The 249,091-nt window shown below is 38.8% G+C and overlaps 2 protein-coding genes across 2 annotated transcripts; one reads left to right on the top strand and one right to left on the bottom strand.

The window, feature by feature from the left end:
- The first annotated feature begins 62,060 nt into the window (after positions 1 to 62,060).
- LOC150085154 (T-box transcription factor TBX10-like) lies at positions 62,061 to 201,580 on the top strand. Its single transcript, XM_090373054.1, has 8 exons — positions 62,061 to 62,272; positions 78,322 to 78,622; positions 133,980 to 134,096; positions 138,368 to 138,524; positions 149,491 to 149,643; positions 165,209 to 165,276; positions 178,225 to 178,355; positions 201,087 to 201,580. Exons 1-8 carry the CDS (start codon positions 62,083 to 62,085, stop codon positions 201,401 to 201,403), a joined length of 1,434 nt encoding a protein of 477 aa, XP_090229180.1. The 5' UTR covers positions 62,061 to 62,082; the 3' UTR covers positions 201,404 to 201,580.
- A 10,537-nt stretch (positions 201,581 to 212,117) lies between these two features.
- Positions 212,118 to 246,713, bottom strand: LOC150085153 (macrophage migration inhibitory factor-like). Its single transcript, XM_090373053.1, has 3 exons — positions 246,491 to 246,713; positions 234,653 to 234,825; positions 212,118 to 212,252 (listed from the first exon to the last, which is right to left on the bottom strand). The coding sequence occupies exons 1-3, from the start codon at positions 246,596 to 246,598 to the stop codon at positions 212,177 to 212,179; spliced, it is 357 nt and encodes a 118-aa protein (XP_090229179.1). The 5' UTR covers positions 246,599 to 246,713; the 3' UTR covers positions 212,118 to 212,176.
- Between the last annotated feature and the right edge of the window lie 2,378 nt (positions 246,714 to 249,091).

Here is a 249,091-nt window from a genome sequence, read left to right as displayed (position 1 = left end):
CGACCAAACGGTCAGAGGAGTTCACAAATAGACAGAATACAAGAAACAGCACCGTATTCAGTAGTCACGGGCTTGAACCCCGGTCACTCAAGGCACGTGTACTTATGCACCCGCGCGCCTGACCACTAGGCTACGTCGGCCTCTATACATGTGCTATGTGTGTTAAGGTGACTAAAAGTAAGAACATGTGCACGTATACTTGCATGTACACTAATAGTAGGAAGAAAAATAGAATTTTAATTAATGATTAACTCATCGAATGCAGACATTGCAGGTACAGCCAAGATGTGCTGTCACTCGTACTTGAGCAATGGTGAAATGGAATATAGGGAGAACAATATATTGAGGAAGGATAGGTAGGACAGGACGGGTTATGCTCTTAGTTAAGAAAATAATGTAGTTGCTGGTAAAAGAAGTAATGCAGGATCATGTAGGCAAGAGTGCAAATATACCAGACATAGCATGAGTTTGTTAAGGGGAAATCTTGTTTGACTAATTTAATTGGATACTACGATAAGGACATAAAGGAACGGGATGGAAAAATAGTTTTTATATCATTTACTTGAATTTCAGGAAAGATTTTTATACTGTTGCACATAAAAGACTGGTGTCTTTTGGAGCAGTGTCGCATTAAGGGCAAATTGCTACTATAGATAAAAGGATAATTGAGTGCAAAAAGACAGAGAACGGTGATCAATAGACATTGCGTTTCATGGACCTGTGTTATCAGTGCAGTCCCTCAGAGTTCGGTGTTCGGCCCATTGTTATTTTGTATATTTATGAATGACATTGATGAAGGTATAACAGGCTTAATGTCCAAGTTTGCAGATGATACAAAGGTTGACAAGGTGGTTAGTGGCAGTATACTACTGCAAAAAGATATATAAAATTTAGACACATGGGCTGAAAAATAGCAATTGAAGTTTAACATTAATAATTGCAAAGTACTGCATGTGGGTAGCAGTAACCTCAGAGTAACATATCAACTGTGTGGTACTAAACGTGGGGTTGTGGAAAATGAAAAAGACCTGGGGTAATTGTGCAGTTCGATATGAAGTTCTCTGAGAATGCAGACATTCTGCCAGAACAGCTCATGGCGTTTTGTCAATGATATATAGGAATTTTTCTATTAGGGATAAGGAGATGATTATCCCATTGTATAAGGCAATGGTCAGGTCACATCTTCAGTGCTGCATACAGGTCTGAAGGCCTCATTTTAGGAAGGATGTGGAGCTGCTGGAAGGAGTAGAGCGAAGGGCAATGAGATTGGTGACGGGAACAAAGAGGTGCAATCACCAACAAAGGTTTCAGTTCTGCAACTTGATGCGTCAGGAGACGAGGGATAAGCGAGGTGAACTGATTGAGGTGTTTAAGGTTTTGAAAGGATTGAGCAGCTCAGTGCTGATGGCATTCATCCTCTTGCTCAAACCACATACACACGAGGAGGCACAAATTTAAACTGAGGAACAATGATTGAAGAATAAATGTTTGGAAGTTGGCCTTTAGCCAACGTGTGGTTCCTTGTTGGAACAAACGTCCACCTGTTGTCGTGGAAGTTGATAGTTTAATAAATTCAAGGAAGAACTAGAGAAACTATTGGAGGGAATGAATAGATGAAATGGGAATACTGTTTTCTTTTCTTTTTTTTTGCTGATACTGTATAATCTTGCTTTCTTGCATAATTTGCCACTGCTAATGCTAATGCTAAGAAGTATCTTAAACGTAAGGCTGTGCACCGAGTTGACTTGGGTGAATAGTACAATGTTGAGCCAGTCAGGTGTGATATAAGCACAGGGAAAACAAAATTGAGAGTAGAAGTGTGTTAACAGAATGTCTTATAAGGGGAATTTTAACTTTTCAGACGTTGACTAGAATTTGTGGTTGGTCACTCACACACTAGCAAGACTCTTGTAGATTTCTTGGATGACTGTCCTCTAAAGCAGCACGTAAGAGAGAAAAAGGGGAAGCAAAATTCTTGATCTCGTTAGCTGCAGTAATTCTTTATGTAATAAGAATTTGAGGGTAAAAGACCCATTGGATGGCACCAGTCACAGTGTATTAATGCGGAATTTAATTAAAGACATACCTATTGTCAAAAGTAAATGGGAAGGCTTTTTCTTTTGCAAGGATGACTACTGTGGTCTCTGAAAATTTTTAAATTCTATGCAGTGGGACCAACTGATGATATAACCAACAGCAAATTCTAAATGGGAAGCATTCAGGGAAGTAATCATAGAGGCTACTAGGCGCTTCATACTAACAAAGAAATACTGTTTCAAGGCTTAAACCTAAATGGATGTCAGGTGAATTATTGAGACACGTGGCAGAGAAGAAAATTGAATGGGATGCATATAAATTAACCCGTGATAATGGTACTGTATGATTGCTTTCTGCGAAACCGCTCACTGGTTAATTAATAATCTGCATCCAGCGGCCACTCAAGTTACATGTGGAGACTTCGACTTTCCGCCGCTTGTCCAACACCTCAAAAGTCGACTCAGGAAATTTTTCCAATCACTACAAATCTTCCAAATTAACCATCGGCCAACGAGGGACCAAAACCTGCTATCATTGTCGTTGCTTTGGCGACATGCCATCTCGAAGAAACCACAGGCGAAAAGTTTCAATCGGACCACCTGCCAATCATATTTACCGTTCTCTTACCCATAAACAATTTCTACCGCTCAGACCTACCTCGGTCTGCGCGGGTAGCACAATGGCATTGTCACCGTCCTCTCACACCGGGTGGAAAATACCCAGGCTCGAATCCCGTCGATAACGTGAGGAACTTTGATTGGCTTTTTTTCACTCTGTCGCGGAATTAGTCGGTCTCAGACGTAGAAAGCAAGGTTTTTTCGTCCATCAAAACAGGCAAATCGACCAGAGAACACAAGCAATTTACAGACATAATATATACACCGGTATATATAAGAAATTACGGGTAGCCCTACTTTAATAATTTTAAATTTTGAACTTCAATATTCCCGAAACTGCTCCGCAATTTCTTGATCCAGTGTGCTGCATCTTCTGTCCCATGGAACATCTTGGAAACATGCGAACTGAGCCTCCCAACTGACGTAGTAACCAAATGGTTCAATAGTATTGCCCTTCTCACAGCTACACTCATCCTCATTCCATGCCCCAGAGTGTGGTAGACTCCTCAACACAACCAAAGTTTCCACTACAGACAATCACTGCACGCTAAATGGAAAGCTTCTGGCTACTTCCGAGATCGCATTGCATTCTCCAAGGTCTAGGGCTGAATTCGACATAAATAAATCAGCAGCAACTAAGGCGCACTTTCGAAGAACCCCAAAAAAGAGAAAGCCATTCTACAGTACAAAACAAAGGCTAGTTCTTCCCGGAACGTAGAACCAGATGAGTGGTTCGATTACAGTGCCAGTTTTTCTAAGCAGCTTCCAGCTATAACTTGTCAACTTTTACCCGCACTCATCCTACTGATGCTGTTGCTACAACGGAAATTCTGCCTGTTTTTTCTGGACGAGAAGACCCAGTTTCTAGGGGAAAAAAATTTGGCTATCTATTATTATTATTATTATTATTATTATTATTATTAGACATATGGTGCAAGGAAGCCTGAGGCTTATGTTGCACCAGCCAAAAAAAAATCTGAGTTACCCTGAAAGAGAGAGTGAAGTAGAAGGTAATCACCAAGAAAGAGAAGAATAATGATATCCAGCTTAGGACCAAAGCCCATACTCACCAGATATGATCCCCTGGGGTTATCTACACCTGAGACCAACTAACTCAGCCACGGAGTGAAAAAAGCCCATTAAAGTTCTTGGCGTCGTCGATGGGATTCGAACCCGGGCCTTTTCCACCCGGTGTGGGGAGGACGGTGACAATACCACTGTGCTACAAAAAACCAAATTGTGATATTAGGGTCCTCTGAATGATTACATCTACCCATATATTTATTTTGTCTGTAAATTGCGTATGTTCTCTGGTCGATTTGCCTGTTTGCTGTACGAAAAAATCCCAGTTTCTGGGGAAAAATCCTTGTTATCGACGGCTAAGACCGACTAACTTAGTCAAAGAGTGAAAAAAGCCCACTGAAGTATCTTCACCGTCCTTTCCACCGGTGTGGAGAGGACGGTGAAGATACTACTATGCTATAAACTCAGGAGCTGTGAGTCATATATCTTGACATTCACTCTCCATGTTATGCCATCTATATAAATTTTCTGTTTATACTCCAGGACAACCTTGTGAACTCCGGTCAGAGGAGTTTACAAAGTAGAGAGAGAGAATACAAGAAACAGCACCGTATTCAGCAGTCATGAGCTTGAACCCGGGTCACTCAAGGCACGTGTACTTATGCACCCGCGCTCTGACCACTTGGCTACGACCTTCAATTCCCACGGTGATGTTCACTGGTTCCTAAAATATTTGCTATACCAGAGGACTCTCTTCCTAAAGGTCGAAATAATTATCATTTCGCGTGATATAACTGTCAGTGAGCCTCAAGGCAGGGGCCCTATCCAGATTTCTCTTCACAACAGTCATATTGCCGTTTGTGGCTAACAAATGCATTTGGATCATAATATGCTGATGATGTCGATCTCCTTACTAAGATATTGCCATCCGACTTTCCAGCTGAAGCCACTCGACAAACTAATAGGGAAGTACAGGACTTAGCCGACTACCTCAATGCCTTCAAACTCCAAATCAATCCTCTGAAATGCACAAATCATCTCACTAAAGGGCAGCACAACTATGTTGGATCCTGCGCTCAATGGCACCTCAGTTGCATGTGTTCAAACGTTAGCATTAGCATTATTTGAGGCATATGGTGCAAGAAAGCAAGCTTATATCAGCCAAAAAAAAAAGAAAAAAAAAATTCTTCCAATTTAACCCATCCTGTTACTCCAAATGTGTCTAGTTCAGCTTTAAATTTATTTAAGCTATCATATCAACTTCCACAACAACAGATGGATGTCTGTTCCAGCAATAAACTAAATAAAATAAATTGCAGCCATTATCAACCCACTGCAAGATGGAAGCCTCCTCAACAATTCACGTTGAGGGAAATGGACCACAATCTGCCACGCTGGTCCAGTGCGAGTTAGCAGATCAACCGTATTCAGCAGTCAGGGATTTGAACCCCGATCCACTCAAAGAAAATGTGCTACTGCACTCCCACTCGTGACCACTTGGCTACAGAGGCCAGTATAGACAAACTTCCGCACAGTTATTTTACAACTGTCTTTCCTCAATTTGAATCTACGCCCCCTCAGGGGACGAAAAAAAAAATTATTATTTTAGGGTTGCCCGTAACTAAATACATTAACCCGTATTTGTGTCTGTAAATTGCGTATGTTCTATGGTTGATTTGCCTGTTTTTTACTGGACGAAAAAAACCCCAGTTACTGGGGAGAAAAACCTTGCTATCTACGCTTGAGACCAACTAACTCAGCCACGGAGTGAAAAATGCCCATTAAAGTTCCTCGCGTCATCGATGGGATTCGAACCCAGGCCTTTTCACCCGATGTGGGGAGGACGGTGACGATACCACTGTGCTACCCGCGCAGACTCCCCTCAGGGGACAAAGATGTGTGAGTATTCAACTCCAAGCTATTAACCGAAGCACATCAACCTCACAATTTTGAGGCTGACTTCTCCACGCTGTGTCTCCAAGCAACAGATGCTCTGCACCAATGATCCACACCTGCTAAAAAGATATAGTGTATCCTTTCTATACCCGATCGCCCTATACGCCTCAGAGATATGAGTCTCAGCTGCCGAATACAACTTTAAAAGATCATTTGCCGTGGAATTCTGGCGGTAAAAATGGTCCGCCACTATGTGCAACCTTCCCTCAGTTCTTCGAGCAACTCGGCTAGCAAATGCCCTTCAACTGCGCAGGTTGTGGTCTTACATCGGAGAAAGAAGGCTGTTATTCACAATCAAGATGGACACGGTTGAAAAGATATAGTGCATTAAGATCAATGCTCTTGAAAAATTCCTTTCCCTAATATCCGATCTTCAGCACATCTGTTAGCAACCCATAACCGGCTAGCCCATACCGATAGAATCCTGCCTAAGCAAACGCTGCCTCTCTTCAAGTGATCAATTGTTACCTCCAAGAAGTGATAAACAACAAGAAATACAGAGAGGAAATCCGCACTACTCTAAAAATTTAGAAATGTCCCAGCCAATTAATATAATTGAAAAACTATATAAATTGATCTTTGTATGATGCTTGAAGTTATGGGGCTGTTGCATTAGTTGTAAGCATATTTTTCCTTCTGGCAAAGACAGCAGCCGCAAAAAAAAGTTCTGATCCTACTTCACCTGTGCAAACAGGTGAAGTGGGATTAGAACAAGTTGGTCAACTTTATTTACACTGAAAGATGAGATTTCATATCGCAGCTCATTCCTAAGGTCTTCATAGCAAGCACATTCGTGGAGAAGATGTTGCCAATTTTCTTTGGTTCCACAGAAACAGAGGTCAGTATTTAACAGGCCTAGCTAGTGAAGTTTTTCGTTAAGGGACCCATGCCGAGTAATAAGATATGATGTTTCCAGACTAATCGTAAACCAAGAGCTAACCTTCTTTGACATCACAAAGGAGACATCCGGTACCAAATTTCTAGTTACAGTGTCAACAGTTGAATTGTCCCACCTTGTTCGCCAGACATTTATCAGCTCGTCGAAGCATCGAGCTTTTTCCCTTTAATTGTCAGCATTCAGCGATAGGTCTATATCCATGATGGAAGTAGGTTTTCCTTTTTTAAGCCTGAAGCATAATCCGCTAAATATTACACGAAGGTCTAACGGGAGAGTTCCTGCAATAACCTGAATTGCCGCAGTGGAGATTATTTCGGCAGATGCGATGTATTGCTAGTAGAATTTACCTGTGGATCGAGTTAAGTTTTTCCTTCATTTTTATGTTTACTACACTGCGGAACCAAGTTCCCGCCGCGAATGAGACTATGGGAAGGAATACCTCTTTATAGTAGAGGGGCAAAGTCCGTCTGGACAGGCCCCACTCATTTCTTAAAATTCTAATGATGGAGGCTTTAAACTTCCTGGTTTCTTCACGAAGGTGTTGCAGGTTCTTGGATCCGATCCCACAGGGATCGGATCCAAGAACCGATCCTTGTGGACACCCCCTGGTAAATAGGTCTGTGGAGCTGGATACCTTAATTTTGACCTGGTGGGGGGGGGCTTTCTTACACCAAGTTTAGTTTTAAAAATCATCATCTTTGTTTCGGTGGGATTAATCTGAAGTTTGCAGGTTGCCACCCAAGAGGTGAGGCTATCAAGGACTTTCTGCACTCAAGTTCAAGGACAGATCTTGAATGGCCTGAGATGATGACAGTCAAATCATCAGCAAATGCAATGTATGTTCAAAAATTTTAGTATGTTCAAATGATTTGTGTAGACAGTTTTGAAGTACCACATTCCAGACCATTTTATTTGTTTATTATTATTATAGGGTTACCCGTAATTGACTACATAAACCCATATTTGTGTCTGTAAATTGCGTGGTTCTCTGGTCGATTTACCTGTTTTGCTGGACGAACAACCCCAGTTTCTGGGGGGAAACCTTGCTATCTACGCCTGAGACCTAACCCATAGTGGAAAAAAAGCCCATTAAAGTTCCTCGCGTCATCGACGGGATTCGAACCCGCGCATTTTCCACCCGGTGTGGGGAGGACAGTGACGATATATTCCAGACCAGGGATCCAAGAACCGATCCCTGTGGCCACCCCTGGTAAATAGGTCTGTGGATCTGTTGGTATTTAGATTTTACGATGATCGATCGCTCTAAAAAGAAGTTTCGGATTAACCAATAGCGGTTGTGAGGGCATTCTGCCGATCTGAGGCGTTCCAGGATATCCTACAGGTCGTCGAAGACCCCCCCCTCAAATTCAATGAACAGGGCCATTTCATACTTGTAATTGGACAACTCCAGATGCAGGACCAGGTCCGAGAGGGCCTCCTCACAAGACCTACCTGGGGTAAATCCATATTGTGCAGGCCAGATCAGATGCCGAGAAAGAAACAGATTTGTAATGCATAGGACTATTAACCATTCTAGGATTTTTTCCAAGTTTGCCAGAAGCGCGATGGGTCTGAAGGATCTCGGCTCTGTAATTGGTTTATTGGGCTTAGCAATGAGATGGAGTAGCGCAATCTTCCAGATTTGTGGGAAGCAAAAGTGAGAGAGACACTTGTTGTATAACAGTAGGAGCTCAGGTTTAATTTCATGTAACGCAATGATGATAGCATATTCCACTATATCTAGTCCTCGGCATTTTTTTATGTTAATCTTCTTAAGAACTAGTTCCAGTTCTTGTTTTGTGAATGGGTCAGTTTGCACCGACGTTGGGTATTTTGCATTGTCTCTTCTGATTATACTGTGTTCTGGAAGGTCTTCCAGGGGGTTATCGTTAGGAAAGACTTTGTTGAGAATGGCGTTGATTGAGTCAGTCCAGTTAGAGGTTTCCTGCTGACCAGATTTAATGGTTCTAAGGATTCCTGAGTGTAACACTACACAGCTGGTACATTTCACTGAGGTTACTGATACCCATAGCAGTACTTTGCATTTGTCAATCTAAACTTCAGTTGCTACTTCTCAGCCCATCTGCCCAACTTTTCTAGATCCTGTTGTAGTAGCACAGTGTCATTAGCAACCTTGAGAACTTTGTATCATCTGCAAACTTCGACATTAAGCCTGATATACCTTCATCAATATCATTGATAAATATACAAAACAACATAGGCACAACACCGAACGCGTTGAGGCTCCAGTAATAGCATTAGTCCACGAAGAACAATGTCCACTGATTAGCACTCTTTGTTTTCTCCAACTCAACCATCCTTTTATCCATTGTAGCAACTTGCTCTTAATGCCATACCGCTCCAATTTGTACCGTAGTCTTTTATGCGCAACATTATCAAAAGCTTTCCTGAAATCCAAGTATATGATATCAAAATTATTTTTTGCATCCAGTTCCTTTGTGACCACACGTAGTAATCAATCAAACTGGTCAGACAAGACTTCCCCTTAACAAACCCATGCTGTATTCGAACTATAACTGAAGTCTTATCTAGATCAGTGGTCTCCAAACTTTTTTGGTCGCGCACCCTATTTTACTTAAAAATTTGATATATAAGTTTAATATTTTTTATTTATAAATCATTTACATGGAAGGCATCATCATCATCATCATCATCATCAGCCATTTTCAATCCACTGCAGGATGAAGGCCTCTCCAACAACTTTCCAGTTCTTTCTATTTTGAGCACTGGCCATCCATTTACTACTCAAAAACTCACGAATTTCATCTATCCATCTCCGCCTTTGTCTTCCAGGTTTTCTTCTAGCTCCTCTTGGGTACCATTCTGTTATTTTCTTAGTCCATCTGTCATCATGTCTTCGAGCTATGTGTCCTGCCCAAGACCATTTTAGTTCTTTAGTTTTGATAAGAATGTCCTTTACTTGAGTTTGCTGCCTAATCCACGTGTTTCTCTTCTTATCTAACAGTCTGATTCCCAATATAATTCGTTCCATTCTTCGCTGTGTAGTTCTTAGCTTCTCTTCCATTCTTTTGGTGAGTGCCCAAGTTTCACTTCCATAAGTCATGGTGGGGAGTATACATTGATTCATTATTTTACGTTTCAGACAAACTGGGATATTGCTCTTCAGTATGTGACTATATTTCCTGAATGCTATCCATCCAAAATTTATTCTTCTCTTGACTTCCAGCCATTTATCATTATTACAGCTAATAAATTGTCCCAGATAAGTATATGACTCCACCTTTTCAATTACTGCTCCTTCAATCATTATTTCCCTTTCCGTGGCATACTTGTTCATCATTACTTTTGTTTTAGCCATATTCATCTTTAGTCCAAAATCCTTACTAACTGTGCATAACTGGTTAAGATTTTCCTCTAATTCTTTGGGATCGTGGCTTATGACCACAATGTCATCTGCAAATCGTAAATGGTTTAGGTACTCTCCGTTCACATTGACTCCTTTCTGCGACCAGTCTAATCTTCTGAAAGCTTCCTCAAGGGCAGCAGTAAACAGCTTCGGAGATATTGTGTCTCCTTGTCGAACTCCTTTCTCGATTTTAAATTTGCTACTGTCTTTGTCTAGTCTAATAAAGGATGTAGCACTCTCATATATTTTCTTCAAAATCATAATATATGGAGTATCTATGCCTTGTCTTTCCAGTGCCCGAAACATTACCTCATGCTGTATGGAGTCAAATGCCTTTTCATAATCCACAAATGCCAGGCATAATGGTGTTTTATATTCATTTGCTTTCTCCATTAGCTGTGATATTACGTGAAGGTGATCCATAGTTGAGAATCCTGTCCTAAAGCCAGCTTGCTCTTTCGGTTGATTCTCATCAAGTATTCTTTCTAATCTGTTAGTAATGACCCTTGTGAACAACTTGTAGATATGCGATAAAAAGCTAATTGGTCTATAATTTCCAATTTCTGATTTATCTCCTTTCTTATGCAGCAAAACTATGATTGCATTATTCCACTGCATAGGCATCACACCTTTTCTAATGCACTTTGTGAAGAGCCTTGCCAGGTTTTGTGTTATGTCTCTTCCTCCCAATTTTAACAACTCTACAGTAACTTCATCTTCCGCCGGGGCTTTCCGATTCTTCATTTTCTTCAATGCATGTTCTACCTCATCAGGAAGAATATCGGGTATGTCGTATGTGTTGCTACTTTGCAATCCAGCTTCCCCACTGCTGGTATCATTCCCTCGCTCCTTGTATAATTCTCTATAGTAGTCTTCTGCTATTTGAATTATGCCTTCTCTGCTGTTTATAAGTACACCATCACTATTCTTCAGTTTCAGTATCATTTGTCTTTCTGTATTACTGCTCATGGCTGCTGATTTAAATCCTTTGTTTTCCCTTAATGCTTGTTCTACTTTTCTTGTGTTAAATCTTCTTATGTCCTCTCTGAGTCTCTTTCTAATAGCTTTGCATAACTCAGTATACTCAATTTTCTCCCTGTCAGTGTTTTTCTTGCTCTTCATTTGTCGTCTTTGGTTCATCATGACAAGTGTTTCTTGACTAATTTTTTCTTCTTTGGATTTCTGTTTCCCTATAGGTTTCTTGGGCTTTATCACTTTCAGAAAGTTGTAATATTCCTCGTCGATATCTTGGTTCTGAACAGTCTGCAGAAGCTCAAACGTGTTCTTAAGTTCCAGTACATACTGCTTTTTCTCCTCCTCTGTTATTTCAAAGACCTTTGTATTATTTACTCGAGTCAGTTTTTTCCTTTCCTTTCCTACATCTATATCAATTGTACATCTTACCATTCTGTGATCACTTCCAACATTTACCTTATTCAGGACGGTAACATCATTCACAATATATCTTCTGTTAGTGAGGATGAAGTCGATTTCTTTAGTTGTTAATCCATTTGGACTCTTTCATGTCCACTTTCTGTTCACCCTTTTCTTGAAAAAAGTGTTCATTACTGACATTCCTTGAGATTCTGCAAATTCCACAAGTCTTTCACCTCTTTTATTTCTTTCACCAATTCCAAAATTTCCTATAGTTCCTCTTTCTGCGCTGTTTTGCCTTTTTCCAACCTTAGCATTGAAGTCCCCCATAATAATAGTGTAGTGGGTTTTCTGCTCATCTAGAAGACTCTCAATTTCAGTGTACATTTCTTCAACCTCTTCATCATCATGGCTCGATGTTGGTGCATAAATCATTATAATCTTTAGCTTGTACCTCTTAGAAATCTTGAGTATTAGTCTTGACACCCTTGGTGATGTACTTTTGAATTCCAAAATGTTGTTTTTAAAATCTTTATGGACCAGAAACCCAATTCCACCTTCACTCCTTTCACTGTTTCCATTAGTGTACAGCAGATTTCCACTTGATAAACTTATACATCTAAAATCACATTTATACATTAAAATCACATATAATTTTAAAAGATCACAAATAAAAAAAATACAAAACAAAATTAAATTGACGTTCAAGTACAAAATGCATGTATGGTACTTGAACGTGGACCATCGATAGCATGATCAAATAACGCCGCGCGATCAAACAAAGCTGCATATTGAAGTATTAAAAAAACATTTATTTATAATTTTAATTTCAATTACGTTTCGAAAAACTAAAGTTTTCATAATTAATAAATACTGATTAAAGAGGAAATAATCCGCAAAAAATCAGTATTTACTCTTTAATCAGTATTAATAAATACTGATTTATTGCGGATTATTTCGCGCACACCATGGATCATCTCGTGCACCCAACTTTGGAGACCACTGAACTAGATGATCCTGCAGTGCTTCTTTAACCAATGACTCCATTATTTTCCCTGGAACAGAAGTTAAACTAACAGGTCTGTAATTACTCGTGTCACCCTTTTGTCCCGCCTTGTGAATTGGAGATATATTTGCACGTCTCCAGTCAATGGGGACTTACCCTGAGTCCAACGATGCTCTCATAATTCTTATGAGAGCATCGTTGGCTAAGGGTTTGCTTACTTTCTTTGCCGTCTCCTTTAATATAACTGAATAGATTCCATCCACCCCAGGTGCCTTTCTTATGTTTAACTACAACAATTTCTCCTTCACTTTGCTCTTAATTATTATAAAATCATTTCGCTCCCTGTTAGAGTTTAATAAGCGTCTATTCTCCACTTCCCTATAGAATTCCTCATGAGTGAATGTAGATGCAAAATACTCATTCAGTTTGGCAGCTATCTGAACAGGATCATCTACAGTCAAACCATCGATATCAAGCGGACCAATCTGATTCATCCCCTTCCTTTTAGAGTTTATATATGTAAAGAAGTCTTTGTTGTTTTTCTTTGTATCCTTTGTCAAGAATTTCTCATAATCTGCCTTTGCTTGCCTAATCTCCTTTGTGACTTGGTTACAGACCAGCTTATATCTATCATAGGATTTTTTGTCGCCTGATAATTTCTATGCATCCAATGCATTTTTCTTCTCTGCCATATGTCTCATTAGTTCATCTGACATCCATTTAGGCTTAAACCTTGAACAATATTTCTTAGTTAGTATGAAAAGCCTAGTAGCTTCCAAAATTAATTCTTTGAATGCTTCCCATTTAGAATTTTCTGTTGACAAAATCATCCGTTGGTCCCACTGTATAGAATTTAAAAACTGTCTCAGACCACTGTAATGACCTTTACGAAAGCAAAAACCCTTCCCTTTACCCTTGATGGTAGTTACATCTTTAAGTAAATCCCACATCAGTAGACTGTGATCACTACCATCTGGTGGTTCCTTTATCTTTAAATCCTTAATGCATGAATAATCACTGCTAATAATCATATCAAAAGCATTAGTCCCTCTGGTTGACTCTTGAACATGCTTCTGTAGAATACAGGCGTCCAAAAAATCTACTAAACTCTTGCTAGTCTGAGTGACCATCCCACAAGTTCCAGTCAATATCTCGGAAGTTAAAATCCTCCATTATAAGACATTCTGATTTACTGGCCCATTTTATTTCTCTGTATAGTTGTTCAGTGTTCTCATCAGAAACATAACAAACACCTTCTCTCATTTTTGCTTTCCCAGTGTTTATGTCACTCCAAACTGACTCAGCATTGCACTGTCCATCTATGTCAACTGAATGCACTTGCTTGGATTTTATGTTTCTTAACTAACAGCTTAATCCCTCCTCCCTTCCTATTCTGTTTATCCTTTCTGTACACATTGTACTTCCCAAATTCCAATTCTGCATTCTTTATATCTGTGTGACACCATGTCTCTGATATCCCATGCACTGGGTTATCCCTAGGACTCCAAGAGGAAGAGACTGGAAAATGAACACTGAAAATTATTCATAGTGTGAAGGAGAGGATGGCATTTTGTTATTTGCAGGCCGCCGCCTTGCCTAATGGTCAAACGCTGTGGTAGAGCAATTTACGCGTTCTAGCCTACGTGACTGCTAATATCAGTGATGTTATTTCAATCTCTCTATCTTGTAAACTCATCTGACCCTGTTGGCTGTCATATAAAATAAACTGAAAATGTATTTATTATTTTTTTATTCATGTGCTTCGAAGTCTGGGCATGGTCCTGCATATAATAAGTGCAAGTCTTTTTTTTTTTTTTTTTTTTTTTTTTTAATGGCGTCTCATGGCTGTTTTTTCCGTGGTGCAAACCTAAACAATTCAATCCAAATTCACTTCATTTTAAAATTTTTGTATTTCTTACTTTTCTTTATTAAATGTGATATTCTTGCCTTCGTGAAGCAAACGGAAAATAAATCTCGAAAAATTCAACCAAGATAGTATATCACTAAAGTTGACTTAAAAGTTTAACAGTTATACTAAATTTTAAAGAAAAAAATAAAAATAAAGTCTGCCCATATATGAAGTAGAGTAAAAAACAATTTAGAGAAGAAATAAAATGGTCAATTAAGGAAATGAAAATGGAGGTTGTGCGTCGAATATGAAGTAAAAATGTAAAATGCCTGGGATGATAAAGAAAGTGAAATTCGGCAGCTGATATTCCATCTCTTTAGGGAAAAGCTACAAGACAGTCCAGCGGGCGAAGGAAGAACTTAATGTTTCCATAACCCCCTTTTGCCTAATGCTAAAAAGCGCCACAATACCAGATTTCGGCGTCAGGGAGTACAATGTACCTGCTGACCCTACCCTGGCTACGCCATTGCACTCAACCCAGTAATGTCTTATGAACTAAAAACGCATGCACACAAAAATAAATACCCACACGAAGCGCCTCTAGTGAGGATAGAGCAACCAAATTATTTTTATTTGAAACTGCAGATAATAAAGCTGCCTCGTGACCAAATGATATTTGAAACTTTAAAATAACCAAAAGATGCGAATTTTTTTAAAATTCACATCTCTTGGTTCTTTCAAAAGGAGAATATCGGTACTGTAACATATTTTGATCAAGCTGACTTTGTGGACATTCAGGTACATAATGATTTAGTAATCCTCTATTCGAATAAGCCCTCCTCTTCCTCCTCCTCCTTCTTCCCAGGAACAGTAGCGTGGTTTATCTCACTTCGCTCTGTTTATATTACTTTGATTGCTGCTAGTCATGGGCCGTGTGCGATGAACATGCTTTCATCTAGCAGCAATAGATTTACCTTAGCAGGACCACTTAAAATTGCTTTCAGGGAGGCTGTGCCCAGTCCTAGAGTGACTTTCCCTTTCCCCATAACATCGGACTCTAAGCGTGTGTTCCGGTTAAGGCAACACACGCTAAACTTATTAGTGGGCGACCTCCGGTAATCTGAGATCAATTCAGACCATGCATGTAGGATATGCAGGCGTTGCAAGGAGGACAAATTGTTTTTTTTTTTTTTTTTTTTGGTTTTTTTTTTTTTCTGGATTTTTTCACATTTTACGCAAGTAGACCATTTTATTTTATTTATTTCATTTTGTATTTTTATGCAAGACACTTGAACTTGTATACATTTATTATGCAATTTGAATGATGTTATTTAAAAAGAGAATAAACTTATGCATTAACAAAACATCATACGTGGTACTGTACTAAAGTTCTCGAACTGTAAAATAAAAAGAACACAAAGTGAAAGCGCCTAAGAATGGTTTTATTTTTATTCAAAGTAATCACCACCTGATTGAATGCTTTTTAAAATCAAAATCCTGAAATATCTTTCCTTTGGGGCAATTTTCTCCCTGGGAAAGAGGAAGAAGTCCTCTAGATCGGGAGAGTAGGGTGTATAGTTGATCTGTACAATGCCATGTTTCATAAGAAATGTCTTCACAATAAATGCAAAATGGATGAGAACATTGTTGTGTAACAAGAACCAGCCGCTTTTCTCCGGAAATTGTGGCTTTATCCGGAACTAAGACGTCTTCAAACATCTGATTCCTTGTTAGAGACTTAGTAATTTGAGATTTCCTCTTTTTGATCTTCTCTGGTTTAAAATCTTTCTCTCTCTCTCTCTCTCTCTCTCTCTCTCTCTCTCTCTCTCTCTCTCTCTCTCCCTCTAGCACATTCTGTCAAATTCATCTGTTGCCTGTATCGTTCTCCCAACTCTAGAAATCACTTGGAACTCTTTGAAACTTGACTTTCACCAGTCCAACTTTCCAAACAGTGAGGTAATTTTCCTTGGTGATCATAATGTCCACAACTACGGCTGGCTTTCGTTTTATAGTTGGTCCAGCTGGTCAAGATACTGAGACTTTTGCAATTACTAATGACCTCGCACAGATTGTTCATTTATCTGCCAGAAATATCAGACAATCCTAACCACAGAGATTTTTTTCCCATAAACAACCCTTCTAAGTACACGATTGAGGTGAGTGGTCCTCTAGGAACCTAAAATGATAGTCTTGTGATAGCTTGGTGATAGTCTCTTCTCGAATGGAGCTTTTCTCTCGTGGTCATTCGCAACCACGTATTGTTTGATATGACAAGAATGCAAATAGGGATGATCTGCGAGATTTATTTTCTTCTTCGCCGTGGTCGCATTATTTCAAATCTTCTGATGTCAACGTTTGCTCAGATCGTGTCAGCGAAATTATTTTTGTAGGGATGAAATCCTTTATTTCACGATCCACCTTAAAATATCGTCCTTTATCTAAACCTTGGTTTTCCAATAAATGTGCTAAGGTTATTCAAAATATTAATCTAGCATACAGCAATTGGCTTGTATCCAAATCTCTAAGTTCATTTTCTGCCTACACCAAAGCTGATAACAAATGTAAAGCAGAAATTAATCAGTCCAAACAAGATTTCAAAGAGGCTAAGAGTAGAAAACTCGCTTCTTGCCAAATGGTAATCGAGCATTCTAGTCTCTTGTGAAAGCTATTGACCGCAACTTTTGCCCATCCCTGTTCCCGCCTCTGACAAAACCAGATGGTTCTATTGCTACTTCAGCCAAAGATAAAGCTGACCTGTTTGCATCCTACTTTTCTTCCAACTCGTGTATTGATGATCTTGGTAAACTACCTCCTGCTATCCCCAGTACATTCCATTCAATGTCTCCTGTGGTCTTCCATCAAAAGAAGGTCAGAAGTATTTTTCTCATATCAGCCAGTTCCTTAAAAGGGTGACAAATCCTTCCCGTTCAATTATCGTCCCATTGCACTTACTTCTACTCTTTCTAAATTAATGGAGATATCAATTAACTGCCAACTCTTAAACTACCTAGAAACCTTCTATCTGATCAATGATATATATTGTGGCTTATGTTACTCATCTGTGAACAAATTCAATGGAACAGATTGGTGAAACTTGAGCTGTTGCTCTTGACGTTTCAAAGGCCTTTCCTTTCTTTCTCCCACTCTTTTCCTCTTGTATATTAATGACCTTCTTCCATTGACTAGAAATCCTGTCCATGGTTTTGCTGATGATGGCACATTGCGTTCCATCTTCCAGTTTGAGAAACCTTGCCCTGCACACACACAGCTTGAACTTCTCGAATGTCCACTACCAATTCCATAAATGCTGATCTCCAGGTTATTTTTCAGCGGGTTAAAGATAACTTAGTTGATGTCAATCCTTTAAAACTCAGTCCTGTCTCATATCCCGCAAAAAAGGATTCTTCTGCTCCTATGCTTATTTTCGATGATACTCTGATTTCTAGGAAAGATCATATTATCTCTATGGGAATTGCTCTTGCATAAGTACATTATAAATATTGCTTCCTCTGCATCTAAAAATCTGTGTTTTCACTTTCGCTCCTGGCGTTATTTTTCTTCCAAACAGCTGTTCATTCTGTATAAATTGCAAATTCGCCATACCATGGAACATTGTTCCCACATTTGGGGCGGTGCCCCTAAAACCTCTCTCCATCTCTCTCTCAGGCGTCTAGATTCAATTCAAAAGGCAGTAGTTAGGCTAATTAATCGCAGGGTCTGTCCACTGTCTCTCTCTCTTTCTCTCATAGACGTTCTGTTTCTGCTGCATACCTTTTCTATAGATACTTCCAAGGGCACTGTTCTTCTGAATTGGACTCTATAATTCCCGCTGTCTTCCTCTCTCTCTCTTCCAGAGCAGTCCGAACACGTGCCGCAACCAGTCAACTCACTTTTACTGTCCGACTTCAAACTCACAGGACCAACTTTCCTCCTTCCTTATTTATTCATTCAACTTCCGTTTTCTGTAACATCCTTCATACGTATTTCCTGAAAATTACAGTCTACAGAAATTTAAGTCTAATATCAACAAGTATCTTCTTTTATCTTCTCAACCTTCAACCCTCGCACGATACTAAGTATTACTGGTTCTAATACCTCTCATATTTTGGGTTTTCATTAAAAAAAATATGCGAAAAAAAAAGTTCTCTTGCAAATGTTTGAGAGTTACGTTTCTTCAAAGTAATCTCCGATCTCCTTCTGAACTCCATCCTAAATATGGAAAGGTTTAACGCGATAAGCAGCTGATTTTGATGATGACCCATTCTGTTGATTGCACAATGACTCACTTTGGACGAAAGCTTGACCTCTGAGTGGCTCCTTCATACTTTTTTTTTTTTGGAAATGCCTCGTGCACAGTATTCTGTGCTATTGCAATGGCTGTGTTCACAATTAACACCACGTAATGTTGCTGATGCGTTGACTGATAACAGTGTCACGTTTATTACTAAAATTATCAGAAACTGGCAGTCTAAGCAGAAAGAAGTGGACGTTTACGAATATCTTTCGCAGAGGAAGACAGATTTCTGGTCCATCTGTGTCCGAAACAGAATCAACAGATCTGAAAATGGCATGAAGGGAGGATACAAGAGTAAAGGCAAGTACTGTTGCATTACGTAGACGGCTTTTCTCATTGGGATTAGTAGCACGTGGCAAGAAAAGCCACTTTGGCGCAAGAAATGAAAGCGTTTAAAGTGGGCAAAACAGCATGCTAATTGGTCTGAGGTTCAGTGGAAATGTGTTATTTTCTCTGATGAATCAACATTCAACTTGCGCGGTTCGGACAGCTCGCAGACCGTTAGACAAAGAAGAGAGAAGAATTTCATCCCGACTGTATCCTTTCCACAGTGAAACATTCTGCATATCTAATGATATGAGGCTGTATTTCACATAGAGGAGTTGGTCGTCTGGAATATGTGAAAGGTATACAGTACAGTGAGAGGTATAAGGACCTTCTTGAGACAAAATTATTTCCCACAATCAGAGATCACTATGAGGATGTTGCCAATTGCATTTTTCAGGACGATTCTGCTTCACATCATAGAGCCAAAATCGTAAGTACTTCTTCATAAAATTAGAAAAGGATTTAAATTTATGAAACTTCGGACTCTTGCTTAAATAAATGTAATTTATTTCGCTGTCTTTATTGTTCACAAGTGGTTGAAGAATAAATCAATTCGCACAATAATATGGCCTGGGAACGGTCTAGAACTAAATTCAATTGAAAATCGTTGGAATAAAATGGCTGTTTCAGCAATGCAAAAGGAGGGCTCAGCACTGCAGGAGACATTAATTGTTTGGTACCATGAGATTTCCCAGGAACACATTCGGAACCTTATCCAATCAATGCCACGACAATGTGCAGTAGTCATTAAGGCAGAGGGTGGGCCAACGAAATATTAGCGTGGATTTTGTTATTTATTTATTTATTTGGTTATATATGTATAGCTGCCTGTCATCTTAGCATGAGCAAAGTAACGAAAATAATCACTGCTTTTATAGAATTTTTGGTTTTATATGAACATAAGTAATATGCTGTTATTTTGGAGAAAATTAGCACTTATTTCATTGTATATTTACCCATAATGCATAAAACAAATTTTTCTGCAGTTAACCATTTCATGTGTGCATTGCTGTCACTTATTCTTTCAGCTATTTCTAAAAGATTAGCTACCAGGATAGTGACAAACAACCTAAAAAAACGAGGTGATGCAACAATTTTTTTCAGCACCACTGTAGATCCACTACTTCCTTCCTTAACCAAAAATTTGTCCAGCAAGAGTTCAAAGGCCGATTTAGGGTATTCTTTATTAATTAACTCACCAATTCTGGTACAAAGATTGACTAAGATGTCAACCCTCTTTAAACATTATAGGATGCAATGGGAGTGTTAACATGGAATGATTTGTCATAAACCATAGACTTAACAGGACTCCAGCGACCTCCCATCTTATCAGACTCAAGCGGATCAAGCACGAAAACAATCAAAGACCGTTGAGAGAAGAAACAGCCAGCTACTCCACCAACACTGACATTTACTGCAGCGAGATAGTGATGCTGACTTCATCATTACTTTGCCTCTCGTACATCTCAACGTGGTGGCCTACGGTGAGTAACGGGGCGGTCCCACAACCCTGACCTCCGCCCTCCTATCGCTTGATGGATGGCAGGATTAATTAAATTAAGGTAAACAGTGGGTAATGGTGGGAAACGGCGTAGCTCTTCCACGTGTGCTGGCAATAGCGATCCCGGAAAGTATACATTGCAGTGTGGCTTACCTCCAACAAATAAATATCGTGTCACAGCGGGGATGAGTAATAGTGGTGGGCGTAAAAATAAAAACGGAGGGAGCGAGCGAACAGTAACGCAACGAAGTCTGCAAGTTGATCCGGGGGTTGGGGGTGTTGTTAGTGGAGCAACGCTCTCCCTGTCTCCCCTGCGCGAGTCTCTCTTACTCATCCTGGAGCCAGCATGCGAACACATACTTGTGTCTTCTTCCTATCTTCGCTCCGCTAGATTTGTGACATCACAGGTTCGTAGTGCAAAGGTCAGGTCAGTGGACCCCGCCCTTCGGTTAACCTTGTTCATGTGTCTGAGGAACAGCCACCGAAGAAAAACGAGGAATGAAGAAGGGAAGGTGGGAGTGGCCTTGAGCATCATTAGTCTGTCGTCAGAGTAGCGGAGGCCAGTTGAATAATGACAGCAGCGTTGTCCACCCGTGTCGGATGTTGTCACCTTGTCCTCGACTATACACGCACCATCTGTCCTGCCGGACACTGGGTCTGTCACAATGAATAATTTTATTTACACAACACTCGTCTGCTGCATTTAGAATGTATGGCATACTTGTATACCAGCCGTTGTATGGTATAGTGCTGTCTTTTCCTGTAAACTTACTTCCACAATCCCATTTCCCAGTGAGAGTAAGAAAAAAAACAAAACAAAAGGGCTGTGGGAGAATAGTATTTAAAGGCAAATGCTTCTTTAAACCAATAATTTTAAACTCTTCAAACTACTGTTTTTGTTGTAATTTTTCAAATTACAAGAACCAGTAATCTGAAGAAATTTAAAGGAGCACAAAATATTTAGAAATTCTACAATGTGTTGCGCTCTTTATATTCTACACGGGTTAATTAAACGTAATAAACTATCGGTTTATATATACGAATAAATTCTTAAAACGCCTCTCTGCCCAACAGATTTTACGGTTGGATGCCCTCGCTGTCAACAACAAGTAGCTGCACTGGCTAGCACATGGCCCAGAAGCAGCTCTGTTAGACTGGGAAGCGAATCTGAAGATCCCTCGTGATCTTCAGATTCGCACGCTTCAGAAAAAATTACTTGATTGTCAGTAAATGGCTGGGATATTTGAGACATCGACACGTTGTGAAAATAAGCCCATAAAAATTCACCGCGTTATTAACAGGATGTCAACTTGGGATTTTTCCACACGGCGTGGGACGGACAGTGATTATATCTACCGTGTTAACTCGGGAGGCCGTGGACTTCTGGAGTAGCACATGGACTATATTCTCGTCCTTCCTCAGCATAGTAACAGGGATAAGTCAAATCTGGCAATTCTCCAATCCTCCATTGTGACATTTTTACCTTCTTGTATCTTTTGCAGACAGGATTGAAATCCGGTTCGGTCGTCGACTGAGATACCACATCCTTGACAAGATACAAAGAGTTGTCTTTTCTGAAATTCCTCTTTGGTTACCACTGTTGCACGGGGTTGCCATTTGACTGACTGTAGAGTTTCTATTACCCTGAACAAGTCATGTCAGCTTTTGTTGGCTTCTTGCATCAATGAACTTTTTCCAACCACAAGATACCGTTGGCTGAATGTTAGACTAATCTTGACACTTCTGAGACAGAGTTGTATGTGAAAACCCCAGCAGAGTTGTAATTTTTCGAGATACTCATACAGGTGATGAATATCTCGGAAACTGCATGTGGAGCCAATTACCATGTTGATTACCATGCCACTTAAACTGTTTTATCTTTTAAATAGATAAATGTCCGTTTATATTTTGGACGGCCAACGCCAGAAGAGTTTACAACTTCATTGTAATTGTTTTTTATTGCAATCAACATAACAGCACAGCAGCTGGCTATGCACTTTTTGTGGCAACGTACGGGCTCGATCTCGCAATGTGCGAATTTGCGTCCGCACACACGCTTCAGCTCCTTACAGCCAGCTCCTGTCGTCTTGGCAATTCTCGAAAGATAAGACTGTAAGATACCTGCTTATCTGCCTTTCTTCTTTATGTGCTGTTTGCAATGGATTCCAACGCTAAATCTAATTTGTCTTTTAGTAATTCTGTGGATATTAGGGGTCGTTTGATGGAAGAACTTATACTAACTCATAATTTGAATGTATTAAATTTACCGGGTAAACCACACACTTTTGACAATGTTCATGGACGCTCTAATGTAGATATTACCTTAGCTACTTATCAGTTAAGTACACAACTCCAGGTACTGTAACCGGTACACGCTACTGTACTGACGTAATCCTTCCCATATGCGCGTCTGTTCCGAGGTGCCATTGGCCCCGAGTTCGTGTTTATGGATGATAACGCCACACCCCATCGCACTGCAGCTGTTGATATGCTTTTGGAAAGTGAGGACATTGTTCGTATGGATTGGCTTGCCCGCTCCATCGATCTAAATCCCATCGAACACACATGGGACGCTCTGGGGAGACGCCTAGCCGCATGTCCACACCCATCAGAAAATGTTCATTAGCTGAAGATGGCGCTCACAGGGGAATGGACGATGTTACCGCAAGAACTTATCAACAAAATTGTTCTAAGTATGGACAGGCAGTGCAAAGCTTGCATCAACATTAGGGGTGGCCATACTCCTACTGAGGAACACCTGTTCCATTTGTTCCATCTTTGGCAGTGATGCATCTGTACCGTTTTGTTTCCGTTGTTGTGTCGGTGTTGTTTCGTTCGTCATTTCTATACCTCACGAGGTTCCTTTGGTATGCTTTTCCCATATCCAGGCCACTCCTATGAGCAGCTACAGGTGAAAACCTGACTGGTCCTTAAATTTTGCACACCAGTGCTCGGTGCTGCGCCTAGTATTCTGGAACTTGGTACTAAATTTGTGGTTAGCTAATGATACGTCTGATTGTCATAAGATAGCTTACGAGGATTTGGTGTTGATGGTGCTGGGTAAATCTAGGCAGGAAATTGAGGATAAAATAGGTATATTTGTTGATAATCCTATTCAGTGGGCTTTGGACAATAAACTGAAGATTTCTACTAATAAAACTGTTATGATGCTTACTAAAGGTAGGCTCGACTACTATAGACCTCCTAAAGTAGTTATTGATAATAAGCAGATACCTCTTGTTCTTCGGTTTAAATACCTTGGAGTTGTATTAGATGACAGTTTTACTTTTACTGCCCAGATAGAATATTTGGCAAATAAGGTTAGAAATTTTACAGCCTCCATTGTTAGAATTACAAGGAAAGACTGTGGGTTGAATAAGAAGGTTCTTTGGCTGTATTATAAATTCATATTTTTGCGTATGTCTTACGCTTCATCTGTTTGGTTTAGGCGGGTTAAAACTGTTGATTTAAGAAATAAAATAAATTCTTTGCAGAGAACCATGTTATTAACTATATTGAGAGCATGTAAAACAGTTTCCACCAATGTCCTGCAGGTTATTGCAGGGGCTCTTCCTTTAGATCTTTATAGGGAATTTAGATATTTTACTAGGAAGGGTAGACAAGTAACTTTTTTGAACATTACTAATGATATTATGAGGGATCGGAAGATATCTGATAAGAATACAATGCTTAAATTAATTAGTATATGGCAAGATAGGTGGAATATTAGTAAGACAGGAGTTGTGACTAGGATGTTGTCGTTTGGTTTTTAGGAGCATTAGCAACTAAGGCCATATTGCTCCGGGGATATACGGTGGTCATTCCCTGACCTTTCCGCATCTTCCGTATTTGGTGGTCACGGGCTGGAACCCCGGTTTAATCAAGAAGTGTGTGTGTGCTACGCACTAATGCTCCTGCCAACCTAGCTGCGGAGGCACCACCAGGATGCTCATCCCTAATGTGACCTTTAATGTTGATCATAAGAAAAATAAGTGGCTTAACATGAATATGGAAACTTTCTATTTAACAACTGGTCGTGGGTCTTTGAGAAGTAAATTATGATAGTTAGGATTAGCGACTGATCCACATTGTGTTTGTCAAGCGTTAGAGTCTTGGGATCATGTGCTGTTTGATTATCCAATTTATGAGCAGTTAAGAAAAACTCTCATGTACCTGATCTATGTATAGGGAATGGACAGGTTTAACCTGCCCCCCACAGAGCAGGTTAAAACCTGTCCATTTTTTTTTTTTTTTTATTTTATTTCCTAGCATCAGAGAGTTTATGTCTAGGGTTTAGGTTTTTTTGTGGATGTTCCCACACCCCTCACTTTTGAGTTTTTTTTTTTTTTTTTTTTTTCTGGCAGAGAGTTGGCTGATGTGGGATTAGTCGAGGATTTGCGAGGAATGCGGAAATTTTTTTATTTATTATTTCTATTTATTTATATATGACTATTTTCTTTCCTTTTTATTTTTATTAATTTTTTATTAATTAATTAATTTATTTTATTTTTCATTAGTTTATTATTATTTTTGATTTTATTAATTTTTATTGATTAATTAATTTATTTTATTTTTTATTCATTAATTTATTTATTTTATTTTTTATTAATTAATTATTTTATTTTTATCAATTAATTTATAATTATTTTATTTTTTATTAATTAATTTATAATTATTTTTATTAATTAATTTATTTTCTAATTTAATTATTTTTTTAAAATTTAATTATTTTTTATTTTATTTTATTTTTTATTAATTTATTTATTATTATTTTTTATTAATTAATTGATTATTTATTATTATTTTTTTTTACTGGTGTGGGCAGCCAGGGGGTGGTGATGGCTCCCAATGGTATTACACTCCATCCACTGGGAGTGTAGTTGGTGCTTGATGCACAGTTAGTAAAGTAGTAATGTTTTCCGCCTGGTTCCCCGTCCCTGGGCTCTAATGAGCCTAGGAACGGGGAACTAGGTGACATACATCTCCTGTTGGTGTTTTTCTCCCCCTGGTGAGGATGGCCTGTTTTTTTTTTTCACATTACTTAATAGACACGCAGACACATACATTGCATTACAGGCCCGTTTTGTAGATTCCATTTAATACAGAATATATTGTGACGATGGACACTTGTCTAGGTGCCACCGTAGGCAATTATGTACAATGACAATGTATTCAATGTCTTCTTTATATCAGTATAAACATGTGATGCTGTTTCTGAAGGTGTTTGGGCTGGTGTGTGTGTGTGCATTAAGTACTAATATATGTTTGAAATTGGGTATATTCTTTGGTCAGTTAGTTGCACTGCGGGTGACCAGAATATAAGCAAGTCCATGACTCTTGGGAGTAGCAGAGTGGTCATAATCACTGTCGCACATTGGGTGGAAAAGGCCCGATTTAGAATCCCATCAATGACACGAGGATTTTTTATGGGCTTTTTTTTTTTTTTTTTTTTTTTTCACAACGTGACCACATCTCAAATAACCCTGGTCGTTTTCTGACAATCGATTCTCTGTCTGAAGTGTGCATAGTATCGTACACTTTAGGAGCATCAGCGACTAAGGCCATAGAGAAAGCAATTTACTGTCTGTATTGCTTTCTCTCTCTCTCTTTTTGTGGACAGGTCCCACCATCACCTAAGGCGCACCTGGTTGGAATCGTTAAATATAAAATGCTCGGATACCTCGTTGAACAGGAACAGTGGTTGTCAACTTAACCCCATCACAGAAGCAGTAATTCTGTCCATAGACAAACGCTGGCCACGTCACCACCATACGTCACAGTCACAAACATCAACAAACAATTAACCACGTGTCTCACGCACCATCCTGGCAGTGCATCTCTATTCTAACTGCCATTCAAAGTATTTTAATCTGATGAAGGCTGCCACCCAGCCGAAAGCTAATTTATTTATCGTAGTTTTAATGCTCTGTGTAACAAAATAAAAATAAATTTTCGCATTTTTGTTTTGAAGTTTTTGTTTTGTTTTGTGTGTTTTGAGGTCGATTTTATGTTTGCTGGAAGAAAAACCCGAGTTTCCGGGAGGAAAAATCATGCTACCCTCACCTGAGACAAAAACCAAACTATTATTTTTAGGCCACCGGAATAATTAAATTCATCTATCGTGCTGTGTGTCTTATGAATGTAAATTGTGTGTGTTCTATGGTGGATTTGTCTGTTTTTCCTGGACGAAAAATCCCAGTTTCCGGGGGAAAGACCTTGCTATCTACGCCTGAGACTGACTGACTCAGCCACGGAGTGGGAAAAAAAAGGCCCATAAAAATTCCTCAAGTTACGGACAGAACTCGATCTTTTCCAGCCGGTGTGGGGAGCACAGCGATTCTACCTGCTTTGCTTTGAACACCAACGCCTTCAAGACACAATCTTCATGCAATGTGTGGACATGTGGACCTTTTTTTTTGTAAGGGGTGGCTCCTAGAGGGTCGGTTCAACTCCACCTCGTATCTCTGTGAAGAACATTACCACTGTAAGGGGGCCAAAAATGTGCATACTGTAGGTTTATGCGTATTATGTGTGTGTTCTGTTGTTATGTTCTGGCCGCTTGGCTACCCAGAAGGATCAGTCACCCGAAGCATGATTCTGGGTACTCGTCCACACTACGGTAAGGTGGGCCAATCCTAGTAAAACTCGTACCGTCTCATTTCGAAACTCTGACTCACCTGATGCTACAAAAGGTGGGCCAGATTCCCTGGGGGCCTATTTCAGAGGGGAAAGAAGAGAAAACAGAGAGAGAGAGAGAGAGAGAGAGAGAGAGAGAGAGAGAGAGAGAGAGAGAGAGAGAGAATAAAAAAAATCCTGTGGTATAATAAAAAAAAAAAAAAGAGAGAAGCTACACTAGTGCAGAGGGGGAAGAAAAAAAAGAAGGCTAGTGCAGAGCACGAAAAGAAAATGAGAAAAAAAGAAAAATAAGTAAATAAATTTAAAAAAAATTTAATTAAGAAAATTAAATTTTAAGCTGCTGTCTGGGGATCCCTATTCATAGTCTGTGTTACCCTGTAGGTATGAGGTTTTCCTGCGCGTGAATACTTGCGTCGAGAAGTTCTGGAAGGCAGCCAGGTTCTCTAGTGTCTGTAGCAGAATGTCCAGTTGGTTTTCAATGACAAGGATGGTATTAGCTAGGTCTTGCCTCAGATCCTCGTAGAGAGCGCACTCGAAGGGAAGGTGGAACCAGAAAGTGGAAGGCGTCACAGTAGCGCAGCAGTCTATGGGTATTAGGCCGAGTTGTAAGAGCTTCTCGTTTAATGAGCCATGCCCAGTGACTAGGAATGATGTTTGAAGAGTTAATCTGCGCGTGTAGCACAGTGGTATCGTCACAGTCCTCACCACACCGGGTGAAGAAGGCCCGAGTTCGAATCCCGTCCATGACGCAAGATACTTTAATGGGCTTTTTTTCACTCCGTGGCTGAGTTAGTTGGTCTCAGGCGTAGATAGCAAGGTTTTCCTCCAGAAACTGGGGCTTTTCGTCGCGCGAAACAGACAATCGACATAGAACACACGCAATTTACAGACATAAGACACACAGCACGGAAGATGAATTTAATTATTCGGATGGCCTAAAAATAATGGGTTTCAAGAGTTAAAGGGAGCCATTTCTGCGCTGATTTAGAGGAAGGTAAAGTCACATCCGGAAGGAATCTCCTTGTAACTGCTCCCTTGGTCGAAGTGTCTCATCTTGTCTGCCAGATGTTTATCATCTCATTATAACAGCGCGCTCTCTCTCTCTGCCTTAGGGTTAGTGTCCAGGTTTAGCCAATGTCCAAGATCTTGGTCAGAATTTTCTTCCTGGTTCTAAAGGTCAGTGGAAAGGTCCCAGCTAAGATCTGGAAGGCAGCAGTGGATACTGTCCTGCATAATCTATGGATAGCCAGGAGGATTGTCCGTTGTATATAGCCTAATTTGCCTATCATGTTTACCAATCTAGCTCGGTGGAAACAAGCACCTAAAGCAGACGACACGATCGGAAGGAAGACGGCTTTATAGTTTGGCTGGAGCGACTGCTCCAAGGTGAAAATTTTTTCACAGTGGTCTGTGTGACAATGGGGAGTTGTACCACGGAGACTTTAACTTGCGGAGTCCGCCTGAAGTCCACCTTATTTTTAAAGAGCATCATCTTGGTCTTGCTTGGATTTTTCCGTAGTTTATTTAGTGCGACCCAGGAAGAGAGGTCGTCAAGGAGCCGATTAGCGTTGTCTTCTATGACTTTCGAGAGCGGCCGGACACCACGATCGTGAGGCCGTCCGCAAAAAGTCACAATCTTGGTATTGGCAAAGGAGAGAGAAAGCCAGTCTTGTGGGATCATATTCCACACGAGAGGTCCCAGGACTGAGTCCTGAGGGCACTCCCGGGGTGATTAGCCTGGAGACATGATGTAGCTTTGTAAAAGTTTGTAGAGGTGGCTGGAACAGGAGACTGTCCAGAGGCGCACCAGAGCACTGCCCCACCAGACGGTGTCAAAGGCGTCCTCGACGAAGATGGCAAGCTCAAATTTTGCTTCGAAGTTTTCTCTGTGCATGACTAGATCGAAGAGAGCCTCCTGACTCTTCATGCAATGAAAAGTTGTCTCATATCGCCGACCAGAGTCTATATAATACGTTGACCTGATGAGCACTCGTGGGTAGCACAATCGGTTGAATCGCCGTCCTCCCTACAACGGGTGGAAAAAGGCTCGGGGTCGAATCCTGTCAATGACCCGAAGAACTTTTATGGACTTTTTTTTAACTTCATCACTGAGTCATTCAGTCTCAGGCGTGGACAGCAAGGTTCTTCCCTTCCGGAAACTCTAGTTTTTTTGTTTGGCAAAACAGGCAAATCGACCAGAGAACACACAAAACTTATGGGCATATTACACATGGCCAGATGAGTTTGTTCTCGGTTGACCCTAATTTGGCAGTTTTTATTTATTGAATAGTGCGCAAATATCGCTGGATGACACCGAGAATCCTTACTAACATGTACACATCATCGGTATAATTCAGGGTTGGAACGTTTTTCTATGTTAAAAAATTAATTAATAAGGAGATATATATACACTGTGCTACCACTTTATTAGGTATACCCGTACTGTGCACACAAACGGTTTGTCCCACAACGTTGCAAGTCACATGACCACAGTTGTGGATATAAATGCAGCAGAACAACCTTTCTAGTATCAGTTAAGCGTACAAACCGTAGCAAGAATGTGGAAAAGGAGTGATCTAACGAACTTCGAACGTGGTATGGTAGTAGGTGCAAGATGTGCTGGACAAAGCATCTCGGATACGGCAGTTTTTGTAGTTTCTCCTGAACTTTTCACGCACCACAGTTTCAAGGGTGTATCGAGAATGGTGCAACGAACAGAAAACATCCTCTCAACGGCACTCCTGTGGAAGAAAATCGCTTCTTGATGAGAGAGGTCAGTGGAGGATGGCTAGAATTGTGCAAGCAAACAGACCGGCCATAATGTCGCACATTACCTCAGGATACAACCTTGGTGAGCAGAACAAAATATCGCAACGGACCACTAGTCGCACTTTGTCGCGAATGGGCTACAACAGCCGACGGCCACATCGCGTACCTTTGTTATCGATGAAGAACAAGAGAGCACGCCTCTTGTGGGCACAGCAACACCAGCACTGGACTATCGAGGATTGGAAAACAATTGCTTGGTCTAACGAGTCGAAGTTCCTGGTGCATCATGTTGATGAAAGACTCAGAATTTGGCGAAAACATGTCACACGTTCGGTCCATTGATACCCATAGATTCACGTCTGAATGCCACATCGTACCTAAACATCGTTACTGATCAAGTGCATTCGTTCGTGTTGACAGTTTATCCTCAGTCAGACTTCCAGCAGGATAATGGACTATTTGTGACTAGCCTATTCCAACAGTCTATTAAAGGCTCAAAGTCTGGAACGGCTGATTGTTGTTCGTACATGTGGCGATTAGTTTTTGATGTTCTGCGAGGAAGGATGGGTCGGCGTCGAGATCTTTCCGACTTCGATTGTGAAATCAACGGCTAGATGGGAACACTTACCTTTCTATCGTCGTCGACTAAGTACATCCCTTATTGATGACTGTATCCAGACAATTCCAGCGTCTATCAAGAAGACAACATGCCATGCCCCAAGGCTCGGCTAACTGATATCAGGACCATGTCAATGAACTTTTCGTCTACCTATGGCGCCCAACTCACCTAATCTCAACCTAATTGAACATGTTTGGGTCCTACAGGAAAAGGACATTAGATGCTACGACCATCCACCTGAAAATGTGCGAGCATTACTGGACACATTGTGCAATGCATGGATAGCACTACCATAGGAAGCATTGCAATACCTTGTGGAGTACCATTTAACACTATGCCAATACCATGCCAAGATGTGTACAGGCTGTATTATGAGCAAGGCAGATGTTGCTAACCCAAAACCAACTCAATGTATAAACAAACTGCTCAGGTTGGGTTTCCTAGTTAATTATAAAAAAAAATCTTTAAGTTTGGCGAAATTCTTTAATCAATTTATCAAACTGAGTAAAGGATTTGCACATTTTACGTCTCTTAGTTGAAATGATTATAACTATTTCAACTAATTTAGTTGATTGCAAGTTGCAGTCACTCCTTGTACGGAGTGCAAGCCAGAGGGTATTACTTTATCCAATAAGGAAAGAAATGCCTAGTAGACTTCAATATTAAACAAATACATTTAGCACATGTCTCCAGAATTATGCTGATTTCCTGAAGATTTATGCTGATGGCTCAAAATATGACATTACCATATAAAGCTGTCCTCCAATTGAATGCAATAACTTTACCGCTGAATTAAATGCCCTTTTATAGACTTTTGTCTGCAAGAGACGTATGTGGTATTATCAAAGGTTTTGGCCTGTCACTCGTCCAGCACGATATGCCATATTACTGATCCGAGAACTGATCTGGGGAACTGGGGAACACCTTGTTGGCATCGTGCATTTTTGATGTGTAAACATCTTTGGCGACACCTACTAAATCGGACGGTAGCAAAATCAATTAGTCACGATTTTGCGACACGGAAATGACGTCATAATAACAAAGAAAAATGGTGTTTGTAGTGGAGAACGCGCAAGGGATCATGGGAGGTGACCTTGGATGTGCTCAGAGCTGGTACAAACCAGCTGAAAAACGTTTATGATTCGGGACATACCACTTAGGTGGCTTTGATCTACCCATTGTCACCCGTGGCAGAAACCTTTTGGTAACCAGAGAAATTGATATCTTGAGGGCAGTGAACTTGGATGGGCTAAGAGCTGGTTTATGCCAGCTCTGAGCGCATCCAAGATCATTACATTGCACGCGCTTCAGTCTTTCCAGTTGGTCTTGAGCCGGTCAAGAATAATTGAATCAGTTCACGATTGGGAGATAACAGACTCCAAATTACATGTATGAGTAGAATGTTTTGCTTGTCATTGGCAATTCTCATTAAGTTGTAGACGTCCTCGTTGGTTATCAAGTTTTCGCGTTTCTTTGCAATTGCGCTGAGTGGGTTGAGCGTGGCGAGCTTTAGATCCTCATTGATCTCGCTGTTGGGATTATTGTAAAAGTTTCAAAAGGGGTCTTCTCGCAGTCGCGTTACAAGGCTATGCAGGTCATTACCGCATGCTTCGTCAGGGTCACCGTTTCGTTGTCTTGACACATCGTCTTACATATTTCAATCGTTTTGCGAATGTCCAAGTCCGATTCATGCGATCTAGTATGAGCTCTTCATTGTCGTCGTAGATCTTGACATATTTCATCTCTGACATTATCTCAGTTTCCTCATTGCGAAATGGAATGTGCAGCTTGTACTCGTTGAGATCCTGAGCCAAATCATAGTTTCGATAGCGTATTCTGCGTGGATAATGTCGTTTCTCGTAGATTTCGTCAGCGCTGCATGTGTAATTTGCAACAAAGCATGACAGAGTAACATGATCCAACATGATAGTATGATTGTAATAATACAAATACTTGCATTGTTGCAATCATACTAATCAACAAATGGCTAGAATCAAATGGGTAATTAGGCTATTGTCCTAATCTCTTCCAAACGTTGGTTCAGTAGAGTAAGCAGCGGGCGTGTGTATCCTATTTATCACTATGGTTGATTGGTTAGAGTAAGTAGCGGGCGTGAGCATAAATTACATCGTTCATGATTTCGGTTCTAGCTGTTCGAATTTAGTATGTGTCGTCAAGGGTGTTTACACATAAAACATCTTTCGTGCGTACAGGGTAAACACGCGATTTTTTTTTTTTCTTAAATTTAAACTTCAACAATACATAATAAATCCAAATTGAGGAAGATGAAATACATCTAAGAATACCAAAATAAAGTTAAACAAATAATCCAAGGATATAATATTAAAAACAAAGCATAAATAAAATAAACATTTAAAACTTTTAGTATAGATTTATTAAAATTATTTAAAAGTTGTAAAATAAATCCAATTTTAATGCCCTCGTGGGTAGCACAGTTGGTAGAATCGTCGTAATCCCCACACCAGATGAAAAAGACCTCAGTTCGAATTCCGTCGATGACGTGAGGAATTTTTATGGACTTTTTTCACAACATAGTTGAGTCAGTCGATCTCAGGTGAGGGCACCATCGCTTTTTCTCCCAGAAACTCGTCCAGAAAACAGAAAATCGACCACAGAACACAAGCAATTTACAGACAGCCTACACAGAGCAATATGGTTGCATAATTGATTTAATCGATTGCATAATATCATAATCTGATAAACTCATAATATAAGTAGTGATATTTAGCACATTAGTTTTACACTGAGTGAACAGAAATAAGGGGATACCTACCTAGTAACAGATAGGTCCACCTTACGCCAGGATAAGGGCAGCCACATGGCAAGGCATTGAGTCCACTAGTTTACGAAAACGTTCCACAGGTATTTTCATCCACGCTTGCTGCATCGCTGTCCATAATTTCGTCGCATTCGTGGGTGGAGGATCCAAAGCTCGAACGAACCTTCTACAGTATCCCAAAGATGATCCATAAGGTTCATGTCCGGTGAACGGGGAGGCCATTCCATGGTGGTAAAATCTGCGAAATGCTCTTCGAACCATGTTCTAGTCACCACCAGTCTGTGGAGATGTGCGTTGTCCTGTTGGAAAAGTTCATTGTCCTGTGGGATCACGATGACCATGAAGAGATGCAGATCGTCCGCAAGGATGGAGACGTAACCCGGACCGTTCCGAAATACGTCTAGACGTACCAGAGGTCCCAACGTGTGCCAGTTGAACACGCCTCAGACCATTACCGATTGTCCACATGTCTAAACAGTTCCTTGTTGACATGACGGGAGCACAGCTTCGTGCGGTTTCCGCCAGATACACACCCTCCAGTCCATTCGAAATAATTGGAAACGGGACTAGTCGGACCAGGAAACTCGTCTGCAATCATCCAAGGTCCAGTGCCTATGTTTTTTCGCCCAGCTGGGGCGTACAGTCCTGTGTCGCGTTGTTAGCAATGGAACTCTGGTGGGTCGGCGGCTCCCATATTGTGGCTAATGATCACCTGATGGTCTTGGTGGAGACGTTTCTGTCACCTCCCTCGTTGAAGTGGGCGGTGATTTGTGCCACTATAGTGATTACAGAGCCATTGTGTTCCACATCTCTGTCGATGCGCCTAACAGCCGCAAATCACCCAGAACACCAGACTTCGTCCGATTGTGCACAAAAAATGTTGACTGGGACTCTTTTGTTGCCTCCATCACTAATGACTTTCCATCAAACCCTCCAGACAGCTTCAGCTTAACTTCTGCAGAAAATCTAGCCGAACTTATCCAACAATCTCTTATAAAAGCCCTCTATAAATCAGCAAAGAAAAAGACCATCCGCTCTAAAGTCCGCTCCTGGTGGTCCCAGGACCTTACTACTCTTCGCAAATCAGTTCGTTTGTTTGTTTGTTTGTTATTTGGTTTTTAGGAGCATTAGCAACTAAGGCCATATTGCTCCGGGATATGCGGTGGTCATTCCCTGAGCTTTCCGCATCCTCCGTATTTGGTGGTCACGGGCTCGAACCCCGGTCTAATCAAGAAGCGCACTGCTGCTCCTGCCCACCTGGCTACGGAGGCGCCCGCAAATCAGTTCACCGAGCTCGACGGTTATATCAGCGACACCGCAACTGGCCTGCTGACGACGTTATGCTATTATATAATGACTACATTGCAAAAAAAATGCCTTCTGTAAAGCAATTGCAACGAGAAAAAGAGAAACCTGGACCATCTTTGTAAAAGAATCCAACAGCAAAAACCCGTGGGGCCTCATGTACAAGATAGCTCGGGAGAGAACATTTACCTCTGATGTCCTTGGTACTGTTACCATTGAGACTCATGAAACCTCTGGCTGTACAGACTCTATCAACCAAATTCTTGATAACTTATTCCCTATGGATAATCCTTCTGAAGATTCTCCAGGGCATATGGCAATTCGGGAGGCAAATAACAAATACACCATTGAGGAACGTACCGAGCCATTTACTTTAGAGGAACTTACCTCGGTGGTCAAGACGATCAATGTGAAAAAGTGTCCGGGAATGGATATGATTGAATATGTGTTCATTCTCCGGCTGTTAAAATTAAGACCTCTCTACTTGCTCTTGCTCTTCAATAAATGCCTCATGGAAGGCATCTTTCCCTCTGTTTGGAAGGTTTCTTTGCTCCGTCTTATCAAAAAACCAGATAAGCCTGCCTCAAATCCACGTGCCTACAGACCAATTGCGCTGCTTGCTAATCTAGGGAAGATCTTGGAGCGGCTTATGGCTCTTCGACTAACAGCTCTATTTCAACAACAAAATCTCTTTTCTCCCTGTCAATATGGCTTCACCCCAGGTCATTCTTGCGAGGAGGCCTTGTCTGACTTTGTCTGGCACATTATAAATTCTAAATACAAGTTTGAACTAGCTATTATGGTCGACTTCGAGGGCGCCTTTGACACTCTCTGGTGGGACAGCGCCCTTGAACGTCTCCGGTCTGCCAGATGCTCCTTTCATATGTACAAATTATTTCAAAACTATTTCTCTGACCACTCAATAATTGTCAAGTCCAAATTTCTCCAAGTCTCTAGGAAGGTTTTTCGAGGGTGCCCCCAAGGTTCAGTCCTGGGGCTCCTTATCTGGAACATTGTGCTTCAAGACTGGCTGGGCCACTCTCTCTCCAGAATTGCAAAATTTTTGCTTTCGCCGATGACCTGACAATTGTGGTCTCAGGCAGTTCTCGTGCAGTGTTGGAGGTGAATGTAAACCGGATTTTAACTGACCTTTCCTCCTGGTCATTGGATAACAAACTTAAAATTAATCCAGCGAAAACAAAAATGATGCTTTTTAAATCCAAATTAGATCTCAGGCGGCCTCCCCAAGTCAAAATGTTTGGCAAGCGGCTTCCTATAGTCACTGAGGCAAAACTCCTTGGGATCATTATTGACCATAAGCTTTCCTTCTATCCTCATCTGATTCACATAAGTACCAAAATCAAAAAGTTCACAGGGTCAATTATTCGAATTTCTAGAGGGGAGTGGAGTCTCTCTAGGAAGTCACTCTTTCTTTACTATAATGCTGTATTTCTGCCCATAGTCACCTATGGCCACATTGTAGGCCACATGCCTATAATGGATGTAATGCCAATCCAACTAATGTCTGGACACTCAAGGGTAGATTTCAAAAAATTTTCATCTCTCTAAATCTGAATCAGATCTGTGAATTTCGAACTAGAAATGAAAACTACTTGGATTTAGTCTTCACCAACTTTCCTTTGGTGGTCTTTAAGCCAACTAATCTTTTCAAATCAGATCACATTCCCGTAGCCTTTACCATCAAGAAAAGATCAGTTAAAGATACGGATTTAGAACAAAAACAGAAGCCAAATTTCAATAAAGTGAAATGGCCTGATATGAATTATGCATTTAAAACTGTAATTGGGAATTACTATTAAAAATCAATGATCCGCAAGAAGCACTGGACTGCTTTTACCAAATCATTAATGAAGTAACTAACAATCTTGTTCCATGCTATAGTGTTCCTGATACAAATTACCCACACTGGTTCTCTAAGGAACTAAAATCCCTACTGGCAAAAAAACGAAAAATGCATAGTATGCTTAAGACAAATAAAGAAATATGCCTTTACAATAAATATTCCTCCTTAAGAAGGCAGGTTAAAACGAAATTAAAACAGGACTACAACAAATACCTGTACTTTGTCGAAAGAAAAGTCTTCGAGGCAAAAGATATGAAGTCAATATTCAGCTATTTCAAAGCAAAAAATCAAAATGCGGCTGTAAACACGCTAGATATTCCCAGTGAATTGTCATCTTTGTCTGAGGCAGACTACCTTGCTAGCAGCTCTGAAGAAATTTACAAAACAGATACAGCAGATGACGGGATGGAAGGTAACGAAAATTTTCCTCTCAACTACATTGATACCCTAACAGTATTTGAAATAAACCAAGCAGAATTATTGAGCACAATCCATAGTATGAAAAAGGACCTCACACGAGGCCCGGACGGTATCCCTACTGTCTTATGGAAAAAATGTGGAACTACACTTATAAAGCCATTACTTCACTTAATAAAATTGGTATTTGAGAGTGGAATCTATCCAGCTCAACTGAAAAAGGCGTTTGTTACCACTCTTTACAAAAAAGGAGACCCATCCTCACCCAACAATTACAGACCAGTTTGTCAATTGAATACACTCTCAAAGATAATTGAATCCATTGTAATGAAGCAGCTATTTAACTTTATGAAACTTAATTTGTCAGATTACTCTCACGGATTTATCAAGGGTCGTTCCACCTGCACAGATATGATCTCGTTTGTTTCGAACATATCCCAGGCGCTTGACGAAGGAAAACAAGTCGACTCCATCTTCCTTGATTTAAGCAAAGCCTTCGACGAGGTAGTCCATCAGAGACTAATCAACAAACTGCATCACTATGGTCTCAGAGGACAAGCACTAAACTGGATTGAAAACTACTTGGAAGGTAGAGAAATGTCCGTGACATTTAAAGGTAAAACCTCATATCCTTTCAATCCTGAAATTAGTGTCCCACAGGGTTCATCCTTAGGCCCGCTATTATTTCTTATCTACATCAATGACCTGCCAAGCACCCTTGGCGACTACCAAATCAAAATCAACGTATTTGCAGACGACATAAAAATCTATAAAGCAATTGGCAGTACCAATGACTGCATCATCCTAAACGAAGCTCTTCAACGAGTTATTCAGTGGCTGAAGGAGAACAAAATGGCAGTCAATGAAAACAAGTGTGAGCCGATGAGCTTTGCTAATGCACACAAGAAAAACAAACTTAATTTTTCTTATTGTATTAACAACAAGGCAATCAAAAAAGTTAGTACAGCCAAAAATTTAGGTATCTTTATTAAAGAATCATTTTCCTTTGATGCCCATGTCTCTAACATTGTGAAGGCAGCTAGCAAAAAACTAGGTTTCCTGAAAAGAATTAACCGAGACTTCAATCAGTTGGCACTTTTCATCTTTCTTTACAAAATCTACGTTAGGCCAGCCCTAGAATTTGCCTCACAGGTCTGGTCCCCACATGTTGCTTACCAAAAATTAGAAATTGAAAATATTCAAAAAAGAGCAATCCAATACGTTTGCTTTAAAAGTGGCCTTGAATACAATGAGAAATCCTACCAAGAGTGGTGTGTATTCTTTGGACTGGAAACGCTGGAAAAAAGAAGAGATAAAGCCGACTTACTCCTTCTTAGCCAGCTATTAAATGGTACCCTGAATTGCCCTCATCTCGTCTCACAAATAAATTTCAACGCTCCGACAAGAGCGTTAAGAAACCATCCACTGCTGAAACCATCCTATGCGAGAACAAATTATGGATACTACAACTTCTACAACAGGACTGCAAGATCAATGAACAAAACAAATATTGAGATATTTGACACCCCCGGACAGTTCAAGAGGCAACTGAAATTGCTAACCTCATCCGGTACCTGACTTAAAATGGACTCTTCTTGCAAGTTCAAAGATTCTGATTGTGTAATGTGTGTGAAGAAATAGCAGTGCTCTGCCTTACTCCTACCTGTTCACTTAAATAGGACGGATCAGTCCTACTTTTATTTATTTAGTTTTATTTTATCTGTACATTTACTTTTTTCTTTACTTTGGAAATGTATACTCCAAGCTTCTGCTTTGAAGCTGTGCAATAATGTTTTGTAGCTGCACCCTCAGGCACGTTTGTTTGCTGTTTTGTAGCTGTTAACAATAATAATAATAATAATAATAATAATTTGCAGCAGGAGCTTGGTTTCATCGTGCGCTAATTCCAAAATGAGGTTAAAACTGAATTCCATCCAGCGGAGCATGCTCCTCTCTATTCTCAGAGTCTGTAGAACAGTTTCCACCGCTGCAGTGCAAGTTATTGCGGGTCCCTCCCATTGGATCTATTTGTCATCTATCGTGGCATCTGCTTTCGACACAAAAAACAAATACCTTCAGAATTACTTGGTATCCAGCTAAATTTAAATGAAGATCCTAAAAAAGAGAAATTCAGATGGTTTAACGAGCTAATTAGCATCTGGCAGACCAGATGGGACACTACCGCACTTGGAGCGACGACAAGAAAATTCCTGCCTGATGTGACCTTCTTACTCTCTAAATCGGTTAAAACCTGGTGCTCTTTAACTATGCAAACTTCCTTTCTGATAACAGGACATGGCTCTCTCAATCAAAAACTCTTTCAGTTTCGCTTGCATCACACCGATCTCTGCAGCTGCGGGTATACAGAAGATTGGCGTCACGTGCTCTTTAACTGCGCAATCTACGACGATCTTAGGGTGAAGCTGCGAACTGACGTTCCAGATCTCTCTCCGGGGAAAGAGGAAATGCTTCTGCATAATAAGAATCATCTCTCAGCTCTTCAGAACTTTGCCTCCGAGGTGTTTGCTCGCAGAAGAAGAATCAATGTCAGATTAGCGCACCAGAACAATCCACCAAATCCAACTGTGTAAGCGGGACAATAATTTGCTTCTCTGATTTATTTACTTCTATGGTCCATGTTTGTATAAATTGTCATTGTACTGATCCTAAAGGTCATCAGCTCCACATCTGAATTATTCTGGATACAAGAGTATAGAGTATTTATTGAAGACTACCGTTTTTTTTTTCTTTCTTTTACTATTAGTTTATTATTATTTTATTTTATTCTTTTATTTATTTAGTTTTTTTTTTTTATCGCAACGTGTCTTTTGTTTTTTTTCCTGGGTAATGTTTTTTTTTTTACCAGCACCACGGGTTGTGTTTACTTTATTATTATCATTATTATTATTTTCTTTTTTTTATTACTATTATTATTATTTTTTTTATTATTTTATTTATTTATTATTATTATTTTTTTCTTTTCTCTCCTTCCTTTTTCCTCTGGAATGGGCCCCCGCAGGAATCTGGCCCACCTTTTGGCAACATCAGGTGGGTCAGAGTCTCTTTTGAGGCGTTACGTGCTCTACTGGAACTGGCCCACCTTCCCGTGGTGTGGACGAGTACCCAGAATCATCTGTCCAGGTGACTGATGCTTCTGGGTAGCCAAGTGGCCAGAACAGAACAACAGAACTCACACACACACACACAATACACACAAACCTACGTCACACACATATCTGGCCAATTTGTAGTGATACTGTTCTTCACAGAGACACGAGGCGGAGGAGTTGAACAGACGTTCTAGGTGCCGCCCATTACATATACACATGTCCACATGTGCCACTATCGCTCTCCAGTTGGCTGAAACAATATGAGACAGATGTCGACGGCCACGTTCATCCAATACCTTTCTCCGCCCACAGAGGGTACCCACTATCATTCCTCTTTTAAAGTCGGTTAACTCACGACGTTTATCCATACTGACATTGAATCACCGGCTACGTGAATGCAATGTACCTATATACCTGCCAAGCGGTGGGTTCGTCCACTAGCGAGAGGGGTGACAACGTCGCGTTGCCCAGGAACCCGGTATCCCACGAATTCTCTCCTTTGTTACTTTATAACAAAGGTTTCTAATAAAATTTCGCTATATTGAATTTACGCTTTCGTTGAAAGCGCAAATTCAACGTAGAACTCCTTTTGCACTTTTTACTGCAATATATTTAATCAGTACCCACATTGTAATCAAAACAGATTATAAGCCAAGTATGAAATTGATCTCGTTGTTGAAGCAGAGGGCAGCATTTATAGACTAGATGAGTTTGAATTTGTGATCCATCACCAGCACTCCTGTCGCCTCTAGGTGGCTGGGTTTGTGTCAGAGAAACTGGGGGCTCCTGTGCAGGATGGGACCACTACGGTGATAGTTGAATAGCGAAACGTTGCTTCGCTTCTTGAAGGTGTTGATTCGGCTGGGTATCGCCTGAGCTGCCTATTCCTTAGTAGTTGATGAAGTGATGCAACATCTCCATGTTCATTCCATTACTGCAAAGACTTGTATATGAATTGCGTTCCATTTTCTGAGCAGTGATATTCTTGATTACGGCTTCAACATTGCTATGTGATAAGCACATCAGCTGCATATGTAATTGTGGTTACAAAGTTCTTGACTCATTCTGATTGTGATTTTATGTAGTGAACAGCAAAGTCGACTTTCTGTGGTGAAGTGAAACAATTAAATATTTCCTCGCGAGAAACACAACCTAAAAACCATTGCATCTGATGAGTACTGTCTTCTTCGCTGGGTCCTCTTCAAGCATAAACTTCCACTCTTCACACATACTTCAGATATTACCAAACTACTTAATTACAGAAAAGTCTCGGAACGGATCTTCAACCTTCGCTTACTCATCTCAATAAAAATGATAGCGGGCGAAATTAATACGCCAAGTTTCTGGCAGAGTTCAATTGGGGATCCCTCGAAACCCTCAAGAGCCCTCCCCTTTTTGCAGTCGGTGGCGTGGAGGTTCAAGATAGGCGACAGATTGCTGCTTATGGAGACTATCTTTGGGTACTCAGAAATTTTTTATTTTTATTATTTTTTTGGCTGGTGCAGCAAAAGTCTCAGGCTTCCTTGCACCATATGACTAATGATAATAATAATAATCATCAAGCCCAACAGACTCATGATCAGCTTTAACGCGAAATAGCTGTTTCATCGATATACTGTATGAACTCATGAACTGACATATCCTCCAAATTGGGGGATTGCACGTGTATGATGTCATCAGTACGCTGGCAGACGACCGATGCTATATTTGATATCATCTGTACGCTGGCAGACGATCCCTGGCTGCCTCCGTTGCCAGGAATGGTAACCAACTGGTGGTAGTACATGTTAGGTTAGACATTACCTGTAACAATATTGCAATAGGTGGTTAGGTTGCCAGGAGAGTTGGTTGGGACAGTCTTTTTCAATGAATAAAAAAAAAAAAATCTTTGGGAGAATTCGGTGTATGGCAAAGCAAGGTAGAAATGAAAAACTTTCAACATGCCGTGCTGAAAATGGTGATTTTAGTGATCACAATACTGTCCTCGATATTTTGTTTTTGATGGAACGTACTATCTATCTTCGTTTCTTAATGCGCATTCTGCTTTTTTTAAGGAGATCCTATTGAAAAGTGCCATGGCCAGGTTAAAGATTCGGATAAAAGAGAATCTTGTTTGCACTTTACTTTCACTTCTGTAAGCTTTATTTTTGAGGAAATTCACCTGGGGAGAGTTAGCATTAGTATTAGTAGAGGCATATGATGCAAAAAAGCAAGCTTACAGCATCGAAAAAAAAAAAAAAAAAAAAACCCTTCCCATTTCACCCATCCATTCGTTCCAAAAGTTTGTCCACTTCTTCCTTGAATTTATTTAAACTGTCAATGTCCACAACGACAGATGGAAGTCTGTTCCAGCAATCAACTACCCGCTGGCTAAAGGTAAACTTCCGTACATCTATTCGACAACGGTCTTTCCTCAATTTCAATTTATGCGGAATCTGAGCAAGAGAAAGAATTCCATCAGCATTGAGCCTATTCAATCCATTCAAAGCTTTATACGCCTCAATCAGATCACCTCGCAGGTACCGCTCCAGACGCTGCAATTTGCAGAACTTAAGCCTTTCTTCGTAAGAGCACCTCTTTGTTCTCCTCACCAGCCTTGTTGCCCTTCTCTGTACTACTTCTAGCAACTTTACATCCTTCCTAAAATGAGACTTCTAGACCTATACGCAGTACTCAAGGTGTGGCCTGATCACTGCCGTGTGCATGGGATAATCACCTACTTGTCCCTGCCAGCAAAATTTCTGTACAATAGTGACTTTACTTTCCATGACCTACTCTGGAAGCCTCTCTATACTGCTCAGAAAAATTCATATCAGACTACACAATTACCCCCGGGTCTCTTTTATTCTCTACTACCCTGTTGGCACATTTCTTTGGGGTTGCTGCTACCCATATGCAGTACTTTGCATTTGTCAATGTTAAACTTCAGTTGCCACTTCTCAGCCCATCAACCTAACTTTTCTAAATCCTGTTGCAGTAGCATACTGTCGTTACTGTTATTAACAACCTGCCAACATTTGTATCATCTGCAAACTTCGACATTAAGCTTGATATACCTTCATCAATATCATTGATAAATATACAAAAGAACAATGGGCCCAACACTGAGCCCTGGGGGATACTACTAATAACATTAGTGGACGAAGAGCAGTGTCCACTGATTACCACTCTGTCTTCTTCCACTCAACCATTCTTTTATCCATTGTCACAACTTGCCCGTAATGCCATACTGCTTTAATTTGTACAGTAGTCTTCCATGAGCAACAGTGACAAAAGCTTTCCTGAAATCCAAGTATACGATATCCAAATTATTTTTTGCATCCAGTTCCTTTGTGACCACGTCATAGTATCCAATTCAAATTGGTCAGACAAGACTTCCTCTAAAAAAAAACCATGGTGTGTCTGAATTATTACTGCTGTCTTGTCTAGATGATCCTGCAATGCTTCTTTAACCAGTGACTCCATTATTTTCCCTGGAACACAAGTTAAACTAACAGATCTGTAATTACTCGTGTTATACTTTGACCCCCTCCCCTTGTGAATTGGAGATACATTTGCACATCTCCAGTTTGTGGGGACCTCCTCTAATTCCAACGATGCTCTTATAATTATGGCTAAGGGTTTGCTTACTTCCTTTCTTCCAATATAACTGGATAGATTCCATCCACTCCATGTGCATTCCTTATGTTTAACTTCAACAATTTCTCCTTCACTTTGCTCAGTAATTGCAAAATCAGTTAACTTCCTGTTAGAGTTTGATAAACATCTAGCCTTCACCTACCTGAAAAACTGTGAATGTAGCTGCAAAATACTCCTTTAAATTGTCAGCTATATGAGAATGATCATCTACATTCAAACTGTTGATATCAAGTTGACCAATCTGATTCATTTCCTTCCTTTCAGAGTTTATATAAGTAAAGAAGTCTTTGCTGTTTTTCTTTGCATCCTTTACCAAAGATTTCTCATAATCTGCCTTCGCTTGCCTAACCTCCCTTGTGACTTGATTACAGACTAGTCACAAAGGAGGTTAGGCCCACTCCTAGGTGGAAAAGGTCCGGGTTCTAATCCAATCAATGACGCTAGGAATTTTTGAGAATCTTTTTCGAAACGTGGCTAAGTTAGTCGGTCTCAAGAGAGGGTGCATGTTTTTTCTCCCGGAAACTCGAGTTTTTTTTGTAATTAAGTAATTATAAGATCCCAAATTATTAACTAATTATAAGATCACAAATTCTAGATTTATTATATAATTAAGGTGATTAATGAAATCACATGAGTGTAACAAAACTTCGAATCCTCCTAGCAGTATCGGGGGTGACTACAAACTGATTAAATAAATAAAATCTTCGTTTAATTTCGACACCTCTCATTTTAATGGGCTTCACCTTACTGATTTGCCCAATTGGCCACTGAACTTTTCCTCTTATTCTTCGTTGCTTTGGTTCTAAAATGGGGTGTTTACCAGAAATTCGGATTAACATCCATCAACGCTACCTGATTTTCTACGGCATTTATGTTCTGCGATGAGGGTCGTAGGGTTGTGACTTCCGAAAATAATGAAGTTTACTCAACCTCCCAAAACCCGAAAGACTGTCAGAAAATAATCTCACAAAGTCGCGGTGGAAAAAACATGAAGTGGTCTATTTTTTTTTTTTTTCCTTTCTATTCTACCTTTTTTCAGATAGAAAGTCAAGGCTTCTGCAACTGCCAGTCTTCAGGGACTTGTTGACAGTCGAATTTCGGAATCGTTTCCAAGTTCCCGTCACTCCTAGCATCAATCAACGAGGTCACTTTTTCTTGGTACCTTCGGTAGGTACACCGCGGGGTTTTTGTAGTGTCAAGAGAAACATACTAAGTTAAAGCGAAAATTTATTAACACTACCGTTGCGAGAGTTGCATAGACAGGATCCAAGAGCGATGACCTAAATTGAGGGGAAACTCCGATTATCCGAGCCAATCAAGGAACTAGAAGTCCCTATGATTCACACGTACTGCGCATACATAGTTTGTTGTATACTGGTTAAAATATTTGAACAATAAAGCATCTTTAACTTACAGCTAATAAGAAGGCTGTACTTTCTTAAGTTTTGCAAGATCAAGTAGCAGAACCCAAATGTGAAATATTTTTATATTCTCAAGACAAAGACACAACTGTGTTTTTTTTTTAAAAAAACGTTCAGAGAAAAAACTGTACAGAAGTCGTGTGTGCATTTCTGCTGTTCTATAATTATTTATGTCTTGACAAAGTGATGTTAGGAATTCTATTTTAGTGAACAGATACCAACATACTAGAGAATTTTGTTGTCATGGAGATTTCTGACGCCATTGGAAAAATCCACCATTGAGTCCATCATCCATCATCCACCAATGTCTATGAAACAAAATAAACGCGTAAACCCGTGGAAACCCGTGGTTCTCTTCATAAATGACAAAATATCTCTCATGGAAGAAAGGTTTGGAGATTGAATACAGAACATAACATGAGAGGTAAGTTTGTTTGTTTTTTAATTTTCTTTCCAATAAATCGATTATCCAGACGAATCAATCCTCACTTATTTCGGATAATCGATATCCACTGTACTTAATTCAAATAAAATTTTAACATGAAATATTTTCAATTTTAGAATTCTGGAAAATTCTGAAAAATTAACCAATGGATTAATCAAGTTGATATAGAATAGATAATAAAAAAATGGGCAAGTTAAAATAGATTTACGGTCTTGTCAATAATAATGGCAATTTTTATAGATTGGGTGTTCATGTCCGTGAAATACGATCCAAGCATTGAGCTTTATAATTTGTTTTCTGTCCTTGAGTTGAATTTAGTTCCAAGTGTTAACTGGAGACAGACCTATTTTAGTATATTTTCTGATGAGTCGAAGAGTTTGCATTTCTTTGTAGGTGATATAAGGTACCTGTCCCAAATATGGACATCTTAAACTCTGTCAATTTTTCAACATTTTTTTGTTGAAGTTGTAGTATTGCAAACATGGGAACGTGTTCTGGTAATCATAATCATAATCATGATTACCAGATTATGACTGAAATCACTGCGCGCACAACTCAGTATCTGTTAAATTTTGTCTCTAACGTCTTTATCCCGTTAGAATATGCTGATGAAGGGGCCCATTTAACCCAGAAAGCTTCATGGCATTTGTTATTAAAAGTTTTTCACTTGATTATACGGTATTTATTTCTTCGTGCTCTCATGACTGAAGAACCGGGATGATGGTGAAAGCAAAGAAATAAATGGATGAGAAGTGGCCATATTAGTACCTCTGATATCCCAATATGGCAATCTCGTTATTGAAGAAATCATCATTCTTTAATTCCACAAAAGATAGATATACAAATATAAATACACGAAAGACAAAAAATAGAGTTTAGAGATGTGAAAATTAATATATATATATAATCTTTATTGTGTACAAAAGGATGTATACAATGTACCCTTCACAGCAGGAATTCCAGGGGCTTCACATTAGCTGGTGGACGGGACCCACATCGAAATTCGGGTTCATCCCTCAGGGTCAACAATATAATAAGTTTCAGTTAAATTATTTACAATATATTCATAAAGATATTATACAGTATTTTTGACATTATATACAATATTATACAGACATACTTTTTAAATTCATTATATTGCCCACATTACTGTGCAGTTTACCTGGTTGAGTTAAAGCCATCAAGGATCTGTCTACGGTATTTGCGATCCTTGGCAAATTTGTACAGATCGTCCTCGATTGCTTGGACTGTGATAAGCATCTGCTTGGGGAGAAAACGGTCGCTAAGGGCTAGTCTATTAGGGTTGGCTATAAGTGTGGGAGCTGACCTCAATCCGGGTTGAGGGATTCTCCAGCTAATATCACATTTAGCAAAGTTTTTTATATATAAAAAAATATATATATATATAATATGGGTTTTTTTACTAGTTCCAGTCTCTGCTATATGAGCAGTATGTGTCCCTGTTTTGGGTTCATTAGATTGCATAGGGTTTTGTGGCCTTGGAACCGTGTTGCTCGTTGTATGAATGAATCTGCATTTTCTTAACAATAACATTTGCTACCTTTTCTTTGGTAGTGGTGATTGTTTTGTGGAAAAATATTGTTCTAACTTGCCCTATAGTTGAGTTCTTTTATCCGCTCCGTTTTCTGTTATATTGTTTTTAGTCGTTTTATTATCTTAAGGAGCTCGTCAAAAGATTTAGGGGATACTAATGGACTGCTGTCTGTACCTGAATGGGCCGTTTCATTATCACTGGTGTCATGTAGACTTCATCAATTGTTTCAGAATCTTCATATGATTCTGAAATTTTGCGTTGAACCGTACGAACTCTCTTACGGTTTAAAACAGGGTGAGGATTTAATCTGAATCTAGTTAATAATGAGGAATTAGATTAGGATTAAATATGGCACAGCTGTAATATTTCCAATTGGTGCCTGCGTGGCTTTGACTTGAACGCCTGATCAGACATGCGATGCACTCTATGGACAAAACACTGCAATTGTATTATTTTGACGAGGTAGATTCATTATCTGGACGAGGTGTCCATAGATGGCAGAGGTACCATATGAATATGGTTTACAAAATAACAATTGTTTGAAAAGATAATATTTAAACTGCTTCTTATACAACATGGCTAATCTGATTTATGAGTTTTGAATTATATAAGGGGCTTTTTTAATAAAATTTGTTTGTGGGAGACGAACGATATCTACCTACCTCTACTATAGTTCAATGATCGAAGGGGGTTGAATTGAGAGCTTGATTCAGTCAATAGGTGTAAAGTGTTTGCTCAATTTCCAGACCTGTGTAGGAATGTCACGCAAGTTCGAAAGAAGAGTTGGAGAAAACGAATCTCCTGTTTAAGGAGCAGAATTTACGGTAAGTGCCTTACGGAAGCGTACGGATGTAAAGTAAGTCGCGAGACTTGTAACATGGCATGGCGCTGACAGAAAGGATGATGAGCATCTAGGTCTGGTGACAGGCCACGAAGACATTGCAGTTTGTCTGTGGTTCGGGCAGGCGTCAAGTGCGGGGTTCATTTCCTCAGGCCACACTCCTGTCATCGGCTCGTATGTGCGAGGAGTGGTGTAACAAGCGGTTTACTCCTCCCCGTGGCTCTTTCGTGATCGCGCAGCTGCGCAACCTACGGTCTTGATGGCACAAATATAAGGTGATGACCGATCTGCGAATCATGGCCGAGGGACGTTACGGCATCGCGCTCTACGGAAACGGCGACTTGTCCGCCGTGACAGGCTGGTGCACCTGTTGTCAACGAAGTCGTTTGAAAGGCGTCTGTTGTCGCACGTGTGACAGCATTACGAGTTCTTTGGAGTTTATTATCGCCACAACTCGAATACAGATGACGCCAGAATCGGGCTAAACAAACAGCGCGTTACAACCGACCATCCCCTCTTTATTGCGCCAAAACAATAACTCTCCATTTCGACCTCTTTATTGGCACATTCTTCAAGAGGAACGGGCGTATGCGCGCTCATCTCACTTTTGCTCCGATAGCGGCTTCAGTTTTGTTGCCCGAGCCAGCGGATAATTCACGACACGGGGAAATAACTGCCGCTGTCGGCGTGTGCAGCGAAAATAGTTGAACGGATGTTCTTGGCAGCGGGAAAATGTCCGTAACCGTCACAGGAGGAGGGCGTAATGTTGGGGGAAGTTCATCAGCGAATTCGTTCCGTGACTCTACGGCAGGAATCCCAGTCGGTCGCACAAATCACGGCTGAGTTTGTAACGAATTCTTTAAATGTTCGAGCAGATTGGCGGAAAATGGAACATCCAGTAGTGATAATTCACCCGACCTAATGGTGGAAACAAAGGATAGCAGATACCAGGATTGAGCTAAAGTAAGCCAAAATAACGTATTATTTTTTGCAACTTATGCAATCTAAAGAGCAGATAGACCCTCTGATGGACATATGAAGCGAAATTCCAGATTTTTTAGCATGTATGACATGGATCTGTCAGAGCATGAATCCACAACCAGGATATATTTCCAGTGAGCCGTTCTACCAAAACTTAGTTGAACATGGGACATGGAATCGAATGATGTGAAGATGACTCCTGACGATTTCTTATCTTTTCTTAGAGGGTTTGATGAATTGCAAGGAAAATAATAAAAAATATTTTATTTTGTGGTAGATATCAAGATCACGGTATTGTTTTACTTGTCGTCCAGCTAGATTATTAGAAATCTTCTGTAACAAATGGGAAAGACAGCAAGCGACACTAGTTTTTTTTTAAATTTTATTATAGTTTATCCAAAATCTGAAGTTAGATTTATCAATTATCGTAGTTACAATTACACAATATCCTCCGATGTAACAAATAATAGTTGAATTATCCCATTATGTTACAACAATAAACAGAGAGGAAGACCACATAGCCCAAAGCTTTATGGAATAAAAATGATACAGTTTATATGTTATCTTATAAAGTACGCATTATTATACATAGGTTGTCTTACTGGTTAAATGTAGTAGGGTTTTAGGCGCATCAGCAACTTAGGCCATATTGCAACGTGCATTGCCTTTAAATTGCATCTGTGGTCGATTTTCTGTTCGCTGGACGAAAAATCCGAGTTTCCGGAAGAAAAAAACCATACTACCTCGACCGACTTACTTTTCACAAAAAGGCCCTTAAAAATTCCACGTATCATTCACGGGGTTCGAACTCAGGTTTTTTTAAATCTTTACCACCCGGTATAGAGAGGGCAGCGATTATACCAACTATGCTACCCGTGAGGGCTCGGTTGTCTTACATATATTACTATACATTCATTTTACTTCATAACATTATATTTTAACTGGATATCATGAAGTGTTTGTTCAAAAGGCTCTTAACCTCATTTAGAGACTTTAAGGACTTTATGTGAGGAGGAAAACTGTTTCAAGTTTTCGTCCCTCGAAAACTTGGAACAGTTTTTTTGGAACAAGGCTTTTCTAGCCAACTGATTTTCTATGGAATGGAATCTTTACAATGGAATGGTACAATGGAATTTTCAAGTTGGATTCTTTCCTCAAACTTGTAGGTTAAATTTTCTTCCATGGCGACAAAAAAAATTCCTAAACAGTATTGGGAAATACTGCGAGTTGTAAACGGAAACTCTAAAAGTAAAACTGTTTATTGTTATTATTTTCTCAAGTGGTTGTAAGTTTAAAGCAAAGTGGAAGAAGAATTTTGATGATGAAGCAAAATAGAAAAAATATCGAAAGGCAAATTAAATCCAACGTTACAAAATATCCCACACAGAGAGATATATTTTGAATAAAACTCCTAAAAATATAAACGTTCTACTCTCTAATTATGTGTTTATTTAACCAGTTTTTTGTAGAGAGCCTAGAGATCTAGAGGGAGATCACAATGATTACTGTATCAGCATATTCAAATTATTTTATTTACCTTACAACTGTGTCTCTTTATTTCGCTCTATTCAGTTGGATTAACACGCTCACAATTACATAGTATTATTTATCAACATATCCGTTTACATTTACCTTTTCACAGTGCCTGTCCACTTTGTTTTCCACATGTAGTAACATGAGAACTGTCTCTCTTTGGCCCAACACCGTCTGTACCAGAGTTATTTGGTTTCAACCGCACGGTGCCTACTCTACTATCTGGTCTGCCCTTGCAACTAATATTGCTTGATACAGAAGTTTGAATTCTCTCTTTTACTCCATTATTTTTGCTTATGATTTTTGATTAAAATATTTTTTTACCAAAATGCCATCCAAATATTTTACACCGTTCCTTAAATTAATGTCACAATGTCATCATGAGCATCGATTTCACGATTTAAAAAAATATATAAATTTAGTTTTGTTAATGTTGTTTTACATACAAAATATTAAAACTATTTTGTATGTAAAACTCATTTAAAATGTTTTTAAAAATATTTTATTATCATTTGTGCCTGACTGATAAACAACCAACTTTATCATGTTCCAAGTTGCTGGAGCTTTTCTGTGAATTTGAAACTGTTCACATATTTAACTGGGTTAAGATAGTAAATTGGTCGAGATTGAATCCAGAAATTGATCTATTAAATTGCGTCCATTCTATGATTGCTCGGTCTGTACCTTTGGATGAAAAACCCGAGTTTTCTAGTGTGAAAAAACAAAGCTTATAAAAATTCTTCCGGTCCAGACACTTTCGAAACTAGGTCTTTTTCCAGAAACTTTGCTCTTTATCATGAAGCAGTTATGCATCAGTGCGGAGGTTTCAAAACGAGTTAACCGGAGTCACTAACACGAAATTTGCTATCCATATGATCAAAGACATCTCGTCCATATTATAACGCATGCTTCGATATTTACCTATTGCCCCATCTTCATCGGTTCTTATTTCTAATACTGGATATTATAAAGAGATATAGGCATCTGTTTATAATATCCAAAATTAAAGAGATTACCTCTGTAACATTAACCTTCATATCAAATCGTGGAAACTGCAAATATAATTTTTATTTGTAATACATAAAATTTTGTCTTCCTAACTTTCGAATTCTTCAACTGTGCAAGAACCGCAGTAAAACAGACTAAAAAAATTATATCAACAACAAAGATTTTACTTTCAATGTGCACGTTAAGTTCTCATATAATGATGAGCTTGGACTGAGCTTTTGATCTTCAAAGTTGTAATTTTTGTCATGGAATTTTCTGCTAAAAAATATTCTTCCATATTCTTCTGTTTCCTTCCTAGGTGGTTGCTTGAAATTGAGTTGCGGAGGGTCTTAAAAAAAGGATAAGCCAGAAAAATGCAACATCTGTTGAAACCTTCTTGGCGTTTTCTTAAAAAAACAGCAAATTTTTTTTCCTGAGGTCATCAGGACTTCTGGCAAAGTTTTTGTAGTAGTAGTAGAAGAAGAAGACTTCTTCTAGTAGTAGTAGTAGTAGTGGTGGCATGTGATGCAAGAAAGCAAGTGTATGAGCTTATGCAGCATCAGCCAAAAAAAAAAAATAAAAAAAAAATCACACCATTCCCTCCAAATGTCTGTGGAGTTCCTCCTTAAATTTATTTAACCTATCAACTTCCACAACGACAGATGGAAGTTTGTTCCAGCAATTAACCACCCGCTGGCTAAAGGCAAATTTCCGCACATCTGTTCTACATCTGTCTTTTCTTAATTTGAATTTATGCCCCCTTAGGTTCGTAATCTGAATAAGTGGAAGGATCCCATCAGAATTCAGCGTGCTCAACCCATTCAAGGAAGGCCTTATACACCTCAATCAGATCACAGCGCAAGTGCCTAGTCTCCAGCCACCGCAATTTGCAGAACTTAAGCCTCTCTTGGTAAGAGGATCCCTTCATTCCACTCACCAATCTTGTTGCCCTTATCTGTACACGCTCAAGTAAATCTACATCCTTCCTAAAATGAGGCCTCTAGACCTGTACGCAGTACTCAAGGCGTGGCCAGACCATTGCCTTATACAGAGGGACAATCACCTCCTTTTCCCTGCTAGCAAAATTCCTATATATCATTGACAAAACCCCATGACCTGCCCTGGCAGCCTGTCTGCATTGCTCAGAAAACTTCATATCTGACTGCACAATTACTGCCAGGTCTTTTTCATTTTCTACCACCTTAAGTGTAGTACCACACATTTGGTACGTTTCTCTGGGGTTACTTCTACCCATATACTCTGCATATTCTACCCAGTACTCTGCATTTTTCAAGGTTAAATTTCAGTTGCCACTTCTTAGCCCATCTGCCCAAATTATCTAGATCCTGTTGCAGTAGCACACTGTCATTACTGTCATTAACAACCCTGCCAACCTTTGTATCATCTGCAAACTTCGACACTAAGCCTGATATACATTCATCAATATCATTGACAAATATACAAAACAACAGAGGATCCAACACCGAACCCTGTGGGACTCCACTAATAACATTAGTCCACGAAGAGTAGCACCCATTAATTACCACCCTCTGTCTTCTCCCACTCAACCATCCTTTTATCCATTGTAGCAACTTACCCTTAGTACCATTCTGCTCCAATTTGTACAATAGTCTTCCATGCGCAACAGTGTCAAAAGCTTTCCTGAAATCCAAATATATGATATCAAAATTATTTTTTGCATCCAGTTCCTTTGTAACCACATCATAATATCCTATCAAATTTGTCAGACAAGACTTTCCCTTAACAAACCCATGCTGTGTCTGAATTATTGCTGCAGTCTTGTCTAGATGATCCTGCAATGCATCTTTAACCAGTGACTCTATTATTTTACATGGAACAGAAGTTAAACTAACTGGTCTGTAATTACTCGTGTCATACTTCGATCCTCCTTTGTGATTTGGGGATACATTTGCACATCTCCAGTCCGTGGGGACCTCCCCTGAGTTCAAGGATGCTCTCATAATTATGGCTAAGGGTTTGCTTAGTTGCTTTGCCGCCTCCTTTAATATAACTGGATAGATCCCATCCATCCCATCCACCCCAGATGCCTTTCTTATGTTTAACTTCAACAATTTCTCCTCCACCTTGATCTCAGTTATTACAAAATGATTAAGCACCTTGCTACAATTTGATAACCTTCTGCCATTTTCAAACCTTAATAATTCCTCATGTGTGAATGTGGATGCAAAATACTCATTAAGTTTGTTTGCTATCTGAGCAGGATCATCAACAGTCGAACCATCGATATCAAGTGGACCAATCAGATTCATCCCCTTCCTCTTAGAGTTTATATAAGTAAAGAAATCCTTGCTGTTTTTCTTAGCATGCTTTGCCAAAGATTTCTCGTAATCTGCCTTCGCCTGCCTAACCTCCTTTGTGACCTGATTACAGACTAGTTTATATCTGCCATAGGCTTCTGAGTCGCTGGATAATTTACATGCATCCCATGCATTTTCTTTTCTGCCACAAGCCTCATTAATTCATCCGACATCCATTTAGGCCTGAACCTTGAACGGGAATTCATGACGCCGACCTGGTAAAGAAATATGTTGTCCGATGTGTCTATCCTATACCTCTCTATGCCGCAACCATTTGGTCCTCTGCTCCCACAACACACTTCAACAAGTTCCTCAGCCTGGAATACTGGCTCCTGAAATGGCTCAACTGGCGGACTGGCAACCAATACACCATTTCTAGGGCTCAGTTCTACATAAATCTGGAAGTCACCCCATGGAAACAACAGATTGTGGCAGCAAATCTTCTTACACTTGCCAGACTAATCACAAGACGACTCGACACCCCTGACATCACTGATTTAATAAAAACTCCACGCATTGCCGGAAGGAATCAAATGGACCCAAGGCTCCCACTCACAATCAGCTTGAACAACCTGAAAGGATTGAGACGCATGTTCCCAGGAAACACGGTAGATTTGATGAACAATCTAGCCATCGACCTGGATAGATTCTGCGAACAGCATTCATACAGACGTCAGAAGCTAAAGGACACATATGCAAACATACACTTATGAGACGCCACCAGAAGGAAAATGCCACCACAATGCATCCCGTTAAAGATAGGTGAAGCCATCACTGGTCCTCTCTTAGAATCTACTACTCCAAAGACGCCTGGCTGCACTATTACGTTCAAGATTGAAGAATTGAAGAGATACCACGTGTAACAACCGGTGAAGGACTGCCTCATTTCTTTATATTTTGTATATTTCCCTCATGCTTATGTAATTTATAGCAATTTAGAGAAAATAATATCCTTTAATTCTGTTAATTATGTAAAATAATAAACACTAAGTTCTGTACCTGTCGGGTTAGGCATACATGGGCCCCATGTAACCGCCAGGCACATGTCCCTGTCTTAACCTCTGTGTGTAATATCACCCCCCTAGCTTCTAGCTGTCCAGGGGGTGGCTCTTTGGCAGAGCAATAAACAGATTTAATAAATAAATAAATATTTCCTAGTTGGTATGGAAAGCCTAGTAGCCTCCAAGATTAATTCCTTGAATGCTTCCCACTTAGAATTTACTGTTGATAACATCGTCAGTTGATCCATCCCACTGTACAGAATTTAAAAACTGTCTGAGACCACTGTAGTCACCTTTACGGAAGCAAAAACCCTTCCCTTTACCTCTGATGGTAGTTACCTCTTTAAGTAAATCCCACATCAGTACACTGTGATCGCTGCCACCTAGTGGTTCCTTTATCTGCAAATTCTTAATACACGAATGATCACTGCTGATAACCAGATCAAGAGTATTACCCTCTCTGGTTGTCTCTCGAACATGCTGCTGCGGAAAATAATCATCCAATAAATCCACAAAAGTAAGACTTTTGTGGATTTATTTGATAATGAGCCTTCGTGGGTAGCACAGTTGGCAATAACCATCCTTCCCATACCGGGTGAAAAATGACCTGAGTTCGAATCGCGCCAATGATGCGAGGAATTTTTATGGGTCTTTTTCACAACGTGGCTGAGTTAGTGGTCTCAGGCGAGGAATATATATATTTTTTTCCCCTCACTCGGGTTTTTTTGTCCAGCAAAAAGCAAATCTACCATAGACCGCATGCAATTTACAGACATATATACAGAGCAATATGGCCTAAGTTGCTGATGCGCCTCGATAACCACCATTAAACTTTAAATTCCTAAATCAACGTCACTAATAACTATCAGTGAGAGCAAAGATTCAAAACTGAACCTTGGATCTCACAAGGTTCAGTTTTTTATCGTTTACTGTGACATCGGTCAGCCAAAAAAAATTTATAACCACTCTCCGTCTCATATCACTTAGCCAACCTGCGCGGGTAATAATTATAAGCACCTTCTTTTATGGGCTGTTTTCACTGGCTAAGTTAATCAGTCCCAGGAGTGGATAAAGGTTTCTTCACCCCTCGCAGCGGTTTTTCGTCGGCAGAACAGAAAACTCGACCACAAACACACTCAATTTATGTACATAATTCACATGGTAGATGAGATCATTCTCGAACACTTATAAACGAAATACACAAAACTAACAACAAAGGATATTTCTGAATGATTGGTTCTATTTTATAAATTACAGCTCATCCTAAATTTATATTATTGCAAAACAGTCTAGAATCAACTACAATCTTCTATCACAGGGGTGGCCAACGAGTCGATCGCGGATTTAATTTCGGTCGATCACGATGAATTTTAAATGTACAGTCATCCCTCGATTTGTGCACCTTGTGCAGTGTAATTTTTGAGATGGTAGATCGCGCACATTTTGAAGGAAAAAAGTAGATCGCATCACAAATTAAGTTGGCCACTCATGTTCTATAATATTGAAACAATACTCCCACTTTCTAGAATATTTTAGAATCATTTACAAAGTTCAGGAATCTTCAGTAACATTCTAAATATTCTCTAATATCTATAAATTTCTTAAATATTATGTAAGTTTATTTTATTTTTATACATAACAGAAAATATATTAATAAAAATTGGCAAACAAGTTGACCCTATTTTAATAAAAAGTTTGAAAATTAAGAAAAATGAAATGCGATTACACACTTTTGGCGGAAATGTATATTATGTGCAAAAATTCATAAATTCGTGACTCCTCTGGTAGGTTTGCTTGTTTGGTTGGGCGAAAAACCCGAGTTTCCAGAAGAAAAATTCTTCCCATTCTCTCCTCAGACTGACTAACTCAGTCACGGAATGAAAAAAAAAAAAAAAAAAAAAAAACCCATGATGGGGTGAGTATAACTACTGTGTTACTTTCGAAGACAGTCATGTTGGTCAGATATGATCTCTCCTTAGAAAATAAATGCTTTAATGATTGTCTTATCAGGGGCGTCGAGCGCCAGCATGGTCCCTGAGGCAAACAGCCTCACCAAGTTAGTCCACCATTTTTTATAGAGAGCTCGGACTTCGATTCCAGGCCACTTTGCAAATCAACTGACTGGGTGTCCCTCCAGAAGGAGGGACACCCAGTCAGCGCTTGTGCCTTATCGCCCCATTTCTATCCAGGTGACCTTGTATTGCTTAATCAGGGAGTCCATAATTTGCTCTGCAGTAGAAGACAAAACCGTAGGAGAAATTTGCGCGTCTCCAATCTGTAGAGACCTCCCCTGAATCCAAGGATGCTCTCATTATTAGAGCTAAAGTTTTGATTACCTATTTCGCTGCTACTTTTAATACAATTGGATAGATTCCGTTAGCATCAAGTGCTTTGTTTACCCTTGCCTACAGCAAATGCCTTTCCACCTTCCTTCCAATTATCATAAAATCATTTAATTCCCACTCAATATTAGATAAACTTTTGTATTATTTTGCCCTCTTCCACTAAATTAATCGTTAGACCTGACATCCATTTTGGTCTAAACCTTAAACAACATCTCTTAGTTTGTATAAATACATCTTCACCTCAAAACACGGGCAGGTCTAAAATTTTAAAGGCCAGAATCAGTGCCAGAGTTTCATGAGGATTAAATCCAATCAATCATGAAGAAAACTTGAATGCATTCCCAACCAAATATTATTATTATATGGAAACCAAAATATATTTTTTATACCCTAAAGCTTTTTTTTTGCTTTTTTTTCACTCCGTGGTGAAAAAAAAAACTTATCATGGACTTAGTCGGTCTCAGGCGTAGACAGCAAGGTCTTTTCCCTCCCGGAAACTCGGTTGTTTTTTCGTCCAGCAAAACAGGTAAATCTACAGAGAACACACGCAATTTATGAACAAAACACACATGGGTAACATAAGTAAGTTCTTGGGCAGTTCTAATATGATAGTTATTTATTTATTTATTATTATTTCTGTCTTTGGTTGGACTATTTAGAACATCGCAATCACGTAGCTGGATATTGAGGCTTCCTTTGACGCCGTCAACGTGTGGCGCTCCTCCGCTTATTGCAAGACCACTATCTAATCCAAAGTAATATCCTCAGGTTCATAGCATCACTCTTCTATGATAGGGTACTACAAGTCGATACCTATGGACAATCGCACAAGAGGGCGATCTCTGCTTCCACAAGGAGGAGTCCTATCTGGCTTATTATTTACAGCCATCATTGCGCCTCTTGTCTGTAACAATGAGAAAATCAGCACGTATGCAGATGATATAAAAATTCTAACGCCTATTACTTCCAACAATCACCTTGAAGCCACAGCATGTATCAATAATAATCTCATCACCGTCGCCACTTACCTCAAACAGTATGGACTCTCAATTAACCCACAAAAAACAAAGCTAGTGGTGTTCTCCCAGACTAATCCCTACAATAATAGCCCCAACACTCGATGGAATTGTAATATCTTCCACTCCTACCCATGCGGATTTTTTTTTTTTTTTTTTATGAGAACCCCAAACACGAAAGGTATCAAAACCTATAGTACTTAGTACCATGCATGGGTTGAAGGAGAAGTATGGGGAGAGGGGATGCCGGAAACTTTGCTCTAGAGACTAAACATGGGTTTCACCACTTCAAGCCTCCAATTTGGGAATAGTATTTGATCCAAAACTTCGGTTTCACGCTCATGTAGACAAACTCACGTCCAGAGCAGCCTCTCTCCGATGGGTAGCTAAACAACAACTAATTTATGTTAAGGAGCCTCAGATAATTAAAAAAATCATCAGAACTTATATAATCTATTCTCCACTTCTCTATGCTGCTGAAGTGTGAGCATCAGCAGTTACTACAACGAAGAAACCAATCCTCGCTGCAGAATTCTGGCTCCTTAAATGAGCTAATCGAAAAGCTTGTCTCCCACCACAGGACAGAACTACAGTCTTAGCCACTTCACTGGGGATGCAGCGACTGCCTGCTATCATTGAAATACACCGACTGATAGCTACAGTTAAAATGATCACGGGTCAGATCTCAACACCGTCCATTTGGGATTCGGTTACTGGCAAATACCCAAACCAGAACTTCGGTCAACCCCGATGCTCTGCTCAAAGTATCGGAAGCTTCATATCTCAGACCGCTTCCTTCCAAACCAAATGCTACCGGAAGAACAGCACCCAGCACCTCGACGCTGACCTGCATACGTTTTGCAGCAATAAAACCCACAGGAAAGAAGTGTTAGCAGCTCGCTCCAATCTCAGAATAGAATAAGAACAAGTTCGTGCGCCCTCCACTCAGTAACGGGACAATTGCAACTTCACTTATATCTATGTACATTGTATTGTATTCATTTAGTTGCAATAGACTCTCTCTCTCTCTCTCTCGTGCTCGAAACCGAGTGAAAAAGGAAAGTTATTCTTTTTATGGTAGCTGTTGAAGCCGTACTGTTCTAATAGCAGGGCAGTTTAATGGCTGCGAAACCAAAGGAAACTTGATTCTGTCAGTAGAAGTCAAAAAGTATATGAAGATGAAAAATCCTAATCCTTCTTTTATGGAGGGCTGTTAAATCCTTTACTCTTGTAGTATGGACTGATTGAGGGTTTAGAAATCACAAGGAACTTGTTTGCACGAATACCAGATTACAAAGAAAGAAAATTAAAGAAGAAAGATGTTCAGCTTTCTATCAAAACTGGTAGCGTTTGTTAAAGGCTGGACAGTAAGAAAAATCTTGGTTAACGCAAAACAACGTGTACCACTCTAAGAGCACGAATGATTTGAAAGTTTGGTCAGAACGAGACTTACGTAAAATTATAGTATCCTTCATCATTTACTTTCTTTATTTTCAGTTTTATGGAAACAGCCGTTTTCCTTTCTCAGTCCTCAATCCCTCCATGATACTATGGATGTTTTCCAAGCTGATTACATCCTTCCACTTTAATTTGGGTCTTCTTAGGCTTCTTCTGCCTTTTGGGTTCGGTTCCTCCCTTCCAACTGTTTACGGTTTCAATTTCAGATTCATCTCATTGGAGAACTTCTATCTTTGTCCCTTGATGATTTCTGTGCATTCATTTCTGCAGTTTCGTTTATTTGCTGAGTTTTTTAATACACAGAGCAGTATGGTCTTAGTCGCTGATGCTCCTAAAACCCTACACAACAACAACAACAACAACGTTGAACAGTTCTACTTTGAAGTTTTCAGTAATATGTTCATTTGTGTCTAAAATCTTTAGTGGACTGGTTTAGTGGACTCTTTACCGGGTTTATTTTTGTTTACCCCACTATTTATGATCATGTATTCTCGTGTTTTTGTCACGATTTTTCTTTTTTATTTGTTTCTAAGGCTGCGCAAATCTTTATTTATATATTTTTCAATTCTTCTGAGATGTTTTCTTTGCTGTTAATAGATCTAACGTTCCAGCATCCGACTTTTATTATTCGTTTTTTTCCATTTCCTATCCCTTTTCCGTTTTACAGTCTGTACCAACTTGTCCATCCGACTGTTCTTCTGAATGGATCTCTGAATATCTTAGAAGTGTGTTACTGGCCTTTCTTCTTCGATGAGTACTTCTTTTAGTCTCATCCTTCATTCGGTAAACCTACTCGGCTTGGGTTGCCCTGCTGGTAGCTATGTTATAGCTCTCAGGCCCATTACTATACTCAAGTCCCCACCACCACAACAAGGTAGAGGTACCAGCGGTGGTGGTACAGTTGGTACCTTTACCTTGTCGTGGTGGTGTTTCTGAAAATTACATGTACAAAATTTTAAACCCAGTGTGGACAAATATTTTCTTGTTTCCAAACTTCAAACTTTCCACAGAACTTTTTAAGGAATCACTACAAAAGAAAACAGATTGTGGGTTGTATGAATGGAAATAGTTCTCTCGACAAGATTACCAAGAAGAAGTTTACTAAATTTACTGTTTACAGCATGACTTGGTTTGCATTTTTTGGCTAGCATTCATGGAATTGACATGATTTCTTGAGTGGTTACCTAAAAATTTCAGGGCCAAATTGAGGTCATTTTATACCAAAATTAGTCCTGAAAGGGCCTTTTACATTTTTAAAAGGATCATTTGTTTTCGAAAACATTAAAGTATACATGTATTGAAAGCTTAATATTTGAAAACATTCGCAACACTGAGAATGCAGAATGGATTCACAAAACTTTTATATTCACCTCAGGTGATATTTACAGAAGAAAAAATTGAAAACTTCTCAAAAACAAATAATTTTTTGATAAACATTACCAAAAATGAATTGTTTTCATAATATTTGATATTCTCAAAAATGTAAATTGTTGGCACAACATTATTTAAATAGATACTTTGTAAATTTTATTCTCTTAAATTCTAGAGACAAAGAAGTGCCTTCTTTTATCGAAGTCTCAAAGGCGCCTGTGCAAAAACTGGATCTTTTATTTTGATAAATTCCTGTTGTTTTGGTCAGACTTCGAAATTGCACGCAAGACAAAAAAGTGCATTCATCTTTACGTTAGGTCTGCTATCAAGCATAAACTTTGGAGAATAAAATGAGGAAAATTTCAAGAGCTGCCTCAGTCTATGGCAACAAAAGAAAAGTAAAATGTGAAGAATAATTTAAAATCTATATTAAAAGTTATGCCTTAGGAATGTAATACTGGAGAACACATAAAATAGTTATCTTTTAATATTAATCAAAGGTAAAGTGTATGCAGAAGTAATCCTCAACCTAAACGAATCACAAATGAAAAGAAAACAGAAATTGATATATTTCCAGTGAGATAGATGAACATTTAACCAAAAATGTTATCAATTATGAATAAATAAGTCTGTTTTCCTCTTCATTCTTCCTCATCCATCAGTTTAATTGCGATACATCAACTGAAATCAATGAGAAATATTATGTTTGAAATTTGTTTCTCTTCGAAAGATTGAGGAAGAAGGCGCTAAAGAAGAAACCCGAATAATCCGTCAACGTTTAAATAGCTCTCCGAGGGAACACCCATGATAAGGGAAAAGTTAAGGCGGGAGGGGGGGGGAAGAAGCAGTGACAAGGAATAAGTTAATGGAGTGTGTAATTACCTCACGGAAAACTAAAGCAGTGCGGATGAACTTTTCATAATCCAACATCTGTTTACAACTGGGCATTCTCGTTCGTGAACTTCCTCTATTCAACGCGTGTTATCTCTTCGAGCAATTAGTATCCAACGAAGAGATTCCTAATGTGTCCGGTCGCTGTAACACATCGATTACTTGACTTGAGAGGTCGCGTCGTGAGTCGGCAGAAGCTCCGCCACAATTCTGGACCTGTCAGTCACGAGGCCGTGACCTATCACCACCCAAAGCATCCCCGCGATAGGTTAGGAGCTCTGGAAGGCGGGACCTGACAGGCTTAATGTTCTCATCGTCTTCTCTTCTCTAGCCCGGCCCCGTTGCGCCTGACTCCCACCCCTTTGTGCTAAGCGCGCACCCAGCGGAGGTTATCCGAGCTGGCGACTAGGGAATGGATATCAGTGGCGTTCTTCCCCTGAGGGCTAATCCGTTTAGCATTGCATCTCTAATGTCCGACTCCACGAGTGAGTACCTTCCCCAGCTACAGCCGTTGGCTGCCGCTGGCGGTTCTCACATTGTCAGTATGTCGCGTTCCCTAGGTACGGAGTGTTGCTACGATTGGTCAGGAAATGGCATCCACACAGTGCCCGTAACCGCTTCCGCGTGTTATTCCAGCACCCCAGTGAAGGATATGGAAGGTAGGGTAGTTCATTATCTCTTAATTTGGAAGCGTCATGATTAGTGTCTTACTGAAGCAGAAATGACAGATTTTTTTTTCTTTAAATAGGAGTTTGTTTAAGTGACTTCGGTAATCTTTTAATTATGCTGGCACCAACGTGATAAATCTTCTTGATGGAAGAAATGTGTGCTGTGTTTTAATGACGGTTCAATGTTGTAAATTGGGACAATTAAGTGGATTGCTCGTAAACGAACTGTTGAAGATTCGAATTCCGAGTTTGATTTTTGTCTTTCTACTTTCTCTTTCACAAATGATTTTCCTTTTTTTGAAATCGGTCGCTACGAAACACCTCCCACTGTTTTCAACCGACTATTGCAACCTTTTCATTCAACACTCACTTCCACCCCACCACGTAGTACTTGAAGATTTGTGAAACATTCGAAGCTTCATGTTAGGAAGCGAGTGTTGAATGAATGGGGTTGCAACAGTCCGTTGTAAATGAAAAGTGTTACATGGGCAGCAGTTACTTTCTCTACTGTGAAATGTTCGATCGTCCTTCCAAGAGGTGTCTTCGATTAATTCATTTTTGCTCTTCGAAAGGTGAGATTACGTGTGAATTTTGGTGATTTTTTGTTCGTTTACAAGAACTATATAATAACTAAAGATTTCCTGTTATGATAACCACATCGTGCATTTTCTGACCAAGTTTTATTGTAAGGGATGAAAAACCACTCAACACTCGCTGAAAGTTGGCTAATTTGGCCACGCTGTGAAAAAATATCATGAATTAAAGTTCCCTGATCAGCTAGCCTGTTTCAAAACCAACGATTTAAACGAATTGTAACCGTTTATTAGATTATGATATTGAGAAAACCTGCAATCAGATATAAAATTTTGGTCCCAAATGCGATAAAAATAATTTCTGCACTTTTTTTTTTACGGTGAATCAAATAATCAAGTCAGACAATTAGCAATTGGATCCGTTCAAACTCATTATTGTTTCCGGGTTCTAACCGGTCTTAAGATGCCAGTGGACTGTGGCTTCTGAAATCGAAAAGGCCATCGGAAGATGACCTTAGACCACACGTGCCACGTAAGCCAGAAGAATGGATCCGTGTGCCGAGCAACGAGAATCGCTTATTTTAGTTCTGATATCGCTAAAGTGGTTAGGTGAAAACCCAAGGGATTCTGAGTGGAGAGAAAACTGGTGGCATTAATCTATTATGGAGAATTCAAACTATATTGCTTTTATATGTATAAGTTAGGTGAATCTAGATTATTGGGATCTTGAATTTATGGTGCAACTTACTTAAATTTAACAAGTAGCCTTTCCGATTTGAGTTTTTTTAGAATTACTAGGTAGATGTCAGTACAAAAATTGTCATATTAGGGCCACCCAAGAACTAAGCTATATGTCCATAAATTGCTTGTTCTCTGGTCGAGTTGCCTCTTTTTTTGCTGGATGAAAATATCCTAGTTTCTGAAGGGAGAACTTGCTGTTTATGCCTGAGACCGACTAACTCAGCCACGGAGTAAAATTAGCCCATAAAAGTTCCTCGTGCCATTGATGGGATTCAGACCCTAGCATTTTCACCCGATGCAGGAAGGACAGTGATTATAAGCACTGTGCTACCAGCGCAGATAAGCATGTCCATACAAATTGTAGAAGGTCGCAGACTTTGCCTATAAAAAAGAACAAAATAAGAAAGAAAGAAAAAAAAAAAAGAGATGCCAATGAGTATAAGTTGTAAGGAACACCAGCAGTACGAAGATGCTGCGGCTTAAAACTGCATTTGAGTGACAGCAGCAAACATTAATTCCAGACTTTATGACGGTTCTGTTTGCTTGTTTGTTTGTTTTGTTTAGTTGCATTCCATAATGTTTTCTGTAATGTAATCTGTTTTTCTTTTTGTCAACTACCAAAATGGTTAATCAGACTATTCAGAAAATGAAAAAGATTGCAGAAAACACTTACATCCTTAAACAATCCCACTCAACATAACCCATAACAAGAAAGTCAGGAGCGCCCACAACACCCACTTAGAAATTGCGCGGTCATTAATAATTATTGAGTAAGAACAGATTACAAAATTATAAAATGGTTGTCGCACAAAGTACGATATACGAATGTATATTCTTTTTTCCTTTATCAAAGAAGAAAAAATATCTCTGTATATCTCTTACAATGCTCAAAAAAAAAGAAATACAAAGCTTTATTTATAGTACTACCTCACAAATACTTGTTGGAACAAAAATTATAAATGATAGGTACCTCCAAAAAAAGAAACAAAAAGTGTTTGTTTTTTTGAGAGGAGGAAACACAATGAGGCATGGTATTTTGGTTCGGTAAATCGAGTGTCTTCTATACGTCGATATGCCAAGTTGCTGGATGAAAATTGAAAGTTTCCTGGAAAAATAAACCTGTGTGGTGATTATAAATAAATAACAACACTCGTTTAATTGCCATAGCAATTAAACGAAAGCAATTAAACCGCCTTCAAAGTCTAGGATCATGTCTCGTCTAGACGGGAAGGACCTCCAACAAAACAGGCAAAGCGCATTTGGTCAGAGTAAGGTTATAAAGTTTGGGTAATAATAATCCCACATGAAAGCAGCAAACTTAAATATATAATAAAAAAAGAGAGTGAAGAGTAATTGGGCAATCCAACATTAGGATAAGATTAAAACCGATATTTTGCCAGGATAGAGTTGATGTTTATCTATGATGCAAAGGAATTTTGCTAGAAGGGACAAAGAGGTAATTATTCCATTGCATAAAGCTTAGTTTAGTGGTGTAATAGAGTTTTAGCGTTCAAATTTCAAGAAGAACGTGTACTTTCGATCGAGGTACTATAAGATCGAGGTACTTAAGGCTTTGAGGCCTTTAATGAATTAAATAACGGGGATATCTTTGCACTTTAATAGTAAGGAAGGATACTGATAGATGGAATACAGTATAAGAACATTTCGTTTCAGCCAAAAGGTTATTAACTGGTAATATATAGTAAATTACCACCTGATCTCTTGTAGAATTGGACAGCTTAAGAAAATTTAGGGAAGACTTGCACAAACATCTAGTTGAAAACAGATGTTAAAGCCTGACTATTGGAAAATCCCAAAAGTACTGCCAAAAGTAGCCACCATATGTATGATAATTGTATTGGATGGAGATATTGTAAATGTATATCAAAAGGAAATCATCCAGAACTAAATGCGCTCTGCGGATATTTTGCATCTCAAGAGAGGTAGTTGAAATGGAGGGACTGTCTTCCGTATAAAACAATAATATCTGGTCGCTTTAATATAATAATTTAATAAGCAGGTTTTCCTTTCTGAAAGGTATGCAAATAGGCAGAGGAAATTCTAATGTTTCATTTGAAGTAGTTTTTTTAAATTATAACCTTCTCCCAAATTATGTTGAATTATAGTAGAATCCGGGCTTATTTTCTGTTCATCTCGGCTTGGTCTACAAACGATTGTACTATGCGCAAAAAAAAGAAAGAAAAGAAAATTATTTCGCACCACATGTGTATTTACGTTTTAGCACGTGGACAAACAAGGTTTACACACTAAAAGTAATCAGAGTAATGAGACTACAAGCTAGCTTCAGCACTCTTTTAAAGCACGCGTATTGGACATCGTAGCAACAGCTGCGCTTAGAGATTTTCGAACCTTTCTACCACTTAAAGTTACAACCAGAACGGAGCAGAGACTGGTAATTGGAAACTGGAGATTGCACCAAGATGTGGCACGGCTACCAATCTATTTCATCTTCTTAGCACGATTCCACTAATGAGCGATGACACAAGAAGATGAGAACCGTAGTGGTGTTACTTTTCCCTCGTGTTATTTCCCCCACCTTTTCTCGGTCAGTATTTTCCACCTCAGAAGGGAAATAGGCTCTATATCAAAGAATCACAAGACGGAAATGGATTACTATGTACTTTCGGTTTTATTTTTATATGGGCTTACAAGAATTGCTTCAATCTCTTCTCAAGAAACAGCAAATTGCACTAGAATAGAAAACCAAAACGCCCTTTTTCTGTCCATCCTTTCCATATGTATTACAGGATACATATGGAAAGGATGCAGCATTAGACTATTTTTTAATTCTTATTTGAAATGCGAAAGATTTTTGAAATCTTTAGTATTCTTAAATACTTTTTATAGCACAAGCAAGTTGTTGTTGTTGTAGGATTTTAGGAGCATCAGCGTCTAAGGCCATGTTGCTCCGTGTATACTGTCTGTAAATTACATGTGTTCTATGGTCAATTTTCTGTTTTCTGGATGAAAAACCCGAGTTTCCAGGAGAAAAAACTATGCTGCCATCGACTGAGACCGACTAACTCAGCCACGTTGTGAAAAAGGCTCATAAAAATTCCTCACATCATCGATAGGATTCAAACTCAGGTCTTTTCCACCCGGTGTGGGGTGGACGGCGATTTTAAAACCTGTGCTACGCACTAGGGCGTACACACACACACAAGCATGTACAGTAATACTTATTCATTGTATAGCAAGTAGGCAACTATTGGCAATAGCTCACAATTTAAGAGATCGACAGGCTAAAGACGTTAAATAGTCAGAACTTTGAAAATAAGTACGATATACAGGAAAGAGATATGGGAGGAAAGACATTATATAAATGTGATGTTCATTAACCGCAGTATACCATCAATATATAACAGGGATGCAATATGTACCTACCACGGGTAATTATTGTATTTGTCGTAGATCTTCAGCCTGTAAAGTAATGGCTCCGATGAGCATACCATGAACATATGTCTCAGAAGTCAAGAAAGCTGATTGTGCCATCATTTTAACAGTAGTTGAGGTTCTCCTCGTACAGATGGGAAAAACAATTATTGCACTTGAATGTTTACGCTTAAAGTGACACAGAGTTGATACGATTCAATTGGCAATATTAAGGAAGCAACCAGATAGATTGCCTATTTATTATAATGGGTGCATTTTGGAACAGAAAATACCAAGAGACTGAAGATGTGAAAAGGTATCTCTAGTTTAAATTTATTTAAAATAGAGATACCTTTAACTAGAGATACCTAGAGATACCTACGGCTAAATTTATTTTCTGGGGCAGAAAACATTACGGAATCCATTATCAAAGGTGTATTGCAGAAGTAGCTGGACAAGAATGAAATTATACGAGAAGAACATCGTAGATTTATTAAAGATAAATGTATGGAACCAATGTGATAAGCTGTTATGAGGTCCTCAAAAGAACTGAATGCTGTTATGAGGATGTCAAAAAAACTGGATGAAATTCTTTTGCGTAAATTGGAATAATGGTGTAAAAATACTATGGTGAATTAAAGATTCATCTGACTGGACTCTGGCTTCGAATGGCGTTCCATAGGATAGTTCGTCCCTTATTGGTTCCGATATTAGTTAATGACATCGATAAAGGAATTAAAAGACTCGGCGTAAAAGTTTATGAGGAAATGAAACGTTCAATATTCGAGTAACAGCAAACCAAGAAGAAACAAACTTTGGCAGTCAATAACGAAAAAGAGTAATTGCGCAATCCAACATGTGTAGTTCTCCTAACAGAAACTGGCTGCTAAGATAGCAGAACATGGTGATTTATCTGTGATATATAGAGGAATTTTTCTAACAGCGGCGAAGAGGTAATTTCATTGTATGAAGGCTTGTAATGGCAACATCTTGAATATTGTATATATATTGTATTTCGAACTCTTCCCACATTTCAGGAAGGACTTGGATCTGCTGGAAAGGGTGTAGTGAAGAGCAAAAAGATAGATTATTGGTATAAAAATGTATTTCTATAAGGAGAGAGAGAGAGAGAGAGAGAGAGACTTCAGTTTTGTAGTTGCAAAGTCCCCTAACCTGTCGTCTTTGTAAAACCTCAGTCAAGGTATTTAAGGCTGGAGACATCTTTTTTTTTTTGCTATCGCAGGTGCCTCAAACTGAAGAAGTGCTGAAGAATTAAATTAAACCAGGATAGCAGCAGAGAAAGTCAATGTAAATTAAAAATTAAATGAAAAGATTGTTCTTTTTGCTTTTTTTTAAGGTTGATTCTGCATAAGCTTGGTATCAATTAAACTTCCTAAATATTCCAGATTCTCTGCGATTGATAAACATCGCCAAGGATTTCTCTAGCGGATATTTAAATTTACAAATTATTAAAATTGAAAGTTCTTTTACGTATTGTATATGATGCAAAATACGGAAAACCTTATGATAATGTCAACCGTAGTTTATGGTGTGCGCAAACACAATATGTCACAGTAGGTGTTGAAAATGTCCACCGCAAACATCCACATACGTATTCGCTCGGTGACACATATTGTCAGAAGCACGACAGTGTTACTAGGAATGCTTTCAGTAAGGATGGTAACGTTCGTTTTAAGTCCGTCAAGGAGTACTACTGCCTAAGTTGCTGACGCGCCTAAAAACGACCACCACCAACAACAAAAAGATCGTCAACTGAGTGCAGATCAAAAAGTATACTCCTGCAGATAACTTACAGAAGAAATTTGGCAGCTCATATCAGCCCCTCGTGGTTTGATATGAGTTGCCAAATCACTCGGTTGGTATAATCACCGTCCTCCCTACACCGGGTGGAAAAGACCCGAGTTGGAATCCCATCAATGACACAGAGCTTTTATGGGTCTTTTTCACAACTTGGCTGAGTTGTCGGTCTCAGGCGAGGGTAGCATGGTTTTTTTTTCTCCGGAAACTTGAGTTTTTTGTCCAGCAAATAACAAATCGACCACAGAACACACCCAATTTACAGATATAAACGGCGCAACATGGCCTAAGTTGCTAATGCGCCTAAACCTACAACAACAACAATCAACTAACCAACTCATATCAGGAAATCGTGGAGGCTACAAGTCATTCAAATATTGAGGTAATTTTAGACATTTCCATCTTTTTAGAAGATTAAATAGTGTTAGGAAAGCCTTCCTGATACTAAATTTCATCCACAAATGTAACAAATTGATTTTAACAGACGCAGCATAGAACTCTTAAAATCCTCTGATCTGCAATGATTAAAACCATTTGCAATAAGCATTATCATCATCTGGTTCTTCTAACAAGTGGATAGTATGATGCGGAAGCCGTAAAGTTTTGGTTTACGTATTGTCACAGTGATTTTTTTAGAAATGTAATGTTTGGAGTCAAGAAGCTGGGGTTCCACTTTCAGGTTTATTACTACATTTATTTAAAATTATTTATTTGTTTATTTATTTTTTGGTAGTAGTGATGGTAAGCCTATAGAATTGCATGCATGTAGGATGGTAAACCCAAGACTTTTGACAAAAATGTTATAACGTCCTCCATCCGAGACTTGCATTATAGCCTTATTTGCTAATGCACCAATAAAACCCAAACCGAAACCTGAGACTTGTTGCCTTATTCTTCTGACTGTGTAATAAATGGAAATTGTACTTATTCAATATGGCTATTATGATTGCCACTCATCTCATAATGAAAATTTTCCATCTAAAGTTCAAAGTGCAATTGAGCGAGAAAATATTAATAGTGGTCAGAAGCGAGAGTGCACACGCTCTTTGAGTTAAACAGGGGTTCAAATCCCTCACTACTAATTTCGGTCGATCTACTAACACGCACTGGACCAGCATGACACATTATGGTCCATTTGCCTCAACATAAAAAAAAAAAAAATGTTGAGGAAGCTTCCTGCAGTTGGTATGGTAATGGGTGCAGTTAACCCTCTTAAGATTTGTCTTTAAAAAGCTGAATTGCTTTTTCTCCTCCAAAACGTCTTAAGAGGGGGCTTACTCTATATGTTGCTATATCACCATGTACTAAGTTATCCTGTAGCAAACAACGCTGTGTTTTACAGTTTTTTTTTTTTTTATTGTTAGAGTTAAAAAAAAAAAAAAACTTAAAAAACAAGTATCAAAACGTTCCTTCTCGTTTTTCAATCCTTAACTTATCCTGCCCCCGTGGGTAGCACAGTTGGTAGGATCGTTCTCCTCCCCATTCTGGGTGGAAAAGAGCGGAGTTTGAGTACCGTCGATGATGGGAGGAATTTTTATGGGCCTTTTTCACAACGTGGCTGAGTTAGTCGGTCTCAAGCGTTAGCATGTTTTATCTCTGGGAAACTCGGGGTTTTTCATCCATCAAACAGAATACCTACCTCAGAACACACGCAATTTACAGATAATATACAGAGCAATGTGGCCTTAGTTGCTGATGCTCCTAAAATCCCAACAACTTACTGAAGGTAATTAATAATACTGAAGGTGTAATACCTATAAGATTTAGCAAACTTTAGGTATACAGACAGTACTCACGGAACAATATGGTCTTAGTCGCTGATGCTCCCAAAATCCTATTATAACAAGTATTCAAGCTACTTGTCTGCGATTGACATACAGGCTTTTTTTCGTAATTTTTAAGTATTCAAGCGTACTTGTGAGTAACACAGTTGGTAGAACCATTGTCCCTCCCACACCCGATGGAAAAGACCTGAGTTTGAGTCCCGTCGATGATGGAAGGAATTTTTATGGGCCATTTTCACAACGTGGCTGAGTTAGTTGGTTCAGGAGAGAGTAGCATGGTTTTTTCTCCCGGAAACTTGAGTTTTTCGTCCAGCAAACAGATAATCGACCACAGAACACACGCAACTTACAGACAGTATACACGGAGCAGTATGGCGTTAGTAGTTGACGCGCCCAAAGCCTATTACATCAAGTATTCAAGCTACTTGGAACAGTCACTTTATACTTTTTCTCTTTACAAAAGTAAAGAGAGCTTCGTACATTTTTAAATCTCAAATTTTCTTTCTTTAGTTATATTTCGGAAATTCGAACCCATGGCACACGGCCATGAAAGTCAGTAATCGTATCCACTGTACTACAGCGGTATAGAATGGTTTAGAACAGAATAGCCGTATTACAAGGAAGATGGATTAATAAATTCATTTAGGAAGATTTCAACACTTGTAAGCTATCTTGCGCTACCAATAACTTCATTCTAATGATATACACGGAAAGTATAAAGAAAATATTCCGAAAACTTTGTGATCGTGCTTTAATTTCTCAGATGGCAAAATATGATGGACTTTATCCGTTTTTTGATATAAACCCACTTTAAGAGTAGAGAAAGCCCAACGTCTATCTTCATCATCATCATCATCAGCCATTTTCAATCCACTGAAGAATGAAGGCCTTTCAATGAAGGCCTCTCCAGCAACTTTCCAGTTCCTTCTGTTTTGAGCACTGGCCATCCATTTACTACCCACAAACTCAAGAATTTCATCTATCCATCTCCGCCTTTGTCTTCCAGGTTTTCTTCTAGCTCCTCTATCTTAAACTAGACCAAAAGGACAATAAAACAGGTTATTGGCAAATTTAAAGGCCATTGTGCGAGGACTCTGGGTTATCGGAAGATACTGGTAAAGTGTAGATGCCAATGAAATAGGGTTGCAATTAATTTTCAGTTAATCTACATGCAATTGATTTCCACTCTAAACTTAGGGAGAAATGGACATTTTGTTTTTCTTAATAAATTAATTTTACGTTTGAATGCAATGTTATTATTCTAGTACAAAATGATGATGTCCCTACATGACCCTATTTGGTAGTAGCAAATGAAATGTTTCCTTTTGATAAAACTCTCAAATACATAAATTAATAATTCACAGTTATTTAAAAACATTATTAAGTTTATGTTAAACGTTTTTAATTAAAGTCTTACAGTTTTTTTGTTTGTTTGTTTTTAAATCGCGTCCATTTTGGTTGGAAAGTTAAAGAAACAATTTTGTTAAATTTATTTCTTATTTGTATATTACTGTATTATTATTTTTTCTATTGCCTCTTAGAAGTGATCACTTGCCCTAACGCTGAGGACCTTTACCTATTCGAAGTTTCTATGAACAGAAAATTGTACCTAATTCATAGAAATTCTATGAATTAGGTACAATCTTCTATGATTTTGGTCTGTACAATTTATCATTTGTTACCTTGTTGGGGACAATATTGTGTTGAGTTCGTTGGGAACACACCATTTAGGCAGTGCGTGCGTATATGTGTGTGTGTGTTAAATGCCAAAGCAAGGCTGTGAGGCGATTTGCTGTTTGCTGGACAAAAAATAAGTTTCCGGAAGGAAAAAACATACATATCCTTGCCTGAAATGGGCTAACTCAGCCACGTTTAAAAAAGACCCATAAAAATACAATAACTTGTGTCATTGATAAGATTTAAACTTGATGTGTGCGGGGAGGACCATAATTATACCCACTGAGCCAACAGAGTTTAATGGAATAAACGTTAAATGGTTCCTTGTTACTTGAGGTTTAGAAAGTTAGTTTCTTTTACAGGTGAGTCATGCCTCTAGTTTCGCGTGTTCAAGAAAGGGCCAAGCAGCCCGCTATGAGGTTTGGGGATCTGTTATAAGAGTTCAAAGGTAGTGAACGGCGGAATTCATGCAACATTGGACGCATAAACAAAAATAAAAAAAAACAATTGCCATCAGAAGTTAATGACAACAGGCTATGTCACCATCAGGAAGAGAATGGTAACAAAATTTTGGAATTCCTGAAAGATTTAAACGGGCGAAACTATTCGGCAAGAGAGGAACCAACAAGACCTCCTTTTAGTGAAATACAAATCACCAAAGAGAGCGCAATGAAAGCAATCAACGATCTGCCCAATAAGGCCACTGTTGGACCAGACAAATTTCCAATGTTCATCCTTAAAATAAGTAGCCCATTTATAATAGATCTATTATTGCACATCTATCAGGAAATTATCAAGTCAGGAGCTTTCCCGCAAGCTTGGAAAAATTACATTGTAACCCCAATACCAAAGATTAAACACCCAAAATTGGCTAAGGATAACAGACCAATTTCTGTTAGTTGCACCCTACAGAAGGTATTCGAAAAAGCGCTGCTTCCCACCATCAATCAACACTGCTTCAGCCATAGACCACCACATTTGCACTCAGTTATTTCGGGTAGATCAACAATAACAAACTTACTGGAAACCCTTTTTCGCGTGCAGAAAGCACTAAATGAGAAAAAGCAAATTGATATTATTTTTTTGGATATCTCCGCAGCCTACGACAACGTCCCAATTCCAGCGCTCATTGCGATTTTAAGGAATTATTTTAATGTGAGAGGAAATTTGTTAATTATAATAAGCAGCCTGCTAGAACACAGAAAACTTACTGTTAAGCACCAAAAGCTACAATCTTGCTTTACCATCTCGCAAGGAGTGCCACAAGGGGGAGTTCTTTCGGCTACCCTCTTCGCGGCCGCCCTGGAGCCGTTTCTTGCACGGTACTACAATTTTATAACATATGCTGACGATGTAAAATTCTTCATCACTTCCAAAGATTATGAATCAGCAGAAGGTATTTGCCAGATGGCAAATAGCACAATCCGAGAATTTGAGAGCTACCCGGATTGCATCGGGCTCCGTATTAATGCACAGAAGTCTGCCCAAATGACCATAACTTACAAGCAGAATAAAAATGACATCTCGATCACTGTGAACGGGTCTAGTGTGGAAAAAGTGCACTCTCGCCTGGACCTGGGTCTTAAGTGGGATGACAGACTCACCTTTGCTCAACACTTCGCCCATATGAAGACAAAAATATTCGCCGCTTTATGGGCTACTAGACAGGGACTGGTAGGAATTAGGGATCCTCAGCTAGCGACCAAGTACATTTTAATGTGTGTCCTGCCAATTGCAATGTATGCCTCGCAAATCTGGTCTTCAGCTCCAGATTCACATTGGGATCGAGTACTGGTTCTTGCCATGGCTTAACAGAGTTTCTGGCCACCCTTTTACTATCTCAAGGGCCATTCTCTACTCATCACACCCTGGATGCAGCGGAAAATTAACAGGAACATACACACTCTCGCACAAATGCTCACAGGCAGAGTGGATGCTCCAGTCCTGGATAATATTCTAGTCAAACCGCGTGCCACTGCTAGACGTTGCGGAGAAGTAAATAATCCATTGCATCAGTCCTGAACAATCTTAGTAGCCTGCAAAGATTCTTCCCATCAAATACAGCGAAAATATTTAACTCACTACACATAGATGCCGAAAAACTGTGTGAGGATGCAACGTACCGGAAAGAGATCTTCCAGAATTCGTACAGACTTTCCGAAATATGAATCGGCTGCAAAGTACCAAAGAATTGTGAATAAAAGTGAAACTTTCTGCGTTAAGAACAATAATAATTTGTTGACTGGAAAAATATACCTTCTGTAACAGTTATGTAAATATGTATGTAAATATATGAGTTGTAGAATGATTAAGCTGTACAGAATGATTAATGTGTAAATACTGTATATATATTAAACATAAAATGTGTATATAATATTTCGGGACGAGACTACGTGTTCAGTATATGTAACCCACTGCACGTAGTATCTATCTCGTACCCTGATATGTACTTAGCACCCTCCTGGCACTTTGCCGTCCCGGGGTGGTTTCCTTATGAAAATAAACATATAATGATAATAATAATAAAAGAATAGGAATGCCATCGGCCTCTCGATTGCAGACGACATTGCGACAGTGACTGAAATGTAGAAATCAGAACAGAAGGAGCTCGTAAGAGTGGACTTTCCCTTTATGCAGTTGAGATATCACATCATCCACAGTCGTTGGACCTTTCATTCTACGAGACACAATGAACTCCAACAGATACCTCGAAATGTTTCAGGATTGTGTGTGGCCAGTTATTTCCAGTGGGACAACCATGAAAGTTAATTTTTTGCAGGGTGGAATACCTCTTATTTTTCAAATGTTGTCCGTACATGGCTGCATAATCATTTCCTAGGGCAATGGACTGGCAGGCGTATTGTACATGAATTGCCAATCTGCATTAAACGCCCATAGATTTTTTTTGCATGGGGGGAGGGGCAAGGAAGAGATTTACCGTAAAAAACCAAGTAATTTGGGTAAATTGGAAACAATAGTCAACAACGGAATCACTGTCATTTCAATCAACTTTTTGCAATTTTAAAGATTATTATTTTGATATACTTGACATAAGCCTTATAATTTATGTAAATACTTTCTTAAAAATACACTTAGCTTTTTCTTATTAGACATAACTACAAGAAGTAGTATTTAATAGTATTTCGTAAGTTGCAGCTTTCACTGACCAGCTGCTCCCCAACATCATTAGTCTTATATTTCTTTAATACGATTAAACTTCTCTCTTCTACTAGTAATCTAACAACCATACTGACTACGCAATCACTAATCCTTCCTTTCTATAACAGCATTGAATCAATATTTGTCGATACTCTAAATGCTCTTGTCCTAGAGCTACTTCCATTAAAGCTTACAAGAAATGAATAGATCATCTAATCTTTAACGGCCTCCGTAGCCGAGTGGGCAGGAGCGGGAGTGCAGTAGCACACGCTCTTTGAGTAGACCGGGGTTCAAGCCCCTGACTGCTAAATACGGTCGATCTGCCAACCCGCACTGGACCAGCGTGGCAGATTATGGTCCATTTCCCTCAGCATGAATTGTTGAGGAGGCTTCCACCCTGCAGTGGGTTGATAATGGCTGCACTTTACTTTTTTACCAAAGAATCTACAAACTTTAAATTTGTCTTCGGCTTTCAGTTAAGTTCTGACCGCTAGATACAAAAAAAAAAAAAAAAAGTTTGGCAAAGGGACTCTGACAGCTTACAAAATTTTGTTTTCTAATCCACATAAACGGTTCCTTCGACAGCGTAGGCAACTATATATGATCTTCTACGAGAAAAGACTTCCACTGCAAAGTTCTGAAGTGCTGATAATCTATCCGGAGATTGGAGTACTTGGTCTGAATGATTTTCTGTTATGGGTATGTTGTTCACTAAGTCTTGTCGAGGGTCTTCGTATAAGAGGCAGTCAAAAATCAAGTGCCTCCAATTTTCCATGTCCCAGGAAGCAAATTTCAGGGGTAAGGGAGAGCCAGGACTGCACAAACTTGGAGGATGTAAAGGTAACGTCAGGAAGGAATCTTTTGGTAACGGTCCCGAGCTGAGACATATCCCAGCGGGTCTACCAGATGTTCACCAACTCATTGTAGCATCTTTTTCCTCTGGTTTTGGGTCGGCATCTAGAGAGTAGTTCCTGGTGTGCCTCTGGGGATTTCCCCAACTCCGCGTCAAGCAATGTGATGAATACAAAATTCTGTCAAAGCCTGATTTATGCAGGTTAGTGAGTGTTCGTTAGACCAAAAACGCTGCAACTTCTCTTCTGATGCACGATTTATTTTTACTGTAAATTATTGTCTCATTTGTGAAGTATCGACTCTTTCTGTCGCATTTCTTCCTTTTAGAGCTGTATTCTGTTATCGTTTTTCCATTGTATAGTTTTGAGATGGCTGCGGCTCCTGCTAAACGTTCTCCAACAATAACACCTTTAGGAAAATCGCAAAGATTACCTGTTCCCCCCCCCCCCCATGACTGAATCGACTAAAAAGCCCACAGAAAGGCATAAAGTATTTATCTAATGCCAAAAGGAACTTGTGATCATACCCCGTGGCAACTTATATTTGCATACCGTAATTATACGTTTAAATAACTGTTTACGCCAGTTACACAGCGTTTATACAATAAGTATCCAGATGGTACTCTTATTCAAACTTCTACTTCCTGCATGCCACTAGGATGTCTAGAGTGGATGCGTGATCCTTGGCGTGCAGGCTAATAAACTTATTTTATTATTTCTCTCTCTCTTAATAGCCACCTACTTCTGCCAATCAACCACATGCCCTGATGAACATTTCAGTAAGATAATATCCTCTTGAAGTAGAAGTTGCAAAATACGTTCACCCAACGGCTTTTTCTGATCGATTTTTCAACTTTTTCACTTCTGTTTATTCAAATGTCATTCGTTCAGACTAAACAGGTATATTCTTTACCAGATTGATTACAGTTAAATAGCTCTTATCGAAGTCCTTGAAGTGTTTTAGTATCTCTCTCTCTCTCTCTGCACCAAGTTCAGCAATGGTTTTGACCGCTTTGACAACAAAAAATATCCTGGGCAAGAAAGGCCAGTGCCCCTCAGCCATGTGCTTAGTTTTAAATACACGAAACCTTGTGAAAATGTGGCGAAATAAGTCACGCTGATGTTAATGAACACCAAATTTGAAAGATTTTTGTTTATCTATTCGTTATATTGTTCAATGTCTGAAAGTAATTGTTGTGGAGTTGGTACATAGCAAAATTTATATTCTGTACACTTAGAATTAGGGTATAAAAGATATTATATTTTGATCCGTACACTGAGACCCTCTTTAGCCAACAGGCAGAAAGAGATATATAAGTGGAAAAGGAGAAAAATAATCAAGTCACATTAACCATCACCCGAATTGGGGGTAGGTGGGATCCATAACGGATATTATTTAAGTGACGAAAGGGTTAAGTATCCATTGACGAGATTAAATGAAGCTGGATATAGAATTTTATTTACTAGTGTGCCACTACACCTGGGTTACTCAATGGGTTGGTCTCATCAGCTCATCCATCCATCCCACTTTTGCTACCCAATCCAAAATAAATCTTATACACCCAAGTGTGGACCGTCGACACTTCTTGAATAACACAAGTCCTACAAAAAATAGGAAGTACATTTAATTATCACGTAGATTCCAATCGAACTATATTGATGAAATCGCTTTTTCTACCCCGATTACTTCGTTATCGAACCCAAATTTCTCGAATTGAGCGAGAGTTGATGTGGCAAATATATGCTTTTCAAATTGTGATTAAAAACAAAATTGACTTATTTTGAGGTTAAATTCAACAAAATCGTTTTGGACAATACTTATTATTAAAATATAATCATAATTTCATTTGCCAAACAAATGTTCAACTGCCAAATCTGCTAGAGCGAGTGGCCCAAAAGGATTAGGCCCGTTCTGGCACCGTAACGCTTTGGGCCTCTTCCTCGGTAGTGGATTTGGAAGTATGGTAGTTTCGCTGCTGATTTTTACTAATACTTTTAGGTTTTCGAACATCTTATTTAAATTCTATGCATAAAATGGTGCTTAGGTCACCTACGTGATGTTAATTTGTGATTTTTGTTTCCAGCTTGCCTTCTCACTGCTGGTAAGGAGCGGCCGAGCCTGGCGGATGCCTATCGTAGTACGTACAGCTTACAGGAGTGCAAGGATGACACTGGTTTAAGTCTGGGATCGCTACAAAAATTGCGCGAGACTGCTTTAGAGGAGAACGGGCCGTCGCAAGGAAGTTCGGAAGACAGCGGCGGTACCCCGGAAAAAAAACCGATACATCCGAAATTAGTGAATGTGAACGCAACCTTGGAAATGAAGTCGCTGTGGGACGAATTTAACGAACTGGGCACAGAAATGATAGTCACCAAAGCAGGCAGGTACGTTCACATTTCTATAAAGAAGAATTGCTTTTATATGTTTTTTTTTTTGGAATTTTGTAGACATTAATTAGAATTAGGCGCGCACCAAGTGGTGATGAGAGCAATTAAAAATTGGACTCAAAATGTGTCCTATAATGCACCTTGCAATGCATTAGATTCATCGGCTGTTCTGATTACCGGTCATCAGAGGGCAAACGTTTGGAGAATTTCTGGAACTCAATAAGCCATTTAAAACTAAAACAAATTTATATTAGTTAAATAAAATTAGTTTCATTTAAAATTATGCTATATAAATTATAACGCTTTATTTAAGTAAAATTATTTATCCTCTACGTCAGCATAATTGCAATTTTTAGAGAGATGCTGACCATACGAGTGAAATGCTATGTTATGGATTCCATACTCAACCAGTTCTGACAAACAGAACATTAACTGACAGAACATTAGTACATTAGCTGACAAACAGAAAAAAAAAAGAGCAAAAATACAGCGAGAAGGCCAAGTGGTACCGTTTGGCACTAATCCATGGCAAACCGCCCACATGATGTAAAAGAATTACTGGCCCCCAATCAAGACAATAAATTGCGCGTTTCATTTAAATCCTGTTTGTTGTTAAGAACATTGCGTATATTTTTAAGAAGTTCTTGTATTAATCCTCTTTCCATAAGTCATTTTGTCATCAGCCCATAAATAAAAACAAGATTAATTAGGGTGGTGTCATTTTAGTTGAACAACCACGCTATTTCCCATCTGTTACCAACGGAGAAATAATACTGAAAAGCTGTGCTTTTTAGATCACAAGGAACTCCGGATTGTAAGTGGGTCCAGATTTTGTAACACAAAATTGAGGGAAACAAAATCATTATTGAATCCACTGAATTCTACTTAAAGATGGAAAATTTTAGGTACGCCAGTGATTCCAGTCCGCATCTAAAACAGCCATCTCCAAACGTGTCTCTTTCCGATGTTAGCAGTTTGGAATGTGGTTGCCCCCTGCTCTCCATATGAAAGTGTGATGATAACAGGATTGAAAACTTATGTGTATTCGTCAGTAAAGTGCACCATGGCCTACTGCTCCTCGATCTAGTCGACATGCTGGCTACACATTTAAGCCTGCATGCATAATGGCCCCTCCATGAAGCCTTATATGGAATGTGTCTGTTTGGATCCAGAAAGTTCTTAAGAAAGCTGCTGTACTTTGAATTCTCTATGACACATTTAAGGCTCGGAATGTATTTGGTTACTTGATTTGCATTTCGTAACAGGTTTCTGCGCAACTTTGTTTTATAGGGTCAGATAGAGATTTTTTTTTTTCTTTCATAAAAGATGAATATTTGCTTCTATCTTTATTGGTATTTAAAATTGTATTGGCATTCTTATATTGTCCCTTTGATTTTGAGCACTGGTGTATATGAGCGAATATTCTGTATCTTCAGTTGTGCAGCGTAATATCTAACAAGGAAACAAATCAAATATTAGCTGCCGTTACAAACTGTAAGACACCAAAATAATAAATGCGAGGTGTGGCAATCAAGTTCCTGGACTGGCGCAATAAAAAGAACATAAAGTGAAGGAGCTCAAATGTGGTTTTATTTTTAATTCAAAGTAATCCCAACTGATTGAATGCACTTATTACACCGTTCTAAAAGTGTTTTTTTATGTCCTCAATATCCTGAAATCTCTTTCCTTTGAGGACAATTTTCACCCTGAGAAAAAGGAAAGCGTACGTGGGTGCTAGAACGGGAGAGTGGGGTTGATCTGCACAATGGCTTGTTTCTTAAGAGATGTCTTCACAAGTGCGGGATTGCCTTTCTCTCGAAATTGTGGCCTCATCCGAGAAATGCGCTCCAACAGTGCTGAAGCACCTCTATGTAGAACGCAGCATTGACTCACATGATCAGCATCGCCTTAATCCTGGACTTCTGTAAATGAAACTTTTTTGGGCTATGGTGATAATTTTGAAGTCCACTTCATGCTCTGACGCTTCATCTCTGGGTGGTACTGAAACTCATCTCCAGTGACAATACAGTCAAGGAAATTAGAATTGTTTTGGCCAGTCTGGATGAAGTCTCCACATGATAACATTCTTCATTGCTTCTGCTCATCCGTGAGGCTGTGAGAAACAAATTTTGCACAGACTTTCCTTTTCACTAAATCTTCATACAAAATTTGATGAATCGTTTCCTTATTCATATCCAATTCGTCAGTCATCACTATGAGGATCGAACGACGATCTCTTGCCACAATTTCTCAAACTTTCGCAACTCTATCCTCATTTCGAGAGGTTGACGGACATGCACTTCTAGGGTCATCGCGAACATCCTCAAGTCCGTCTTTGAACCGCTTATACCATTCAAACACACTGGTGCCACTTAACATTTCATCACGACGAACAGTTTTTAACATTTCATACGGTTCTGTTGCAGATTTTTTTCAATTTAAAAGAAAATTTGATAAGCTCTGTATCACCCTCTGTTGGAGGAAGTTTGAACTACGACATGCCACTTCCATTTATTTTCAAACTCATCGAACATGACCACAACAACACCATCCGGAACATTATTGCCACACATCATATACAAATTTTATGTTTAAGTATATTCTCGGACTACATAGAATACGAGAGTATTAAGGTATTTAGCAAACGAGCGGGCTCAACCCTCAGCAAACTGAATCGCGTATTATTATACTGAAGCTTTGACCGCTCTGCTACGTCAGAGATATTTTCAGAAATATCTCTGACTTTTGCCTTCATTCAGTATTATGTAATCCATTATGTAATACTGAATGAAGACAAAAGTATGAAATTTTGTATGTGGGGAGAGGGGAGGATTTCGACGTGATGATACTCAATATTTCTTTGTAAGCACGTCCAGTTTGATTGTAAACATGAAATAATGTACAGCGAAATGATTTCGATCAATGGAAGAGTGTACAGAATCAAAAACAATAAAAAAAAGGGACTCCTTAATACACTGCTCGATAAAATCAAAAGAACATGTAGAAAAGGTGGTGTAACTCGTGCAGCATGCCATGAAGCGCGACAAAATTTGGTATAGTGGTGTACCATAGAATAACGATGAAATGAGGAGCAGCGAGAAACTTCGGATAGGCATAAGGGACATTTATAGGGGTTGTATAAGAATTACCAAAAGGGCATTACAGAAATCGATACAAGATGCTCGAAAATATGGTCACATCACATCAGTACGGCGTAAGATCTCTTCCAAAGGCTAAACAGGCCTGACAGCAGTGAACCATGTTCGATATAAGAGTGTCTGTAAGACTCTGTGGCAACAAATCCCATTCTTCCACTAGCGCAGACCCTAACTCACCAAGTAACCGAAGAGAGTTGGCTGTCGGCAGGCAATGCGACGTCCAAGGGCGTCCCACACATCTTCGATCGTATTTAAGTCTGTGATCGTGCTAGCCACGGCAGTCGTTGGATATCTTCAGTTTCAAGATATTCCTCCACCACTTGAGCTCTTTGTGCAGCGGCGTTGTTGTGCATGAAAAGAAAATCTGGGCCAACAGCAACCCTAAAAAGTTGCATATAGGTTTCGAGGATTAGTTCTCTGGACCTGTGCACAGTTACCGTACCAATATCAAAAATATGGATTGGTGCAGCCATTGATCGTTACCACACGAGAACACCGCCTCCACCGTAAATGTCTCTTTCTCTGATGGAGGGATGTACCGCATTCCTCGTTGTCTCCAGATGAAATAACGTCTAGAATGTGTTTGTAGTCGAAAACGGGACTCATCGAAAAACAGAACTGTACCCCATTTATCCCAAGCTCCAAGTCACATGTTCATGACATTAGTTTTTACGGGCTCTGCGGTAGTTAATGGGGTTAATGGGGTAAAATCAAATTATTTTATTAGAGTCACCCAGAATTGCTTCTATATATCCATATATGTATTGTGTCAGTAAATTACGAGTGTTCTCTGGTCGATTTGCTAGTTTTGCTGGATGAAAAAAACCCCCAGTTTCTAGGGGTAAAACTATCTACGCCTGAGACCGATTAACTCAGCCACGGAGTGAAAAAAGCCAATTAAAGTTCCTCGCGTCATCGATGGGATTCGAACCGGGCCTTTTCCACCCGGTGTGGAGAGGACGGTGCTACAGCGCAGACGGGGTTAATGCGATTCAAGGTATTTGTGTTTGTATGGCGGTACCTTGAATCCCCGTCCTTGCGCAGACTGGGTTAATGGGACACAAACTACTGGTTTCCTTGCGTAGATTCCGCTTCCATTGAGCCTTCTTATCACAGTCCGGATGGAAATGTTTTCACGTGTGGCCGCAGCAACCTCAGAAACAGTTGATGACAGGACATCGTGGAGTTCCGTCTTGCTGTTAGAGCCAGATAGCGTTTGTTCTGCTTGACGTAGCCCTCGGGCGACCTCGACTAGCTCTTCTTGTAATGGTTTCTGTCCCTTGAAACTGCTTCCATTGTGACGAGACGACACTGCGTGACACATTAAGCCAAAGTGCCACCTCCGCCTGACTTCCTGGCTTCAAATCGTCCAACGGCCTGCCATCTTAAAGAATCATCTAAACGACAATGACGCCATCCCGAGTACTGGAGAAGTGGCTGTCCCACTGAGCAAACCAAATACCTGGAATGAAGTGATGTAATCGCAACCCGTGTTTTTATAGTCACGAATAATTTGCATAATGTGCTGCTCTATAAGGTGGTAGATCGATTTCTATTGAATACTCGAAATTTGCATGCCAGGATGCCTATTCTATCAAATATTCGCCTTCGGCGACACTGTTCACAATAAAATATTCATGAAAAACATTTCGTTCTGTTAATTTTGTAGAGTAGTGTATTAAAATACTGATTTAAATGGTGACATTTTACTTTCAGGCAATAAATCCTGTAATTTATGTCACCAAATGCGTAATTTGCAATTAAAGATTAATCTCTTTGAACGTCATTGATATATGTATTTATATAAATTTTTTTTTTATGGTTCGCTATTACTGACAAATAATTATGATATTCATGGAAAATTATAACTTTCATCAAATAAATTGATATTTATTCTACTTATTTAATTTAATGAATTTATTATATACGGTCCCTTTAACGAGGTTTCAAATAGGGCGTGAATCCCATTGATTAGTCGTTTGAATCCCACGTACTGAATTACTCAAAACTTCGTCCACAAGAATTTAGACTATTCAGAAAATATTTGAATTTCATGGTTTAACAGTGTATTTTTAGTACTAAAAAGATTTCAGTATTATTATACTGCAGATACAATTTTGTTTAGTAGTGGAAAATGATGCAAGGAGGCAAGCTTCATAGCATTAACCAAACAAATAAAAAAAAAAAAAAACACTACCCTCATCTGTCCATTTTCCTTTCAATCCCCATACTTCTCATTCTTCTTTCCACTTCCTTTCGCTAAACACCCTGGGGCTCCCAGGCTTGCCCGATAGCCCCAGTAAGAGTCACTGGTAATAAAGTTGTCCCTGGCACGCCTTCTCGAAGCCAAGATTGAGAGTCAGGGGGTAGGAGACCAGGTGTCCCCTGCCCCTGGATGCAAAGTCGCCAGGTGCCAGCACTCAACATAACACCACACTTACTTACACACACTTTCCGGCCTTGGCTTTTTGCCTTTTCAGATGCTACAGCGGTATATAGGAGAAACCCTGGAGACCGCAATTAAAACAAACACACCTTGACCTTGTCCATTTCCCTCTAATTACACTGGTTTGCATTAATTTCCTCCCTGAAATAATTTTGACAGGTTCAAGTAGGAAATACGTTCAGAAACTCAACACCCTCAGTTTTCAAATATGGTTAATGACCAAAAACTAAGACCTGTCGTTAAAGCTTCATTTCCTACATTTCCATTTAGACTTTCTTCCTGAAAACTCTGGAGCGATCTCCGAGGAACACGGTGAAAGGTTTCACCAAGATATTTCTCAAATGGAAAAAAAGGTACCTGGGAAAATGGATGCCAAACTCCATTGGCAGAAGATGGAATCTCGTACGGGAAACACCAATGGACGATTATAAAAGGGAAATATCTTTATTGCAATCAGCGAAAATAACGACAAACACAGAAATATGGTTGTCATATTTGAATTGAGCAACATCAAATCTACAAGAATCAACTTGGATATTAACAGGGAGCGTAATTTTTTTTTATGATTTGTGTAATTCTTCCCTAAATTTATTCAGAACTGTTCAGAACTAAATTTATTCAGATTAAATAAGAACTGTTCACTTCCATAATATCAGCTGAAAGTTTGTTTCATCAGCAAACTTTCAACTGAAGAATATGTCAGCAATCAAACACTCTCTGGCTGAAAGAAAACTTTCACATCTATATCTTACAACCACTTTTGAAATTTAATTTATGTTCCGTTATGCGTATCGTCTGAGCAAGAGTTAGGATGCCATCAACATTTGATTTACTCAATCTATTTAAGACTTTAAACACTTCAATCAGATCCCCTCGCAGGGGCTTAGGTTTCAGCCACTGCAGTTTGCAGAACTGAAGTCTTTCATGGTAGGAATACCTTTTTGTGTCCTTGAGTAATCTTGTTGCTCCTCCCTGCGTTCGCTCCAACAAATTCACATCCTTCCTAAAACGAGGCCTCCGGACCTGTACTCGAGATGGGGCCTGGTCACTGCCCACTGGTCACTCGAGATGGGGCCTGGTCACAAGGGAACAATCACCTCATTGTCCCTGATGGCAAAATTCCTGTGTATTATTGACAAAATCCCATAAGCTGTCATAGCAGCCTGTCTACCCTGTCAGTAAACTTACACGTCTTTACTGTTTTGCAAACAATATGAAAATAAAGTTCTTAAGTTCAATTAACTTAAAATAGATGAACAAAATGATGTTTCACTAATTTGGAATATTGAAAAAAAAAAAAAAAAATCATAAATTTTGAATGTCTATTTGATTTTTTAGCTCTAGCATTATGTCAATATGCAAATCAAGCTAATGTTATGTAGTCTGCTAATATAGTAGACAAAATAACAGTATTCCAACCATCAGAATTCTGAGTAAGTTTGTTCAAGAGTAAATAAGAATTATTTCGCATTCTAAATTAATGAAACAGTAATTTTAATATTCTAAATTTAGGAACATTTTTTTCATTTGTTTTCTTGTAAAATGAATTAAAATTAAAACTTAATTTACATATTGATCGCAAAACTTACACGAAACATATCTGAATAAGATTTAATCAAATCCAGTAAATATACACTTTTAACCGACTACAAACGTTTTCGGGAATATTCTAAATTTCTGAGATGCAATTTTAGTTGGGCCCTGCGAAAGACAAGTTAAGATTCTTTATTTCATAGGTCACTTTCGTCCTAGACCACAAAATCTTGAAGTAAGTGTCGCTTTGAGAGAAGAGAACATATCAAACATTACACCACTGTCAAAAGTGGGGTGGGGCGTGGGAATGTCCCTCTCCTACTACATAAAGTCCCTATCATTAAAGGTAAGAGCATTATATAGTTGTCTGTATATGCTCTTCACTTGTACTACTCTCAAACTTGCCAAACAGACAAACCAACCTTTGAAACTGCACACAGATAAAGATGAAACTAACCGGAAAATGGACGTTATCCTATCATTCTTTCTTATGATTATTTACATCTCAACGCACGACTCCCACTTCCTACGACTTCGTGTGAACCATCGACAAACACCATTCTGTTTTCCGTTCTGCACAGTTTAAGATTGCCCTCTGGATTTTGGTGCAATTTGGAATCTGGATGTTAAGGGAGGGGAGGAGTTTTCTAGCTACCCAAAGCACGTGCTTATTGGCCGCTTGCAACGTTATAGTGAGCTCATATTTTCGACATATTCTTCAATTTTCTTAATTTTTTTTTTTAGAAGATTCGGAATTATACCTATGTTGGGGACGTTGCACACTTTTCACGGAGTTTCCTTGCCTAGTCTAATACTAAATATATTACACGGCAATACATCATATAAATGTCCCTCCTCTACTTTCGTTCTTTCTGTCGTTCTCTCTTCCGTGACAAATAGCTATGATATTTTTAGATATCATAACTGACTCTGCTCAAAGGGTTTATTTATTTATGTAATTTCGATAATATTTTAATCCCCAACTTGGCAGGCAGTAATTACCCCTTTCATCCCGCGGACTCACATAAAGATGGAAGCCGAAAGTTAAAGATTTCCAATTATTTGATGGATGAAATTTACCTTAGAAAACATTGAAAGGATTTCCTTGCAAAAGCGATCTCCATGCTTCGAAGACAGAACAGCAGTTGGATGAGTGACGCCGGAAGGGTCCGAGGAATTCACGTGCGTTATCTTGTGAGTGGAGGCGATACACCGCTGTCACCAGTAACAAAATAAACAGTTCTTAGCTTTAGTCAGTTACAGATCTAATTTTAGCAGTCCGATAAGTCACATCTTCTTGCTTAGCTCTACTGGCTTGTCAAGAACACCAAAGGTAGGACGATTTCTTCTTATATACCGTTGCTGGCAAAAGAGGAAAGAAATGGCATATCAGTCTTAGAAGATGTCTTCGTCATAATGACGTCATAAGTGGAGTAGGGTCTCAGATTTTAATCAAGGATTATAATTAAGCTGAATTTTATATTAAAAATCTTTCCCCTTTAATAATTTTTCTTTCATAGATTATAAATAAACAGCAGCATGCTTCGTTATTTTGGAGCAGTGCTTTTTATTTAAAGTGCGATATTGAAACAACTCGTCACGAAGTTCTTCCACGATATGAGATTGATGCAATTGTAGAGAAACCGTTTTCTCACAACAGTTTTACTACAATTATATCAAAGTTACGTGTAAAACAGGTTATTGCCATAACTTGTACGATAATGTTCAATATCTCTCGCTTCAGGCTTTTTCTCTCAATTTATTTGAGTTTGGGACCCTCGTGGGTAGCACAGTTGGTACAATCGCCGTACTCCCCACACTGGCTGCAACAGACCTGAGTTTGAGCCCCTTCAATGACGTGAGGAATTTTTTAGGCTTTTTTCACGATGTGGCCGAGTTAGTCGGTCTCAGGTGGGAGTAGCATGGTTTTTCTCTAAGAAACTCGTATTTTTCGTCCAGAAAAACAGAAAATCGACCTCAGAACACACGCAATTTACAGATAGTATATGCGGAGTAATATGGTCCTAGTCTTAGCTGTTGTTGTAGTCGCTGATGCTCGAATAACAACAACAATTGATTTATGACGGTCTTATTAATGGCAAAGATTTCTATAGATTTATTACTACAGGGATCCGCACTAGCCTCTTTATTTTACAAATTAGGTTTAAATTATTTGAAACCTTTAATATTACTCAATTTTGTATTCTTTGAAGGCAAACGATATCAAGCTTTATTCAGATACATGAATTATCTTGATGCAGGACTATATATATCTGTAATGCCTAATATAAGAGGCCTGTATTAGGCATTACAGTATAATATATTGTTACAAGCATCAAATTAAAAAACTATTGGTGAGACCGCACGGTACTACTAACAGAATAAAAAAGGTACCGCAGTAAGGCTATGAAGCGTAAGTATGTTGTGTCTGTAAATTGTATTCTGTGGTAGATTTGCTTATTTTCTGTACGAAAACCCCCAGTTTCCAGAAGGAAAAACAATGCAACCCTCGAGAGTGGCTATCTTAGCTACGTTGTGAAAAAGAACAAAAATTCATTGACGGGATTCGAACTCAAGGGCTTTTAACACCCGTTTTGGAAGGATGGTTGTTTATCCATGGACTATCTGCGAGGGCTGCTGGATTGTGAATAAACTTCCTACGACCTAAACGTATTTACATTTAAACAATGATCACAAAACGTAGAATATCGCGGTGATTGTGAAAATATCTCACTGTAACTAGATAACCTTTAGTGAATGCTCGTAGACTGGTAAACAGAAAATCATAACTAATTCTATTAATAACGAATAATTGTAAAATGACAATCAGCAAATATCTGCAAATTATGGAAGAGGACATTGTGGTCGTGGGCGGAATTCTAGTTGCTGGTCAATATGGGTTATGGTCGTTATTGACTGCAACAGAGGACCAGTAAAGATGCTGCATGCCCCTTGAAACTATCAAGAAACAAGGAGTTTATGCAGCTGATCTTGTGGACCAGGGGAAAGTGGTTCAGAATTTCACCCCTGTACAATGTGTGCAATCACTATGTCCCCCGAAAGCATATACCGATCGGTAAGTTACGTCCACCTAGAGGAGAGACGCTGTCCAAACTATAAGTATCACTTTCTATAATGTTATCCTCAAAAAGGCTGTGACCTTAACTCCCTCCACGTGAATTTTCAGCTAGAATCGCCCTGTGGAGCAAATAGGTAGTCATTGCAATACACACACACAGCCATTCGTCTTGTTACTCGACTTGGCATGATGTCTTCATGCCAACAGTTGAAGATATCTTTCTTCAAGGATATTATCCTAGATCTACCTGCAATATCTCATTGCATGCTTATATGTTATAGAAAAATAGAAAATATGTTACATGGTTTGTTGTTAGTTTTGGAAACAGAATATATACGAAGAAATCTTGGGTATTTTAGGGTTTTAGGCGTATCAGCGACTTAAGCCACACTGAGCCGTATATGATACTTGTAAATTGCATGTGTTCTGTGGTCGATGTTTCTTTGCTGGATGGAAAACCCTAGTTTCCGAAAGAAAAAAAAAAACCACTACCTCGCTCGAGACTGTCACGAGATATTGATTTATTAACTTATAGTAACAAACCCCTTTAACAAAACTCCTTATATGTAACAAAACAAAGTCCCGTTAACTTTGGCCAATGAATAAGTGTCAACTTTTAGCCACAGACCCAAAGTAGATATAAATATGCTGTTAACAGCATCACTTGACTGAATGAAGACTCATGTAAATTAAATGATATATCAGTCTCGGAGAAGACTAAGGGGAAAAACAAGTAAGCGAAAATAAGGCTCCAGGAGTAGACAGTTGTTATACTAACAACTTAATAAGATCATTATTAGACTCCGGGATATCCACTTGAACTGAAGGAGAACTAACGTCTCTCCAGTTCACAAAGGAATTGCAAAACATGTGACGGGCAATTACAGACCAGTAAGTTTGACTTCAGTGGTAGGAAAGATCGTGGAGTCTGTGGTTAACGACACAATACAGGACCATCTAGATAGGAATGGTATCCTTAATGGATAACATCGGAGTCTTGCTGATCAATCTAGTTAATTATTATGAAGTTATAAAACAGTTTCAAAAGCAAAACTTTTGATGTGGTTTTAATAATGTCAAAGTCTTAAGAATATCAAGGAAAAAATTTGAACGCGTTTGATACGATTTTCCATTAAAGGCTAAACTGGAGCAAATTGGGATTAATTGGGATTCTTCGTTTGGTTAAAGGCTAGCTAAAAGATGAAAGGCAAAGAATCCTTATAAATCGACATCCCTCGAGGTGAATCAGTGCAGCAAGTGGAGTCCCTCGGGGATCATTATTGGGGTCCCTTCTGTTTCTTCCTTAATGACATTGATCAGTGAGTGCTGGGGATGCTGTAGAAATTTACTGATGAGTGGTTTAACGACAAGAACCTTTTGCTCAAAATAACAGATCGTTTGCACAGCCCGCCTGAAAAATGGCAACTGAAGCTTGATGCTCCTAAATATAAGATTTTGCATTCGGGCTCATATAAATTCAGTTAATTATAAAGTAAGAGGTTGGAGTTAAAAGTGGTTTAACTTTTTGATGAATAGGACCTTGGTATAAGAGAATGGTGAGACTGCATTTAGAATATTGTATTCAGGTCACACTTGAAGATAGACATGGAGAGTCTATAAAGGATTCAAAGAGGAAAACCCAGTTTGGTGAGGAGTGCTATTGGATATCCATATAAAAGAACGGCTTAGAATGTGGATTGTAAAGTTTGGCAACTAGATGTCTTGGGAGGGGGGGGGACCTGATAAAGGTATATAAATTCCTGAAGAAAATCAGTAAAATGAATGAAGGAGACATATTTTCACTCGAAAAGAGAACTAGGATGCACAAATACAAAATTTTGCTAAGGAACAGAAGGCAGGATCTTACGAAGTTTGCTTTTGAGAAGCGTGTTGTAGATAACTGAAATAAATTTCCGGCCACAGTGATCGAGGCGGAGAGTTTGACAAAGTTAAAGCGGAATTTGATAGCCACTTGCGGGAGGCTGAGAACGTATGATAGAGATTCCTCCTCCAAACTTTACAGTTCGGACGACACACTGATAAATAACGCTCTGTGGACGTCTTCCAAACCTAAACAAACATATTGGAAAATCGTGTGCCATTGTCAATCCATAACACAGTTTTTCAACTTTCCAGGGACCAATTATGATGGGTTGTGCACAGTGCAAGTTGATATTATGCACTGAGTGCTGTAATGTTTCTTTTGTGTGTGTTGCAGTCCTCCCATAAAATCTAGTGCCATGCAGCTCCCTACCTATTGTCGTTTTACTAATATCAGTAGCATCCCTGAACTATCGGTTGACGGTGTCTCTGACGAGGACTAATGGATGTAAACATACTTCTCTTCTCTTCTAAGAGCCGTCCAGTTTTGTTTCCCGGGGTGTAATAGCACAATGACGTTTCCATTTGGTGATTATGTCAACCACCGATTATCTAGAGAAAAATTTCTCAAGCTCTGGTCCGCAAACCCCTGGGGGTCCGTAGAGATGCTTCAGGAAGTGAGCGAATAATGTCCGAAATTTCTTATCAATATTTTAAAAACTGAAAAACTTTAGAGCATAGAAATTTTAGTGGTGATCTGTAAAAAGTTCCTTATGCCACTACCGTTTAAGAACCTCTGATCTAGTGTGTGTGTGTGTGTGTGTGTGTGTGTGTGTGTGTGGTATTGCTAGTGGCTCCTAGGCATTTGCCCATTCGCAGTTTTGTAACAGCGTAAACAGATTAATTTTTAATATGGCATCATATGATATCTCTTCGTTGGTAGTCGCCAATTTCAACGCCTCCACTACGTAATGCTTTGATCTGCTTACTTCTAGAGCGAAGGCAATTGCTTTTATACCTGTTCCAAACATGTGGATGGTGGGCATGGTTAATTTGTCCTAAATCCCAGGAGGTGTCTGGGATTTAGTGGTGATCTGATAAAGTTTGATAAAAGATTCAAAATGCATATTTCAGTTACACGCATACACTCAACCACTTCGTTATGCCTACCCTTCATCCCTACCCTTCGCTTTCCATATTCACCATTCCCTATCAGAGTTTTTTCCCCATTCTATCTGTCTATGAACCTTTTCTTCCATTCCTTCTGTCTCTTTCCTCAACTTTTCATCCATTCTTCTGCCTCTTTCCTCAACTTTTTCGTTCATGTCTTTCATTGATCCCTTACCTCGCAACTCATGTCCAATCAAATTTCTGTTACACCTTCTGACTATTTCAGTCAAATGTTTCACCAATTGTACATCGACCAGGTACACAATTACAGACTCATACTTCTCTCTCATGGCGCTAGCTGCAATACTTATTTGAAAATACTCTAATCCTATCTAGAAATGTCTGTCTCCTATTTCATGTTGGATGATAGCAAAAAGTAATTTCGTATTCTATATTACGAAATTTAATGTGCGCTTACGTAGTTTGGTGCGCTACGAAAACGTCAAGACGGAGGGGACCCTTGAGAGAAGGAAGTAGATAGTAAACAGTTTGTTGCTGAGAAGTTTGATTTTAGAGTTATTTTTTCAGTCCTTGAACCCTGGACTGTTGAAGTGTCAAAGTCTTCGATAATTTATATTATTTTGTGTGTATGAGTTCGTAGATGGTTCTCCACGGTACTATTATAAAGATATCCTTGTTCTATTGCTGTGCGCCTGTTTCTCTCCCAGAATATTTGGTTTCCTATGAATTTCAAGAAATGAAATGCATTGACCTCCAATATTTCTGTTCTTTCTTTATCTGATTTTGAGTAATTCAATTAACAAACTCAGATTAACTTTCATTAAACATTTTAATTAAATATATTTTTCACAGATATTTTGCAAATTTATTTGAGGGTGGTTCAAATGTATTCTGGTGGTCATTTTGCTTGTTTTCTGGGTGAAAACCCGAGTTTCCGGGGCAAAACCTATCTGAGATCGATCTAACTTAGCTACAAAGTGAAAAAAAACCCTTATAAGTTCGAGTCACTGACAGACTTTTTCCACCCGGTGTGGGGAGGTCGGTGATCATAATCACCGTACATCGTAGATCGGATGTGTAGTGAGGGTTATCAGCTGGCTCATTGTTACTTATTCTCTGTGGGCACCACCATCATTCAGACGGCCGTTTCAGGATTTCATGACTATTTGGCTTCTCATCGGTTAACAGCTGACAATCCAGTTGCAACTAGGTAAACCATTTACGATTTGCAGATGACATTGTGGTCATAAGCCACAATCCCAAAGAATTATAGGAAAATCTTAATCAGTTATGCAGAGTTAGTAAGGATTTTGGACTAAAGATGAATATGGCTAAAACAAAAGTAATGATGAACAAGTATGCCATAGAAAGGGACATAATGATTGAAGTAGCAGTTATGAAAAGGTGGAGTCATATACTTATCTGGGACAAGTTATTAGCTGTAATAATGATAAATGGCTGGAAGTCAAGAGGAGAATAAATTTTGGATGGACAGCATTCAGGAAATATAGTCACATACTGAAGAGCAATATCCCAGTTTGTCTGAAACGTAAAATAATGAATCAATGTATACTCCCCACCATGACTTATGGAAGTGAAACTTGGGCACTCACCAAAAGAATGGAAGAGAAGCTGAGAACTACACGGCGAAGAATGGAACGAATTATATTGGGAATCAGACTGTTAGATAAGAAGAGAAACACATGGATTAGGCAGCAAACTCAAGTAAAGGACATTCTTATCAAAACTGAAGAACTAAAATGGTATTGGGCAGGACACATAGCTCGAAGAAATGATGACAGATGGACTAAGAAAATAACAAAATGGTACCCAAGAGGGGATAGAAGAAAACCTGGAAGACAAAGGCGGAGATGGATAGATGAAATTCGTGAGTTTGTGGGTAGTAAATGGATGGCCAGTGCTCAAAACAGAAGGAACTGGAAAATTGCTGGAGAGGCCTTCATCATGTAGAATATTAGCACACACAATATAAGAATATTATCATTAATCGTGTTTCGTGGCCATGGGGATTCAAATCACAGTCACCTAAACGCATGCAGTACCATAGTTCCACGTAAATATCTCGACTACGTCGTCAATATATTGATATCAAAATAAAAAAAAATTGTCTTCCCGGTTTGTCTAGTAAATCTGGCGACGCTCTTCCTTCCTTCCTTCCTCATGGCCCAGACTTCTGATTATCATTTATTCGACCAATTGAAATTGTTCTTAGGCAGTTAAATTTTCAAAATAACGAGGAAATTATCTGAAGCAGTGCAATTCTGATTTCGATAACAGTCGCTACTTGATAAAAAACGCTTTCGGAAGTTAACAGAGAGATGGTAAAAATGTTAAGATAAAGGGGGGAACTATTTAATGAAGTACAAGATTCGTAATGTTCCTTGCAATGCTGTCTTTAGGTGGGTCAGAGCTTCAATGTTTCCCCGATGAACTTGGTCCATAAGACAGTTTCGCATCCAGAAGTCACATGAACTGGGGTCAGATGGCTAAGCAATTGAGAAATAACAGGAAATTATGTAGGCATTGGGAAATATTATAAAGCAACATGTCTGCAAGGTAAAATGGGGGTGGCTCCTTATCCTGCATGAAAACAATTGTGACCAAGAGGTTGGGATTACCATAACACATTGAGTCCAAACAAACTTAGCAGCAAAATTGTAAAAGAGGCAGTCCTCGTAACAAAAATTATTGGTGTTCAGTGCCAATTCTAATTACAATCCAACTAACGTGTGTGGGGGGTGCAGCGTACAGGGGATATGGATTAACCTGTTGCCATAATATGGTACAAAGCGTAGTAGAATAATCTGAAATTTTGAAAATGGATGGGGTTGTTGTTCCACATTTATCGGAATGTTTCTTTCTATAGGGGAGGAACTAGGAGGGCTATAGAAACAGAATTTGATCTAAAACCTTCCGAATTTTCTTTCCTGATTTGAGTAATCTCTATCTAAACACTTGAAATTAAAGCACTTCCTCTGCTTTAATTTCATATTTATTACAAACAGAATCTCAAAATCATCTTTCTAAAGATCTAGATACAATATTTCACGAAAACCCATCCATTAGAAGTCTAAGCGTTATGTCGGACAGACGGTAGAGGCAAAAGCATTTTACGCATTTACAAACACGTTGTCAAGGATTTCACAATATGAGATGTTACCATAATGATGCCAAAACTTCGGTTTGTCTAAAAAAAATTAGCAACGTAGTAATAATGCAAATGCTTTAACTAATTAATGTCACAGCTTAAACACTATTTTGCAAATATCGAGAGAATAATCTCAGAAAATACACACTGGAATAAACAGAATCATATGCTCCGTCGATGATCACTGGCGATCCAGCTCAGTCAGTGCATATTTCGAGGCCTTTTTTTTTTTTGGCCATCATCAGTGAGATCGCCATCCTGCGTAATAATTGTCAGGGCCAAGTGGTCTCAGTGTGTTGCCTCTCTAGTGACCCGGGGAGCATCGACGTTGGTGGCGAGTTAAAGTTCAACGCTATCTGCTGGCTGACCCCTGCTCAAGTGGCTGCGTGATAGAGGAGACTCAACAGTAGGACTCATTGGTCGAGCGCGCGGAGCTGTAAACACAAGATCGCAGTCTGGCGCGGACTGAGAACAGCCGAGCTGTAAACTGTATGTTACACCCCATCGGGATGTTGGGGCTCTCCTCGATACAGAGAATTTACGGAGGTCGCAACTTGGGAAACGCTTTGTTTTGATAAGGATAGGCTACTAAGGACTTGCCGGATCACCCAGGGGTTAAGACCGTAGGAGTGGACGAAGAGGTCAGGCAGACGGCCCTGCCGTTCTGTTTCGTTGCTCTGTTCCTCCCGCCACATCTGACAACCATTATTGCAGCGGGACACCTGCTGACACATCCGCCTCGCTGGATGTTACAGCGCAGCAGTTATCAGTGAGAATGTCTATCGTGTAAGCTGATCACTGTCCCTTCTGGGGGAGTCGAACGAGCACGTTCTATAAACTATGTCCCTTTACGGCCACTTACGACACGTTCGTATCGTGGTGCAGAGATGGCAGCCGTTTCGGTATCATCGGCGTTAATAATGCACTCTGAGAGCACGAGCCATTTTCGATTGGGTCGAAGGCTCCCTTTTCTTTCTTTTCTTTTTTTGAATGTAAACGAAAAACAGATTCTTATTGGGATGTTTAGCAACCACGTGAACCCCACTGGAAAACAATACCCGACAGCAATTTCTTTGAAATTATTAATACATAATCATTATTAAATAATAATATTATTTTTATTATTCGGGTAGAAAAGTAGTAAGTTGTAATAATTCGGAATACTGCAGCCAAGCCAGAACAAACCAGGGCGTTGCCCTTCTACTTTTTGCAGACAGCCTAGATGCACTTTTTCTCTCTCTCTTTTTTTTTTTTTTTTTTTAACTTTTTATTTAGGTAATCCGGAGAGAACCAGAATGGAAATACTTTTCAGAATTGGGTGTTTTAGGTGAGTTTGCATGTAAGTGGGAGGAAAGCCTGGGTTAGGAAGAATCCTGCATGTGTAAGACAAACTAATTACGTCCATTTTGAAGCCAGAATCGAATCTCACTAAATTGAATACCTGACTAAGTTGGGTATTCTAGGAAGTTTTCTTTTATCCAGCGAGTTGCTAATTGCTGGAACAGGTTGCCTTCGCAGGTAGTTAAGGCTGACAATCTGAATAAACTCAAAGGTCAACTGGATAGTTACCTATGTGTAGAGGGAAGGAAATAATTTATATTTTCTTATTTACTACAAGAATCATCGGTTTGGTTGTGTTGCCATGGTAATCAGTTTCCAAAATGGAAGTAGAAGATTTGAAGTGTTCCTTACTACATGAGTGTGGGGTACGTTGGATTGAAGATTTTCTGATTTTCAAGGGTTCAAATTGCTTCGTTCAAGCTAGAAGAGAGAAACAGAACAGACTTTCTGTACTGGTGATAATATTCCTAGAATTTTCAGCTTATTTGATTTGTTTAGGCGTTGACGTTTGCAATTCAGAAGTTTTTCCCTTGAATTCATCAATTTGTTTCCTGTCAAAACTTTTGGATCATGAACTGAATTTGAACAAGTCAGTGATCACTTGTACTTTTCAGTTTGGTAACTCTGGGGAAAAAAGTGCTCATTGCTTTTCTCACCGCTTCTAACATCTTTAAATAGACTTGTCAAAGGATGTCACTGTTCTATCAGTCTAGTTACACATTTTTCCACAGATGGCTAACGTGTACACATTGAAAGGTGTGTACACGTTGGCAGGCATCAGTTGAAACCTTTTAAATCTATCTTTCCTTTTTAGGAAAGATAGATTTAAACTTCTTTCTAGATACTAGTAAAATTTCACCAAATATTCACCCACTTTCACAGGAAGGCAGGAAGATCTCTTTCATCACACAAATTAATAGGATGACAAGGACAATTTATTACCATCAAGTTTTTCTACGCCATGAAATGCAACTTGTTGGTGTTGTTGTACAGTTTTAGGAGCATCAGCAACTAAGGCCATATTGCTCCGTGTATACTGTCTGTAAATTGCGTGGTTTCTGTGGTCGAGTTTCTGTTTGGCTGGACAGAGTACAAACACTATATTCTGTGCGGCTAAGTTATTCGGTTTCAGGGGCGAGTTGCATGGTTTTCCTTTTCGGAAACTCGAGTTTCAATTCTGATCAACCTGAAAGCATTTGGGATCCTTTCAAATGAACTGTCTGGTATTTTGTGTCGATAATACGCCTGTTATGATAGGCCTAAAATCTGGAGTAGCAAAATTGAGCACTTGGAGGTAATAAGTTGTCCTTGTCATCCTATTAATTTGCGGGCTGAAAAGGGATCTTCATGCCTTCCTGTGAAAGTGCGTGAATATTTGGTGAAAATTTACTACTATCTAGAAAGAAGTGCTAAAAAGGAAAGATAGATTTAAAAAGTTTCAACTGATGCCTGCCAACGTGTACACACCTTTCAATGTGTACGCTAGCCTTCTGTGCATAAGTGTGTAACTAGACTGATAGAACAGTGACACCCTTTGGCAAGTCTATTTAAACTATTTTTCAATATAGACTTATATTTTCGCCACTACTGTGCAAAGCATTTTGACACTTTTTATCTCTGATTCCATCTAAATAAATAAGAACATCTCCATCTGCTTTACTTCGTTCTAACTTGAAGATCAGTTTCGTTAAAAAAAAAACAGTAAAAAAGCACGTTTACAGCAAGCAGAACTCCATGATCCATAGATTATATGAGGGCTGTGGTACTGGGAGGTAACAAGCATATGATATTTCTATCGTCAATTGATTTATATGGAAATATGAGCAGGTGCATCATCTAATAATTAAAAGATCTTAATTAAACGTATTAAATTATGTTTCATTCGTGTATTATTTTCTAAATTACAAATTCAGCCTTGTAAGTTATTATTTGATGTTTTATTACCATTTGGCAAGTCTATGTTGCACGTCAGAGGGTGCAAAGTCATATTTTACAAGGACGCAATGCCATCGGCTCTGTCTAGGCCTAGTAATTTTTAATTAAACTGTGCAATAACCGAGATTTTAACGAAGAAATCTCCAAAGAAGCATCTCTTTATGTCTTTCTATCTAACGTACAGCGTCTAATACTATGTACAGTTATTATTGCTTAAAGGAATAGGCCATAACGTTTTCAATCCTAATATGTCGTCGTGAACATCGAAATGATTTTTCATTCACCAGGGCCTACTTCACACGCTCAGGTGTCTTCTGACTCTTCAAAGAGTGTGGGGGGGGGAGGACTTCAAAACCTGGTAACTTCCGATGACAGACTTATTACAACTCCAATATCCACTTCGAGCCTCCTATCACCAGGTGATGATTGCTTTGCAACAGGAAATCTTTCACTGTTAGGAATAGATATTACCATTTCAAACAAGCTGCCGCAAAAGCGCTCTTACTGAGAGAATGAGCATGCGCTACTAGAAGTTTTAAGAATGTTTAAAAGTTGAAAAGCTATCGACAGAGCTACCAAAGGCTGACAAGTGATTTTCTACTCAAATAAACAACGGGACAAGGAAAACCAGTTAAAATATCTTTGCGCACTTTAAGAAATGCGGACGGGGAGATTCAGACAACGAATTGGAGGGGGGATGGAAATGCGAGCAATTCTGTTAGCGTCTACCATTTAGTAAATAAGTCTGCACAGACAAGAGAGAAATCTTAGGAATTTCTAAGACTTGTTTGTAAGCAATGAAGAGAAATTGGATCTTTTGTGTAAACCAGTACACTCCAGCGGTTGAAATGGGATGAGCAATGTAAAGTCGGGAACTTGACTTGTGGATGTAACCATCGTTGTATCCCTTTGGTGAGGGGTGGGGGTTGCCATTATTTATGCTGACTGTGTTTACGGATGACTCAGCTGTTTATATGCATTGTATTTAAAATAAAATAAATATACAAATACCTGTTATTTTATTTTAATACTATTTAAAATAAAATTCAGTATTATTTAGTGTTATTTTAGTATTATTTATAGGCCGTGTAACGAACTATGGAAAATGTGCTTAACATGATCAAAGATGGAATCTGTTCCACTATATTGGCAGCTGTTTTAATGCAGCAAACTTCAAGGTCATACACTTGGGATACCCCAAAATAACTTATACACTTGACAGGGTCGAATTAAAAAACAGTAGAGGAAGAAAAGGATCTGGAAGTTGTGATACGGGCAGATATGAAGTTTTCTGAGCAGTGTAAACAGGCGGCAAGGAAAACTCATGGAGTCCTATCCACGATTTATCGAATTATCCCACTGTATATGATAATTGTAAGACCGCATTTGGAATACTGTGTCCAATTATGAGCGGTATATAGGGGGAACCCTGGAGACCGCAATTAAAACAAACACACCTTGACTTTGTATCCAATTATGAAGACCTCATATGAAAAGAGACATTGAGCTTCTTGAAAGAGCCCAAGGCTCTTGTCGCGATAGAGAACAGTCAGTGGGTTTTTGGCTGCTGTAAAGGGATATGTATTTAGATAGTTTTACCGTATTCTTCGTTAATTAGCATACTACATTGTGTTTTACAAAGATATTAAATACGTTTAGAAGCGTTCGTTAGTTTCTTATTTTGAATTTAACTAGTGATTTTTGGAGGTTACGACTCCCGGTGTTGGCGCCAATATTGTTGAATTAGCCGCCATATTGTAATCGATAAGAAATAGTACAACGTATACACACACAGGGTGTCTCAAAAATACACGGCATAACTTCGGGAATGAGTTCCTCATATGTAGACAATAAAAATATTTAATATCAACATAGTTACGGAAATGCTTGGTTTCCGAGTTTTGAAGATCTGTCTATGACACTTAACTGTTCACATCACCTTATAGTAATTGTTCAAAATGTACACCTTCTGCCTGAATACAGGCCTCACTTCAATGTCTCATGGACTCGCGAAGGCGATGCCAAATTCCTGGCATGTTTCGTATTGTCTCACAACCTGCCACAATTCGATTGCGGAGAGTTTCCACATCAGCTACCGGAGTCGAATACACCAATGACTTTAAATGGCCCCACAAGAAGAAATCTAGCGGATTTAAATCAGTGAGGGTGGAGGCCAGGCAGTTGGTCCACCTCTACCTATCCACCGACCAGGAAACCTTCGATTTCAGGTAATTGCGGGCTAGGTGGCTGAAATGTGCGGGAGCGCCATCGTGCACGAAGTGTGCTTGTTGACGAATGATCAATGGCGTGTTGTCCAAGAAATCAGGCATGTTGTTTTCCAGAAAGTTTCTGTACGCCTGCCCTGTGAGTTTATTTGGAAGTAGATGGGGGTCCAAATAACTTATCGCCAAAAACACCCGCCCAGATGTTGAGGATGAACTGCTGTTGGTGATGTGATGGAAGAATTGCATGTGGGTTTTCCTCAGTCCATACATGCTGTTTGTGAAAGTTTTGGATTCCGTCTCGTGTGAACTGTGCTTCATCTGTGAATATCAGTAAGGCAGGAAAGTGAGGAGTTGTACCACACTGCTGCAAGAACCACTGGCAGAACATTACTCGCGCAGGGTAATCTGCTTGTGACAAGGCCTGTACCCGTTGCAGATGGTAAGGATACAGTTGGTGTTCTCGCAACACTCTCCAAATAGTCGAACGTTGAACAGCCAGCTGCATTGCTATTCTGCGTGTGCTGATTCCAGGAGTGGCATGCACAACATCCAAAATCTTCTCCTCTACCAACTCATGACGGGTGTCTATGAGGCGCCGACTCATGACGGGTGTCTATGAGAGCTTGAGGTGCAGGGTAAATGCCTTCGAAGAAATTAATATGAGGGGCCCATCAAGTTCTCAGCTGCCCAGCTCAACGGTAGAGGTGACTCCCGTGCATCAGGCAACACAGAGGCAATCTCCAAGGCAGAATGCTCTGGTCCCAAAGGAACTAGTTATTGTCAGGGAGACGGGAAATATACTATGCAAGTAGGATAGGTGGAACAGGACCAGGGGTATATCTGCCAGGGACAAAAGTTGATGACGTAGAGCAGATATCATCTTTTAAGGGCACAAAAGGTGACATTGTTGTACACGTTGGAACTAATGACATTATGAGTAAGAGATCTGCAGATTTACTCAACAAGTACAGGTCAATGCTGAAAAAGAAGTCGCGAGTTAGGGTTGAATGTGAAAGTGTCTGCAATTCTGCCCAGACAAGTTAGGAGGGAGTATATGATGAGTGCCTTATCGATCAATTCGGCCCTGGAGAGATTGTGCAAGGCTCAAGGGGTAGAATTTTTTCAGCCTGATCTGTGCTTGTTGACAGAAGAGACTGCTTCTACAGGGATTGGGTACACTTAAATAGAAAGGGTGCAAGAATATTTGCGGATGCTATCGAGGAAGCGTTAGATGAGTCGGAAAACTGCTAGATTGGGGAGAATACACAGCCTAAAAGGTTAACAGTGGCCGCGGGCAGAGGCAAAAGTGATTCTTGCACTGCTTCTATTAGAATGAGCAGCAACATGGAAAGCAAGGCAATGGAGATTTCCATGACTGTTGGGAGTCATAGTGGAACAAATAAATATATGGGCTGTGTTAGGGTAAGTAAGTTTAGAAACAGGTGCATTAACTATACTCCCAGCATGTACAACAATGCTAGGAGTATAGTTAATTGATGTTGGTGAACAGTGCAATGTTGAGTCCGTTTGTTGTGACATAAGCACTAGGCAAGGAAAAATGAGAGTAGGTATGTCTTATAGGCCTAATGAATCTGATGAGTATAATGAGAAATTGTGCAGAGAAATACAGTGGGCAGGTAAATCAGAATGTCTTATAATGGGGGATTTTAACTTTTCAGATATTGACTGGACCTTGTGGATTGGTCACTCGCCCAATAGCAAGACTTTTTTGGATTTATTGGATGACTGTTTTCTACAGCAGCATGTTCGAGAGGCAACCAGAAGGAGTAATACTCTTGATCTGATTATCAGCAGTAATTATTCATGCATTAAGAATTTGCAGATAAAGGAACCACTGAGTGACAGTGATCACAATGTACTGATATGGGAATTACTTAAAGATATAACTACCATCAAGGCTAAAGGGAAGTGCTTTTGCTTAAGATGACTACAGGGGTCTCAGACAGTTTTTAAATTCTGTACAGTGGGATCAACTGATGATGTTACCAAAGTTGAATTCTAAATGGGAAGCCTTCAGGGATTTAATCTTGGAGGCTACTGGGCATTTCATTCCAACTAAGAAATACTGTTCAAAATTTAGGCCTAAATGGATGTCAGATGAATTAATGAGGATCGTGGCAGAGAAGAAAAATGTATGGGATGCATATAAGTCATCAGGTGACACAGAAGCCTATGGCAGATATAAGCATGTCTGTAATCAAACATCACATGTAATCACAAAGGGGGTTAGGCTGGCAAAGGCAGATTACGAGAAATCCTTGGCAAAGGATGCAAAGAAAAACAGCAGAGTTCTTTACTTATGTAAACTCTAGAAGGAAAGGGATGAATCAGATTGCACCATTTAACATAAATAGGTTGACTTTTGATGATCATGATCAGGTAGCTGATAAACTCAATGAGTATTTTCCATCTACATTCACACAGGAGGAGTTATTCAATGACGGGAATGCCAGAAGTTGATCAAACTTTAACAGGAAGCCAAGTGATTTTGTAATAACTCAGAGCAAAGTGGAGGAGAAATTGTTGAAGTTAACATAAGGAAGGCACCTGGGATTGACGGAATCTATCCAGTTATATTAAAGGAGGCAGCAAAGGAAGTAAGCAAACCCTTAGCCATAATTATGAGAGCTTGCTTTGACTCAGGGGAGGTCCCCATGGACTGGAGGTGTGCACATGTATCACCAATTCACAAATGGGGGTTCAAAAGGTGACACAAGTAATTATAGACCTGTCAGTTCAACTTTTGATCCGGGGAAAATAATGGAGTCACTGGTTAAAGAAGCATTGCAGGATCATCAAGACAAGATTACAGCAATAATTCAGATACAGCATGGGTTTGTAAAGGAGAAATCTTGTTTCACCAATTTTATTGGATACTACGATGTGATTACAATGGAACTGGATGCAAAAAATAATTTTGATATTATATACTTGGATTTCAGGAAAGCTTTTGATACTGTTGCACATGGAAGACTGCTGCACAAATTGGAGAGGTATGGCATTAAGGATAAGTTGCTAAATGGATAAAGGGATGGTTGAGTGGGAGACGACAGAGAGTGGTAATCAATGGACACTGGTCTTCGTGGACAAATGGTATTAGTTGAGGTCCCCCATGGTTCGGTGTTGGGCCAATTGTTGTTTTGTGTATTCATCAATGATATTGATGAAGGTATATCAGGATTAATGTCCAAGTTTGCAGATGACACAAAGGTTGGCAGAGTTGTTAACGACAGTAAAGACAGTATGCTACTCCAACGGGATCTAGATATGTGGGAAAATGGGCTGAGAAGTGGCAACTGAAGTTTAACATTGACAAATGCACAGTACTGCATATGGGTAGCAATAACCCAAGAGAAACGTAACAACTGTGTGGTATTACATTCAGGGAAGTGGAAAGTGAAAAAGACCTGGGGGGATAATTGTGCAATATGAAGTTTGCTGAGCAGTGCAGACGGGCTGCCAGGGCAGGTCATGGAGTCTTGTCAGTGATATATATGCATTTTGCTAGCAGAGAGAGGGAGGTGATTATCCCGTTATATAAGGCAATGGTCAGGCCACACCTATACTGTGTACAGGTTTGTTGAGTGTCTGGTGTAGAGTTTCTAGAACGAGTACAAAGAAGGACAGCACAGCAAGGTTGGTGAGAGGAACAAAGGGGTGCTCTTACTAAGAAAGGCTTTCTGCAAATTGCAGCGGCTGGAGAGTAGGCACCTGCGAGGTGATCTGATTGAGGTGTATAAGGCCTTGAATGGGTTGAGCAAGCTGAATGCTGATGGGATTCTTCCTCTTGCTCGGATTAAGAACCTGAGGGGGCATAGATTCAAATTGAAGAAAGGCAGTTGTAGGTTGTAGAATAGGTGTGCGGAAGTTTGCCTTTAGCCAGCGGGTGGTTGATTGGTGGAACAGACTTCCACCTTTTGTTGTGGAAGTTGATAGCCTAAATAAATTTGAGGCTGAGCTCGACAGGCATTTAGAACGAATGGAAGGGTGAAATGGGAGGATTTTTTTTTTTTTTTTTTTTTTTGGCTAATAATGCATAAGCTTGCTTTCTTGCATCATATGACTCTACTAATGCTAATGCTAAGACGGCAACTCGCATGGTGAGATCTGCAAAAGGAAGACCATATGAGGAGAGACCGATTATGTGGGCTATAGAGCTTGGAAACCGGACACCTTAGAGAGGACCTGATTGATGTTTATAAGGCTCTAAGAGGGTTTAGTAAAATGAATGAAGTCAGAATTTTCATTGTTATAAAGAATTCCAGAACTAGGGGCCATAAATTAAAACTGCGGGGAAAGAAGTTTAGACTCGATTATAGGAACTTCCTTTTAGCCAGCGAGTTGTTGATTAGTGGATTTATTGCACATATTGCTGTAAAGTTGTTATTAACTTCTTTCTTACACATTGTAAATCGGAAACCTTGGAGCTAATTCTAATAAACAAACTGCTGCATGGTTAAAAGAGAGTAACTTAAGTTTGTGATATCCGCGAAACATCGATTTTCCGAACCATTATTTAAGTCACTGGAAAGTTTATTGGTGTTACAAATTCTATTTGCGTGACACTTCTAAACTCGAAAAATTTTTCTCTCGGGAAACTCGGTTTATGGTAAGAAGTTATCATATTTGCGGAATGAACTAGCCACTTTTACTTTTCATATGTTGCATGTCGACTCCTTCGTCATTTAGTCTAAGATATTTAAGTGGTGAAACTACCACATGCCAGGTCTGTCACTGCAGTGGGAGGGTAAAGGGTTAGGGACCCTAGCGGTTTATACGGATGGGTTGTTAAAGAACACAGGTGCCATATGTGAACCACGTGGGGAGAACAAAATTTGTAGTGATAATACCGTACCAAACCCTCGAATTGTTCTACAAAACTGTCTTCCTGCCTGCCATTACGTATGCTTCCGGCATGTGGTACCGAAAGGCCAACACTGCCGTTAACAGAAGAAAGTGGAAACCACGCAGCGGAACTTTCTACTCACAATCTCAAGAGCTTGCAACACCGTAAGCACACATGCGCTCCAGGCCCTAACAGGGACTCTTCCCCTCCACCTGGAGATTGCCTACCGTGGTCTATTATACCAACTCTCCAAAAGACGAGGAGCTACCCACTTGGGCTTCACTGCGGACCCCATAAACGCCCCCAAATCAGAACGTAAACGCCTCTCTGTATACCTCCAGCAGGTTTGGCAAACCGTTGGCAAGCAAGGGCGAAATTACTAGAAAATTTATACTCAATATACAACTGGTATTCCCAAATTATTCACCTTGGCTCTCTCTCTCCCGGATTCCTTGTCACCAATCTGCTAACTGGACACGACGCTATAAGAGACAAACTCCAGGGATTTGGACTTAGCGACACCTTCTTATGCCATTGTGGTCAACGGGAAACATGGAGATACCTAATGTACAACTGCCAACTGTACGAAGACCTCTGCTGCCAACTCATAACCAACACCTAACTAATATTACAAGCCCAGGAGCACCTCTTACTAATTGAAGAAGACACCTACAATGCTTTCGCCCAGTTCACACAAGACCTCTTCACAAGAAGAAGGACGTTCCCGCACCCACAACCACAACTGCAACCATAAAGAGTCTACCCGGCATGTACTATGGCAAACCCATGACAAACCACGGCATGGACCTGATACCAACATAACCCCGAAGAACGGCATAAACTGCCCGCAAACAGACTACGCCACTGACAGCTATCAACTCTAGTGAGTACAAGAAGCAATAAATGAAGACGATATGGACAGGACTAGTCCCATGAATGACTACTAAATAAATGGGACTTTTGGATACCTTGGTCAAGGTGCCATCCCATGAGTGAACCTCCAGACTGATGACACAGCAGATTTGCAGTTTTTTTTGCACAAGCCATGTTGGCGATCTGAGCCGACACCCTTGTCTGGCCTAGGCCGCCTCCGTAGCCAGGTGGGCAGGAGCAGCAGTGCGTAGCACACGCTTCTTGATTAGACCGGGGTTTGAGCCCGTCACCACCAAATACGGAGGATGCGGAAAGGTCAAGGAATGACCACTGCATATCCCGGAGCAATATGGCCTTAGTTGCTAATGCTCCTAAAAACCAAATAACAATAACAATTATCTGGCCTACCTTTCCTTCCCTTTCCCAGGCGGGGGGGGGGGAGACGGTCCTCCTGTCTCCTCGTCATCTCCACCGAAATCTGGAGTCGTCTTACCTATTGACTCCATACTTCTATCTCCCCCAGCCTTCAGTCTTCCTACCCCCACTCTATCTGTACGCAAGCGAACGCCCCACACTTTCCAAATCTAACTAAATCGTCTAAATTACATTAGCCCACTAATATTCCCAGCCTTTCAAATCCTACCGCAGTTCCCACTACGCGATTACAATTTTTTTTTTTTTAAGGTCCTTGCCACTGAAATCTCAATAAATTAGGTGGCAGGACCTGCCAGAATAAATAACTATAATACTGGTGTACCTGTTCTACCTCCACGGGGCGAAGCGCGGGCAATGTCGGGACTCAGCAGGGGCCCGGCAGCTAAATGGCCAGAAGAACAACAGTACACAACACTACACCTTAATATACTTTTTAATCTCTGGCCTTTACAGCGTTCTGTATCACAAGTCAATGTATACTACGCGGAGAAGTGGGAACCTGGTGCTGTTAGACCCTAAATACACTTTACTAATTGCGAATTAGTTAGACCATAAACACACACCAATTGCGAATGCCTACCAGAGTATATAAAAAATCTGCTGGGTGCCTGACCTGCCTCCTCGTGGCAAAGTGTGGTCAACCGTGGATCCCACTAGGGGTCCAACGGCTAAATTGTCAGAAAAACAACAGAACATAACACTACACGATATTCCACTCCCCACACACTTTTAAATCTCTGGCCTCCACAGAGTATTGTGATACAAAAACAGAGTACACAATGCGGAGATGGGTGGGAAACCCCTGGTGCCGTCAGACAGCTAACACACTTTACACTTTTACCAATTGCGAAACTACAAATTCTTCCCCCCCCCCTTCCTCCTCCTCCAAGGCAGGCGAGTATTATAAAGTTAACACTCTGTCCTATGGCTTTTTATAACGCCTTATCCTGACGTAGCCCAGTGGTCAGGAGCGACAGTGCATAGCACGCGTTCCTTGAGTGGACCGGGGTTCAAGCCCGTGACTACTAAATACGATAAATATTTGTATTGACGATTTATTGTAAACTCTACTGACTTGGTTGTCGTGCAGGAGTATAAACAGAAAATTTATTTATTATATGATGGAACTCACCATTACGAAATATTTGAATAGGCTACTTGTAAATTCTACCTGGATATCAGAAAATTCTTGTATACTAGAGGGTGTCCGAGTACTCTCTAAGGGTAGTATACATGTTAAACAGAACTGCTTATTGCTCATAATTATTCTAACCGATATTGCAGAATACTAGAAACGTTTATCTTATAACAGTTTCCATAGAGCACATTCGTGACTATTACACCAACTAAAAGAGAAGTTTCAATATTAGGGAACTGAATCCTTTGTTTGTGATTAAGTGATAGTAAGGCGCTGGACACGATCCCGAATGAGACATTATTAATAAACTCAAACATTTTAGGGTTTTGTCTGTGAACTAAATAAGGATGATGCCAAATTTTGTTTCATTAATGTTTAATGGAAAACTTTCACATATCATTTAACCTTTTAATGTAATACTTGTAGGATTGAACTGATATTTATGCGGTACAATCCACTACCATTTTTGTAGATCCGCGGTACACTTCAACATTGTGTAAATTCTTTAAAATATATATAATAATTAAAATAAAATAAAATAAAAGCTTGGACCACCTCAGCACTTGTCTGAAAGCGAACGAAGCAGAGACGAATTCAAGTTCGGTGATGAATGTCTACGACCATAAAGAAGTGTGAACTTCGGTCCTTTTTATTTCGTATTTGCCCTTGTTCCGTGAGGAAGCTCTTTCACTTTTGCCTCGCATTCCATCATTTCGCCCTCTGCGTGTACTTCATTACACAGTAAATTTAGTGGACGTAACATTGGACAACCTTCGTATCTGTGTGGATCTTTAAGCGTGTTCTAAGTTGCCATTCTTACTGGAAAGTAGGTGTACATCTTCGTAATTTATGGTGTTCGCTGGCTTAAAGAAACACAGCTACGCTTGTTGGCGTCCAACAGTTGAAATTCCATCCGAGTACGTGCGAGAGTTAGGGTTTAGCACTTCGTCATTGTCACTCTGTGTTCGAGAGCTGACCAGTGCCATGTGTGGTCCTGCCACGCTCGCTCTCGTTAACAGAAGGGAGGAAGATAGGGCCCGTTCCGCGTTGCTTCACCACGGCACTAATAGTTCACGGCTTGCTCTCCAAATCTTGGCACCTCCTTGCGAGACGCCTTTATCAAAGTTCACTGCCAGTTTTCGGAACTATCTGCTCTTTCCCTCGTTCAGCCTCTTCTCTCTCTTCTCCCCTACATACGCCCTTAGCAGACCTTACTAATAAAACGAGAAAAATTCCAGCAGAATGCTTCTTGCAATTCGGAGAAAATATGAATCCGAAATATGATGGTAAATGAAGCAGTGTCGTTCAATCGATAAATTAACGGTAACAATAGAGTTTGACTATCGAATTATTGGAAATTATTTTTTTCCAGATTAGCTGGAAAAAAATAAAGCTAATCTCGTTGTGATTAGCTTTATTGTTTTTAAATCTTACTACTTCAATTACTTACTACTTCAATTTGGCTGTTTAGAATACGCAAGTCTTCATCTCTAGTCTATAAGTTCAGTGTATTCTGTGGTGGTAGGGAAGTGACTTTTTCGAGATGAAAAATCCACGTAATAATCTCTCCTACAAAAGCTCTTCACATTCGACTTCACATTCTATCATCGAAACTGCATAATACAGTTTCGATTATAGAATTTATCCCACGATATTCAACGTTAACCTTTATCTAAAGCTTCAATTCTTTCTCTCCCCTCTTGGTAGAATGTCTTTCTATTACACAGAGTTAAAAACTCCTCCTCGCCTGAATACTTCTGGCCTATTGCTACCTCTTAGATTCTAAAACTGATGCAAAAAGCTCTACCCTGCTTACGCATCAAATTCTCACAAATTCTGTTTTCAATATACTGTATATTATGGAAAGAAGGGCACATATACAGTCAGTAATCTATTATTCACCTCTTTTCTCATAACAAATGCATTTGAACATCTCCACTGACATTCTTCAGGGTAAGACTCTGTCTGCCTACCTTTTTCTTCTCTTATTCCCCACCTGCTCTTCTTAGAATTCCGTTTATCTCCTAAAATTCAAACTTTTTTCAGATAACTTCAAAATATGAATGTTTGAAATCATACACCCATACACTTTATCTAATCACCGAAAAATAATATATTAATCAATAAACTCTTGAAAACTAATGTCTTAAAACTGAATCTCAGAAATCTGAAATTTCCAAATCTCAGATCTATCTTAACCTTGGCTGCAGGAATGTTCAATTAAAATTCATTCTCACTTTTAGCAAATTGTACAATAATATCTAGATTTCACTATCGGTTTGGACACAGGTAGCATGGCATATCTCGACTAGGAATACTTTAATGACACTATCCTTCATTCCTATTAATAATCGTCTCCGAAGAGCACTAACAAGTTCTTCCTTACTTACTCCATTTAATCAAACAGCTAAATATTGATAATTAATCTGATGGCTCTTAAGAGAAAATACGTTGAAGATACTAGCAATCAAATCCTTTAATGGATTAAGAAATGATTCCTGTTTAAAATTTTCCACCTTATATATTACCTTAAAAATAATTCTTAGTCCCTTTTTCAAGTTTATAAGCGTGCGCTGCAGTTATATTCTTTATCAACGTTTTGATAAAGAATCTAGTTTTTTATTTTTTTATTTTCAAGCTTATCCTTATTAAAACTTCTCCATAGTTTCATTAAACTATCTTCACTGAATCATTATGACTTATGCGGCTTGGATTAGCTTTCAATAAGGCTCAAACACCTCTTCCATGGGCGCACAGCCTTAGATGCTGATGCGCCATAAAACTCCTAATAACCAACCAACCTCTTCCATCTCTTGGCTACCTACTGATGACATGTAATAAGAGAACAGCAAAACTGGTCAGATTTTCAGCAACAAACCAGCATTTTCAGATTATTTTTCATTACTACGCACTTGTATGCGCATCCGCGTTAATTGTTCGAAGATTTCTTTCGCAAAAGCAGGATTATTGAGATCAACCCTCCCATTCATCAGATTTGGCTCCGAGCACTTCTTTCTTTTTTCCACAGCTAAAAATGAAGATGAAATCGATTTCATACCATCCAAAAGAAGGTGACTGGCCTCAAGAAGATAACTTTAAGGAATTTCAAGTAGGCATATGTATGTATCATAAGTGCCAAAACAACTAAGACTAGGCGCCTCCGTAGCCAGGTGGGAAGGAGCAGCAATGCGTAGCACACGCTTCTTGATTAGACCGGGGTTCGAGCCCGTCACCACCAAATACGGAGGATGCGGAAAGGTCAGGGAATGACCACCGCATATCCCGGAGCAATATGGCCTTAGTTGCTAATGCTCCTAAAAACCAAACAACAAACAAACAACTAAGACTATGAGGCATCATTATATAATGTGTTTGTAAATTGGGTGTACTCTGGAATCGATTTACCTGTTCATTGGACAAAAAAATCGAGTTTTCGGGATTAAAAGCATGCTGCCCTCACCTGAAACCGACTAATTCAGCCACGTTGTGAACCAAACAAAAAAAAAAAAAAACCATCAAAATTCCTCGCCTTATTTACGGAATTCGAACCCATGTTTTTTCCACCTAGTGATGTATCCCACCTGCAAGGACTTCAAGAATGTTTTACCAATTAAGAAAGAAGTTTAACAAGTGAGTAGAGTCCCATCGGAAATATTTTGAATGATTTTTATCGTTTTTTTTTTTGAACATTTGCGCTTTTTTTTTTTTTTTAGAATTTATGTCTCTACTTTTCAAACGCAATGCATATTTTAAATGCAGGATTGCTTTCTCCTTATCAAAGTTAGCAATTTAATGATCACCAAACAACAGCATTGCAGGACGTAAGTTCTAGTGCTATTTTATGTTCTGTTCAGCTTGTTATAGACAAACAAAGAACTGGTGGACAGACAGAGAAATAGTAACAAGTACTTCACTTACGCGAGACACACCTAAAAAGGGGTGGAAGGGGTCAGACAGAATTCACCGAAACACCCCAACCCAAATGTACTAATTGCACCAACACCATCTGTCGAAAGGTTAACATACACAAAAGGAAGTGATTTATGTGGTTTCTATTTAGAGTGGAGTCTACCTCGACCAGCCCTTGTCCTGTTTTGAAAATTTACTGTCAGCTGCTTACCAAGCATATCTCTCCATTGATTACTCCATCATACCATATAATGTTGTACATTTGTTTAAATGGCTTCCGAGTCCCACCGGTTGCTCTATCTCACCGGTGCGATCGAATTTCGTCCAGACGCCAAGATTTCCTAGAAAGCTACCACCGCACGGTCTCAGGGGTAGGGGGGTGTTATAATTTTATCTTCCGCAAGTTTATAGGTATCTTTCTAAGAATTTTTCTACTTTCTTTTCGACAGTGTTTCTACGTATTCGAAAAGATTTCTAATCATCGATGAAAACAGATGTATAATATTGGAAAGCTTAAAGCAACAAGATTCTGTTTACATGCAGATCTTTTTCCGATTACCATTGTTTTTCGCAGCATCGACATCGTTGGGGCAGGGAAGAGAGAGAGAGAAGAAGCTCAAATGACAGACACCAGAAAGATTTATAGGCTAGAGTGACTTGAAGTTGATGCCTTTATACCCCTTCTCTTTTCCCCCAAGCATTCTCCACTTGACACAGCTCATTCCTTCCGTTCAGAACAGCGAGAACAACAACCCCAATACACAGTATGGAGGAGAGGGTATCGTTGCTCTGGTGTAGCGAACTAAGTGGCCGCTGTAACAATGGCTGCCATCTGGTTTCGATTACTTTCTCGGCACTCATTTGTCAGGTAACCTCACGGACGGCAGACATGCGTGACAACCATCCCCTCCCCACCCCCTTCTGCTGCCCGTATCTGTTGTTGGTCAGTAGAGTCGTATGAGGAATTCAAGAGATTGACTAATAGGAGCTACAAGTCCCGACCAGGTTACAAGACCAGCGAACATTCTCGTCAATTAGATATAACACTATAAAAGATAAACAAGAAACAGAACTAAACTTAGGAAGGGGATTTCGGACTAAGTTTCCTAAGGGTATTTTAAATCTATATGGCACATATCGGAAAATCAAATGTTTGTTCAAATATATTTTGGTCATTTTATAATTGTAAACACGGCGAATCAAAATGCCCAATATTTCAGCAAAAGAACCTTTTTCACCTGTTACCTTCGATAATGTCCCTCTCTGTACAAGATCAGGTTTCTCCACTTGGAATAACTTTAACCTCTAGCCTTTCTTAACATAAACATATAACACTTAAGACGAAATTCAGGACACTATACCCGTGTTGCCTCGGCAGCTGGAATATAACATTAGCGAAGGCAAAAGTCAGGTTTCATCGGAAATATAAAGTATCAGGGACAGCAACTGAAGATGGGAGTTAGGTAAAATCCGAAATAATGAACCAACATTAGGAGTATTTAGGCTTGATGAAAACTAGTATTGTAATAAACAATAATTAAATCCAATCTGGAATGACGTCGAATCAAGTCGTTTGTTCATTAGATTACAAATCTACAGAAACAGGAACAAATCCTAATTAATAGAAGATTGATACCAGTTCATCAGTAAGAGGACAAAATAAAGATTAAGACATACGTATAATAATCATAAAAATCGCTTGCTTTTTAAAACAAGTTGTAGAGGTCGAAATAACTAAATCATGGTTATTCATTAAATCTGGATGTCTCATCCCAGGAGGTTTCATCAAAGTAAGCCGGCTTTCAATTAAGGGATAACAAATGTACAGTGTTAGCATTTATTATGAGAGGAGTTTTAAAATAATGAGCTCAAGGATACAAGTATTTGTCTATAGAAGTGCAGGCAATCTGCATGTTGCGCGGGCTGAGAAACCTGAAATAAGGTTGAACCCTACTCCCTCTTTGAGATTGTCTAAATACAGCCTCGACTGAAGAAGATATTAGAAATTTCTCCCATCATCGACGGAATCGAACCCAGATCGGGAGGAGAAGCTAAATCTTTCTACATAGATCTCCTAAGCTGATATAATAACGAGAGAGGACTACCTATCGGCGGAAAACTCACGAAGTGAACTCTATGCAACCATTAACATCTCACGTCCATCTTTGCCTAACTTCAACGGATGCTTTTCAATCAGAACCGCCGCCGATAACTAGGATATGGTGGGTCAGGACAAATTGCAACTAACGAATATTAACTCCACTAGCATTATGAGTCGGGTTTGCAAATCTACAGTTGTTACTGATAATAGGGTATTCATTCGCGGAACATTATCCATCAAGTTCGTTTCAAGGAGTTGCTAAAATTTTTATAACAAGACTCGATCCATTCACTAGTACGAGAATGGTCCAAGGTACCAAATGTACGGATGATGAACATAAAGTATCACTCATATGCATCTTTTCATATATCTTGCAAAATTCAAGGCCTTCACTTATATACTTCACACAATACTTCACTTATTTCTCATGCTACGAATCTGGCCAAAAAAACTTAAAAGTTAAGAGTTTCATCGTAGGTAAAATCCTTTCGTCCACAGGAACACGACACTCACCTCCTTACCCATTTCAAATTCTACGTTTCACTGACGCAATTGTTTTTTCCAAAAATTAGAAGTATTTCTAAAAAATTCCATGCTCTTCAAGTTCTACTGTTCCAAGAACTTCTCTTAATTTGTTCACTGCAACTTGGTTCGTGCAAGATAGAGAGAGATCGATCTTTTGGCCAATCACGCTAATTGCCATTTCTTGGAAACGGTAGGGAATTGCCTTCATCTAGCAGAATATTTTTCAGCTTAGTAGAATTTTTAAAAGCTCATTGAATAACTTTGAAGTCCTACGTGCCAAACATGAATTTAGAAAGGAACTTATTTAAATGAGTTCAATACTTACGGTAACTCCTAATCATACTCCAGATTCAAGGCTGGAGCTTCATATGTGGAGTGCACATTACCTTTAGCAAGTTATTCCTACTTTTATTCTTGGTGACTTTACTCCATAACACTCCCTAAGTATGCTTCAGCAAAGTACATAAATACACTGCCCTACCATCCCTACCAGAGCACTGACTTCAATCCTATAGACAACCTCTGATGAATTGGATCGTCGGGTGGATATGAGGAGAGACAGCCCAAAAAACAGAGATGAACTGGTCGCTGCTTTGAAGGTCGAATGGCGGAAAATATCGGGAGGGGGGGGGGGGAGAAGACATTTATAAAAAGAACTGGTGAAGAGCGTTCGATGAAGATTAGAGGTCATCATAAAGGCTAAAGGTTTCAGCACACATTATTAGTTTTCCGTAAATAAAGATTATTTGTAGACATACAGGTGCCTGATATAAATGTAGGTAGGGCAGTGTGTACTCAGTTAGTGTAAAGCGACATAAGCACTGGAAAATAGAAACAGACCAGATGGCTGTGGTGGTTACATTGAACATCTGTATACAGAGGGCAGGCCAGCAAAACGGTCTTATTGTCTTATTATTGGGGAATTTAATTTTCCAGAGAGCGACTGGAAGTTGTGGATTGGTCACTTAACTAGTAGCCGAACGTTTCTGAATTTCCTGGATGACTACTTCTATATCAGAAGTAGCGATACCACACGGGAAAAGAAATATTCGCGACTTGACTATCAGTAAAGATTTGGAGATATTGAGAATCAAATAACGGAACCACTGACGGGAAGTGGTTACAGTGAATTGAAGTGGATCTATTAAAATAAATAACTACTTTCAACACTGGAAGGGGAAAGTAGAAAGGTTTTTATTTTCACAAGAGGGGTTACAATGATCTTAAACATCTTTTAAGTGCTTTTTTAATGAGATCAGATGACAATTTAAAAAAAGCTAAATGCGAAATGTTTAAAGAAATTATTCTTCCAGAATAATAATTTAAGAAATAACTGAGAAGGAACCAAAAGCGAAATTATTACAATTAAAAGCACCATGAGGTGCCATGGGTTGATTGAATTTGGCTATGCATCTAGTTTTATTTAAGGAAGCAGCAAAATGAGACACCGTCGGATTCAGCCGAAATCCCTATCAATTGGAGATGTGCAAATGTGTTTCTTCTTCATGGCTCAAACAGTAAAATAAGTTTCTATACCAGTGAATTTGATTTCTGTGCCAGGGAGGATTATAGAATTCATAGTAAGGATATAATACAGGATAATCAGGAAGTACTGTATTAGAGTTATAAGAGAATCACAACATCGCTTAACAAAGATTTTGTTATGGCCCATCGTGAATGACTGTTGTTTAAACTGGAGAAAAATGTGGCATTGGGGTCAAATTACTGCGGTGCAGTTGCATGGTTAAGAAACAAGAAACTGGGAATAGTTATAAATGGCCGCTGCTCTTCATAGGAGTGAGGCCCCACAACGTTCGGTGTTAACCCTTACTATTTTTAATGTTTATTAATGATATTGTTATGGGTATGTCAAAGTTCATATTCAAGTTTGTCAATGACGCAAAGGTGGGCCGAATCGTTAATCGATAGTAATCGGAGTAATGATAGAGTAGCATGCCACTTGAGATAGCACCAAACTGTAACTTTAATTATTTACTTCTAATTTATTAAAATGTGTTATAATAAAACTTGATAGATATTTCCGCTGATATTATGAGCCAGAAACTTTTTTTTTTTTTAACACCAAGTTGCTAATGTTGTTTTGGTTGTGATTGAAGCAAGAATATCCATCGCTTCATGCAAAAGAAATGATATTTCTCGTCCACTTTACAATGTACAAAACGTGAGAGAAAGCATTTGCAACTTACGCCTAAAATCAAAATACCCAGTGTATGCCCCTCCTGTGTATATTACAAGGACGGGGGCATACATTTACGAGGGGACAATTGCACAATAGAATCCGAAAACTTTCATTAAGTCAAAAAAGCGATTGACCCTTGAAAATTCTACCTATTCTTGCAGAGGTTGAACGTTGCTAATTCCAGTAATTACTAATTACTGGAATTAGCAATTAACAACGAACAAAGAATTTCTTACAACCTAATCTAAATTTCTTTCCCTATAATTTCAATTTATCGTTTCTGGTTCTGGAATCAATTATAACAGTAATAATTTCGCCTTAATTCATTTTACTGTTCCCTCTTAGAGTTTTATAGACCTCAATCAGTCCCCGTTTAAGGTACTTGGTTGTCAATCTCTGCAGCCGACATATTCGAAGTCTTTTTTCATAAGGGCACCCTTTTGCAGATCTCAACACGCTGAGTGCATGTTTTTCGACTTTTCCAAGAAGCTCGATGTCACACGGAGTTCCAAGATGCTACAAGACCAGGATCTTACAGTAGAATCACGATCTGCCTATCTCTACAAACAAATTTTCGATAAATAATCGATCGGACCCATAGGCCTTCCTCGCCGCCTATAAATACATTGCTCAGGGAACCTTCATTCTGACGCTGGTGGGACGAGTGGGGCATATGTTGGTGGGATAGGTAAAGTGTAAAGTGTGTTTAGGTTCAAACGGTACCAGGGGTTTCTCCTATCTCCGCGTAGTTTACATTGTCGTGTGATACAGTTCACTGTAAAAGCCAGAGATTTAAAAGTATATGGATCTTGAGGTGTGTGATGTCGTGTGCCGTTGTTCCTCTGGCCATTTAGTCACCAGACCCCTGCTGAGGCCTGACGTTGCCCACACTTCGCCCCGCGGAGGCAGACCAGGTATCCAGTAGTTTTATTTTACTCTGGCAGATCCTGCCACCTAGTTTCCTGAGATTTCAGTAGCTAGGACCTAAAAAATAATAATAATAATGAAAAAATAAAATAAAATAAAAAATAAATAAAAAAAATTTATGTTTGCGTGTGATGAACGCTAGATTGAAAGGCCGAAATGTGGGCGAATTTAATTTGGATGATATTAAATTTTGACCTGTGGGGTATACGCTGGCGTGCAGATAGAGAGGGAGAGGAGACTGAAGACTGGGGAGGGGGAGAAAGACAGAAGAAATGGGGTCAATAGAGGAGATGACCCCATTATAAGTCAGTGGAGCATACTCATGCCTCACCAGGAGGAAATCTGGGTTGGCGAGGAGTGGAAGAGGCAAGAGGGACCGCCTCCTCCCCTGCAGTCGAGGGAGGGGAAAAGAAAGATGCATATGCAGAAAGCTCTGCGGTATCATTCGGCTGGTTGGAAAGTCGTTCTTGGGACTATGACCCGTCCGGGGCTCCATGGATCGGGTGGTCATCCTTTGGAGTAGAAAGTCACTCATGGGACTGCGTCTTTTCCGGGGGGGGGGGTGCATATATCGGGTGTGCATCTTTCGTGGGTCAGGTCCAATTCGTATGATCCTCTTATCATGTTTTTTTTTTTACTCTCTCTGAGGCAGTTAGTTGTTGGTTTGTATTGTTTGCTGTCATTGGCACTTGGTGGCAATGAATTCTCCAGGCTGGTGAGGTTGGGGTTGTGACTTCTAGACGTAATGCAGCCAAAGTTTGTGCCGGTAGGTTATTCATAGTTATCTCTTTCAGTTAGTATCAGATATTCCTGGTCTTGTAGCATTATTCGGGTGGTGGTTATAAATCGGCAGCGGAGATCCTCGTACAGTGGGATAGGTATGTGTCTCACCAACTAAGCGTAAGTGTGCATGTAGGTCGAGAAGACTACCTAATATGAAACAGGTAAGACGATTTATCGACACGCTATGAGTAAAATTCCCGGTTAAATTTGAACTCCCCTCCTCATAAGAATATTTACGAATCACGGAAGTATACAAATCGCACTCTTGTTTCTCTTTTGAAGGGACATGGAAATCTATGAAATCAATTTCATTATTAAAAATTCAAGTACAAGAATTAACTATATTAAGTTAAGTGTGGATGGAAGATTAACTTTCATTTGTACTTAGAAGCAGCAGCAGCGCACTCATTTCAACGTATATACACACACGTATGCATGCACGCACGCGCACTTAAGTTCGAACCCATCCATTTAACATTCCGAAACCTTAATTTAAACCCTATCCTAAAAATTCTCTCCAAACCATCCTACCATCCTGTCTGAGGACATTACAATTACGAGGAGTCTGCAAACTATAAAAGGAGATCAGAGATGATAATTCTGATGGTTCTTTGTTTTGAATGGTGCTGATGGATCTGGGACTTACACTGTGCACGTGCGTAACCCGAACAGTGATGGATACGTTTGTGTATCCTGAGGAAGCTCACCTCGTCTAAACAAAACGGCTGTCTCATTAATTAGCCAAGGTCAGTAGCGATAGCTGGACGCTTCGTATCTTGAGTTTCCTGGTTAGAGGCTGTTAGTTTATACCTCGTGCAGGCCTAGGTCAAGGACCTGCCTGTAGTTATTTGAAGGAGGTCAGAAGTTGGGTCAAAGTTTAGCAAGGAAGTAAGCATTCCCACAAAATTGAATAACCGGCGTATTGTGAAGCCATCTCTGGATCCAACTCTGCAGTCCCTTGTGTTTTCAATTGCAATCCTGTTTACTTTCTGCCTCTTTTGAAAGTGCCTTAATTGTCCAGGGATGGCTTCCGATGTACATTCAGAGAGTGAAGTAAAACATTTCTAGGACTTGATAAGATCTGATCTTCTCACATCTGAGAACACTTCGTTCAAGGCTAAAATTCTCTTTCCGAAGTATCCATTTGGTAATAGAGTTCATTCATAATGGTTGGAAAAGTAAAAATTCTTTTCGAATGATGCAAATAATCGTGCCAGAAAAATCAGGAAGCATAAGAGTGGGAATCTGGATTATTAGACCACAAATATATTTGTCTAATTCATTTCTTTGATAATATCCACCTTCAGAAAAGAAATGCAAATCGGTGAAAAGAAAATTTCATCTCTCAATTGACTAATTAGGTTATTTGCTTTTACAATAATTTTAATCAATTCGATGCTAATTTTTAGCTTTCAAAGGGATATTTTCCCAGTTCATTGACAAATTTAGTTCTGAGGAAGTTTGGATAACCAAAGAAAAACAATTGGGGGTAAATGAGAAATACATTTCAAAAGTATATCGATAAATTTTTAGAAGAAAGAATTATCAGAATAAGGAACAGAGAAGATAGCAGGGATGTTCAAATCACCAAATAAACGTACATTACTTTGTAAACTACTTTTTAGACTCTCCTATTTTAATCTTGACATAGATATTTAAGTTGTGATAATATCTGGGGTGGGAAGAAGACGAAAAGACAAGGGGCGGGGGGAAGAGAGAGAGAGAGGTGTGAATATTCGAAAGTTTCATCTTAACAAACTTCGTATTACGATCATTAGCATTTGATTGTAATAAGAATTAAGTATTACGATCGAAAGCCCGTCAGATGGTAGAATTGGTTTCCAATGGTAAACCTGCTTGTAAAAGGAGACAACCGCTTGGCCTTTACTATGAACGGCATAGTAAAGGCCAAGGACATAGTGTTTGAACAACCACCTCGAATTTTCTTCTCTTACTGGACTGGTTAACAGCAATTCTTAACCATTCAGACTTCTTGAGGTAGTCGCCCGATTTTAGTGCTCTTCGTTTTTCAGGTATTTCTACTAACTTTTCCGTAAAGTTTAACTTATAATTTAGTATGGTTGGATTCATCATTGTGAGCTGAACAAGAGGATACATCACTCAAATATTGGATTTATCCAGGTAATATATTATTTGTATTTTAAGATGAAAATAGGGCGTTCTCTGAGCTGTGCACATTAATTACCAACAACAAGAACTTTCAGGATATATCGCTGTCGGGATAAACCCCTTGGGATTCACCACGTGTAAATGCTGCCTACGTAGGTAGTCAACTAAGAAGTAAGACGAGTGCTCCAAATAATCTTAAGACAATGCCACAAGCAATAATGGTCAAACAATGTACCACCCCACAGGTGGCACAATAATCTCTTAATCACTGAAAGTACTAGAAAGTTTAAAAGTGCGCTAAAGATAGCGGAGGAATTTCAGAACTATACAGAATTGCATACTTAGTCCACAAGATCAGCAAGAAATCATTCCGGGTCTATTAATATGTAAAATTTGTGGAAATAATGAAGAAACGATTATCAATGCATTAAATGTCTCGGGTTGATATGTAATTCTTGTACCAAGATAAACCTAACTAAATTGCCCAAAGCTAAAAGACGGGTATTTATTTGCGATCAGTGTAAAGAAAATACGAAACAAATAACTTCCTGTAAGGCGCCAGATGAAGCTCTCATTCAAGAACCACAAAATAAACACCCTGACACTCTAACGGGTATCGATGCCGATACTCCTGAGAGTGACCACGCGTTAGAAATAGCTTCAAAAATGAATGAAGAAACAAATGAATCGCTGGATGATGATAATTTTACACAATTTCCTCTGAGCACTCAAGATTACTTAGATCTAGAGCCCTATCGGGCCTCTGACAACCAGGAAATCAGTACACGTTCTCTGAATAAAAATACGCAAACTGAAAGCATAAGCAATGCCGAGAGTAGTAATGCACTGCTAACGGTAAATACGGATTTTCAGAACACAAGAAAAGCCCCTGAACAACTCTCAGCAGCAATAGAAAGTATAGCTCTGAATCTGAAGAACGTTCAAGAAAATCTAGCGGTTTTGATTGACGAAAACCAAATACTTCGAGCGCAAAATATAGAAATCTCTCAAGAGCTATTCACCCTCAAGCAATTCATCATGAATCTCCATTTATCAGACCATACAATGAGACCTGAAAGTACAGCATATGGCAAGTACAAACAACAGGATAATGAATATCATGATTCAGACGCGATCACAACAGAAACCCGACAACGGGTCACTGACAGCAGTGTCACACTAGAGCCAGAGAGAGAGTACCAGTATCCACGTGTAGCAAACAGTTCCCAGTGATGATCTCAGCAACAAATGGACACATACCGCAAGCTGAAGAATGTTTTGTCACCTTCGAACAGGAAAAAATCGATAAGCATCCGCATAACAGTGCAACCGTTTCCTCTCAGAGCTGCATCTCAATGCATCAAAACTCCTCATCTGAAATTCATACAGTAAAAAAAAAAAAAGACAACAGAGCATACGTTGAAAAAGGATACTCAGAAGATAAGGGGTGTAACACTTGCTGGCACTAATTCAGTAGATACAGTCAACGAGGTTGTGGGCTGCTGCCTAAACCCGCCACAGCAAAAACAATCGTTTTGGCGGTCTTATGCCGACGTTACCGCTATCAGCCCAACTGGCATCCGACCCAAAGGTAGAGACAACCAAAACAGCACCCACGAAGAGAACCAACCTCTTAATCCCAGCGCTGTGTCGTATTTCCCTCCATCTCTAACAAACATCAATGAAAAGGGTATCATACGACATAATCAGAAACCCAGTCAACGAAAGACTTGCCCAGCATATAACTATAACATAATGGCTGTACTGACTCGGGACCAAATCTTTGTGTCAAGATTAGATCCAAAAACCACTACTCAGGCAATCATAGAAATGTATTGGAAGGAATACTCCATCAGAGTAGATGTTAGACAACTACGTACGCGGCACGCATCTTATGCCTCTTTCATTGTCTCTAAGCCAGCTGACCCCTGCCAACCGCTAATAAGCTTGGACCCATGGCCACAAAATACTCTAATTAAACCTTATGAAGACAGAAAAGCTAGCGTGCTCCAGAGGGGGCATAATAATACTCAGGTATAGCAATTACAGAGTGTCCCATCCACACCCGCATCTGTAACTATCAGATGCTACATTCGTAACATAAGAGGCATAAGTTGCAAACTACATACACTTCAATCTATTCTCCTTACTGAAGAGTACGATATTATTTGTTTAATGGAGACCTGGATGAACCACAATAGATGTATTGACACTCTTTGCCTCCCTTTGAACTATGCTTCTCAAGTTAATGGACGCGCCATTCGCCGCGGTGGTGGAGTTGCAATTATCTATAAAAATTCTTTTTCTCGACATAGGACCAACTCAAGTAGTTCCAAAAACTTTGAAGCCATCTCTGTAATCCTTGACCTCAATGAAATTAGAATACAGGCTTGCACTGTCTACCTCCCTCCAGAACACACCCTAGAGGTTAGAACGGAATTAGCGACCTGGATTACTACCAATCTCCAACCCAACGTCCCTACTATTCTCGTAGGGGACTTCAACATGCCCCTGCCAAGGTATTCAACGGCTCGGTCTTCTCTGGAAAACATGCTACATATGCTCGACCTTCATCCTCTTCAAACTCCCCCAACTCGCGGAAATCAGCAGCTCGACCTCATTTTTCACAACATATCTCATGCGGAACTTATCGAACCAACCTTCTTCTTCAAATCACATCATCAACCGTTAGATTGTGAATTTTATGCCCATTCCGACCTCTCTAATGCCTCGGTTGAAGGATGTGGCCCGCTGCATACGAGAAGAGTCTTTTCAAACAAGTTCATTAAGCAAGAAATAATCCTCCATCGCCTCACTACGTATAAATGGAACTGTCTGTTAGAAAAGTCAGGGCCTGAAGCCGCTTCCATCCTGGCTGAAGAATTATTTCAAATAGCTTGTGTTGGTGCGCCTAGGGAGATTCGGATCTCATATCGATCTAACTGGTGGTTTAACAACAATATGAAGGTTGTGTTTATAAGAAAACAAAAGGCTTACAGAAAATGGCAGAAAACCAGAACCGCTGAAGACTACATCGCTTACAAAAAAGAACGAGCCTGTTTCTTAAAGCACAAACGCCAAGAGTACAACTTTGCAATTTCTAAAAAGCTTAAACAGTCTAAAAGAATCAATAACAACAAGAATACCAACTTCACCATGGATGAAACTTTATTTAGGGAATGGGCGAACAGTACCTTCGGAATCTCTCCAGACCCTAATTTAAAGAATAACTCTCTCGCACCAGACAATACCAGTTGGCTGGTAAATTACATAAATAACATGACTCCATCCGGATCCAATCTTGATATCAGACCTCTACTAACAGAAATCACCATAACCAAAGAAAAGGTAATTCAGGCATTAAATAGTCTCCCAAATAAATCCACTTCTGGCCCTGATATGTTCCCCCTCTTCATCATGAAAGTAAGCAGTCCATTCATCATCGAGGTCTTGCTACACATATTTAGAAAAACCCTACACACTGGAATTATCCCTGAAATATGGAAACATTATATTGTAAAACCCGTGCCTAAAGTCAAACATCCGAAAGACAAGAAGGATTTTCGTCCAATCTCTATAAGCTGCAATTTACTAAAATTGTTCGAGAAGACTCTGCTGCCAATTCTTGTTATGCATTTTTTCCATAAAAGACCACCATATTTACATACTGTGATTCCAAAGAGATCAACTGTGAGTAATCTAATGGACACCCTATTTCGGATCCAAATGACTCTGAACGCCAAAGAACAGATTGATGTAGTATTTTTAGACATTAAAGCTGCTTTCGATAATGTCTCAATCAATTCCTTGATGACAATACTTGAAAGGCATTTCAGAATACAGGGAGGCCTATTAAAAGTCATCGTTTCCATTCTCAAACAAAGGCATTTGAGAGTAGTACATAGAACCTTCCAATCGAACCACGTCGTCTACAGAGTCCCTCAAGGCGGCGTCCTTTCCGCACTATTTTTTGCTGCCGCTTTGGACCCCTTCCTCTCTACGCATCCTGACTGCAGCTCTTACGCAGATGATATAAAACTCTTCATCTAGTCAAAACACGGTGACAAATCTGAAGCAATCAACGCCCATGCCACTGCCCTAATAGAAGAACCTGACCATTATCTTGAGAATATTGGGCTATCCATAAATCCGACCAAGTCAGCACAAATGTCCTTCACCAACCTGAAGAAGAAGAAGATGAACATAAACATCTACATAAATGGTATTAGAGTGCAAAAGGTTTCTCATCACACTGATCTAGGGCTCACCTGGGATGAAGGCCTGACCTTCCAACAGCACTTTGCCAACACTAAAGCAAAAACTCTGTCAGCAATGTGGGCGATAAGACAGGAACTTACTGAAGTAAACAACCAAAAACTTGCCACTTACTACATACAAACATGTCTTGTTCCGATTCCCATGTATGCCTCGACGATCTGGTCCTCTGCTTCCCTCACTAACATCAAAAAATTCATGGGTATCCAGTACTGGATTTTAAGGTGGTTGAACCGTGTTAATGGCCTCCCTTTCACCATCTCGAGATCAATCATGTATGCTAACCTTGGTTGCACCCCTTGGAATCAGTTGCTCATTACAGGAAATCTGCGTAATCTCTGTCAACTCCTCACCGATCGCTTTGACGCTCCAAATGTCCATAATCTTGTTGCAGGTCCTAGGCTTTCCCGCGTCCTTTGCAATAGTTCATGGATTCCCCTAAGAAGCTTATTACAGAATTTAACTATGCTTAGAAGATGTTTTCCGTCTAACATCCTCCAAACGTACAACACCCTGAAGATTGATCCCCACAAGTTCTGTGATGAGAAAGCGTACAGATCTGAGAAGATACAGGACATGTACCACCACATAAAACTGTAGAAGTTTCCTGATTATCTCCTTCAGGATGGAATCTCCCATGAACTCTACTTTGCTGAAGAATTAATTTGTTTTAAATCATTATGTGTTTTGCATGTATGTGTATTGGCTGTATATGCATATATTAGGACGCGTATGTGTTTATATGTCTCTACCTTTTGCTCGTGTCACTGTATATATTTTTATCTGCCTTATTTGCTCACTTTAGATGTTATTTTGTTGGAAAAAGAAACTAATGTTTATAATATTATATAGAAACTGTTTCTATGAAATAGAAATAATAATAATATGCGTAATTTATGTACGACTTCTATGTTCGCTGTCTAAGTTATAATGTACAAATGTATATAGGCACCCTCCTAGCTGAAGGCTGTTCAGGGGTCAAGCATATGGAATAAATTGAATAATAAATAAATAAAATAAATTCGAAGTCAACGTCTTCAAAAATTCTGAAGTCCATGCACAGATATACATGGGTACATGCGAAGGCGAGCAGCCTGCGCTAGGCTTACTTTGACCTGGTAACGCAACTTGTTGCGGACCGGCTCGTATTATAAACACAGCCATAGACAGCCGGCACATAGTGAGTGGTGTTCCTAATGATATGTCTATTGAGTACATATTGCATTGAAACTGTGAAGTTTCTTAACACCTCATTCCTGAGCATAAAATCGCCGAATTCGGAATAGCTTCAGACTTTCCCAGAACAAAAATGTGTACATAAACAAAATCTCTTTTAACCTCGATGTGGTGGAGAATGGAATTCCCATGATGTGACTGGAGATTTCTTATGAGTGTACGTATCCGGTCATAATTTTAGCCATCTTGTTGATACTTTATACGAAAACTTCACATAAACTGCATGCGAGGGCGAGGCAAAATACTTCAAGTAACATTCGATAAACTATTTTTTGTGTGTTTTTAACAACACGCGTAAACACTAACACCAATATCGCCACGCATAAGCACTATAAAGCCATAAAAACACTTACGCTGTCACGTGATTCGGTTAGCATTTAGTTATCCCCAATTTATCTCGGACTTACCACGCTTCCTTCCTTTGCTGGTGCATGTCTTTTTATTAAGAGATGTGTTCCTCCACTCTTATTTCAAAGTTCATACATCCAAAGATTAACTGCGTTCAATATGGTAAGGTGCTTCCAGGTACTTTTAAGGGGATGGTTCTGCTCTGATATAAATCAGCGCACTTTTCTCGAGTAGTGGTTCTTTACAGTTCAGACTTGTGGACCGACAAAAATGGAGTCAAAGTTCGATAGACCTGTAAGCAGTGTACTTTCCACGTGGTGATTAGTCAAATTATTAATTAGATTTAATGTGGAGTATTAACTATATTTTATAACTGTAATTATTAATAAGAATAGAGGTTAAACCACCAACTGCGCTACAAATAAAGCATATTTTAATGGTACATTGAGTTCTTACGTTCAAAATAAAGCCCCAAAATTTTAGCTTCATCTGTGAAGTATTGATGATAATTCAAACTTCAACCTTTCATTCAAACCTCCAAAGTTATCTGCACTTATTCAAATTATAACAAGATTTGTGGAACCCACACCATATTTTCGAGTAATAATCACTCAAAATTTAAGCAAAAAACAGTTTACAATTAATCAATTCTACAATGAATACAATCGTTAAATGTATTTAGCAGTCACGCGAGCTTGAACCACGATCCACCTGAACGCGGGTGCAGCTGTATGGTGTTAAGAGGAAACTCTTTTTCCGAAATAATATCACTTAAATAGAAGAGGTGCAAGAATATTTGCTAATGCTATCGAAGCAGTGCTAGGTGGATCGACAAACTGCTAGTTTGATGGATAAGCGTTTAGTTTAATAGAAGTCGTAAGTAAAGATGAAACTGATTCATGCAGCGCTTCGTCTTCGACGTGCAATATCTTGAAAAACAAGGTGCGATGATTAAAGGACTGTGGAAGGTCTCATGAGACAAGCAATTTTATGGGCTGTATGGTTAGGCCACAAAAACATGGTGCCGCTCAAACACAGAGGATGCAGAATTTGAATATGGTGAGTACACTGGTGACAAAAAATGCAGACACAATAGGTCAGGAGAAGGAAGGGAAAGAGTTGTTCTCGGTTAATAAACATACAGATTCTAAGGCAGTACACCCAACTGACATGAATTACCAGTGCAATGTTGAATCAGTTTAGTGTAACGTAAGCACTGGGAAAACAAATATGAGAGTAGGAGTGTACTATAGAAATGACTGTCATTAGTTTGATGAATAGCTACACAAACAGAGGGCCAGTAAATCAGATTGGCTACAAAATTTGTGGGGCAGTAAACCAGATATTGACTGGAACTTATGGTTGGTGCTACCACAGCAGCACAACTTTTCTGGATTTACTGGATGACTGTTTTCAGCAGCAGCATGTTAGAGAGCCAAAAGAGAAAGCAATACTCGATCTGATTACCAGCAGTGATCTGTTCATTCATTAAGAATCTCCAGATAAGGGAACCCCTGTGTAGCAGTGATCACAGTGATTTGAGATTTACTTAAAGTAACTGCTATAGAGGATTTTTGTTTTTGTAAAAGTAACTACAACGGTCTTAGACAGAGTAGTCAACTAAGGGATGAAGTCACAAGAAATTCACAGAATGGATTTGTTAAATTTAGGGATTATGCCTGACCAACACGATTAGCCACAATGAGATAGACACAAAGGAACTGGATGAAAAAAATATTTTGACATCATACTTTAGTAAATCTGTATTTACTGTATTAAATGCATATGTATTTCAGCATCGCATATTTTGACACTGTCCACATAAAAGACTGCTGTCTTTTTATGTTGACAGTGTCGAAAGGAGTTCCTCAGGATTCGGTGTTGGTCGCCTAACTGTTTTCGGTATTTATGAACTATATTGATATAGGGACAGCAAGTTTAATGTCTAAATTTGTTGATGTTACAAAGGAGAGCAGAGTGTTAAATGACAGTAATTAGCGTATGACCAGAATAAGTTACAGATAGATTAGACATTTTTTTAACCCCAAACACGAAAGGTATTAGAACCTATAGTACCTAGTATCGTGCGTGAGTTGAAGGTTGGGAAGATGAAAGAGGATACTTGTTGACATTAGACTTGAACTTCTGCAGATTGCAATTTTCAGGAAAAAGGTGTGAAGGGAGGTTGTTCCAGAAACCGGAAGTTGAAGGGATAAATGAGGAAGAAGAAAAATGCAAACTAGTGCAATTGGTTAGCAGTAATCCCAGAATATCATAGCACTTGGAGGCACCAAACTGAAGGTAGTGGAGAATGGAAAATCTGGGTATAATTGTACAGACGGACATGATCTCTGGGCAGTACAGACAGGTTGCGTGGACAGCTCGTACATTCTGTCAACGATATACAGGAATTTTGCTAGCAGGGACTAAGAGGTGATATTATATAAGATAAATGGTTACAATGCATTTTGAGTACTGCATACGGATCTCGAAGGATGTGGATCTTTGGATAGAGTCCAGAGTTGAGAACAAGATTAGTCAAAGCCACAAAAATGGTACTCTTACGAAGAAAAAATTTGACTTAATTTGCAACGTCTGGAAACTATGCATCTGAGAGGCGATCTGATGAAGGTGTTTAAGGCTTTAAATGGGCTGAATAAGCTTAATAAATATCATCCTTATCCTTTCTCGGATGACACAAACACACACGAGAACATTCATTTAAACTGGAAAAGGACGGTACCAAGACAAATACATGTATGCTGAAATTTGCTTTCAGGCGGATACTGATTGACTGGAATGAACTTTGAATTGGTATTGTGGAAGTGGGTTGTTAAATGCATTTAGAGGATTCTACAAATTATTAGAAGGTATGGGAACACGATATGGGTTGATTGGGGGGGGGGAATATGATGCTATATACGCTTTCTTATTTGCATCATTTTGTCCCTGGAATACTAATAGTAATACTAATATGCATAGGATGGCTGACTTTAATGTAAAGTCAAGGTTTATTCGTTGTTTATGAAATAAAACGATCTCTCTTTGTGACTTATTAAAGAAAGTCGCACACAACCTGTTACATGTAAATTTAATAACCACATAAAATCAGCCGATAAATAACCACTTAAAATCAGAGAGAGTGAGAGAACAAAGTTAAACCGAAGTGGCCATAGCCGGACCAAAACCCCAAGCTTCCGGAGGGGGAGGGGGGCATACCTTGATACCCACACCTGACGCCGACCACTGAGTTTACATACAGTTTTGTGTTTGGTTCTTATCTTCTGACCGTGTGGTCATCCCGGAGTATAAATAGAATATTTATTTATTTATTTTCAACAGCAGCGTATTTGAGTATACCACCACCTTTTGCTTCATTAAATTATGTCAGCAACCTTTCAGTGGTTTAAAATAAGTTATAATTTCGTTCTTAGCGAGTCACGAATTATAAAACTTTACTGAAGAGTAAATAAAAAAAAAATTGTGACAATTTTCTCTCAATTTGATGGATTCTCCGTGAAAATCATGGAGTTCAGTACGCCCACAGAGAGTAATTCTGTCCTTACATGGATTAATCTTCAATAAGTAGGGTATATCAGTAAACAGAAGAAAGTCAGAAGAGCCAAAAAAATAAAAAAATGCTCAGGGCGGCCAAGAAGTCTGAGTCAGGTTACAAGTGTACATCTGTCATGCATCCTGCAAAATATTAGTCATTCAGTATGCCTGCTTCTAGTCCGTCATTTTCATAACACAGGGATGTACGTCGCAATTTGCAAGGGGCATCAGCAGTGGCGTGAGTGAAGTAACCTTAGCAAAACTGTAAACAATTTCTTGTTTTTGTTGGAGTGTACATATCCACATGCTCCTTAATTGAACACCACAGATAATTATCTGACTTATCCATCTGCCTGGAAACAAGATATTCCCTAATATTAAATCTAAATTATGGGCCTCTGTAGTCGAGTGGTCAGAGGCGAGAATGCAATAGTCTACGCGCTTTGAGCAGACCGAGGTTCAAGCCCCTGAATAAATACAGGTCGGTCTACCAACCCACACTGGACCAGCGTGGCAGATAATGTTCCATTCCATCAACACGAGTCGGTTGTGATTAATGGATATTCTTCAGATTAGTGTAACGTCGGAAGGGGGTCCCTCAAGGATCAGTTCTTGGACCACTGTTACTGATTTTTATAAATTACATCGACGAAGGGATAAAAGGCGTGATGTTAAAATTTGCAGACGACTTAAAGATTGGCAGAGTGGTTAATTATCAGGGCCAAGCAGTGCTCCTTTAGGATGACTTGAACAGGCTTTCAGGAATGGTCAGAAAAGTGGCAGCAGTGTTTTAATGTTGCTAAATGCAAGGTCTTACACTTGGGAAATAGCAACACACAAATGAATTATACACTTGGTGAGGTTCAATTAAAAACAGTGGAGGAAGAAAGGGATTTGGAAGTTAAAATACTGGCAGATATGAAGTTTTCTGAATAGGGCAAACATGCAGCCAGGAAAGCCCATGGTGGGTTTCGACGATTTATCGAACATTATCCTGCAGGTGGTCATAATCCTACTACAGGAGGCAATTGACCACATTTGGAATAAAAATAAAAATAAAAATTAGGCTACGGCCGCCTCCCCTGGCCGCAAAATTTCCCCGACATCAGTACCATCGAACATTTGTGGGATGCGGTGTAACGCAGCATTCGCCAGTCCATTCAAGTGCTCCGCTCCATTGCCAAGCTCTGGAACGTCCTTCTGTCGCCACGTGCTAGTCCAGAATACCTAAGCACACCTTCCACAGTCTCGTGGAATCGATGCCACGCCGGGTGCAGGTGGTTATTAAGGCGAAAGGTGACCGAACACGCCATTAGGTATGTAGTCATAATGTTTTGGCTCATGAGTGTATGCACCCAACGCATTTCAAAAATATCTAAGTCAGCTAAATGTAGTGCTGTTCATTAAAAACAAAACGGATATCATAGAGTTATGGAGAAATTAAAATTAGTAAGTTATTTATTCACTAATAACTTATTCAATAAAAAAACACTTGTCAGACAAAAATATAAACTAAACCCAAATGAAGTTACAAGTAAATAAGTTTTTCCTTTGTTTTTTCTGTACATGGTTCCTACGCCATCACATATCGGTTTACGTTTATTTTTCTGAGCGTCAGCTACATATCAATGGAAACGAAAAGCAATTCATAGTACTGTAATCGTAAATATTAATGAAGTTGCCACAACGCAACACTTTAACGGTGTTATCAAGTTTCAAAAGTCAGCAAAGCTTTCATTCTTTCGACTGTGCGCGCACAATTGGCCTATCATCTCCTTATAAGAGGGTGGCAGGCCAATTAAGCGAGTTTATATTCTTATACCTGTTCATTTGCGACTGTACACATGGTACAAAGTAATCTCGACCGTTATTTACAAATTATAGCAGAAAAAGAATCAACTTAATGATTTAAGATAATAAAGAAGCATCAGTTTAATCAAGGTTGGTTCCAGAAATCCAAACTTTCAAAATGTTGCGTAAATTGTAACAGAAACACTATACCGTATTTACTAGCATAATTATCGCCCTAATTTACAAATAATTATTTAAAAAATTAAACACTGTTATACCATGTTAAAGGAACTGCTGCAGACTGCAACAGTTCCGTACAGGAGATGGGAAATTTCCTGTTTCCTCCGTGTTCTGTTCTCTCTCCCCCTCCTTTATTCTTAGATGTACGGTGTCAATGGCTTTGGTTTCCTTTTCTTTAGTTTCTGTTTTAAAAATCTTATAACTTGGTATTTAATTTATGTTTTGTCTTGTAATTTTAGTTAGCAGATATTACGTTTGATACTTGCATTTTGATTTTGGTCTGTTGACTGGATTCGATCGACATGAAATTTATATTTTGTATTTTAGTTTGTTTCAGCTGCTTTCTAGTTACTGGGTTAAGCAATATTTAGGACTTAATTTTCCACTGTGGTTTCAATCACCCACATAGGGACATTCGGGGTTCTTTTGCTGTCAGAAAACTATGGAGGAGTCAACAGCCCTGTGGAAATTTCCACAGGGCTGATGACTCCTCGAAGAAGTGATTACTTAGACTGACAGCCAGTTTAGACTGACCACTGAAAAACAATTTTTCTAAGCAGACCTATGCTATACTGTGGGCCATATGAAAAAAGGCAATACTGAATTAGAAATCCGTTGCTGATAACACTATATATCATCCGATGTGTTTTACCTATTCCAATGCACGCTTCTCATTTCGACTCCACACTGCCATATGCAAACCTTCTTAGGACTGAATACTGCGATGTTCAGATGTTGAATAGAGTTGCAAGAATCCCCTGACCCTCATTACTAGCCTGTCTCATTACTGACTCTCATTATCACCCTGTGCAAGCAGAAATAATCACAGGGAGTATACACATTGTCCCAGCTTATTACTGGAAGACTGTAAACTTTAAAGATCGAAAACCTGGTTGCAAAACCCTGCCCGACAATGATACAATTAGACAAGCCTCATCCACCTATCAGACTCGCTCAATAAGGTAGACTGCAAACGCAATTTAAATCGTTAACACTTTAAGAACAAACAGCAAAAAGAAGTATTCAAGGATAAAGAGTACAAAGAACAAATTATGTACAAGAAACATAAGTTAAGAAACACAAATTATGTATAAAAAACTCTTAAGAAGCACCAAGAAAGCAAATAGAAGGAGATACCTAGCTATTGTTGCAATAGTTGTAGCAGTAGAGTTTTAGGAGCATCAGCGACTAAGATCCTATTGTCCGTATATACTGTTTGTAAATTGCGTGTGTTCTGTTGTCGATTTTCTGTTTGCTGGATGCAAAACCCAAGTTTCCGGGAGAAAAATCCATGCCAACCTTGTGGGCAGCACAGTTCGGTACAAACGACATTCTCCCCACACCTGGTGGAAAAGACCTGAGTTCGAGTCCCGCCAATGACATGAGGAATTTTTATGGACCTTTTTCACAGCTTTGCTGAGTTAATCGGTCTCAGACGGGAGTAGCATGGTTTTTTCCTTCCGGAAATTCGGGTTTTTCGTCCAGAAAACAGAAAAATCGACCACAGAACACATGCAATTTACAGACAGTATACACTGAGCAATATGGCCTTAGTCGCTGATTTCCTAAAACCCTACAACAACATTCTACCTTCGCCTGAGACCGACTAACTCAGCCGCGTTGTGAAAAAGACCCATAAAAATTTCTTACATCATCGACAGGACTTGAACTCAGGACTTTCAAACCTGTGTGGGGGGGGGGGGGGGAGGACTGCGGTTCTACCAACTGTGCTGCCCGGCATGCTAACCAGAAAATCAAGAGGGCAAAAATGGAAACAGAAGCTAACAAACGCCCCAGACCACTTGTGCCGATGAGTCCAAAACGAAAATATAAAAGCGATTTAACAAAAATAATAGTTAGCAAAGCTCGAGAATTATGCTAGTAAATACGACACGTTAAATGATATGACTGATAATCATGATAAACCAAATATTGTGGCAATAATCATTTATAAGAGAATTTAGAAACAATTTCAATAGTTTGTATAAATATTAAATTAATATTACATAAAGAGATATAAAGTATACAAGCACATTGTAAGTGAACCATTATCCAACAAACACTTGTACTTTATTCACGACTAAAAGTGGCAATTATAATCCTGTTCTGATATTGCAGATTATTCTTCGTATTTACCAGTAATTCTTGATTCGTGCTAACCTACTCTGCTAATATCACTGTAGGCGGATGTTTCCTACGTTCCAAGTCAAGCTGTATGGCATGGATCCGATGGCCGACTATATACTAATGATGGACTTTGTACCTGTGGACGACAAACGATACAGATACGCTTTTCACAGGTGAGAACCACTTCAGGTGTGAAATTACGATATCAAACTAGTATTCTCAGTATAATTCAATGTTTTAATATCTTTTCAGCCCCCCCTTACCCCTTTTTGAAGATCAGGTAGTATCGAGTTCAATAGTGGTTTCACATTTTTGCTTCTGTATAAGCATTAAAAAAAACATATTTTGAAGTCAAATTATTAAAAGATCCACGTAACTTGATATTAGAAAAAGAGTTCAACTATTTTTAGAATTACCCTTCGTACAAAACCCCCTTCTTTTCTATAGTTACAAAATCCATATTCCTCATATACTAAAAGAATTTTATTTTGGTTTGTTTTACAAATTTAACGTTAAAGTTTAAACTATAAGTGTGCGCCTAACGTTCTTATTGCTGTACTGTAATTATATCAAACACGAAAAGTTGCTGAAACTTATACACACACTGGCCAAAAAAATACGAACCCTTATTAAGCATCGAATCAGGCACCTTTGTTTCGAATAACAGCAAGTGTGCTACGCGGAAAGGATTCTATAAGATGTTTTAGCGTTTTGTAAACATTCTTATAGCAAAATATCGCGTAGCTGCAACAAAGTTGAAGAGGACTTCAATGCCGAATAGCTCTCTCCAATGCGTCCCACACATTCTCTTAGGATTAAGATCAGGTGGAAGCCAGGGAAGATGGTGGAAATTCGTGTCATGTTTTCCGAACCATTCTTGTACGATTCTGGCACGATGGGCTGTTGCATCGTCACCATAAATTGGCCATTACCTTCGGAATAAAAATGTAACTTGCAAGGTGCACTAGATTTAATACAAAATTGAGGTACTCGCTGCATGACAGTCCACTTTCCATCGGTATCAACGGACCTAGTCAGTGACAACAAAACCTTCTCCATGCCATGATACTACTTCCAGATGCTTGGGTTCCCTTAACAAAACAAGCAGGATGCATCGCTTTGTGAGGTTCCCACCACACTCTCTGCCTACCATCAGTCCAAAACAAAGCGTATCGTGATAAGTCTGCGACATGACTTTCTTCCAGTGTTACACTGACCAATCACGACGTTCTTGGCACAGCTGCAAACGCATTTTTCTGTTTTTCTCTAAATCAAGTGACTTCCGATAGGGCAATACCCAATTTCTTCAATTCCCTGCATAAGGTACGGTTGAAATAGGGCAGTTCTGGGCTTGGTTGAAATCAGATGTTATTTGCTGCACACGAATGTCCTATTTTTCCTTACAATCCTCCTTAGAGTACGACGGATTCGCTCTTGAAGTATTGTTTTTCTGCCACATTTACGCCTTTGAGATGTGGAAGAATCGCTTGCTTTGTATTCATTAAAAACCTCTGAGATGAATGTTTTTAAGAAAAAAGTTATGTCTTTCGTTTCTTGAATCGTGGCTCCTGCTAAACATGTACTCACAAATAAGACTTTTTCCAAAGTCTGATAGATCACGCGTAATCCCCATTCTGGCTTCAGATTACTGCAATCGAACTGCCTGTGCAGTCTTTATATTCAACGAGGCAGCGCCAACACCATCACCCCCATGTCACAGTTTTCTTTGCATTCATTTGCATTTATTCACTGTTATTTTTGTAGTTGGGTTTTTAGAAGCATCAGCGATTAAGGCCATATTGCTCCTTGTATATCGTTTGTAAATTGATTTATTCGGAGGTAGATTTTCTGATTGCTGTACGAAAAACCCGAGTCCAGGAAAAAACTATGCTACCCTCACCTGAGATCGACTAACTTTTTCACGTTGGAAAAAGCCCAACGGGACTCGAACTCAGGTCTTTTCCTCCCAGTGTGGGGAGGAGGAGGGCGATCCTACCAACGATGCTACTCACAAGAGCACTTTTATTTCCATTTATTTCCATTTATTTTTTACCGACAAGATCCAAAATTTCATTTTGGCCAGTGTGTGTGTGGAACGCTCGAAAAAAGCTTTTAAAATCGGAATTGAATTTCTGTTTTCAGTCAATGCATACGGAGGACAGAAGTTACTCTGTTGGGTTTGGACAACTGTGAATGGCTAATTGATACTTCTGTTCTGATTTTTGTTTGGAAGAAAAATGTGGTAATCCAGTTAATAATCCAGAAAACGATTTTCACCAAAATAACTTGAAAAGCATACAGCAGGAGCTAAACGTCTGTAAGATAGGAAATGGAGTAAATTCGTGAGTGAAGGGACTTTGGTACATACTAGGGAGGGAAAAAAAAAAGGTTTTTTGCACAATATACATCGCAAAGGTTTTCGTGAAAGACAATATTACCAATCTGTGCTGTGACTATTCTTGTGTGTTCACAGAAAATTTCGGGTTTTTAACTATATTCTTCTCCTTTACAGAAGGTGTTGAAGTGTGAAGGTGAATGAAGATGGAGATTGTCGAGAGAATCAAACACCGCAGTCATAAAGTACTTTCATTTAAAGGGAATGTCGCGGAAAGAAATTTATGAAAACATTAGAAAATCTTGTCGTTCATATGCCATGGTTGAAAACTGGGTTGCGCAATTTTTAAGCGTAGACGACACAGTGTCGAAGATACATTCTGCAGTAGGAGACCTGTTACCGTGTCAACACGTGCAAATGTGGATACCATTCATGACCTGATCATGCAAGACGGCAGAATAATATTGAAGCACATTGAGACAACACTCAATGTCTCCTATGAGCCAGCTTACGATATTGTGGTAAGTTTTTTAGGCATGAAGACGTGGGTCCTTGAAGCACTGAATGCTGATTAGAAGAGGAAAGAGAGAGAGAGAGAGAGAGAGAGAGAGAGAGAGAGAGAGAGAGAGAGAGAGAGAGAGAGAGAGAGAGAGAGATGTGTTGTCATGAGATTGTGTAACATTTTGAAGCTAATGAAGTTCAGTTTTAGGTCGGTATGTCACTATGGAAGAATATGGGTGCACTACTTCGACCCTGAAATAAGAGAACAAGAGAATAATCGAAACAGTGGAAGCATCCCTCTTATCCCCCCAGCCTAAAATGTTTCGAGTGCGGGAGAAGGCTAGGAAAGTCATGGCACCCGTCTTCTGGAATGCAGGATTGACCATGATTGATTTTCTGGAACCAGGTGCCACTATCAATGCCGAGAATTATTCTAATCAAGAGGCGCGGGAAATTAGCCAAAGGAGTGATCTTGCATCAAGATAATGCACCGGACACACAACAGCGTTTGTGACTCAGGCAACACTGGGTGACAGTGGCTTCGAGCTATTACAGCATCTGCCCTATTCATCGGATTTGGTTGCATCGGAGTATTTTCTATTTCCAAATCTCAAAAAGGACTTGAAAGAACAGAAACTGGACGTTGTGATGGATGCAGCCAACAACGGGTTTGAGTTAAAATCTTCTTAATTTTATTTGAAAGTGTTATGAAGCTAGTGGATCATAATAGAAAGCGTGTTGACTTAGGAGTGAACTACGTTGAAAAATAAATGGGTTTCACAACTTTCCGACATTCCTTCTATGAGAAGGATTTGGTACATAACGGATGTTTGGCTATAAAGGATGTTTCAATATTCGTATTTAGGTTATAATCTGGATTATAAAGTTTTTTAACCTAAATTAATAATTTAGGTTATAATCTGATATGTTTTATTTGGTATAAACAGGGGTTTCTTTCCAAAGTGTGGTTTCACATACTCTTGGTTTCACATACTCTTCCCTTGGCTTCACATACGCGAAACAATTGGGGTTACAAAACAAACCAAAATAATAACGACAATAAATAATAAAACACATGAAACGTAATTAAAAAAATATGCTATTCCTTTGTATTGCATTTACTGTAAAATTTTAATATTAAAATTGCAATCCATATAATCTTCTTAAAATACGTCATCATCTTATAGCACAGCACGCGACTCCCCCCCATCTTCCAGAAGAAAATGAAAAAAAAAAAAAAAAACAGATCTGAAACTTTAGCTATGAGTATACATACTTTTATGAATTAAAATATACTTAAATACATTTAATCTCAAAGACTGAATTAAAATACGTTTCGTACCTGGATTCAGTGGGATAGTTTGTCCATATTTCATTAAAAAAAGTGCTTCACAAAAACAATACGCGCCCGCAAGAAAGCCAAGTGGGCCCCCACACTTTGGGAACCTCGATCTTAGGGGGATTCCTTTCAAACTGACGTGGTAGGAGTTGATGCTGCCGTTAATAACAAAACTACAATTTATTCTCTTCAGATTGTCTTAAGAATTTGTAATCTGTTTCTCAGAGTACGATTCAAAACTAAAATTTTATCTTTTGTCTTGCGTTTAGTTCCAGTTGGGTGGTGGCTGGTAAGGCGGACCCTAACATGCCCCCACGAATGCACGTCCATCCCGAATCGCCAGCGAAAGGTGCGCAGTGGATGAAACAAGTGGTCTCTTTCGACAAGCTAAAACTAACAAACAATCAGCTGGATGATAATGGACATGTAAGTATAAAAATGTTAATTTTTTTTTATAGACTGTTTATTAGATGAATTTAGATGAGCCTCCTCCTCAGGTATCATTTAACTTCTCAATAGTTCCCACCATAAAAACATCGACTGATACGAATACAAGCATTTATAGGGCTTGCCTGTTATATGGACAACTCCACTGTACATCGTTTTGGGATTCATTCATTTTAACGATTCCCAGAGACATTCGAAAACATGTCGTCTTCTGTTTATTTATTTATTTATAACCAATTAACTTATTGTTTTATGTACTGCAGCGGAAATGAAGGAGATTCGCCATTAATTACTTCGAAGGGAGACAAAGAAGTATGCTTCTACCAAGGGTCGTAATCACGAAGGCTTTTAGGTCGGTTTACTGTAATAACAGTAAGCTAATAATCTGTGACCCACTCAATTAATTAAAACAGTTTCCTTACAGTGCGGACTCGTTAGTTGCAGTGATCTTAGATATAGCAAAGTTCTGCACTGTGGAGTTCTTTCCTTTCCCTTTCAGTTGGTAGCAAAAAAAGAAAAATAAAGCGTAAGGTTTCCAATTACATTAGTTTTAACCGTTCTAAGAAATTATCGTCGCAATGGAAACGACCTTGAGATAACCCCAAGATAAAGTAGTGATCTTCTTTGAAAGTAAGCAGAAAGAACGAAAACAACAGTTTTTACATCAAACACCTGATAAAAACTCTCAAACATTAAGGTAACTTTCAGACAGGAAAATCCATATTTTGTATTTCTGCAAAATGCGAAAATATGAATTTTCCTGCATAGTAGTAACAGAATGTATTCACTGCTTTAAATTTTTAACCATGAATGATTTTCTCTGATTATCACTGAACTAGCAAAGAAACTAACTAATTCAACTAATACCTTCATATACTGAGTGGCCACTTTATTAGTTACACATACCTAATAGCGAGCAGGCCCCTACTTTTTAATCCTCAAAACAGCCTCTAGTCGTCGTAACATGCACTCAGTGAGGTGTAGAAAGTGCGTCAGAGGAATATTGAGCTATGCTGACTCAACTGTTTCCTACAACTGTTGTAAACTGGATGGTTGCGGATCGCTACTCCGAAGAACTGGTTCCATCTTTTCCCACAGGCGCTCAATTGGATTCAGCATACTGTAGTGGCCTCTCCCCAACTACCAGATCTCAATTGAATTGAGACCTTGTAGTTGGGGAAGGCCATTACAATATGCTGAATTCGCCCTAATATTGCTTCCAGGAATCAGTTTTGTACAGTTCTGTCCTTGTGACCTGGCGCATTACTCTGTTAGAAGAACTCATTTGTAAATGGATACACTGCGACTATGAAAGAATGCACCTGGTTGTTGTTGTTATTGGGTTTTAAGAGCATTAGCGACTAAGGCCATATTGCTCCGTATATACTGTCTGTAAATTGCGTGTTCTGTGTCGATTTTTCTGTTTTATGGATGAAAAACACGAGTTTCCGGGAGAAAACCTATGCTACCCTCGACTGAGACCGACTAACTCAGACCCGTTGTGAAAAAGGCCCATAAAAATTCCCCTCGTCATGGACTGGACTCAAACCCAGATATTTTCCACCCGGTGTGGAGAGGATGGTGATTTTACCAACTGTGCTACCCACGAGGGCGTTGTTATAGGGTGCAACAGCCACTTAGACCATGCTGCACCGTATATATTATGCCTGTTTGTCTGTTTGTTGAACGAAAATCTCTGTTTCCTGGGGAAAGACCGTGCCTAGGACCGACAAACTCAGCCACGTTGTGAAAAACGCTCATAAAAATTCCTCGCGTCTGGGATTCTGACTCAAAGCTTTTCCACCTGGTGTAGGGAGGACGGATGCATCTGGTTGGAAACAATTTACAGGTAACTTCTGACAGACAAAAATGTTGCTGCACTGGTATCAAAGGGCCCAATGCACCACGAAAACATTCCCTACCGATTACACCGCCATCACCAGCCTGCACTGTTAACACCTGGAGAGATGAGTCAATAGAGTCATGTTGTTTTCGCCTTATCTAGTCAATCTGGCCCTCCCATTAGCGGAATTCATCGGACCAGCCAACTGTTTTCAAGTTTCCTATTGTCTAGTGTTGGCATTCTTGAGTTCACTGTAACCGTACTTTCTCGTTTTTTCTGACAGGAGCGTAACCCGGTTGCAATACCTCATCCTTCATAAGGTATGACGAGTTGTGCATTCTGCAATGCTTCTTTCTTTGCTACCACTCTTCTACTGGGTTGTTATTAGACTGACTGTAGTGCCACTTTACTCTGCACAGGTCTTCGAGTCTCCGCTGGTTCTCGCATCAACGATCCATTTCCAACTACAGGATCATTGTTGATTGGATGTTATTTGGTTATTGAACGAATCTCAATAAACTCGACACAGTCCTACGTGAATACCCCAGCAGCATTGCAGCTTCCAATGTACTCAAACCGGCTTGTCCGACACCAATTACCATGTCCTGTTCACTCAAATGTTTCGTTTTGCCCATTCTAGAACTGAATTGTATACATACAGAGTCCCTAAGTATCTGCCCACCTGCATTATATCGCATGGTACGAACAGGTGCAGTTACTGAAAAAGCCTTCCATTTTATGACAGCATAATGACAATAAACACAAAGATCGAAAACACACGTTATGTAGCCAATAAGACATATATACTACAGTATACGTTTGGAATCACAGGGTATGACAACAGTTTTCATTAATTTTTGAAATTAAAAAAAAAACGCACACTACAAAGAATCTTAAGATTTTTTATTAAGCATTGAAAAATTTAAGCAAAAAATATTTAAATGATTAATATTAACAACTGTGCTGATTTTTCATCAAAATATCATCCACAAGATTTTATCACTGCCTTACACAGACGCGGTAATCTGGCTATGTCTAGTCTAATAGTGCATATTATAAAATAATTATTCCAAGCGATCTGCAAGGATCACACACATTTTGTGAAGATGGGCAGACTTCATGGTCTAGATCAAGAGTGGCCAACTTAATATGTGATGCGAGCTACTTTTTTCCTTCAAAATGCGCCGCGATCTACCATCTGAAAAATTTTATTGCACAAGGTGCACAAATCGAGGGATGACTGTATATTTAAAATTCGTCGTGATCGACCGAAATTAAATCCGCGGTCGACTCGTTGGCCACCCTTGGTCTAGATGATCCCATAAAAGCTCTATTGGGGTGGCCACACCATAATCCGTAATATCTTCTCCTGTTGTTTAGTTGCTGGACTGTGTCCAGCAACTAAATTGGACACAGTCCCTGCACAGATTAGAGCTGGTCAATGTTTTGTAATAAAATTTTCTTCTACGAAGTCCAGAGGATATTTCGTTACGTTCAAGAACGTTTTTATAACTTTCTTTTCTTAAAATTCCTTCAATTCTGACGATATCACCCACTCCAGAAAAACAGAAGCAACCACAGGTCATGATGAAACCACCATCGTCCTTGACTGTAGGCACTTAACAATGTGTCTACAGTCATAGTATAAAAAAAATGGCACCATTTTTTCTACAGCTGATAGTCTCACATAAATTCTGCGCTGCGCTTGGATCCAAAAATTTCAAATTTAGATTCATCCGTCCACTACGTTTTTCATCTTCGATTGTCCGATGTTGTAGGCTCTTAGCCAAATCCAACGGTTTCTTTTAATTTTCCAGTTTGAATAAAAGTTTTCGGACCGATACACGACCAAGAACTCCTGCTTGTTTAAGACGAAGTTTTACAGTGGATATAGACACTGTTCCTTTTGAACTCAGTTCGGATTTCGGGTGCAGTAAGTCGTTGGTTGCGTTTAGTAATCAGTGTTATGGTCTTAACTTGTGCTTCCGTTGTTATGCACGGATCGTGGTTTGTCAGTCTCCTTGAATCGTCGAATCGTTTGTACTCCTTCAAATGAAACTAAGAAAGCTATTCCATTCTCATGGAATAGCTTTCTTTATACACAGGATAATAGCACTTCTTTTTTACACACCCAGTTCCTTATTTCTTGCCATGTTTAACACGAAGTACACAAAACTTACCCAAACACTCTTTCTGAATAACGGTGTTCGATTTTTTAAGTTACAGTTCTTACTTCTCAATTTATATTATTGCAAAACATTCTAGAATCATCTACAACCATCATCATCATCATCATCATCATCCACTTTTAGGAATTTTCTACAATGTTCTATCACATTCAGGAATCCTCTACATCTTTCTGGAATATTCTTGAAAATCTTAAATATTATTTCAGTTTTTATACATAATAGAAAATATTTTATTAAAAATTGATAAACAAGTTGGTTCTATTTTAATAAAAACTTTATGAAATTTAAGAAAAAAGAAACTTGATCCCAAACTTTTAGGCGAGAGTGTATATTAACTGACCCATAACTGAAGAGAATTAATGAAATACAGTAAGACTGGTTAGTATTCCACATCTTTTTGTACACTTAGTGAGCATCTGGGAAAGTCAGTTATGATATCCTTAAAACATGTCGATGTTGAACACGGTTGGTTGGATTGTCAAGAGACATGATGTTACAGTTTCAATGTTTTAATCAATTTCTAAGGAACACTGATTACCAAAATTAATTAAAGTTAATCACCTCCACAATTTATGTAACATGCTATGCAATAATTAAGGTAATTATGCAAATTAGTATGATCATAATTAATTAAATAAATTAATTTTCCGTACTTTTCAGAATCAGGGAGTCCTTTCTTCCTTGATCGGTGACACCTTTGTCACCGATCAAGGAAGAAAGAAAGATAAGTGAGTTAAGAAAGAGAACTCTTGTCACTTAATCACCTTATAAGTGGGCATTGTATCCCCATTGTGAATATATAGAACATATATATATAGAAGTCGAAGAACTTCATTTGTGTCATTTGCATATGAGAAAGGATGGCCAGACAAGATTTTTCTAGTGGCTCATACCATTAGAAAGTCGTGTTACCTACACTGAATATCTTTCTGTGGTATCGGACCAACTTCATCCTGCAATGCTTCATTTTTACTCAGATCGCGATGGAGTCTTTCAAGACGACAACGTAACTATCCACCGTGCCAAAACTGCATCTGAATGGTTCGAAGAACAATCCCAAGATTTCGACCATCTGACTTTTTTCCCCCAGTGAAAAATAAGTACAACTGCCGGTGAAGAACGGACCTATTATAAGGAAGTGACCTGAACAATCCCTAAATCCTAACTCTTAGAAACTCATAGAAGACAGTTATATATGTTATTTCGAACGAGTCCTTCAAACGTGTATTATGTAAAGCTTTAATTTCCAAGTGGAATCATATTGTTTTTCAGAAGAACTGTTTCTGAATTCGTGAATGCACAGCCAAATAGACGTCTTTACAGCTTAAGAAAAATTGAAGCTTTTTGATATTAAAATATATGAAGTCAAAAATGAGGCTAATTCAAACAAAAAATGCAAAGCAGCCATAAATTATAACAAATGCAAACAAACACTTGTGGACGTAACTTCATTATCTTCTGGAAACAATGATTGCATGCTTCTTCGTTCTGACATTATCTTTAATTATATAATCAGAGTATGAGGTGCGTGTGTGTGCGTATGTGTGTGTGTGTGTGTGTGTGTGTGTCTGTGTGTGTGAGAGAGAGAGAGAGAGAGAGAGAGAGAGAGAGAGAGAGAGAGAGAGAGAGAGAGAGAGAGAGAGAGAGAGAGAGATGCAAAGCGGTCCTTTGCACTACCTCCAAGAGTTTCTTGCCAGATGAAGATGATTGATCTAAGAATAGTAATTATGACAGCAATTTCTTTGTCACCTTTTGGTTATCCAAGGTTCCATAAATGCTGTTTCACTATGACTCTTGTATCAAGGTTCCTCTAAACAGATATTTCAACTAGCATAGTGATGAGTATTTTCATGAGACATGCATTTCCTCGTGAATCGAAGTGTATGTGGCGCTTAATAAACAAATCAAAAAGCTGCATGATGGACGCACAGAAATTAAGCAAATAAATGATTTTATCAATTTGTTTAGGTAAACTGCGGGAGATTTTCTCTGAGTGAACTAGAATTTAAAATGTTTCACAAGTCCGAGTCCACCGGTCTTGGCCGAAGGTTGCACGATTTTATGACCCGATTTTAAATTCGGAAAATAAGAAAACCAACTCGGATGAACCAACTTTTGGTTCATCCCATAGCGCCAGTTCTGCTTACCAAAAGTGACCCACTGGGCACTCGCATCCTTTCGTCCGAGCTTCGAGTCAAGCAAGCCGGACTTTTCACCACCCATTTAAAGTTTGAGAATAAGTTGAGGTCGTTTCGGCCCCAAGGCCTCTAATCATTTGCTTTACCAGATGAAATTGATTCCCTCGAGCCAGCTATCCTGTGTGAAACTTCGGAGGGAACCAGCTACCAGATGGTTCGATTAGTCTTTAGCCCCTATACCCGCAGAAATACGCGCAGTTACAGAAATAAAAATATAAAGGAAACATTATTGTTTTCAAAATAACCTCCCTTCTAATACAGTAGTTTACACTGGAATCACACGAATCTTATTTCATTAGTTTTGCTGGGTACGTGATAAATGGCTTGTAAATATATAAACACTATCCGAAAGTTTGGTGTAATGTCACGTACATTGAAAACAGGTGTCTTGCACTTCAACCTTACAATGCGGCCCACTTCTTATACCTTAGTACAGCTGTACGTTATACTGACCGAAAAGGTCAGGGAACTCTCTGGTCTAGAACAATAGGTGTGACATAGTGCAGATCATAATACTGAGGTTATAGAAGCATGATGACATATGGCATACCTGATATTACACAGAGATGTTGTCGTTGTTGTTGTAGGGTTTCAAGAGAATCAGCGACTAAGGCCATATTGCTACGTGTATATTGTAGCAATATGGATCTCTGTAACCCTACAGAGATATAGCTTTACCTCTGTAGCCCTCGTGGGGCCACAGAGATGAAAGATGTTTAGAATCAGATCAATGTGACGTATTTAATACGCAATATTACGAAAGGGAATTTCCGAAAGGTAGTGGAAAATTAAGTTAAAACAAATTGTAAACAAAAAGGGTTCCATTCTAAAATATCCAGAATACAAGGACTTACTGAAATATTGACCACTGTTGATCAATGCAGTAAACAAAGTCAGATACTTTCAAGTCTTTTAATTGGCTAAAACTGATTTAAAATCATTTATATAAGAACTGACATAACTTTACAAATATGGTATGAGTGATAAATAGAAAAATTGTAAAAATTGTAATATTTTAGAAAATATCACATTTTCCAAATATAAGTTTTCTTTTCCTGTAGTTCTATTGCGAAATTAATAAAATCGTCCGGAGAATTGTTTGAACAATAATATACATTAACTACAGTTTTTTTCTCTCAAAATAAGTATAAAAAAATAGGTAAATAAGGTGAGTACTAAATAGACACCGATATCCTTATGGCAGGTAACTACTGGGATGAGCGTACCTAAAACTGAAGGCTGAATTATTGTTGGTTGCTGTTTCAATGAGTAAATTATTATTGCAGATTTTGAAGGGTTAAGGTTTAATCCAAACATCTTTCAAGTAAGTTGAAAGGGCAGCCAAGTTCTCTGTAATTGCCATTGGGTTTGCAGACGGTGGGATTAAGGTAAGAAACTTTATATCGTCGGCATATATTAGAGCATCATCACGAGGATCATGAAAGGAATCAGAATGGCTGAGAAGAGAAGGCCAGACAGGACACCACCTTGTGGGACTCCTGCATTGATTTTTCTTGTAAAGTGGGTCTTCTTCAAAGTGAGGTGGACACTTCTATTCCTCAATAAGGCGGCGAGGAAAGCTAGTAGGTCTCCATTAATCCTGAAGAAGAATTGCAGAAGCCTGAGAAGGGCTGTGACGTCTAGGCTGTCAAAAGCAGCTTCAATATCGGCGTACACTATAGCTAATTCAGATTTAGTTTCGAAGGCTTGAAGAACTGATATCTGTGCGGCCATGAGGTTTGTTATGGTGGATCTATTTTCGACTGAGAAATGGAACTGTTACCTTTTCTAGAGGTTTGAGGAGGGTGGAAGAAGTTGAGATTGGTCTGAAATCTTTTAGGCTTGTTGTCGCTTTAACCTTAGGCAGTAGCCTCGCAGAGTATTCATTCCATTGAGCAGGGAAAACTCGTGTGGAAAGAACAGAGTTGTAGATTGAGAGTAATGCATCTAGGATATAGGGGCTAAGGCATTTAATTATGAAATGACGTATCTTATCACGGCCTGCGGTACTAGATGGATGCAGGGAGTTAATAGCATATATCAGTTGTTGTCTTGTGATGGAAATTATGGAAAGGTCATCAGTAGGAGCAAATTGAAAGTTTTGGAGAGGAATTTCAGCAGAAGCAGAATTGGTTTTGAATCTTGAAATGTAGTCCATCCAGTTATCTAGATCAAGATTTGAATTAATGCGACTGTGTCTTGAAGAGTATGGCGCTTTCCCTTTAGACACGGTAGATCGGTGTATCTCTTTATTGCTGATGCCTTGAGTCTGTTGAACATAGCTCTTGCTATGGAATATAGGATTCGATCTTGGGTTGTGCCAGAGATTTTCCATTGCCTGTGAAGGTACTGCTTGTTGTGGAAACTGCGCGCTAGATCTTTGGTCCACCAAGCTCTAGTTCTTGGCGAAATGTGTACGGTTTTGGGTGACGCATAGAGGGTGACTGTATTTATCCATCTTGTGATTAGATCAACTGCGAGGATTGGGTCACATCCATCAAGCACATGCCATGGAATAGACTGCGCTGCCTCGAGGCACTTTTTTGGATTCAGAAAATTCGGAGAGAATATGATTTTCTTTTCAACAGTATTATGGCAATTGAAGCTGGGCATAGGCAGAACAAGAAGTAATGCAATTGGGTCGTGATCTGAATTGAAGGACGTTTCTGGTGGAATGTCGACTCTGCAAATTCCAGAACATAGAATCAAGTCAAGGCGATTGGTGCCTCTCGTTGGCTCCTCATTGATAATCGTAAACTTTAATGGAAAGAGATTGTTCATTAGTCGTTGAAGGAGAGGGCTCAGGTGGAGTGGAAGGTTAAAATCGCCGCAGAAAATGTGCGTAGCAGAAGGGTGTAACTTACTCATTATCCAGCCAGTAGCATCGTCAATTCTTGCAATATCTGGAGCTGAGGGTATGTAGATTGCCGCTAAATCGATTAAACAGTCATTAAACTTCACAGTCACGAGTACTGCTTCATAAAATAAGGAGTTGCTAGATGTGACGTGCACAAATTTCAGGTTGGAATCTTTGACGAAGATGGCAACACCGCGGCCTTTAGATTGAGATCTTGATGTGAAGAACGATGAAAATCCAGCTGCCGGAGCATAGGCTATTGACTCCTGGTCAGGTTCAAGCCATGTTTCTGATTGTTGGACAACAAGAGTTGTTCGAGAGTTTCAAGCTTATTTCGGAGGCTCCGGACATTTTGGTAGAAAACTCTAAGGATGAGTTGAAGGGGAATTTTTATAAGTGCTGATCTATTTGTAGATGCTTTTAAACACCTCAACAGATTACGCCTGGTGGAAATTATACTGTTAATTGAAAGTGATTGAAAAGCAGGGTTATGTGGTGTCACATCAGTATGTTTATAAGCAGTAGCTGGGGCAAGAAAGTGACTGGAGCTGGACATATGGTGCGATGCTTTTCGACAATCGAGAGACACTAGTGTAGTTTCTTAACAAATCTTATGAGTAAAAAAAAAAGCTGTGAAAAAAAAAAATGGAAAAAATTCTCAAACTTGTGGCTACAGTGACATTTGTACCCACTTTACATCAGTGGTTTGTAGCCGATTCCAACGTGCCATTTGAATCTTCTTTCTTTGATAGGATACAAGAAGTTATACAGTTTTAAGTCAGGAATTGAGTTCAACGTTGTGCAAGTGCTGTCCCAACATAAAGACTTTAAACAATCGCATTTTGTTCTGAAAAGCTCATTGGTTTTCTCACTTTCATTTAAAGGTTGTCATGACAAGGAAACCGAAGGTAGGAGAAAAAGGATAAGAGACCAGGAAGGTGGTCAGGTTGCGTATTTGTTCAGAACAAACACCGCTGTCCATTAGGCATTGATATATTCTGACTGCCTTCCATATGCATGTACTATATATCGTACAATATCATGCATTCTATATGCTGGTTTCGGGATGAAAAACGATGCAATTTTCCACAGTTTGAAAAAACAGTGGCCACCGTTCTCTTTTCTCAGTAGTCGTAATGGATACCAGAAAATTCATTTACATTTTATAAAACAGATGCTAAATTTCATCCATTCGCACGGCAAATTTACCATAACTTTTGTAAAAAAAAAAGTGCAGTGCGATATCTCTAATGATGTTTTCGTCCAAACCAAATTTCGAAGAGGGTTAAAACGAATGATCTTTCAAGCCAACTTTCATGCCTCAGTGAGCACAAAGTATCTGTTTGTTTTCAAATGTTACAGAACAGATCAGCTATTGAAACTCCCCATCAAGCAGATGAAGTGTGAGTGACTGGATACGCTGTTCGATGTTGACGTGTCTCTTTTTCAGAAGGATCTGAGAAAACGAGCGTGAGTAATGCGTAGCAACCAACTTTTACATTCCCCTCTCCCATAAAATGTTACGCTATCACTGTGGTAAATTTTGGCATGCTTCGAGTTGAAAGATTGTCTGTTTATCTGGTCTTTCAAGGCCTAAGATTCCTTAATGATGTCTGAAGAAGGGTAATCAACTAAGTGTGAACTATGCTGTTGGAGGTCTTACTAAACACATGAAATCAGTGGTGGTCTAACGCGTCTGAACAAACACCGAGCAACAGGTTTGGAGCTCTTGACTCTATCCATGTTTAGAGCAGTCAGCTATTGGGACGATGTCATTCTGAACTTATTTATTCTTGTAATATGAATTATCGTAGTCCCATGGCAATGCCAGTGATAACCCATGTTTCTCTTTCCACAGATTATTCTGAACTCAATGCACAGGTACCAGCCGAGGTTTCATGTAGTCTACGTGAATCCCAAAGGCGAGGATGCTTGCCAGACAGAAAACTTCAAGACCTTCATTTTCTCAGAAACAAAATTCACAGCAGTAACAGCATACCAAAACCACAGGGTAAGAAAAAACAAGAATATCTTATTTCCAATTTTGATATTAATGAAAACTATTCTGCCAAATAATTATAATTATCTTATTTTATAATAAGGTTTTTTTTTTTTTTACATAATAGTTTGTTTACTCCAAATATAACAATACGAAGTCCGATAATAATAAAGGGACCAAATTGATTCTGTTAAAAAATATTTATCACTGACCTTTAGAGAGTGTAAGTTTACTTTTTCGTATTGGTCTCAAACCTCTCAAAAGGGGAAAGGCTTCTGTTGAGCAGAAAGGAGCTGTGGAACGATTGAAAACTTTGATTTGCTAAAAAGGAATCAACAGAATTTTTTTCTATACAGGGAGAACTCCCAACTCCTGGACTCAACAATGAACACAAAAGATCTTATGATTTATCTTACGAGCTGGAAATCGCTTTCTTGTTCAGTTAAATTCATTATCTACTTGAAATTCTGCTTGTCATAGGGAGGATCAACTGATGATTAATTTGTAAACTGCTCTCAAAAAAAAAAAAAAAAAAAAAAGTATCTGGACTCTTCTGTTTTCGTAGTCCACTGGATTTTCCGGGATAAGCAAGCGACTCAGAACGATATATCACAGCCAAGAGGACATACAGTATTTTGAGAGGAGTGTTATTATCGAATGTCACACTGCCGAATTGTCGATTCAGGAAACAGCTAGTCATAATCTCGATCAGCAATTTCTGTAGGCTTTGATAGGTGTAGGTTACACCTACCAAAGTCGACTGTCCGCGAAGTTATCATGAAATGGAAGCGTCAGAGTACCACCACTACAATCCAGCAAAGCACAGGAAGACAATGAAAGCTCACTCCACGCGACCAGAGGTTACTCGGAAGAACAGTAAGACAATTTCATCAGACATTTCTACAAAACATTAACCAGGGTATTTAAGGCGTCAACGCTACGTCAATGGCTACGGTTTTCATGAGAGAGCGGCGGCGCATAAGTCAAACATTATCAACTGCAATCAGTGGTCGATGCTTATATGGTTAACGAACGCCAAAATTGGCTCATGGAGTAGTGGAAATCGGTTCTATGGAGTAACGAATATAGCTACGCCCTATTCTGATCAGATGGACGGGTGTGGGTGTGGAGGATGTCTGGAGAGCGTCTGCTGCCGGTATGCATGGTGTCAACAATGAAGTTCGGAGGAGGTCTGGTGTGGAGCTGTGAAACTCTGCTGCTACCACAGACAAGAACGGATAAGGGTTTCAATAAATGAAAATTTCCTTAGGCGATGAGTCATGAAGGGATTCTCTACTCGCTTGAGCTAATTACATTTTCTCTTGTTGGTTGGTTGTTATTGGGTTTTTTAGGAGCATCAGCGACTAAGGCCATGTTGCTCCTTGTATATTGTCTGTAAATTGCGTGTGTTCTGAGGTCGATTTTCTGTTTGCTGGACAAAAAAACCCGAGTTGCCAGGAGAAAAACCATGATACCCTCGCCTGAGACCGACTAACTCAGCTACGTTGTGAAAAAGGCCCATAAAAATTCCTCCCGTCATCGACGGGATTCGAACTCAGGTCTTTTCCACCCAGTGTGGGGAGGCCGGTGACCCTACCAACTGTTGTACCCACGAGGGCATTTCTCCTGTAAGAGAGTCTTAAAGCAATAGGTGTTCAGGATTAATATATATACTCATGATGAATTACTTTATCGTATTAAGCATGCTGCTGAAGACATAAACCGTTGTGTGTTCATATCAGCTGTACCAAAATTTGCGTTGATCGATGTGAGCATGCATCAGGGCTGAAGGTGACCGGTTTTGGTGCTTGCGATTTTTTTGCAAGTACTATTTTTGCGTAAAAAAATAAATGAACTAATAACGAAATGTAATAAATGAAAGTTTAATTCAGCAAGAAGTTTCAGTTAGTTTTTTTTTTTTATTATTATTATTTATTAATCCCTGAACACGCAACTTGAACACAATCATGAACTTTAGCAGAAAAGTTCTAACAGCAGCACGATAAGCCAACTGTTTTTTTCCGAATTTGCATTCTTTGGATGGTGATTGACATTGCAAAATGAACCTGCAATTAGTTCCATGGGGAGGGCAGTTTTGACTTTTACTGAAATGAGTTCCACTTCCGATAGCGCTGTAGACGGTGTCTGTTGCGTGCCGAGGATAGTTCGCGACAAGACTTTCTTGTCGACTGACAGAGGTTAAATTAGTACACAAAGGGTAATTCAAGTCCTCACGGCAAAATCTGATCCTTTCCGTTAGAGCCTTGCCAATCGTGTGTCACAAGATAGCCGAATGTGGCACGTGCGCATAGCTTGACGGGGCTAAGTTCCGGAACGTCGGAAGAGGTTGCTAGTTGTCGTGCTAAAGCCAAACATCTGTGTCGAAACTAGTGACCGCAAAGCGATCACCTTCTCTCGGACGCTTCCTTCGAGAACTGCGCTTGACACATTCCCCGCATATCTTGACGGGGTCGCCTCTACCGCCGTGCATCGCAACGCATTGTGCTAATTAGCGAGTGTATTTTACGTGCGATAATGTAGTGACAGCCACTACCGTGCCAGTGCACCGTCGCACTTTCTCGAGCAGCGTGTGGGCGACAGATGTGTTACTTAGCTTGCCAGGAATGATAAGTGCCGTCCCTGCTTCGATGTGACGCTCGGTCCTACGTAAACACGTTCTGCTGGCGGCTTGGTTAGATCTTCGGAGCATTTGAGAAGTGTACGCGATGTGACACAAAGTCAGCGGATCAACTAATTATAGAGATATTTACATCGCACCTGGGAAAGCAAAGAGAAATCAAACTTCCGTATTCTTCTTCTTGTGTTTCAGCCCCCCAAATATCGTACATATCGTTCCTAGCATTAAAATCTAGAAATGCACGCGCCTTGTCCATTGCTTCCCATCATACACCGCGATCCCACTACAACTCAAGTTTTCTTAAAGTTTATACCGCAAAAGTTTTGACCACAAAACCAAAACTTCAGTTTTATGGTCTGCATTTAAGAACATAAAATAATTTTCGGAAACTATTACCATAGTAACCATTAAACTGGATTCTGTATTTCTTCTTCTTCTTGGATTTCTGTGGTTCAAACCCAATTGCAAATCTTTTTAGTGGGATACTGAAAACTAAACTAGAAATCAGGATTTCGGAGGAGCAGTGTGGATTTACAGCTGGACGTTCTTGTATTGACCATCTATTTACGGTTAACCAGATTCTGGAAAAATGCCAAGCTACTGGACAGGATATAGGATTAGTGTTCATTGACTTGGGAAAAAGCTTACGACAGTGTCCCAAGAAAGATGCTGTGGAATGCCATAAAACACTGATTGACATAATTAGAAAAATGTACAAAAATAACACTCGTTGCGTTAAATTGGGTCAGAAATATCAAGGAAATTCAAAACATCAAAAGGCTTGCTACAGGGCTGCTGTTTATTCCTCACCTTATTCAAGCTGTACCTGGAAGTGACTCTGGAAGCTTGGTCCCAAAGATGCAGATCAATGGGATTATGTGTGGATCAAAACATTCTCCTTTCAAATCTTTTGTTTGCAGATGACCAGAATTACGACAGTGATTACTGATCGCGCAGGATGCGGAGGATGCTGACTATATGTGTAGAAAGCTATTGGAACAATATAAATATGGGGTTTGACAATAAACTTCCATCAGACGGAATATATGAATTCGACAGGGGACAATTTGAATATTAATGGAATACCAATAAAGAATGTGAAGTAGTTTAAATATCTAGGACCTATTGTGCAGATGGACGGCTCATCTGAAGATGAGATTGCAAAAAGAATTAATGAGGGAAGAAAGATCTTGGGACTGCTGAACCCAGCCAGTATTTTGGAGCAATAATATTCTTCCAAAAACCAAACAATTAATATACAACGCAAATTTTCAGAGTACTATATCCTACTATATGAATATGGACTATATGGACTATAAAGGAAAGGTAAAAGAAGAAATTACTAGCTGTCGAGATGGATTTTTGGAAAAGATAAACCCGCAGATCTAAATTGGAAAGAGTCAGGAACAAAGATATAAGAAAAGCAATGGGCATTCAAAAAAAGAAAAAAAAACAACAACATCATAGAACAGAAAAGACTAGAATGGTTGTATGCTATCTGTTTTGTGACTTGTATGCTATCTGTTTTGTGAACTTCTCTGACCGTGGCCTTCTCAGAGTATAAACAGAAATTTTATTTTTCGAAGACCAATGCAATGCAGCAATATGACTGCTACGCCAAGAGCTCGCAGGCCGTGTATGGCATGACCCCTCGGGTTATTATCCGCTCTCCAAAATATCCTAATATTAGCTAAACTTGTAACCGGGCACATCGAAACCCCCCCCCCAGAATCGACGATATCGTCAGGATACCCAGGACAGCAGGACGCTACCAGGCTGAGCCCAGCTTTCTCCTCAAGCGGAACTAGACAATTTATGTCGCCTAAACCATATTTCCCGGAAACACAATTCAGCTTAGCAACATACTAGCGATTGACCTATTTCTTATTTCTTTACATTCGTAATAAGATCGGATTCGCAATAAGAAACTCAAGTTTAATGTCCAGCGAAAGACAAACCGACCAAAGAACCATGCAATTACATATATATAGTATAACGACGCCTCATGAACTTAGCTGACTTGGTGCTTAACACACGCGTGCCCATAATATCAGTTTATTTTCCATTAGTTAAAAATTATGGTGTGCTTTATTATTAAAGTACTTTATAAATGAAATTTAACTTATAACCAATGAGAAAGCTGGACTTGCTTTTGTTGGCACAACGGAAATTTATAGCCTGACTTTCGGAATTCTGTTTGCGTGAAACACGTGTCGAGGACAAGAAATTTCTCTCATGGAAACTTAATTTATAATAATTCATTCACAGTGCTATACAAATATAAATAAATAAATAAATAAATTTTCTGTTTATACTCCGGGACGACCAAACGGTCAGAGGATAGCCGAGTGGTCTAATACGTGGGTATATTTGTATGCACGTTTGACTGTAGTTCGAGTGTGCGTGCTTGCTAAATACAGTGATGTTCCTGTATTCTAACTTATGAACTCCTCTGATGTGTTGGTGCCGTAGTATAAATATAAAATGCATTTATTTAGATAGCTGTGGCGATATCTTTGTTCAGTTTTTTTTTTTTCAATATCTTTAAAACTGTTTTGCATGAAATGTATAGAAATTTTATTACAGGTTCGAAGTCCATCTCTCTAAACTGCTGTCTGCTTTTTATATTTGGGGCCAAGAGAACTGCCCCACTTCTTTACAAATATAAAAAAGTGCTATCTATCAATTACGAAACTTATATTGCAGAAAATTAAAGAAAGATTCCAGTGGTATCAGTTTTACGATCAAACATGGAGTGGTAGGGTGGGGGAGGGAGCATCTATTTCGGGCATTAAAAACTGACGGGCCAATTTTAAAATTGATTTGTTTCTATCCAAACAAATTAGTTATTTTGTCAATTCTCAATTAGTTCGGATAATCGACGTCCTATTATTATAAAATATTTTCTGTTTACACTCCAGCAGTTTACAATAAATCATCAATACAAATAATTCTCAATTAGTTCGGATAATCGACGTCCTATTATTATAAAATATTTTCTGTTTACACTCCAGCAGTTTACAATAAATCATCAATACAAATATTTAGTAGTCACGGGTTTGAACCCCAGTCCACTCAAGGAACGCGTGCTATGCACTCTCGCTCCTGACCACTCGGCTACGTCAGGCCGATTGCATTTATTGAATTTATTGATATTACATATTACAAAAAGGAATTGGAAAGGGAGTAAAGTGACCTTTAAAGTTTCATTTTTAAAGCTTGCCTCCCCATCCTCTTCCCCTTCTCTCTCTCTGAAGCGATTAAGAGGTGATGAACACAAGTATCAAAATCAGAAGTATCTGCAAACACTTTATTAATGAGACATTCAAAACAGTGTCTCAAAATGAATCTAGCAGCAGAAATTGGTCAATGAACACTCTTTGACCTACAGAGGAGAGTTCTAACTTCCTTTCAACAACTAATGTAAATAAATTTTTACTGCCTCGCGTGATGTGTGTGTGCATAGTGACGACAAATGATTCAATTTGGCACATGGCCACCAACTTCTTCACTTGAAAAATAATAAAATAAAAAAAATTCAGTCAAAATATTGTTGAAATCTCGCTTTGTTTTCCACCTACAAGATAAGGCTCGATCGATGTTCGCTGCCATTAATGGCTGAATGCCATTACACAATATACATAAACTAACCTCCAAAAAAAAAAGTATCTGGCCACATGTCGGTTTCATATTGACGTCACTACCACCCCCTTCAATAGCGCGTTGGTTCTTCTCTTTGGCCACACTGTTCCCTTCTTGACCATGCGGGACAAATTCATAATGAACGATGCCCCATGAGTCAAAAAATATGATAACCAAGAATTTCACATTTGCTCGAGATTGTCTTGTTTTTTGTGTTTTTTTTTTTTTTTTTTTTTGGGCCATTGAGATGACTGATTCTTCCACTGGGAGGACGGGACCTTTGTTTTTGGGTTATAGTCAATACTGGCAACGATTCCTCATCCTGTAATTGGGTGAGCAGCAGCACATTGATAAAGATCCCGACATGTGAGAACTTACTTCATTTCGGCTTACATGGCCTTTTCTAATAAGTACAAAGGACCCCTTGCATAGTTTAATTCATAATAACATGCTTACTCAATTTACCAAAATAGTTGCCCAAAAATACTTAGCAGAGTATTTTGAGACCTTCAAAATTCTCAAAGGGAATCTATATCACAACCCACCTGCAGTTCTCCGGAACTTAGTCGGTAAAGTATATAAATAAAATATTTTTTGCCTGTTTAACTCTGGGATAACCACACGGTCAGAGGAGTTCACGAGATCGAGAGAATACAAGATACAGTACCGTATTTAGCAGTCATGGGCTTGAATTCCGGTCACTCAAAGCACGTGTAGTTACGCACTTTCGCACCTTGTGACAACCAGGCTACTAGGCTACAGTGGCCTGGTTGTCACAGGCACAGAATAGGGGAATCCATTCAACAATGTCTCATTCACCTTAGCAGAAAACTTTCATACTTGATATCCTAGATCCACAGCACTCCTACATCATTAGCAACGTTATCAAGGTGTTGGTACCGATGAATTTCGCCCTGAGGATGATGAACCACAGGGTTCGCCCTAGGTCCATGACTTTTTTAGTCTTCATTAATGACCTTAGGCTCACTGACAGTGGTTGAGTCGTCTACGTCAAGGCCGCCGTAGCCTAGTGGTCAGGCGCGCGGGTGCATAAGTACACGTGTCCTTGAGTGACCGTGGTTCAAGTCCGTGACTGCTGAATATGGTGCTGTTTCTTGTATTCTCTCTATCTTGTGAACTCCTCTGACCGTTTGGTCGTCCCGGAGCATAAACAGAATATTTATTTATTCATTATTTATTGAGATTATTATGTTCGTCGCTGAGGTTAAATTTTGAGTTGAGCCTCCTTCAGGAAGCAATAAAAAGATTTGTACGATGTGCAGCACAAATTTATTAATTCTCCCAAATGTTCCCTTCTTCCATTAGCTGAAGCAAAAATAAAACTTCTGACCGATTACACCATCAACCTACGAGGCTGTTCAATAAAGAATGATCATAATTTTTTTACAACATACCTTTATTAATCATCTGTAATTTGATGGTCCTTTTCAAAGTAGTCTCCCCATTTGATCAAATCCGCTTACTCCAATATTTTTGCCATTCTTCAAAACATAGTGGAAGCCATTTTTTGGCATGCATTTGAGAATCGTCTCCGATGTTTTTACACTTCTTCTAACGACCGGAAACGTTTTCCTCGCAGCTCCTTTAACTTTGGGGAAAAAAAATTTCAGGCTGCAAGTTCACGTGGTAGAGCGGATGAGGAACACATTTGATATTAATGCTAGCTAAGTGCTAGATGACAGTATGAACAATGTGACGTCTCGCATTGTCATGATGCAGCATCCACACACCTGCGCGTGCAGTTGTGGTAGTTTGCGACGAATATCATCCTGCAAATTGCGCAGTAGTGTTCTGTAGTAAGGTCCCGTAACAGGTACAACATGCTGGTAAACTATTCCTTGAATGTCAAAAAAAAAAAAAAAAAAATGACCATTCCTGCAGAAGCCACAACTTTTACTTTTTTCGGTGTTACCGATGACGTACACTTCCAAACAGTGTTTGTTGCTTACCCTCTGAGTCGAACTAATGAAGCCATGTCTTATTCACCGTTATTGCCTAGAATCTCGCCACCTTCAATTGTTATTAACCATCCGTTGCAGCTCCTCACAAATCTCCATGAGAATTTGCTGTTCCTCAGTTGTGAGTAGTCTTGGAACCCAGCGTGCGCAAACACATGTCATATGCAAATGTTGCAAATGGTCATGGAGATCATTGCTGATCATAGTTCCCGGTTTTCTTTAAAGCCTTAATCCTTCCAAAACTTGATTTACTTCACGGATCAGAAACCTACGCCAAACTAGGCTTATCAATCAATTTGAGAACTCGCCGAAAGGCTTATCAGGAACATTACCAATTGTGGTCTAACATTCTATCACAAGAAATACTACTCTTAACTCTGTCAATATTTCAATTTTTTCCCCTAGAGACGAGATTAGCCATTCTTGCCATAAACACACTCCCCATAATCATCCCTGGGAAAGTCATTGTGTCTCTTCTTATCTTGAAAAAATTAAATTTCGTAATACCTGTAGTTACAACGAAACATCAATGATCTCCTAAGTAGTCCACAAGGATTCGATACCGTTCTGACACAAAACAAACAAACAGTTCATACTATGGTTATCAAAGGGAAAAACATTAATGCACCCAGTTGTATTATATCTGTAAGCTGAGCGACGGTGTGAAAGAAGCCCATAAAAGTTCCTTGCGTCAGCGATGGGATTCGAACCCAGGTCTTTTCCACACGGTATTGGAAGCCACGAGAGCACCAATGCCAATAATTAATATTTGACTGGCTTGAAATTCTCCATATAAATTCTACCCAATCTTTCGGTGCCTGACTTCTCATGAGGTCCAGTTAGTACTATCGCAATTCATAGGCTTGTGAAGCCTATATAGACCAGGTTATCGAAGGCGGGGGCCTAGTGCGCTCATTTCTTCACATTGCGCAACTCACAGTCATTTTCAGCAGCCTTAAGCGTAATGCGTCCTCCAGGTTTAAAACTATTTCCAGTTTTCATAAATATTGTAATGTTGAAGAGGTATCTAAAGGAAGATGCGAATGTTTGCTGACAATTTGAAGGTGGAAAGACGGTTAACAATTCAAGCAGGTGGAAGATGGTTAACATTTGAAGTCTTTTTGAAGAATTCACAATTCTTCAAAGAGACTTGAATAGGTTGTATACGCCTCTTACCTCATGTGGTTGTCCCAGAGTATAAACAGAAAAATGATTATTCTGCATATAAAAGTCCTTCTCCAAGACAAAAATGATATCTTGGAGAAGGACATTACGTGGTGGTTTCCATTTCTAGATTTCTAAAATGACCATTTATACCACGTGAATATTAATAGTTTATTTAGTTATTAATTAAATCACTATACACATTACGCATAGTGATTTAGTTAATAGCTAAATAAACTACCAATATTCACGTGGTATAAGAGTGGTCATTACAGAAATCTAGATTCCAAAGAAAAATATAATTATTATTCTTACTGTCATGTATGGTTGGTGAAAGCATACATGTCCAGATATAGTACATGATATAGTACATGAGGGTAAATTATTATCTGTCATCCACATCACGTTAGTTATAAATTGGCAATTGTTATTAACCTTATACACTGAGTGATCACTGAATTATGACCATCCCTATGAAAACTGAATGAAACCCGTTGACCGCGTGAGGTACGAGAGTGCGGAGTTCGCCGACTTACGTAGCATAGATAAGGTCAGTGGTTCAGTAGGTAGTACAATTCCGAGCGTGATGGGTAAAAGGAAGGATTTATCGGACTTTGATAAAGGACAGATTATCGGTGCTCGACGAGCTGGTGCCTCGATTTCCCAAAACGGCTGAACTGGTGGGGTGCTCAACAGCCGCCGTAGTTAAAGTGTACCAGGACTGGCGTCAAAATGGTCAAACAACGACCCGATGGCAAAACTGCAAAGGTCAGCGAAAGGTTGATGTTAGAGGTGAGTGCCGGGTCAGACGACTCTTCAACAGGCGCAGCAATGTTGAAGAGTTGACTACCCAATACAACATGGGTCAACCAGGAACAATATCTGGCATAACCATGCGCCGCACGCTCGCACGTATGGGCTATACCAGCAAACGAGCCCTACGGCATCCTCTCCTAACCAAGGTTCATCAGCGTAAAAGACTCGTCTGGTGCAAAGAGCATGCAGGTTGGACATTAGAAGAATGGAAGGTGTGCTGGTTGGATGAGTCACATTATTTACTCCACACCATGGATGGTCGTGTACGGATTTGGCGTCAACAACATGAGGCTCTTCATCCATCATGCACGGTATCAAAAGTGTAGGCCGGTGGAGGCGGTTGTATGGTGTGGGGCATGTTTCACTGGCAAGAACTTGGTCTTGTGGTGCATGTGGAACAACGTCTCAGTGGTCTCCGCTATCGTCAACTGCTTGCTGACTGTGTACAACCCGCTATGTTACACTTTTTCTCGAATGGCGATGATGTCTTCAAAGATGACAATGCGCCGAGCCATCGGGCACTTGTTGTAGGGATGGTTTGAGGAACACAGTTCTGACTTCCAGCATACGATTGGCCTCCGAACTCTCCCGATATCAATCCCATGGGACACCATGAAAAGGCATATCAGGCGTCTGGATACACCAATCACCTCCATACCTCCCGAACGCTTCCGACATCGTGTTGAATCAATGCCACGTCGGGCAGCTGCTGTACTGATGGCAGAAGGACGACCAACGAAGTATTACGTAAATGATCATAATTCACTGATCACTCAGTGTATAATCCCTTGGTACAAAGAACGAAAGAACGTATTAGCATACTCTAAGTGAACTGGAAAAGAGTTAGTGAGTTTGTAAACAAAGAAGGCACTCCATGGCATTACAATGACCTCCATCATGACTACATAGATAAGGAGGCTTCCAACGCATGGCTCACTAGAGGGACGCTCCTTCCCCACACCGACTGATGAGAGGTATGCGCAGCGTAAAGGTAACAGGGAACAGGAGGAGAGAAACCCGAAAAGTCGGAATGGGACTATACATCGATCCAGAAACTCTGAACACCAACGAATTTTACCAGAAGAAGGTACGTGTCCACTCTTACTGACAATTGAAAATGTAGCAACAACAGTTTGACAGTTAAAGTGTGTAATCTAATATTATTTATTTAATTAATTAATGCTCTTTATTAATTAGTAAGAGTATAAATACTCTTTATTAACAATTAATATTGTTAACTTCCATCTTAACATGTCACTAGTCAGTCTGATGTGTGTAATCACTTTCTTGCTACCTCAGGGTACCTCGAGTGAGAAATAAAGTAATAATAATAATTGCCATAAGGAGGGAGAAAATCATAATAATAATAATCTATCAGTACCAATCTACAGGCTATAAGGAGGATAGACAAACCGCACACCACGCTCAACCTCAAAGTTGATACCCCACCCACTAAGACGGAAGAAACGAAAACAGAAAAATGGGAAAGAAGGCACTCCATTGACGGAGGCAATGACCGCCGTCAAGACTACGTAGATAAGGAGACTTCCAACTCCTGGCTCACCAGAGGGACGCTCTTCCCCGAGACCAAAGCATACATGCTCGTCATTCAAGACCAGGTAATCAACACCAGGAACTACAGAAAATACATCGCCAAGGACTTCGAAGTGATAGACGACACACGTTGACGATGCCACCTGGTCCCTGAAACAATTCAACACGTCAACGCGAGATGCTGGTTGTTCATCCAGACTCAGGATAACATATCAGAAGCTAGCGAAGAAATACCAGTTGAACAATGAACGTATACTGTATTAAAAGTACGAACCTCAGGCCGAACTACAGACCCCTACCCCAAAAGCTGTACTGGCACTGCGCCACAAGAACGGACAAGACGATCCCGCACAACAAACCAAACATAACCCTCATTGACTAGAAGGAAATGGATACCTACCTTATCGACATAGTGCTGCCCAAAACCAGAAAACTCCAGAAAACCTACGAGGGAAAGATCAGGAAGTACAAACATCGTACGCAGTAAGTCAAAGAGATGTGGCGCATGAAACAAGTAACGACCATTCTGATCACCGTGTCAACCACCAGCATGGCACTAAAAAGCCTACATAAGAACCTAGCAGCAATAGGCCTCTTAAAGAACACGTAAAAGGAACTCCAGAAAGCCGGGACCCCGAACACTTGCAGGATAGTCAAAGAGTTCCTAGACCAATAATAGTAACCAGACATAACAACCACCCATGCATGTGGTAGAAGTACTCATGGGAGACGGACCCATAAGATGAAGAAAGAGATAATAATAATATGTTAGTTAATGTATGCAGCGTTTACGTTTTAAGCAAATAGTAATAGTAGTTCCATATTGTCCATTCATTCCTTTAATTAGCCCAAAGCAACAAACATAATAACTAGTACTTCAGATATAATATGCGTATATGGATAGCCTATGTAATATGTATGAAAAAAACAAAAATAATAACTTCCGGACTTTTGTTGGTCTGATTTTCGTGTAATTTGGAAAGGCTAATCGTTCTAAATATAAAATGTCATGAGAAAGCATCAAATGGGAATGGCGTTATAACATGCAGACGGACTGACAAATAAATAATAATTGCCGGATTTCTATTGGTCCTATGAAATTTGGGATGATACGACAAATATTTCTAAAGGAACCAAATATGTAAAATTTTATAAAAATCCATTCACTGGGAGTGAGTTATTACATGCGGACGGACAGAGAGGCAGTGATATGGTGAAGATAATAGGCACTTTAAGCATATATACGCCAATGACCCTAATTAGTGGAAAGGTGAATGGTTGAAGAAGCAATACAGTTGCCTTGAATTGAGAAATTGCAGAAATCACCTAACAATTATGAACAACTTATTTGTTCCAAGTGTAGATGCAACCTAAGGTGAATCTGGCAATAATAAAGGAATAGTTGGCTTCGTATGAATTAATTATTCAAACATGACGTCACATTTATAATATTGGATGAATAAAAGAAGTATTTGCACTAGAAAAGTACATATATTACATGCAGACGGACGGACTACGAGTTTTTGAGCTATAAGAGAAAAAAAAAACAAAAAGTGCAGTCGGAGCACACGCCCCAAAGAATCGAGACCCCGGGGCTTCAACACTATGGGCATGGAAGCATTTGACAGCGCATGTACACATAACGTTAACAGAACATACCGCTCGATATTTTGTAGGGGCCACTATGAAACTTGACACTGTGTTCCTTGCAAAATGCTACAGATGTTCATCTTAAAGTTCGACCTTCTAGGTTTGTACTTTGCTACTTATAATTTGGAGTAGAACCCTTCACAAATGTATACTCGTGAAAACGCGTGTCATTCGAAGGTCGTGGGAATGCAGTTTCGGGAGGGTCTCGTTGAGAATGTACAGTTTGTAAAACTCAACCAACTGCAACTCATTCAACTTGTCTTCCAGTTGGCTCGGGAACATCCACTTGTATCTACTCCCAAACTGTCGTTTCTTCGTGTTTGTTTATATTTTACGTAGCTTCATAAAATGTTGCCGCATAGGATTACTTCACAACCTTTAAGAGGAAAGAAAGAAATGAAAAAATGATAGTCTAATTATTAATTCTATCAATTTCTGTTTACTTCACCAATGCGACCTTGTTATCGGCTTAAACTTAAGTTTTGTTTCTAACTCGCTGGCTTTGGCCGATCCAGCTTTTCCTCCAGAAAAGCTGGATCGACTTTTGATGGGGATGAATTAAAACCAGTAGAGGAAGATAGGGATCTGGAAGTTATAACAAAGACAGATATGAAATTTCCTGAGCAGTGTAAACAGGTAGTCAGGAAAGCTCACGACGTCCTGTCGATGATTTAACGAACATTATCCAGTACAGATACAGTGGTCTTAGTCATACTTATAAGGCAAATGTAATACCACATTTGGAATACAGTGTTCAAGTAGAGAAACCTCATCTGAAAAAAACACATTGAGCTTCTTGAAAGGGTCCAAAGACGGGCAACTTACATGGCGAGATCGTTAAAAGGGCGACCATGCGAGGAAAGACTCCGATTATGTAGACTACAGAGTTTGGCAACAAGACACGAGAGGGATTAGTAAAATGAATGAAGGTGGAATTCTCACTGTTATAAAGAATTCCAGAACTATGGGTCATAAATTCAAATTACAGGGATTGAAGTTTAGATTAGATTTTATGAAGTTTTTTTTTAGCCGGCGAGTGGTTGATTGCTGGAACAAGTTACCCTCGCAGGTAGTTGAAGTTGACAGTTTGAATAAATTCAAAGATCAACTGGATAGTTACCTATGTGAAGAGGAAAGCAAATAATTCGTATTTTCTTATATAAGGACTTACATCTGGTGAGTATGGGCTTGGCACACCCACGGTCTTGAGCTGGATAACATCATCCTTCTCTTTCTTGGTGATTCCTCTCTTTCTCTCTCAGGGTAACTTAGAATTTTTTTTTTTTTTTTTTTTATCTGGTGCAGCATAAGCCTCAGGCTTCCTTGCACCATAAGGCTAATAATAATAATATACTTGTTTTTTTGCCAGTACAGCAAAAGCCTGTGGCTTCCTTAGACTATAAGTTGAATACTATTTCTATTGCTATTATAATAATTCTAACAACTAGCGTATTTTATATAAGGATATACTATTTTATTTAGAGATATACTTGTAGAAAATTGTCGATCTTATCTTGTGACCTATCTTTATTTTTAAAGAAGATTTTTAGTGGAAAAAGTTTCCGACCTCTGAATCAGGTCGACAACCTTAACATCTAATAATAATACATTCATCTCAAACTGGACTGGAAATTTTATTTTTTCTCTACCATTCTACAACCCGAAGAAATAACAGCAAAACCCAAAGCCAAAACATGGTACGCTTAAGCCAGAAGACACGCAGTTCGAGAGAGAGATGATGGTTAGTCTAGCTCCGGAGTGGAATCTGCGATTTTTTCTACAAGCATTACAATTCCAAGTATGCCTTTCACGCAGCGTTTAAGGTTTTTGCTGTTTATAATATTCGAAAAAAAAAAATAATAAATAAATAATAATGATAAGTTGAAACGAGTGTTACAAAATTAGACCGCCGTAGCCTAGTGGTCAGGCGCTCGGGTGCATAAGTACACCCGAGCGCCTTGAGTGACCGGGGTTCAAACCCGTGATTGCTGAATACGGTGCTGTTTCTTGTATTCTGTCTATCTTGTGAACTCCTCTGACCGTTTGGTCGTCCCAGAGTATAAACAGAAAAATTTTAATATGCGTATTACGAAAGCCTCTGTTTATACTAAAATAATTCAATTCTTCATTTCAGATCACCCAGCTGAAAATAGCAAGCAATCCATTTGCCAAAGGTTTCAGGGACTGTGATCCAGAAGAATGGTGGGTATAAACATTTTATGACGTTATTTCCTATGTCGACTGCTATTCTTACTTAGGATAATCGCCATCTTCCGCGAGCACGCGCAGGACCTAATTATAAAACTATTTCCACGAAAAGTTTTCGAATGGAACGAATTCTCCCGTTGCTTGCATCTTTTGATTACTTGGTTGACACGGCAAGAAAATGGCAGCGTAGATTTGCGACAATCTCCTGTACGTGGCGTGGCGTTCAAACCCTAATTCCTGTAAGTGTTTCGTTGTAAATAGCGCTGATGTGACTGGCCTCGGTACGAACGCAGAATGGCCTCAGTGTGACTTTATAGTCCCTCACAGGTGACAAATGAACGTCAGTTGCTTCTCCCGGCGCCAACCGCGTCGTCACCCGCAACGCGTGCTGTTTGACAGCGTTATTAAGAACACGGAATTGCGTAGCATGTTAAATCATGATGAAGAAACTGTAATCAGAACCAGATGCTTCAAAGGGTCATCAAAAAAGGACACTGTTTATCTGGAGGGCGGCAATCAGTGTCACGCAGCCAGAACGGTTCCGTTTAGCTCAGCTGGCCTAGAATTATCACCCGCAGTGTAATCCGTGTTGCTTCCCATCCTGTAGGTCGGTTAACGTATGCACTACACTACTTTAGCAACAGGACCCTTGCTAGAATATGAACCCTTGTTTTATTTCTTAAGGCTTCCAACTGCGAACCAATGTCCATGTGTCTTATTTAAAGACATGTGCGCTTGTAAATGTAGGCGTCGAGTGGGCTGTAATTTACTGTAAACAAAGCACGTGAAATACTTATTAGTGGTGGCGTTGTGAAAAATGTATTTCATAACAAACAAACCGCGCGTTTTTTACCTCCCCCCTTTTTTTTCTGGTGCTGTCTATTGAGAAAAGGAAGCAGAGACGTTCAGCGCTTCTGACGTAGAATCATTTAATTGAATGTGGCTTTAATCATCATAAAAATTCACAGTTTCCATCGTAGGGGATGGGGTATTATAGCCCCTATAACACTTCCCTGGGACCGCCCCTGAACATAAATAAACAAGTTGAGTTTTTCTACCTACAAATACTGGAAAATAACCGAACTCGGTTTCTCGGAGATCCACATTAGATTAACATTTGTTAAATTCATTGCTATGACGGCCATATATACTACACTCAGTCCGTTTTTCAATGGCATCGCGAGAATTCGACCACAAAAAATGATGTCCACTTTTGTGAAGAACAATATTTTCGTGAAATATTCAGAGAAATATATTTGTTATTTAATTTTTTTATATTTTATGTATTTTTATTGTATATTGTTTATTTGTATTGTACATCTATTACAAATAATAATAATAATAGTATTATTATTTACTATTACAACATTAGTGCAACCAATAACACAATAGTACGTAGTACAGTACATGGCTTTGAGTGGACTCTGGGTAGAGTCCATGACCGCAAAACACGATGATGTTCACATTCTCTCTCTCTCTCTCTCTCTCTCTCTCTCTCTCTCTCTTGTAAACTCCTTTGACCATATGTGGATGTCCTGGAGTATAAACAGATAATTTATTTATTTTAATTTCCTCATTGCCGTACTGCAAATAAGCTCCACCAGACAATCGTTTCGGTGCTTACTGGTTCTTCAACTGTGGTAGCCAGCGCCCCTATCAGTGCAAACCTAACAACCCAGTGACAATTTAATTCACAAGATGAAAGATACTATCCCAGCTCATTGTGGAATATTCGGAAATGAAAACGCAGATGAGGCAGCAAAGCAACCAATGAATTCAAATGTAATTGATAAGATTCCTGTAGACTACAAAACCATTATAAGAAAAGCCTGCTACTCCCAATGGAAAAATATATGGCAAGGACATAGAAACAATGAACTTATGAAAATTAAGACCAAGCCATCTTCTGGACCTCCAGCAAAAGGAAAGTAAGAAAAGAAGTGGTTCTTGCAAGAGCACGCATTGGACACTCACAAGGCCCTCCACAATGTACTCCTTACTATAATGTTCTCACAGTGAAACATATTTTACTTGACTGCTTCTATTATCAACAGGAAAGGCTAGAAACATTCCTATCTCACAGAAACCTATAACAAAGAACCATATCTTGAAAAATGAAGCAAATGAAAAGCAATTAGATGAATTTTCTCCTTTCTAAAGAAGATAAGGATGTTCTCTCACCTCAAAAACTTACAAACTTGAAACTATTATATTAAAAGTTGAAAGGCACAATATGGCCGCTGTAGCCCCTGTGCCAAAACCCTCAATAACAACAACAAATACGAAAAGGACAGATACTATTGCGTAAATTTATTGATCTAATGAATATTAGCGGTTAATATTTCGTGTACAGATAGCTTAATCTAAGAGTGCGGGGGATATTGCTAGGTAAGAAAAACGCCGCGAAGTTCTATCAAACTAATTTAGAAAAATAATGCATTGCAATTACCAAAAAACTATTTTTCTTCAGAGCATTAAACAAATTAGCGATAATTCATTCAAGAGCCAGCAACACACAATTGAGGCTTTTTATTTTAATGACCTTAGCGTATTCTATTATGTATTTAAGACAAAATGTGAAATTAGTTACTGACCCCGTTCATCAAATACACGGGGGTTTGTAACTAATTTCACTTTCGTGGCAAGCATACACAGCGAATATCTTAAAAAATGAACAGAGAATTCGAAAGTTTTTAGCTAATGAAGTCGCAAATTTAACAAAAAATGATCGCAAATGAAGTGCCAAATTATGTGTAAAATATAAGGGTGTATACATTGCGTAGCCCCTAGTGGAGAAAAATACTGCTAACTTTGAGTAGGATTGTCAAATTTTGAGAAACTTTTTAATATTTATGTAAAAAAAAAAAAAAAAATTAAGTCTCATGACATAATATTACTACTATTTACCATTGCACAAGCTTGCGCAAATTGGAATGCATTTTCAGAGCCTGATACATGAATTATTCATAGCTGTAATGAGTCTACATTTAGAGACTGGATTTCACTGGATGGGAATCGTTGTGGGCTGTTTTAATGGAGAACACGGATTTCTAACGGTTGGAACTTTTTTTTTGTCTTTCATACATTGCCCCAGTTCCAACCCGTAACGCATCATATTTTTATTCCCTCTCCACTTCCTATTTTTATCCATATCGGGATTATTATCAAGGTCAAATCGCTGTGCAAGTACTCGTTGGCTTTTTATTCCATACATAACATAAATTTTTTTTATACCATACCGAACATAAAATTTTAATAATTATTTATATAAATATATATTTTTTAAAAATAAATTTTAAAACGTTCAGTTACCACTTACATTTTTTACCGAAGTAAAATTTAAAAAACAGAAATGGATGTTTACAGTCGGTTAACTCAAAGGTGAAAAATAGCAATCGAAAACCAAGCTATTCAGTCTTATCAAAGACACCAACTGCCCAAAGGATAATGCAGTGTAAACGCGTGTTGTCTTGATTGTCTATCCACAATTCGCTCCTTTTCCTTCAAATGATTCAGAACTTGAAGTAATGTCTGATAATCGAATTTGTCCTTAGGCAACGAATTTTGTGTGGGAAACAATATATATATTTTTTTATCAAATAAAATGATGAGTATTTTGTTGAAATTTGATTTGCTCATCCTTACTTCCGTCAATTTTGGAAAAATTGTTTCTTCCACTGTTTGCTCTACCATTTAGTGTGGGGATCATACTGAAATATTCACGTTTCACCTCCTGTGCTGATGACCAGAAAGTCTGATTCTGCGAACTTTTTCCTAAAAGCCGACGAAAACCTATCTTTTCTTCAGTATTGGTCAAGTGTACAGTTTTTTTGGCAACATCTCCGCATAGACATTCAATTCTATGATAGTTAAAATTTGACGATCACTCTCTTTAGCTAAAACCAATTGTTATGTTATCGTTTCTGACTCTGATCATTTTCTATCGATACGAACAAGCTCCCACGTTTTTCAACATTTTATTCGGGTTTTGTCTTCGAACGGGCAAACTGAGAATCGGTAGGCGTTTCCTCTTCCTTCCGAAAATCGTTTCTGCTACCACTTCGAAAATTAATCTCTTCGACATTGAAGATCACCCATAAACTTTTTGTTACAGTCAGTTTGTTACAGTTTGTTACTTTTTGTTACATAACTTGCGGTGACAGTTTCCCTCAATTTAATCAGAAATTTCAGAATCATGCTTGTTCCACAATTTTTTCAGACATTTTTATGCCTTTGAAGCAAAAATATCTTTATTTTAATTTATTGTGACCAGTGCAGGGGCCAAGGTATTTCCGCGCCCCGGGCAGAATGATTTTTCGGTGCACTTTACTCATTGTACTTCTGCTTTTGGCGCCCCTTAATGAATGACGCTCCGGGCAAGGGCCCTGCTAGCCCGTGCCTTAATCCGGCACTGATTATGACACACATGCACTTTTATTCTTGATAGCGATAGCAGAGCCTTACCGTGGCCATTTATGAAACTTTGGAATTTAGCCTACTTTATATACATGCGAACGGACTGGCTTTTAAAAAGGACTTATCGTGGGTTGACGTTTAGCCACGATTCAAGAAACGTAAGACATAACTGCTTTCTAAAAAGCATCCATCTCAAAGGTTTTTAATGACTGCAAAGCAAGCGGTTCTTCCACATCTCAAAGGCGTTAAATGTGGCAGAAAAACAATACTTCAAGAGCGAAACCATCGTACTCTAAGGAAAACAGAACATCCGGTGTGCAGCAAATAACAACTGAATTCGACAAAACGTCTGCCCTATTTCAACCCGTAACATGCGCAGGGAATTGAAGAAATTGGGCATTGACAGTCGTTTGCCTATTCGGAAGTCACTTGTTTCAGGAAAAAAAAAAAAAAAAGAAAAATTCGTTTGCAGTGGTGCCGAGAACCTCGCGATTGGACAGTGCAAAATGGAAGAAAGGCATGTGGTCAGACAAATCACGATACACTGTTTTTCATTGATAGTAGGCAGAGAGTGGTGGGAGAACCTCAGGAAATGATGGACCCTGCTTGGCTTGTTAAGACAACCCGAGCATCTGGAGATGGTATAATGTATGGGGAATGTTTTTTGGCACGGACTGGATACGTTAATACCGGTATAAGATCGAATATCATCCAAAGAGTACCTGAATTTTGTATCAGATCTACTGCACCCTGCAGTGTTATCCTTTTATCCCAAAGGTGATAGCCACTTTATAGATGAATGCAACAGCTCATCATGCCAGAATGGTGCAAGAATGGTTCAGAGAACATGACACGGATTTCTGCCATCCCCCCCCCCCTGGCCACTACATTCACGTGATCTCAATCCTATTGAGGTGGTAGATGACTTTCATCAACCGGTGAAATACCACCACTTTGCTTATTGGAGGCTTGAAGTGGTGAAACCCATGTTTAGGCTCTAGAGCAAAGTTTCCGGCATCCCCCCCCCCCCCACACACACTTCTCCTTTAACCCAAGCACGGTACTAAGTACTATAAGTTTTGATACCTTTCGTGTTTGGGGTTTTCATAAAAAAAAAAAAAAAAATGTGTAGGAAAAAAAGCTATTCGGTAAAGAAGTCCTCTTCCTTCAACTTTGTCGCAGCCATGCGATATTTTGCTGGAAGAATGGTTAGACCAAAACGCACTAAAACACCTTATAGAATCCATGCCGCGCCGCACACTTGCTGTTATTCGAAACAAAGGCGGACCTATTCGATACTGAATAAATGTTCGTGTTTTTGTGGCCAGTTTGCGTATAATATAATGTATTATACTATAATATGTGTGTATGTAAATCAGATTAAAAGAGAAAAAGGAGACAGGAAGACCCAACTCCCCAAAACTATTTTCTGCCTGTTTAGAATAAATTTTTTTTAAGCTAAATTGGGATAATAAAGGTCTCAGGAAAAAAAAAAGAATATATGCCAATATATAGCCCAAAGAATATATGGCCAATGGACAAGAAATTTCAACACCGTGATGGAAATTGAACGGCGCATAAAATTAGATGATAAGCATTTGGAAAGCTTCAAGCCAACGTATCCAGTCTTCAAGCCAAACTTGCCACTCTGTCTCAAACGAAAAATTTTTGATCAATGTATCCTCTCTGTCCAAATATATGGTTGTGAAACACGGACATTGAATGCCAAACCTTTACAAAGATTTCATCGATCCACCAAAGATTAGGCGGATCGATGAAATTGTGAAATTTTTTGGTGTACAATGGAATGGCAAAACAAAGGGCAAGTTGATGAAAACTTATTGAGGACTTCATCCTCGATAAGTTCCAAATAAAGTATATAATATATTATATTATATACTTTATTATTTCTTATTTTATGTTTCCTATTCCTACAATAATTAACCTTGTTTATTATGTTATTTGATTTTTAAGTTTGTGCTATTGATATGTGGCGTTAATGCTACTGCTATAGTTAATCAAACATTATACACATTATTTAACTTACCTAGTTCTTTAGTGTAGGGTCCTAAGTAATTTAGGTTCTGTTTTTGAATTGCAGGTGCATTAATAACGTGGTTGCATTTCAGTCTAATGGTGCTGATTAACAATTTAGTGTGTTAACGGCAACCATATCGCCTAGGTTTTTAAGAATTAAACACTAATTCATATAAACTTATATCTTAATAAGTAGGATAAAGAGCAATGTGAAGAAAATAAAAGAGAAAAATAAAATAACGGGGCAAAGCGAAAGAAGAGAAAAGGAATATATAAGGAGATAAAAGGTGGGAGAAATATAAAAATAACATTCATAGTCAGGAGCTGTGAATGTTATATTATATAGAATCATTAATTTCAATATAAGATATATACAATTAATCTCATCACGGCAGGGGTTTACAAATACATATTTTGTTAATATAATATAATATAGTATAACATTATGATCATAGTACAGTATTATAATATTCCATGATTATAAACACATAATAAAAAAGCTGTTCGGGATTTCAAGCATGCTACAGGCATGATTAAAATATCTTTGCATCTTCTAACTCTAGAATATAACGTAGAAAATTACTGATTTCAATCGTACAAAACAGAAATCTGTTATTTACTTACTTAGGTTATGTCATATACTTATAAAAAAGTATTTTGCAATAAATAGAGTGATAAGTACAGCACAAAATACAAGCGACTACGTGACTACAGTTAAAAATCAGAAACATATAATTGAGAAATTAGCGACCCCTAAGTATATCGAGGAATTTAATTTAATTTTACAGAATTTTTATATTATTTAATTGGTTTCGTATAAATACTTATTGCCTTACATAACTTTCAAATATAAATATTTAACAATATATATTAAAATATATTAATAAATAATATATATATACATATATATATATATATTAAAATAAAATAATTATAATTTAAAATTAAAATATAAATATATTTGTAAATAAAAAAACAAAAGTATCGATTTTTAACTCGATACCTGAATAATCTTGATTGGTTCTAGGAGATTTTAGAATATATTTACTTGTTACTAAAATATACAAATAAAATCTAAAGAACTTCGGTTATACATCTTCTTCTTCTGGCGTTATAACCCAGAATGGGTCTTAGCCTTCTCAACGATGTTCCACCAGTAAGCTCTCCCAGAAGTCAAATTTCTCCAACTTCTTATTCTCATGGTCTTTAAGTCCTCTTCTACGTCATCCATTCACCTTTTCCGCGATCTTCCTCTTGTCCTCCTACCGATAGGTTTCCATTCCATTATCCTCTGAGTTGTTCTGCTGTCATCCATTCTCATAACATGTCCCCAACCAGGCAAGTCTCTGGCTCTTCACAAATATGACGATGTCCGCACCCTGAATAAGATTGTCAAGTTCATTGTTCATTCTGATCCTCCAGGATCCATCAACGCCTTGTACGGGCCCAATTTATTGTATGTATTGATTATACATACAATAAAATATTACTGTAAAATGTATAAAATGTACTGATTTAAAAGTACAATCATAAAACCTTAAAATACTGGAGCTTTCGTAGTTAGAGTGTTGCTTTTATCAATTGTAACATATGCGGAGTGGCAGGATAAATGCATGCAAAAAAAAAAAAAAAAATAGATAAAATAAATAAAAAGAAAAGAAAAGAAAACCCGTAGAAATGTCACAACAAAAGTTGACACTTCTACGGTTTTATATATACATTATTGAAATCTGGTAGGAGCAATTAAGGATTATTCATCTATCCAGTTCCCGACTCAACTTCAAGGGAGTTATTTTGTGATGAATGTTCCTATAGGCATTATGAAGTTAGTGCCACTCTGAAAATTACTATTTTTTATATATAATTATGATTGAAGTCAGAAGAATAACATTAATACTGCAACATCTGATTTTAATAAGGCATTACATCATCACAAATTGAAATAATGCTTCACAAATGGTGGGAAAGTAATGCTGTGGATAAAAGGCTGATTGGCCACGGGGATCCGAGTGGAGTTCCACATGGTTCACCACTGGACCCCTTCTTGTTTCTGATATTTGGTAATGGCATCGATGAAGGCATAATCGGCTTGATGTCAAAGTTTGCTGATGATACAAAAATTGGGCAATGTAAATTATAATAACTGTATGCTGTTTCCATAAGACAGAAAAATTTTCCAGTTATAAAGAAAATTTGCGGTTTAAAGTATAATATTGAGAAATATGAGGTTCTACATTTGGATAATAGACCTAAACGTAAAACTTCGCATTTCCCAATATCGTATTATCGTATCTCAGATTATCTTATTATTGGGAAGAATATGCAGATTTAGAATCCCTATGTCAGGAAGGATGCAAATCTGCTGGAAAAGGCGCAAACTGTGGATATAAAGAAGCATAATATAAATAGGAAACAAGATGTTGTCTATTTCTTTTTAAATAAAATTTTCCGTTTATACTCCGGGACGACCAAACGGTCAGAGGAGTTCACAAGATAGATAGAATAAAGAAACAGCACCGTATTCAGGCCTGCTTTAAGTTAGGAATAGACAAGTCCTTTGCGAAACTAATAGTCCAGAGTGTGAAATTAAGGAAGGATACTTGCAGACTGTACATAAGGAAATTCTCCTTTAACCAAAAGGTTATTAACTGTTAGAATAAATTAGTACCTAATCTTTTTGGAGCTTATTATGCATGTTCAATAAAGCGATGGGCGGAACCTTTATCGAACCAGATGGCATTTTCTCTCTCTCTCTCTCTCTCTCTTTCTCTTTTTTTTATTTTTTTTAAAGCTTATGTAGCTTAGCTTCCTTGCACCGATACACATTTATTAATTCTAATACTTCAAGGGAGTTATTTTTATTATAATAATATTCAGACACATCCTTTATGACTTTTATTTGAACTTTTTATTTATTTATAATAATAATCATAGTGGCCTAAATGCTCACTTCACAGACCTTGTACTAGAAAAATTTGAATTATCTAAATTCGATCAACCTTCTTCGCGCAACTCTGCCCTCACATTTCGAATATCCCCGAAAATAGATCTGGCGTTTAAAGCCTCGAAAAATAAATGAGAAATGTTCGGGAGAAATTTCAACAGTGTTCCTGATTAGATACCTTCGAAGTTTAAAAAAGTACTTCACTTCGTACTTTGAAAGCTGACAGTAGTAGCAGTGGGGTCGGCCAATCAGCTTATTTAGATGAATGGCATAAATTTCCTGTAATGATCGTTCGTCATCTGCTTTTAACACTGAGACATTGTCGACCTTGGTTTTGCATGGCGTACACTATCTGCTAATGATCGTAGCACTTAAGGAAACTCCACTATGCATCCATGTGTTGGGGGATACCACGTGCTGTGACGTCATTAAACACTATATATCATCCTGCAGCGTGTCAAAAGGCCCGTTTCCTTCCTGATATTTCACCATCCCACTGCCGTAATACGCTAGACGTTAGACGCTCACATCCCCACCATATGTCTTCGTATTTACACTTCACTCTGGTTAATAGCAGAGAGTTCATTTCGTGCAGAGGACCTGTCTGACTGGTAGTGTAACAACCCCCCAAATAGCGACCCTACTTTACTTAACGGATCTACGGAGATCTGGTCTTAGTCAGCTCTGAGTAAACACACACAACTTCTTACCGATAAATATGGCCCGAGTTGTAAGCCAATTAGACAGGCAGCCATGCTCCGGTCGAGCTCGGAAACATTGACCACAGATATATCGAACGAACGAAAAAAAAAAGTTTCAGTTTCAGAAGGTAACGACTTGGGTTAACTGCGGCCGATTCCACCTCTCATGTACAGCGGTCCCGCTACAGAGATTGATGACAATGGCGGCAAGAGCATCCCCCTGCCGTGATCTGTTATGATCTGTGCCAATCAACGGTGACAGTGGCAGACCGAAATAGGACAGTCGTCGGGATTTTGAGACCTCTGGCACCACGGCAGACAACTGGGCTAAGCAAAGATAAGGGCAAGACCAAAGAGGAGGGAGTAAACAGAAAAGGGAAAAAAAAAAAAAAGTTAGTTCTCGGGATGTTCATTAAGTGCCTACCTTAGTAGCTGCTAAATGTTCACTAACTGACCTGACTGGCTTCTCGAATTTCGATTTTTCCTATGTGGTCAAATTAGTGCATGCTCTCTGTCACACAGAAAACACGTTACAGGAGCGAATTGACTGTCACTCTTCGAATGTAGGTTATAAAAAAATTTGGAACCAAAAAAAAAAAATGGTTCCCACAAGTCCTGCTTTTTAACAGGGCTTTACAAAAGGACATAACAGTTTTAAATGTTCTCTATAGAATTGCGCAGAACAGAAACAGAACTGAAACGAAATAGTCGCGATCATATAGTGGTAAAGGAAGTGTTGTTTAGTCCACAGCAGTGGTCGATAATTTTTTAAATTTTTCCACTGAAAATTTGGGTGTTTGTATTGATTTACCCCTATTACAATATTTCTTCTACGTAAATATAAGGCATCAAATGACGCTACTCTTCACTTGCCCTGTATAAGTATCGATATTTTAAAGAAAAATAAGAGAAAGAATAGTGGCCTTTATTGTATTTGGATTCGAAAATCTTTGAAATATCCCCTTATAATCTGGTCTGCTTCCATCAGAATTTTGGACAATTAAAAAAATATATTTAAGAGAGCTTTGATTTTTTGACGATGACCATTGATGGAAGTGATAAGAGACCTTGCTGATATGCAGAGCAAACAGTTCTCGAAGGATATAAAAATTCTTAGAAAATATCGAATGTCTTGTACTGAAAACAATGGCGATTATGTTGAAAGTTTAACGCTTAAAAATTTTCCTAACTACAGTCATTTTTACAAGAAAAATGTTATGATTTGAATCACAATAAAAATTAAATGGAAATTTATTACATATTTTGTACTGATTTTAATTTGAAGATTCTAGTTTTAATTAAGATTACTTTCTACCATTAATTAGTAACCTACCAGACAGCTTTTCAAGCAAGTTCAAGACCTGGCTGCTAAATAAGGTGCTGTTTCTTGTATTCTATCTCTATCTTGTGAACTCCTCTGACCGTGTGGCCGGAGTATAAGCAGAAAATTTATTTTTTTTATTTTAATTGTGATATTCATTTCAAATTAAAAATAAAAAGCATTTTTCAGTTCTTAACAAAACGAAAGCGTATGCTCATTAAAGTTAAAAATATATATATTTCTTTTAACATATCGGGTTTTCATAGAATAATGTATTTGCTAACTAAAATCTCCCACACTAAGTGGAAAAGGCCTGAGTTCGAATCTTGTCAATGATGCAACGAATTTTCATGGGCTTCTTTTTACAACGTGTCTGAATTAGTCGACCTTAGGCCAGGATCGCATAGGTTTTCTCCCTGAAACTCAGGTTTTCCATCCAACAACAAACCGACCAAAGAATGCACGCAATTACAGACACGCTATACTGATGCCTCATATCCTTAGTTGATCTGGAGCCTATCATACACACCTAACCATTTACCAATTAATATAGCAAACTAATGCTATATTAATTGGTAAAACAAGGTTCTTCCACATTCATAGAATGTGGTAAATACGGAAATAGTAAATGTTTCGAGTTGTTCTCCAACTCTTCCGTGCTCCATCAAGAAAGGACTATTTGACTTTTCATTTTCATTTCCAGTTGTTACTTGTGTCTAGTGTGCAGCAAAGAGGAATATTACAGAATAACCAGACTGAAATGTTTGCTATTTGTGTATTTATTACAACCCCTCAGGTATATAATTTATCAAAAACACAATACTAGCACCATCCTACGATAAAATAATGATAATAATTATTTTTAGTTAATTATATAGTGCTAATAGTTATTTTTAGTTAATTATATAGTGCTAATAGTTATTTTTAGTTAATTATTGAGTTAAAATGAAATGATAGTAGTAGTAGTAGTAGGGGTTTTTAGGGGCATCAGCGACTAGGGCCATATTGTTACTTATATACTGTCAGTAAATTGTGTGTGTGTTTGAGGTTGATTTTCTATTTGCTGGACGAAAAACCCAATTTTCGGGAGAAAAACTATGCTACCTTCTCCTGAGGCCGACTAACTCAGCCACGTTGTGAAAAAAAGGCCCATACATTGTCGGGACTCGAACTCGGGTCTTTTTCATCCGGTGTGGGGAGGACGGCGATTCTACCCACTATGCCACCCACGAAGGCAACTAAATGATACCATTCGTATTGCGTTTGTAAGGGAAAAGTCAGAATTCATACGTAAAGGAAAAATCGTTATTCGTTTGTAAGGAAAAAAAAAATCTGAATTCATTTGTAAGGGAAAATCGCCATTCGCTTGAAAGCGAAAAATTATAATTAATGCAAACATGCGTTGCTTAGTCGTACAAGTCCATGGTTATTTAAATTTTACAATCGGGGTGTTTATTATGCCCTAAACCCTTTGTCGCTAAGTTTAGCTCGTAACAACATCCATTTTATTGTTTCTGATGTAGGACTTTACCTTCCAGTGTAGTCGAAATGCTGTCGCATCTTCCACCCGGACAACGACCTCGTAACCAGCACAGGCCGAGTTCCCTACAACTTCTTGGTGTTCCACAGACTCCTTTTGGAAAGACAGAAAAGGGTAAGCTGTGCGATAATATTTGTTTTATTTTATTTTATTTTCATATGATTGGTAACGTAGGAATGTGAGCCACCTAGAGTCATTTGTTTGCATAGTTGACCATTATTAAAAGATCAATAGAATTAGATAATTTTTTATGTCATACAGCACACATGATATATCATGTGTTCTGCCTGATTAGGACCGCAACCACAAGAAGCACAAACCTGCTGGAAAACCCAGCATCCATAGTACATCTTCCTGCATGCAAGGCAAAAGTCAACCAACAATGGTTAGTTACTAAATCTTGACTTCATCAACGCATCATATTTGCCCCACCGAAGTCTATCAGGCGAAATTTTGGGCAAAAAGTGTTCCTTTCGATGACAGGTCTGTTGGTTTTTGAATACATGCGTAACAGCGCGATAATATCATTTTAACAATTTATATTTATACAGAATATGCGAATCAAAGTACTGTTCACCTTATCTTATAATTATATAAATAGGTCAGGCGCACTTTTCTTATCTAATTTCTTTAAACAAGACTTTTCGAAATAATCACTTACTCCTTTAAGCTGTTTCTTTGCGAATGATGTCTGGGATGGATATCCGACCCTATCCTTCAATGAAAATGCTCCCAGACAAAAATACTTCATTCAAAGTCTACCAAGTTAGCTTGGGGAGTATGGATTCAATGGTTCGAAAGATACCGTCTTGTGTAGTAGAATGATATTCAGAATTTGAGGATATTCAATGATAATCAATATCCTTAAATAACTTTTACAAAGTGGTAGTCATCTCAAGACGTTTAGAAAACATAGATTATGCTTCTTTTTTTTTTGGAACCGCGGTAATTGTTTGGATTTTAATATTGACCAATAAGTTTATCCAGCACGCCCACCTCTTTATTAAAACATAAGCAGTTAGATATTCCAAGTACTGTTATCCACCAATATATTACTCCAGTGTCAGTTGTCTAAGACATACATCTTCGCCTGTATCTTGGTAGGTGGTCTCACTCATGTGTCAAGGCTAAGATCCGCCCACTGTGCGCAAAAGACAGTTACGATTCTCTATGCATGTGGACAGAAGATGGATAAATGTTGCCCGTCAGTGATGCTTCGCTGTCCATTGACAGAGGATTGATAGAAGATTAGTATTAGAATGGCCAAATGATCAACAAAGCTGAATTATTTTCGGCATCTACCAAAAAAAAAAAAAAAAAAAAATCCTAATCATTCATATTGGGGGGAAATATTTCGAACCGCTATGGTTCCTTACCGTGAAATGGAAACCCTCACCCTTTCCTTTTACCAACCATTTTTATAACATTGTAGTCACTATCCGCTATTCATTCCTGCACTATGGTATCCATGATACTGCCCGGATCCTTTGTGAGAACCAGGTTAAGGAAAGTTATTCCCTCCTGCCATCCAGTTGGTTCAAAAATCTGATTTCACTTGGTCAAGGAAAGATTTACCGAGAAGCAGCGGTGCAGTTTTCCCAGGGTCCCAAGTCAGTGGGGCCCTATCATGCCGCAACATGATTAATATTGGATCAGGAGTCCTTTAATTTGGGGCCTCAAAAAATAAAGTGTGCCGAGGCTCCAGACTACAAAAGCTGGCCATTTACCATGGTGTATTGCCAGACCACGATTTCCAGTCTATTAGAAGATGGAAACTATTTATGTAGTTATTTTATACTCCATGATCTCAAAGTAAGCAGAACTCTGGCTGAAATGCACCGCGTTATTATCAACTGTTAAAAAAAAAACAAAAAAAACCTAGATATTTTAAGTTTATCACCGGAGGTACAAAGAGTCTAATTGAAATGTTAGATTTACTTCTACCATTCAATTAAAAATTTTCCAAAATAAAGAATTTTAACTAACACAGAGAACTGGTATTTTGATCAATTATGGATTATGCACATTAAAACATGTCTTCTACGACTGCATTAGAAGAAAGGGATGAGGGCTCCTATTCTTGCTGTTTTTACTCCACGTCAGCATCTTAATTGCACTGCACCAAAGTGTGTTTAAAAGTCGATTTGAATATTTCGTGGGCTGAAAACCCTACTCCCGTTTCAGATCGTCTACATACAGCTCCGATTGAAGAGACCTTTAAGAATTACTCCAGTCTCCAATAGAATTCGAATTAGACATCTCCAAATGAACGACAAACAACAAAACCATTACAGAAGCGTTGCCTGATATCACGGTGTCTTGTTATCATAGCCAGATAGCATTTAAAATAAATAGTTAAATACAGTGCTTGACAAAAATAAAAGAATACGTAGAAAACTTGGTGTTACTCATACAACTTGAGATGAAGAGGACAAAATTTGGTACGGTGGTATACCATAGAATAACGATGAAATTAGGAGACAGCCAGAAACTTCGGACAGTTATAAGGGACATTTATGGAGATTGTATAAGAATTACCAAAAAAGGTCACATTACAGAAGTAGATACAAGATGCTCGAAAATATGGTCAAATGACATCATTGCGGCGTATGATCCCCTCCAACGGCTAAACAGGCCCGACAGCGGTGAAATATGCTCGGTGACCGAGCAGTTGGCTATCGGTGTGCAATGCGACGCTCAAGGGAGTCCCACACATGTTCGATAAGATTTAAGTTTGCTGATCGTGATGGCCACGGCAGCCGTTGGATATTTTCAGTTTCAAGATATTCCTACACCAGTTGAGCGCTATTCAAATTATTCCTCCACCAGTTGAGTGGCGTTGTCGTGCATGAAATGAAAATCTTACAATGGCACCCATTTCGACGAGCTCTGAGGAGGTTTCAGGTTAATGGCACACAAAACAAAGACAGCAATCTGGCTCTAACAGCAAGATACAATTGATGACAGGACATCGTAAGGTTCTGTTTTGCTGTTAGAGCCAGGTAGGGGTATGTTCTGGTAGACTTAGTCCCCAGGCGACCTTGGCCAGCTCTTCTTCTAATGGTTCCCGTCTCTTGAAACTGCTTCCATAGCGCCGAGACAACAGTGTGTGGCACATTAGGCTAACTTGCCACCTCAGCTTGCGACTGCCCGGCTTCAAGTCGTCCAACGGTCCGCCATCTCAAACAATCATCTAAACGACGATGACTTGCCATCCTGAGTACTGGAGATGTGGCCGTCCTACTGAGCAAGCCGAAAAAAAAAAAAAAAAAAAAATGGGTGACGTGGTTGCAACTCGTGTTTTTATAGGCATGAATAATTTGCATTGTGAGGCTCTGTAAGGTGGTAGATCGATTTCTATCGGATACTCGGAATTTGCATTGCCAGGATGTCCATTATATCAAATATTAGTGGGACAACGTTGGGCCTCAATAGGGGTCCAACGGCTAAATGACCAGATGAACAACGGTACAGAACACAACACACGAACAATTCCCACACACTTTTAAATCTCTGGCATTTCCCAGTGAACTGGTTCACCACAATGAAAGCAACGCGGAGATGGGGGACACCCCTGGTGCCGTAAGACAACAACACACACTTACACTTACACTTATATCAAATATTCACCGTTCGCAATAAAATATTAATGAAAAATTTTTTTTTTCTGTTAATTCTATCAAGCAGTGTAGTTAAATTAAATAGTTTTTCGTTAAACTATTTAATTGTATTTATCACAAAAAAGAAAAAAATAATATACGGTACAGCATTTTGGAACTAATTTAAATGTTAATCCAATAATTAGATTAAATAATTTAGCAAATTTAAAATGATAACCGCAATTAGGTTATGGAGTACATCTTTTCAGTGATGCCTTTTTACTAATACCGAAGTACAGTACTGTGTATATAAATACAGTGAAACTTCCCTTTAACGGACAGCCATGGGGAACGAAAATGTGTCCGTTAGAGAGAAGTGTCCGCTAACAAGAAGTCTTAGGGAGAAAAAAAAAAGAAAGAAAGAAAAATCGTTAAATGTTTAATGTAAAATTAAATTAAAATATATATAGATTTTGTACAATATTTTTGTAAATAATATACATACAATTGTGCTATGCATATTATGACTTTATCTTAAGAAAAATACATACAGTAATCACTTATTTTCTTCTGCACCTTCTTCCGGCTGATAATTTTGTTTTCAACGTTTGTTTGGAGTGAAGAAACCATCGAAAGTCCTTCAGTATCTTCTTCAGCGGCGAAAAACATTTTTAAACGATTGATTTGTATGAGCGCTTCTTCTATTTTCATCGGTGGTTCGTCGTTAATATGTTCTTCGACAGAATGACCTCCTTCCGTTTCTTCATAATCATGAGGAACGTCTAGAAAAATATCGATGATAATGTCGTTGATATCTAGAGCACCATCTTCTGTAGTGAGGTTCGAGTCTATATCTTTGTAGCCAGGGTCACTTGTAGCTGAAGTATCGTACATTATCAATAGATGTTGAAGTTCTTGTTCTTCTTGGTGCTCCACATTGCTGTTCACAACTTCAATTTTTGCGTTTGAGAAGACAGACTTTACAAAACAGTTCACGACAGTTTATTTTCTAATTGCGTTTACTGAAGAGGAAATCCATTGATTCGCATCTAGGATGCTGATTTTCTTTGCAAGGTCACTCGCACATGTTACATCGTTCATGTTTGCAATGAGATGTCTTAAAACACGTTTTCTGTAGTGAAGTTTAAAATTTTTTATTATCCCTTGATCGAAGGGCTGACGCTCTGCAGATGTGTTTGGTGGCAGAAAAACGATTTGAATGTTGGACAATTCAATGTGCGGGTGAGATGCAGCATTATCCATGAAAAGAATAATTTTTCTGTTTTGACGAATCATGTTTTGGTTAAAGTGACTTATCCATTCGCTCATGATATCTCGTGTCATCCACGCTTTTTTATTAGACTTCCATTCAACATTCAAAAGATTCAACTTTATGCCCTTGAAACAACGAGGATTTTGTGGTTTTCCTATAACAAGAGGTTGTTCAAAGTCTCCCAGCATATTTGTACACAATACTACAGTCAAGCGTTCCTTAGAAATTTTTCCGCCCTGGCACTTTTCGTTTTTTAGACTCATTGTTTTTTCAGGAAGAGCTTTAAAAAACAACCTTGTTTCGTCACAGTTGTAAATATCCTTAGCTTCAAAATCACGACATAAATCTTCCAATTTGATGGTCCACTCTGTTACAACCCCAGTATCAACAGATCCACCTTCACCACTTACGGTTTTCCAAGAAATTTTATGCCGAGTTTTGAACTTGTCTAGCCATCCCACAGCTTTGAACTCATTTACTCCCATAGATTTCGCAACCTCCAAAGCCTTTTCCCTAATAATAGGCCCATTAATGGGAATTTTTTTAGCACATTCGCGACAAAACCACTCATACGTAACATTGTCAATTTGAAGTCCAACAGTTTTCGGGAATGATTTTTGAACCTGATCATTTCCGTGTTGCCAAAATTGTTTGAGCAGTTCATTTTTTTTTCTTTAGGATGTCGCTTACCTGCGTCTTCCCGATTTTGAATTTTGCAGCGAGATTGCGAACAATATTTTTTTGCCGATCATACGCATTAATGAGTTCGACTTGATCTTTTAAAGTTAAATGTTTACGAGAAGACATTGTGCACTTCACACGACACTGAACAAAACTGAAAACTGAAACTGAAAAGACGAAAGGCCGACCAAATTCCCCCCCCCGCACACACCGAATTCATCAGAAGTTTTACACGTGCCTTAAAATTCTTGAAAAAGGGTTTAGAACCGCGAAGTAAACCTTGATAAAATTCAGAGAATCGGAAATAGAAAATAAACACACGATTGAGGCAATACAGGGAAGAAAAGTTCCTAGAAAAAGGGCCGTGAGCTCGCCCGCTGTCCGTTATGGGGAGATCAAATTAAGTGCTAATCTAAACGAAACAGTGCAGATTGCCTGTCCGCGTCCGTTACAGAGAATGTCCGCTAGACAGAAGCTGAAAACACGTTAAAACCAATGGAGGTGAGTTGGGGAATTTGAAAATGTCCGTTGTAGAGAGATGTCCGTTAACGAGAGGTGTCCGTTAGGAGAAGTTTCACTGTATATGTATATATAAATTTTTTTTTTTTTCATCCTTTCCGTCAATAGAATTCTTGTTATGATTTATTTATTCCAATTGATTTATTCGAATGATCCCTTTCCCGTGTATGCACAGCAGGAAAGGGATCATTGGAATAAATTATCCCTCTCAAATTTGGAAACGACGTTTCCATTTTCTTCCATTTGCAGTCCAGGATGTGAAAAGGATTGTATTTCTGCTGATATTGAGTTAACTTCCCCCCCCCCGTTCGAAATTTAGCAAAAAATATTTTATATCAATTTACCGTCTCACACTCGTTGAATCATATACATATATATGTGTACGTCACTGTTGCTTCTCCAGAATTTTTACTATGTTAAAGTGCAGTATGTTCTATTCGAACTACATTAGTGCCTTCATAAGGATTACGGTTGGTATAATCACCTTCCGCTCCACACCAAGTGGAAAAAACCTCAGTTCGAATCCCGTCAACGATATAGGGAATTAGTATGGGTCTTTTCACAACGTGGCTGAGTTAGTCGGTCTTAGGCGAGATAGCATGGTTTTCATCCCACAAACTCGGGTTTTCGTCCATCAAACAGCAATTTGCAGACATATTATATACGGCGCAATATCATCTAAGTTGCTGATGCAACTAAAACCCTACAGCAACTTTAGTATTAGTATTAGGACTATATTAATAAGACCAAATGCTTCAAGGAACAGAGCTTTTCTGCATCGGCCAAAAATAAATAAATTAATAATTATTAAAATAACACAGAATCTTCATATCATTTCCATTTCTACAATGTAATCACCCAATTCTGCTTTAAACTTAGCCAGACACTGCCTCTACCACTTGGGAAGCAAATTATTCCAATTTTTGACAACCCGCTGTTCACGGTTGAACTTCATGGGATCCAATCTTCTGTTATTCCCTGGGATTTTATATTTGTGTCTCCTGGTTCGTGTCTCACCTACGAGGGAGAACAGACCTTCCTCGTTAATTGTACCCAATTCCTTCAGTGCTCTATATATCCGAATTAGATTTTCCTTTCGATCCCTGTTTGTCAAACTTTGCAGACCGCACCATCTAAGCCATTTTTCATCTATGCATCGCCATCGCTTCGCGCTCGTCACTAACCTGGTCACTCTTCTCTGAACCCCCCCCCTCCAGTAGTTCTGTCCTTTTTTTTTTTTTTTTTTTTTTTAAGATACGGTGTCTAGACCTGAATACAATTTCCAAAATGCGCCTAACCATCGCTTTGTAGAGAGGCATAATGACGTATTTTTCGCTATTAGCAAAGGAACTATACGAATTCGATCTAGTTCTACCAGGTTCGAGTTGGATGAGAAACTGATTCTGGTTTCATTTCTTAGACTAATGACAAACGCTAACCTAAATCCTCCCTCTCAAATATTTACTGATGAAGCTAACTGCTAATTTTCGGTTAAAGATTATTTCTTTCCATTTTTATAAAGGTGTTTATAGTCTTGGAAACAACTAGCCACCTTTCCACGTCAATTAAAAATAGCTTTTGAGTTTCTTTCTCCTGCTCCTTAGATCCAGTATAACATCGCAACCTGAGACAAAGCCACTGTGGACTTAATTTTTCGTATCGCGCTCATTATACTGTAAATAAACGTTAGTCTTTCAGCTAATTAATTAGCGACTTCGCGCTTAAAAAAATAAAAATATGCAACTGTCCGTTCGACAGTCAAACCAAATATACACATAGAACAAACCAGTGTTCGGTCGTTCCTGGACGATTGACAATCTCTTGCTTATCACATTAACAGCTGCCATTTTGAAAAGTGCTCCCTGTTTTTTAAGGTTGAAAAAATTCAGGGGAAGTCGGATCCATCTGGGTCCATTCATCTAGAAGCGGCCACAGGAATGCATGATGCAAGATTAATAGCCAGTTTGGCAGGAAAACCTAGAAACGAAAACCTCCACGACACCTTCGTAACGGGTCCAGCTGGCAGGGCCAAGAATGCTGCAAATATTCGTCTTAATGAGCTACGGCAAGGTTCTCTCTTCCCATAATTTATGTACTGTCAGTGCGGGCTCGTTAGCGCCTTATTCCGTGCTTGTCAGAACCGCGTGCTTCAGAATACCCGGTAATATTGTAGGCCCTCCACGGAGGTTGCGGGATATACCGCAATTCTCAGTTCTTATTTATTTATTTATTTTGTTCCACAGACACGACTGCGTACACAATCCATCACGTGACATCACATTTAGTTTCGCTGCCACTTCGCAGCCCACATCTGCCAGAACACGTGAAGTTATACTAATAGGTTTTGATATTTCGCATAACCTCCCAACTGCAGTGATTATAAATCCGCGATCTTTCGTAGTACATTAATGAATATAGGTGATGTTACACCAAAGATATTTGTTTGCGCAGCTGATCTCTGCTAAAAATAAGCAACTGCAGATGCCATTGTGTGGTAATCAGCATTACTCAGAAAACATTCAACTCCACACATGCATGTAAGTGTGTTACTAACTGTGAACGGGATCTCGATCATAACCTTAAGGGCAAAAGGACTTAAGTTACCACATTAATAAAAAGAGCCTGTTTTCATTTTATTGGTCCTGATATCCCAAAATTAGCTTACATGCCATTCGTTCGACCAATTCTGGAGTATGCAACACAGGTGTGGACCCCCCTTGGAAAAAATAATATAAATATGTTAAAAAGGGTGCAAAAATCTCTCATCAGGTATTTAGCTTATAAAGCAGAGCTAGACTTTTATTTGTACAATTATAAAGATTGGGGTAAAATTTTCAAACTCCCCACCTTGAAAGATACTAAGAAATATGCTTGATTGTAATCTTCTACATTCTACAATTCAAGGCAAAATTGATACTCCACTGCTCCTATCTTATATTAATATTAACACTCGACCTAGGCCTTCGAGGGAACAATTTATTTCATATCACCAAATTTAGAACAAATCATCTTAGATTTGAATATTTTAATAGAACCGTAGCGTTTCTATTGAAAACAATATTGATAGCTTTTTAAATTAAAATCAGTATTAAAAATGAATTTTATAATCTGTTTTATAGTTTATAATAATTTACTTTCTTTTATTAGGTTTTATGTATCATTTAAACAAATAAAAAATAAATTTATCTTATTGATAATGATGTAATATTATCCTTATTTTTTAACCCTTTTAATCATTGTATTATATCATTCTTTTTAATTATTAATACTACCCTACTATTTATTGTATCTGTGTTTAAATTCCTTATAAATATTCTATTTATTGGAGATTATATATGTTTTGCATTTATAAGTATAATCATAATAAGTATATATCATAAATTGTAAATCACAAATGTAAATGCTATTGTTAAGATTAATAATAAAATAAAATTAAAAAAAAAACAGTTCACTAAGTTACACAGAGCTCCAACATTCGAGTCGCTCTGTATTTTCTTTTAATCATTATTGAGGTTAATATTTTTCAAATATTCATTTTAATTAGAAGCAAAATGTTTTCAAATAAGCAAACAATTCATGTGTGCTGTGTTATCGACTCTGAATTTCGTGAGTCAGATCCTACAAAAGTAGAAACAACATAACTTAATAAATATATTAAAATATCTAAATTAATTAAAAATAAAAATCATGGAACAAAAACGTTAATTTATTTATAAATTAAGAAACTAATACTGCTAACGAAATAAGCTTCACCAGTTATAGATTCTATTCTGATGTAATTTTTAATAATTTTACTTGAGCTCTGACTATCAAACATTGTTCAGAAATCGTTCCTGAAGAACGTCAAGTACTCACTATCAGAATATTGAGCCAAAAGATATTTCTACTTAATTTCACTCAAAATAAAACCTGTGAAGGAAGGCTCTCTCTCTTTCTACCCTAGCATTAAAAAAAAAAGAGCACCATGAATTTTGAAAATTGTCCCCAATTAATTAAATTAATCTAGCCATCATAGATTTCCATCAAAGTCATTTGAATGAAAGCTCTGACAACTTAAAGAGACAAAAAAGTGGAGTCAGATAAACATGATTCATCCCTCTTTCTTGATATTTCATTACTCATCAACCACTAAATAAAATATCTCCATTTGTAATTCAGCAGTATCTGAAAATGCTGCTGGTTCCTTGAAGGTGGAGAGAAGGCTTCGTTCTGGAGATCTACTTGAAACTAACAAACCAAAAAAAACAAAGGCTGCAGCATTCACGAAACTGTTATCGTTTGGCCGGGAAAAACTTTCAAGATACCCCACATGCTACTTCAATCAGCTCTAAAGGAGTCATTGCAGAGCTAAGAGTTATTGAATGTCTCAGAAAAGGAACTTGTGCAAGAATTAAGTAATCGGCAAGTTAGCATTAGCATTAGTAGAGGCATATGATGCAAGAAAGCAAGCTTATTCAGCATCAGCAAAAAAAACACACACACACACACACCACTCCCATTTCACCCCTCCGTTCGTTCGAAATACTTGTCCAGTTGAGCTTTAAATTTGTTCAGGCTATTAACTTCAACAACAAGTGATGGAAGTCGGTTCCACCAACCAACCACCCGCTGGCCAAAGGCAAATTTCCGCACATCTATCCGACATCCGTCCTTCCTCAATTTGAATTTATGCCCTCTGAGGTGATTATTCTGAGCAAGATGAAGAATCCCATTGGCATTGAGCATGCTCAAACCATTCAAAGCCTTATACACCTCTATCAGATCACCTCGCCGGTGCCTAGTCTCCAGACTCTGTAATTTGCAAAACTTAAGCCTTTCTTCGTAAGAGCAACCCTTTGTTCCATTCACTAATCTTGTTGCCCTTCTCTGTACCCGTTCCAGCAGCTCTACATCCTTCTTGAAATGAGGCCTCCAGACCTGTATACAGTACTCAAGATGTGGCCTAACCATTGCCTTATACAAGGGAATAATCACCTACTTATCCCTGCTAGAAATATTCCTGTGTATATCATTGACAAGACACCATGAGCTACTCTTGCAGCTCGTCTGCACTGTTCAGAGAACTTCATATCTGCCTGCACAATTACCCTCAGGTCCTTTTCATTCTCCACCACTGTCAGTGTAGTACCACAGAGTTGATACGTTGCTCTGGGGTTGCTGTTTCCCATATGTAGTACTTTACATTTGTCAATGTTAAACTTCATTTGCCACCTCTCAGCCCATCTGTTCAACCTTTCCAGATCCTGTTGCAGCAGCATAGCGTCAGTAGTGTCCTTAACAACCCAGCCAACCTTTGTATCATCTGCAAACTTGGACTTTAAACTTGATATCCCATCATCAATATCATTCATAAACACCGAAAACAACAATGGACCCAACACTGAACCCTGAGGAACTCCACTAATAACATTAGTCCACGTTGAGCAGTGTCCATTGATTACCACTCTCTGTCTTCTGCCACTCAACCATCCCCTTATCCATAGCAGCAATTTGCCTCCAATGCCACACTGCTCCAATTTGTGCAGCAGTCTTCCATGTGCAACAGTATCAAAAGCCTTTCTAAGATCCAAATATATAATATCAAAGTTATTCCCTGCATCCAGTTCTTTTGTGACTACATCATAGTATCCAATCAAATTGGTCAGGCAAGACCTGCCCTTAACAAAACCATGCTGCGTCTGAGCTATAACTGAATTCTTGTCTAGATGAGTGCTTCTTTAACCAGTGCCTCCGTTAATTTTCCTGGAACAGAAGTTAAGCTCACAGGTCTATAATTACTTGTGTCAGCCTTTGATCCTCCTTTGTGAATTGGGGTTACATTTGCACATCTCCAGTCTATGGGTACCTCCCCTGAGTCCAAAGAAGCTCTCATAATTATGGCTAGGGGTTTGCTTACTTCCTTTGCTGCCTCCTTTAATATAACCGGATAGATTCCATCCACCCCAGGTGCCTTTTTTATGTTTATCCTCAACAATCTCTCCTCCACTTTCCTCTCAGTTATTACAAAATCATCCAGCTCACTGCCAATGTTTACTTTACCTACATCATTCTCCTTCCTGAATAACTCCTCATGCGTGAATGTAGATGCAAAATACTCAGATTGTTAGCCACCTGAGCAGGATCCTCAACTGTTGAACCATCAATATCCAGTGGACCAATCTGATTCATCCCTTTCCTTCTTGAGTTTAAATAGGTAAAGAACTCTTTTCTGTTTTTCTTTGCCTCCTTTGCCAAGGATTTTTCGTAGTCTGCCTTTGCCTGCCTAATCTCCTTTGTGACTTGGTTACAGACCAACTTATATCTATCATAGCCTTCCATGTCACCCATTAATTTGTATGTATCCCATGCATTTTTCTTCTCTGCCACATGTCTCATTAGTTCATCTGACAACCATTTAGGCCTAAACCTTGAACAATATTTCTTAGTTGGTATGTAAAGCCTGGTAGCCTCCAAGATTAGTTCCTTGAATGCTTCCCATTTTGAGTTTGCTGTTGGTAACATCATCAGTTGGTCCCACTGTATAGAATTTAAATGCTGTCTCAGACCATCATAGTCGCCTTTACGAAAACAAAAACCCTTCCCTTTACCTCTGATGGTAGTTACCTCCTTGAGTAAATCCCACTTCAACACACTGTGATCACTGCCACCTAGTGGTTGATTTATCTGCAGATTCTTAATGCATGAAGAATCACTATTGATAATCAGATCAAGAGTATTGCTCCCTCTTGTTGCCTCACGAACATGCTGATGTAGAAAACAATCATCCAATAAATCCACAAAAGCCTTGCTAGTGTGCGAGTGACCAACCCACAAAATCCAGTCAATATCTGGGAAATTAAAATCCCCCCATTATAAGACTCTCTGATTTACTGGTCCACTCTATTTCCCTGTACAATATCTTATTATACTCATCAGAGTCATTAGGCCTATAGCACACTCCTACTCTCAATTTTGATTTCCCTATGCTTATGTCACACCAAACTGACTCGACACTGCCCTGTCCATCGATGTCGACTGGCTTCACTTCCTTGGACTTTATGTGTTTCTTAACTAATAGCATAACCCCCTCCTCCCCTCCAGTCCTGTCTATCCTTTCTATACACATTGTATTCCCCAAATTCCAGTTCCGCATTACTTATATCTGTGTGACACCACGTCTCTGATATCCCAACAATATCTGCCTTTGATGTTTTGAGCAATACCTCAAATTCATCAAATTTATTTACCAAGTTAATCCAGACAAACGCATTTTGATAAAAATAAATAAATAAAATACGGTGTGGTCCTAGTACCTACGAATATATCATCATTAAGTTTATCAAATAAAGCCAGCGAAGGCAGATTAGGAAAAATCTTTGGCAAAAGATGCAAAGACTTCTTTACTTACATAAACTCTAAAAGGAAGAGAATGAATCACATTGGTCCACTTGATATCAATGGTTCGACTGTAAATGATCATCCTCAGATAGCTGCCGAACTAAATAAGTATTTTGCATCTACATTCACACATGAGGAGTTATTCAAGAAGGAGAGGGCCAGATGTTTATTAAACTCTAACAGGGAGTTAAATGATTTTGTAATAACTGAGAGCAAAGTGGAGGAGAAATTGTTGAAGTTAAACATAAGAAAGGCACCTGGGGTAGATGGGATCTTATCAGTCATATTAAATGAGATGGCAAAGGAAGTAAGCAAACCCTTAGCCATAATTATAAGAGCATCCTTGGACTCGGGGGAAGCCCCCACGGACTGGAGGTGTGCAAATGTATCTCCAATTTACAAAAGGGGATCGAAGGTTGACACGAATAATTACAGACCTGTTAGTTTGACTTCTATTCGAGGGAAAATAATGGAGTCACTGGTTAAAGAAGCATTGTTTGTTTGTTTGTTATTTGGTTTTTAGGAGCATTAGCAGCTAAGGCCATATTGCTCCGGGATATGCGGTAGTCATTCCCTGACCTTTCCGCATCCTCCGTATTTGCTGGTGACGGGCTTGAACCCTGGTCTAATCAAGAAGCGTGTGCTACGCACTAGCTGCTCCTTCCCACCTAGCTATGGAGGCACCTTAAAGAAGCATTGCAAGATCATCTAGACAAGACAGCAGTAATAATTCAGACAGCATGGGCTTGTCAAGGGGAAATCTTGTCTGACCAATTTGATTGGATACTATGATGTGGTCACAAAGGAACTGGATGCAAAAAATAATTTTGATATCATATACTTGGATTTCAGGAAAGCTTTTGATACTGTTGCACATGAACAAACAATGATTCGATGCCATACTGCTACATGTTGGAGCAGAAATGGCATTAAGGGCAAGTTGGTACACTTGATAAAAGGATGGTTGAGTGGAAGAAGACAGAGTGGTAATCAATGAGTACTGCTCTATGTGGACTAATGTTATTAGTGGTGTCCCTCAGGGTTCGGTGTTGGGCCCACTGTTGTTTTGTATATTTATCAGATATTGATGTAGGTATATATCAAGCTTAATGTCAAGGTTTGCAGATGATACAAAGGTTGTCAGGGTTGTTAATAACAGTAATGACAGTATGCTGCCGCAACAGGATCTGGAAAAGTTGGGTAGATGAGCTGATAAGTGGCAACTGAAGTTTAACATTGACAAATGCAAAGTTCTGCATATGGGTAGCAGTAACCCCAGAGAAATGTACCAACTGGGTGGTGGTATGCTTAGAGTAGTGGAGAATGAAAGAGACCTGGGGGTAATTGTGCAGTTAGATATGAAGTTTTCTGAGCAGTGCAGATAGGCGCCAGAGTAGGTCATGGGGTCTTGTCGATGATATACAGGAATTTTGCGAGCAGGGATAAGGAGGTGATTGTCCCCTTTGTATAAGGCAATGGTCAGACCACACCTTGAGTACTGCATGCAGGTCTGGAAGCCTCATTTTAGGAAGGATGTAGAGTTGCTAGAACGAGTAAACGAGTACAGAGAAGGGTAACAAGACTGGTGAAGGGAACAAAGGGGTACTCTTATGAGAAAGGCTTAAGCTCTGCAAATTGCAGCTTCTGGAGACTAGGCACCTGCAAGGCAATCTGATTGAGGTGTATAAGGCTTTGAATGGATTGAACAGGCTAAATGCTGATGAGACTCTTCCTCTTACTCAGATTAAGAACCTGAGGGGCATAGATTCAGACTGAGGAAAGACGGTTTAGAATAGATGTGCGGAAGTTTGCCTTTAGCCAGCGGGTAATTCATTGCTGGAACAAACTGCCATCTGTTTTTGTGGAAGTTGACAACTTAAATAAATTCAAGGCAGAACTAGACAAACATTTGCAATGAATGGATCAGTGAAGTGGGAAGGTTTTTTTTGGCTGATGCTTGCTTTCTTGCATCATGTGCCTCTACTAATGTTAATGCTACATGCTAAAGCTAACTATCTAAACTGTAGTTTACATCCTTAAATCCTGAATCCACTAAGATGCTATCAATGTCGAGTAGGATGTTGTGGAGTCTAAATAAGGTGAGCATTCGCTAAACATCAAACTGACTGCCCTGCAGAGATCTGTCCAAACTGCGAAGGAAATCATTTTGCTACTCAAAATTTCGTGAATGCTGTAAAAGTAAAAAAAAAAAAAAAAAAAAAAGCATAAGACCAATCGCTTTCAAGACTTATGCCACGTCACTTCAGAAAAAAAAAAAAAAGCAGACCATTGCATCTCAGACAAATATTTCGGTCCCGCCTGACATCTCAATCCGTGACTGGGTCTCAGTACCGAAATCTTTTCAGTGCCACAACTACCAGTGAGTCATACAAGTGCAGAGCATGATTGTAACATGGCATTATTAACCATTTCATAAAGCATGCTTTAAACAATGGCGACACTTAAACCAAGAAAAACTGAATGAACCGCAGTTACTGATATTAGTAAATCACACATGGATCTTGATAAGAAATCTCGGGAACAGTTGAACCATTCCTTCAGATATATACAGAAAATGATATGGATTCAGACCATATCCGTTAAAGATGATAAGCAGAAACAAAATGCTAGGAAAAAAACACAATAAGATTCAATCTTTTGTTCCACAAAGAAATTATGATTATTTTTATTATTAGCCATATGGTGCAAGGAAGCCTGAAGCTTATGCTGCACCAGCCAAACAAAATTTCTGAGTTACCCTGAGAGATAGCACGCGCACGCACGCGCGAGAAAGAGAGAGAAAGAGAAAGAGAGAGAGAGAGAGAGAGAGAGAGAGAGAGAGAGAGAGAGAGAGAGAGAGAGAGAGATGATATTCAGCTGCTCGGGACCCTGGGTGTGCCAAGCCCATACTCACCAGATGTAAGCCCCAAATATGGGCACATTTTATTCAATGGAACAGAAGAAACTTCCGAAGCGATAGAGATAACATTTATTATTTAATCTTTATCTATCAAAGGAGAAAACCTTCTGCATTGTGATCCTGGTTAAAACATATTTTACAGGACCTTAGTTATCATCAGGAAATATTGATTTGTTGTAAGGTTTTAGAGACATATATATGATGCATCAAACTAGGCCATATTGTGCAGTATATATATATATAAAACTCTGTCTGTAAATTGCTTGTATCATGTGGTTTATTTGCTTTTTTGATGGGCGAAAATGTCCAGCATGATTTTATCACCCGTGTTTTCAGCTACTTAAGGCTACTCTTGCAGCCTGTCTGCACTGCTCAGAAAACTTCATATCTGACTGCACAATTATCCCCAGGTCTTTTTCATCCTCCACTATCCTGAGTGTAGTACTGCACAGTTGGTATGTCACTCTGGAGTTACTACTACCCATATGCAGAACTTTGTGTTTGTCAATGTTAAACTTCGGTTGTTACCTCTCAGCCCATCTGCTGTAACTTTTTCTGTTACAGTAGAATACCGTCCTTACTGTCATTAACAACCATACCAACCTTCATAGTCTTCAAATTTGGACATTAATACCTTCATCAATATCATTGATAAATACAGAAAACAACAATGGGCCCAACACGGATCCCACTAATAACATTAGTCCACAAAGAGCAGTGTCCGTTGATTACCAATCTGTCTTCTTCCACTCAAGCATCCCTTTATCCATTGTAGCAACTGGCCTTTAATGGCATTCTGCTCCATTTGTACAGCAGTCTTTTGTGCACAATGTTATCAAAAGCTTTTCCTGAAATTCAAGTATATAATATCAAAATTATTTTATGCCTCCAGTTCCTTTGTGACCACATCATTGTATCTAGTCAAATTGGTCAGACACGATTTCCTCTTAACAAACCCATGCTGTTTCTAAACTATAACTGCAGACTTGTCTAGATGATCCTACAATGCTTCTTTAACCAGACTCCATTATTTTCTCCAGAACAGAAGTTAAACTAGCAGGTCTGTAATTACTCTTGTCATCCTTTAATCCTCTTTGTGAATAAACAAAGGGTGACACTGGTTTTGGCACCTGGCATTTTGTCATATGTGACAAATTGGTAAAAAAAACAGTTGGCCTTACGAGAATTCAGTGTATGATAATTTGGTTGATTACAGAGAAATCAGGACCCTCGTGGTACATTAATTCCTTCAGTTAGTAGAATCGTCATCCTTCCCAGACTCAGGGGAAGAGACCTGAGTTCGAGTCCGTCGATCACGTGAGGAATTTTTATGGGCGTTTTTGACAACGTGGCTGAATTAGTTGGTCTCAGGAGAGGGTAGCATCGATTTCTCTCGGAAACTCGGGTCTTTCTTTCAGCAAACAGAGAATCGACTGCAGAACATGCAATTTACAGACAGTAAAAGGAGCAATAATATACACTGATGAGCCAAAACATTATTACCACCTACCTAATATGACTTTGGTCCTCCACATGCAGCCAAACCATCTCGTACCTGGCGAGGCATGAACACTACAAGATTTCTAAATGTCTTGTGGTATCTGGTACCAACACGTAACCAGCAGATCCTTTAACTCCTGTACGTCCATGGTTGAGATTCCACAGATCAAGCTTGCTGTTCCAACACAAACCACAGATGCTAGATGGGATTGATCTCTGCAGAATTTGAAGACTAGAGCAATACCTGGAAGACTACCTCGTATTCTGTGAACCAGTCCTGAACAATCCAGGCAGTGTGGCATAGCACTTTATTCCACTGAAAGATGGCACCACCAGAGGGGAAGACCGTTGCCATGAAAGGGCGTATCTGCTCAGCAATGTTTAGGTAGCTGGTAGATGTCAGAGTGCGTGGCACATGGACGACTGGACCCAGGGTATCCCAGCAGTACATCGCCCAAAGCATGACACCACTGCCACCGGCTTGTTTGTCCCACAGCGTATCCAGGCGCCATCACTTCCCCAGGTAAACTATGCACACGTACCAGTCCGTCCACATGGTGCAACAGGAAACATGATTCATCGGACCAGACAACCTTTCAATCACTCAAGGTCCAGTTTTGATGCTTGTGTGCCCATTGTAGGTGCTGTCGCCGGTGAACCGCAGTTAGCATGGGCACATGGAGCAGCTACGCACCCTATTTGCAGCAGGGTTCGATGTACTGTGTTGTAACATTTTATTCCCGTTACCAGCATTCCAATTACTGGCGAGTTTCGCCAGTCACCCTTCTGTTGCCACATACCATCCAGGAGAGCCTTCACTCACCTCGAGCATCAATGAGCCATATTGTCCAACACCTCGCTGGCAGTTCATAGGGTTTCCCTCCTCGGATCACTTTCGGTAGGTACTGACCACGGCTGACCATGAGCAATCATCCACCTGGTATGCTGTTTCGAATATGCTCTGTCCCAGTCGTTTGGCCATTGAATTTGGTCTTTGTCAAACTCGTTTGTACGCTGCCTTTCCCATCTGAAGGACAAGAGAGATTAACGGAGCTCAGTATCAGGTGTTTTTTATACCATGTCCTGACCCACACACGCACGCACCAGTTCACCTGCAGTTTCAATTTGCTTAACGACTCACTGGTCAGAACGTTCGGCTCATCGGTGTAGCTTTAGTTGTTGATGCTCCTAAAACCCAACAACAAATTCAGTGAAGTAAATGGTTTTGGAAAGAATACAAATTTATGGCGAATTATAAAGGAATGCAGATTTTTAGAAAAAGAAAATATATTTTTTATCCATTTATTTTGTAATATTATTTAATGTATTTGCACTTCTGTAAAAACGTACAGAAATGAAAGTAAAGTGCAAACATGGTTCTCTTGTATCCCAACATTTAAACTGTCTGTCACTTTTTAATATATCATAAAAAGAGTAGAATGCACATGAAAAACTAAGGTGGATAGTATGCTCCATCAAAAATATAAGCATACACTGAACTGTAATGAAAGAATTGTGGCACACATTTTTCAGTGCATGACAATTGATGAATTGTCAGGCACTGTACTGTCGTACAACAACTTGACATGATCTCCAACATACGAGGGCCAATCTTACAAGAATAAAATATACACCAACTGGTTCTTTGCAGTAGCACAGCAGTAGTAAACACCACACACTCCACATGGGAAAATAAACACCAATGACGTGAGGAACTTTTATGGCCTTTTTTAACTCAACGGCTGTAGTCAATTTCAGGAGTGGACAACAAGGTTTCACCCCCCCCCCAAGAAATTCAGGTTTTTGTTTAGAAAAACAGATCAGAGAACACATGCAAGTTATGCACATAATACACATGAGCAGATGAACTGCCTAAAATACAACAGAGAGAAAGAAAGAGGTGTTGCTATAATAGGGATATAGGAGCTTCAACGACTAAGGCCACACTGCTCCATATATATTGTTTGTAAATTGTATTCTGAGGTCGATTTTGTTTGCTGGATGAAAAGCCTGAGTTTCCTTGAAAAAAAAAACATGCTAAAATCAACTTAACAATCTGTACACGAGATTAGTATTAGCAATGGCCACATGGTGCAAGGAAGCCTATGGCTCATGCTGCGCCAGCCAAAAAAATAAAATAAAATAATAATAATAAAAAAATAATAATAATAAAATAATAATATAAAAAAATAAAAAGAGCAAAGGAAATGACAACCTAAGAATTTCCTCCCCAAACTGTCATCCTCTACCACCCATGTAGGTAACTAATTCTAATAATTTATAACTCGCTGGCTAAGATAAAACTTTCTGCAATCCAGTCTAAACATCCCCCCCCCTGTAACTTTAAATTATGGTCCCCAGTTCCAGAATTATTTATAACTGTGAAAATCTTATCCTCATTCATTCTGCTTATGCCTCTCAGGGCCCTAAACATCTCAATCAAGTCTCTAAGGTGCCAAGCTCTGCAACCGGTCGTCCATATGAGTCCTTCCTCATATGGACGACCTTTTGCCAATCTCACCAGGCAAGTTACCAGTTTGTGGACCCTTTCAAGAAACAATGTTTTTCTTTAGGTGCAGTCTCCACACCTGAACACAGTACTCTAAGTGTGGCCTAACAATAGCCTCATAAAATAGGATTAAAACGTCCTTATCTCTACTAGCAATTGTTTGATAAATCATCAATAGGACACCATGGGCCTTCCTTGCAACCTGTCTAGATGAACTTAGAGAACTATGCTCAGAGAACTTAGTCTGACTGTATCGTAACACCCAAGTCCCTTTCCTCTACTACTGGCTTTAGGTCAACTCCGCCAAGTGTACAAGTTGTTTTGGGTTACTGTTCCCGGTTGTAATATTGTAAACTTTGCTGGATTAAAGCACAACTACCATTTTTCTGACCATCCCTAAGTCTATCCAGGTCATTCTGAAGATCTGCTTAACAGCGATCATTTTAACTACTCTACCAACCTTTACATTATCTGCAAATTTAGACATCACACCTTCTGTTCCTTCATCGATATCATTTATGAAAATCAAAAACAGTGGTCCTAATACTGATCCTTGGGGAACCCCACTTCTTATATCAGTCCAATCTGAAGAATAACCATTTATCACAACCCTCCACCTCCTGCCCTGAAGCCATCCAGCTATCCATCTAAGGATATTCCCTGTGATTCCAACCTGTTCCAGCTTATAAAGTAACCACTCATGTGGGACTGTGTCAAATGCTTTGCTGAAATCCAAATAAACAATGTCAAAATTATTCCCAAAGTCCAACTCTCGAGTGACCCTGTCAAAATAGCTAACCAGATTAGTTAAACATGATTTTCCCTTTATAAAACCATGCTGAGTATCCTTCAGAATTCCATTTCTATCTAAGTGATCCTGAATTCCAACTTTGATCATTGTTTACATGATTTTCCCTACTACTGAAGTTAGACTAACCGGCCGGTAATTTCCCACTTCATTCTGACCTGCCCTTATGGAGATACATTGGCGCTTTTCCAATCCAACGGAACCACTCCAGAGTCCAGAGTTGCATAATTAGCCTCAATGGTTCAATGTACTCTCTTGCCATCTCCCTAAGATTACAGGATATATTCCATCAACCCCAGGAGCCTTACTAGCCTGTAAGCTTGAAAGATTTTCGTTAAATTACCATGTGAAATTTCAACATCATTAATTACATTTTTTTTGACTTCACTCCCGTAATTTCTCATTGATGTAAAGGTTTTTCTTTTGTAAATATAGATGCAAAGTAACTGTTGAGTTCATCTGAAACATTGGCTGGGGTATCTAATCATATCCCACGTCCATTACATAAGGGTCCAATCTGGTTTTTTTCTTCTCTTCTTTGCATTTATATGTGAAGAAATCCTTATCCCCCTCTCTGCTCTTTTTGCCAGCGATTTTTCATTTTTAGCGGTAGATTATTTCAGTTCTAGCTTAGTGCAATAAAACTGGCTTTGGATTGTACTACAAGTACAAATTTTCAGTTCTAATTTAGGGCAATATCATTGAATTCTTGGACATTTCAGTTAATCTTTATAAACTGGTATCCCTTCTGTGGATCATTGCGACAAGCAATGAGAGACAAGTGTAGCTCCTCCAACAAATTGCACCAACAGGCTGCTAATTATTGGTGGTTTAGGTTAAAGTCTTATTTCCACGAGTTTCTCCCCCCCTCCCCATCGGTACTGATTTAAAATCGGAAAATGGGGGAGTTGCTCCTGTGGCTGGACCAGGAATGTGCTGGAGGGGGTGCTCTTGTGAACTCCTTGTTAAATTTTTTGAGGTTACTCAAGTCCCTTATTAAAAATAACTAGTCTTGTCAAGTTTAAAAGTCTACTTTAACCAGGCATGACTCAGCTGAAATTATTCTCAAGTGAGCCCCTTAACAAATTGGCAATGCACCCCTGGATTGGGCTTTATGTTTGAAAGGATGTCAAAAAGCTGCTTTAAGAAATTTATCAGGGTATGTACACTCTGCAAAGCTTAATTGTACCCTAAAGATGGCCATTTTTATTATGATGATAATGCAGTTATCCATCATGCTGTATCTGTTTGAGTGGTGTGTGATGTGATGAACTTAATCAGATTTCCTGATCTCCCCATTCTCTGGTTCTGAACTTCTTAACTAAAAATTTGTGGCACACATTAATATGTGGTATATAAGCTTCCAGTCTTCTGCCGTAATCACTGAAGGAACAGAAATTACTGCTACATCAATGGCTTAAAATCATGATAGATATATTTTTTTGCCACCAGCTGAATTAATGCCACTTCAAATTCTAGCTATAATTTAGGCACATAAAGGTTCAACAAGGTGCTGAATTTTATTTTCTAATATTTTGGTTGGGCAGTGTATTTACCATATTAGTCAAAAAATGAAAATTGTCTTTAACTGACAGCCAAAGAAAAACTTTAAAATTATTTTCAGTACATTTAATGTTTTTTTTTAAAATATTTTTTCAGACGAAGAGCCTGACCACATGTCCAGCAATTCTATTTTCCCACGTATTATTGGAACTAACTTACCAGTGTCTGGAGGATTACATGTGCCATCTTTACCTCGTGCTGATCAGCCATCATGTCCAGTTGGTCAGCCATATCCAGGTGATGTATGCAGCTATGGCCCTACTTATGATAATTATCTCTATCAGATGAAATCAAGAAGCAGTCCATACTCTCGTTCTTCTGTACCTTATGCTAGCTACGGCACAAACCAAAGTTACAATGCACTTTACACAACACGACCAAGGCAGACAAATTATGATTACACTCCCAGGTGAAACTGAGAGCAAATGTGAAACATTAAATGCCAAGAATTAGACTCTGGATGCTGTTAGCTAAGGATGTGGCAGTGAATTCTAAATGCCACAGGTACAGTGTGGATTTCAATCCACATTGGTACCCAACTGAAATGTGCCTTCCTAATCTGCTCAACTATGGTGATGAGTACATTTCAATTCCTGACCTCCGGTTCAATGTTGTTACATATATTGTACATCTATGTAAATCTTCTTATTGTACAGTACATGGTACTGGTGTACATCACATTGTAATAAAATATGTAAGATCGATTATATTTTTACATTGTAGAAAAAATTAATGCTGAATCATACTGCGTGTGGCTCACTGAATTCATAGAATAAAAATCAAGGGCAGACAAAACTTCACACTGTTCATAATTACATTACATGAATAATGAATGTATCAGTAAAGAAATCATCTTGGTGCAGATACTATACAAAACTGTAAAATACAGGTGGACACCAGGTTATAAATGTAATGTTGGGAATACCATGAAATGTGTTCATAAGTTGAATGTTCATGAACTTGGATTGGCTTTTCAATAAAAAAAAATAATGCCAATTTTGTTAACACATATGAATCATTATCGAAAATCAATTTTCCTTACAAAGAAAGGAAAAGGTGAACAATTAGAATAAATTTGTATATTTTTCAGTGAAAAGTTCAATTTCGTTATACAAAATAGTCAGAAACAATACATTCAGTGCTTTTCAAGACAACTTTTGATGGATTACTTTTCTGAAGAATTATGGGGCACAGTTATTTAATTCAGTGGGACTATTTGTATTCAAGTTTTTGGGATGTTTAACTGATGCTTGTTATGCACAAATATACCTCTCTTAATGAACAAGGAAAGTATACTTTCAGTAGCAGGTGAATTCATGCATTTCACCTTTGGCTCCCCAAGTAGTTGAGGCGGAGAGTCTGAGAAAGTGCAAGGCAGAATTGGATATTTACTTTCTGACAATAGGCAACCTACAGGTGTTTTTTGTGTGATGCAGAATAAATTTGCTCCCTTGCACCACTTGATCTGATTAATACTAAGTTAATGCTGAACCATTGTATAATAAAAATCAAACAAAAGCCTTTTCCTTTTTTTTTTCTTATCATAAAGGAGTTTTTAGCTGGTTGACTATGAATAACCTTTATAAATTATAGAACTTCTTTCAAAATTTGGGTCATCTTCTAAAGATGACCCAGATGAAACCATTGTGAGAGGAACTGAAGTGTACAACCTATAATTTACCAGTCTTTGATTTCTTTCTCTACTTCTGTTAGTGCATCATCTGATAGCTCAGTTGAACTTCCACAAACTTCACATCTGCAGCAACCATTTCTAAATCAATCCTTTCTCCATTTCTGCAACTTCCTTGGGTTTGTCCATAATCCTGATATACAGGATTGTGGGCAATCCTGTATTAACAGCAGTTCATTCTTCTTTGATTCCTTCCCATCAGGGAAGGAATCAAACAAACAAAGGGGTATATTGTTGTACCCCTTCAGAGACTTAAGTGTTATAGTTTCATCTGCATTGGTAGCTGCAATAGACAATAATCACAACCTTTTTTGGCAGTTTCAGTTATTATCTGGTACAATGATTGCAGGAAGCAAATAAAAGCCAAATTACTCTCCCTACAATAATTTTTGAGCACTGGGGGGAAAAAAATAATCAAAAAATCACCGTTGGAACAGAGAGAATGTTATCTATGCCTTGTTATCATTCATGCAGAGTGTACAATGCAACCTTATGTACAACGCAATGAGCAAACTGGGTCTGCTACTAAATGCACTGATTTCATATTGTGGGGGGCACCTCACCAGAAGGCACCTTAGTATTTGTGCTACCCTAAATAAAAAGCATTGCTCCAATAGAGACAATACTGCTATTTGTTTAAAGTGCATGCCCGATATCCATACTACAGTTTCAACCCTGCTTGGGTCTCGTTGGTTAGTTGGTTGGTTGGTAGGTGCTGTGAAGAACTGAATAACCCAGTGATGAGAAATAAATGCTTTAAAATATCAAAGTGTTCTTAATTTTGACATTATTGCCAATACTAGAGTAAAATTATCATAAAAAAAAAAAAAAAAAAAAATCAAACTGCAATTAAAACAAAAAATTGTAAACATTTTTTTGTAAAAAACTATTCTGGATTTGAATTCCACAGAAATTATTCTGTGGAATTCAAATCCAGAATCAGCTTTTGTAAGCCCACATCAGACAACCGAGGTCAGCAGGTGCAGTCTTCTTTGATTTTCCAAGGTATTTTAGTGCTGCCAACTATCACAAAATGTTTGCAATTAGTTGGAGAAACAGATGATTTTAACGCAATTCATACATTTAAGGAATAATGTTTGAAGTAACCTTCAAACAATAGATCTATGTACATATTGTCCAGAGCCCAAGCACAAAAACCAGATACCATACGTACCACTGAAAAGGTTAAACACTGTTCCATTTCTTCAACAGTGACACAATCAGTAATGCAATCATGATCAACAATTTTTATCTTTTAAAAGGGTTTCAACCATTGAACAGTTATCATAAGCGGGATCAATGAATTTTGTCTATTTTGTTCCTGTTGATTAGATTCAGTTTTTAACCAGGCTCAGAGGAAGCAACAATCATAAAAAAGCAATAAAATTGTATACAACCAGAATATTACAGGAACAAATTATTATGGAATCTGCTTCTTACCTTTGGGTGATTTAAGCATGTAGAATGGTTCAAGATGGCTCCAGAGATTCCACCCAACCAAATTGTGTGGATTACCATATTTATATAGCAAGGATGAGTAAATGGGGAAGATGTGGATGTCAGCACAAGAGAAGGAAAAGATACCTCGAATATATTTTTAAACCCACTAAAAAGTCCCAAAGAGATCACTGATATATTTATAGTGCTTCAGGACTAACAAATGCCATAAGATTTTTCTCCAATTATTTACAAACTTAGCGTAGTGTGGTAAAATATGGTATACTGTTCTTTTATATTAAAATATTTCGCAAAGTCTAATTGTAATTTTTTTTTTTTTTTTTATATCAGTGGTTTCATTGGAATTATGCATAGCTCATATATTTGATCTGTTACTTGTGTTGAAACATTTAAGAAAACATGCAGTGAAATAATGTAGGTCATAAATTTTAATATTCATTTCTTGGAGAAAGGACAAACACATTCACTGCTTCCTTAGACAAATATGCAGCTTCTGGTTTTTAATCCAATTTGAGGGAAACCACCCTACTTTTAGAAAATTTTCTTCCAATTTGACACAAGAAAAACCAGATATTTTTGTCCAGCAACTTTTGAGGGAGACTGGCATAGTGAAAAGAAAACAAACATGTTTCTTCCCTCTCCAATGCAGATTGACTCAATCTGGTGGTTTTTAATCCCTAGTCAAAAGGTTCATCAGAAAAGCTAGCAGCAAAAGTGTTAACCTCTTTATTAAAACCTTTAGTTTTAACAAACCTTTGATCAAATATTGCACTCTGTTACACTTTTATCCCAAAGTGTGATGGCCATTTTTTGGATGACAGTGCAATAGCGCATCATGGCAGAATCATGCAAGAATGGTTCGGAGAACGTGACATGGATTTCAATCATCTGCCCTTGCTCCCACATTCACCTGATCTCAATCCTATTGAAAATGTGGGATATACTGGAGCCATTTGGCAACAAAGTCCTCTTCATTAAACTTTGTCGCAGCTGTGCAATATTTTGCTGGAAGAATGGTTACAATAGGACCAAAATAGACAAAACCTTATAGAATCCATGCTACACTGTGGCACACACTTGCTGTTATTAAAAAAAAAAAAAAAATTGGCCTGTTTCGATACTGCATAAGGGTTCATATTTTTTTGGCCAGTGTGTGTGTATATGATTAAGCATAAATTTTCAGAACCAAAAAATAGATGTCATCATATATGCCACAATTATGTTAATTTATTATTATTAAGAGAACTAGAAATTCTTACACTGTTACACTATGATTATTATATTAATAGCAATCATATTCTGGAATTACTTCCAGTTCTTTGGTCATATGTACCACTCTTCTGAGTGATCAGAAGAGTGGTGCAAGAGGATGTCCAGGTAAGTAAATGAAGGGAGATAATATCCTAACAAATACTGGCTCTGGCTTGGTTGATCAGAGAAGCCCAGTAACACTCCCACCATACCCTCTAATGATTAGTTCTCTTGCAATTATATACAATGATTATAACTAAGTTAAAAAAAAAATCAGCCTTTTTTTTTAAAATTTATATTAAATTACTGAATAGATGCATCTGTATCAACTGCATAATTCCATTTGCCATCCTATATTTAAATTTTCTTGTAACTATATCTTCTTTAACTTTTCTTTTAATAAAATTGGCCCCACCCCAAGATTATTTTGAAATTTTTTACACTTAAAAGCATAGGAGCATTTGTAAAAACACATTTAGTTACCTCTCTAATTTCCTAGTACAGGTTTACAATGTTCAGCAATTTCAATTTCAAATAATCTTCATCTCACTGACATACAATCTTCTACAACTGAACTTGTTTTTGGATGTAACATGTCTTCTAGTTGGGTGAATTAAATCTGCTAAAACATTGCCATTTTGTTTATTGCTTTAAATAAACAAACAATATGGGCAACATTTTAAAAGGCACAATTCCCCCATTGTGCTTCTTAAAATTTTGTCTTTAACAGAAGACTTGTTAATAGGAGAGACTTTTTACAGGGATGGGATACACTTGAATAAAAAAACTGCTAGCTTGGGGGGGGGGGGGAATACATAGACTAACAGTTTAACTACAGCCACAGGTAGAGATGAATGTAGTCTGTAAAGAAAGGTGTCTGGGATTTCATGAAACAAATGAATACATGTTAGGGTAATTAAGAGTAAGAACATGTGCAAGTATACTTGCATGTACACTAATGCTACTAATGAGACACATGGCAGAGAAGAAAAGTGCATGGGATACATATAAATTATCAAATGATACAGAAGCCTATGGCAGATATAAATTAGACTGTAATCAAGTCACAAAGGAGGTTAGGCAAGCTAAGGGAGATTATCAGAAGTCTCTGGCAAAGAATGCAAAGAAAAACACAAACATTTCTATATGCTTTTATTAAAAACAGAAGGAAGGGAGGGGTTGAATCACATTGGGCCAAATTGAATAGGTATTTTGCATCTACATTCAAACATGAGGAATTTTTTACAGAAGGGGGATGCCAGAAGCTTATCAAACTCTAATGAGGAGCTAAATGACTTTGATAACTGAAAGGAAAGTGGAGAAGAAATTGTTGAGGATGGACATAAAAAAGGCACATGGGATGGTTGTAATCTATCCAATTATATTAAGAGAGACAGCAAAGGAGGTAAGCAAACCCTTAGCCACAATCATGACAACATCCTTGGATTCAGGGGAGATCTCCACGGACTGGAAAAATGTGAATATATCCCCACTTCATAAAGGGGATCTACAGCGACACAAGTATTTACAGACCTGTTAGCTTAACATCACATCTGTTCCAGGGAAAATAAAAGAATCACTGGTTAAAGAAGTAATACAGGACCATTTGGACAGGTATGCAATTATACTGCAATCACAGTATGGATTTGTCAGGGGCAGTCGTGTCTAACCAATCTGATAGGTTACTATGATGCAGAGACCAAGGAACTGGATGCAAAAAATAATTTTTCATTTTATACTTGGATTTCAGGAAGGCTTTTGATACTGTCACACATAAAAACTGTGGCATTAAAGCCAAGTTACTGCTACGGATAAAGGGATGGTTAAGTGAAAGAAGACAGAGGTTATCAATGGGCACTGCTCTTTGTGGACCAATGTTATTAAAGGAGTTCCCCCAAGGTTCTGTGCTAGGTGCATTGTTATTTTCAATATTTATCAATGATATCGATGAAAGTATATTAGGCTGTCTAAGTTTGCAGATGATACAAAGGTTGGCAGGGTGGTCAATGACAGTCATCAGGGTGAGCTACTGCAACAAGATCTAGGCAAATTGGGTTGATGAGATGAGAAATGGCAGTTGAAGTTTAACATTGACAAATGCAAGGTACTACACATGGGTGGTAGTAACCTCAGAGTAATTATCAACTGTGTGGTACTACGCTCAGGGTAGTGGAGTATGAAAAAGACCTAGAAGTAATTTTGCAGTCAGACATGAAATTCTCTGAGCAGTGCAGACGTTATGCCAGGCAGCTCAATGGATTTTGTTAATGTACAGAAGGAGAGGATTATCCCTTTGTAAAAGGAGATGGTTAGGCCACATCTTGAGTACTGTACACAGGTCATAGAGGCTTCACTTGAGGAAGAATGTATATCTGCTGGAATGGGCGCAGAGAAGAGCAATCAGATTGGTGAAACAAACAAAAGGGTACTCTTCAGTTCTGCAAACTGCAGCATCTTGACACCAGGTACCTGTGGGGGGAGGGGAGATCTGATTGAGTTGTTGCTGATTGACACCAGGCACCTGTGGGGGGAGGGGAGATCTGATTGAGTTGTTTAAAGCTTTGAATGGATTGAGTAAGCCGAATGTTAATGGTATGCTTCCACTTGCTGAGACTACGCATGAGGGGACATAAATTCAAGTTGAAGGATGGTTGAAGGGTACATGTGCAGAAGTTTGCCTTTAGCCAACAGGTAGTTCATTGTTAGAACAGGTTTCCATTCATTGTTGTGGAAGTGGATGAATTGAATAAATTCAAGGATGAACCAGTTCACCCAAGGATGGGTGAACTGGTTTTTTTTTTTTTTTTTTTTTTTGACTGATGCTATAAGATTATTATTAATCTTATTAAATTTCATTAATTAAATTGTATTTAAACGGAAATTAGGACCCAGACTAGGGCTGCAAAGCAAAGATCACTAGTGAGTGCTCTGACTCGGGGGAGAAACGAAGGGGCAATTCTCCAACGAATCACAGTCTCAAAAAATGTGCAAAATGTGAAATGTTTGCCGACCTTTCTAAAACAGGAGATGATCTAGCCAGGCCAGGGAGGATGCCTTTGTGTGTGCTAGGTGTCTAGAGTGTCAAGAAATTAGTCCCCAACTCAGCATTCTGATGGGCATCTATGAGAGCTTGAGGTGTAGGGTAAATGCCCTCTAAGAAATTAATATGAGGTGCCCATCAAGCTCTCAGCTGCCCAGCTCAACGGCAGAGCTCACCCCCCCCGTGCATCAGAAAAAACAGAGGCAATCTCCAAGGCAGAATGCACTGGTCTCAAAGAAACTAGTTATTGTTGGTGACTCTTTTGTCAAGGAGATTGGGAATATATTATACAAGAAGGATAAGTAGAACAGGACCAGGATATATCTGCCAGAGGCAAAGATTGATGACGTAGAGCAGATATCATCTCTTAAGGGCACAAAAGGTGACATTGTTGTACACGTCGGAACTAATGATATTAAGAGTAAGAGATCTGCAGATTCACTCAACAAGTACAGGTCAATGTTGAAAACAAGTCATGAGCTAGGGTTGAATGTGAAAGTGTCTGTAATTCTGCCCAGACATGATAGGAGGGAGTATATGACGAGAGCCTTGTCGATCAATTCGGCCCTGGAGAGACTGTGCAAGTTTCAAGGGGTAGAATTTTTTTCAGCTGGTCTGGGCTTGTTGACAGGTGAGATGCTTCTGCAGGGATGGGGTACACTTAAATAGAAAGGGTGCAACAATATTTGCTGATGATATCGAGCAAGTGTTAGGTGGGTTGGATAAGTTTCATGCATTGGATAACTGCTAGCTTAGGGATATACACAGACTAAAAGGTTAACAGTACCCGCAGGCAGAGGCAAAAGTGATTCTTGCACTGCTTCTATTAGAATGAGAAGCAGTCTGGAAAGAAAGGTAATGGAGATTTCCAGGACAGCTGGGAGTCATAGTGGAACAAGTAAATACACAGGCTCTGTTAGGATAACTAAGAGTGGGAACAGGTGCATGTATACCAATGCTAGGATTATAGTTAATAAATTTGATGAACTTGAAGCACTAGTCAAGACATCAAAGGCAGATATTGTTGGGATATCAGAGACGTTTGTGTCACTCAGATATAAGAATTGGAATTTGGGAGTACAATGTGTACAGAAAGGATAGACAGGACAGGAAGGAGGAGGGGTTATGCTGTTAGTTAAGAAACATATAAAATCTAAGGAAGTGCATCCAATTGATGTTGGTGGACAATGCAATGTTGAGTCTGTTTGTTGTGACATAAGCACTGGGAAAGAAAAAATGAGAGTAGGTGTGTGTTATAGGCCTAATGAATCTGATGAGTATAATGAGCAATTGTGCAGAGAAATAGAGTGGGCCAGTAAATCAGAATGTCTTATAATGGGGAATTTTAACTATCCAGATATTGACTGGAACTTGTGGATTGGTCACTCGCACACTAGCAAGAGACTTTTGGGGATTTATCGGATGACTGTTTTCTACAGCAACATGTTCAAGAGGCAACCAAGGGAGTAATACTCTTGATCTGATTATCAGCAGTGATTATTCATGCATTAAGAATTTGCAGATAAAGGAACCACTAGGCAACAGTGATCATAATGTATTGATGTGGGAATTACTTAAAGATGTAACTACCATCAAGGCTAAAGGGAAGAGCTTTTGCTTTTGTAGAGGTGACTAAAGGTGTCTCAGACAGTTTTTAAATTCTGTACAGTGGGATCAACTGATGATGTTACCAATGTTGAATTCTAAATGGGAAGCCTTCAGGGACTTCATTTTGGAGGCTAATAGACTTTTCATTCCAACTAAGAAATACTGTTCAAGGTTTAGGCCTAAATGGATGTCATATGAATTAACGAGGCTCGTGGCAGAGAAGAAAAATATATGGGATGCATATAAAGTATCAGGTGACACAGAAGCCTATGGCAGATATAAAATAGTCTGTAATCAAGTCACAAAGGAGGTTAGGCAGGCGCAGATTACGAGAAATCTTTGGCAAAGAAAAACAGCAAAGAGTTATTTACTTATATAAACTCTAGAAGGAAATGGATGAATCAGATTGGACCACTTAACATAGATGGGTTGACTATTGATGATCATGCTCAGGTAGCTGATAAACTGAATAAGTATTTTGTATCTACAATGACACACGAGGAGTTATTCAATGAAGGGAGTGCCAGAAATTTATCAAACTCTAACAGGGAGCCAAGTGATTGTAATAACTTAGAGCAAAGTGGAGGAGAAATTGTTAAAGTTTGTTGCTCAGCAAATATGAAGTTTGCTGAGCAGTGCAGACAGGCAGCCAGGGCAGGTCATGGAATCTTGTCAATGATATAGGAATTTTGCTAGCAGGGATGGGGATGATTATCCCGTTATACAAGGCAATGGTCAGGCCACACCTAGAGTACTGTGTACAGGTCTGCAGGTCTAATTTTAGGAAGGATGTAGAGTTGCTAGAATGAGTACAAAGAAGGGCAACAAGATTGGTGATGGGAACAAAGGGTGCTCTTACCAAGAAAGGCTTAAGTTTTGCAAATTGCAGCGCCTGGAGAGTAGGCACCTGCGAGGTGATCTGACTGAGGTGTATAAGGCCTTGAATGAGTTGAGCAAGCTAAATGTTGATGGAATTCTTCCTTTTGTTCAGAATAAGAACCTGAGGGGCACAGTTTCAAATTGAGGAAAGACAGTTGTAGAAGTTGATAGCCTAAATAAATTTAAGGCTGAGCTGGACAGGCATATTGAATGAATGGAGGGGTAAAATGGGAGGGTTTTTTTTTGGCTGATGCTGCATAAGCTTGCTTTCTTGCATCGTATCCCTCTACTTTAAAATACACATCTCTCTAATGCTAATGCCACACAAAAACACATGCATTTGCACAGGAAATTATATATTTGCAAGATGGAGGTTATTTAAAACTAGAATTTTTGGAAATTATTGTAAATATGTAGAAAAGAGAAATGTTAAGAAATTAAAGTCACCTGAACGTGGTTATGAATTTTCCCGTGCTTTTAATGCAAAAATTTTTAAATAATCATGGAGTGGAGTTGTGGGAAAGTGATTTTCTCAAAGAAACGTTGGCACTATGTATATAAGAAAATTTAAAGATAGTACAATCAATAGAAATAAATATGGAGAGAGATATGGTTGCATCTATTTGGCACAACAGAATATAAATTGTTTTTTTAACTGGGAATTAAAATCATATATAACTACAAGAGAACTGACTGTAAATCTAAGTGGTCAGTCAGGGGTCTCTCTCTCTCATGATGTCATCTACACTCTTATGCGTCTGATGATTTGCATTTTACCTGAACACCCTGATCACTGAGAGGAATGGTGCATGTGATCAAAGAACTGGAAGAGGTTCTGGAATATGATACTGTTAATAAAGATAATCCAGTTTGTACACATTTTTAAGAATTTATACTCTCTTAGTGGGAATAACCAGAGAAGTACACAATGCTTTTAAAGTCATTATTAGAGAATAATTTATTTTTAAAAATGATTTTAATTTTATTCTAAAATGATCTCTCATAAAATTTTTCACCAATTTGCATTTTATTTATATTTATTCTCTTATTAAACAAGACATTTTTTTAAAATCACAAACTGTTCATAACTTTCAATTTATAATTTAATGGAATAATTACACCTATAACAAGTTTTAGGTCATGATTTATTATTCAGTATATTGAAAAGAAAAAAAAAAAAAAAACATTCAAACCATGATTGACTTCTGGAATGCATAATTATACAGACTTACACAACCATTTAAAAAAAATCTCAACAGCCTACAAAATATCATGAAAGGTAGTTCCATTATAACCAACATCAGCTTTGTTCAAGTCAATGTAATTAATATACATTCTGAAAAAGAAAAGAATATACACAATATTAGCAAAAAAGTAACTATTCATATCAATATTACATATTAATATCTACCAGTCCTAAAAATTAAACCAGAAACCATACAAATATCAGATAAAAATTAACTAATCTGAAGCTGTTCAAAGACATTAATGCAGATACAACCTGTCATTTGCATTATGAAAGAATTGAACTTTTATGAGAATATCAATCTATGTTGTTAGAAAAAAAAAAAAAAAAAAGAGGTGATACCAGTGATGAAGCATGATGCTCCCCAGATATTGAAAATATACAAACAAAAATTTGTGAGGTAAGTAAAATTTTGCTCTCCATTAGCATTAGTAGAGGCATACAATGCAAGAAAGCAAGCTTATGCAGCATCAGCCAAAAAAAAAAAAAAAAACTCCATTTCACCCCTCCATTAGTTACAAATGCCTGTCCAGTTCAGCCTTAAATTTATTTAGGCTATCAGCTTCCACAAAAAAAAATGGAAGTCTGTTCCACCAATCAACTACCTATTGGCTAAAGGCAAATTTCTGCACATCTATTCTACAATTATCTTTTCTCAATTTGAAACTGTGCCCCCTCAGGTCCTTAGTCTGAGCAAGAAGAAGAATCCCATCAGCATTCAGCTTGCTCAACCCAATCAAGGCCTTATACACCTCAATCAGATCATCTCACAGGTACCTACTCTCCAGGTGCTGCAATTTGCAGAACTTAAGCCTTTCTTGGTAAGAAAGGCTTAAGTTCTGTTCCCCTCACAAATCTTGTTGCCCTTCTTTGTACTTGTTCTAGCAAATCTACATTTTTCCTAAAATGAGGCCTCCAGACCTGTACACAGTACTCTAGGTGTGGCATGATCATTGCCTTGTACAATGGGATAATCACCTCCCTGTCCCTGCTAGCAAAATGCATATATATCATTGACAAGACTCCATGACCTGCCCTGGCAGCCCATCTGCACTGCTCAGCGAGCTTCATATTTGACTGCACAATTACCCCCAGTCTTTTTCCCTTTCCACTTCCCTGAGTGTAGTACCACACAGTTGGTACGTTTCTCTTCGGTTATTGCTACCCATATGCAGCACTTTGCATTTGTCAATGTTAAACTTCAGTTGCCACTTCTCATCCCATTTTCCCACATATCTAGATCCAGTTGGAGTAGCATACTGTCTTTACTGTCGCTAACAACCCTGCCAACCTTTGTATCATCTGCAAACTTGGACATTAAACCTGATATACCTTCATCAATATCATTGATAAATACTGAAAACAACAATAGGCCCAACACCGAGGAAACTCCACTAATAACATTTGTCCACAAAGAGCAGTGTCCATTGATTACCACTCTCTGTTGTCTCCCACTCAACCACACCTTTATCCATTATAGCAATTTACCCTTAATGTCATATCTCTCCAATTTGTATAGCAGTCTTCCATGTGCAAAAGTATCAAAAGCTTTCCTGAAATCCAAGTATACGATATCAAAATTATTTTTGGCATTCAGTTCCTTTGTGACCACATCATAGTATCCAATCAAATTGGTCGGACAAAACCTTTTAACAAACCCATGCTGTGTCTTAACTATTACTGCAGTCTTGTCTAACCAGTGATTCCATTATTTTCCCTGGAACACAAGTTAAACTAACAGTTCTGTAGTTACTTGTGTCACATTTTGAACCCACTTCACATTTGCACACCTCCACTCCATGGGGACCTCCACTGAGTCCAAGGAAGCTCTCATAATTATGGCTAAGGGTTTGCTTACTTCCTTTGCTGCCTCCTTTAATATAACTGGATAGATCTCGTCCACCCCAGGTGCCTTCTTTATGTTTAACTTCAAAAATTTCTCCTCCACTTTGCTCTCAGTTATTAGAAAATCACTTAGCTCCTGTTAGAGTTTGATAAACTTCTGGCACTGCCCTCATTGACTAACTCCTCATGTATGAATGTAGATGCAAAATAATCATTCAGTTTATCAGCTACATGAGCAGCACATTTTCCCAACTTACCGAGATCCAGTTGGAGTAGCATACTGTCTTTACTGTCGTTAACAACCCTGCCAACATTTGTATCATCTGCAAACTTGGACATTAAACTTGATATATCTTCATCAATATCACTGATAAATACTGAAAACAACAATGGACCAAACACCGAACCCTGGGGAACTCCACTAATAACATTTGTCCACAAAGAGCAGTGTCCATTGATTACCATTCTCTGTTGTCAACCCATCTATGTTACCGGTACAATCTGATTCATCCCTTTCCTTCTTGAGTTTACATAAGTAAAGAACTCTTTGCTGTTTTTCTTTGCATCCTTTGCCAAAGATTTCTCGTCATCTGCCTTTGCCTGCCTAACTTTCTTTGTGACTTGATTACAAACCAGTTTATACCTACCATAGGCTTCTGTGTCACCTGATACTTTATATGCATCCCATACATTCTTCTTCTCTGCCACAAACCTCATTAATTCATATGACATCCATTTAGGCCTAAACCTTGAATAGTATTTCTTAGTTGGAATGAAATGCCTAGTAGCTTCCAAAATTAAGTCCCCGAAGGCTTCCCATTTAGAATTCAATGTTGATAACATCATCAGTTGATCCCACTGTACAGAATTTAAAAACTATCTGAGACCTTTGCAATCATCTTTATGAAAGCAAAAGCCCTTCCCTTTAGTTTGATGGTAGTTACATCTTTAAGTAATTCCCACATCAGTACATTGTGATCACTGTCACCAAGTGGTTCCTTTATCTGCAAGTTCTTAATGCATGAATAATCACGGCTGATAATCAGATCAAGAGTATTACTCCCTCTGGTTGCCTCTCGAACATGATGCTGTAGAAAACAGTTATCCAATAAATCCGGAAAATCTTGCTAGTGTGCGAGTGATCAACCCACAAGTTTCAGTCAATATCTGTAAAGTTAAAATTCCCCATTATAAGACATTCTGATTTACTGGCCCACTATTTCTCTGCACAATTGCTCATTATACTCATCAGATTCATTAGGCCTATAACACACACTTACTCTCATTTTTCCTTTCCCAGTGCTTATGTCACACCAAACAGACTCAACATTGCATTGCCCACCAAAATCAATTGGATGCACTCCCTTAGATTTTATGTATTTCTTAAATAACAGCATAACCCCTCCTCTCTTCCTGTACACATTGTACTCCCCAAACTCCAATTCTGCACTGCTTATATCTGTGTGACACCACGTCACTGATATCCCAACAATATCTGCCTTTGATGTTTTGACTAGCACTTCAAGCTCATCAAATTTATTAACTATAATCCTAGCACTGGTGTACATGCAAGTATACATGCACCTGTTCCTACTCTTAGTTACCCTAACAGAGTCCATATATTTACTCGTTCCACTATGACTCCCAGCAGTCCTGGAAATCTCCATTACCTTGCTTTCCAGGCTGCTGCTCATTCTAATAGAAGCAGTGCAAGCATAAGCAATAGCGTCAGCAAATATTCTTGCACCCTTTCTATTTAAGTGTACACCATCCCTGTCAAAGCAGTCTCTCCTGTCAATAAGCAAAGACCAGGCTGAAAAAAATTCTACCCCTTGAACCTTGTACAATCTCTCCATGGCTGAATTGATCGACAAGGCTCTCATCATATACTCTCTCCTATCGTGTCTATGCAGAATTGCAGACACTTTCACATTCAACCCCAATTTGTGACTTTTTTTCAACATTGACCTGTACTTGTTGAGTAAATCTGCAGATCTCTTACTCTTAATGTCATTATTTCCAACATGTACAACTTCACCTTTTGTGCCCTTAAAAGATGATATCTGCTCTACAACATCATTAACCTTTGCCCCTGGCAGACATACTTTGGTCCTGTTCCACCTATCCTTCTTGCATAGTATATTCCCTGTCTCCCTGACAATAGAGTCACCAATAATAACTAGTTCCTTTGGGACGTGCATTCTGCCTTGGAGATTGCTTTTGTTTTGCCTGATGCACAGGAGTGAGCTCTGTCATTGAACTGGGCAGCTGAGAGCTTGATGGGCCTCTCATATTAATTTCTTCGAGAGCATTTACCCTACACCTTAAGCTCTCATAGACATCCATCAGAACACTGAGTTGGTGCCTAATTCCTTAACACTCTAGACACCTAGCACACACAAAGGCATCCTCCTTTGCTAGATCATGTCCTGTTCCATGTCCAGTTTTTAGAAATGTGTGAAACATTTCACATTTCGCACATTTTTTGAGACTGATGCGTTGGAGAATCGCCCCCTTTGTTTCTCCCGCAAGTCATAGCACTCTCACTAGTCTGTGATCTGTGCTTTGCAGCTCTAGTCTGAGTCATGATTTCCATTTAAATACAATTTAATTAACAATGAATGTTAATAAGATTAATATTATTTTTGATTAACTGATAATACTATAATAAGCAGACGGATTCCTAATACAGTGTTTCGCATTATGCTATCTAGTTTTACTTTATAGCTTACGCTATCAGTTTGAGATATATATACGTTACGCTAGTTCTTATCAACTACAATATGGTGGTTAGTTCAACAATATTGTCTCCATGATGAGCTATACTATTTCTTCCATCAACATGATAAAATACATTTTTAGATCAAGCAATAAATCCTCCAACCCTTAAATTCTGGCAGATTGTACATTCTTCACCACATAGAACAAAGTGGTTTTTCTAGCCAGCTACAATCTTGGTAATGTTTATATATGGGGCACCACAAGTCCAGCTTACAGCAACTCACTCCTTAGATTAACCATGAAATCAGCACCTTTGGTAAACAGTGCTTTCTTATGTAGCACCCTATGTGTTCTTACATAGGGTCAATGAGTTATTCTCTTCCTTTATCATATTTAAGAAGTCAGCAAAACTTCTAGCTGTTTCTACGTTAGTTAATTAAATCAAATGTAAGATGTATAGAAGTTTGATACAATAATACTGCTAACCAGTTTGTGTTCTTTGAAAAAATGCTAATCATCGTAGGTGCCCAATACATCCTTGATGAAGGATAGTTGCTGAATAGATGTGCAGAAGTTTGCCTTTAGCCAGCAGGTGGTTGACTGTTGGAACAAGCTAACAAACTTCCATCTATTATTGTTGATGCTGATAGCTTAAATGGGAGGTGTCTTTTTTTTTTTTTTTTTTTTTTGGCTGATGCCATATAAGCTTGCTTTCTTGCATCATTTGCCACTGCTAATGCTAATTCCAAAGATGTGGAATTAGGAACCAACAAAAATACAAATTAATGGGAATAAGAGTAGCAAGGTAATAAGCATTTAAGTTTTGGATTAAAAATCTACTCCAGGAGACCACATGTGTCTCAAAACATGACTGCCGCAGTGTTATATGTTTAATACTGTATATTCTGGCATACAAATCGACTTTAGTTTTTTACCTTGAAAATTCATGCTTAATCAGATATTTGCATATAAGGTACACCCTCCTATTTTTACAGTCATCTTTCACATCTTGCAAGTTTACATTGTACCATCTTATTGAACTACACAATAAACTGTGCAGTGTACTAAACCATCATATTGTCACCAAAAATATATGCATAAATCTATGAGTATAGGTTTTGGTCGTGTAATGCAATTCTGTATGATTCCTTGGGAGGGGGGAAACTTTGATTATGTAATCTAGCCATTCCCTTGTTACTTATTTAGTACTGTACTGTATTGTACTACAACCTGGTTTCTCTGTAAACAAATTCAATATGTAAGCACAATTCTTATAAGAAACTGGCAACCTCAAAAGTTTACTTTTGGATAACTCAAATAATAAACCCAAAAATGTAATTCCAATGAATTCCATAACTGTTTTCATCTGATCAATATTTAAAAATTCCAGGGTTTAAAAGGTGAGCAAAAGTGTATAATCAGCTTTGTATAATCAACAGTATATAATCAACCTTGGAAGCACAAAAAAACATCTAAAATCCACTGCATTTAACTGATTTCTATAGTCATCTTTTGCATTACATATAATAATGTATCATATAATACATCACTACACAAAATGCAAAAGATGACTGTAAAAGGGGAGACAACTTGTAAGGTTGTTATTTGGTTTTCAGGAGCATTAGCAACTAAGGCCATATTGCTCCGGGGATATGTGGTGGTCATTCCCTGACCTTTCTGCATCCTCTGTATTTGGTGGTCACGGGCTCTAACCCCGGTCTAATCAAGAAGCGTGTGCTACACACTGCTGCTCCTGCCCACCTGGCTATGGAGGTACCCAACTTGTACGGTGAATATGTCATACAGGTATATGCTATGCACCTCATATACCTGTACAGCATATATTTTAAGCATGAATTTCAAAGAAAAAAAAAAAAAAAAAAAAAGAGAGAGATATACTTGTATGCAAAATATATGGTATATTTATATAATATAAATGTAATAAACTGGAATTTACCCACATGCTTAGTGTGTTTAACTAAAGTTTAGCATTTTATACTCAGCACATAGATAGACTATAATATTCTGGATAACTCAGCTTTAAAGGTAGACATATATGCTGGAATATACAGCATTTTATTACAAGAAAGGAAAAATACATGATATACAGCAGGTATTTCAACTTTGTATGGACAAAGATAGGAGCATATTCTACAACTAAAAATAAGAAAGAAAAAAAACTGCGCATGTACCTTGTACGCACGAAAGATGTTTTATTTTATGTGACAACATCCTTGGCTTGGAAGAGGTTAGCAACATCCAAGCCAATAGCCTAAATATTTTATTGATCATTCACAAATTTCTATAATTTCAGCCGGAAGACAAGATACAATGGATTTATGATAGCTAAATATCTCTGGAAAACATTTACATGATTATATATTTACATATATAATCATTATATCATATAATCATCAGTTAAATTTTCATTAGTTTTAATCATAATTATATAATTATTAATCACGAGCGGTGATTTCACATAAACTTCCGATTGGAAAAAACTAAACCATTAATTCAACATTCTATTGTTGGCATTCGTAGCGAGTGAACGTCTTTTTGCAATGGATATAAAGTGCAGGACATAGTGATTAATAAGGTTAGATAATTGCTTTAATTTATTTCTTTTTAATATATTGTAAGGTTTATTTTGATGTTTTTTTTTCTGTAATAGTAAGTTTAATTTTTATAATATTATAAATATAATTTTTTAAAAGTTACTTTCTACAATATTTAGTAAATTTAAACAAAGGTTGTGACAAGATCCACCTTGAACACTTTGTCAGAGGGTATCATACTGAAATAGCTGACAGTGATTTCCAGGTGAATCATGATTTCATCATTTGTAGAACCTGTGTCAAGGTCGACCTAGTGCATAATTACAGCTCACCTGCCGATTCTTTTCTTTGTCACCACTCTATGGAGTGTACTGATCTAAAGTTAAAATTCAGTGCACTGCTAGAAGATTTTGAGTCACTGAAAAAACGGGTGCTTGCCGTCGAGACTAGTAACCCGCCAAATGATACACTCCTGATTTGGGCTCCCAGAAAAGAATAACCAAGTGCAAACTGCTCTGGTTCAAAAGGACTTAGTTCTATTAGAAGATTCTACTGTCAGGGAAATGGGAAATATTTTTTGCAATAATGATAGGCAGACTAGAACCAGGGTATGTCTGACAGGAGCAACAATTAATGATGCCACCAACAGATTTTAAGAGGAGTGGAGTAAAGAGAATATTATTATTCATGTTGGGACTAATGATATTAAGGACACATGATCTGACAATTTGTTAGACAAATATAGGACCGTGCTGAAGAAATGCTGCGAGTTAGGTCAGCATGTCTACAATTCTGCCCAGGCATGACAGGGGGGGATTATATGCTGAAAGATTTGTGGATTAACTCAAGACTTGAAGGACTCTGCAAGGCTTTTGGGGGATAATTTTTATCAGCTTGGCCCGCACTTGTAGGTAGAAGGAATCTGTTTTGTAGAGACAGGATACATTTAAACAAAGGTGGTGCAAGAGTTTAAAGGTTCAGGGAAACTGCTAGTTTGGGAGGACAAAGGTAATATAGATATGCGTTTATCTGATAATACTGGTCAAAGTAACACTTACACATACCTCCAGAGTTACTGTTTGTTACTGCAACAGATCACATCAGCAAGATGTTCTGAGGGCAGAAACATTTCAAATGAGATGGTAGCTAGAGCCAGGAAAGCAAGCTTAAATAATTTCAAGGGATGTGTCAGGTAGTTAACTATACTAACTACCTGATATATGGTTACCTTGTATAACAGTGTTATACAAGGTAACCCTTGTATAACACAGTAGTTTGGTTCCTACAAAATCTCGAGTAATGCAAAACCGTGTTATAAGGGACTAAGAACCAGTACAAAAAGGAGGCTACATTCCAAAAGCTAATAAAAATACACCTTTTTTATAACTATCGGAAACTTAATTTTTATAGTAATAATAACTTAATACTTTATTTTTTATAATAGCAGTAATTAAATAGTAATAACTGAACAAATGTCGTATCTTACAAACTGTGACACCTAAGATAATACATGTTTATTTAATTTTCTTCCTCTTCATCACTGCTAAGCACAATCTCTTCTGCAGCATCCAGATTTTGTGTACCTTCTGCTCTCTTTAAAAGTCACGAACTCTTAAACCTAACCCAGGGATCTCCCAACAAAAAATACAGTGGACCCCGCTTTAAATGATACGTGAAAATCGGAAGAATATTTTTTAGTTAGCAAAATAAATTTACGCTTACATACATAGTTTAATTAATATGTACTGTAATATGTACATACTAATTGATATTTCTGTTCACTGGCTTTTTTTTTTTTTTTTTTTGGTTGTAAAATTTAAAACAGTAAAAATGATAAGCAATTAATAACAAAGAACTGCATGGAAAAGTTGCAAAAAACACGATACGCACAAGTGAGACACAGAGTAATGAGTTTCTGGAAATTTATTTATGTTTTTTATATGATTGAATATTTCATGAAAGGGGAAACACATTTTACCATAACAACATGAAAACCCACAGAATTCCAGCTATGATTACTATAGCAAATGCAAGAAGATCAAGTTTACTACTCGTTTATAATTGATTACACTAACAGAAAAGACCAATAAACCAGAAACTGCAAATTGTTTTTATTGTTTTATGGTAGTGACCTCCCGAAATGTGCTTTGGAAAAATATCATGAAGGTGATACAACTAGCGAGGCAACAACAGGGATTCACAAAAAGGAATGGAAACGTTGAAAACTACATCTAACATAATAGCAGGGTTTCCTCAGCTCAAAAATACTGTGTTATGCGAGATTTCCAGCAATTCTCAAACCGCGTTGGAGCGAAATCTTACTGTAGAAGTAAGATTTCGCTCCAAAGAAATCTTACTTCTACAGTAATGTGTTGCACGAGGATTGCTGCAATTTATCAATCGTGTTAGAGAGAAACCATGTTGTAGAAGTACTGTGTTATATGGGAGGATGCCTGTACAAGAACACAGTCTTAATTGTTTATACAGTAATATCAGAAGTGTCGTCAATAAAATAAGTGAACTCTAACTGCTGGTTAGGACAAGTAACACTGACATAATAAGGCTTACAGAAACATGGTGCCACCTGGAAATAGGGGATGATGAGTTTCAGTACAGTATGTACAATGTATTCAGGAAGGATAGGGCAGATAGAAGGGGTGGTAGAGTCATGCTTCTTATCAAAAGCAGTCTGAGTGTGACAAAGCTTTCCTGGATTCAGACATTTTGCATGCTAGTATAGAATCTGTATGGTGTGAGATAGTTAGAAGCAATAGTATAATGAGAGTGGGAGTAATCTACAGGCCAGGTGATTGTGAATATTATGATGAGAGCCTATACACGCAAATGGAATGGGCAAGTAAGCATCACTATTTTATTATGGGTGATTTTAATTTGCCTCTAACTGATTGGAGCAAATGGGAAGGAAATTCGACATGGGGGACAATTTTTAAATCAACTAGATGATTGTTATTTGTCATCAACATGTCAGGGAATGTACTAAGGAAAAGAATATTCTAGACCTCTGAACCTGATGACATAATAGGGCTGACAGTACATGAACCAGTAGCAAGAAGTGATCACAGAGTTCTACAGTGGATGAAGAGAGAGGTAGCAGTAGTTAAAGTAAAGCAATGGGCTATAATTTCAGGAAAGGAAATTACGACAGATTAAGGTGCTACACAGCCTCTATTAACTGAGCAAATATCTCACAGAGAGCGAATACAATTAAATTATGGTATACCTTTAAAACATTAATCACAGATGCCTTGAATGTGTATATACGATTAAAAAAAAATACTCCAGGAGGAGGATTCCAAGTTGGATGAATAATGAAGTTGGCAAATTACTTGAGCAGAAAAAGATGGCATGGAAAAGTTACAGAGCAATAAAAAGTACCGAAGCCTATAATAGATACAAATCGATCAGTAATAGTGCCACAGAAAAGGTTAGCCTTGCAAAGGAAGATTATGAGAAATCGCTGGCAAAGAGTGGGGTAAGGAATTCTTCACATATAAAAATGCAAAGAAGAGAAGGCCAAATCAGGGCAGACCCTTATGTAATGGACGTGGGATAGTATTGGATATCCCAGCTGATGTTGCAGATGAACCCAATAGTTACTTTACATCGACATTTACAGTAGAAAAACCCTTATGTCAATGAGAAATTATGGGAGTGAAATTGAAAAATATGTAATTAGCATTAGTAGAGGCATTTGATGCAAGAAAGCAAGCTTATGCAGCATCAGCCAAAAAAAAAATAAAGTAAAATAAATAAATAAAAAATAACCGCTTCCACTTCAACCCTCTGTTTGTTCGAAATACCTGTCCAGCTGAGTCTTAAACTTATTTAGGCTATCAACTTCCACGACAAGGGATGGAAGTCCGTTCCACCTACCAACCACCCGCTGGCTAAAGGCAAATTTCCGCACATCTATCCTACATCTGTCTTTCCTCAATTTGAACTTATGCCCTCTCAGGTGATTATTCTGAGCAAGAGGAAGAATCCCATCAGCATTGAGCATGCTCAAACCATTCAAGGCTTTGTACACCTCTATCAGATCACCTCGCTGGTGCCTATTCTCCAGACACTGTAATTCGAAAAACTTAAGCCTTTCTTCGTAAGGGCACCCCTTTGTTCCATTCACTAATCTTGTTGCTCTTCTCTGTACTCGTTCCAGCATCTCTACATCCTTCTTGAAATGAGGCCTCCAGACCTGTATACAGTACTCTAGGTGTGGCCTGACCATTGCCTTATACAAGGGAATAATCACCTCCTTATCCCTGCTAGAAAAATTCCTATATCATTGACAATACACCATGAGCTACTCTTGCAGCCCAGCCCGTCTGCACTGCTCAGAGAACTTCATATCTGCCTGCACAACCACCCCCAGGTCCCTTTCATTCTCTATCACTGTCAGTGTAGTACCACAGAGTTGATACGTTGCTCTGGGTTTGCTGTTTCCCATATGTAGTACTTTACATTTGTCAATGTTAAACTTCATTTGCCACCTCTCAGCCCATCTGCTCAACCTTTCCAGATCCTGTTGCAGCAGCATAGTGTCAGTAGTGTCCTTGACAACCCTGCCAACCTTCGTATCGTCTGCAAACTTGGACATTAAGCTTGATATACCATGATCAATATCATTTATAAATACAGAGAACAATAAAGGACCCAATACTGAACCCTGAGGGACTCCACTAATAACATTAGTCCACGATGAGCAGTGTCCATTGATTACCACTCTCTGTCTTCTCCCCCTCAACCACCCCTTTATCCATAGCAGCAATTCGCCTCCAATGCCACACTGCTCCAATTTGTGCAGCAGTCTTCCATGCGCAACAGTATCAAAAGCCTTTCTAAGATCCAAGTATATAATATCAAAGTTATTCCCTGCATCCAGTTCTTTTGTGACTGCATCATAGTATCCAATCAAATTGGTCAGGCAAGACTTCCCCTTAACAAAACCATGCTGTGTCCGAGCTATAACTGAAGTCTTGTCTAGATGATCCTGCAGTGCTTCTTTAACCAGTGCCTCCATTAATTTTCCGGGAACAGAAGTTAAACTCACAGGTCTATAATTACTTGTGTCAGCCTTTGATCCTCCCTTGTGAATTGGGGTCACATTTGCACATCTCCAGTCCGTGGGTATCTTCCCTGAGTCCAAGGAAGCTCTCATAATTATGGCTAAGGGTTTGCTTAATTCCTTTGCTGCCTCCTTTAATATAACTGGATAGATCCCATCAACCCCAGGTGCCTTTCTTGTGTTTATCTTCAACAATTTCTCCTCCACTTTACTCTCAGTTATTACAAGAGTCTCTAGCTTACTGCTAGAGTTGAATACACCTCTGGCATTCCCCTTGCTGAATAACTCCTCATGTGTGAATGTCGATGCAAAATATTCATTTAGTTTGTTAGCTACCTGAGCAGGGTCATCAACAGTTGACTCATCGATATCAAGTGGACCAATCTGATTCATCCCCTTCCTTCTAGAGTTTACATAAGTAAAGAACTCTTTGCTGTTTTTCTTCGCATCCCTTGCCAAGGATCTCTCGTAATCTGCCTTCGCCTGCCTAACCTCCTTTGTAACTTGGTTACAGATCAACTTGTATCTATCATTGGCTTCTGTGTCACGTGTTAATTTGTATGTATCCCATGCACTTGTCTTCTCTGCCATATGCCTCATTAGTTCATCTGACATCCATTTAGGCCTAAACCCTGAACAATATTTCTTAGTTGGTATGTAAAGCCTAGTAGCTTGCAAGATAAGTTCTTTGAATGCTTCCCATTCTGAATTTGCTGTTGGTAACATCATCAGTTGATCCCACTGTATAGAATTTAAATACTGTCTCAGTCCATCGTAGTCGCCTTTATGAAAGCAATAACCCTTCCCTTTACCTCTAATGGTAGTTACCTCTTTGAGTAACTCCCACTTCAGAACACTGTGATCACTGCAACCTAGTGGTTCATTTATCTGCAGATTCTTAATGCATGAAGAATCACTACTAATAATCAAATCAAGAGTATTACTCCCTCTAGTTGCCTCCCAAACATGCTGATGTAGAAAACAATCATCCAATAAATCCACAAAAGCCTTGCTAGCGTGTGAGTGACCAGCCCCCAAATTCCAGTCAATATGTGGGAAATTAAAATCCCCCATTATAAGACTCTCTGATTTACTGGCCCACTCTATTTCTCTGTCCAGTTTCTTATTATACTCATCAGAGTCATTAGGCCTATAGCACACTCCTACTCTCAATTTTGATCTCCCAATGCTTATGTCACACCAAACTGACTCGACACTGCACTGTCCAATTTTTATCTCCCAATGCTTATGTCACACCAAACTGACTCGACACTGCACTGTCCAGTGATGTCGACTGGCTTCACTTCCTTGGATTTTATATGTTTCTTAACTAATAGCATAACCCCTTCTCCCTACCTATCCTGTCTATCCTTTCTGTAGACACTGTACTCCCCAAATTCCAGTTCTGCATTCCTTATATCTGTGTGACACCACGTCTCTGAAATCCCAACAATATCTGCCTTTGATGTTTTGAGAAATAACTCAAATTCATCAAATTTATTTACTAAACTCCTAGCATTGGTGTACACACAAGTATACATGCACCTGCTCTTCCTCTTAGCCACCCTAACTCAACCCATGTGTTTACTTGTACCCCCATGATTCCCAGCAGTCTCTGTAATATCCTGCATCTTATTTTCCAGGCTGCTGCTCATTCCAATAGAAGCAGTGCAAGAATCACTTTCTCCTCTGCCAGTGGCTACTGTTAATCTATTAGTCCTTGTATACCCCCAAACTAGCAGTTTTCCGACCCACCTAACACTGCCTCGATAGCATCAGCAAACATTCTTGCACCCTTTCTATTTAAGTGTATCCCATCCCTGTAGAAGCAGTCTCTCCTGTTAACAAGTACAGACCAGGCTGAAAAAAATTCTACCCCTTGAGCCCTGCACAATCTTTCCAGGGCCGAATTGATCGACAGGGTTCTCATCATATACTCCCTCCTATCGTGTCTGGGCAGAATTGCAGACACTTTCAAATTCAACCCTAATTCACGGCTTTTTTTCATCAGTGACCTGTACTTGTTAAGTAATTCCGCCGGTCTCCTACTCTTAATATCATTAGTGTCAACATGTACAACTATATCACCTTTTGTGCCCTTAAAAGATGATATCCGCTCTACAAAGTCATCAACCTTTGCCCCTGGCAGACATACCTTGGTCCTGTTCCACCTATCCTTTTTACAAAGCATGTTTCCCGTTTCCCTGACAATAGAGTCACCAACAACTACTAGTTCCTTTGGGACCAGCGCATTCTGCCTTGGGGGTTGCCGCTGTGTTGCACGATGACCAAGTGCAAGCTCTGGCATTGGTGTGGGCAGCTGAGAGCTTGATGGGCCCCTCACTTGTAATCCTTCGAGGGCATCCACCCTGTCCTTCAAGCTCTCATATAGGCCCATAACAACGCTGAGTTGTCGCCTGATTTCCTTACTCTCCTTGCATCGTGCACATACAAAGACATCCCCAATGGCAGTATCATGTCCCATACCTGACTGCTCCGCAAACATCAAGCAAATAGTGCATCTTAAAAGGCAGATTCAGAGGGCAACTGCCCCCTTAGTTCTCCCCTGAGCCACAGCATTCCCATTAGCTTGAGTCTCTTGCTTTGCTGCTCTGGTTTGAATCATGATTTCGATTTACTTTCAATAAAATTTCAATTTCAGTATAAAATTAAATCCTAAACTTGTATCCCAACACAGTTATAACGCTATATTTATGTTTCAGTAACGAGTGTTATCTACGAAATCTACGAGTGTTATCTACGAAATATTTATGTTTCAGTAACGAGTGTTATCTACGAAATCTACGAGTGTTATCTACGAAATCCCTTTATATAACTTCCGTATCGTTATGTATTAATTATTTATTTTTACTAATTATTTATGTTACGTAACCTAAGTGGTTATATGTATAGTTAAAAGTACAATTTAATTGCCAATGAAGTTCGACAAGATTAATAGATTTTACTGATTAATTTTTCCGTAACAATGGTGGCTCTTTACGAACGGTAAACACGTGGATTTGACACCCTTTCCGATACTAAGTAATACGTACAAAATCTCTATCTAAGTTACTTTAAATTTAAGTACCGTAAATAGGAGTATAAAGCTACTCTAGAAAATAAGTTAATATGTCAATTTAAACTAATAAAGCAGAAAATAAATCAGAAAAAACTTCTCTGTTCCAAGAGCGGCAGAAAGGCACGTCCGCACCCCTTCAACGCTCGTCGATGATTGCTCGACGAGCAATCATAATTAATGATAATGAAATTTAATGATTATTAAATGAAAAAATTTGAGCCTACAGGTAAGTAAGGCTCCTGGGGTTGATGGCATATACCCTATAATTTTAAGGGAGAGGGCAAGTAAGTGTATTCAACCATTAAGGCTAATTATAAGAGCATCACTGAACTCAGGAAAGATTCCATTGGATTGGAAAAGTGCCAATGTTTCGCCAATACATAAAAGTGGTTTTAAGAGTGTAGTGGGAAATTACTGACAGGTCAGTCTAACTTCAGTAGTATAGAAAATTATTTGATTCAACTACTACTCATCTCAGTTACCCAAATTATTCGCTGTACGATTCATTTCGCCTCAAAGGTGGAACTTGTGCTTATGTCCGTTCCGATATTCCCTGTCAGAGACTTGGTAATTTAGAATCTCCTCTTTTCGATCTTCTCTGGTTTAAAATCTCTCTACCCCAATCTGTCAAATTCAACTGTTGTCTCTACCGTTCTCCCAACTCTACTAATCAATTGGAGCTCTTCGACTTCCTCTCTTTGCAACTTGACTTTCTCCAGTCCAACTTTCCTAACAGTGAGGTAATTTTCCTTGGCGAATTAAATGTTCAGCTGTGAGACAGCGAGTGGAGAGACTCTATTAGAGATTAGTCATTAATTAACCTAACTGCCCTCTTCTGAATGGAATCTAGAAGTCTGAGAGAGGTTTTGGGAGGACTGCCCGAGATGTGGGAACAATATTCCATGGTAGGGCGGATTTGCGATTTGTACAGAATGAACAGCTGTTTGGAAGAAAAGTAACGCTGAGAGAGACAGAGAAAAACCAAGTTTTTTAGATGCAGAGGAAGCAATAAATGCAATGTGCTTGTGCTAAGAGAGATTAGAAGTCAAAGTAATCTCCAAAAGAGATATCAAATTTCCTAGAAATCAGTGTCACCAAAGATAAGCAAAGGAGCAGAAGAATCCTTTTTTGCAAGATATAAGACAAGACTGAGTTTTAGAGGGATTGAAATCAATTAAGTTGTCTTTACCCTGGAGAATAACCTGGAGATCGGCACTGAAGGATTTGGTAACAGATATTCAAGAAGTTGAAGCTGATTGAGCAGAGCAAGGTTTCTCAAAATGGAAAGTGGAATGCAATGTGCTATTGTCGGCAAAACAATGGATAGGATTTCCAGTCAATGGAAGAAAGTCATTAATATACAAGGGGCAAAGAGTGGGGAAAAGAACTGAACCTTGGGGGACACCAGCATTAGTGGAGAAGTTAGAAGACAGAGAACCATCTACCATCAACCTCAATGAGCGATCAGAGAGAAAACTGGATGACCAATTACAAAAAACAGTTGGCAAACCATAAGATGGAGGCTTGTTTAGAAGACCTTTATGCCAAACACGATCGAAAGCCTTTGAGATGTCAACTGCTTGTGTTTCACCAAACTTTTCCATTGAATTAGTCCATTAGTGGGTAACATAAGCCAGAATATCTCCAGTGGATCGACACTGACGGAATCCATACTGGCGATCGTTGATCAGACGGAAGGTTTCTAGGTAGTTTAAGAGTTGGTGGTTAATTAATTTCTCCATTACTTTAGAAAGAGTAGAAGTAATTGCAATGGGACGATAATTTGATGGGAGGGATTTGTCACCGTTTTTAGGAACTGGCTGTATATGAGGAAATTTCCAAGCAGAAGGAAAAACAATAAGAAATTGGAATAAGAAAGTGAAAAAAGGTGGCAAAGGACAGGAGTAAGTTCAGGAGCACAGGTTTTGAGAACAAGTGGAGAAATACCATTAGAACCTGGAGCTTTCTTAGCATCAAGATTCATCAAAATCCTTCTGACATCCTTTTGACGGAAGATTGCACAGGAGGCATTGAATGGAGCATGTTCAGAATGGTGGGAGGTGTTTTACCGAGATCATTAATACATGAGTTGGAAGAAAAATAGGATGCTAGCAGGTCAGCTTTATCCTTGGCTGAAGTGGCAACAGAACCATCTGGTTTTGACAGAGGTGGGAGCAGAGAAGGCCAATAGCTTTGGCAAGAGACCAGAATGCTCAGCTACCATTAGGGTAAGAAACAAGTTTTCTACTCTTAGCCTGTTCGAAATCTAGTTTGGACTGATTAACGACTGCTTTAGAATTGTTCGAGCTTTGGTGTAGCAGAAAATGAAACTGAAGAATTGGAAACAAGCCAATTATGATATGCAACATTCTTCTCTTGAACACATTTATTGGAAAACCAAGGTTTTACAATAAATAGATAAAGGAAGAGATTTTAAAGTGGAGTATGGAATAAAGGATTCCATTCCTACAAGAATAATTTCACTGACACGATCTGAGCAAACGTTGACATCATAAATTTTCAAACAGTAATCCGACCAAGGAAAAGAAATCTCGCAGATCATCCCATTTTGCGTTCTTGTAATGCCAAACAACACGAGGTTGGGAATAGCCATGATATAAAGGCTCCATTGGAGAAGAGACAATCACCAAGTTGTGATCTGAGGTACCTAACTCACTTCGACCGTGTACTTAGAAGGGTTGTCTGTGAGAAAAAGTTCAAGGCGTGTTGGCTGTATGGTTAGGATTGTCCAGTATTCTTGTAGGTAAATGAACAATCTGTAAAAGGTCATTAGTAATTGCAAAAGTCTCAGCATCTCAACCAGCTGTGTCGACGTGACTGGAAAATGGAAGCCAGCTGGAGTTGTGAACATTAAAATCACCAAGGAAAATTACATCACTGTTAGGAAAGTTGGACTGGAGAAAGTCAAGTTGTAGAGAGAGAAAGTCAAAAAGCTTGAACTGATTAGTGGAGTTGGGAGAACTCTGAGACAACAGATGAATTTGACAGAATTAGGTAGAGAGATTTTAAGCCAGAGAAGATCGAAAAGAGGAGATTCCAAATTATCACTCTCTGACAGGGCATATTGGAATGGACATATGCACAAGTACCACTTATGAGGTGAAATCATACAGCAAATACTGAGATGGGCAGTAGTTGAATCAACTACTGCTCATCTCAGTAGTTTTCTGTCAGACAAAGTACACGGGGTTTGGCAGACTGCAAGTGGAAATGAACATCGTTGAGATTAGAATTGAGTCCACGTATATTTGTGAAATGAATTAGGAAGTGTTTGGGAGGTTTAGATCTTTTCGCAGATAAGCTTACTCTATTAGTTTGACAATTCATGGTGTATTCAATAGTAAGAAAAAGTGGGGGGACATGCTGTACGAAGTAGTGAAATTTTTGGATATGGCGTACTCGTGGTAAGAATATACCCAGATCCTTGACATAACATGACCTCGATAATGCTCTCTGCATACACACTACTCTGACTCCCTCCAGTCACCATCTGGCAGAGTAGAGGTCGCAAGATTATACACTAGCTGATCCGGAAGCCTCCTAAAGAGAAGATGCTAGTTAGTAAACTGGACCGAACCAATAGGTTCGGTCCAGTATACTAACTAGCGGCTGGCCTGTGAACACTGTTTTCGTGCTGTACCCTTGAGATGTAAGGAAGATTGGATCTCACCATGATGTCAATAATAACCTCAAAAGTCATCGGTCATACTGCATGATGGAAGAGATGGGGAAGGGTTGACCAGAACTTAGCTCTGGAGACTAAACATGTGTTCCACCACTTCAAGCCCCCAATAAGTAGTGGTGGTATTGCACCAGTTGATGAGAGTCATCTACCACCTAGTATTGCCTGGTAACAAAGAGGGACAGCATTCCTCCATGTGGTGTGGGTGCCACATTTCGACCCCTGCTTACATTGGTTCGTACCTGAATGGTCACCCACAGTGTGCTTGCTTGTGTCTGGGGATTATACCCAGGATTACTAACAGTCCCACCATCATGAAGGTGCAAGCAGAGGAATGGGCTGTCACAGATCGTCCAGACTTTGCAGAAATTGGGTCCACTTGACTTGAGTGTCACCCGAATATCAGTTCCATCAGCATTTTAGACTCACAGGTAGCAAGTACAGCTTGTCTGGCATATCTGAGAGAACATCTGTGACAACCTCAAGGACCATATAATAATAATAAAAAAAAAAAAACTTCCTCATTCATTTCACAAATGTACACAGTCCTGGTGCCAGACTGTAAGTGGAAATAATGCAAAATGGGTAATCTGTGAGATTTCTATTCTTCTTTTCCTTGGTCGGATTGCTGTTTAAATCTTCATATGTCACTGTTTGCTCAGATTCTGTCAGTGAAATTATTCTTGCATGGATGAAATCCTTCATTCCAGATTCCACCTAATTAACATCTCGTCCTTTAACCAAATCTTGTTTTTCCAATAAATGCCTGAGGCTGTTCAAGATAAGAATATTTTGCAATTGCATTGCATCCAAATCTCCAGATTTCCACTTACAGTCTGCCAAGTCCACTTACTTTTTTCTTACAGAATCCAAATTATTAGTTGATTCAACCACTGCTCATCTCAGCCATCCTAATTATTTGCTGTGCAATTCCTTTCACTTCAAAGGTGGTACTTGTGCATATGTCCACTCTGATATTCCCTGACAGAGACTTATTAATTTGGAATCTCCTTTCTCTTCTCAGGCTTAACATCTCTCTATCCTGTATCATTTTGTCAACTCCATTAATCACCTGGAACTGTTTAACTTCCTTTCTTTGAAACTTGACTTTCTCAAGTTCTACTTTCCTAGCAGTGAGGTAATTTTCCTTGGTGATTTTAATGTTCACAACTCCTGGCTTCCGTTTTCTCATCACATGGAGCTAGGTGGTCAAAATACTTAGACTACTTCTATAATTACTAATGACTTTACACAGATTTTTCATTTACCTACAAGAAAACCTTACAATCCTAACTACACATCCAACACTCTTGATCTTTTTCTTGCAAAAATCCTTCCAAGTACACAGTAAAGGTGAATGGTCCTCTAGGCACCTCAGATCACAACTTGGTGATGGTCTCTTCTGAAATGGAGCCTTTCTCTCATGTTCGTCCTCAACCTCATGTTATTTGGCATGACAAGAATGCAAAATGGGATAATCTGCAAGATTTCTATTCTTTTCCTTGTTCGGATTGCTGTTTAAATCTTCATATGTCACTGTTTGCTCAGATTCTGTCATTGAAATTATTCTTGCATGGATGAAATCCTTCATTCCAGATTCCACCTAATTAACATCTCATCCTTTAACCAAATCTTGTTTTTCCAATAAATGCCTAAGGCTGTTCACAAGATAAGAATATTGCAATTGGGTTGCATCCAAATCTCCAGATTCCATTTCTGCCTATATCAAACTAGGAACAACTGTAAAGCAGTTATCAATCAGTCAACTTGCTTTTAGACAGGCTAGGACCAGAAAACTTGATTCTTATCCAAATGGTAGTCAAGCATTCTGGTCTCTTACCAAAGCCATTGGGTGCAGCAACTTTTGCCCATCTCTACTTCCACTTGACTTGCTAGCATCCTACTTTTCTTCTAACCTGTGTATTGACAATCTTGGTAAATCTCCTACCATTCCCATTACACCCCATTCAATGCCTCTTGTGGTCTTCAGTGAGAAGGATATTCAAAGAATTCTGAACTGTCTAGTTGCCAAGAATTTTTTTTTTTTTTTTTTTTTGGAAGTTGTTGGCACATCGGCTTCTGTGGCCATCATGCACCTCCCAAGGTTTTTTGCAGTACTTTGATCCAAGCCCGAGGCGGGATTCGAACCCGCGATCTTTGGGTTGCTAGGCAGGCACTTTACCCACCCGGCTAGCCCGGTCGGCATGGCAAGAAATAGTTCAGAACACAAGAACAGTCCATGTTATTTATTCACTTGTCCTCAAAATCTGTGCTCTTGAGCTTACTCCTGTTCCTTATCACCTTTTTACACTTTCTTATTCAAGTGATGTTTTCCCTTCTGCTTGGGAATTTGTTTAGCATTAGCATTAGTAGAGGCATATGATGCAAGAAGGCAAGCTCATGCAGCATCAGCTAAAAAAAAAAAAAAAAACACTTCCACTTCACCCCTCCATTCATTCAAAATACCTGTCCAGCTGAGCCTTAAATTTATTTAGGCTATCAACTTCCACAACAAGGGATGGAAGTCTGTTCCACCAATCAACTTATATCCAGCCAGTTCCTAAAAAGGGTAACAAATCCCTCCCATCTCATTATCATCCCTTTGCACTTACTTCTACTCTTTCTAAACTAATGTAGAAATTCATCAACTACCAATTGTTAATATACCTAGAAACTTTCCATGTTATGAATGATTGGCAGTATGGAAAAGTGGTGAAACATATTCAATGGAAAAGTGGTGAAACTTAAGCAGTTGCCCTTGACATTTCAAAGGCTTTTGATCGTATTTGGCATAAAGGTCTTTAAGTAAGCTTCCATCTTATGGCGTGCTGACTGTTGTTCTGTAATAGGGTAGCCAGTTTCCTCTCCGATTGCTTACTGTGGGTGGCAGTTGCTCTCTGTCTTCTAACTTCTCCATTAATGCTGGTGTTCCCTAAGGTTCAGTTCTTTTTCCCACTCTTTTCCTCTTGTAAATTAATGAGCTTCTTCCATAGTTTTGTTGATGACAGTCATGCAGTTTTTTGTTTGTTTTAAATTTTACAATCCTAAAAAAAAAAAATTTACCTCCAAAGTTGCATAAGTTTGGAGACTTATTGTATTGAAAAATGTTCAGCAACCTACATAAAAATATATGGTGATAGATAAAAGCTTCCCCTTATTTTTTACGATGTTGCGTATGGTTTGGTCACCAACATTATAATGGTTCATTATAGATTTAATGGGTGCACCGTTTTGAGTTTTCAAACTTTTGAATAATTTCAAGTTTTTGTTTAACTGAAGCACAACTATTTTGCATTTACTTATCATTTTCGCGATTTCTAAACAAAAAAAAAAAATATATATATATATTTACTCTAAAAAAAAATTTCCAACATTGTCTGACCTAAACAATGAAACAAAATGACTTTATGCAGTGGAATGGAACAAGAATTTACGTGAAGCACTAAACCAAACTAAACATTTCTTTAGTTTCAATAAAAATCAAAAACATTTCAATAAAAATACCTGTCTGGAGGGATTCCAAGTGATTTCTCAATGTGTTTATATAAAACAGCTGAATGTTTCTTATTTTGTTCTACTCCCAGCTGGCCAATGCTGCCCAAAGTGGCAATGGCACAGGGATCAGAACTGCCTCCAAAGACCATCATCTGATCAGGAATGATCTGTACTGTGACATACTGAAAATAAAAAATATTTATGTTCTTTGGATAAGGGCACATCTAGAAAAAAACACAAAATAAAGTTAAAGATAAATATACTGTTTAACTGATTTTTAGTATGAAATTTCAGAAAAGTTGTTTCTGAAAATAAAACGAGAATTCGTGAATGATACTTTATAGTTCAATATTTTTGTTAGAAAAGTCAAATTAAAATCAAATGACGTGATTAAGGGAACCTTTTGAAGAACATTTCCAATTCTAGAGGGCTGAAAATATGATCACTTACTGATAGTGTAGGAGGTGGAGAGCATTTTGCCAAGAAGCAAAAACTACCATTAACAACAACAAAAAAATCAAGGAAAGAAAAATAAAATACATTAGTTTGTAAACACTGTTCTTCACAGAATGTTCTGGTGGCATCCTCCAACTATCTATAAATGGAGGAAGCTTAAAAAAAAAAAAAAAAAAAGAAGTATTTACCAAAAATATGAATTAGATAGTATGAATCAGAGCTGAAATACTCAATATGTTCTACGTTGATAATAATATTAGTAAATTAATAAGAGGAGTTTACCTCAATATAGTACGTGGAACACTTCCGTATGATACCCTCCAGAAATTAAAACGGAAAAAACGAAAAAATCGACAACTTACCGGTACATTAAAGTAAAATATAAATAATTAAAGTAAAATATAAATAATTAAATAATCAATTTAACACAATTCAAAATCAATTCAAAACAATTAAAATTCAAATTAACGCAATTAAAAGAATCTAACGAAAATATTCAAAACGATTTTCCTTCCTGAAGCTGACAATGCTTTTCGACCGACTGTCGTGATCACAGGAATGAAAATTACCGAATCCGGCTAAACCTGCAACTTAAATAGTGATTATGTGTCTTCGCGCATGCGCGTAAAGGTCCACGCATCGGAGATCAAATATGGCCGCCGAACATTAACAGAGTTCTCGTGTAATTTAATTTCAACGGTTTCTGCAATTAATAGTCGCGTATATGCGACTATTAATTGCAGAAACCGTTGAAATTAAATTAATAGTCTGCAATTAATAGTCGCGTATATGCGACTATTAATTGCAGAAACCGTTGAAATTAAATTACACGAGAACTCTGTTAATGTTCGGCGGCCATATTTGATCTCCGATGCGTGGACCTTTACGCGCATGCGCGAAGACACAATCACTATTTAAGTTGCAGGTTTAGCCGGATTCGGTAATTTTCATTCCTGTGATCACGACAGTCGGTCAAAAATATGAATATGCATGTGCACATACACACACTCTTCACTGTTTCTTACATTTCCTCTTATTAGTATTAGTAATGATAACAATGCAAAAAAGTAAACATACTGCATCAACAAAAAAAAAACAAAAACTTTCCACATTGTCTGTCCATGTCCTCTAATAGTTTGTCTGGTTCTTTTCTAGTTCTAGATGTGTCTCTAGTAAAAAAAAATCCTTTTGTTTCCCTTGCCAATCATGTTGCTCTTCTCTGCACCCATTCCAACTAATCCACAACTCTAAATGAGGCTTCCAGACTATGAGGTATTCAAGATGTAGCCTTACCACTGCCTTATACATTGGGATAACCATCTCTATGAAAGCAGTAGCCCTTCCTTTACCCTTAATGGCAGTTACATCTTTAAGTAATTCCCAAATCAATACACTGTTATCACTACCACATAGTGGTTCTTTTATCTGCAGATTCTTAATGCATGAATAATCACTGCTGATAATCAGATCAAGAGTATTTACTCCTTGTGACTTTGAACTTTGTAAATTTAAATTCTTTAAATTTACAAATATATAATTTAAATTACTAAAATATAGTCTGGTCATATAGTCCAGTTTGTCAAATATCAAATTGAGAAATATAAAAGGAATTTCCATACAGCTTGTAAAATACCATATAATCAACCTTTTACTATAACAGAATTGCATGAAACGTTATCCAAATCAAATGCAAGTGTAGTAAGTCCACATGGAATTCATTACCAAATGATAAACCAACTTATTGAAAAGTCCTTTTACACCCTGTTGCTGCTTTATGACAGAATCCACCTTGAGAACACATATCCAAATTCTTGTTGGCACTGAATTGTTCTAGCCTTCCCAAACCCAGGGAGAGATCACTGAAATTCATGTAACTATTACCCTAACACCTAACACTAGCTGTCTTGGTAAAACTTGTGGAAAATTGCTGAATGTGCAATTAATATAGTTTCTTGATTCACATAATTTTCTCAGTCTGAGCCAATATGATTTTTTAGACAAACATGGAATATCAAGACAAATTCAATGCTTTTCTTCAAAACTAACACCTGGTGAGTTGTAGTATCCTTCATGACTTGCCCAAAACAAAGGGGGGTTCAAAATGTGTTAGTTTAACTTGTGTCCTAGAGAAAATAATGGAATCATTGGTTAAAGAAGCATTGCAGGATCATCTAGACAAGACTACAGTAATAGATAAGACACAGCATAGGTTTGTTAAAGGGAGGTCTTGTCTGACCAATTTGATTGGATACTATGATGTGGTCACAAAGGAACTGAATGTCAAAAATAATTTTGATATCATATACTTGGATTTCAGGAAAGCTTTTGATACTGTTGCACATGGAAGACTGCTGTACAAATTGGAGAGGCATGGCATTAAGGGTAAGTTTCTACAATGGATAAAGGGATGGTTGAGTGGGGGATGACAGAGAGTGGTAATCAATGGACACTGCTTTTTGTGGACAAATGTTATTAGTGGAGTTCCCCAGGGTTCAGTGTTGGGCCCTTTGTTGTTTTGTATATTTATCAATGATATTGATCAAGGTATATCAGGTTTAATGTCCAAGTTTGTAGATGATACAAAGGTTGGCAGGGTTGCTAAAGACAGTATGCTACTCCAACTGGATCTAGATAAGTTGGGAAAATGGGTTGAGAAGTGGCAACTCAAGTTTAACATTGACAAATGCAAAGTACTGCATATGGGTAGCAATAACCAAAGAGAAATGTACCAACTGTGAGGTACTACACTCAGGGAAGTGGAAAGTGAAAAAAATCCGGGGGTAATTGTGCAGTCAAAAATGAAGTTCGCTGAGCAGTGCAGACGGGCTGCCAAGGCAGGTCATGGAGTCCTGTCAATGATATATAGGAATTTTGCTATAAGGGACAGGGAGGTGATTATCCCATTATACAAGGCAATTGTCAGGCCACACCTAAGAGTACTGTGTACAGGTCTGGAGGGCTCATTTTAGGAAGGATGTAGAGTTGCTAGAATGAGTACAAAGAAGGGCAACAAGATTGGTGAGGGGAACAAAGGGATGCTCTTACCAAGAAAGGCTTAAGTTCAGCAAACTGCAGTGCATGGAAAGTAGGCACCTGTGAGGTGATCTGATTGAGGTGTATAAGGCCTTGAATGGGTTGAGCAAGCTGAATGTTGATGGATTCTTCCTCTTGCTCAGACTAAGAACCTGAGGGGGCACATGCTAATAATAAAACGCATAATGCATGGAAATCTACCAAAGTTAAAGAACTTCCAGGTCTGTTACCATTATATCCTGTCTCAAGAACAGCGAGTTCCTCAATGGTTAGTCCTCAGCACACCCTTTTTTTGTAACCAAAACTAACTCTAGAGAATTTTGTACGTCACTAGTGAATATTTTAAACAGAGACCTATTAACTGAAACTTTTGAGTTTATGTGTAGCTGTGGCACGTATTCTAAGGTTTGTCTGGTGAACAGACCTAGCTCAACTCAATGGGAAGCACCTAGATTCGAGTCCCTGATAAGAATAGGCAAATGCATACTGCTCAACAGGTTTTAAGATTTTAAGAGGGATAAAGAGGGCATTATTATTGTTATGGGGACTATAGCATATGAGAAAGCACTGACATTAAACAAACACAACCTGACCATTTGTTGGATAAATATAGTACCATGCTGAGAAAATATTATAAGTTAGGTCAGAATGTGTATATCTGCATTTCTGCGAAGTCACAATAGGCGGGATTACATACTGAAAGCCTTGTGGATTAACTCAAGACTTGAGGGAATCTGCAAGACTCTGAGGGAGGGTGGGGAGATATTTTTTTTTTTTTATCAGCGTGGCCCATACTTGTAGGTAGAAGGATCTATTTTGTAGAGATGGTATTCATTTCAACAAAGGTGGTGCTAGGATTTTTGCCTGCTATGTATAATGTTTTTAGGAAAAACAGGGAACAGAGGAGGGGGTGGTGGTGGTGGTGTCATGGTTCTTATCAAAAGCAGCTTGAATGCAAAAAGAGCTTTCACCAACCCTGAAGTTATGTCCATCAGCATAGAATCTGTGTGATTTTAGTTCGCTGGAAGCAAAGGTATAATGAGAGTGGGAGTTATATACAGAACAGAAGATTATGAAGGATATAACAAGAGTCTTTACATGCAGATGGAACGGGCAAGAGAGCAAAGAATGGGGCGATGGAATTTTTCATTTATGGGAATACAAGGAAGAAAAAAGGAAAATCAGATCGGACCCTTGTGCATTGGTGTAGGAAAGTCTTAGATAACCCAACTTATGTTGCAGATAAATTCAACAGCTAATTTGCATCTGTCTTTACTGACAAAGGACCCTTCGTGCTAAGAAGTGCAAGTGAAGAGACTGTGCAAGTGAAGCAGAGTCATATGAAATTAGTGATTTTTAAATTACAGATGAATGTTTATTAGAAAAACTTTTGAACATAAAGGCAAGTACAGCCCCTGTGATTGATGACATATACCCAATAATTTTGAATGAGGCTGCCAGGAAGTATACAGAATCAATGAAGTTAAATCATGAGGGAACATTTGGACTCAGGAGTGATTCCTTTGGACTGGAGAAGTGTCAACATATCACCACTACATAAAGGCAGTTCCAAAAGCAAAGTCAGTAACTACAGACTGGTTAGGCTAACTTCAGTGGTACAGAAAATTTTTCCCTACCACTACAGGCAATGATTAAGAGTGCAAATTAGGGACCGGCAATAGCATTAGCAATGGCAAATGATGAAAGAAAGCAAGCTTATATAGCATCAGACAGAAAACAAAAAGACACCTCCCATTTCACTTATTCACTCTCTCCAATAGTTTTTCTAGTTCTTCCTTGAATTTATTTAAACTATCAATTTCCACAACAACAGATGGAACTTCGTTCTAACAATCAACCACCTGTTGGCTAAAGGCAAACTTCTGCACATCTATTCTGCAACAGTCATAACTTAATTTGAATTTGTGCCACCTCATATTTGTGGTCTGAGGAAGAGGAAAAATCCCATCAGCATCTAAAATGAATTTAGATGCTGATGGGACCTAATAGCAGTCAACAGCAACTGGCAGAGACACTTAGAGTAGCAAAAACAACAATTTTACGTTTAATTAGGCAACAAGATGAACTATGACATGCATGGGCATCACATCACGTGAATGTCAGCAAGGAACTTCACAGAAAAGGAAACGAGAAGGAAAGGACCCCGATGTATAAGAGGCACTAAAAGGTTTGCCATTGTAACTGAATGAGATGTACATATATCAGTGGCCCAATGCTGAAAAGTAAAGCAAAAGGGTTTGCTAAAAAGCTGGGGCACAATGATTTTCAAGCAATGGATTGCTGGTTGTCGCGGTGGAAAGCTTGACATGAAATTAAGTTCAAGAAAGGACATGGTGAGAAGGGTAGTGCAGATTTTGTAAGTGCCAACCACTGGAAATCAACGATATTGCCCAATTTGCTTCAGCAATTTTCTGCTGATGACATTTACAAAACAAAGAAACAGGCTTGCTTTATCATTGCATGCCAGACTGTTCATTAGTCTAAAAACACAAAATTTTGGTGGGTTCAAAAGAGGCTATGGATTGTGTAACTGTGTTATGCTGCACAAATACGTCGCGATCTGATAAACGGAAGCTTTTGGTGACTGGGAAAAGAGCAAAGCCTCGATGTTTCAAGAGACTTAGACTGGACAGTTTACCAGCATTAAGACCCAGAGAATGCTGAAACAGCACCAGTCAAAACAGAAACTTTTCTGAAATAAGTTTCCTGTTTTTATTAAAATATTTTCCATAGTCAGTCCTTGCTTGTCTGGGCTACAGTTGCTTGATCTAAACCACTCATTTTCCTGTTTTTTCAGCTCAGCTGCTGTATGTTCTGCAAAAATCTGCCAGTTTGCCTTTTTAAGGTTATACTTTTTGATATCCAACAAGGAGTGTTGGGTTGTTTGTAATTGCCTGTATAGTTTTAAGGTGATGGCTCTATGATCTGATGTGGCCCAGACTGGCTGGACATGCCAGTTTGTAATTTTATAAGCTATTTAATTGGTCGCAAGAGTAACATAAATTTGGTTGGTTGGTTTAGCACTTGAAAGGGTGAGGTAGCTACATAGTCTGAAAATATCTGGCCAATGTGTATACCAGCTCTGTCTTCCATATGGCTATGCCATAAGGGTGACTGGTAGTAGACGACAGTACGTGCTATGATATTTGCAGAAGGTAGAAAGTCTATGACTGCTTGTAGGTATTCAATAGTTGAATTTATATCTTCACCTGGTCTGGAATATAGTGAAGTAAAGTAAAACTGTCCTACAGAATTGGTGATATACTGTGGCACACACTGCCACTGGGGAGCAGAGGTGACCCACCTTTGTGACTGTAAAACTTGAGGTGTATTCTATTATTTTATAGCCTCTTGGGTATCCTTGAACCCTACCCATTACCTTATACAACAGGATGATCATGATAATTCCTCCTTATCCCTGCTAGCAAAATTCCTGTATATCATTGACAAAATCCCATGAGCTGTCTTTGGCAGCCTGTCTTCATTGTTCAGAGAACTTCATATTTGACTGCACAATTACCCAGGTCTATCTCACTTTCCACTACCCTAAGTGTAGTACCACACAGTTGGTATGTTACTCTTGGGTTATTGCTACCCAGTGACATAACTATGCCAATGCGGTGCACTGGGACCCACAACTGAAAGGGGGCCTCCTGCCCAAAACAAAAAAAAAAAAACAACTGAATAAAAATTTAAGTTTTTCAGTTATGTTTATTATAAAATTTGCTATGTCTACAAACAATACTTTTTTTCACACGAAGCATATTTATTGTTAACTAGCTGCACAGCACAAGCAAAACTGCAGTGAATAGAGGTAAAATGGTATTAGCATATCTGCTGCTTTCAGGGAAATTTAAGGATTTGTGATTGCGGGGGCCACAAAGTCAAACGGGGCCCACTTATTCAGAATAAGGGACCATTTATTGGGAATCCTTATTATTGAGTATAGTATTACTATTGCGCCTATAATATTCTTGAGTATTACTGGGATGGGACCATGTGATTGGGTCTGCGGGAACTTCTGTCCCCGAAATTTATATATCAAAAAAGTTGACCATATTTTCCCATCATTGCTGATACAATGCAAGATATCTCAAAAATGGGTCAACTAAGCTTGGTGTACCATTATGTCTATATTATAAAAGATCTGTATGATGACAGACCTAAATGTATAGATGTCACAGAAACGTTCCTTGGTTTTCTCACTAGGGTTACTGCTACCCAGTGGTGTAACTATGCCAATGCATAGTTGCACCACAGGGTTACGGATTGATCAGCTGTTGGAATAACGTTCAATTATTTGCGACTCCATAAATCCAAATGATCTGGATCTTTCAAAATGTAGGGAGCAAGGATACGATGAAACAAACACAATGAATGGTGCATATTCAGGAGTATAATCCCACCTAAAAGAATTACAACTGAATGCATTGTAAGTACATTGTGTAATGCATAATCTAAATCTAGTTATTAATGATGCAGTAAATGGATTACCAGAAATATCCAACTATTTCAGCTCAGCATTTTTCAAAGTATACATGTGTTTTTTTGGTTACAGTACCAACTGTTGGGACTTGTTATCTCAAATTACAAGTGAATGCGATATTTCATTAAAGAAATTAAATCCAACTCGTTGATCTAGTCAGCTGGAACCTATAATTACTATAAAATTGAGATTTCCTGGTTTGCTAATGGCATTAAATAAAATTATCATACAATTGTCAAAAAGCAATGAAAAGTCAGAAGCCGTCAGGATTGAAAATAATATTAACTAGTCATAATAAAATACTACGATATGAGTGCTAGTTTTTCGGAAGTGTGCTCCTTATTGATATTATTTTTGACAATTCCGGTTACTGTATCAACCAAGGAAACTGTTTCTCGAAATTGAAATGAATTATTCGAGAAACATCATGGCACAACAATGTCTATCAGCGCTAGCACTGCTTAGAATAACAGCGCAAGAAGCTGAAAGAATGGACGTTTCTAAATTAATTAATCATTTTGCCAATACCAGTTCTAGACGAAAACCGTTCTAAATTAAGTAAGTCAATATACACTGAGTGATCACTGAATTATGATGACCCCCTATGAAAACCGAATGCGACCCATTGACCACCTGAGGTACGAGAGTGCAGAGTTAGTTGACCTACGTACCATAGATAAGGTGTCAGTGGTTCAGTAGGTAGTAAAATTCCAAGCGTGATGGGTAAAAGGAAGGATTTATTGGACTTTGATAAAGGACAGATTGTGGGTGCACGATGAGCTGGTGTCTCGATTTCCCAAACGGCTGAACTGATGGGGTGTTCAAGAGCCGCCGTAGTTGAAGTGTACCAGGACTGCGTCAAAATGGTCAAACAATGACCCGATGGCAAATCTGCAAAGGTCAACGAAAGGTTGATGTTAGAGGTGAGCACCGGTTCCAATGACTCGTACAGGCAGAGCACTATTGAAGAGTTGACTACCCAATACAACATGGGCCAACCCGGAACAATATCTGGCATGACAATGCATCGCACGCTTGCCCGTATGGGCTATACCAGCAGACAACTCCTATGGCATCCTCTCCTAACCAAGGTTCATCAGCATAAAAGACTTACCTGGTGCAAAGAGCAAGCAAGTTGGACATTAGAAGAATTGAAGGTGTGCTGGTTGGATGAGTCACATTATTTACTCCACACCATGGATGGTAGTGTACGGATTTGGCGTCAACAATTTTACGTTTAATTATGCATGATGGATCATGAAGCTCTTGATCCATCATGCATAGTATCAAATGTGCAGGCCCGTGGAGGCGGTTGTATGGTGTGAAGCATGTTTCACTGGCAGGAACTTGGACCCCTGCTGCATGTGAGATAACATATCAGTGGTTTCCGCTATCAACTGTTTGCTGACTGTGTACACCCCACTATGTTACACTTTTTCCCAAATGGCGACGGTGTCTTCCAAGATGACAATGTGCCAAGCCATCGGGCACTTGTTGTGCAGGAATGGTTTGAGGAACATAGTTCTGACTTCCAGCATATCGATTGGCCTCTGAACTCCCTGGATATCAATCCCATAGAGTACTTGTGGGACACTATAGAAAGGCATATCAGGCATCTGGATACACCAATCACCTCCATACCTGCATTGCTGACCGCATTACACACAGCTTGGTTGGCCATACCTCCCGAACGCTTCTGACATCTCGTTGAATCAATGCCATGTCGGATAGCTGCTGTACTCAGGACAAAAGGAGGATTTACGAAGTACAGTGGATTCCGGTTATTTGGGCCACAGGTTAATGGGGGCAGCCGTTTATTTTGGGCAAATCTTAAAAAACAGAAATCAATCGAGAAAATAGCCAGGGTTTACTTCGCTTAATTGGGTCAGCATGCTGTTTAATTGGGGCAGGAGGCCGCAGCACTGGAGATTACCCTACGATTGACTCCGACGGTACCACGTGGTTCGGTCGAAATTCTGGAGGCCACAACCATAAAACAATTAGCAGTCACCTGTTTATTGGGCTTTTCTGTTAGTGAAATCTATCATAAACTCGATTTTACTGAATTTGTGATAATACCAACAGCTGGAATTCTGTGGGTTATTATGGTGAAATGTTTTTACACTTCTATGAAATCTTCAATCATATAAAAATATTAATTTTCAGATCTTCTCCTCATTCCTATTTTTAAAGCTTTGTAACTGGTCACTCTTTTCTCACTTGCGCGTATCATGTTACTTGCAATTTGTGTGCTGTGTTCTTTGTTATTGATTGCTTATCTTTTTACTGTTTTAAATTTTAACCCCCAACCACAAAAATGTCAACTAGCTAGTATGTACATATTAAAGTACATATTAATTATTCTGATTATCACATGTATTCTTCCGATTTTCACGTATCATTTAATTTTTTAATTGGTAAGGTAATAAAGGGTAAATTTGTGCTTAATATATCTTTGCTTTTATAGCCTGGGGATAATATTCCTCCTATTTTCTCTAATTAGAATCGTTGTTTAATAGAATTAAAATTCAATTCACAAATGTGATCACAATGACTGGCGCTTACTACACATCATATAGTGAACGGTACTTTACTATGATGATTGTAATATATTTTGAACTATTTACGTGAAACTTCAGATAATTGGGGCAGCCGCTTAATCGGGCCAAAATGCACTAGTCCCGATGTGTCCCAAATAACTGGAATGGACTGTATTAGGTAGGTGGTCATAATTCAGTGATCACTCAGTCAGAGGCGGATTTAACGGCGAGCCACCGCACCGGGTGCGTGCCCTGGGCCCCGACTTCTGAAGGGTCCACGCAAAACCCCATTAGTTGAACTAATATGTTCAACTATTAGTTCAAAACTTTGTGATTATTATTATGCTATTATTAATTATATTTTACATATATTATATTCAAATTTTATTGGAAATAAAACATTAATAGTACATAATATTTTTTATTTATTTAAAAAAATGGTTAACATGTATTTTTATTTCCCCCCCCCCTCTTTTTTTTTAAGGGGCCCAATATTTTCTTCTGCGCCCGGGGCCTCAACCGACCTTAATCCGCTACTGCACTCAGCGTATTACTTCATTTAATTTTCATTATAGTTACACCCCTGCTGCTACCCATATGTTGTACTTTGCATTTGTCAATATTAAACTCGGATTTTTTTTTTGCTGTTTTTTTTCCATCTTTGGAGACGTTGAGATCAGAGCAGTGGCTGTGATCTGAGCCTCCCCAAAGCATCTAGCAATGAAAAATCCCTAGTGCGCTACTGCTACTCAAATACTTTATTTTAAAAAAGTTCGTTACACTCCAGAACATAGATATCACTCTGCGGGGCGTGGCTTCTTTTGCTGGGAGAATCCGTCCCGAGTTTATTATTATTATTAGCTATATGGTGTGCAATGAAGACTGAGGCTTATGCTGCACCAGCCAAAAAAAAAATCTGAATTACCCTGAGAGAGAGAGAGAGAGAGAGAGAGAGAGAGAAAGAAAACAACAGTAAAAAGTAGAAGGGAATCAAAAAGAAAGAAAAGAATGGTGATATCCAGCTCAGGACTCTGTTGACCAACAGGGTTGGGTGTGCCAAGCCCATACTCAATTAGTGGTGTAAACTAACTTAAAACTTTTTCACTAGGGCCAAACGAAAATCTATTAAAAAAACAACGCTTCCTTTGCTTGAATCTGTCCTGAATTAGCCTTTTTCTCCTTCCTCACCGAAGTACGTTGTGTACCGACGTTCTTTTTCTCCTTCCTCACCGAAGTACGTTGTGTACCGACGTTCTGGAGTATAACCAAAAGTTCTTAGTTCTGTATCCAAAGAAATAATAGTTAACTTACAGAAGCCGGCTTTCCTAATGACTTTGCGATTACCTCAGTAGTCTTCTTCAAAAAGTCATCTGGAACTTTTTCTTTAAGTACATTAGTATTAATTATAAAAGTGGGCATGATTTACGTTTATAAAAAAATATAAACAAAAATTTAATACACACAAATATGACGTAAAAATGAACTTATCAAAATCCGTATCCAAACCTACGGTATTAGCTAATATAATTCACCAAAAAAACCACAATCTTATCGCCACCTAGTGTAAAAGATGATCACTGCAAAAAAAAAAAAAAAAAAATTAAATTACTATTTTCTTTCTTTACCAACGCATCCAGATGTACCATTTAAGCATGGAAAATTTGTGTGAACAATTAGCTAGGACAGTTTGAGCAAGCATTATTGCATTCGCACTCTACATTAAAATTTTTTTACTATTTTTGGTGCTATGGGTTCTAATACCTTTCGGTATGCACTAGGACCCATAGCACTTAATACAGTGCATATGACCTTGTGGGTAGCGCCGTTCGAAGGATTGGCGTCCCCCCCCCCAACACACTGAGTAGAAAAGACTTGAGTTCGAATACAGTTATATATTTTTATGAGGAATTTATTTATTTATTTATTTATTTTCAGAGGATGCCACCACCCAGACGATCGTTTCGAAGCTATTTGTGAATTTAATTTGAAAAAAAATCCTTGGACCAGATGAATTAAACCAAACAAATGAATTATAAAAAAATTCAAACCTATATCATGGAAAATCTTAATTCAGACTTTGAACAGAACTGTTTTGATAAGATTATGAGAGCCTATGAAATCTAGATTTTTATCAAGAAAACTGAAATTTGCAATAAACGAAAAAAAAACTAGGTGCCTTTTTTTTAAATAACTAAAACCAGTACTTTAGATGAACTTCATCTCCAACCAAACTGCTCAGAAAAGGTGGCTCTTCCCACCTCTTCAGAAACTTATCAGACCCTGCCGACCGGGCTAGCCGGGTAGGTAAAGTGCCTGCCTGGCAACCCAAAGGTCGCGGGTTCGATTCCCGCCTCGGGTGGATATCACGATGGTGCCGAACCAACCGGTTGGTTGGATATCCCGGCCACGATACACGAAGGAAGCAAGAAAAAACTGGTTCCTTCGTGTATTGATCACATCATACGAAATAAATAAAATCAGACCCTAAACGCCATTTTTCCAACTTGGAAGCAGACATAGTTTGTTTCAAGCCCCAGAGACATCCCCTACAGGTCCCAAACCTTTTCCGTTTACAAAGCTTCCACACATGATATTTAGCCTCTGTAATTAAAAACATCGTGAACATTTTTTTTTTTTCTTGCCCAAAGGATGATCGAATTGCAAGTAAATTACCTCTTCCAGCGTGAACTGTCGTATTCTCAAACACCTACAAATTCTCTTCCAAACTTCCTGCGCCAATCGATAGTAATAAAATAAATGGTACACTGTTTCATTTTCGGTACAAAATTGGCATAATCTGTTGCCTGTCTGAATAAATCTATACGTGATATCGTTCACCGGTATATTCCCGTAACCAACCCTCCATGAAAAGTCAATACGCGATGGGTAGTTTCCGCCAATTTTTAGATTTTTAAAAAACAACTGAGCGTTATGGTTTCCTAAATTTGGCTTTTCTGGATTTTCTAAGTTAAACAGTGTCCAGTCATTTTAAACCACCCTTAAAGGGATCCATATCTTTCTCCCTTAACTGCGTGCACATATCCCGAATTTTTTTGTAGTATATAGAAATTGTCTCTGCTTTTGGACCTATATAATTGCCGCCTTTAATTAAGGCTGTATTAAATCCCACAAAATATTTTATCATTACCGCTACTAAATGGTTAGATTGCACCATATTAGACACGTTCATCATTCTCTTACAGCTACACCTCAAATTAATTTTAGGAATACTTATTTCCCCCTCTTATCAAAACTGAAAAGTTCGAACGTAAAATCGTCGCATTGTCCTAGCTGCGATTCCCGTTATAAACACCGTGTAAAAGATTACAGGAAGAATTACTGTTCTAACAATGATGGATTTGTTCTCAAAAGAAAATTGTCCCACTTCCCATTCTTTTAAACTTTCTCGTATTTTAGTCGTGAGCCTTCCTACAGGTAGCACGGGACTCTCTCTCTAAACGGAACTCTTAATACTTGAATCGATTTACCCGATTCCACTTCTCGTTGTGCTACAGGCCGATGTACCCATTCTTACCAAAAGATTTGATGAGTGACATAAATTCTTCCACCGCATAACTCGTACTGAGAGTGGCGGTAACATAATCCCCATACACTATACATTTACACTGCCCTGCAGGCTTTGGCAACGGTTTCCCCAGAATGACCACAGTTCTGTCTATTCTTCCCAGTAGTCTGCGTGGGTAGCACAGTGGTATCGTTACCGTCCTCCCCACACCGGGTGGAAAAGGCCCAGGTTCGAATCCCGTCGATGCGCGAGAAATTTTAGTGGGCTTTTTTCACTCCGTGGCTGAGTTAGTCGGTCCAGGCTTAGTTAGCAAGGTTTTTTCCCTAAGAAACTGGGGTTTTTTCGTCCAGCAAAACAGGCAAATCGACTAGAGAACACACGCAATT

This window comes from Mastigoproctus giganteus, chromosome 5, assembly GCF_048544385.1.
Source record: "Mastigoproctus giganteus isolate SK-2022 chromosome 5, ASM4854438v1, whole genome shotgun sequence".
Taxonomy (NCBI): Eukaryota; Metazoa; Arthropoda; class Arachnida; order Uropygi; family Thelyphonidae; genus Mastigoproctus; species Mastigoproctus giganteus.
This window is presented reverse-complemented; position numbering and strand designations above follow the sequence as displayed.

Excerpts from the sequence above, each read along its gene's own strand:
- LOC150085154 (XM_090373054.1), top strand. The coding sequence starts at position 62,083 with ATGTCCGACTCCACGAGTGAGTACCTTCCCCAGCTACAGCCGTTGGCT. Across the intron at positions 62,273-78,321 it reads CCCAGTGAAGGATATGGAAG|CTTGCCTTCTCACTGCTGGT; the intron begins GTAGGGTAGTTC and ends TTTTGTTTCCAG. Across the intron at positions 178,356-201,086 it reads TTTTGGAAAGACAGAAAAGG|ACGAAGAGCCTGACCACATG; the intron begins GTAAGCTGTGCG and ends ATATTTTTTCAG.
- LOC150085153 (XM_090373053.1), bottom strand. The coding sequence starts at position 246,598 with ATGCCCACTTTTATAATTAATACTAATGTACTTAAAGAAAAAGTTCCA. Across the intron at positions 234,826-246,490 it reads CATTAGGAAAGCCGGCTTCT|TATGTCACAGTACAGATCAT; the intron begins GTAAGTTAACTA and ends TTTTATTTTCAG. Across the intron at positions 212,253-234,652 it reads CTTGGAATCCCTCCAGACAG|AATGTATATTAATTACATTG; the intron begins GTATTTTTATTG and ends TTTCTTTTTCAG.